Below are 280,114 nucleotides of genomic sequence, written 5' to 3'. Positions count from 1 at the left end.
ATATGTGCAACTCACTGTCATTTAGGAATGATCCTGCATTTACTGAAGCTCTAAGAGTAAAGTTTATGTTACCCTGGATAAGATATATTGGTATGGCTTGGTATTGGTTTTTTAGCCAGGCTAAAAGAAGTTTAGGATTCCTTACATCTCTCTGACAGCTTCTTCCTCGAAAATTTTGGAGACCCTTCAGCTCACTTCAGATATGACTGTAACCAGAGGTCTCAAAGATGTGACATTCCTACACAGTTTGTGAATGCTGGTGACATCAGAGTAGAAAGACATGCCAAATTAGAGTCCCTACAAAGGGGAAAGATAACATGAATTGTCTTTTCAGCTTGACAGCTAGCCAGCCCATGGGCACTAGCCAGCTTATCAGCGGGCAAATGTGCTTTGCAGTGATATAACATACTACCTCTCTCCTGTTCTGCTGGAGTCAGGGGAGGAAAACATGGGTATTTTGAAGGAGTTTTGGATTTGGGAGGGGAAAGCTAAACAAATAGTCCGTGAGCGGTTTATGAGTTGAAAATGTGGGGAAGGTAGTGGGCAGTGAAGTCTGGGAGCATATAACACATGTCCAAGCCAAGCTATATTTGGTGTGCTGCTCACAAAGCACCTTGCTTGTCCCCATTATTCTATTTAATGCAGTGTGGTTCTGGGCATATAAAGCAGATTTTTGTATTCCAGAGCTGTCAGCTTTTGGCATTGAATACTAACCAATCTCTTCCATCTGCACTGAGATCACAAAGAGAACAAGTAGTTACAAATAAATGGAATTTTCCCATCTTTTTATGTATCTGCTTTACTGCCAGCATTATGCTATAATTAGGCTGTTCCCTGGATGTAGCTTTTTAAATTTAAGAAGCACCAAAGAACTCTCAGGCTCAGCTGCAGAGGGTTTATCCCAGGGGAACACTCATGCAGAGGTGTTAAAGCTCACTGGTGCTTAATGAATTAAGCTGATAATAAACTGTGCAGTGTACAAATGAAATAAACCAGATGTACAAACACAGGAATATGTGTGGTGTTTATGCATGGGAAAAGGTGGAAGCATGACAGAAGGGAGGGAGAAAACAAAGTGGGTTTGAAGTGTGGTACACTGCTTGATACTACATCAGCTGCGTGGTTGAAACAAGGGGAATAGGAATGAATTAGATATGGCTTTGAGGAGGACTAATTCCTGAAAAAAAACCAACCCAACCCAACCAAACAACAACCAAAACACTCCAAAGACATGAAGATAATATATTTGCAGGGAAACCTTGTGGAAATATAAAAAGGCTGCAAGATACTGCAGAGCAGAAGCAGTAACAAGTGCAAGCAGAGCAGCAGCTCTTACAGAGCAGGACTTAGAGGGAATCATAGGAATGGGTAGAAAGAGGCATGATTTCCACCCTGGTCTCACCATCAGCCAGTGCAAGTATTTTCCACCTTTTAAGTGCTTTCTTCCTTCCCCTGACATACTTCACCTCCTACACTGGGAGGGAAGAGTGGTCCTGCCCCATCCCCCACCTTCCTTCCCACTACGGGGGCCTGGCTTTGCATTTTTTAGCCCAGGAGTGCCATGAGATGTGCTTCTCTAAAGAGGACTCAGCTTTAACTCCTGAGGTTTTGCTGTCTTTAGGCATCCCTCACAAGCTTGGCCATGATCTGTTGCATCTGCTGTCTCTGTCAAGAAGCAGAAATGAGTTGGGGCAGGCTGGGACTGAACTACAAGGATGGGTCTAATTCTGAAGGAGCAAAATTGCCTAGTGTTGAGAGTAAAAGGAGTCCAGCAGATAAAAGCTGGGGCAAGGACTCTGGGCAAAAGCCACACATAGAAGTCCCTCTTAGATGGTGAGTTGTATCACTGCATCCCTCCTCCTCCTCCATCCTCCAAGCTGGGAGTCACAAGTGCTGCTGGAAATTATGGGGATACTGTGCTGGGCATCACAGGGTAGAGGGAAAGTGCTGGTTATGTGAACAAGCCTGATTTATCTTCCTTTCTTGCTAACATTTCTCTGCTGATGAAGATGGTCATGCCTTACAACAGCTGGGCAGAAGGTAGGCAGGGAGCTGCTTTATAAGCAAAATCTGAATTAGGATTTTAAAAGCCCATCCCCCATCCAAAAAAGAAGCAGCCATATGATTTTATCACCAGCCATTGTGTAAAAATGGCTGAGATCACAGCATTTGCACGATGGTGACTCTGTCTGTCTGCACTTCAGCTGCACTTCAGTCACACTGTGTTTACTTGCCTGCCATCGCTTCTTGTTCATCTTTTCTTGATCATCATTGCAAAATGCCTCCAAGCATGTTTCTTATCAAAGTGCTGAGCAGTTGTGAGCAGACTGTGCTCTAGCTGCAGAGCGAGGGGATGATTACAGTGCTCAGCCCACCTGCTGTCAGGAGCTGAGTGATAAACCCAGATTGCTGCAGCCTGGCTTTTCCCTCTCTTTCAACAACAGCATGGCCATCCTCTTGCCTGTGTGCTGGAAACATCCGCTGATCTTGCCCCATCTCTCTAGAAAACATCACTGAGCTGCCCCTGTATGGCTCTACCAGTAGCTGGTTGGAGACATGACACTGCTGTGAGTGTACTGGGCTGCTTGTTCCCTGTGTGAGTGCAAGTGTCTGAATCCCCTCTGCTTATAGATAAATCTGGCCCTGAATGTTACCAGCTCTGGTATTGTAGATCTGGCATCTGCATTCTATTCTATTCTATTCTATTCTATTCTATTCTATTCTATTCTATTCTATTCTATTCTATTCTATCCTATCCCATCCTGTCCCGTCCTGTCCCATGCTGTGCTATTCATACATATTACAGGTATAGCGAGGGTGGTGGGGACAAAGGAATCTCTCTGCCAGTCTGTCATGCCAATGATGACACTGGCACCCTACTGCTGACTAATGCAAAGCATTGCTGAAGCCAGGCAAAAAGCCATGAAAAGCCCTGCTCAATTCCACTACTGCCTCCCTCAGTGCCTCGGCCACAGCAATACTCTCCCAACATGGCTGAGTGATGCTTCACCCCTGGTTTGCAGGGACAAAGCCCCTTGCAAGCAGCATTGGAACATCCTGTTAAGACAGATCAAAGCTGAGCACCTACAGCGTGACAGAATGTACAAATGTGAGGCATTTGCCTCTGTTTATGTGCTGCGTGCTCCGTAGCTTTGCATTTTGCAGCGCTATGAATGCTTCAAGAGTTCCATTTACATTAACAAGCCCATAAAGCATAAGGTTATTAAATGTTGTTTATAGTAGTCTGTCTGAGAAGCTTATTCAGTTAACAGCTGGTTCAATTTGTACTAAAAGCAAGTTTCACGAGGGCAGCAAGTTGTATCCATGTGTGTTGGGGGAGCTTGTGTTGAAAGGGCAAGAAAACCAGCAGCAATGCCATCACCATGCAATGTCTGAATGACTCTGTAGTAGCAGAGGACAGTGTTTTCAGAGAGAAATGAAACATGTTTGCTGTATGACTTAAAAACAGCATTGTATTTGAACCTTCTAAACTTTCTTTTGGGTAAAACTTTCCTAGCATTGGTTATTTTCTACAAACTTCAGTAAGGCGATTGTCTAAAAGAGCACATTTCACATTTGTGTCTTTGGTGAAGAAGTCACAGTTTAGGCCATTTCATCACCTAGTAATCACCACAAAATCCAATTAAGTTGTTATGTGTATGAAATAATGGGTATCAGAAGCTGTGGCTGGGCATGAGATGGTCTGGCAGAGTGAGGGTTAGTGCAACACAGAGAGTGAGGCACATCATGTGGGTCAAGCATTTGCAGAGAGCAGATGGACAGGAACAACTGGAAAAGAAGAGTTTAGACTGAGTTAGAAGAGAAGTCTGTTGACATGTTGGGAAAGGATCCCAAGGTTTCACCCTCATGGTCCTACTGGAAATGTTGCACTAAGAACACATTCACAGTTTCAGGGTTTACCACCCCTCCCACCCCTCCTCCTCTGCTTAAAAATAAGGCAGAGTGAAAAAAACTTTAAGTCTCTGGAGAGTCAGTGAGATCCTTGGAGGATCAGATGTTTGGGGTTTTTTTCTGAGTTTTTTTCTGGGTTTTTTTTTTTTTTACTTGGGATGGAGCTCTTTGGAGAAGAGGTTTTATAGAGACATTTCCAGCATCTCTTTGTTTCAGCCAGGTAATACATATAAAAGTGTTACAATGCAGGTGCTCCAAAGGGAAAGTGTGTGTATGCCAGGCAAGAGGACAGCACCAGGCATATATACTACCTGGCATACTATGCATGTGAGACAATACCTACATAGTTAAATCATAACCCTCATTTCTTTCTTGATTTTTTATCCTAGGTTCAGTGTGACAGACTCACCCCCTCATGAAATATCTGGCAACTCCCTCCAAGTCTTGAACTCTATCCAAGTGATAATTATATCTGTTTGAAATTCAGGAGCCAAGAAGTAGCCCCCAGCCACTCAACAAAGGCTGCTCCAGCGCTCCGAGGAAGCAGTGCCGACACTTCCCTTCTCCTTGTCTGCCTCCTGCTGAAACACATTTGCAGAGTTTCCCAAGCCTCTAAGGCTTTTCCAGAGATCTGGTGGAACCAGACCCAGTATCTCATGAAGTATCATTGCATGCAAAGACAAAGAGAGACCCTCACGGGCATAGTTAGTACAGACAAACCTTAATGGCTTCTTTTTTTTTTCCCCTCCAGTTGCAAATGTATAATTAATCTCAGTTCAAATTTACATGTTTGATCTGCTTCTTTTAGGCTTTAGATGTCTTTGAAGGAAGGGGAAGCTGAATTTGGATTTGATTTTGAATACTTAGGATATGAGCAGATCCTCTCTGCCCAGTGCTGGTCAGATGTGGAGACCTCCTGGCTTGCAGATGTGGGGCAAGAGGGCAGGGGTCAAACTGGGCTGCATGAGCCCCTTCACCTCGAGCCACCATTTCTCTGAGGCTCCCATGAGTGGTGAGACCTGCAGCCAAGTAGTGGAAACCTTCTGCAGACAAGAGGAGCTAATCCTTTTGCAAACAGATCCTGCAAGTCCACACTCCTGCAGTAAAAGAAATGAAAGGCAAAGAGATGAAAAACATATCCACTTCAAACAGGGAAATTTCCATTTGAAGTGCTGTCTTGAGTCAAATCCTCCCCAGAAGCAGCACTTTTTTTCCCCCCTCAGTAGTGTGTATCAATTTCTTCCGACAACAGTTTCATGGCTTCAGGATAAACAAGCCCAACTCCATTGGTGTTATATTTTACAACTACAGACAGACTGTGGAGATTAAAATTCTTTGGCTGAGTCACCAAAGATGGAGAGGGGGAAGGTGAGTCAAGTCTGCTGGACCTTGTGAAAGGAGAGTTGAACACAAAACAAGTAGAATCCAGCCTTTCACCCAGGGTGCTGACATGAAGGCTGGGCCTTGCCCCATGCCTGGAGGAGGGTGAGTGCAGGCAGCAAGAGCAGGGCTAAGGGGAGACAGGCACAAAGAGCTCTGTGTGCTTCAGAGACAGCAGATGCGGCTTCTTGCCCTTACATGGCAGCTGACCCGGGGCTGGGGAGGCCCTGGGGCTCTTCTCACTCTTTATGGTGCAACATGGTGGTAGTTTTAGGCTGTCCCTTCACATTTTTTTTCCACAGATCTTGCACAGAAAGCAGTAAAATGTAAATAAATCACCACTGGGTGTAAAAAGGAAAATAATTACAATAATTTATCATTTCCCTGGCAAACACAAGTAGTTGAAGAAGAGAATAATTTCTGGTTGATCCACAAGGGTTTTGGTTTGTTTTGTTCTCCCGCTGGATACAAAGGCTTCCCTTAAGTGTTTTCTTCCCCAAAGTGTGACATTTTGGTTTGATCTCCAGATTTTTTTTAAGTGCTTCATGAAGTAAAGTGAAACAAAACCCTGTGTGTTGACACATACTGCTTAAGTGTTTCTGGATGAAAACTTCAGTCAAACACTGTCCCCTTTCCCAGACCACCCTCCTTTTGCACCTTCCCAGCTAAACCCCCTAAGGAATTGGATGTGAAGTCTAGATGAATGAAATATGCTTCAGCAGCAAATCCAAAATCTTCTGGGGGAAACCCACCCTGTGGCACCCCAGCTTGCCCTAGAAAACTGCCTCTACTGGGAGGATAGCCAGAGGGAGCTGGGTTTGACCGCTGGTGGAAACTTCTCTGCTTAAGTTTGCCTTGCGCACATCTTTAATACCTTTGTTCAACAGGAACAGGAGCTGTCCAGAACCTGCCACCAGATTATTTCCTTTTACAGTGCATGCCTTGATATTACATCAGATGACAGTTTTGCACCTCATCACCCAGCCCAGCCACCACTCCTCCACACTAGACATTAGCCTTACAAGTCAGGGAAAGAGGGGTAATTCTGGCCTAACACTTGGACATTCAGCAGAACTCTTCCAAGACTATTTGCTGGCTGGCTACACAACTGATGTCAGAAAACTTCGTAACTTGCTTCATACCCAGAGTCTAGATAAAGGAGGATTCAAATCCTACAGGTCTGTCCTAGCCCTTTTCCTAAATATCCTGCTCCAAGTGACACTGGTCCCTGCTGAGGTGGGGGGGTGGAGGGGGTGGGCAGCAGCACAGTCTGGATGCTCATCAGGGCACTTCCTTTCCTCAGCAGACTGGTCAGCTCCTGGGTATTGCATGGGGTGACTTCACATTGCAGAGAGCAATTCTGGTCTTCCAGGCTCTCCTCCCAGCACTTCTTGTCTATGTCTCACCTGTTTACTAGCTTTAGCCTGCTCCCATGCTGTCCTCTCATCTTGCAAAAAATAAGTCCAGGATGCATCTACATCAAGCAGTAGGGCTTTGTGTGTGAGGAAGGAGAGGTTGTGTCTTCACCCTTGTGGTGGAGACACTGGGATCCAAACATCCCCCTCAGCACCATGATACTCTTTCAGCTTCTGTCCCTTAGCACATGAACACATGGAGATGGTAAACACAAGGCGTGTTAAGCACTTCAAACAACTCTAGTTCCTGTATCCTCAGAACACAGAGGAATTTAGACACCTCACTGGCACTGACCTCAAGGTGAGGACCTGTTGCAGAGGCTCTGCTTTGTAGCCAGAGGACTGTGAATAGCATTTTTAAGTTTTGCAGTGACTACCTGAAACTCTGAACAGCTTACAAGGTCTTCTGCTTTCAGTTTAGATCGTCAGAGGAACGAACACTTCGTTCCAGCAGCGCCAGAAGCTGCAGGGGAAGTCAGGCATGCAAGACAGCGATATGCCTGCAGGGCTAGCACTGAGCATGCTCTGCAGAGGGGTACTGCCCGGCTCAGCAACACTCATAGGTGCAGAAGGAGATGATCCCTGAATCAGAGCTTGGTGTTTAGATAGGAAAGACCAATAAAAACTGAGAGTAAAAGAAATTATTTTTACCCTCATTTGCAGACAGGGCATTAAGATGTATGAAAATTAAGTGACTTGGCACAGGCTGGACAAGCCTGTGATGGATAAGAGCACTGAAAGCTGTTCTCTGGATATGTACCCAAGTGCCTCAGCCTTACACTGAACTTTTCTCTCCAGGAATGAGTCTGCAAAAGAGGATTCACTTTCTGCCCGAGGAGCAGGGAGAAAAGAAGACAGCAATGGTGATGCTATTGATAATCATCAAATAGTTTGAATTCCTGCCTGAGAGACAAGGAAACGAGTATTTGTCTCACAAACAAGCTTCATGTTTTTCAATCAAGATAAAACTTCTGCATTATCCACTGACCATTAAAGGAAGAGCTTGAGGGGTCTGGCAGGAAGAGCAGTCAGAAGCCTGCTATCTCCTGAGCTAACAGGATTTGTGGTGGCCTTGCCCAGGTTACCTGCAGCCCTGGGACTGAGGTGGGGAGAGATGGGGAAACAGGAGTGATGAGCCCTCTCCAGCACAGTGTGGAGATCCTAGCATGCCACATGCCTGTGAGCAAGGGTCTCACTCTCTGCTTGCCTCTCTGAGGCCCAGGTGGATGCCCAATGAATACTGCAATCCCCTGAGACCTCTTCCCTGGTTCCATGGTGCTCATTGGGGCTGCGAAGGCAGGAGAGCACACAGTGCTGCCTGTACTGCCCTGTCAGCACCCAGTTATTCCCTGCCAACACAACACTATGTATGTCATAGGCTGGGCAAAGAGGTTTCCACTGGTGAGATTTCCCCTCCTCCCTAGAGCTCAATCTCCCCAACACAGGCTGTAGCCCTGCAGACGCATAGAGGCTTATGTCAGGAAGGAGATGGACAAAATCCTTTCTGAGTTTGACTCAAAATATGCAAATACTCAAAACAGAGAAGAAAATACCCCAAATCCTCCCAAAAATCAACATTGAGAAGGAAGTGCTCATCACAGTCCTTTCTGAATCTGCCTGATAAAAAAAACCACTCTTAGAGGTGAATGGAGAAAAACCCCTTTAGCAACAGCTACAATATAAATACTCTCAGGGGAAAAAGATAATTTATAGCCATACTTTTTTTTTCTTCCTCATCCAAGAAGTGGTTAAGGGTTTGGCAGGCCAACAGTAGAAGAACTGATCAGCCTACCTGTGATTTTGAAGCTTGATAACTTGTCTGAATGCCACAAATTTATATCCCAACAATCATAAGCATTAATCAAAAGTGAAACAACCAGTTTGCCTTATTTATTTTTTTCTAAGGAGATTAAAAGCACAAACAGGTTACAATTCTTAAAAGCCAAAGGCTTTGTAACCAGATGATTTATCAGTAAGGCATTCCTCCAGCTGGGAAACCTACTTTTGCCTTCTGCTTAGAACTGTAAAAAAAGTTAGGGAATGCTATTATTTTTTTTTGTCAGTATAACCTAGAGCCTGCTACCTGAGGACTGAAACAGAAGCAAAGCACACTGCCGGTACCTGGAGACTGACTGCTGCAACCTGAAGGGCTCATAGTTGCTTGCCACAGGGAGCTGCTTGCCAGGTTTTGATGACTGGTCTATATCCTTCCCTCTGCCATGGGCATTGAAGAGCAACAATTTGGGGGTAGAAGCACACTTGGGTGCTGGTGCTGACAGAGAGGAGTAAAGGCCAAGGTCTATGCAATCCCTCACACACTGCAGGCTAGGCAGGCTTCAGAGATCCAGATGCTCTTCCATCATTTCAAGTACTCTTACTAGCTTGCTTTTTGTTTCCCCCTTTCCCTCTGAAATTTGGTCATGAAACCTTAATGTCTTGTCCTCAAGTGTGCGCATTCACATCTGCTGGCAGGCTGCTGCTCTCCCTGGGTGGCTCTTCCCTACAAAGGTGCTGAGGCTGACAATCTCCTACCACTTAATTGACTCAGTAATAAGGTCTAATGCATCAGGGCTTGGACCTTATCGCACACACACCCACCGCCGCATCTTCCCCTGCAGGAGCTGCACCCCTCCCTCCCCTTGGGTGCCTGGGGGGACTCCCTCCCCATCTGTTTCTTCATCCCCTCCCTACATTTGGCATGGGAACAGGTTCCTTGGGCTCGCACTTCAGAGGGAAGTGTAGAAAGCTCAACCTACTTGACTTCCCAACACACGCAGGCTTGCTGGGGCTAAGAATGGGGGGGAGGAAAGAGGCTGGACTCAGCCCCCCAACATGAGGCACAGCTTGTGCAGAGGTAGAAAAAAAGGAATCAGTGCCTCAGTTTCATCAGGCAGCAAGGGAGGGAAGTAAGGAGGAAAACATTTTCCCCACTTCCATCCACCTGCAGGGCAAAGCTGAGCCTAAGCAGACAGCATGGTGGTGTCTGTAGTTCAGCTGGGGTGGAGGAATTGGGGGGAACAGCAATCCAGGCTGCCCCTGGCACCTTTCTTTAGGAAGAGGCTCCATCACAAAAGGCTGATTCAAACACCTCACAATGTGAGGGCAGTCCAGCCTCTGTCTGTCTTCTGCTAAGCTAGTAAATGTTAGATTAAGTGCTGTCAGATGAATCTGTTTCCCTTTCCTGGTTCTAATCTCTGCAATTAAGACTAGTGATTATTTTGGTTTCTGAACTTTATATACAATGTGGACCATAGCAATCTCCTGGGCTTTGGGAACAAGGGTGTAGTAAGATGGGGATGTGCTCAGCACCTCAAAAGCCAGGAGCAGCAGCAGCATCTCAGACTGGGGGGTGCTTGGTTGGTGCCTGGGGTCTTTTCTGTGCCCTCTCCTCTCCCATCTCATGTACCTCTCAGCACTCCCCTCACTTCACTGAATGACCCCTATCCTGCTGTTATGTATTACAACTAAAACAAAACAAAACAACCACCAGAAACCACATAATTATAGGTGGTTAGGTTAGGTGCCAGGTTACCATCTTCCCCTCCCTCCCACAGCGCAGAAGGGGAAGCACCTGTGCCCAGTGTTGCCCTGGCTGGCAGCTGCAGAGCTCCTGCTTTTCTACCATATGCTTCCCACAGTCACCTCTCCCAGCAGAAACCCAGAAGCACTGGTGATGAAAATCCCCTGCACTAGGACAGGGCTCAAGAGAGCAAAGCAAATGCCAGCTATAGGCAGGGCCCTCTGCTTAACTGCAGCCTTCCTTCTACAAGCAGGGGAACATGCTGGCACATGCTGAAGGAGAGATATTGCTTTGTCTGATTGCTTTGAAGACTGGCGGGTGGAGGGAGAAGAGAAGAGGCCAGTTAAGTGTGTTTATGTTTGAGAGGAACAAAGGACAGTGGAGGAGAGGGTGGGGGTGCCTGTGCCAGAGATGTGTCAGAGATCACTTGTTCCTCCTGGGCCAGAACACCAGCCTGGGACCACCAGCAGAGGAGGAAGCAGGGAGAGGAAAGTTATAGAAGAGGAAAAAAGAAAACTCCTAGGACTTAGGATAGTGGTAAACGAGTTAGGCACCAGGCTCCCAAGCAGTGGGATATGCGATACAGCACAAATATGCCACAGCAGATGGCACTGCCAACCTGTACCTTGCTGAGTCCTGGTTTCCCTTGTGGGAGGCTGAGTTAGGGGATTTAGAGAGCCCTGGGGCACACAAAGTTTAACCAATTCAAAGAGGAGGCCATCAGCTGTACTAGAGCTCTGCCATCTATTAGGACAAGTGAAACACTCTGGGGGAGAGGCTGCCTTCCTGGAGGGGTCTCACACAGCCCAGCAGCTGAATGCTGCCCCTACTACCTGACACTTCACACCAGCAAATGGCACTCCCCAGCTTGGGGGATGCATTTAGAAGACTTCATGAAAGAGCACTCACCAGCAACAAAAACCCGAATGCTTTTCTGATTGCTGTTCAATGCTATGCTAACAGTGACAAGACCCACACCTCTCAAGCCCCTGAGCAGAGCATGAACATTCAGTTATGTGCAGGAGATGAAGCACTCACCCAGCCTGCTGTTGCTGCACAGAAGCAGTCCCTGTAGCAAGTCTTGTGAGTACGGAGAGAAGGAAGGTGCCACTGAAGCCCCCACCAGAAATCAAAGAGTCACAGAACGTTAAGGATTGGAAGAGATCTTGAACGATCATCTAGTCCAACCCCCCCTGACAGACCAGGATCACCTAGAGTAGGTCACACAGGAATGCATCTGGGAAGGATTTGAATGTCTCCAGAGGAGACTCCGTTCCCTCTTTGGGCAGCCTGTTCCAGTGTTCTGTCACCCTCACAATGAAAAAGTTTTTCCTTATTGTTTATGTGAAACCACCTATACTCCAGGTGGCACCCATTGCCCCTTGCTCTATCATTGACCACCACTGAGAAGAGCCTGGCTCCATGCTCCTGACAATTATCCTTTACATCTTTATAAACATTAATAACCCTTCAGTCTCCTCCAAGCTAAAAAGACCCAGCTTCTTCATCTCTCCTCATAAGGGATATGTTCCACTCCCTTTACCATCTTTGTGGCTCTGCACTGGACTTTCAAGCAGTTCCTTGTCCTTCTTGAACTGGACACAGTATTCCACAACATTCAGCAAGGCAGAGTGGAGGGCAAGGAGTACCTCTCTTGACACCCCTTCTAATACAGCCCAGGATGGCCACAAGGGCACATTGCTGGCTCACCTTCATCCTTCTGTGCGCAGGTACTTCTGAGTTCTCAGTAACCATCCATGGAAGCAGAGATGGTTCAAAACCCACACCGACTCTTTGGTGTTGCCAAAATGCTTCTGCAGACCCACTTGTATTTCAGCACATTAATACTGTGTGCCTTCTCCACCTATCAGTTTTTTTTTGAAAGGCAGATTTAAAAAGCCTAGTGAGCAGCCCTATTGGGGGGGGGAAGACAGATTTGCTTAAACCTGGATGATTTTCTAACTCAAAAGAGCTGGAAGATATATTTTCACTCTCACTTTTTTTCAGCTGGTTAGGAAACAGGCACTCTTCTCCATACAACATAACATGTAACTGAAGTCTCAGTACTAGCTCTACAACAGGAAACCAAAACTGACAGCACTTCTTGCATGCTAATGCATGAATGCTGATGAAGACTCAAGGCATACACATGGATGCACTTCCACTGTACAATTCTGCTTGCTGTGAAAAACTGAACTCTGTCTCTTAACAGCAAGCCACCTGTGTTTTGAGAAATGCTTATTTTTAATTATGAATGTTTTAAGAGTTCCCCAGCAGTCCACATCAGAGAGTCGGAAGTATTTACAGACAGAAACTCCTGCGTGGGACATCCATGTCCGCAGACGATTTGAGACCAACAATTTGCCTTTCAGTCACTGGAGGCTAATTCACATTTCTAAATAAAATGATTTTTGTTTTAAATTCAGCAACTGTGTCTCAGACCTGGCAATCTGGAACAACTCCACTGGAAAAAGCAGGGAGTAAAAAAAAAGTCAGAGCCACAAGGACTCACATCAGTGACTATTACTGCATATGCTGCTTCTGAACCTGCAGCAAATACAGTATTTGAACTGAAGAAATCAAAAAGCACAGACCAATTAAGACAGTAAAATGCCATTACGCATCCTGAGATCAACAGGTTTCAGCTAAGATCTTAAAGGGCTTTCATCAGATGGCACTGGAGTCCATCAATCACTCCATGCTCCTTTAACATGAGTCCCTGGCAGGGTTCCACTCTTGCTTCGAGGTTTTCTTTTCCTCCTGCTGCCCTCTTGCGTCTGCATTACAGGCTTGCAGGCAAGCTCCACTTCCTATCCGGCGAGGTGAACCCAGCACGCCCTCAGAAACACAAATTGTAGCTCTCAAACTCCTGTCACAACCAAGCTGAGACAACAGTACTGTATTGTCCTTCTCTTGTACCCTACAAGAAATTCTGCCATCTGCACACTTCCTTGCAAGATCCATCATCAGAAGTCACAAGACGTGATGGTTTTCAAACTCCTGGATGTATTTAAAGGTGGGACAACAGACATTTAATCCACAGAATAAACATGACACAGACACAGTGCAGTGTCCATCTTCCCATTTTATTTGTAATCCCCAAAATAATCCAGCGGGGATGGTCAGCTTCTCCTCTACTCTTGGTTAAAGTATGTAAAAGAAACATCAGAAGTCACATTGTACTCAGCCTGACCCTGCAATTTAACCTGCTCACATCAGAGCTGCAGGACAGTGAGCAGGTATTCTCCAACCCAACTTTAACATGCTTAGGACTTTGCAAAATGTTGGATCAGCACATATTTAGGCTAAGCCACAACTTTCATTGGGCAAACAAAACCTCTCAAGGCAATATACTCAGTCCCACTACCATTTCCACAGGACTGTGGAACACCTACCTTTACTGAGCCAAGTATATCAGGTGCTGTGTGAAATGGGAAAGGATGGGGGAAGAGGGGAGGACTGTGCCTGAAGCCTAGCTACTCCCTCTCAGCCCAAGCAGGAAACCACTCTCAACTCCAGATTTCTTACCTGATTGCCACAAAACATGCAACATTATAGACAATGCATAAAGGTATCTGCAAACAGAGCAACCTCTCCCTGCCCAGAAGCACTGTACCCTGCCTATCAGAGTACTTCCATGTGCAGAAAGAGCTCCAGGCACTCAGGTGTGGAGACAGCAGGTCTGGTTCATACACCATCTTTGCTGATGGAGGTGGTCTTGCAGTACAGCAATTAGTGACAACTCAGCAAGTCTCAAGTCCTGCCTGTAGAATTATCAGACAAAAGGGGAGGGACTGCATGTAAAAACCAAGACTTAGTTATTTCATTGCCCTTTCCTCACAAGAAAATAACACCATACAACAAAGAGCGGCAGGGCCTTAATTATGCCTATGAGGTGGTAAAAACAGGGGTTTCCTCAACTGTTGTTTCCAGAACAAGGATGGGATATCTGAGCATCCTACAGAGTCCAAGAGGTGTGGGAAGATGATGGTTCTAATCAGTTTTGTGTAAGGCCTGAAGATGTTGGTGCGTTTCTGCTGCCTTATCAGTTCCTAGCCTTTTATAACAGCAATAGGTCTCAGTTTAATGGCTTTCTTGCTGATGCCAGCTGCATGGCAGGTGTTAACCACATCTGTCACATTCTTGTAAGACTCTGGTGCCTGGAGGGGGGAGAGAGGAGAGAGAAACAACAACAAAACTATAAACAATCCAAAGGCATAGGATGTTAGATGTAGGCTTTTGATATCCTCTCCTCTCTTTGCAAAAAATAGAATCATATCAATTGAAGGTGCAGAGAGAGGTGAATCTATTGAGAATCTAGCCAACTTAACATATCAAAGAAATCTGAGACACTTAACTTCCCAAACAAACTTTCACTGTATTTTAGATAAAATACCAGCTATTTTGGTTGTTTTCCCTATAGCCCACCAGCATGTGAGAACAAAAGCCTCACTGGCTGGCAGAAAGTCACTCCAACTTCCTCCCTAGAGATTGTCTTTATGATTTAGCCTCACTGCTCCTTAGGGTTGAACTCCAGAGCTTCCCAGAGCATTCTGATAAGGAAGCTGTTCTTGAACAGAGACTTCAATGGGATCAACATGTTTGTACACCACCAAGATCTGTAACAGCACAGTTCCAAATGATTAACACCTTTCTATGAGGGAGGTTGAGAATAGAAAAGACATTATATGATTGTGTTAATACAGAGGAACTGGAAGCAATAATAAAATTTTACATTTTCTAGCCATTTAGAGTTCTCTTCTTGAGCAAATATAGGAATTCATCTTAAGAGCTGGATCTCTCATACACTACTAATAATCCACATGACTGCTGCACTGTAAAACGAGTTTAAAGCTGGGAAAGCATCGTTCAAGAAGAGAATTCAGAAAACATAACTACTTTTGTGGTGTTCACACAAAGACTTTTCAGGGTTGATCCACATCACTAGGCAGAAGCAGAAAAAGAAACATACCCCCCCCCAAACCTGTCAAACACACAACCCCTTTCAGCAAGACTTTAGGGACTGGGAAGACTTCACATTACTGTCAAAAGAACTGGGTAGCACTATCGTGCTTTGCTCAGGCTGTATGTTCACAGTACTAGTGATCACCTAGCACCGCAAAGAATCAAGTCTCCCAACCAAGCAAGCCCCTCTTTTCCCTCTCAGATAGTGAAGTATCCAACTCACTTCTTCCATGACCAGTTTGGGAGAAGCAACACGGATGGCAATGCCCATGTCAGCCAGCTTGTCCAGCACATCCTGAAAGTCCAAGTTGCGTCGAGATTTGGCTCGAGACAGCGCACGACCCTAGGGAGAAGTTTTGTTAGTTCTAGTTTTTGTGGCTGCTTGGAAAAACAGAACTTTTTCATATTAAAGAAAAACATTACCACACTATAAGCAATCACAGAATGGCTGAGGGCACAAACTACAGTAAGCCAGAAAACAGGAAGTAAATTTAGACTTTAGGTGATGGGATCCTGCAAAATCCACTATGGTATGATGGGTAGGAAAGTTCCATGTGTATCCCATGCAAGTCTGCAAGTTTCTTTTTACCCAAACCACTTGTCAGTGTTCAGGACCCAAGAGTTTTTACTGCAAACTATTCATCCTCCTCAATCATTCTTGTCTCACACTGTAAGTAACATCATCTAACCACTGATGGAGAGTCTCAGCATAGTTAAGCCTTCTTGTTAGCTCAAAGATCACGAAATTTGGTAAAAGGAGCTCATTCTCCACATCTTCATCCTAACCTTTGCCTTGTACAAAAAAGTATCCCCTCAATCTTCTGCAGTAGTTGAAACTATTCTGCAAGGGACAAAGAGGACTTCAGCCTCTGGTCACCCTGGACTTGGATTACTATGGCAAAGCTACTCTCTACTAGTATAACCAACAGATGAATTGTATACTGGACACCTTTGCACAACCTCCGTCTCTGGATGACAGTCCCATTACAATCCCTTCCTGAAATGACTTTTTGACTTACAGCTCCATGACAGGTAGTTCCAAAGGTCTCAGTCATGCCTTGCTCTGTGCCAGTAAGAACATAGCTACAGGTGCCCATAGTCCCACCGATCAAAACAGGCTGTCCAGTCAGCTGTGGAGGCAAACAAGTATTAATTCATCAAGAAAAAGCCTAAAGAACACAGTCTTAATAAAAGCCTGAGAGGGACCACATCTCCAGGAAATGAGGTCACATTCCCATTCCCTCAGAGCAATCCCTGCCTCATGTGCCTGGTATCAAGAATTCTGGAGAACTAACTGCACTGAAAGATGCAGACCAGCAGATCGAAGGACTTGTGTTCAACACAGGCAGACAAGGCAAACACTGAAGCCTGCCCTAGGTACAAAACATTTACTTCCATTTGTGATCTTAGAACCACTGTGGGTGTGGAGCAGAAGGAGCTGTGTCCCACACTGAACACACACACACACACAATAAATCAGTTATCACGACCCCACTAGGTTTCTAGTGCTGTTAGCTGAAAAAAAGAACTCACATCATTTGTCTACCTGTTAAGAGACCCTAAAACTGCCCAATTCATCCAGATTTCCCTCTCTCACAGCTAAACTTACTTGATAATCAACAGCAATAAGAGGATGGTGTGGAGGGAAGGCCCTGGTTGATCCCTTTCTGTGCACCAGCAGAGTGCGCTCCTTTCCATCCACTACATGCTGCTCCACTTTGGCAATGTTGTGAGACACATCATAGATAACATGCATATCAAGGTCATCTGGGGTTGTGTTGAAGACTTTGGCAAAGGCCTAAAAAGAAAGCAAACCAGCACTTGAGATACAAGATGGTAACTGCTGTGTACCTGTGGAAGATTTACAATCTTTTTAGGAATCAAAAGCAACAAATCTACTTCAAAGTGTTTCTTAGTGATAAGTCAGTGACCTAAACATTTGGTGTGGCAGATAAGAAATGTCAGTCTACTTCAGCCACAGCAGAATTCAGTGCAAGCAACAGTGCTGAGTGTGACAGAACTGGGCAGACTACATTGTTTATTGGCTCACTGGCAGTTAGTTTTAATGCGGGAATTTGATCATATATTAGTCAGATAAATTCTTGCAACTTTCAAAAGATGGCTTTAGCAGGGTAAGAACAATTCTCATGTATCCTCTTCTTCCAGTTCAAGGTATTTTAAAAAATCCACTGATGCTTAGAAATAGAATAGAAATAGACCAGGTTGGAAGAGACTTTCAAGATCATCATGTCCAACCTATCATCCAACACTATCTAATCAACTAAACCATGGCACCAAGCACCCTATCAAGTCTCTTCCTAAACACCTCCAGTGATGCCAACTCCACCACCTCCCTGGGCAGCCCATTCCAATGGCCAATCACTCTCTCTATGAGGAATTTCTTCCTAACATCCAGTCTAAACCTCCCCTGGCACAGCTTGAGACTGTGTCCTCTTGTTCTGGTGATGGTTGCCTGGGAGAAGAGACCAGCCCCCACCTGTCTACAACCTCCCTTCAGGTAGTTGTAGAGAGCAGTAAGGTCTGGCCTGAGCCTCCTCTTCTCCAGGCTAAGCAACCCCAGCTCCCTCATCCTCTCTTCATAGGACTTGTGCTCCAAACCCCTCCCCAACTTTGTCACCCTTCTCTGGACATGTTTCAGCAAGTCAACATCTTTCCTAAACAGAGAGGCCCAGAACTGGACACAGTACTCAAGGTGTGGCATAACCAGTGTACAGGGGCAGAATGACTTCCCTGCTCCTGCTGGCCACACTGTTCCTGATGCAGGCCAGGATGCCATTGGCCATCTTGGCCACCTGGGCACACTGCAGGCTCACGTTCAGCCTACCATCGAACAGTATCCCCAGGTCCCTTTCTGCCTGGCCGCTCTCCAGCCACTCTGACCCCAGCCTGTAGCACTGCATAGGGTTGTTGTGGCTGACGTGCAGAACCCAACACTTGGATGTGTTAAGTCTCAGAATAGAATAGACCAGACCAGGTTGGAAGAGACCTTTGAGATCAGAGTCCAACCTATCATCCAACACTACCTAATCAACTTCAGATGGATTGGCATGACCGCAGCTTTGTGTTAACTCTCTCCAGAAAACAAAGTTTAAGAAGCACAAAAATGAGAATTACGTTAAACAGTGCAGTTGTTCTGTGTCCCATACGTCTGGCATAAAGCAGGTGTGTACCAAAGTATCAGCAGAGACAGCCCCACTTGTACCTGTCTTGTTAGAAAAGTCATAGAAGAGCGGTTGACCCAGGCGTAGTTCCCAGCAGCTGCCATTCCCTTCAAGTAATCCTGTCCCTCTGCGGAGGCAATCCTGGCACACGCCAGCTGGCGATCGTTCACTATGATCTTGTCCCGTTTCATAGCTTTTTCCATAGCCACCAAAGCATCTGGGAAATAAATGCAAGTCTGTGTGAGTCGTTCTTTTTGTTTCAGTGTGTGAGATTACTGTGCAGGACTACAATTTATGTCCTAAAAATGAACACATCTGTCCAATGGTCCAACCTACGGCTTCTTCTCAAACGCAACAGTGAGTAAGTGGCAGAAGAGCATCAGTTGTTGGCAAAGAGCATTCCCTAAGACTATCTTCAGAAGGAAAAGTTAAGAGCTTCAGGTGTTCTGAGAGACTCAAAAGTATTTTCCACTTAGAATCATATCAATTGTTAGGGTTGGAAGGGACCTCAAGGATCATCTAGTTCCAACCCCCCTGCTATGGGCAGGGACACAATGACAGCATAAGAGATGGCAGACTGATGCTAGAACATGGTTGCTCAGAGCCACATCCAGCCTGGCCTTAAAAACCTCCAGGGATGGGGCTTCCACCACCTCCCTGGGCTACCTGTTCCAGTGTCTCACCACCCTCATGGGGAAGAACTCCCTAACATCCAATCTGAATCTACCCATTTCTATTTTTGTTCTATTCCCCCTAGTCCTATCATTACCTGAGACCCTAAGAAGTCCCTCACCAGCTTTCTCGTAGGCCCCCTTAAGATACTGGAAGGCCACAATTAGGTCTTGGAGCCTTCTCTTCTCCAGACTGAATAGCCCAAACTCCTTCAGTCTGTCCTAATCGGAGAGGTGCTCCAGCTCTCTGATCATCCTCGTGGCCCTTTGACAAAGGCAGTTCAATCTAGTGCTAAATTCTAACAATGCCAGCACTTCACTTGGGCTCAAAACAATAAAAGGAGATGTAAAATCTTTTCTGGGAACCAAAAATGTAGCCTTTTCCTTTTCTGCTGCAGGAACGTCTGCCTCTGGTACATCAGAGATTATGGACTCACTGTCCTAAGCAAATACATATAAAGATGGGCCTGCCACCAGAGGATTCAGTGAAAATCTCCATACTCTCTGATTACAGAAGAGTATTTAGTTTGGAAGGGACTTTTGGAAGTTGTGTAATCCTATCACTTGCTCAAAGCAGTGATGAGGTTGCTCAGGGTCTTACTCAGTTAGGTTTTGAGTATCTCCAAGGATGCTGGTTCTGCCTCTCAAAACAACCTGTTCCAGCATTTGACCACTTTAACGGTTAACAAAAATACAGGAAAATTCTAGTACCTAATTGGAATTTCCCATGTTCTAGCATAAGTCTGCCATCTCCCATGCTGTCATCATGCAGATGAATAATACCAAGATCAATACAAAAATCAAGGCAATGAACCCATTGGTTTTAAAGTTATCATTGCTGCGAGATTTGAGTAGACAAAGTTCAAGGCAAGCCTTGTCAAGGAAACTCAGAACAGGCTCAACAATTACACCCTAAGAAATGCTATTTGATGCTGCAGTTTACTGCCAACAAGAAGACCAAGCTAAGGAGTTTGCTTCACTCCAGGTATGTACCCCAGTCAGATCGTACCTGTGGCAACCTGGTGGCCCAGCCCTCTGCTGCCACTGTGGATCATCACGCACACCTGCCCTTTGTGGTCGATACCCATCTTCCTGGCAGCATACTCGTTGTAGATGTCATCCACAACCTGGATCTCGGCATAATGGTTTCCTGCTCCCAGGGTTCCCAGCTGCCAATCACAACACACTGATCACACAATGCTAGCAAAGCAGCCTCGGGGAGAGCTGTGGGATTGTGGACAAATTGAACTCTGGGAAGAATCACAGCACTCCTGAAACGTAACGTTACCTGAGGCAGGCCCCTCTTCTTTGCTCTTGAGGAGACCTTGTTGGGGTCAGCCTGCAGCATTCTTCCATATTCCTCACAGTGCTCCTTGTCCTCTGCCCAGGCATAGCCTTCCCGGAGAGACCAGTCCACACCCATCTCTAGTGCCTCTTCCAAATCCCTGCAATTATCAAACACTTACATGCATCCTTGGACATACTTAAACCACTACTGGATGTGGCCACGACCAGCATGATGCAACATTGATGTCAGAGCTACTTTCAGACTTAGCCCTCCTTCCTGCAAGCAGTTAAACAAGATGACCAAGAGAAACCATCCAACCTAAACTATTCTGTGATTTTATGATCAGCCCCCAACTCCTCTAACAAGTCCAGCTTCTCATAGAATAAACCAGGCTGGAAAAGACCTTTGAGATCATCAAGTCCAGCCTATCACCCAACAACATAAAATACAACATGAAAATCAAGCTATACAAATATATTGCATTTAGAGAGGTCATTACTTTTTCAAAAAAACCCAACCCTTCACATTCAAGGAGGTTTTCTGTCAGAGGAAACAAGAACCTTCCAAGAATTTTGGTGGGTTTTTTTTCAGAGTTTTAAATGGCTGACTCTGTGCACTGATGACTATGCCAGTCCTCCTGCTGAAGCACACACACAGGAAGAATGCAAAGTGGTTTGGAATTGTTTTTCCCTTTCTTAAAAATCTCCCACTGAGGAATCGGTCGTCAAAATAAACATCCAGGGATGCCCTCTCTAGTGATGTGCACAGAAAAGTCATTCTCTTACTTGGCATTCATGGGGATGACGCCTTTGGAGCCGACACCAACAGGAATGTGGTCAAACATAGCCTGGGCAAGCTGCTCCTTCACGGGCTGCACGTCACTTTCATCCAGATTTGTACGTAGCAAGCGGACACCGCAGTTGATGTCAAATCCGACACCACCTAGATGTGGAGAAAAAGCCATGGGGTTAATACAGAAAGCGTGTGCTACTGGTGAGCACTTGCTGAATACTCCTCTGAAATCAGTGTCTTTGCTGACAGGGGGTATTGCTGTGAACTTACACCCTCTTTCTGACACAAGACAGAAGCGTATTAAACCTCATTTTAATAGATTTACACAAAGCCTTGGATTGCAAGGCAGCCAAAAATGTGAAAAACTTGAAAGCTCTTGAAAAAGCAACAGTTTCTCAGCCTTGAGCCTATGCTCTGCAGGCATAGCTGTACATTTGCCTAGAGAGCTCTGTGTTTACAAAGTTGCTCCAGCAAGCAGACAAAGAGAAGCAGACATAACTATAAAACACACTGTCCACAGAAAGCACAGAGGATGTTCTTATTCCTCTGCCAAAGGTCAGAAGAAAAGTGCCAGGTATTAGCATGGCTCCCTGATCCAAGATGTTTTAGAAAGAAAGTCCTCTTTGAATCTTCACTGGAATAAATGTTAATTAGTGATAATGAGAAGTGATAAATACTGGCAGGGAATATTACACTTCAGTGCTTAGTGTTTAGGGTAACTCTTAGGTATTAAATAAAAATAAATACTGCAGGGCAAGGTCTAGTGTGAAAGCTATTTACTAGTGAAGGTTCTGGTATTAATTAGTGTCAGAGTGGGGATACCAGACTGGGAGATACTGCACTTGAGTCAATCTGCCTGAAGGAAACCTGAGACGTGAATATCATGTGTCATGACAACCACAATAGCATCTCCAGGCCTTCAGTAAATGAAGACCCAAGTGTTCATTAAAAAGACAAACACATTTTAAGGTGGTGTTTTTAATAAAGTGTAGAAAACATGTTTTCAAACATTGTTCAAAGGAAAGCAACAGTTCTTTATCAACCTGGTGAAAACAAAGTTCAAAGCCTTGTGCTCTCCCTTCAAAACTGGCAGGGTGTTATAAGCTCAAGCCAAAACCACAAGGGCAATTCTCGCTATTGTTTACATCTTTTTAGTCTAACCACCTGCTCCATAAAGATTTTGAGTGCATAAATTAAGCACCTTTTAACTTCCTATAATTCTCATGTTTGTTTTTTTCTTAACCCCCCACTTTGGTCCCATACATAAAGTACTGTAAAGATCTGCCACTTCAAAAAGTATTTTTATGCTATCCTAGGTATTTCTTAGTGCTAGTTAAGTCAGTCTTCCTTACCTGGTGAAACCACCGCTTCAGGATCGTTCATATCAAAGGCAGCCATGTTGCCAATGGCAAACCCATAGCCAGAATGGACATCTGGAAGACCTATTGATCTCTGAAAGGGAATGAAGAAAATGCTAGAAGTTTTATGAAACTCTATGCTGCAAAGGGTGACCTCAGTTATAACAATAATAAATAATAATAAACAACCAGGTTGGAAGAGACCTTCAAGATCATCGAGTCCAACCCCTCAACCAATCCAACCCACCTAAACAACTAACCCATGGCACCAAGCACCCCATCAAGTCTCCTCCTGAACACTTCCAATGATGATGACTCCACCACCTCCCCGGGCAGCCCATTCCAATGTGATTTCACTTGTGACAAACAAATGTATTAATAAGGGAATGGATGTTCAGACGTAGATGGAGTTAATACAATTCAGGCAAGTATCTAAATTCCTGCAGCTACAGGATGGACAGTCAAAGCAAGCACCTTGAAGCAAGCACCTAGTGGCTAGTCAGCTGAGAAGCTCCCTTGGCTCCACTGACTAGATCAGAAGCTGAAAACACATAAATGTAGGAATATGATCTCAAACGGAATTCTAACCTAAATTTTTCTTGGATTTACAGTCCTTGCATGAAGTTAGTAACTTATGAGTAGCATAATGCAGAGGTATAAGAGTGAAGATGAATTTGTCTTTACCAAGTTCCACCTAGAGATACCCGCAATATTTTAATACTGTAAGTGTAACAAGGGAAGAGTTCAGTGCTATTGAATGGAATCATAAAACAGTTAGCATTTCCTCTTCATAGGTGTGTTATCAAATCTTGACCAAAGATTGCACCCTGCAGGCAGAAAGAAGTCATTCTTCTAGAATGATATCCTGAGAGGATAGGACAAGATAGGAGCTGTGTCATTTTAATTTATACAAGAATTCTTTTTATTGATCCTTCTTTTACTACTTCTAACTAAAGAAACTAAGAGCATGCTTCTACCCATCTCTGAAGTTCAAAGCGTATCTAGCCTGGCAAGTTTAGATTGGGACACCACAAACAGCACTCCACAATCTATTTAAGCAAACAACAAAAAACAGCTCAGAAAGCTGTCAGAAACGGGAACTTTTTTGTATGTGTTAAATTGTCACTATACATTCAAAAGAACAATACTTGGCAGTGGGATTATGGTGGTATTCTGCTTCTGCAGCCCACCACCGAGAAATCTCTTGGTTTGGAAATAAAAAGTGAAGATTTGAACAGACAGATGATCACAATCTATCTCCTATGAACCCAAAATTCCCACTATAAATGGTTGTTACCAGTCTAGCTTATTCCCTTTTTGGTTGACCACTGAGGCATTTTAACAGCATGATGAAATGCTTTAATTACAGACAGATACCCAAAACTTTTGCCAAGTTTACCAACAGACACAAACAAATCTGTTATTTGCCATGTATTAATATATGCCATATTAAACATCATACACATCATACTTATCACTTCCTGAAATGTGACCCAATCTGCTATTTTCCTCCCATATCTTCATATCTGATATTTTGCTGCCAAAAATGCATGGGGCAAGGATAAGAGTTTGAGTGCACATGGAGTTCACTTCTAACATTATGGCAGCAAATGCAGATAACAGTATGTCTTCCTGAGCTCTCCTCACTTCCCCAAGCACTACAGGTTAGCAAAGGCAACTCAGAAACAGACTGTATAAGCCATAGTGGAAAGGTGGTTTAAGCAGAAACAGCAGAAAGCAATGCTACAAAAGCTTCACACAGAAAGGCAGTCAATTATGTAAGTGGATACTTCCCTTTTTGACAACTTAGTTTTATCACCTGTCCTTGCAAGCACTCCTTTATCAGAAAGAGGTTCCTAACACAGGCTGTCTTGGGAAGAATATTGGTCCATACCCCTTCTCACAACAGAGCTCCCATTTATAAGGCAATAATCCCTAGCAAACAGGAGGAGCAGAAGAGCAAATTTTCAGAACAGTTACTCACATGCACAATGCCAGGCAATGCAGCCACATTCCCAATCTGTTTCATAGCAGGCAAAAAGCCACCTGCACCTGAAAAAGCAAGGGGAAATAAAAGTAATTAATCTGGTAATTTACTAAGGTAATCACAATGCAGCACTTTCTGAAGAGGTTCCTCAAAACACTGGCAACTCGGAAGTCAGCGGCCAACAAGTATTCTCAGTGTAAAGTGCCTAGCATTATGCATGATCTACAGTTTCATTAAATGAGTTATTAGGTTGAAGTTCTTTTTCTGCTGTGCTAGTGCCAATGCAGAGCAATCTGTGATAATAGCAAAACTGTGTTATCACCAGCCCAGCTGCCAGATCTGGATCCAGCCCTGTGCTCCAGCAGGGCACAGAACAGACACACCTGAGCTACAACCCCCTACTAAACTCTGAGAGCGGGTATTCAGACAGTGCTCCGGAGCACAAAGGGCTGCTGGCAAGTATGTAGCTGTCCCTCTGATTTGGGCAGAGGACATGATAGAGCTGCAGACAGCAGCCCTGTGCATGGTCACCAGGCCACAGTGGCTGGCAGGGCAGAAAATGAATGAGTTTTGCTGTTCACCGCCTCCCCGCGCCTATCAGTTGGGCCATGTCCTGGGCTTGCTCCAAATGCTCCTACTCCGTCCTGGCCCCTGCAAGGCTCACAGACAGGGTGGTGTGAACTTGGGCGCTCAGTGAGAACCTCGAGACCACGTCAAGGAGCGTATGGGGATAATCCTTGGGTCATATGGCCCCTAACCCACTCCTCTCCACTGGACGCACCTCCACCACGGCAGGCATTGCGCAGCTCCTCGAACATCAGCTTCTCCAAGGGGTCGTTCACGTAGAAAACGCCCTCCACCTGCGAGGAAACCTGTCAGGGGGGCCGGCACCAGGCCTGGCCGGGGCTACAGCCGGCGCCTCGCCGCGCCGCCCCCCACCCCCGTCGGATGGACCACCCCTCACCACCCGAGCACCCACGGGGCTCCTGGTTGAGCTCAGCCTCCCCACCACGCACATGCATATTCGGCACGAAGCCTTTCTTGATCCGCCAGCAGTTCTTGTCGATCTTGTCCAGGTACTGCAGCTCATCATTGTAGCTTCGGCTCATGGTGGCGGCAGTCCCGGTCGGCAGCTCCGCGTCAGCGCCGCCACCTGCACTCGTCCGGTAGCAGGAACCGACGGCGGCCGCCGAGGGTCATGATACCTCAACCCGCAGACAGCGAACGGGAACCGCCTAGGATCAAACTTCCTCCGCGGGCGCCGGCTACTGCCAATACTGCCGGCTACTGCCAGCGCCCCCTGGCGTTCCGTCGTGGAGTGGCCTTTACGCGACAGCGGCGCTGCCGGAGCCAGTTCCGCTGGTTCCCGCTGGGCGATGTGCGGGATGACCGCTCGCATCCTTCGCCAACCGGCTTGTTTATGCCCTCTCGCTCCCTCACCCCTGCCGCAGGCCGAGCAGGTCTCGACATCATGAGGCCTGGAGACGCTCCAGCCTGGCGGAGATGCGGGGTCGACTCCCGTCCCCAGCCACAAGGCCATCCCCCACAGCCGTGGAGCTGCTGGGGCAGGCAGCAGGCACCTGTCCAGTGGTGGCATGAAGGCGAGCACAGGCCAGGGCCACACTGGGGTGAAGGAATTTGGCTTGGCCCCCCTCGTCCCTCACACCACATACAACTTTAGGTCTGCCTTTGCAAAAGGAACAAGTTTTTTTTCACCTACCCGAGGCCAAAGGAAAATGTGTGTCTGTGTGTGCTGTCCCCCCACGGCGGGGCAGGACAGTTTGGGCCTGCAGGGTATTTAGGTATCACTCTGCTGCAGGCAGAGGGGTGAAGTTTGCTCAACACAGCAGTTAAGCAAACACTGCCTGCACCTCAGTTCTATTTGTTAGCCTGAGCAAAACAGCCTTTTGCTGTAGCATCTCGGCTTGAAAAGGGCTCCTGTTGAAGAATGAGAGGCATGGGGATGGTGATGGTATGGGCAGCATGCCAGGTGGATGAGGCTTTGTTCCAGGGTCTGGGCCTCACAAAAGCAGCAGAACATAGCAAGACATGGCATCCTCTCTTCTGTTGCTACCAGCTGGGGAAGCCTGAGCCTGTTTAGGCTTGGCCAAAGAACAACACCCAAGCATTGCAGGGCAGGCATAACCCTCTGCAGAACTCTGTTCAGATTTGCCAACTAATAAAGGGGAGAAACAAAGAGGGTAAGACAACATACCAAAATGCAGTAAGAAGTACTGTAAGTACTTCAATCCAGAGAAATAGCGACAACAGTGGAAGATTAGACTTGTAAGAACTACACAGCAACACTCAAGGAGTTAAATGTATCTAACCTAACTGAGCAATGATAAACAGGAGATGTGACAGACAAGGATTTGAAGAGCCATAGGGCAGCGTGACTATCAAAGCAATAACAGTGCCACTTTGTCTCTTTCTGAACTGCTTCTGCATCTTTGTTAAGATTTATGTTTAAAGTTTAGTTAAGACACTGCTGAGATCTTAGTTCCCAGAGCAACTGGGATAGTCTGATTGGTTCTGGAGAGGGCTCACTTCATCCTCAGTGCATCATGGTCAGAAGGAAATTATTTAAGGTCACTACAGTAGAAACATCAGCAGGCATGCCTGCCCTAGCAGCGTTTTGAAAATGTACTTTTCTTTCTTTTTAGAGACTGCAGCAGCTTTCTGGAAGTGTATAGACAAGACTGTAGTTCAATAAAGGCATTTATCTTCAAAACATTTTTGCATCAGTTGAACTCCAGAATAAATGATGCCAAGCCTGTGTCATGTGTTCTCTTCTGGGTCTGCTTGGTACTACCATTATACAGACGGATATTTTTTTACACCCGATGATGGAATCACCGGCTTTTTTTGCCACCCCACACTGTCCCTCGTACCCAGCCAGAATGACATTGCTCTTGTCAGAGTTCAAGTCACACATTTCAGGAGAACTAGACAGTTTTTAGCCTTCAGAGAAGCATTGCTGATTTGAAGTTCACGCTTAACAAATGTTCTCCTCTTTAGCGTTTGTAGTGGATATCAGAAGAAATCAACATGTACCCCTGTGGAGAGAAAAACAGTCACTGAAGGGCTGTGGATTACAAACTCTGATAAACCTGTTTTCACAGTTCATTGCAACTTTAAAGTCTGAACAAGCTGTGCATTTGATCACTCCATGGTTCTGGCTCTAATGCAGTTCTAGCCTTTCTTCTCAAAAAACCAACAGGATAAATTTGTTTCTAACAGGATTTTAACATTATAGCAGATCTGATTTGAAACTAATTTTAAAGAGCTTGTTACTGCTTAACTAACCCAAATCCAGAAAGGTTCTGATACAGACAGAAAGTGAATAAGTGCCTAGCCAAAAAAAGATCAAAGGAATAACTTTTTGATGGGTGTGTCAAAATCTCACCTGTGCAATCGTAATGTGAGGTCTCATCAGGGTAACATTGGCCAGGCTGGGAAGAGGGAATCCTTTTGACAGTTTAGCTTAAAAAAAGCAGCAGGACAAACATAATGGTTTAGGTATGCACTGGAAAGAATAAACACCTGCTCTTTGATAACCCTGTTTATGCAGAGATTTTGAGGTCATTTACACACCTTAGGCTTCACAAGCAGCTCCAAGAGGTTGATGCAATGCCCATTTACAAATGGGAGAAGAGAGGTACAGATGCTTTTCTCCTGCCAGAGTGTTGCTAACCAAGGCATTTCATGTTCATTACATGAACACTATGTACTCAGTTATTTCTTCCTAGTGACCCCAGGGATTAATACAGCTCTCACATTGTTAGAGCCTGCTTCCATTAATTAAGGAAGGCAAAGTTCATCCCACTACAGAGGGCTAGGACAAAGCTGTGTCTCTCTCCAGGGCCTTAAAGAAAATTTATGACCGGCAAAAGCCCTGTGCTGGTCTGACAAAGGGGAATACATTTCACACACTGTGGCCTCAGGCAGGTGTGTAGACTAGGAACTCACTGAAGCATTGGGGCTACCTTGAGTGAGGCAAAGGCAGAGGAGTTATGAATTCCCAAGCCCTTTTTACAGAACAGTGTCAGTGAGAGGGCAGAGTTACACCCCTCACAGATCAGTTTCCCCCTTCCACTGCTTACTGGCTGATGGTCATTTTTCACTCAAGTTAATAGGAACTGGAAACTTAAGCAGAAAGTCAGTTGGAATTCCTAGAACAGCCCACTCTGCTGGAAACTTTCAGCTGACACAGTGAAACACAGCTTTACCATTAGCTGATGGAATGACTTCAGTCTGTAAAATGTAAGACAGGATGTTCTCCAGAAGCGAGATCTGCCACAGACAAGAAAACCAAGTTAGCCTTCCTGATAGCAACAGAAACTGTCATGCCCTAGTCCTGGATGGAGCTAGGTTCATGTTCAACTTGCAAGTCTTATTTGGCCCTGAAGAGTCATAAGAGAAAATGGCCTTTGGATCTTAGGCATTTTGAATGATGCAAAAGAAGTAAGATGTAGAAATGCACATGGGTGTGATAATGCTTGGATGTCATTAAAACCAGTCTGCTTCCTTTAATTGGGAGATAATTTATCACAGTAGCAAAGACCAGAACAGTTTTAATCCTTTCTCCTTAGCTACTCAGACCTCATTGATTATACTCAGAATTAAATGACTCTCTGCAGAGGTAGGGTTTTCCTCTGCAAGGCTACAACTACACTATCTTAGGCAAGCTGAGACCAGCATTTTGGCTACAATTCCATGCAGTCATTCTGAGCATCTGTGATGAGCACCAGTGCACCACATGGAGTGGCTCTGCCTTGGTTCTCTGTATCATCTCTTAGCACATTGCTCTGTCTGCTGCTGCAGTTTAGGTTGCTGCTGTGCATTTCACTGTTAGGATTCAAGAGGTTTCTCTGCTTACTGATGAAGTATAATACATCAATGAGGGAAACTACAAAATATCATATTTTCAGAGCACTAACTTGCCCTGAAGGATGTACTTTTAAGGCCACAGCAGAGAGATGGCTGACAGAAGACAGGAAAGCAGCCACCCAAGAATGAAGGCAAATTATATAGAAATCCAAATAAAATTTAGCTGCTTACTCTTTGGCTTTGATATCACTGATATTCCTGGTTTGCATTTCCTATGTGCTTAAACTATCCACTTACCTCAAAAAAGCCAACATTGGAATGGGCTAGGGAGAACTGGAGCCTGAGGGAAGGAAGTGAAACAAGATGAGTCACTAGAAGGGGTAAACACATGTTACTCTAGTCATGTACTGGTCTTTTTGCCCTGACAAACTCTGCATGTTCTTTGCCCAAGGGACTTTTGTGAAACCAATGTTTCAATTCCCAGTGTAGTCCTAATACACAGAGCTGCTTTCTCTAAAATTGTGATATGTTAGATGCCTGAACTCCCAAGTCTCTGGTTTCCAGCTTTCTGGCCCTTGGGAGCTGCAGTGCCTTAGCTGGGGAATCTCTGCTGCAAGAACATTAGTGTAGGGGAACTGCAGAAATCCAGGTTCTTTGAGTCATGGGCCCCTTTGCACTTTGCTACTGGCACAGGTGAGGTAGAAAGCAGTTGTATCTTGCCAGCTGGAAAAGGATGAGAGAAGCTCTTAAATGATTCATGGTCATCGTAACTGCCATGAACACTTCATTTAGCTAGCTCAGAGGGGTAAATAATGTCAAGAGCAGAGAAGTCCAATGAGACCACTGCCCTGCAGCAAGCCACAGTCCTTGGGAACTGTGGCAGTTGTTCCAGAAAGGCTTTCTGAGTCCTCTAAACTGTACAAGTACAGTCATACAGAAGGTTAGAGCATCTAATGCATAGGAACTCACCAGAGAAAGACATTCATTAAGTTATTGTTATCTGATCATGTGCTCAAACTGCTAATGTTGGGAGGGCTAACGCTCCCAAATGGCTGCAAATTCTTTCCAGCCCATGCTGAGTTACCTATTCAAACACAGTGAGCCCATCAGTTTATGGTCAAATATGTTTGGAGAGATGCTGGTGTTGGCTGCCTGCAGAAAAAAGAAAACATGAGTTGGCAGACAAAACCCCATGGACTCTTGCTGTGTGTGTCACAAATACAGAAATACTATCTTCCAAGTTATGTATAGAAGCTGTTTCACGGAGATGCAACTTTCTCCCTAGCCCATGGCACATGCCACTCTTCATACAGTAAATGTCTGCTCTGAGTGGCACTGACAAGAGCTGAAATGGGGGTAATGAGATTGCCCTAGTCAAAGACATTTTCAGTTAAATTAACAAGTTGCCAAGAGGCATGATTCATGCCTGCAGAACTGTCATTCCAGAGAACAAAACTCTGGTTAGAGTCACTATATGTTTGGATTTTTGTCCAGCTATAGAAAAATGGGTTTTGCCATGGAAATGTCCTGTAGGTCACATGTGAGGCCACATGGCCACCACCTGTGACCAAGAGGAATCTGCATGTTTAAGTACTAGGAACCTGGCACTTTGTTTCTTGTACAGAGTTTTAACAGAAGGAATGAACAAACATTTAACACCCAGTTAAATGTCACCTTGTTTGTTGTACTTACCACATTCATTGTGAACAAGGACTGGGTGGTTGAGTCTGGCAGAACAGCAAACACCTCCATGGAGCCCTGAATCTCTACTGTGAAGGAATCTTGCTGTAAGCTGATGATAGGTATTTCAGTAGCCATTAGTTTCAGCATCACTGGGTAGGGCGTAACTGAATATTCTCCTACCTGTAAGATTCCAGGGGAAAAAACAGACAGAAAAAGGCTTTTCTTGTAAGCCAGATCAGAATATTGCATATTCTTATTCATGTAGCAATCATTTTGAAGCACTTCCTTAAGACTAGGTTATGGACAGCTGTTAACATTCTTTCAAGCAAGCAGGAAGTAGACTTTTTCTGTGGGGATTAATTACCAGTCTTAGGCACATCAGCAATGCAGTGAAAAGTTCCTTCCACTCTAGGAATAGAATTTCTCCTTTATCACTTTGAGAGACATTAAGCACTCATTTGTGAGCACAGGAAAGGAATGACACATGAATGTGACATTTAAGTCACACAATAAAAGATTTCAGGAGTCATTCACTTTGAGATTGATCCGTCTCATGAGATGGAGCAAACCTTTCTTGCTCTGTACTCTCCTCAGAGAAGCCTCACTCTGTCCAGTTGCCTGAAGAGCAAGAGTAGGCCTCCCACATTCATTACTTAGAACAGAGGAGGTGTAATATTAGCATCAGCAATCATGACATCTTAGAGACAAGATCATATGATGACTGCCCTTGAAGCATAATTAGGTTTCTAAAGGAGAGCTTAGTGCCATCTGGGAAGCAAACAAAATGTGAAGTTCTTCAGACCATGAGTTCAGTTTCATTGAGCCTCAGAATTCACAACCTGGGGTCTCTTATGCCCATTTTTGGTTTCTCATTCTGTCAGCAAAACCTGGTGGTGCTTAAAGTCTCTGCCCTGTTATATTCATCTCCTCTCCCTAAAATAAATGGAAATCCTGTGCATCTGCCTTGTCTGTTCCATAGATGTAATATTTCCTGCTCATTTGTTAGCTATGTTTCCTGCATGTGCCCAATATAGTCCCTTCCCAGGTCTTCAGGTAAGATCTTTCTGCTAGTCAGTCACAGCCCAGCAGTGGAGCAAAAACAATTATGCAGGTTTGGACAGGAGAAAGTTGTTATTTCTGGGTGGAGGCCCTCCCAAAAGTCTCTCAAAGCAGGACTCATGACTGGAAGCCTTTTCCTGATTAAAGCTGGTTTTAGGTGGGAACAGCTGTAGCTTGGGCACAGTTCCCAGAGTAAAGGTTGATGTGCAAGATTATGGGCCAAGTTTGCAAATCATTCAGCTCATTTTGGGGTGGGAGGTGACAAGTCCCATCTCCTTTGCTGTTATGAGGTATACATGTGCCCATTTCTATAGTGCAAGAGCCCTGTTTACCCTACAAACCTTTAGGACATACTAGTAGTGAGGTGTCTGACACCCACACTGGGTGGTTTCTTAAGAGTTTGTGTAAATAATGATACTCACCTCAGGAATGATACTTCCAAATATCTCTGTGCTTATATTAAAATAGCTGCAAGTCTGGAGAGGGAAAAACAAACAACAAAACACCAAGAAAAGTAAAAAAACCAAAACAATTTTGGGACTTATTGAACCTTCTGGAGACATTCTAGCCAAGTCTGCTGCCCTCCAAGCCACAGCTATTGTGCTTTCACATGTGTTTGGCTTCCATGGCCCCCACAGCCCACAAAGACTCCTTAGAAAACAGATGCTGAGGCTAAATTCTGCAGAGGGAATCCTTTGCCCATCTCAGAAAAGTATATGCCTCAGGTCTACAATAGCCTTTCTGCCAGTGTTTGGTGCCTTGTTCAGTGGAACTAGGCACCCTGCCTGTGGCTTGAAGCATCTGTATAGAGCATAATAAAAGAGCATAGCAGTACCTTAGTGTTTCTGATCTACTATCTTAGGACTTCACAGGCCACTTAGCACCTTTATACTTAGAAGCTTTTATGCCATGTACTGACAACTGGCAGGTCAAAGCCCTGTCTCATGTGATGTTTTGCCTCTCTGGCCCCATTCCTCTGCATCTTACTCACCTCCTCTGCAATGGTGATGTTGAAGGCCCCTGCAGTGTAGTAAGCAAATGAGGAGGTCTGAAAGAAATGCTCAGAGAAGGCAAGGTAGAGCATGGAATCACTTTGGTCTGGGATAACAAAGGGAGCTGCCACACAGGAAAGGCCAGTATGGTTTCCAGATGGGTAGACTGTCCCCTGAAAGTGATTGTCAGAGAGTAAAACACTTTAAAATTACTGCAGAAAATGAATACAGCAGGGGAAAAGGTAGCAATTAATTTGGCAAACAAATGAGTACATAGGCTTTGTGGCACATCCTGAGGCCTTGCTGCTTTCAAGCAGGTAGTGAACACAAGTTCTAGAGATTTGACACCTTCACAGATAACATCTGAAATCTATCTTTTGAGATGCTGACCAGTACTGAAGACAGTTTACCACTTTAGAAAACAAAGCTTCTAAAGCAAATGTCTACACATTGCATGAAGAGCATGACTAAGGCTCCACCTGATTGAAAAACTTTCTCCTTTCCCCATCTGTAGGAATTTGAATATGAGAACTGCTACTTAGAGCTATCCAGTGGTCTCTATTATAAGATGGATCTTAAAACCAGAGGTCTTTCTAAGTCAGAATCAGCACCTTAGTCTGCTCAGAACCAAGCTGGTAACTTGTGCAGTCAAAAGAATGTCTATGAGAGAGAGAGTTATGTCAGACAATCCTAAAACCACCTATGTTGTCTTTTACACTACCCATATTAGTCAAAGCTTGCAGATCTAGTGCTTTCAAGTGCATCCAGATGAAATGAAAAGGTAAAACTGATCTGAAGTGAGGAATGTACTTGGAGATTAAGATTTGTTTTTACATCTCTTCTATTATTTCCCCCTTTCTATTTAATCTGAAATGTTGGTTGGTTTTTTGTGTGTGTCTTTGTTTTCTCAGCTTCTCCCCATCTATGTATAAATTTTTTGTTGCCTTTTGAAGACTATAAAAACAAAGTGCTGAGTTGCTTTGCCCATGACCTTCCCATTCAATCCTCACCTGCTGGATTTAAGAGTCACTTGCTCGTATTGTTCCCCCATGACACATCTTAACGTGGGAGACAAGCCTTGTAAACAGGCATGGCATTACCTCTTTAGTCTACCTCAAATTCTTGCTTATAATCTATTTGCTACAATACCTAGAAGAGCTTAACAGAATGCTGGAATGCTGAGACCAGGGTCTACTGTACAGATTGGTCCTGCCTTAGTGTTCCTGCTTCTTGTTTCCCCGTTGTCTCTTACCTTCAACCAAATCACCTCACACAGAATGACAACTGAGTTATTCTAGAATTAGGAATCAGTCTGATTTTAATTTCAATACACAAGGAGATTTCTTCCTTTGTTTGAAAAACTTTCAGGTCTTCAACCTCAGCAGCACTCCTTAGTCTCCCATGTTTTAAGGGTCTTCTGTCTTCCCACTCACTGCCAGAGGCTTAATTCTTGCTTTTATAGTCTTGCTGTCGCATCTAACAGCAGCCTCATCTAAGTTAGTGCAATGTGTAGAAATCTTCCCATGAATGACTGAACAAAGAAGTCCCAGATATTAATCAACAGACAAAGATGAAGTTGAATACCTTTTATCTTTCCTTTCCCTTCCTCTTTTGTTCTTCTAACTTACTTACTCAGCTTTTATTACTTTCTCTTTGCTAGAACTCATCAGCAATTAATTGAAAAAAGATGTGGCTTTTAAATAATAAATTCTACAACAAATGCAGTAACAAATGCAATAGTGCTTTGAAATATCTGTTGTCTCAATGTCCCAAACAGCAACCATGCTCATGTAGAAATAATAAACCCCATAGCATTTCAGCCAATAGCTCTACAGGAAATTACCTTTAAGTCCAGGTCAATGAATGGTTGGAAGACTGCTGGAAAGCTATTTAAGGAGTAGTCTACATTGGCCAAATCATCAATTGGCATCAGGACTGTAAGGGTGATTGATAAGGCAAAATACCAATATTACAAAAAGCACAGAAAGTATTTTTTTTTAATATATTTAAAACTAAGTTCCTGAAAGAAAATGACACAGATTATTCCAGAGCATAGGGAATAATGCAACCAAGGACCTCCTAATGTGCATTCTGACCTAAGGCTTGATATTTTTACTGGCACTTGCTTTAAAGCACCTTCTTTAGTTTGCCCAGTGTCTTTTCCATTGTGGTCTAACAAACCCAAACCAAACCCAAACCAATCCCCAAACAAACACACACACACAAAACCAACCCAAACACCTAAAGGAAATGGCCACGCCAATGCTCTGGGGTATAAGGAGGTGTTTGGATTTTTTGTCAAGCAGTTCTGAGAGCATTCAGAGTGTCTCTAGTTTGCAAATACCTTCCCAGAAAGGTTGGAGCCTGATCTGCTTAGGTACTTGTGCTTTGCACATGGTATCTGTCCAACATTTTGGGTGTCTCAGACACCTGCAAACCTAATCCAAAATGGTTAAAAGTGGGAAGTTTTTTTACAGCTTTTCATTTTGCCTTTGACAAGTCTGATAGATAAGCAAGGTTTACTTAAATTTCTAGGCAGGCTGGGAGAGCAGGCTTCAGTTGGTAAATTGCTGTGTGTGCAGGAGGACTCAGAGCATGAGAAAGAAGGGGAAATTGTCTTAGCATTAGTGCTGTGTGTCCTCTAAGTGGCATTTCAGACAACAGAAACGCACACTGCCACATTTGCAAATTGAAAATAGCTCCCAAGTTCTTGACTTCTTGGAAATAGTCTTTTCTGTCCAAGTACTACATCCTTTATTTAACTGTGGTCAAGTAAGCAAGGTAACAGACAGATCAGAGGGTCTGATACTGCTCACGGAGGTTTTGCTGAGCAGCTGCTGTTAAGAAAGCTGCAGAATTTCACTGAAGAGGAGAAAGCATAACAAAAAGATATCACTAATGACTCACCATTCAGTGATTGGAGGTCTTCATTGATCAGCTGGATCCCAGATCTGATGTTGGGACATGACTGCATAAAAGCACGTTCAAGTTATGGCCTGATTAGCATAGACCTGCAAGCACCTCTTTCCTGTGTGATAGCAAACCTTTCTGCTTGTGTGACACATGTTACAGCATGTTTATGAAAATGCCTAACTTAACCTTTCTTTAGCTAACTGGTTCCCCAAGGTTCCTACTTGGTGTAATGTAAGCACATCCTAGGTCAGAACTGTTTTTAGACAGCAAAGTGAGCAGTTGTCAAGGACAGCCAGATGGGGGTGACAAAACCACAGCCTTAACAGCACAAAAAGGTGAGAGAGAGCTTGCATTGGTCTCAAAGGAGAGATACCAGTCCTGGGGCAGAATCACAGCCATCTCAAGCTCTGTCCCCTCACAGAGGCCATCGACAGGTTCTCAGAACTACTCACCTCTTTCATATGATGAAGCTTAAATATGTCATACCCTCAGGTGATGTACTGCAGTGTTTCTGTGCATCACTCAATACATGTTTTATCTCCTAAGTATAAAAATAACCCCAAACCCAGGATGCTTTCAGGGACACAATGAGAGGCATTCTGCACTGGCATAGGGAAATGACTACATTTTTCAGCCCTGCTGCTGCCCTGGTTGAACCTAGCTGTGGACTACTCAATATCTTGGCCTTGATCTTTGCACTTTATGTGGAAGTGTTTCTGGCTGGCAGAATGCTGACTGTGTTGATCAGACCAGAATAGGACTGAATAATAGAATATTATTTTTCTAGTTCTTCTTTTCCCAAGTTTACAGCACTAACTTGTGAAAACCATACTCTTTAAACCCCTCCCCTAAACAATTTGAGAAGCTTACATTCGTGACCAAGCTCCTGTGAATGGGTTTCTTCAGATACTTGATAAAGAAGTTATGCAGGAAGCTAGAGGCAAGGAATAAAGCAATTCATGGGTCAAGTACTACAGCCATTAACAGGAAATAAGATATCTGTGCAGAACATGACTTTAATGGCCTCTGAGTGTGATATTCTAATGCACAAGGGAGCTTTCTGAAATGCAACAACTATCAGAGAGACACCATTTAAAAAGAGATAATTTTACCACTAGGCATCTAAGCAATTATCTGTGGTAGATTAGACTTCATGAATAAGGAGTTCTTCATATTATTGCCATCATGTATATACAAACACAGAATACATTAGTAGTCTCTGAGTTAGGACCTTCCAATAAGTAAAAACCAATCAAACAAATCAGCCCAAAGCCAGAGTTTTTTCCAGACAGTGAGAGAAATACAAGAAAACACTGAAACAATGCTACACAAAGTTTTAACCAGAAATGCAACAGGGTTCTGTTCAGTTTTTATAGCACTGTGATTAGGAGCACTTGAAGCACAGTATGAGCACTTCTACCTAGAGCTGAATATTAGAGCAGTATTTGAGAAGACTGAGTGCTGAAGGGATTGTTTGATGCTGACTTTATCCTCAAGTTACAGTGTGCACAAATACAAAGTGGTCAAATTTGGCCAGTTTAAACACTGGAGTGGGCACTGATTCTCAGTTGTGGTGCCTACAGATGCCTAAAAGCAATTCTGGGTGTCCTATTTTGTGAACTTATCTCTATGTCATTCATTGACAGTTCTTTTCTCCCAGAATATATACAGATCTTTTCCACTTACCCACTTTTTCCATTCAACTTGATGTCTATGTCACCAGAAGTTGTCCGGCAGCTGGTAAGTGATACTGATGCATGACCTGTATTATCCAGGGTTGTTGAAAAGATTGCAGTAACAAACACCTTTGAAATGTAAACTGTGCTTCTTCCACTGTCTTTGCTGCATAAAGTAAAAATAAATAACTGAGCTCCCCCCCCCTTATTTTTAAGGAATATTCAAAGCATTAATTCTTAAACAGACTCTTTTCTGTTCACTGAAGTTGTTGATCCGAATACTTTTTACTTCATTGTTCATAATGAAAACAGATTCCAATATGCCTGCAAAGAATAAGTGTTCCACATAGATTTCCAGATAGGAGTTTTGGAAAATGATGGATTTGGGAAAGCAGGTAATTCACTATTGGAAAGTATTTTGTTCTGTTTCCTAGACCTGTGCCCACTGCAGTGGGAACTGGAATACTCCTGATACACGATAGGGCAAGAGAGCTGTACTGGGATCTAGCCTGTAGGTATGATAAGGGTCAATGCAAACCTGTGTCAGGATATGGAATGCCCTCCTCCCCACCTCTCCTAGGGGTTTGGCAGCCCATGCTCAAGACCAGGTCCAATATGGTGAAGTTGTGCTGTTTTGGACGATGTTCATAGCTTGCTATGAAAAGCCTAAAAGGGGGTCTGTAGGCCACAAGTGCAGATCAGAGACTGCTGTAATTCAGTCAGTTTAGCAATACAGGTAACATGAGCTTTGAGGAAGAGGAGAGGGGTTTCTTTCTTCTGGGACTAGGAAACTATGGGATTGCTCTGAAGAGATTGTCATTTTCTTGTCCATTTTCCATCAGGTCTTGAACTGTGTCTCTTGAAGGCACAGCACAGGGTTTCTAGCAGTGTAGCTGCACTGGGAGGGTTTATTATACTGGATTGTGATCTATCATACTACAGTTTTGCTAACATGTCATTAGCTGGCAGGCTGGACAATGACATCACTCTGCCACTGCATCAATCCCTTACCCTTCACAGAAAGGCTTCTCAGCCATAGGCTCTTTATTAGTGCTCAGGGGCCAGCAGCCCTGTTGAGAAAGACCAGTTTGTACTCCTAGGTTACTGCTACAAGCTGTTAAAGAGCACCTTTTCCATGAAGAGGTTGCAAGGAAAGCTAAACTTTGTATTTTTATAATTTCCAACAAGAAAAAGCCCAGAGGCAGTACATACAATATCCAGGTCCTTATGTTCCAGTTCATATCGATGGCTAGAGAAGCATTTCCAATCACCAGTTTTATCCCAGTCCCTGGTATGAGGGAGATGGAGGCACTGGGGAATTCAATAGCAGTGATGTGTATCCTAGAGGGTGAGGAAGATAAGAGGGAGAGAAGAAAAGGAGAAGTTTCTATTTCACAGCTAAGGGTGAACACAAAAGAAGATTCAAATTTCAAGTCAAACACAAATTGCCCCTGGAGAGAATACTTACCTTGAGATATTGTATTTGACATTACCAAGCCCATATTTCTCATAGCCACTCAAATCAGGAAAACGCTCTTTCACCATATTCTGCTTCAGGATTTCCAGCCCAATCTCCTTGGCTTGTAGAAAAACAATGATCAGTTCAGCTGCCTTTGATATAGTTTGTAGTTACATGCTTCTAGCATAGGAGACAGTATGAGCACAGAGTCAGAAAGGGGATATCTAATTTGTGATCCCACAGTGTTATTTCAGATCTCATTTCTAGTCATGGCAAGAGTTGAAACTCCTGATTCCATATCTGAAATCAAATGAACCTCAATATGATGTACAATGCTGTCAAGTAGCTTACTGGATCTGCTATATTGTGCTCTTATGCTTGCCTTTTCTTTATAGCCTGTGGTCAGGTAATTTCCTTCCACTGCTGTTATTTCCCAAGATGTCTGTCATGCAAGAACTGAATGCAATACCACCACCAGGTTCTGAAAACATCATACATACCATATTCCAAACCCTTCCGAGTGATCCTCACTTTGACTCCAGGGTTGGCACTGAGTTGCCCACTAAGCAAACTTAAGAGGAGGAGATAACAGCAGATCTTCACCATCTTCCTTGTTTTTTACAGGACCTGTTAATAAATAGTTATAATGATAGTAGAAGTTCATTTTATGTCATGTGGTGGCTGTACTCCCTTTTCCCTTCCTGCAGTGAGCCATTCTGACATCAGCTTTCCCTCCAGAATGGAAAAAGTGAAAAGCTCCACAGCCACAGAAGAGAGGACCTGTTCTGCACAGCCTGTTGGAGAAATGGAGCTCCCTGGGGTAGAGGAGAAAAGTCAGCCTATTTGCTGTCCTAGGGAGTAAAGAAAGCACTTGGGCTACATCCTTCTGGATAAATCCTGCTGCAAGGGAAATGGCTTTGAATTTTCAGTCCATAATTTTGTTTTATTTTCCTCTGGTTAGTGAAATAAGGAGCTTCCCCCTCTCCCCCCCAATGTACGGAGCTCTCAGTGCCTCTTGGTAGTTCAGCAGTTGTTACTGGCCTTAGCACTTTGGAAAAACTGATCAGCTCATTTAGTCACAGACATAGAAAGCTCCACTTCAGGCACCATTTATTAATATCTTAGCCACAACTTTGAGAAGCCCTCTGCGTTCACTCACAACAGTCATGATCATGATTTAAGCAAACTACAAATTCATGAGCTAACATTGACTTACTTTTAGTGTAAATTTCAAGAGCCTTTGCCTCTTAGCAAGATGAAGATTTTCTTCTTAGCTGACACAAATTCTTTCTATAATTTCATGTGGAGAATGAAAACAAAGTACTGGAAGGAAATGTGTCTTCAACACATGTATAGCTCTTATGATTTAAAATCTCAAAATTAAGCCAGATTTAGCCAGATGTAGCTTTTCCCAACAATACCACTCCACAACAAAGACTAATCACAACATATTGGTTACCATACCTCTCCTCCAAAGGCTGAAGAGAAGACTTGCTGTACCAGACCACAAGGCTAGGGCTGCAGCCACAACTGCTTCTTTTAAAGGGAAGATCTGTGAGGCTGGAGAGAGCCAATTGCTACCACCTTCAGCAGTATCACTCACACAGGGAGTGGTCTCTCCAGTAATCATGTCCCAGACTATTTGGGGCGTCCCAGGTTAAATCTATCACTAATTTCATTTAGGGGATAAGCAGAGGGTAGTGTAAAGTGTTGGGAGGGGTGCTCAAGTGCTTGGGATGCAGATCATTGGGTGACATACTGCCTTTGAGGCATTTCAGCACTGGCTTTTCAGATGCACCTGAGGGGAAAACCCAGTGCAGATCCAGCAGTGCCACAGCACTTATACTCATAGCCAGATCTGTATTGTGAAAGAAAGCAATGAATGTACCATTGCTAGGAAGAAGAGATGGAAAACAACTGTCTAGGCCCATCTGTGGTGAAATTGCTCAGGCTATAGAAACCCCAAAATTATATAGCATTCATATTATCATTTATATATACTATGGTATGCATATATAGTGCAAATATATAGCATCTAGTCCTTGCAGTCAATACTTTCCATTTCTTCTGCTTCCTTATGCAGTTAACCAGTACTTAACCAGTACTACTGGGCTTGTCAAAGAGGTGATTTAATCAATTAGCTTGCATGTAAACCAAGAAAATTCCTTCAGGCATGGAGCACTTTGCTGGACAATCTGAGTCACTTCATTGTGCAATCCATGAATAGAAAAGGGTAGAGACATTTGTCACTCAGACAACAAATACTCAAACTTACACAGATTTAACATTCATAGCTGGGAGTCACATGCATAATAATTTCATTATTTATATCTGTGGCAACTGAGGATGAATAAAAATCATACCCTCAGTTACATAAACCTCTCCTTTAAAATTTTTTGCATAAGTTCTGCAGATCCTTCAAGAGAAAAGCTCCACTGTTTCCATCCATATAGATCGCCAAGATTTACAAACTGAATTATCTGAATTATCTCAGCTTATCCTTATCATACTCTTTGAACTTTTTATGGTTCTTCTAATGGAGTACCACCCAGTTTAGATAAAACTTGCATCAAAAGTTAGCAAAGACATACTAAGACTTTTTGAACAGTTTTGTCATTTCTTTCTGCTTGCAGACACATAGAGACACCACATTCAAATATGCTATATATATTTTCCATACCCATATTTTTCACCTTACAAGGTATTACAAAAAGCCTCTAAAAAGAATGCTAAAACATTTCAGTTATCTCTGTTGAGCCATCAAGCTTCAGTCTATATGTGAAAAGGGATATAGAATGTGATTCCTTTTACCCAATATAAAAGAAAACTAATGAGCTTATCAGTATGGCAATCAATGGAGACTTGTTCCTGCATCGTTGCAGATCACTTTGGCTTTGTATGAGTCCAGTTGTTGCATCTGGCTCAGTGCTCTAGTGGTTCCCTTTCTGCCTCAATTCTCTGCCTCCCCAATACTCCCCTTGCTCCGTGTGCTGTAGGCTGTGGCACACTAAGGGATGTGCATCTTTTCCATTGTTCTGTTAACTGGGAATTACCAGATCAAAAATGGTATACTGCCCAGTAGGTAAGTATAGCATAATAGAGGGGAACTGCTGGTGTATGCAGCATTCTCTTTAGTCCTAAGAGAAACAACTGCTTTGTTTGTGAACAACAGCCAGAGCACTAGAACTTGAGAAGAAGTGTTGTGTTAAGCCATGGATCTGGTTTGAAAAGTCCATGGCACATGTTGGTTGGTGCTAGAGCACGTGTCGCATTGGAAGAGAAAAACAATGGGCACCAGATCTTTAGTTCTCTTTTTTGTGATCTCATTACTACCTCTGCAAATAGGCAGAGGAAAGTTCATGAAGTGTTATCAATGAGGGACACTGAACTACTGAAAAAAAACCTCAATTTCTTTTGAGTTCTTTTTTTCCACTTTTCACCTATCACAGAATACAATGGATTGGAAATCCTGCTGTGATTCTAATGCATGGTTCTAAAATTACAGCATCTACTCCCTACAAGCCAACAGAAGAAAGACTACATCTTTGTCTAATGTTTAAAAGGGACATCAGGAATGACTGTGAGGGTCTTAATCTCCCTCTTCCTCATGTTTGTAGCGAACATCCGTGGAAATCACCAGATGATCCTGCGGAGAGAAGAAGGTGACATTTCAAATGGACATAATCAGGGTCAGCACTGTGGGACTAGCCCATGGTAAGTCCTTCAGCAGGGCAGGGCTACTAAAAGGTTTATGGCTTCTGAACTTTAGTTAACTTTAGAGTAGGAATGGGCTCTGATGTCAGTTAATGCAACCTTCCAAAAGGCTGAGTAACACCATGGAGACATTCAGCTTGCCTATGAATTTTCCTAGAGTAGTGAAGATTCAGGAACTCATTGCTCCTAAGCCCTGCTGGGGATAGCAGAGCTGTCCTTATGTTGTCCCCATGCTGGCATACCCTAAAGGACTAGGGTACTCTTTATAACCTACAACTGCCAGGGGTGGTGGGGATGATGGACTCATTTTTGACCCAGAGTTTGGATTTTACACCTAGTGTATACTTACTGCTTTACAACTAGCAACATTTAGGACTACCTAAGACAGGATGTGCAGGCCTGAAAAAGAAGTAATATTCTTTAACATGAAATTGGGCTTCTCACCTGATTAATTTTTATTACTGGTCCAGCCAGGGTAGTATGGGCCAAGTTAAGAGGAAATCCTTTTCCTAGTTTATCTTTGGAAAGGACAAAAGTAATTACATTTGAATGTAATAATAAAATTCATTTCAGAAGCATCTTTCTCAAGGAACTCAGTTTGTTTTGCAATTTCCCTTTAATGAGTCAGCCTTTCACTTCTCAAGGGAGCTATTATTCATATGTGTTAAGAGGCAAAAAATCCTGTGAAAAAGTTGCATACAAACCTCTTACAACCTCAAACTTCATCTGTCTGAGACTGAGATCTGACTGCTTTTGCTCCTCTCCAGCTATCTGCCCTACAAGATCTGGTTTCTACCATTTCGCACTCTCATTCTCCATCTTCCTTTCAGTTTCCTCCTTTACCTGATCCTCTAGTCCTGTTAGTCCCTCTTATTCACATCTGTCCCCAATTTCCTGGATCAAGCCTCAGCTCTATTCCCTTTTCCTTTTTCCAAACACCTGGCTTTTGCATCCCTCCCTTTCAGTTTCTTCCCTTTCTCCTCATCAAAATCTCATTTCCTTCCCCAGTGGTCTTCTGGCCTTTGTTTACCTCATAGGCACCTTCTGTACCCTTCCACCTGCTTCCTTCCACCTTCACCTCTTTCTTCATTCTCCCTCACTCTATGCATCCCATTGAGATGGTTTTCTGATTTGTTCTGCCTGGGCAGCAGGTGAAGCATGAAAGGAGATGGAAGTCAGAGATGTTACCCCAAAGCCCCAAGATGCAAGCAAGCTTCTGTGCTTCCCCAGCCTGGATCATGTCTTGACTCTCTGTCAGGACAAGGCTCAAGCATGTCTCAATTCTGCTGCCATGATACATCCAGTGAAAAAGAAACCTAAGGACAGTGTCTGGAAGGGTGCCAAAACTTGCTCTAGCCCAGCCCTTTATCCAGGTGACTGAAGAACCAGAACTTAAGTCCAGCACAGAATAGACCTCTCCAGATCTAGTCAAACAGACAGAAAACTTCCAATAAAACAGGCATAAAGCTGATCACTCCCTCTTATGGTTTCAGTCTTGCTTTCCCACCAGTTATGCTCAGGAGCTGCCCACAATCCTTACCATTGATTATTGGGATCACTGTATTCCATAAAGCATAAGACAGAAAATTCTCCATCAGTGAAGTCAGCTGTGAGAGGAGAAAACACACTTGGTGGTTAATGACTGGTGCCTGTGGGATTGCAGCTTGACAGGGAAGATGAAGGGTTAGAACTGGAGTGACATGTAAAACGATCAGAACAGAGCTTGGCAGAGAAAAACATCTTTTGTGGTTTAAATTGCAGCTGAACAATGTACAAAAGAGGTGTCAATTTTTCTCACAGTAAGTGAAATACAAGTTGGGGTTTTGTTGTTGTTTGGGTGGGGGTTTTGTTGTTTTTGGTTTGTTGGTTTTTTTTCCAAATTTATATTAAATATCTGGGTTCAACATTGACTTTAAGAATGATATCTCTTCAATCTCATTTCAGCTGCCAGGACTCAGTCCTCAGAAGTGAGCTGTTCTCTGTGTGGCAAGAATTGCCCTGCCCTGATGCTCTGTCTTATGTCACTGTGATTAGTGTCCTCCTCGCTTCACTTGAAGCTGTAGGTTGGGCTGGGCTGCTGCAGAGTTGCACTGACCATTTCTTATTCTGTTGTGAAAGTTCTAAGCAGTGGCACAGTGTTTCTTTCATTCCCTACTTTTGACTTCTCTGTTTATGATATTCAGTTGAAGTGATTCAAGATAGTTCCTAAAACTGAGCTTAAGCTTGACCTTGTACTCCCTGCAACTGCTGTGCCTACTTCATGCAGCTGTGAATTCAGGCTGGCTGTCAGAAACAGCTAGAAGAGGTGCTGGCCCCATGTCTGCCTTTGGGCTGCTGCATATAGATGGAGCAGAATCAACTATGATGGCTTGCTAGGTCACACATACCCAGGCAGACATTTCTCTTTGTTTCAAGCAATATTACACAGTAATATCTACATAACATTGGGATCCTCTGATGAAACCAAAAAGAAAAAAATAAATCACCACTCCAAGAGGTATTTCCTCTTACTGGAAAACGGAGGTGGTGGAATCACCATCACTGGAGGTGTGTAAGAAGAGACTGGATGGGGCGCTTGGTGCCATGGTTTAGTTGATTAGTGTTGGGTGATAGGTTGGACTCGATGATCTCAAAGGTCTTTTCCAGCCTGGTTATTTCTATTCTATTCTAATCAACCAAACACACAAAAACCCAACAACACCCCTGCCCCGCACCCCAACCAGAGAATATACTATTTCAAAGCAGAAGAATAGTGGCAGATGATATCCCCAAGACAGACCAAGAACTGTCCAGAAATCTCTGAAGTGCTCAGCTACCCTTCCTAGGCATTATAACCATGAACATACCTCAGAGGAGCGAAGAGGGGAGTGCATTAGGGAGAACTGGAGCCTAAGGAAAAGCAGCAAAAGAAGAGGATTCACTATAAAGAATGAAAACGTGAGTTATGCACACTGCTTGAAAACTGTGGAATTTCATACTGATTTTGTGCTGGTTACAGTGATCCACTGCAGCATTTGCACTCTGGCAGCTCTGTTCATGATGCTCAGATATGGCATGGCAGCAACATTTAGAAGCTTTCAAATAAACTACTGAATCTCATGCTCCAACTTTCTGTCCCCAACAGACTAAACCTGATCCCTTTAAGATAACCAATAAATGGAACATTGTCACCTGGAAAAGTATTTAACCTATGGAGAGGGGTACTATCATGTTGCACAAGAGACATGGCTACTCCACAGGATTACTGTATTTCACCTGAAAGATTTAGACCAACCAAGCTGAATGTCTCTGTTTCACAAAAGCCATTGTGAGAAAGAAGGTAACTAATTTTATTTTCCACAATGAAGTTCTGTTGGGTCCTAATGTTGGGATTGTTAAGGTTGTTTTCCATTTTTCCCATGGTTACCTCTTCAGAAGTAATGAGATAATCAACTTCTGTTTGGTTATTGTCAAATTGGCTCTGGTACTGGCTGTCTGCAGGGAAAAAAAACAAAACAGTCTTCTGTGATTGTATACACAGATAGATACTGTCTCAGATAAAGGCACAAATGCAATTGCTTTTGTGATTGGAAACACAATGTCTAAACTTTTTATTTGGCCAATACATGTAGATAGTGAAATCATTTGTGGATCTGCTGCTTTCTGCTAGCAACTAAAATTGCATGATTGAAGTGATAATCTTGCCCTGACTGCCTCTTTATCATTAAGACCATTTAAGTCCTTGCACGGCTGACAGGACTGGTTTGCTTCCAACCTAATGAAAAGAAGTCTGGGGTCACATAGAACTATTTTATAACAAACAAGTTGGGAAGACTGGGCAGCAGACAAACACATTTTTATGCATTACAATTTATTCTTGAATCATCACTCAACCTCCCACATGGCAAATGTCATAAGTTGCTCTCTGCAACTACCTAATAAGTTCTACAGTATGTGATGCATGTTTGCTCCCTGTGAAATGCAAAAGAAGAGTGAGCATAACGTGCTGTTTTATACTGATCTCTATGATTTTCAAAGGATCTGGAAGTTTACTGTGTGATTTGTTCAGCCCCAGCACCAAATGTTATCATCTAGCTCATGTTACTTACTAGATTGCCTGTAAAGATGTACTGGGTGGTTGAATTTGGCAGAACAGCAAACACTTCTACACAGCCAGTGATCTGTAGGATGCATCTGTCTGCATTTAAACTGACTGCAGGTGGTGATGTAGCCATCAGCCTCAGCAGCACTGGGCATGCTATTTTGTAACTCAGAGCAATCTGTAGAATTTCAAAGAGGAAAAAATTCTGAATGCAGTGCTAAGCTTTTCCTCAGCTCCACTTTCTGAGGCTGCATCACAGTAAGGTGCTATATACTGATACTCTTGTTAATTAACCTAGGTTATAACCACTTCATTGTAATTACACCAACTGAAATGACAAAATTAGCAGAACAAATGATGTCATTTTAAATCTACTGATATTGAACATATAGAGAGGAATAACTTAAAGGTTGTTCCTGGAAAAAAGTATCTTGTGAGGAGAGGATTAGCACTGCATGTTAAAGAAGTGAGGGGGAAATTAATGACCCTGACAATATAAAGAATGTAGAAAAGAGGCAGCCTGCTAAAAGAGCCCATCCTTTGAAAAAACAGAAAAACTCCTAGATGACAAAGCTTTAGTTTGCAATGCCACAGATTCCAAATGTCATAATTTTATAAGTAACTGTTGCCATATTAGGGATTTTAAAGGAATCTCATTGTATCTTAATTTCTTGTATCACATTTATAAACATAGATACTCATGACTATTGCTTCCCATTGTGTGTAATATCCAGCAGTAATATATCATGTATCATTGCACAGATAAGTCAGGCTACCAATACCAGAGATACCACTACCTTCAACAGGAATAAAAGGAGACTGACTTCATGGAGGTCTACCACTTGTTTTTACAACCTGGTTTTCTATTCTATTCTATTCTATTCTATTCTATTCTATTCTATTCTATTCTATTCTATTCTATTCTATTCTATAACTGTTTCAGAGGCTGAGAGCCAACCCAGCACTCAGAAGAATAGAGAATGACTAAAGAATAGTGTGATACAGTTAGGAACAACTCTATCACACTAGAGTTATGATGGGGTAGACATGTCTGTTTGAATCTTGCATTAATCATAAACCAGCTCAGTTTCCTTGTCTCCTCCATTCTTTCATAAATGAGCTAGTGCACAGATAATACCCATAAGAAACATTAACTACTTCTTTTTCTTCAAAGGTCTGTAAAGGTAAAAGTACCCACCTCAGGAACAAAATCTTTGAATAAGCCAATATTTAGGTTAAAAGTAGTAGCAAGCTGTAAACAAATGTAAAAAAATGAGATTATATCAGCTTGAAAATTAGGTTTTCCTTTGGGAAAATAAAACACCACCACAACATACATACTTTATTTTAGACAATCTATATTTCAGTTTAGTACTTCCTTGCCCCAGAATGATTTCTGAGGAACCCAAAATTCTCTTTAGGACAGAAGAGACAAATTTCTCACGGACATGTTACGAAGCACATACCAGTGAACAAACATTATTCTTTGAAAGAACAGATATGGCATCCTGCTTACTTCCTGCCTTCAGACATTCTTAGATGAACACACTGAATCTGTCAGAGGCAAGACTCAGAAATCTAATTTGCCCTTTGTGCTGCTGACCACTGTGATGATACTTAGCAGCTCCATATGTGTTATGGATTTTTATAAACACCTGACAACTCTTTCAGTTAGTAGAACTTTTAATGCCAGTGTGGAAACAGCATTTCTCAGAAGTCTTTTATGTTCCTCACCCACATCTAAAAGCTTAGTTTCCTTGTACCTTCTTGCCCCATTTTGCTGCTCTGTAAAGTCTGAGGGTTTATTCTGGCTCTCAGCATAACCAGTGAATTTGTTACTGACCTCTGTGCAGCAGGCTGTGGCTTCAGTATACCTTTTCCTGTCATGCCCTTTCCTATGAGAGATCCATGAAGAGACAACAGTTTTTTGGTTCTTTCTGTCACTCCTTGCACACCAGTCTGTGATGTTCATATCTATCATTCCTTGCCTAGATCTGCCAAGAAGACTTAGGTTTGAGGGAGGCTTTTACTACTCTGTCACAAATGCCTCCTGGAAGTGGTAGAAGTGTGATCTAAATCTGAGTGAAATGGCAAACATAATGTGCTAGCCTCCTTTCCTGACTGCTGAGATTTGTCATTCTGTTACATGCAAATTATACTTACCTCTTCAGAGATGGTGATGCTAAAAGCCCCTGCTCTGTAGTAAGCTAGTGAAGCAGACTTAAGAACATAACTGGAGACACCCAGGTATAGCATGGAATCATCCTGGTTTGGGAGAGCAAATGGAGCTGGCACAAAGGGAGGGTCTGTGTGGTTTCCTACTGGATAGACTGTGCCCTGAAAAGAATCATTATCAAATATTTCTAGTTGTAAACATTTACATGTGTTAGAATGCATTAGCAGTGGTTGAACAGAAAGAATTTTTCCTAATCTGAAGAAAAGCTTGACATTAAAGAAAAACTAAAGCAAGCAAGTAAGTTTCTGTATGCCCTGAAAAGACAGCAAATTCAGGGTCTTTTGGAAAAATGCAGGAATCAAAGAGAAAAATCTGGCCTCCATCCTTTCAAAGTTTGAATTTGAGCATTCAAGGGATTATGCTGAACTGCAGCTATGGGACACACACAAAAGTCCTCTGGACCACAGCTTTCTTTCCCTTGTGGCAAAGGTACATTCATTCATTTAATTCTAAGCATTACAGGCACACCCCAAAAGCACTGGAAGTTGCTTAGGAGGACACAAAGGAGGCATTTAAACCGCCCAACTCTTATCTTTGATCCAGCAGCCAGTCCTCAAGACCTAGTTTGGGTGCTGCTCAAGTGTGAGATCTTGGCTTAGTTATATTAAGAAAATAATTCTTCCAATGTGAAAAGGTGATGTGAGTTCAGGGCAAGAAAAGTAAGAACAGACACGAAGCAGTGTAACTACTGATGCTATAACAGTTAATAGCTGAAAGATTCAAGAGGAAAAATATTGCCATGGAAAGTTCTAAAAGCCTAAGGAAAAAGTTGTGACATAGAAGATGGTAACTCAGAGCCATCAAGAATCAGCCTGTTCCAAAAAGACCTGAAGACCACTAACCTCCTGAACTGACTTAAAAAGACTAATCCAGCATCCCATACAGGTGTCATCATGTTAAAGCTTAGCTTGTCAGATCTACTTAGTAGCTCATAAATAATTGCTCAGTACTTTAAAGCTATGTATATCCTGCTTTCAGAGTGGTTTTTATGTGTGGTAAAAATTGCTTGAACAAAATAACTGACAGAGAGAGTCTCAACCACAGCTCTAGCACATCTTTCTTAACTGAAGACAGTCCTGAGAGCCATGGAGATGCTCTGAATTGCAAGGACTGATGAAGCTGCTGGAAAAGCTGGTGTTGCTGAGATCTCTCTTGTCAACAAAGGTGAAAACAGATAAGAAAGGAACTGCTGTGTGCTGCTCAAGGACTGTCTGTGAGAAGGGTTTTTTCTGGGTGTGACCTGCACATATACAAGAGGCTGATTCATCTCAAAACAAATGCTTTGGTTTGCAATCGCATTGCTAGCCATCATGGATAAGGTATCGCTGGTAACAAGGCAACATCAAGGAGCAGTGGAAGAGCTGTGTGTTTAAAAATCACTTCTGTGCTGTTTATAAAGCACCTCTGAAGGACTGTGGTTAATTTATTAAACAATTGCTTATATCTTGACCAAAATATCCAAATGTCTCATTGCTTTTGTAATTAAACATTGGAGATGCTGAATAAGACTGTAGTGAAAGAGAAGCAGAGAAGTCTTAGAAAGCACACTGATATTAAAGACAAATTACCTTCAAATCCAAGTTAATGTGTGATTTGAAGACAGCTGGAGAACTAACTAGGGAATAGTCTATTTGTGCAAAGGCATCAATGTGTCTTAAGACTAGAAGAATGATGGACAAAAACAAAACAGCTGTTATTATAAAACCACATCACAAGCAGTTATTGTTTAGTTAAAGGCAAAGGCATTATAGAAATTATGAATACGAAGAAGAATGGTGAGAGAACGAAGGGAAAAAAACCAAACAAACAAACAAACACAACTTGTTGTAAGGGAAGAAAGTGAGAGTATTCCCTCTGGAAAAGTCACTGGTTCCTCCTGGTTTAGGCCTGGTTCTCCTGTTGTTCATAACTGAATACAGTCCTCAGAAATCTCTTTCGTGCAGTGAAAGGAGATTTTAGGGCAGAGTCCCCTTTTTGTCACATGTTTGCACCAGAGAGCTAAACTGTCGGATGTGATTAGGGAAATGCTGCTAAAATACTACTAGATACTGTGGAAGATGACACTAGCACATTCTTGCACATATCAACGTTGAAGACAAGGGATGTTTGTTCACTACAGTGGAGGGCACTTTATTGGACAGTATGATTCAAATCTTTCTATGCAAGGCACTCATGCAACTTCAGCTTGATTGTTATTTTTGATTGGACTGTAAGGTCTCTTCACACAGTATAAAAATCAGATGGGTTTAAAGAGAAATGGTGATTTCACAGAGACCATGAATTCCTTCAATATGATAGCACAGCTTGTTTAGGTTTTGAGCCTGTTTAGGTATTTGCTGTATAGGAAAGTGTTATTTATCACCATGATTTTCAATAAATTTTGCCATTGCTTGGCACATGGCAGGTATAGGCTCTTTAGGAAAAGTAAAAACCTGCTTCTGAATAGCAGAGCAGATAACAGAAATATCCACAATGCAATGTGGAGAGTAGGAACAAACTCTCTGACCGAATTATAATGACTTAGGTGAATTACATGAATTTGAATTGGTGAAAAACACAAATATTCTTAGCCAGAGGGAAAAAAACCAACAACAAATACAGCAACAACAAAGAAGAGGTTAAAAAAGCCTGTGGGATTTATTATAGAACTAAAAATCTTATGTACAGATATCTATCTATCTATCTATCTGCTTTTTGGACACAGTTACCTATTGTTTTCATGTCTCTGCAAGAGTGACACAGAATTGTTATTGGTGTAAGGAGAAACATGCTTAGCAGGACACTTAGCAGCATGTCCTCCTGCAGCTTCTTGTTATCCCCCTGAATTCAATTTCATGACAAGATGTGCTAAATTTATGAGAGCTGGCAGGGTTGTTTGTCCTCTTTTTTAGTGGGTTACTGCTAACTCAGGTTTTCTTATGTCCACACTACCAAAAGCACAAAGAATCAGCACAAAAACATACATTTGAAAAACTGAAATAAATACACAGGTCAGATACAACAGATTGAAAAATTACAAGTGACCTGCTGTGGACACAGAAGAAATTCAGATATTGAATATAAGGTATATGCAAGAGTTCTGGAACAGGTTCAGGTACAGAACAATGGCTATATTTTCCTTCCTTCATTTTTTTGCGCCATGAACATAGGAATGCTTTGGCATCTAATAGAAAAGGCTACAATTTGAGCACTATGAAGATTATTTAAACTCTGTTATCACCAACTCACCCTTCTGCTTTCTTATATGAGCATCCATCATCTGGATTTTGTATTCAATGTTTTGGCATATCTATGTGGAAGAGAGACAAGTCAGTAATGTAAGGGCTGTATTTCAACTCCTGCCTTTACTAGCTGAAACCATCTTTGCAAACTCACATTTTGATCCAATTTGGTGTGAATGGGCTTCTCAAGATAACCAGATAGAAAGCTGTAGATCCAGCTGGAGGAAAGGAGATTAACATAATGACCTTCTACCATGGATTGAAACATTTGAAATGTATATCTGGGAGATGGGGACATCAATGTCATTTATACTAACGAGACCTGATTACAGCGCTATTGGTAGACAATGCCATTGACTGAGTCTCAGTCAAACGCTAGAGGTTCACAGTGTCATAAGAGGTATTTAAAAGGCAATCTGCAAAGTAGTGAATGTTCATGGTAACAGGTTGATGCTCAATTAGCCACACTTTGAGGAAAAAAAAATAGAATCCAGGACAACAAAGTGAGGAAAACTCTAAGCCTTGTTCCATATTCTTCTTTGAAAGTTTTATTCTGAAATTGTAGGTTGGCTTCTCAAAAGGCATAATCAGTCCAGACCACCTCCCTATCTGCAACCCTCCATTTGCAATCTTGTATTCTTTACTGTTCCCAAATGGCATTTTTTTGATATGCTCTGTGTTTAGTCAGCTCATTTTTTTGGCACATGCACAAAGAAATGTAGATTAACCACGGTCCACACACTCCGCAAAGGAGCCTGGCTTTGAAAACAGACCTTTAAAATATGTTTTCATAGTCTTCAATAGTTGTATCCTGTAATTGGATACCTGAAGGTCAAAATTTGCAAAGTGGCTCTTATGCTACAACCCTGCTACTTCCCACAGAGTAATGAGAAAATCTGCTGTACATACCTTGATCCTCCATTAAACTCAACTTTTACACTATTGATGGTCAGCTGGCAATCGTGCAGCAAAACGGACAAGCAACCTGTGCTGTCCCTTGACACTTTGAAGATAACTGCAATAAACAGTCCTGAGATGGACACAGTAATTCCTCCTTGGTCATTCCTGTTTAGATAAAAAAACCCCAAACACCTAACTCAGTAAAGGAAGCATCTGCTTTAAGGAACAGTTAAAGAAACTCCCTGTAAATCAGGTTTAAAAGGACTGTTTGCTGCTATCATCTAGAATGAAGAATAGGTTTTCTAGGGGTTAAAGTAGATTAAAGACATGCCTGGCATTCAAAACCAGCTTATATGCATGAGTTTTCAGGACACACATTTTCCAGAGTTGTGTAGGATTTGACAAGTTTGCAAAAATGTGACAATTTCACAGCCATTCCAGTCCTTCATGACAGATTCCCCTGAAAGCCTCTGGGACTGCCCCAGCAATGTCAATTACCTAATAAATAGATAACCCAGTGGTTCTCAATTTTGCAATTGTTCCTCTTTCCTAGCAATTTTCAATAACTCCTTAAAATGTATATGTATTTCTTCATTCTTAGTCCTGCCCCAGAACCATTCATTCTGTCTCCATCCTATAAAAATTATTTCTAAGACCTCAACAAAGATTCTTATGCCTAAATTCAGGCAGGTGTAGGTATTGGAATTCCAAGGTAGGTATTAGAGCTAGAAATACAAGGATAAAACCATCACAACTAAAAAGCTGTGAGAAGACCCATCTTACTGACCCAGGAAACAGCCCAGGAGGAGTGGGTTGTCTGTGGTCTGCCTTGGAAAGCTCATTTTCAGCTGGGCCTTCTTAGTCAACTATGCTGAAATCAACATGTAGGACCAGGGAGTGGAGGGGGTAAAGAGCAAAGCATATTCTGAATCTGTCTAAGCTGGCAGCCATTCACAAAACTTCTATTAAATAGAGCTGCACAGATTGTTTCCTCTGCCCCTAAAAAGCAAGAAAAACATTCCGCTTCCTAAACTCCACCAAAACTGCCTTTTACCACTTCCACTATGATCTCCTCTGTCAAGTCCTGCACGCCAGCTCCCTGACTCCCTTGCTGTCTGTGAAGCCTTTGGAGTTTTACACATCTGGGGTCTCTCCAGATTATGGCCATGTCCTTAGTCTTCAGCAAGAGGGAGAAGCGTCATTGTGTTTGGGAACAGCTGATTTGCCCTACTGAATGCAGTATCCTTTTCCTCTGGTATCACAGAAAGAACAAGACAAGTTGGCAGCATAGTGACAGAGGTTTCCAGCCAGCAGTACTGAAACTGAATGCAGAGCTTCATGTCTGTGCTACTTTGAAATCAGGACCTCCTGCTGTGCTATCTGGCTTGCAAATAGAGCAACACTTACTGCGGTTACCATTTATTACAGTAACGCAAGTTGTACACTTTTCTGACCTCTCAGAAGTTTTATGCCTTCCTCTGGCCTCAAGAAAATCAGGAATATTATATTAAAAGTCTACAGCAAAAATACTGAGATAAGAAAGTGGAGAAATCAGTATGCAATCATGTAACTAAAGACGGTCTCATACTGTACAGGCTCAGTTTCCCATAGCGACCTGAGTGCTACTGTCTCTGAAGTTCTGAATGCTTGGCATTGTGACGGTGCCCTTCTTTCAATAGGAGTGCTCTGGAAAACAATATGCACTGCACTGTAGCAAATATCAAATGTCAAATAGATAATTAACTGCAGTGTCAACCTTCCAGTTGTATCTCAAAGAAACTAAAAATCTATGACCACTGCAAACTCTGTAGTCCTGGCTATTCATGTAATGTCATGAAATATGCAGTCTGGAAAAAACTGAGCATACTAATAGATGTCTGGTGTGATACCTCCCCAAGAGACAACCTGTGGGGTAGCATAATTTAAAACAAAAAAGCATTAACTGGCAGGGGATGTTTCCATGTTTAGAAGTTTATTCAAACAGATTGTTGTTAAATGCTAATGCATATCTGGCCTGAAAAAAATAATAACTACCAAGTACAATTCTTAATTCTTCTCCCAGAACTGCCCTCCTTCCACCTTCATGTCTCTGCACATTACTTACAGAAGCCATGTGTTCATTCTCCAGTCTGCACTGATTGTAGCAGAAGCATGTGCCACTGACAGACTAATGCCAGTGCCAGGAATAAAGGAAGCAGAAGTTTCTGGGAAATCTACAGAGTTGAATCTGAGCCTACAGAATACAGAAAGGAGGATATTAAACTGCATGTCAAAAGAGGAAGGAGAAATTCTGATCACTGAAACCCCTTCTGCTCTAAAAGGCAAAGTTTATGCTTCAGTAAAAGCATATTGTATATTTTAGGAAAGAAAGACACTTGTCCTTCAAGTAAAGAATGCTTGCTGGGGGGAAATAAAGTGTGTTACAACCTGATGCTGCATCTGTAAATAAATACAGGCTGCTTGAATGCTAGCATTTGCTGAAGAACATCAGTTTCTCTTTGCCCACTCTGCTCCCTCCCCTCAGCAAAGGGCTCTGGAGAGGATCCATTTTTTCTAAACAAAATCTAACTTGCAGATTTCCCTGCCAAAACAATCCAGGATCCTGTCTTGCAAATGGGTGTGTTGAATTGAGCTAAACATTGCAAACACATCAGCTGTAATCTTATCATATAGTATACATTCTTCATTGTTCCTTGATATCTTGCAGAGATCTCTGTAACAACTGCCTTTAATCTACTTCCCTGGGGCAGAAGGCACCAGTTACTTTTAGTTAAAGTTACCATAATTTTCCAATAACATTTTGGTCAGAAGTAAGGTTGCCTTTAGAAATCTTGTCCAAAATCAGGTTATCCACTGGGAAGATGGCCAATTTAAAGAACTACAGTTGGGAGAATGAATTGGAGTTTTGAAGATCACATAATGATTTAGGTTGGAATGGGACCTCAGGGGATTTTTTTCTTTCAACCTCTTACTCAAAGCTGGGCCAACTCAGGGGCCCTACCCATCTGAGCCTTGAACACATCCAAGGATGAGAATCCTGAACCTCTTTGTGCCCTTGTTCTGATGCTCCCTAGAATTTTTTCCTTCTAATTTGAGCTTTTCTTGACATAACCTGTTTCCGTTGTCTGTGATCCTTTCACTGTGTAACTCTAAGAAGAATCTGACTATGATTGCCACTCAGCAGACAGTGGAAGACATGCAGTAAGACACATGCACCTCCACCCTCGTCTTCTCTGGACTATTCAAACACAGCTCCCTCAGATGTAGGTATTAAGGTTGCAAGGATGGTATAATACAATGAAGCCTGTTGGAAATAGTAAAGGATGCAGGCCCCATGCAGCAGAAAGCACATGAAGTCTCCCAGACTGTATTTCTTGCTCCAGGTCATTTTTAAGGAAAAGGAAATAAAATGGTACTGAGCAGCAGAGCTTGTCTTGATAGTAATATTAAAAGACCAAAGTTTCTGGGTTTCTGTTTATAGCCTATTTGAAGAGCTTGAACTAGAAGATGGAATTGAAGACTGTAGAAAACCCTTTTATATTAGTCTCCTTTTTTGGAGAAATTGTAGGAAACTCCTGGCTGCTCCTGGTACAATGATTTTCCTCAGCAGGAAATAGGTATCAAACCCTAGCCAATCAAAATATTGATTTAATTTTGTAGAAGTCATCTTCCTGCCACATCAGCATAGATATTCTTGTATTATCCCTTTGCCAGCTTTTTCTCATCAAACACAAATTCCTTTCACTGTTATAGGTCCTTTATAGTAGCAGATTGTTAATAATAATGATTCTTCCCTCCTCCCCATCTGCTTCCTCCAGTGGAGCATATATGTGCTTACATCTGCCTTGCCCCAAACTGTGAGACAAACCAACTAAAAAGGTGCTCAAAGTGGTCCTTCAGAATAAAGGACTTAGAAAACAAGTCAATATCTGGGCAGTGGGGGCTGAGTTAGATGGACCATTACAATTTTACACTAAACAAAGAAAAAAGGCTGCATAATTTTTACTATGCAGTAATGATACAATAAGATGCTTCATACCAAAACTTTGAAATGTATTTCCTTTACTTACTTTGACATTACATAACTGACTGTAACAATGGAGAAATTCTCCTGCCCACTCCAGCTTGGGAAGGTCTCTTTCAATACTGCTTGCTTCAGGAGTTCCATCCCAATCTTCCTGCCTAGAAGGGAACAGAGAAAAGCACCAGTCTTGCAGACTGAATTCAAGCACCCAAAGGACCAGATATATTGCCAAATAACTTAATAACTTTTAACATCATTCACAAAAATGTGTGATTCTGAAACCCTTACCTAGGCCTCCTTCCAATTACTTATACACCTACTTATAACTTCCATTAGCCTCACAACCAAATCAATTAACCAAGATCATCTCATCCCTGAGTTCTCTTTCATATTCTAGAACTGTTGTCAGGGTTCTGAATCTGTTATACTTCACTGATGATGTAGAAAGCCTTGGAAAACACTTAGCCATCAGCATTATTTCAGATTGTATCATACTGGTTGAATGAAAAACCTAATTAAGAAGTTCAGGATGACTTCTATATGTAGTGTTTACAGGAAAAAAATGTGATATATATATATATGCATATATGTATGCATCAGAAGTGCTAGTTGCTTGTGTACAGGAAAGTTATTTGAGGTTTATTGACAATACTTTTAAGTGTTTTCTTCCCATTTCTTTCTCCATCTTTTATGAAGTAGAGGTAAGTTATGATTCCCTGGGAATTCCTGCCTCCAAAGCAAATATGGCTCTGACTGAAACAACTTAAAGCTCTTTTAACAGCTGTCAGTGAAGGCAGCCAGTGATCCCAGGTGGAATTTCTCTTGAGGTCCTTGCAGCAGGCTGCAGCCTTCAAATTTCACATTAAGGGAGAAGACGTGACAGGCACCGTGCTCTTCAAATACGAGAAATACCTTTGGGAGGTGCACTGTTAATGTCTGCTCTTGCTGTTAATGTGGGGCTGCACAAACTTAGCCTGTTCATTCAGCACTTGAAGGCCATGCTGAAGGTCACAAAAACTGCTGGGCTCGGCAAGAAATAACAGGCTGAGTTCTTACTTCGACAGCACTGATAGATCCTTAGGGAGTGAATTTTCCTGTGTGTTTTATAAACAGATACGGAGATCAGTTCTGGTTTGGGTGACTGATGTTTGCCCTGCACTTCTCAATTCCTCAAAAGCCTTTAAAACAATGCTCATACAGAAAAATAAGTGGACCTGATCCTTGCTTTCATGTCTAAAGCATAAACCCCGAGCTTCTACTTTTCATCTCACAATTCCATTGTTTACCTGTCAGCATGTTCACTGCATAAATGATGATTAATTCTTAGCATGACCCAGCATTTGTTGAATCTGTGCCTTGTTAACCTTTATTACTAATATTAATTCTGTAAACACTTTGAAATTATACTGCATGCCCTCCATACCCATGGAGTAAGTCTTAGGTAAGAGATAGTGAAAGTAAGCAAAACATATTGTGGAAATTGTTGATACTCTTTTAAGGGGAAGAATTATAGTAGACAGGGCAGAATTATAATAGACAGTTACTACACTTTTTTTGTTTTAAAGAATGGCACATAGAGATGCTACCCCACACCAAATGGAGGAATGGGAATAAAGGTGTGTGGCTATGTAGCTGTTTTCAAATGGCAAGCTTTTTTCTAGTTATGTCTTATTATCTTCAATTAAATATTGCAATTTCAATGAGTCTTTGGACACCATTAGAAAAGAAGTGATTACATGTGTATCTCATTCTGGTTCTAAGAATGGAGATAGATAGAAGGAATGTGGTAGAAACACTTGGACTGTAGGAGAATGCAATCACCAATGCAAGGATAAATTCACAGCTGGGGTGCACAAAAGCTAAGGAAATAAATGAAAGAAGAGACAAAGGGTGTTCCTGATGTGCAGTGACAAAAGGAATTTTGTCTATTTTGGTACTTACAGGGCTTGCTACTACATTGCACTTTTATTAGGGAAGTATATTCTGTGCCTAGAGTAGTTATTATAAATTAACTTCTGGCAATGTTAGACATACCATAGTCCAGGCCCTTCTGAGTAATCCTCACTTTAAGACCAGGATTAGCCTCAAGCTGCAAGGACATCCAACACAGCAGGAAAGAATACCATGTATATAACATCTTCTCACATTTGCCACAGAGACCTGTTAACAGCATTTATCACAGAACCACAGAATGTTAGGGGTTGGAAGGGACCTCCAGAGATCAAGTCCAATCCCCCTGCCAAAGCAGATCACCTATGGCAGGCCACACAAGGATGCATCTAGGTGGGCTTTGAAAGTCTCCAAGGAAGGAGGCTCCACAGCATCTCTGGGCAGCCTGTTCCAGTGCTCCATCACACTCCCCCCAAAGAAGTGTCTCCTTGTGTTGAAGTGGAACCTCCTGTGTTCTGGCTGGTACCCATTGTTCCTTGTCCTATCACTGGCCACCACCAAAAAGAGACTACCACCTTCATCTTGATACCCACCCCCCAGATATTTATAGACAAATACCTATAAAAATATTTTATAGCTATAGATAGATATATAAATAGAGATATAGATAGATACAGATATAGATATATAGATATATAGATAGAGATATAGAACAGTTGGTGTGGGAGCAGAGATTTCTGATGACTTGGATAGTGCTTTGTCAGACATTAGCTTTTGAGGAGCCTGAATTGTTCTGTTCCAGTACTCTATACTTTCCCCCCAATGACCATGTTGTGGCTGGTTTACTTTAATGTCTGTCCTAACTCCTGCAAAGTGAGTACGAAAGAGTATTTCCAGCCAAGGAGGAGCAGGTCTATCCTTTTTATATGCACAACCCCTAGGATATATTGGATTTCTGAAACCAAAAGTTTTCCAGCTAAATCAGATGGTGTAATAAAATACAGTAGGCCTCCCTATAAAACTTTTCTGTTTACACACAAACCTTTAACTTAATCCAAACACTGATACATGAAATTGACTGAATCAGGTCCATGAAAAGGGAATGCAAGATTCAATTCAAAGCACATGAGAATTACATGCTGATCACACAGGAATTGAGAAGGGTGTCCTGGCACAAGCCTGCAGCACAGCATCTTTGAGTGCAAAGTGAGACTGTGAGCCACTGCGTGGCAGGACATTAAGTACATGACACAATACCAGACAGTTGTTTCTATAAAGTAGAAAGGTATTTACTAGATATTAATCTATAAGGACTGCTAGAAGCACTCATGCACTTGAGGTACCTCATTCTCATTGAATTTCATTGCCACCAAGGAACAGAGAACAGCAATATTAGTCAGTGTTGTGCTTTGTAGTTAGTATGTTCCTGTTTGGATCTTAAATGTATGCCAGGTAAGAAGCTGAAAGAACAATCAACTGAACTGCTACAGAAATAAAAGATGGTGTATTTTCATATTGCTTTCTCAAACCAACAAGGCTGATATTCTTGGCTTCATCAAAGCCTCAAGTCTCTCTTAGATGCTAGGACTGATTGTACAAGGTTAGTCAGATGACTGAGACAGAACTAAGGGGAAGGAACTTGTCAGCTGCCTGATAGTCTGAATCACAGCTGCCAGTAGTATTGTCAGTGACAATGGATGGCAGACAAATTGCTCTGACTTATCTTCTGCAACTGAGCATACCTTGACCAGTTCCTTTACTTAAATCATTCTCTTAATTCTTTTGTCTTCTCAGAGATAGTGCATTTAAGTACTTTAAGTAGAGGAAAAAAAGATGAGAAACGTCTTTGTTTCAGTTTGTGTACCTGTCTCACCCTAATGAAGTACTCTACTTACCAGTCTGTAGATACCACATTTGGTTTCTCCTTTGTGAACAGTGTGCAAAACCTTTCAATAAAACTTGCAAGAAAGATTATAGCTGAAATCTGAACTAAGAAAACTTCTGATGAAAAAAACCAACATAAAGTCAATGATTATTTTGTACAGGTTTGACACAGCCATAAACCACATTATCTTAAACTGACCAACCTCTGAAAGAGAATATTGTCTCTGAGAATTTTGTCCTTGTCTTTCCTTAGTCCTGCACAAAACTCTCCAATTGCAGCCCACAGAAGGATTGCTTTCACTTATGAAGATTCAGAAATTAAACCCCAATAGTTAACAAACACAAGATAAACAGTTCTCAAGAATGATAGCAAATATAGTATCTACCCAACCTGAAGTCCAGAAGGAGTACTCTAGTTTCGCAAATATCTCTGCTGTTACCACAGAACTGGGACTGGATTTTCCAGTGTCTTGCTTGCTCCACTGTTTCTAGTTACTCTGCCGCTCTCTTAAGAACAGGTAGGCTTTCTGCAGCTTGCTCAACAATGACAAATCAAAAAGGACTCAACAGCTTCATGATTTTAACCCTTCCTATTCACTGATACTCCATATGGAAAACCACCTCTGAGAGAAAAGGGATGTGAAATTTATATGGTTCATAGGTGAGGCAGGAATGCTCAAAGAAACCAGCAAATGATACAGGCAGGAGTTTGCTAAATTACATAAAGGCAGGTGATCATCACCTCTCCACAACCACTGGTAATACCACAAGTTCCTGTTCATGGTTTCCTCCATTCAGTGTGGAAAATAATACTACCCACTTCCAAACTCAAGAGACAGGCAATCTAGCTCAATGAAATCCTCAGACAGAATCCATAGGAGGCAATGGCCATCCCTGCCCCCATGGATTGTATTTGTGAGTAGGTCTGGAACCCTCCCAGTCTTTTGGAGACTTTGTAAAGGCACTGTGCTACCAGGGGTTTTCCTAAGCATGGCTTGCCTATAGACACCCTCCATAAGGACTTTCACAGCTTTGGAGCAGAGTTGCCAGAGAACTACTTACCTGTGCCAGGCTGCAAAATAACTAACATAGTTGCACTGTCTAGCTAGGATCGAGTAACAACCATCTGATGAGCTGATGAAAAACTGTATCCATGGAATTCTTGTTCTTGTTCTAGCTTTGCATTCCACACCACCCTCAGAGCTAGAACTGCAAGGGTGCTTTTAAGCCGGTCCCCAAGACACAGGGGGAAAAGTAAGAAATATTGAGATCTTGAACAGGAATGCAGGAGGCACTACTTGTGATGTGCACAGATACAGACCTGACCCCATCATTTGTGTAGGTCTGTTCTAAGCTTTCTTTGCTATTCTTCCAGTTGCTTGACTCAATCTTGGTGTCCTGTACAATCATTGTTACTTTCATGGAGCTGACAGCAACATGAGGCACTCTCTCAACCTATGCAGCATGTACCCTGATTTTGTGTAAATTCAAATCCTGTAAGAAGTCACCATAGATTCCCAGAAGGGGGATGCAGTAATCTCACTAAGGAAAATCTGACCCCTTTGGTGCATCACAAAACATAGGAAATCTTCCTCTGACAATCTTCCCCTATAGGTGGAGCTTCTTTTTACTACCCAGAGACATGTGATTTTGATCTGGTAATGCAAAGGTATCAAAATCCGGTTTTGATATGCCACTTCAAAGACTTCTGCTCTGCACACAGCTCTCAGCAATTCAATACTGAAACAAAACAAAACACAACAACTAAACAAACAAAACAATCCCAGAAAACATGGTGGTAGCTAAGCAGGTCTGAAGCAATCTGGCAAACCCCAGAAAACCTACGGAATGGTTGCTTCATGTCACCATGATTTTAATCAGAAACAGACAAGAGCCACATAAGTAAACTTCAGACACTGCTGAAGGTTATCTGCACCCAGCCAACCTGAAATAGTGTAAAGCAGAGCTCCACTGTGTTAGCTAAGAAGCGCTCACACAAAATACCTTTTATGAGTGAAGCTGACCACCATCAAGCTGCAAGAAGTTAGGAGGTTCTTTCCAGTAGCCTTGGTTTGAACCTCCAGTAGCACACTTAAAATACTGCTTCAGACTTTCACAGATATCTTGATAATACTCCAGCCCTCATACCCTTTTCCTTCTTGTCCCACCATCTCTCACATCTTTTAGTGTGACCCTAATCATTCAAAATATTGTAAGGCTTAATATATACACAAATATATTTGCTTGTATCATAAAATACACTCTGTAGTGACAAATAAAGAAAAATAATGGAAAAGGTCCACTGATTCAGAGATTTATTATGATACTCAGCTTTCACACACACACAAAAGTAAATTCCATAAGGTATGCAACTGAACCAGAGACCTTTACTTTTTATAGGTCTCTTCTGCCACAGGAAGTTGACTGTAGGTCAACAGGACTACAGGCACACGGAGTTTAAAATCATAGAACCATGGAATTGTTTTGTTTGGAAAAGATGGTTATTGTCTCCATTAAAGTACATCCCAAAAATTCATCAAGAGAAACCACTAGGGCTATCAGTAAGGGCTTACTTCTTTGGGTTTTATTGATTGCATTTTGCTCTGATCATATGCGGGAGAAAAATCTTCAGCAAAGTACTTGGAGTTGAGAAATCACATTGTCTTTAATGAACATTCTGAGCTAGTGGTAAGGAGCTTTCTTTGATCACCATGCTGCACATATTTTAATAAATTAGACTTATAAGGGTGAACTATGCTGAAAGTAAAAATTCTTCTGCATACAAGCATTTCTTCAAGCTTGTAAGTATTTTGACACAGTGGCCCTTCCAGCCTGAGGTCAACATCATATGGGTCCACTGGAATCTCTTGCCTTCTCATACTAGGGAAGCCTCCTCCAGCATCCCAAAAGTGTGGAGTAAGCAGCCAGTGGGAACATAGGAGGTGGCTGGGGCTGGAACAACAGTCAGAGCACATCCATGGCCAACGGAAAATGGTCATAATGTTGAAGTAGCAGTGCACTCACTCTGGATTCAATCCTCTTCAAGAGAGGAAATCAGAGGTTTTGATAGGCATGGTGCTCTTTATCCCTTCTCATGTGTTCTCCTTTCTATGTTCTTTGTCCCTGCCTTGGCCACTTCCTTCCACTCTCATCCTCCATGTAGATCTGGCACCCAGTGGACTTGGCTGAGCTATGTTAACCACTAGATTATCTAAAAAGTCCTTTCCAATCTGACTCCACGCACTGAAGGGAAGAGAAGCAGCCCAACAAAATCCCTCGACACGGAAGCAGGCAGCTAGTGTGCAGAGATCAGACATAAGCCACCGAGGGGGACAAGCCGTAGCTGAACAGCGGGACAGCAATCCGAGTAACTAAGCCGAGCAGGAACAACGGCCACGGCGCCTTCCCCTCTACCGACAGCAGCGGAAACCAGTGGCACGGTGTTTCCTTCCGGAGCACGCACCGGTTCAGCCTGAACACCCAATCATCGATGGAGGCAGGGCAGGGCGGCCCTGAGCGCAGGTCACGGCGTGGCACGCCGAGGCACCGAGCGGGCGTGAGGCCGGCCGTACGCTAAGGACACGCCTCAGGCCCCGCGGGCGGTGCCGGACGGGGGCGGTGCCGGGCGAGCTGAGGCGGTGCCGCGCTAACCAAAACAACGCCACACCCCGGCAGCCCTTGCGCCTGCTGTCTACCGACACCGCCACCATCGCCGCCACCCGGTGGGGTCTGCTGGTGGCGCGAGGTGGGTGCGGAGGGTCGCCGCCGCCTCCGCCATGAAGCTCCGCGTGCGGCTGCAGAAGCGAACGGCGCCGCTGGAGGTGCAGGGGGCGGAGCCAACGCTGGGGGAGCTGCGCGCGCAGCTGCGCGAGGCCTTGCTCCCTGCCTGGGGGTACAGGTAGAGTGCGGAGTGGGGGAGGTGAGGGGGAGGTGGGGGGGCGTTGGCCGCGCGCGCGCGCTCGGGCTGGCGGGGCTTTACCACGCGAGGCCGGTGGAGGGGCGGGGCGGAGCGGCCCGGCCCGGCCCATGCCAGACCCCCTTACCCCGCCGTATCCGTGCTGCCCCCTGCCAGGTGGGCGGCGACGGCCTTGCAGGGCAGCTGAGCGTATGGCTGCTCCTCCGGCCAACCGTGAAGGCGCAGAGAGTGGGTGCTGAGAGAAGGGGACCTGGGCAGCGTGGGGCGAGAGGCGTCGAGGTGCGCCGCCGCGTGCGGGGCAAGGCTTGTGCTGCGAAAGCGCGGCGGCCGGTAGATCCGTAGATCTGTAGATCCGTAGATCTGTAGCTCCGTGTGCGGTGTCCCGCCGCGGGGAGCTTAAAAGCTTGTCGGCCTTGAGGTTTCACTCGGTTCACGAGGGCGCGTTGCTTAGGCTCCTGCCTCAGCACGCTTGGTAACGCCGCCGGTGAGCCCTCTACCACAGGCCCTGCGGCAGCGCCGGCGGCGGGTCGGCAGGGCACGATGCCTGCGAAGGGTTTTCCTTCCCGGCTTGTTCGCTGCAGAACGGGAAAGTGAAACTTCGGGAAACGCCGGACTGTGAAACGCGGGTTGCAGCTCGCTCAGAGCTGACTTAAGTTGCTGTATGGGCTTTACGTTACAAAAACGTTTGTAGGCTGCCAGTTTTGCAATTCTGCGGTCGTCCGGAGAATCTCTCCGGGTTTAGATTCAGTCAATGTTCTATCTATGAAGAATTGAGGGCAGCCTTCATAGGAGAGTAAAGTCAGCAAAATCAGTTTAGGAAACGCCTGCAGAAGGGGCTTCTTTCCTGATGCAATTTTAACGGGTTTGTATTCACGACCCCGAAATTAGATATGAGTGATACTCCAGCAGCCTGAGCTGGAGAAATCGGGAGTTGCTGCTTGTCTTGCCACAGCAGGTTTTCTAGCTGATACTGGATAGCTGATTCGGCTCTAACAGACAGACTGCATTTCTGTTTGGTCTCTGTTTTTGTAAATGCTTTCTCCGAAGCATCTTACTGCCCTCATTTGCAGCTAGCTTATATACCTCTGTGTTGTTAACCAGTTGTAGCCAAACATCTTTACTGCTTTTTTTCCTTTTCTGTTTTGCAGTTCTGATACTGAGTTTTCAATAACATTGAATAGAAAAGATGCTCTCACAGAAGATGAGAAGACCTTGGCTTCATATGGGATTGTTTCTGGTGATTTGATATGTTTGTTACTAGAAGCAGATGGACAACCCAGCCTACCTCCTCCTCCTCCTTCCCCACTTCAGAATGGCCATGAGTCATCCACCTTGATCCCCAACAAAAGTCAGGCCAAGAGTCCAAAAGAAGGGCAGAATGAGCAACCTGACAACCAGAAAGTTCAGGTGGAAGTTCAAAAGAGCGATGAGAGAGTAAGTAGGTTACTTGTTCTGTTCACAAGGGGTGAGGAACAAGGATGAATAGGGAGATATACCAACCCAGCAGTCCTTTGGAGAAACATGGATACGGCAGGGACAAAGACCAGGCCTGACCACGTGCCAGAGAACCAGGAAGCCAGCAGCGACTCTTGGTCCTCTCGTCCAGGCGAGGCAGCGGCAAAAGAGAGGGAAATGGTTGCTGTACCTTCCCCTTTATAGTTTTGCTAGACAGGAAGGGGGAGTGGAACAGACTAACTTGGTTTCCTGGGGTAGGGGGGAATCCTCTGTGGGGGAAGGAAGGATCCAAGTCCACCTGGGTCAGGTTTCCTTAATCCCCAGGGAGAGCAGAGCTCTCACAACCTCTGCCCTGTCTCAGGATGGGCTAACACACCACACCTCCCTCAGTGCTGTCTTTCTGAGGAAACTGATTCTGGGTACTGAAGAAATGCCTCATGCACTACCTGTCAGAAGTACCACTGGCATGATGAATGCGTGATGCCTTTCTGATGGATTATAACAATTCCCTGTGATTCAAACCTCCTGCCATTGAGTGAGACCTGCTGGTCTTGTGCATGGAGGTTGTGTTGCTGAGATAGCTTCTGCTAATGCTTTGTAAGTATACATCTGTATGATGTGTATGCTTCATGAAGTTTATAGGCATATTTTTTCATATGGCTCAGTGATTTGTTTTCCATGTGACAGTACATACAATAATAAAGCAGATAACAGCTCCTACCAGCTGTGGTTTCTGGGCCCTTTGGTGGATGGAGTCTCCCTAGATGAGACTCTGCATGTACAGTTTAGTGCCATGATTTGTCTCATTATATGATCCTGTCTGTTACAGTCAGGGAATTGAGAAGGTGAGAGGAAATGGTCTTACAAGAAAGTGAGTGTAGTTGGGTGGTTGTATATACAGTCAAATAATAGAACCCTTTTATGAAGGGCTTGCATTATAAATATAAAAAAATTACAGAGGTTGTGTGTATAACCACAGTCTCCAGCTGGGGTGCTTGAAAATGGAGATGTAGAACTTGCATGAGAATCAAGCAGAGTAGGCTTGGTGCCTGTGAGGACTGGAATAAGAAGGCAAATGATGTGTATGTATCGAGGTATAATTTTCTGGAAAAAAGTGTTTTTTCCTTTCTCTTTGAAGGCAGGATCCAGCCTAGAATTTCCTTCTGGATTAGTCCCAGAAGACAGTGACTTGGAAGAAGGTACAGGTTCCTATCCCTCTGAACCCATGCTGTGCAGTGAAGCTGCTGATGGTGAAGTACCACATTCCTTAGAGATGCTCTACCTTTCTGCTGACTGTACCAGTGCCACTGATGCCTTGATTGTTCTAGTACACCTTCTCATGATGGAGGCAGGCTACGTGCCTCAGGTAGGTGCACAACCAATCAGGAAACTTCTTGGTCAGTATGAGAAAGCTGTGGAATATCATGGGAATATGTGATACAAGATGCATCTGAAGATCTGCTTTTGGCTTTGTATATATCAGCAACAGAGGCCTCTTCTGTAAATTATCTGACCAGTTAGCTGCAAGGCTAAAAGAGTACAGCAGCTTTTAGGTGTGATAAAAGAGAGCTGTCCTTGTCCTTTCAGTCCTTAGCTTCATTAGAACCCAGCTGATAACCTGTTTCTCATTTATACTGTCAGACTTGTGTAGATGTGCTTAGATTATAGCACTTCCTTGAAGCACTGCCTTAAGCATCAGTATCATCTCAATTGAATCCTGTTCAAAGGGTGGTTAACAAGGCCTAGATCTGGTGAAATACTGCCTCCAGTTCTGTATTGTCTTCAATTGTGTTAAGTTAGGCTTTGGTTCCTCTAACCTGTGGAGGTATCATGCTTGAGCACCTATGGCAGTACTTCTGTACAAGGTAAGAATTCACCTTTTCCCCTTAGATTTTCATATTTCCATTGTGTGTTTACTAATGCATTGCTGAACATGCCAAAAGAGAAAAAACCCCACTTGAATCTTAGGGAAGGTGTTTGAATTCTCATGTTTCCTCTTGCAGTGAAGCTAACTAAGCACATGTAGGGGTTCAATTTAGGTTTCTGGTTGACCAATACCAGTTCAATAAACCTGCTACTTTAATTGCCTCCCCATGCCCTGAAATACTACGTGAAGAAAATATTTTCCATTGGGAAGAATGTTTGTGTCAGTGGATAGGCTTGAAAGTAGGACAAATGATTGCTGTACAGATTCAAGAGGAAAGAGAGTTGGTGCCTGTGGTTGTTGTGTCCCCCTGTGGGACTCTATCTCAACCTTTTCATGCTGAAATTGAAGAGTTGTTAGTCCACTGAGCTTGAAGTGCATTCAAAAATCTATGATTCTTCCAGCCCTGTCAGACCTCACAAGTTCATAGGCAGGGTGCAGTAAATTAGCATGCATACAGGAGATGTCAGAATGCTGGAGCAAGTGAGAGATTGAAGTACATCTCAAAGAAATGGATGTGAGTCCACTCACTAAACATTTCCTGTGAGGAGCTGGGACAGGACAAAAATATTACTGAACTTCTCCCTATATTTGCTGTTAGTCTTGAGGAAAATAGTTTATAATCATGCAGGTGCTGTCTGTATCATAATGCACACTGAGACTAACATTTGTCAGCAGCATTCTAGCATTTCCTAACATCTCATTCTCTTTTTCATACCTTATTCTTTGTGTATTGGTAAAATGTGGCAGTGTGTTATCTCTTCACATTTTTAGGGAACAGAAGCCAAGGCAGTGTCTATGCCAGAGAAATGGAGAGGGAATGGTGTTTACAAGTTGCAGTACACACATCCCCATTGTGAAGAAGGTTCTGCTGGTTTGACTTGTGTGCCTTTAGGAGATCTTGTTGCTATTAATGGTAAGTCAGTCAAGTTTTTATCCTGCATGCACATTGCTAAATGTCACCATTGTTTAGCAAAGAAAAACCTAAATGCTTTTATGCACTCTGTTTGCAATGACACTTCTATTATCCAGATTGCTGATGTGCCAGAGATGGTACTTCACAAATATTCTCTACTTCTGTTTCTGTGATCATAACAAATCAAACCTTAGGAGCTTCACCTGGCCTTTTCATTTCAGTCTTGTAAAATCTGTTTCTTACCTCCTGTCATAGGAACTTCAGTGTGCAATGGCAAACTTTGAAATAGGCAGATTTTCTCCAGCTTGTGTTCTTTGCAAGACTTACAAACAACATCTGGACTATGTATTCTTTAGCTTTTAATGTATCATCTCTCCTGTAGCACACCGACAGCAACTATGGTCTCAAAATTAGTTTAACCTATTCTGTCCAGAAAACTTAGGGTGGTGGGAGTTTTTTGGTGTGTTTTTTGTTGCTGTTTGTTTGGTTTTGTTGTTGTTGCTGGGTTTTGTTGATACTGTTTGTCTGTTTTGTTTGGTTTTGGACTTCTTTTCATGTTTTATTTAGTGTGTGAGCAATTCCACAGTTTTGCAGAACCAGTATGAAATTTGGGCTTTATTCCAGTTCAAAGACATCTTTGGTTTAAAATGTTACATTCATTTGTAGAAATTATAACTGATGATGCCAGTATGTACAAGCATGTAAGTTTTCTTGGAACATGTACACATCCTGATCAAATGTTTTAACCAAGTTAGATTCAAGTTTTAGGACAGTTTAACAACGACCTTGCCTGTTGTTTTCATGTGATAGGCTTGTTGGGGCTTTTTCTAGTAAATATTTCTTTAATGTCTGGGTTATAGTAATGGCTCACTGTGTACCTCTTTTAGCTAGAAATGCTTGGGTTTGGTTTCTGGCACCAAGATCTGTCTTTATTTCCTGCTGTTTTAAGTGATGTTCCCGAAACTTTTGTCTAGCTGCTTGCTATAGTTTGCATATTGCTTGAGGGAATATGATCAGAGATGAAAATAAAACACCTTGGAAAGATAAATCAATGATGAAGTGATCTTTGTCATTCCTCAGTGTTTTAAATTTGGAAATGTTTTGTTTGGTTTTGTTTGCAGCAACACTAAAAATAAACAAAGAGATTAAAGGTGTTAAGAGGATACAGCTACTGCCGGCATCCTTCGTTTGCTTTCAGGAGCCAGGTATGATTGAGCTGTGATATTCATAGTAGTAAACTGAAAAGTAAGGAAGTCACACAGTGAGTAAGGATATTCTTCAGTAGAAGACCAAACAGGTGAAGAATAGCAAACCAAACCAAACCGAAAAAAAAGCCAACAAAAACTTAACCAATCTTCCCTGCCAAACCTCCCTATGGTTACCATTTAGGTGAATCATAGCTTTGTGATAAAAGGAATTCAGAGTATAGGCATTTTCTCAGCTTTTGCTGTTGAAACTGTTTGAATTTGATTAACTGTGTATGGAAAGAACCTTACAAAGCTGGAGTCATCTTTTGCCCAAAATGCCTGTTATTTGTGAGTTCCTAAGCACATGAGTGAATTCCTGGGGCATCTGTGCTGGATTATATCCCTTTCCTGCCTGGCAGTTCAGGACTTCAGAGGCTGGTGCTTGGTCTAGTGGAAGGTGTCCCTGCCCATGGTGGGGGATTGGAACTAGAGGATCTTTAAGGTCCCTTCCAGCCCAAACCACGCTATAGAACTATGATGGTACCTACACTCTTGTTGTGTGACTGTTGTTACATTCTTTGTGTCAGAAAATGTGCTGACCACACATCTCTCTCCAGAATGCCAAACTCCTCCTCTGCCTTAATTTCACCTCTGATATCTGTGGATCCTTGTGAGCACAGACCTGACTAGCTTTTTGTTCTCTGAAGTTCATGAACTGCATTGTTGGCAGTTAAGGCTGACTTTGTGTCCTGGGTAGTCCCAGCCACTGATGTACAAGTCTAAGAGGATTTTGAAGAATTAGCTGAGCTTTGAAATGTCTGATAAAACATCTGAGTCTTCTAGCTTCTATCTTTGAGAACAGAATGGGAAAAGATTCCTAGCAGAAAAATGACTATTGAAGGCTTTTACAGCATAGGTGCATGTTACACATGAGCTTTGAAACCTGACAAAGGAAGCTCTGACAGCTTGAGAGTATTTCTCTTAATGGTGTTTTTTAAGGCCAAAGGAAAGCCTAGCCTGACTGTGGAACCTCTTTGCTGATGAATTGCTTGTTGCATGATCGTTACATTCTTGCTGCAGAGCTGCTCCCATCGCCATTATGAGCAGATTACAGTTCTGTTTACAAGACAAAACATAATTTTTGCTGTTTGATAATTTCTACATTATAATCTCCTGAAGCTGAGGTTTTTGCCTCTCTTTTTGTGATAGAAAAGGTTGCAGGTGTTTACAAAGACCTTCAGAAACTATCCCGTCTCTTCAAAGACCAGTTGGTTTACTCTCTTCTGGCTGCTGCCCGACAAGGTGAGAGAAAATAATTACAGCTAGAGATGGCACTTCTATTTTGGAGGATGGAAAGAAGGAGCTCTCACTAAAGTCTTGTAGGAAAAGTGTTAGGAACAGCTGTTCGGTGATTGGTATGTAAGGAGTAAGCATAAAGGAATTTATACATCTTAAATTCTAGTAATCTTTCTGTCTTAGAAAATGTTAATAAAAGAATGAGTTATTTGGTTTAACTTTTGATTAGTTTCACTGAAGAGATTGAAGTGGCTGTTTTCCATGCTTAGTGATGAGAAAATCATACCACAATAATTACATGGTAGTAGTTCTGTCCTTTTAATCCATTTCTTTGTCAAAGCAGAAAAATTTATATAGCATCATATTTGGAAGGGTAACCCCAGGAATGATCTTCTCAGTAACCAGTCATTGAGGGCTTGGAAAGGATGGTAGGAAGTAACCTAAGCTGGTGTTTGTGGAGCAGTAGGAAGCCGTGCTTTCCATATAGGTATTGCCATAAAAGGCCTCAGATCTCTATACTGAAGACTACTCAATGGAATTCCCTCTAGACTTCAGCGTGGGAAGGTTTTATGTGAAGCATGTGCACTATAATTAATGTTGGTTTCTGTGGGCTCAAGGAATTGGGCAGGTCTCTTTTTCTTTGCTTATTCCTTTGTTCTGTAGCCTATAAACATAGTTAGGTGTGTGGAATGTTTCTTAGGCTTACAGTGACTAAAAGTGGTCAGTAAGAAATGCCATTTGCCCTATTTTTTGCACTCTGTAAATAGTTGCAAGAGATCTCTGTTATAAGAAGTCACATCACAGTGCTTTCCGAGAAACGTGGTGTAACTAGGGCATCAAAGGGAAATGGCTTAAAGGAAAGATTATGATGTCCATCTTTTCTTCTAAGGTCTTTAGAAGTAGAGTAATTTAATGCTTCTGTTTTCTCCACTTTGTAGCTCTGAACTTGCCAGATGTGTTTGGGTTAGTGGTGCTTCCTCTTGAGCTCAAGCTTCGGATTTTCAGACTTCTGGATGTCCGTTCGCTTCTCTCTCTCTCTGCTGTTTGCCGTGATCTTTACGCAGCTTCAAACGACCAGCTTCTGTGGAGGTTCATGTATCTGCGAGATTTCCGAGGTAATGCTGAGACACAGCTTTTTCCTAGTTACATTCTCGTGTGAACAGAGGCATTAGAACTGACAGATCTTGGTAAGAAGCCCCTCAGACAACCATTTCTGATTTTTAAACACTGTGAGTCAGTGCTGTCTGTTTGTGATGGTAACCACTACATCTGGCCAGGTGTCATTCATTCAAGTGGATACAAAGCTATCTGCCATGAAAATTGGTGACAATCTGCTGAGCTGTTACCAATGGGCCATATAGTCCTTGCCCTGGTGTAGTGCAAACTTGCCTTGCCTCCATCTGTTTCCCTGGCTGCCTTCTTGTACTGGCTGTTGTAGATACTAAGAAGTGGAGAGAAGAGATAGTCCTGCTATTATCTCTTAAGAGACTGAATAAATAAGGTGATGAAGCAGAAGTTCTGTTGGAAATAGGGATGAGGATATTTCTGGGATTTAGAATAGAATTAACCAGGTTGGAAGAGACCTTTGAGATCATCGAGTCCAACCTATCACCCAACACCATCTAATCAACTAAACCATGGCACCAAGCACCCCATCCAGCCTCTTCCTAAATACCTCCAGTGATGGTGATTCCACCACCTCCCTGGGCAGCCCATTCCAATGGCTAATTACTCTTTCTGTGAAGTACTTCCTAACATCTAGCCTAAACCTCCCCTGGCATAGCTTGAGATTGTCCTCTTGTTCTGGTGCTGGTTGCCTGGGAGAAGAGACCAGCCCCCAGCTAGCTACAACCTCCCTTCACGTAATTGTAGACAGCAGTAAGGTCTTCCCTGAGCCTCCTCCAGGCTAAGCAATCCCAGCTCCCTCAGCCTCTCCTCATAGGGCTTTTCTCTAGTGTTATAAATGGGCCTCACAAGAAAATATCTTAAGTTTCTTGTGAGAGTTGTTTTGTTACAAAGCAGAAGCAAGTAAGCAGCAGGAAAAAAAAAGGAGAGAAATGACGCGCTGGGCCGCAGAGACTTCCCCCCACAGATACCTCCAGTCTCTGCCAAAAAGCATCTCATAAATACTATCTTTTCTTTATATAGCTCTGTCATCTACATATGTGTGCTTATGCTTAATAGAAGGCAGGGATGTGATAATTAGTTCTAGCAACTTCTTGGGCTTCTTGAGCATGCGTCATCTTTGTGGTAGGGGTCACAGATGAGGCAGGGGAGGTCTTTCTCCTGTATGCTTTGAAGAACCACATCTTCTCACACAAGTACAGCTGCAGCACAGGACTTATCGAAGGTAAACATTCTGTGGTCCTGAGAAAGTTGGCATGAGGTTCCTGTCTGAAGCCAAAACAATCTGAACATTTACCCTCTGTTCTCAAAACAAACCAACTGCCACTACCCCCCCCGAACACTGCATTCTGTAGCACAAATCACAAACCACTACTGCATTTACAACATCTACCTACTTAGTAAGTTTTGGAGTTAGTACTTGATACAGAATTGGTGTACAAGTGGATTGCCTATGGAATGGTCTTGGAGCTTTATATTTTATCTATGAAAAATGTTTTGAACAAAAGGGTTTTTTTTAATCTCCTGGTGGTTCTGCAAGTTCTGACAAAACTGTGGGCATCAATGGCATAAACCCTCCCCAAAAACAAAATAGATTGCTTTCTTTAATTATTCCTTCTCTTTGTAGATCCTGTTACAAGGCCTCGTGACACAGACTGGAAAGAAGTAGGTGGCTTTTTAATATGATCTCTCTGAAATTAGTCTTTGTTGGCTAACTTGAGGATAAAACACAGATTTTTGGGAGGCAGTAGCATTGAGTTAAATTTTATTTGTAAAGTGTAGTGTTCTGTGTGTATATTTTGGTCAGAGAAGAAGAGAACAGCATCAAGTCATGTGGTGCATTCCCAAATCATGGGGTAGAGGTCTTCCAGAGATGATGTATTTAGTCTTTGGCAGGGAAGTTGCTATTCTGGGTTCTAGTCTGGTGAGCAGTACTGGTCTGAGAAGTGCTGTGGAACTGAATGCAATTGCTGGAGCTGGAACTCAAAGCGCTTGCAGAGCTTTAAAATGTCTTTTTTTGTTTCTTTCCGGTCTGCAGCTATACAAGAAAAAGTTAAAGCAGAAGAAGGAGGCCCTGAGATGGAGGCACACAATGTTTCTGCCCCCTACACCTCATCCAATCCCCTTTCATCCCAACCCATTCTATCCTAATCCTTTTCCTCCTAACCCATTTCCGTCAAACCCTATCTATCCCCCAATGATCATTGGTGGAGAATACGATGAGAGACCGACACTTCCATATGCTGGAGACCCAATTAACTCACTCATTCCAGGCCCAGGAGAAGCACCAGGCCAGTTTCCTCCATTCAGACCACATTTTGACCCAATTGGTTCCTTGCCTGGAGCAAACCCTACACTTCCAGGACGAGCTGGTCCCAGTGAGAGGTTTCCACCTAGACCTAGCCGGGGCCGCCCCATGGACATTCGTCGTGCATTCATTTGATTACTGATTTTCCTTCAGTTAGTTTTCTAGTCCCTGAGCTTGCTTTCTAACTGCAGGAGATTGCAAATCCCAGGCACTAACATCTGCCTCTTCAGATTGGGGCAACAACACATGTGCATGGTAATGTTTCAACCACAAAAGCTGGGTTTGTTTTGTGCTCTGATAGTACTGTACCAGCTGGCAATGGCACAGAGCTACAACTTAGAGCAGTTTGTTCTGCACACACATCTCCCCATCCCAATTAAGATCATCTGTGAAGTGCTAGAGACCAGAAGGGTACCAGTCAAATACTTGCTGCGTCAGATAAAGAGCACTTTAAATACAAATGATGTACTTGTCTGTGTTATTTGAAGAGTTTTATTAAATTGCCAGGAAAAAAATTGTTTCAAATCTACCTGGCTTAATAATCTTTATTACCAAAAAGAAATCTACAGTGTTCCACTTAGAACAAGATCTTGCCACTGTTGCAGCAGATGAGTGTAGAAACTTTCAAAGATGACATTTCTTTCTTCCTTTAATGTTTTATTAGGTAAAAAGAAGTTTTATATTGTTACTTAATACACAAAGAATAGAGGGAAGGGAATTTTCTTTACAATAGAAATATTGGAACACAAATCAATTCATTTTACAACAACTGGGTAAAGTCATGCTACAGTGCAACTCGGAAGTCTGAAGCAGAGCAGTTTTACAAAGAACTGGCAGCACAACTTGTTTTTTCTTGTTGACTTTTCAAATAAAGAGCTTTAGTACATGGCTGCGTTTGCTGTGTGTGAACTAAAAAGGGTGCAGGAATAAATCTTTTCGCCTGCCTAACTGAAGTAATTACATAGGCTCACCTGGTTGCAGTGGAAATGGAATCATAGCAGGAGAAGCAGAATGATTTCTCGCTTTACTGCAGGATTCATTCCATAGTTAGGTATTGAAATGTACTTTGCCAGGAGGAAGTGTGTTATAGGATGTTATGAGCACCTTTCAAGTGTTGTCTTATTAACAAACGAGCAACTAACAAGACCACTGTTAAAAGTCTGATGAGATGTGCAGTCTGATGCTGGAGCTCAATTAAAGGAAGACTAGAATGATGAAACTGCTAGAACCTGTCATTTCTTACATATTTCTTGTAAGATGGGTTGATTTTAGTGTTTCTGTAAGAGTAAATGGCATTGATGACTGTTGTGACAGCTGATAAGATTTTCTAAAATCTTGCAATTCCAAGAATGGAAATGGAGTGACATTTCCTGTTAAACACAAGCTATATCAGTAATACTTACATGCTGATATTGTCAGTGATTTATCTTCTTGTTTTGTATAAAATCAGCTGACTTCAGTATGGTCAGGAAGTTCTGCTATTGACTCCAGTGGAAGTAAAATACAGTACTTTATTTTGCTGTCAAAAGTTGTATTGCTTCTTTCTTCCCTTTTCTACTTCGCAGCAACGGCATCCCAGTGCAAATCCTGATGTAATCAAACACCTAAGAGTGCATTTGTAGTGTGGGGAGAGTGGTTTCTTTTCAGTACCATTTGAGTGTTTGTTTCTGAAGAGATGAACTCAAACCTTTTTACAGTCCACTGCTAAGTGAGCTGAAGATACTCCTTCCTTTTCTTCGTTGTTGCTTCATGCTGTAGTGAAGGTATGGTAAGCCAAAGATAAAGGAATCTGGGCTACCCTGAACTGTCAAGCTCCCTAAAAAGGAATTTCCTTTATTCATAGAGTATGAAATACAAAGTGACTATCTCGAGACCAACAGTATAAAATCAGAAGAGAAAACAGAGGGCCTAGTTTTCAAATACCTGCTTATTTTATTTGCCAGCTCCTAAGTCAGGTATGTGTGTTACTGCTGTTGGTGCGCTCTATGGAAGAGGAATCACAGAAGATTAAATGCCTGATGATGGGCATTTCTTACCTGCACTGTTCTCTGTATCCAGCACTGTTAAATACTTGCTGCTAACAGTCACTTGAAAGTAGGTAACTCTTGTCCTTGGCTTTTCCATTCATTGTTTTATCTTCTTCATGAAACCCGAACCAACCAGGTGAAGTAGTGGGGTCATATGCAGGGTGTAAGGTCATATACCTCCCTGTGATTAGTGAAGAAAACACTGCTGCAGTTATGAGCAGGGCTGATACTCTTAGTTGCATGAGAACATAAGTGACATTCCTTTTGAAATACCTCATCTAGGTATTAGAAGAAAGTCAAGGTGTCTCAGCTGAAATCAGAATGTAAACTAGTTTTCCAGGTGGTGGATATGAGTGGGTGTCTTAGGTGTGTCCCAGCTTTTTTTCCTTTCTTTCTTGGGGGGGGGGGGGGTGGGGGGGCTGGATCCAAGCACAAATGTATTCATATTTCCTGGCTTCCATGTGAAGAAAATTAAAGCTTGCAGGACAAAAAGGGAGCTCTGACCCGGTGCTCACTTTTCACAGCTGTGTGAGAGGGATCCCAAGGCATGGTGTAGGGCACATCTGCCCTATGATTCCAATGTAACATATTCACCAACTTTCTGTTATCTTTTTACTGTCCCTAATTCCAGCTATTATATTTAGGTACCCAGATACCTCTTGGGTATACCTTAGTTCCCCATATAAGTGGAGGATATACCCTTTGCATTCCCACTCTCTTGCTTTCTTAGATTGTAGGGATTTTGGAATAGAAACCCTGCACCAAAGATTGTAACCTGAATAGATGGTGATGCATTTGTGCATCTGCTAGCTGCAACATTTAGTATGTGAACATCATAGTTGGAGATTGAGGTGTCCTGCAGAACATTTATAGGACACAGTATAGAGATTCATCACTTGGGAAATCAACTCTGTTTTCATTAAAGCACTTCTGGGCATAGAACTGAAGATGCTTTTCAGGAACTATAGGAGTAACCAAGTTCAGCTGAGAGTGCCTGTTACTTTTACTTGTGTTTTGGAAGCTGGAGCTAGGAGGAGGAGTGTACCATTCTGTTTGCTTGTCCCTTAAAAGCTGACAGCTGAGACCTTGTAGGCAAATGAAGAGATCTAAGTCACTGCTGGATATCAAGTCAACAGTGTTATCCTGTTACTGTGGTCCAGTGGAGAACAGCCCTGCTGTGTTCAAATGCAGCGTCAGCAAATGATCCAGCCGTTGTGGTGTCTGCTGAACCGAGGTTGATTTATGGGGCCTGGCCTTAGTAGTCACTAGGTTCTTGTGGTTTTGTATAAGTTGTGCTGGTAAGAGAGATGTAAAAAGATTCAGGGGATAGAGCAATTGAGGATTCTGGCAGTAAACTTCTATCTATGCATCTCTAGTGACCATTTAGTAGAGAAAGGCATAAACCATGCTGAGGGAAGTGTTACAGAAGGAAATCCTCTCCCACTAGGGTTGTATTACCTCTTCTCCATATAGTGGAGCCTGTTAATCCGCTATGGTTTTTGCCAGTGGGATGGTGCTTGCTCAGAGCTGTTTGTCACTCTTTTATTGCTTCTGGAGACTGCAAAACAGCTACATTGTAAACTGTTTAGCAGACCTGGAAGGACAACAGAGAACTAAAGAAGATAAATCATCAGAGAATAAGGTGGTGCTGTAATACTGAACTTGAGGTATAAATCATTGATCCAGATGAGTCTCTTGAGAGCCTTCCAACCTGGAAAAGCTGTGCTGTTACTTGACTGAAAGTGCACAGGTCACAAAAGCCATTTTATGTGTAATGGCCTGCTCAAGGGTAGGTCTTACAAGCCCCATATGACTGTGTTGGATTTAGATATTCATTACAGGTGCTATGCAGGAAGGAATTCTGTGTTTGCCTTCATTCCCACCAGTGAATCATAAGATCCAAGATGGCAAATGCTGCTGTTGCTTTTGCTGCTTTGTGGATCTGACTAAGTGACAGCAGAGATCTGTGCTATTGACTCAAATGCTATTAACTTACTGACCTCTCTGCTTCCCTGGGCATTCTTAAGTGTCACTGAGGTGAAGTTGCTAAGGGAAGCACAAATGCGAAAGTCTGGCCTTGAACCTGTATGTGAGGCTTGTGACTGAAGTACTTGACAAAACGTGAAGAAAAGTTGAGGAGGTGGGATGAGAACTGGTGCCTGCATTAAGTGTTTTATAAATAGAACTAGCAGGGCAGAAGGGGCAGGTTCTCAGCTGGCAGAAATAGGCGCAGATAGACTGATATGCCCATGGTGGTTGTTTCAATGGTGAATGCAGCTTGTGTCATTCCTGGGTTTTGCCATGGCCCTGTGCAAGATTCGCTTTGTGTTGCAGGCTTACAGAAAAAGCACACCTGGCAAAGTTCCATCTCTGTCTTCTCTGGAAGAATAATTCTTGGGGGTGACTGGGGAGTACTGATACTGATCATTGTCTGTTTGGGACAATCCCATACATGGCCTTCCATGGTTTAGTGTCTCTGGTGGACCCCAGCTTATCTTATTTGTAAAGGATAGTGTTCTTGTTCTATTGCAGGTTTGCCACCTTGCATTCATTTTGCACTCACCCCAGTGAAGTCCATGGGAGTTCAAGAAGGGAGACAGGATTTTGCTCCATCTCTCTGTCCATTTGGTATTATGGAACACTCAGCAGACAAGGCTGTGCACTTCATCAGCTCTGCTATTAATTAAGCATATTCCTGGGGGACATACTTAGCCAGATGTGATCAAGACACCAAAGTGCTTGGAGTTTAGCTGGGGTTTATCTGGAATTTGTGTGAACCATGAACATGAACTTTGGTGTTTCCAAGGGCAGGGGAATAAGTTGGATTTTTTTGTGTGGAAGGTTCATTTCTCAGGTTATTTTTGAGCTAAGGCTACAGGGTTAGAACATGACATTTTCCTCTCAGAACTCAGGAATCATGTGCAAGGGACATAAATACAAGGCATGAAATGGGATGTTTTATCTGCTATGAGCAGAGTGATCTGGAATAAACTGTCAGTCCATCTGGATGACCTGCTCATGTGATCTTTGGTGCTTGCTAATGCCCGGTACTGCATTTACTTTGAATGTAGTTTTGCTCTGAAAAGTGACTTCTTACAAAGTTGGTATCATGAAGTTCCAGAGTTCACTGTGTTTCCATGCTCAAACATGCTCAGTTTATCAGTCACTGAATACTTACTCTTCACTCTGTCTTTGCACATGTGTTTCTGAAACAAACCTATATATATTTTTTAGCTCAGTCTCAATGAGGAATCAGTAATTAGAAGTTAGCAGTTGTATTGACTATCTACAGATCAAAATGGATTCTATTTTACACTGTTGTAACTGTTGACTCCACAGGGGTTAGCAAGAGTAAAATTTACTTTACAACTCAGTCATTTGAATAGATGTGATTCCGATTATGCACAAAACCCAATGGAAATAGTGCCACTTTAATACAGTCAGTTTTCAGACTGTTACTAGAATATTTTCTTTGTATTAAAACAACTATAATTTTCCAAATTCCCTTTACCCAGGTGTTAATTGTAAATCAGTGGGTATCACTGGGAGTATTCCAGGATGACATCAGTTATGTTGCTAGGAAGAGTGAGGCCTGGCAAAAGCACAGATCCAGCTGCAGGGCTGTTAATCGGAAAACAGGCTAGCGAATGATTTCCTCAGGTTGCGGATAGTCTCAGCTTTTGCTTCGTCCTCGTTGGCATTTCCCCGCTGAGTTGACTCAGATATGCTGAATGTGTTTGTCAGGGACTGCGATTTGCTGAAATGGAAAACAGAGGTCAGGCTCAGCAGGAGAAGGCGGCAGTTCAAAGCTGGTTGCTGATGCTTTGTGTTCCATCACACAAACAAATTCAAGGATAAAAGCCAAGGTTAGCAAGGAGAATCTCCGTATGCTAAGACATCCTGGACTGGGGGAAGGCCGTGGGGGTGGATGAGGATGGGGCATGGGTAGGTGGCTCCAATATCACAGTGCAGACTAGGAAGTGTGTATGAAAACATCTGACTAAAAGTATGCAACTGCTGTTAGGTGATGCTGTTGTGAGGAACAATTAAGTCATTTCACTACTCCTACAGAAGAATGGATTCATACCAAGGGCCAGCTGTCTCTCATCATCAGTGCCGTGAATGATGGTCCTGTCTTTTCAGATGTGGCAGCATGAGAGGTTCAGCAAGTTGGTTGCCTGCAATGTGTGCAGTTGCTTGCTCTCCCTGGCATGTCTGTCCTTACTGTCAGCTGTGTTATGCAGGTCTTTTGGTTGACTGCACTGCTCCCATTAGATTCCTATCTATTAGTGTTTTAAGTTCAGATTAGGACTATGCTTTTGAAGCATTTTTCCTTTTTACCATGCTTTGTCCCCAAATGGTTTCTCCCGATCAGTAATAGGTATTCAGCACAAAAACAGACTCTGAATTAAAATACTTACAACTAACAGTTTGATCCTTAAGTACACTGCTCTTGGTTTGCCTTGCTAATGCAGACATCATTACTGATAGCCTGCTCCAGAACATTATTCCTCTTCTGTTGAGAAACTGCCTTTTGGTTCCTAGCCTATCATTTTTTCTGGACTACTCATACCACTTTGCTCTTGTGTCAGCACCGAACATTTTTTAGCCAATCTTTCCTGCCATGGTGCCAGACAGATATGCTCCATGAAGGGTGGCAGGAAAGGTTCCTACAAAAAATTCACAGCAGTTCAGTGGTGGAGAGCATAAACATAGTCACCGTCTGGAATGTTGCATACATGAATAGTGCCACTTTCACTAGGCATTGGGCCCCTGTGCCATTTTGCTACTAATTGCAAAAAATGGCCATTAAAGAACCTTGTGTGGCTTTTGCATTCAGGGAACATGAAGGAATAACTCTTGTTGAACTTTCTGGTCAATAACCTGCTGGAGTACACATGCTGCTGGGAAGGTAGTGGTTGTGTTGCTATGCCTGGGGTAGACCATACAATTAATAACGAGCACATGGAAAAGAGTACAACTTGTTCTTCCTGACAACAGTTCAGTGTTGGCCTGTTATGCCTAGACGTGTATACCACTGAAGTTGCCCACAGCTGTCCAGGCCTTTGTTTCTGGGAGCTACTGCCTGACAACAGGTGAGATGCTCTTCATGCTAGCTCAGGGAACTTTTTGGATAGCCTTATTCTCATATCCACAGATATCAGTGGTTTAATAGAGCACCTACTTCAGATGTGGGTGTGGGGTGGCTTGCTGCTTGGATGTTTCAGTGGGGCTTGGCTGGTTAGGAGCTCGGCCTTGAGCAGGAGGTCTAGGTTGCTGTGGAGGGAAAATGCCTGCCTTGGACGCTTGGACTGGTGAGGACCCAGCTGCTGACCGGACTTGCTGCGGAGATCCAGGGGACCTTTGCTGCTGAGGTGAAGTGGACTGGGGACTCTGGGGCTGCTGTCCTTGAGGAGAGAGCCGCTGCTGTGGAGGTGCATTTGTTCTTGGAGGCTGAGATCCCTGGGGCTGGCGTGGTCCACCTGAAAGGACACATTGACGTAAGCATGAGGAAGTGCATGTGGTGGACAACAAGCAAGGAAGAGTGGGTTTTGCTAAGGGGAGAGACTCTTCAGAGTAGCTTCATGCAGAAGGATAATGGAAAACCTCTCTTACAAGCCTAAAATTGGTGTTATGCCTACCTCTCTACAGTTGTCCATTTCTCTACCTCCTTGAGTACAAAAGATCTGCCACCCTCCCTAAAGGGAGTCACTTCAGTGTGCTGTACTCTTCTATGTAACTAATATTTCTTACCCTTGGCAAGCACTTCCTGCATTGGAAAGGAAGGGTCACTGGAGAACCAGCTCTGCAGAAAATGAAAGCTGAATCTGCTGGTTTAGATCAGCAGTCTCTCCATAGGCCCAGGAGTTTGATGTGACTCTATACAACCTATCACTATCCATGCATCTGTTCCAGCAGTATCAGCAGGTGGCTTCAGCCATATTGGTAGCAGACTCTGAAAACTGAAGAGCATGTGGAAAACAATGGGATGTAACATGAGAAGTTTTTGAACATGACAGGTAGCAGTGTGAGAAGCTGACAAAAGTTACAGATAGTATTGTGAGGGCTGGCTGGGTTTCACAGGTAGTGAAGGGGGAGTTATGTGAGAAAAAACTTGAGAGACTTGAAGGAGAGTAGAGGAGACAAATGGGATGTAGTATCCTGTAAGGACAATGGTTCATATCGGTTATACCATGCAACACCAAGCTTACAATAGCCACTTTTAAGGAAGACTGTATTTTGGTTAAGCAAACCCATGACCAACAAGGGAAAGATAATTAAAGATGAGTGTTAATTTGGTAAGAGATTGGCATGGAGAAAGGAAGGGACAAAGATGACAAAAAAGGTCTAATTGGTTACTTGAATTGAGCAGTTGATGTAGTCTGGGTACCCGTGGGGCAGCCCTGTGTTTCATTGCTTCAGTGTAAATTGGAGCAACAAACCAAAGCTGGTGTTCTGACCAAGCCACATGAGTCACACTGGTTTCTGCTGTCAGCAGGAGCTGGGTGTGTGCTCTTGATGACTAGGGAACACTTGGACAGATGGGTCAATGATCACCTTGGTGTCTGTTCTAGGCCTGACAGCACTAGTATCATCCCATCTCTTCTTAACTCTTGTGCACAGCTTTGTGCAAACACAAATGCTCTCCGTGCCCAGAATCCTTCACCAATACCAGTTCAGGTAGGTGTAAGGAGACCTTATTGCTCTCTACAACTACCTGAAAGGAGGTTGTAGACAGGTGGGGGTTGGTCTCTCCTCCCAGACAACCAGTGGCAGAACAAGAGGACATAGTCTCAAGCTGTGCCAGGGGAAGTTTAGGCTTGAGGTGAGGAGAAAGTTCTTCACTGAAAGAGTAATTGGCCAGTGGAATGGGCTGACCAGGGTGCTGGTGGAATCACCATCCCTGGAGGTGTTCAAAAGAAGATTGGATGTGGCACTTGAAGCTATGGTTTAGTTGTCAGGAGGCATTGGGTATTAGGTAATAGGTTGGACTTGATGATCTCTGAGATCTTTTCCAAGCTGGTTGATTCTATGATTCAAGTGTCCTCATTTTGTGGAGCCAAGTTCTACCAGCAATATCAGAAGGATCTGTATCAATTTTTCATCCCACTTTCTGAGCTGCTGCTTTAACAGCACGCTGAATTTGCTTGTCAGTGAATTGGAACATTAGTGTAACCTTTTATTTAAAGGCAAACTGATAGATCTCACAGTTGATACTGACATAGGATCCAAAGAACTGTACCTTGGGGAGGAGGCCGTGGTTGGGACAGTTGTCCAAGCTGTGGTCCAGACTGAGATTTCATTGACGCAGGCTGAACCTGGGGAGGCTAGAGGAAAAGAAAGCCATTGCAGTTAATACAGAGTCCCCAAAGAGAAACCCTGAGGTAATACAGGAACTATGGAGTCATGAAGTGTTCCTTAAATACACACACACAGAGAGGCAGCATCTGGCTGGTAAAATCTCATGGGACTAAAACGGAGAGCTGAGTAATAAAGTGCACAGAAGTTGTTTCCTCACAGGGAATAACAATGAAGTTACAGTTTAGAATGGTTTTAGGCTATCAGGAATTACCAAATGTGTAAGGCCTGAGGGGGTCTCTTAGTCCCATCTTCTATTTTGGACAGTTGCCAGCACCAGATGTGTCAAAGGAAGGAGGAATGAAGCATGGAAACATCTTTGGAGCAATCATCTCTTTGCCCTAAGGGATCTCCTCTTGATTGCTAATAAGCAAGGGCCAGCTTCAGCCCTGAAGCAGGAAATATATTATCTGCTCCACAAAATCTTTGCAACATTTCCACATGTTTTGTTTTGATGTTTGCACCCAGACCCTTCGAGGTTTGCTCAGCTCTCAGACTCACTGCCTTTCCCATTTCTTAAGTCCATTGCTTTGCTCTGAGTTTTGAGGATAGTTCTCACAACCTGCTCCTACTAGATCATTATTTTGCAAACCTTTACTGCCCTCTCTCTCATTCACCTCCTTTTGAAAGCCAAGAGACTGAATCCCTTTGGTCCCTCCATGGGAATGTTTCCAGGCCCCTGTTTTCATCGCCCACTTCTCTTTCCCAGCTTTGTGATTCCTTCTGCAGATGCCAGAGGCAGTTCTGCTTACATTATTCCAGACAAAGCAGTATCTGGGTTTTCTGTATATATCACCAGCTCATTTCTCCTGTATCCTAATTTCTTGCTTCTTTCACCAATACAGCCATAGGCTGAGCAATGGTTTTCATTAGCCTGCATGCAACAGTCTTTCTCAAGGGGAATGGTTAGTGCCACTGGCAAGGTCTACATCTTGTTTATGTTCTCCCTCTCTCTATCCTCAGCTTAGCTTACCTTTCAGTCTTCTATATGGAGTTTCATTTGCTGTTGTGGTTGACTTAACACACATAGTTCTGTGAGATGTTCTTCACTGCCATCCTTGGTCCTGACTAGTGCAAATAAGTTGGTGCCATATGCACTTTCTTCTCTTTCACAGTTTATTCTTTTTGACAGCTATTTTAATAAACAGATTAAGCAACACAGAACTGTTGCACAAAGAGCTGGTACAAAGTTAACAAAAGTCTGAGTAAACCTATTGCACAAAATTGTTTATGAAAGCAGGGGAAGCTGGAGACAGATAGGCTGGTACTTGCTGGATTATTTATATGGAGAGCACAATGATAAAAAGGGGCTTCAAGGCTTCTGGAAGGTCAGGAGAATGAGCTAAGTGATTCTGGAAATGGGAAAAAATGTTTCATAGTTGGAAGCACTGAAATGAGTTTTTACTGACTAATATGAATGCGATGAGGTTACCAGCCTGTATTTTACACTATTTTTCTAGGACTTGCAAAGGGACAAGGAGGAACATCTGGGAATTTTCCATCCATGGCTTCAAGTGGTGCATTTTGCTTGGGACACTAAATCTTGGCTTGCTCTTGGTGGAAATGTACTGTTCTAATGCTTTGAGACATCCTGATTAGATCAGCCAAAGAACAGAAATCAGATCTCACATTCACCTCTCTGGCCTTTGTCTAAAGCCAACCAAGGCTTCTCAGAGAAGAAGGGGTAAAGGTCAGTCCAAGGTCTTCTGCCTTTGAAAGGAAACTAGAGGGAAAGAATGGAGTTGGGGCAGAGAGGCAAGGGGATCACTGCAGCTGTAACCATGAAACCAGATTTAACATTGCAGGTGTGAAGGCAAGTTTGTCAGTGACATCCTGTCTTGGGCTCAGCCAACCCAATTATCAACACGAACTGTCTTAGTATACTATGAGTATCCTCTCTACTAATGGTTTGCAAGAATTAAAGTCTCTCATAGTTATGTTTTCATCAGAGGACAGCTTCTGTTCCACAATGAAACATTCGGTCCCTCGCCTGCTTGCTCTCCTTGATAGATCATCTGTTACCTTGCCTAAGGCTTTTTGAAAATCTAGCTACATTATTTTGACTCATTGCTTGTTGTCTACCCCTATGAAATAATTCTCAAAGAAATGAGGGGAAAGAATCCAAAGGAAATGAATGGGACATTTGTATTTGAAGGAAAAAATAAAGTGCTAGATGCTCTTAAGTAGTGGTTCTGGTTGTCAGTCTTATTATTCTTATAGTATTGTCTGAGATAATTCACCAAGGCCCACGATTACTTGTCTACATTTTTCTACTGATTTAAACTTTGGGTTTGGTCTCTCCCATCTTTTCAATTGAGAAATACTATATCCAGTTTAAGAAGTTACTCACTTTCAGCAATTACATTTACTAGAATCATGTTGGGGGGGTGGGGTGGGAGTTTCAACCCGCTACAAATCACAACACTATCTTTGTTGTCTTCCTTTCTCCCTTAACTTTGAATGATCCATAGAGGCCACCAATTCTTTATCAGGGCTCCATCTTCTGATGAGCTCAAAGAGTTTGTTTCATTCCTCCCTCTATCTGCTCGTCAAAATCAATTTGTATCCTTTTTACATTTCTTTTTATTATTCACAGGATGGTGCATAAAGGTCTTCTTAAGTGCCAGATTTCCAAATTTGGAAGATATTTTTCACAGAATCACCAAGGTTGGAAGAGACCTCAAAGATCATCAAGTCCAACCTGTCACCACAGACCTCATGACTAAACCATGGCACCAAGTGCCACGTCCAATCCCCTCTTGAACACCTCCAGGGACGGTGACTCCACCACCTCCCTGGCCAGCCCATTCCAATGGCTAACAGCTCTCTTAGGCATAGAAAACAGATGTATCTGTCCACGTTCTCAGTTTTTGTTGCCTTCCCCTTTGCTCTCAGTTTATGCACTCTATATGTTGGTTATTTCAGATGGCAGTTGTTGATTCCACTTTGGCCAGAGTAAATTCTGTCCCTTCTGTTTTGCTTTCCCTGCCTCAAAACATTCTTAGTGCCTATTAAATGTTTACCCCCACACTCTATGTAAAACTTGGAGTTACCCTGAATACCCCTCATGCCAGGGATCTGGTTTAGCAGGAATGGGCTGTCATATGACAAAGGTAGAGAGTTGTGAGGTGCTTTATCCTAATTTTTTTTTGTCTCAAGTGGAAATGGAAACTATTCCCTGCATTGCAGTGAGTGTCATCCCTCAGTCTGTTTTCCCTCCTGTCTTTTCTTTTACACAGGTTTCTTGTCCTCAAAACTTCATGCTTGGTTCCTGCTAGATACGGAAAGAGAAGTAGCACATAAACCTGGAGACACAAATTATGTTCTGGTGGGTTTCATTCATGTAGAACTGCCACTGGGAAATACAACAATAAGGTTAGATGAATTTGATACTCAAAATGTACATGAAAAGCACCAAGGGGTCAGTTTAAATGCAAAAAAGACATATTCTTAACAATTTAGCATTGGTTTAGTATCCTGATGTAAGGAGTGGAGGGCATCTCCAAAGAAGAAAGGCTGCAGTAAGGAACAGAGCAACTCTTGGTGGAGATTCCCACTTTCCATTTTGGGAAGCATGGATTTTAATCATGCAAAATGCAAAAACTGGAATGGAACCTATCCTGAGGGATGAGGTTGGTCATTACAAGCACTTCTAAAAATGGCTGTCTTCAATACATATCTATGAATTTAGCAAGCCATAATGTCTAGACGCATAGCAAACACTACCTACCAGTGTGATGCTACAGTTATATGGAAGCACAGAAAGGGAGAGAGACGAGTTTCTTAGGGGCATCCACTTCAAAGGGTCTATGAGAGTCTGTTCAGGTCTCTGAGGTATTTGACACCCACAGGGAGGAGGGAGAGAGGAAAAAGATTTCAGCAAAACAACTTGACCATAAGGTCTCTCTTTGCTCATACCCAAGGCCGCAGTGGTGACAACGTAGATCCAGCAGTGATGGCAAGTTGAGTCATCTTGGAAACAACCAAATCAGCTATAAGCTGTCTATCCTCTTCCACATGCTCTCCAATAAGGGGCATGGAGCTGTCCATCACCTGCCAGAGGAGGGAAACCCAATAGTTATTAGGAGATTTCATGGTGGCAGATGCCTGTTTCAACTCATCTCTTACACCAACTTCCTTTATGTCTCCTCAACACTGTCCACACTTTGTCACCAGTCCCCTCCATGCTGAAACATGCTTGACTTTCCTAGGTGTGAGATTTTGCTTAGTTTTTGGTTTTGTTGTTGTTGTAAATGGCATGTACTTCCCCCACTCTCCATCTTCCTTCTCTTCATAGTTTGGAAGCCTAGCCAAGACTTATGGTGACTAGAGGCTTTCAAAATCAGTTAAACAGAAACTTGCTTCTTCTCATGTCCTTCACACGTACAGATGCTTCTTGTGGATGAGATCTATCTGGCACTGTCTTACAGCAGAAAGAGTCACAGGAGAAGGGAAGCCTGAGGAGATGTGAGCAACAGGGTCTGCATGAAACTGGGAGACATTTGGTATTAATTAGTGCAAAGCACTGCACCCCAATAGGGGAAATAAACAGCATACATGTGTAATGAATAGGATATCACTGAAACAACAGCATCCAATGCAGGAAAGTAAACTCATTCGCTGTTTGCCTTCTTAATCATTGTTGTGATACAACTTCTTCCTAAGCAGTTGCCGGGAAGCAAGACTGTGTGGATGTAGGAAGGAAACTGTCAAGGGGTCTTTGAGGTAAGAAATGATGCTACAACAACAACAATAACAATGAAAACACAGCAGACCCTCAGCTGCATAGCAGCCCTAAACATAGTTTTCAACAGTTCATCATAAATCAAATGCTTTGCAAACATTAGCTAAATCCCACAGGAAGAAGTGTGCTATGATGAGGTTGAGATTCAGATGGAGTAAACATAATTGTACCAAAATATCAGGATTGGAAGAGTTTATTTTATTTTACTTTTATTTTTAAACCAAACATTAACCCCCCGCTGGAAATGCAGAGTTAAAGGTTGCATTGCTCAAGAAAGGCACTGACTCACGCTCAGATAACAATAGGAAGCTCACTCCACCCTGGCAAGGCTGCGGGAGTCCAGTCTTGGAGTGAAATGGAAAGTTTTGCACCCTTTTATTTTAGAGTAGAGGGAATCAGTGGGAGGAGTTCACTGAGTTTATGTTCTTGCTCTTTCTGGCAGGAAATTGGATTAATGTCTATGGGCATCTCTTATGAATGCTAGAGAAGCTGCCGAGGGAGTTTTAACTGGGGTTGGCATGAAGAGTGAGTTGGTGTTTATAGCCATGGCCTGTTTGACCCAGGAGGTGAAAGGCTCAGAAAATTAGATGGTAGTGCTTAGCTAAATAGACAATGTGGCTTTTCATTTCACTGCCCACTTTGCTGTTTATCTTTTGAAAAACAAGGTGAGGAAAGGTGATGTTCCCAGCAGTCTCAGGGAACAACCAGTTCCCGTCTGCGTCTCAGTAGCCAGACGCATCCAGGAGCCCTTCAGCAGGTTCCTGCACAAGCTTGCCTTCCCTCCTCTCCCACCTTAAAAGCATTCTCATTTCATTTAGCAATTCCAGTTCACGGTTGGGAAAAGAGGTCTCCGAGCTCCCTGCAGCTCTGCATCCCTGTGAGGGATGGGTCTGACCACTAGAGGATGCCATTACTCTGCTAACAGGGTGGCCAGCCAAGGCTAGCTCCTGACTCCATCACCCGCCCGGTGAGTAACTGAGGTACAGCTCAACAGGTCAAAACACCTCGAACCTCTCATTTTCCAGTCTTAAGAGTTGTTTTCCCTTATTTCTGTGGCAGCAGTGGCTGGAGAGGAAGGGGAAGATGCTGTTTTATCAAACAAAGGGGGAATGAACCCTAGAACAGGTGCCACCAGTGAAGGTGCACCAGGGATGAGAGTACCTGCTACCCTGCTGTTTAGATGCTGTCTGGAGAATGTGAGCTGCGAGAGATTGCAAATATGAGAATGAACAATCACATACATAAGGGAAGGCATTTGAACACGGCAGTGATTTCTGTGGGCAAAATGACACTGAAAAGGAGCATGAGAGGTCACTTTGTCCTCCAGGAAAGGGGGAGGATGGAACTGGAACTGGATGTTAATTCTGAAATAAATGAAACAACTGAGAGGAGTATGTGAATCACAGACAGATTGCCCTCATCTCTTCCTGGGGAGATCACAGAACAGCTGGGTAAGACAAAAGGACGTCAGCACATATGGACCCAGCCTTTGTAGCTGCCCAAGGTCAGTGGCTGCTTCTGATGCAGCTGCTGTTGCCTGATAAGGTGTTCGAGGAAGGAGCGGAAAGTGACCAGACTGAGAAAAGCTTCAGGAAAACCCCATCTCAGTCCTCCTCCCGTGCCTATCTGACACTGAGGCCTGAAAGCTGGACTTGTTATTCCATGCTCTGATGTGTGAGAGTGGAGTGTTAGGTGATTTTTAGGGAAGGAAGGAAGGAAGGAACCAGATGATTAGACATATCAAAAGAAATGATATGACAGCAAAGCAGGAATGGGCAAGGCTTCTTGCAGAGCCACAAGGATTATGTCTTGTAATGCAGCTTAGCTGTATGGCAGGTAGGGCTTAGCTGATCCAGAAGCAAGCATAAATCACATGGATCATTTTACTTGCCCTTTACTAGCTCCATATTTGTCATCATAGCAGAGATATAGAAAAGGGTTAGACTAAAAAAAAAAATAAATGAGAGAACAGAGAGATTATTAAACCATACACACTGCTGAGCTCTTTTGAGAATCTGGCAGCTCACAGTGGTACTGAACTTGCTTTAAAGCAGAGGGAGGGGAAAAAGTACCAGCGTTTACTATTAAATTTGCAGCTGTCTTAATAGAATGAAACGCTGAAGAAATCTATACCTTTCTTAGAAGTTTTCAGTATGAGCCATGACAATGATATGTAAGTGTGCTAGTGCTTTGAACGGCAGTAACCTACTATGGTTTATTGTTTGCCATGGGAGAAAAAAAAGGGGGAAGCTCAAGTAACAGCAAATACCATGGGTGCAAGATTACTCTTGTGCTGTGTTGATAACTCATCTGTCTTAATCTGATTCTGTTTGCAGCAAACCACTGTGATGAATGTCAATTCATAGAACTGCCCATCACTACCTCTGCAGATCTTTCCTAGAGAACTGCTGTGCACTGTGAAAATTAATTGCTGCCTGCAACTGCATTGTGCAAATTCCTTATTTGTTCAGCGCAGTTAGGCGTGCTTTCTTGTAAAATGTCAAAGCACACTGCTCCTTCTTACCAAGAAAAATACAACTGTCTCACTGTCACATAACTCTTTTTCTCCCAGAATCAAAAGAAAAAGCAAAATAAAGGATCAGTTTCAGACCAAGAAAAGTACCCCGGGAAGTAGGCTGGAGGCAATTAATTACTTGTCAGCATCTCTCTCAGATCTGCATAAAGTAGAAAAGGTGCCTGGTGGCCTTTGTTCTGCTCTTTTTATTGCACCACTATACTAATTTCCCAACAATCTCTCTCAGCCTGGCATTTGAATGCCTGCTCGATGTTGGTACAACAGGCCTGCTCAATCAGGTTCTCCAATGGGATAATTCAGCATGACCCATCTGAAGTTGTGTTTGTTCTGATTTGTGTCATGTTAGTTCCATTGCTTTTTATCTTAGTCTTGGAGAGTATTAGCATGAATCTCTCTCTGTGTGCAAGCTGATGATGGCTTTTAGCGTCTGGTTGTGCTTTTCATCCAGTTAGTCACACACAGGGGCAGATGTGAAAACCCAGAGGTATACCTAGACAGAGGCATAAAACCCTTAAGCACAGAATAAGCCATATGTGCACGTACATAGGCTTATGTGCAAGAATAGAGGCAGGGATATGAAAACCACATCTCATGTCTGACCATGTAGAGACATGATCCAAATGTCCTTACAGTCATCTCTAGCAAGACTTCTTTCCTGCTCATCCTTTCTCAGCTACATGTGCATAGAGATATAAAGGTGTGCTGCAAGGGAGACAAGTCTGCTCTGGGAGATGCTCGTCTAGGTGCTGAAGAATTGCATATAGAAACACAACCATCAGCTGTGGCCCCATTACTGCAGCAAACACAGAGGATCCCCAATACTGCTGGCAAGCACACTTAGATCACATGGACTTTGACAGGTCACTGTTCCCAGGAGAACAGATACATAATGCAGGAATGAGCAGTCACTGAAGGGCTCATGTGGTTCTCATCAGCGTCCCAACCCTCAGCGGGTGGGACTGCTCTCCCACACATAGCTTTCCAGTGTGTCAGCACCTCTGCATGAAGCCGTAGGCTGCTTCTGCTCATCTTCCTCAGCTTGTCTGTGCTGGTGGAGTTTACAGCAGGTCAGATGCTGTGTCTCCTTGAGTCAAATAGTGACAGAGACACTTGCTTATTTGCCAGATTTTCTCTCCCCTAGAGTGTCTCTTAAATTTCCACTTTGATTTTCTGGCCAGATTTTTTTCTTCTCTGCCCTGTTAGAGTGACCTGAGTGTGCTATTTACCCACTCCCACGTCTGCCTTCTGGCCTGGCAAAGAGCATATTGAGCTCTCAGAGCCACAGTGTCCAGCTCTGAACACAGAAGTTGGTAGTCCACAATGCCCATAATAATTCTGTGGTGCTTTGTCTTGCTGGTCTGTTATTGTAGCAAATATTTATTGGGCAAAAGATTTTAGGAAATACACCTGCTTGTTTGATTGTTTTGTTTTTTTCCTAAATTAAATTGTTCCTGCTACTTATGGACTTTTTTGTTACACTCACTATTCATTTCACTCTTTTAAATTAGATGCAGACAGGATTTATTTATTTTGAATGCTGGCAGTGACACTTGCAGGTTGTTTTGTGCTTGATAAGGAGGTGGCTTCACACCTGTCCCATGATAGTAAGGTTCTGTACTATGGGGATTTATCAGCTGGAAATCTGGTGTGGCAAAGCAGTCTGTGGCTCTTCATTTGATCAGGTAGCTCTGATCAAATGAAGACCTTTCCTATGAGGGCAAGCTGAGGGAGTTTGGTCTCTTCAGCCTGGAGAAGAGAAGGCTTCAGTGAGACCTTATAGCAGCTTTCCAGTACCTGAATGGGGCATATAGGAAAGCTGGAGAGGGATTATTTACAAAGGCCTGTGGTGACAGGACAAGGGACAATGGTTTTAAACTAGAGCGGGGTAGATTTAAATTGGACATTAGCTCTTTACTGTGGTGGTGAGACATGGAAAAGGCTTGCCCAGAGAAGTTGTGGAAGTATTTTAAGACCAGGCTTGATGAGGCTTTGAGCAGCTTAGTCTAGTGGGAGGTGTCCCTGCCCACAGCAGAGAGGTTGAGACTAGATGATCTTTAAGATCCCTTCCAACTCAAGCCATTCTATGATTCTATGATTTCCTGTCACAGTTCACATTGAAAAATGAGGTCACTTCAACCCTGACACTTTGCTGCGTATAGGCCAGTTTAGCTGAGACTCTAGATTGAATTTTGAATTTCAGTAGGCCACAGCTTGGAGGATACATACAGAGGGGCACGGAACAGCGGGGACTGCTGGACCGTGCACACAGGGCTAAGCAAGCACATTGGTACACGTGAACTGTGAGGGAGTGTGTTTGCACTTCCCAAAAGAGATTTGCACTCAGGTTCCCCATGCTCTCACCTCAATGATATAGTCTTTTCCATCTTTACTGTGGACAGCTTTGACAGCGCAGATGTCAAGACCTCCAAACATTTCTGCGCAGGCATCCGCCCAGAGTCTGTACCTGCAGAAACCACAGAAGCATGGCCTAGAATTAGCTATCGTTGGGTAGTTCACCAAACAGAGCCACTTGTCCTGCTCTCTGTAGGAGCACAAAGAGATTCAGGAGCCCTTTTCATCACAAGGCATACCTTGTATTCTTTGCTGCATCATTGCCTCCATCTCTTGCATAGGAGATGGAGCAGGGAAAAAAAGGACCTTGCCTAAAGTTTCCTTCCATTTCAGATTGTTTCAATCCTGCCCTCAAAGCCACCTTAAAATGTTTCTTTCCCTCCTTGGTATTTACATTAGATTTTCAGTTGGTTGTCAGTTAGCCAAGCTATAAATATTTAGCTCATTTAATCTCCCAGTAGTGTTGGCCCCTTAGCGTTTGTATTGGCTTTGCCTGAAAGCCCTCCATTATGCAGGCAGCTTTCTCTGATAAGATGTCCTGCACATTTGGGCTGGAATATGACTGGAAAGTGAGTGCAGAATTTAGCAAGGGGTAGCTACTCCCTCCCTGATCTGTAACCCAGTGGCTCCTGGTTTTTACAATTTACTCTTTTGGTTCCATCCTTTTACAGCATTCTGCTGCCCTTCTATCCTCTGGGCATTGCTCCTACCCAGGCAGTCACATCATGTGGACAAGGCACTACTTTTTTAGAGGGAGAACTACAAGCTGCAGCCCTTTTCTCTAGCCACCCTGGGATGGTACTGTGAGCTGGTGTGAGCTTAGCTACCCTGGTGTCGAAGGAGGAGAGAGAATGACAAGAAGCATATTAAGGGGGCACCATACCCCCCCTGCTGTGGAAATGAGGAGGGAAGGAGGTGGCCTGGTTTTATTTCCTGTGTAGCTTCACTGCAGTCCCGACCATTTCAATAAAAATAATAATCTCCAAAGAGCAGATCAGTAAGCAGGACTATGACAATATGCAGAGAGGGGAGGCAAGGCCACAGTCTCATGAAAACACATTTTGCAGCCCCTGCGGGGACTGGGAAAAGATCTGTTCTGGACAAGTTTATGTCCTTGAAGCCAGCCAGAGTCCCCATAACTTGGCAATATAATGATCAACTTGTGTGAACACAGTGTGTGTGGGAAGAAGCAAAATATGGACTTTCTCCAGCTCCTTGCTATCTCTCTTCAAACATGTTGCCCAAACCTGGACAGAGTTACAATTAATCATGATCCTGACAAACTGGAGGTATAACCTGAAACATCCTTAGATTCATGAGGGACGAGTGTCTACACAGAATCTGGGGGTTTTATAAATCTATGAATAATTTACTTAAATAGAATGGAGAACAAGTGACTTGCTAGCCGTTCTGCAGAACAGGGTTTGGGCATTATAGCAAAGCATACATTACCATGAGTCAACAACGTCACAGAGTTGCAACATTTGCCAATATCACAGTGCTCTGAATATACAGAAACACCGCCTGCAAACTTTGCTTTGTAAGATGCATGAGGCAATCCCTTCTGCTCTATTCAGCAGTGAAAAGACATTAGTCAAAAGTGCCCACTTTGGGGAGACTAAAGCAAAAAAGTGCTTTCAACACTTCAGCTGACAGATTTTTTTCCCTCTGTTGAGCAGAAGAAAAACACTTTTCTGTTCCTGACTCTCATTAGTAATGTACTTAGAATAACTTTTTGTTACTTCTTATTTTGTGCTGTGACCTTTCTGATTTTATACCTACATGGTTTGTACTGGTCTGCTTCACCTTCACATGCTGGTCTTTTTTTCCAGTGGTTACCTTCACTAAAGATGTAATGATTTAGAAATGTTGTTCTCTAGCTGTACTTTCAGCCTGTTTTCCAAAATAGGACAGTTTGCCTTTGTGCCCTTAGTATTTTTTTAAGGAAACACTTGATCTTTGAAAACCTTTTATCCTGCCTCTTGGGAGACCTCACTTACCAGTTCTCTGAGTTGACCAAAGTCTGAAATACAGTTCCTCCCTTCCAACCCAAGAATAGCTGATACTGTCTAGAAATCCCCTTCCTTACCTCTCTGTCATTGCAATCTGCTCTAGCATCGCAGAACCCGTGTTTGCCTTCCAGTTTCCAGAGATGGACGTCCTCCTAGGAAAACAAACCCAAAACGTAACCTCAACGTGAAATTATACTCCTGCCCCATTCTCCCTTATACTGTAGTCCTCATTCTTGACTCAGTGCTTGTACAGGAGGGGATGAGGTGAGGTTCTTCCTCACAGAAATGTTTCCATGTCCTACCTCAACAACACTTCATACAGGGTATGCTGTTCAGACTTAGGAAAAACTGAATGAGGAGTCAGAGAGGGAAACCTGCAGGGAATCTTGAGCATGCATCAAACTCTGTGAGTACATAAGGCAGAGGAGAGCTGAAATGTCTGTAGATCTCTGAGCGAACCACAGAACCACAGAATGTTAGAGGTTGGAAGGAACCTCCAGAGATCATTGAATCCAACCCCCCCTGCAAACCAGGATCATTTAGGGTAGTCTGCACAGGAATGCTTCCAGGTGGGTTTTGAAAGTCTCCAGAGAAGGAGACTTCACAACCCCACTGAAACAGCTTGCGTCAGTGCTCTCTCACCCTCATTGTAAAGAAGTTTCTCCTCAAGTTGAGGTAAAACCTATGTTCAAGCTTGTATCTATTATTTTTTGTCTTCTTATTGCTCCCCACTTTGACTGTTATGTGTCCTTTGATGGTCTGTAAGGTCAGCGCTGGACCCCCAACCTCTCTTTCTATTTTGACATGGAATTCCTAGGAGGCAATAGGAAGAACCACTCTTGATGAACATTTAGGTTCAGAAAACTGTCCTGCAGTGGCAGATGGCATCCACAATCCCATTAGTAATGACGGGAACTTCTGGAGTCTGATTAGTGACAAGATGATTAGATTTAAGTGTTTAGAAAATGTACCTGGCATACCAAATGTAAGCAGCTGTGTTGGCCCTAAGAAAACCAAATTACAGCAAGGAAACTTGAAGTGCAAAACAATCTCAAAATGAAAGCTCTGCTTTAGATGTTGGACTGATTGGTTTCACTTTGTTTATGCCTACACATCTCCAGCCAATATTGGGCATAAGATATAAAATCTCTCTCTCATATGTCTCTCTAACTTTCCTGTTAGGGAACTTTCCTGTTTTTAAATGGAAAAGCTTCATATGAAGCCCCCTGAACCAGTCATCAAATTCCTATACTACAGCCTCTGTCAAGACCACTGTCTTTCAAGCATGTTTGGGCAGTTCAGCTGTCAAGAGTGCCACCAAATTCAGCTGAAGTGGTAAGAGACATCACAGGCAAACCCCTTTCCATAAGGGTGCCCTGCTTCAATCACCTTTCTCTTAGAAAATGAAAGTAATCACCCTAAACCTCAGGAGGGCATAAGAGTGTACAGTCAGTATCTTAAAGGAAAGGACCTTTGGCTTTTAGAGATCAGTTGACTGAGCAGATCTGTGACCAAGACACCTTCAGCTTTGCTTAGCGTGAGTGGATAGACTAGCACAAAAATCACAGAATCATAGAGTAGTAGGGGTTGGAAGGGTGCTTTGGGGATCATCTAGTCCAATGCCCCTGCTAAAGTAGGTTTGCCTAGATCAGATTGTACAGGAAGGCTTCCAGGTGAGGTTTGAAAATCTCCAAAGAGTAAGGCTTTGCAACCTCTCTGGGCAGCCCGTTCCAGTGTGGTAGACTATGATCTGCTAGTGTCCTATACACGCCATCTTCCAGGCTGGGCCATTTCAGTGTAAAAATAGCTCTAGTTTGGACACATTTGATGTTGTATTCCCTGCAGAGCACAGTGAACTGCATTTGAGGTGACAAGATCAGTAAGTCACACTCATGGGACTAGAAGGGAAAGGCTGAGAGCTAGTTGCAAGGAATATTCCACCTCTGAAAGTCAGCAGCTGCTGACTTTATTCAAACATTTCCTGAGTCTAAATCCTTCTGTTTACCCCCAGCTGGAATGAGGGTGGAAGCATAATTTCTGCCCAAATTTCCCCTGCCACATGAACAGTATTTGTGTTTTCTCTTCACCAGTATTACAATGACAGTCAGATACATTTGGTGGAATTTTAGGCATGTATCACATGCTGCTTATCTGCTGCTTTGAGACTGGCCCAAGGCATGGGCTAAGTAGGTGTTTGTTAGTACTGTAAATCTGGAGTTACTACACTTAAGTCAATGGGAAACTGAACTCAAGCCTTGGGTCATGGGCTGGAAGGAAGTGCATTGAACATCTGGGGTGGGGAGGAATGCATGAGTCACCCTTCAGTATCCTCCCTCTGGCAGATGCTTGGTGCAAAGTAAACACATTCTGGAGAACTCTGATACACAGCCTTCTCTCAGAAGCAAGGAGGGTTTTAAAGCCTATATGTGTGGGTGAATGTACAAAAATAGTGGGTATATTCCACGGTTTGCAGATCAAAGCAATTCAGTTAGTATGATGCTACTGCAGATGCTGTAATTGCCTTTAAGGATGAGATTTGCAGGCATGACTAATGATTTTGAGTCTTCTATTTGAGAGTGAGAGCTCTGACATTTCAGGTGTTTTTACCTCTGTTCTTGAATGTAGTACCATAGAAATAACCTTTTATTCGGTGGGGTGTTGGGACAGAAGGAAGAAACCCTGATGGGACTGACTGTCCCAAACTCACATCCATAAATGGCTCTCTCAATATGAGCCAACCTTCTGGGTTATGAAGTCACTGGGTGATTTTGTTGTTTGCTTTCTTTGCTAATAAGCTTCATTTCTCATTAAGGTGTTTCTCATTCATGGCTGTTTTAATGTGAAAACATTTTTCATTTAGTAAACAATTGTTTGCGCAGCTCTGCTCCCAAGTGGGATTAGCTCTTGGTGTGATGCTTGCTTTCCTCATTCATCTGGTATTATTTCTGATCTGCATGAGTGCATAGTGAGTGCAAATAATAAACAGGGAGAGGATATGTTCAGGCTAACCGGGGCTTTGTTTCACTTAGAGGCAGGCTGGGAGCAGGCTCTGGAGCCAAGCCTGGGTAGGTTGGCAGGAACAGGGAATTTTAATTGATATTTTAAACCTTCTTTCCTTTGGCCAATTTGAGCCAGACTCCCTGTGATGTTAATATAATATTAGGCAACTGTGATATTGTTGACCTGATCAGATTTAAACCAATTTTTCTCTCACTGAGTTCACATGGAGTAGTTCAGCATCCCACAGGTCCTTCCTATGAAGAATGTGACTCAGTCATTATCTAGTTTACATAAATATCTCTGTGCTAGGAATCCAACCAGGAATTTTAGGCAACTATAATTGAAAAATATGTGATTGTGTACACCTGGTTATCTTATTTAACTGTTTCACTAGAAACATAGCTAATTATGGCCCAGAGATTGTGAACATGGACCCAAAACTCACAGGCTGGTAGCTGTTAGGTAACACATGAATTTTCCCTGTTGACCTGAAAAATGTACTGCTGGAGCTGTCTACTTGTCCAGAATTTTGTGGCTACTGGAGAAGCTGTGCTATTTGGCTTTTCCAACCTACTGGTTTGCAGTAAGAAGAAACAGGTGTCTCGCTGACTGAAGTGGTTACATCTTTAATTGGGCTTGACAATTACTGAAGTTTGGCTGAACGCTTTCTAAGATTTTTAAACATACCAATGTTGAAAGTTTCTTTCATGCTGCCTCCTTCACTACCCCATGGGGCAGGGAGGAACCTTGGGGCACCCACAGAAATGTCTGTCCTCCTTTTCCTCCTCAATATGCTTCAAGAAGCACACATGCAAATTGCCCACAGAAACCGGGCACGCTGGCCAGGCTGAGGCCACTCACACCCAGTGCTGTGTGTTCCTTATGTCCTCGTGTGACTGCAGTGCTGTGATCTCCAGCCGGGGAGAGGATGGGGTATTGCTACAGGTTGGACACCACAGGACTTCATGAGTTGCAGCTGGCTCAAACTTTTTTGTTTCCCCCAGGTGGGAAGCAGGAGGGATCAGTTCCCACTGCAGGGTACTGGTATCTGAAGGGTTTTGCTGGGAAAGATGAGACCTTCATGAAGGAGAGGTTATAGGTAATGGCAGAGCACAGTTGGTATAATGGGAACTAACTGAATCTCAGAAACAGCAAGAGATTTACCTTCCAGAAACAACGAGTGGACAGTGAGTAATGGAGGAGATGATCGGTGGATGTGGCATCTAGGTTCAGAGGTGGGAGAAGAACAGCAGGGCTATTCTTCAAGGAAAATAAGTCAGCTTCCTACTCCTGCCCAGAGCAGACAGTGACTGAATCACATCCACAATTTGAATGAATTCCCCGTCTCACTCCCACACAGCCATACACTCACATGTAAGCCTTGTAGTTGCTGCCGATTTTCTGGATTCGGATGTCGTACTTGGAGTCGATGAAGGGCTCGGTGGTGGCGTAGGTTTTTGCCATGGCTACTATGCTGGCCATGTCCCGGAAGTCATGCTGGTTCTCAACTTTTACCTTGGTTGCCAAAATCCAGCGAAAAAGTGACAAGAGCAAAAAAGAAAAGGAATACTTTGTGAGCAGAAGTCAACCTGTGCAGACGAAGCTGAGGACAGAGTAGGGACTGTGTGATTTGATGAGTGAAGTTCCTCAGATCAACCTAATGCAAAGCAAATCTACCCCTTTCTCCCTCCTCATGCCAAGCCCTGGTAAACCTGGCACCAGCCAGCTCTTGATAATTGCTGATGCTTCAGAAAAATATTTAATCTCTTAAGGGTCATTACTTCATTCAAACATTGTGCCATGGATTGAGTTGAATCTGCTGCTATTATTCATAGCAGTTATATTGTTTAACAAGGTTTAACAAGGCCAAATGATGGGTTCTGCACTTGGGTCACAATAACCCCATGCAATGCTACAGGCTCAGGGATGGTTGGCTAGAAAGCTGCCTGGCTGAAAAGGACCTGGGGGTGCTGGCTGACAGCTGGCTGAACATGAGAGAGAGAACTGTATTCAGATGGCCAAGGTGACCAATAGCATCCTGGCCTGTATCAGGAATAGTGTGGCCAGCATGAGTAGGGAAGTGATTGTGGCCCTGTACCTGGCACTGGTGAAGCGGCACCTCAAATACTGTGTTCAGTTTTGGGGCCCTTACTACATGAAAGACATTTAGTTGCTGGAGTGTGTCCAGAGAAGGGCAAAGAAGAAGCTGATGAAGGGCCTGGAGATCAAGTCATATGTGAAGTGGCTGAGGGAACTGAGGATGGAGAAGAGGAGGCTGAGGGAAGACCTTCTTGCTCTTTACAACTAGCTGAAAGTTGTAGTGAGGTGGGGTTTAGTCTCTTCTCCCTAGTATCAAGTGATTGAAAGAACTGACTTCAAGTTGTGCTAGGGGAGGTTTAGATAAGGGAGAATTTCTTTACTGAAAGAGTGGTCAGGCATTGGAATGAACTTCTCAAGGAGGTGGCGGAGTCACTGTCCCAGGAGGTGTTCAAAAAGCTTGTAGACATGGCACTTGGCAAATGGTTTAATGGCCATGGAGGTGTTAGGTTGACAGTTGGACTTGTTGATCTTAGAGGTCTCTTCCAGTGGAAACAACTCTATGAATCTATGAGAAGCTGACTTTTCACTGATTTGTATTCAGTTTTGAGAAATGCTCTATATCTTATAAAAAAATCAGTAGACTGAAAGAAGGACCAAAACAGTAGAACATCTGATGACATGATCAAGTCTTTGCAAAAGCTCACTGATTTGGGGAGAGGGAAACTGAACAAGCAGGTAACAAGAACACAGTGGACAGCTTCATCTCATTCACACTATCAATCCTGACCTTTAGTCTATTGGCAGATGCTTGTTCGGTGCATCAAAGAAACACATGCAAGTCTTGTGCCTTAGAGTCAGATGGATGCAGGAAGGGTGGATTAGTTGGTGGGAAAAAAGACCAACACTGTGTAAAAAAGGTGAGCATGTGAGTGACTTCCTTTATATATTACCTACACTTTGTGGTTTAGTAACATTTTGAGACCAGAATTGGGGATCACAACCCTGCTTTGCTCAGTGTACTTACTTGTGACAAAAGTCTCTGCCCCATAAGAGAGTCCCAGTTGTGTCAGTGTGTGTGTGTGTGTTAAAGGAGGGTGATGCCAGACTAAGTGGAGTCAGCTGAAGGAAACTCATGCAATGGTATTTGGTGTCTCTTTGCAAAGAATAAACAAGTGGTTTTACATATCTGCATTCAACCATGAGAGGGCAGGAGCCATCTTCACTAGAGAACAGAGCAAGCTTGTTTCTAACCTGTTTGATTCCGTTAGACGGTTTTGTGTAAGGGCCAGCTGTAACATGAGCCAAAGATGCAGCCACATCCTGGTACAGAAAAACTCTGGAGAACTGGACAGGTTTTGGGAAGGTGAAAAGTGCAACTAGTTTGACCCATGACCATTTCTAGATGCCTGAATAAGAAGAAAAAAAACCTGGTCTTTGCTGCTTGTTTTGCTGAATGCTAAGTACTCCTAGACCTCTGCCCTTTTGCTTTGCTGAAAGCCATGCTCTCACTATTTAGGGACCAGTGAGAAGAGGAGCAGGGGAAGGTGACAGTCCGTGGGGTGGGAGGGTAAGTAAAATGAGGGAACAACAAACAGAAAGGGGAAACGTAGAGGTGACCATTGCATGTCATCCAGGAGAAGCAGCCGTGTCTGGGCTGTGTTGCTCTCTACGTATGAATGGGGCTACATATCATGCTGGCTGCTCCTGGCATGACAGGGCAGGGTGAGGTGGTAGGAATGTCCCAGGGAGCACCTTACATGGGGGGAACTTCCAGCCTGGGCACGGCTTGTAGAATATTGGGGGCAACAATGCAGGATGTGTTGGGCCTGAGTATTTTTGTTGCATAGATAAGAGGTGAGCTGTGCTGAATGACATCAAGCAAGACAGTCCCACCCAGATGAGGTGACTGCATGAGGGACTGCATGAGCAGGCAACACACGGTATGATGATGTATTCTCCTGGACCCCTTTGGCAGTGGGAAAAGACAAAAGTTATGATATAATGACCTACTTGGAACAAAGTAATTTGTGGGATCTGAAACAAAGTGCTGCACTTGTGCAACAGATGTCTTTGAGACCCAGATGAAATATTTGCATTCCCAGCCAATGCCCCTCAGAAGCAGAGGATGGGATGCTGCTTTGCTCTCCAGACTGAAATTGGACTGTATTGTTATTGCTAGAAAAGAGCTGTATGTTTTTCTGGTTAAATGGGATTTTTTCCTCAAAAATACGGCATGCTATGGAGAGGAAGGGCTCATTTCTTCCTCCTCTTCATCACCCCCTTTTTATGAGGAGAGAGAAAATAATTGGGCCTGAGGATTTTTGGTTGGGTACATAAAGAGTGGGGGATTCACCAAGGACAGAAAGTAAGAAATGGAAAACAAAGATGACTCCCACAGTGCTGCACCATTGCACACAATCCTCAGGAAACAGTTCCGCCATCTCCCCTAGTCAGTGCCAGAGCCCTTCCCATGGGTTTCTCAGAGAGAGCATTTCACAGTGGTCCCCTTTTAGGAGATCACAGCCTTATTTCCCATCAGACACCAAAATAATCACTACACCAAAGCTGAAATCGGAGCCACCATTTGTTAATTGTTAGAGCCAGCCAGATTTGACAACAGAGCAGCCGTGTCCTGGGTTAATGCTGGTTTGCTCCAGAGTACAGTTATTACTTCATAAACAGGAAGCACTCAAGTTACAGGCAAATTAGATTTATTTTTTTCTGCCTTATCTATCAAGCCCACCATTTTATTAGCTTTCTGCTTTTGAATTTTGTATAATTCATTTCCTCCTGCCTTGTAACCCTTTTACATGTCAATAAACTATCCATTCTCTTAGCCGGAGGGAAAACCCTAGAGATAACCAAAGCCAGGGTGGATGTAGTGTGACGCCAAAGGGCATTTATTCAAGAAGGGACTGTTGAAAATCATTCTAGAGCAAACAGTTACCAATTTATCTAGTAAGAGCTAAAAATGTCTTCTAAAATGGCAGGTTGACCAATGCATGAAACTGAGAAAAGAAGCTGGAAAGAGATCAACAGGAAGCCATTTCTCTCTCTCTCTCTCTCTTTGTGTTGTGGGGTTTTTTGTTTGTTGTATTTTTTTTTCAACCTTCTTAAGGTAAGTGCAATAGCCCATTAGCTGCATAGAGGAGAGCAAACATCACATACAAACACAGACCTTGCCCTGATGGCCTGTTTGCTTAGCTGTGCTGGCTGTTTGAGCAGCAATAGATTCATTCTGGAGGCATCAGCTGCTGCTTGCTGTAGCATTTTAGTGACCTGTTGTGAAGAGTTTGGTCCAGTGTGTTGACAAATGCCTTTTCTGGGTAAGAAATCTCCCTGGGATAGTCTCTGCTTCCCTGCTAGGTCTCTTCTCTAATCCATGCATTGGCTATGCCACAGCATGCTCCCTCTTCCTTCTTTGGAGAGGGGAGTCTACCTGGATTCCTGGGGACATACACAGGTATGACTGACCCTTTGCCATTTGATGGCATCTCAGATGCTGATGATAAAAGACCTGCAACTGGCACCTGTTTCCATCCTCAACCTGCCCAAGAGGCACTGATCTTCTGGCCCTTGGCTGGAAGGTGGTTGGAGGGACAGATCAATAAGAAACATTTCTGACACATCCCTGCTGTGGACCTTCTTTTGAGGCCTGCCTGCAAGACAGGATTTTGGAAGATGGATCCTGGATTTCTTAAAAATCCACCATGGATATTTTCCATGCAGTTTGAGCCACCGCTGAGCACAGCTTCCTGCAGTGAAGGACCTGGGTAGATATTTCTGCCTTCTTCTGCCTTGCAGTTCTCAAATCTATTGCCTCTTGTATATGCCAGATGTTCCAGGACACCAGTGTCACAGAGTTATGACACTCCTCTTTCATCTTTACCTTAAGAACTGCAAAAGATTGCCTTACAGTCCCCTTTTGCTTTCATTAGTGACGTGGCCACATGAAAACATTGTCAGACAGCCCAAGTGGCATAATTATAGGAGTCTGTAAGGGCTGCCCTAGCCTTGCTTCTCTGAGTGTCATCCAGAGTTAACCCTGGCTTACAGGTTAAACCCACACCACTTTGGAGATGGTTTGCAATAGCAGTTTTTGTGTCCAAGCTGGGGTTAGAGGAAGGTTCAGCTGAGCCAGGACTGGGCTTGGCAGTGTGATGTTTGACTGAGTCTTAGTAGACTTGTGAAAATGCACAGTCTGAGTGTTTTCTCCAGAGAAATTGGCATGGCCACACAAAACTTATGATTTTTCTTCCATTTTGACCTGTACTTACCCTTTCTGTAGTGACTTTACCATTTTTGGGTAGCAGGTCTTCAGGAATGTCTCTGCACAGAGTGTTTCCTGAGTCTCTCCTTTCCTTTAACCCAAATTATAAACCCCTTCTCAGAAAATACCTGATCTAATCAGCACACATTCAGGTTAGGCCTAACTTTGACCTACCTCAAAATAATAAAGACACAGGAGATTCTGCATTTCCTTATTACCCTCACCCAGAAGTTCTCCAGATGTTACTCTACTTTTAATTCATCAAACCTTGCCATTGCTGCTAACTTCCTAACAAAGACCGGCTCCCAGCCCCAGGTCTTGGCAGGCCTGCATCAGTCACCATTTTCTGTGCCCAGCAAGAGCTTCCAGACTGATGTGCAAGAAATGGGGATGCTTTTGCTATTTTCAAGACGGGTGGTACCTCCTCGCTCATGAGTCAGTGGGGACACACTGATTGGGCTGCTCCGTTATGAATGTTACATGTCAAGTCATTATTTGTCCTCTGTAAAAGAAAATATTTGTTCCTTGACAAACCAAGGCAGCCCTTTCCCCTTCCTTTCCTCTTTAGCACACTGGATTTTCAAAGCTCTCAATTTTGGAACATTCTATTTCCAGTCCCGAGAGAGACAAGGTGACGAGCTGTCCTTCCTGATAAAAAGCTTGCAGTATTTTTACATTACAGAGTGGCTCTGTTTAGTTTGTGCTATATTTATACCAGGAGAGGGGGGAAAAAAGAGTTTAAAAAAAAAGTAGAGAAGTCTTTCCCATCCAGTAAGAGAGAAAATAGCTCTGACCACATTATTATGAACAACAAGTTTTTCTTCTACAATGTAATAAATTCATCTGAGCCAGGATTTGCACTGAGGAGGTGTTTTCATAATTATAGGGCAGAAGGGGACAGGAGGTGACTCTTCAACTGGCCTAATTAGAGAGGTCTAAAAATAAAGTAAGAGTAGCAATATGTATATTTATTAAATCTGTATAAATATGTATAAAGCACGGGAACAGATACTGTTTTCTCTCTCTTTGCAGATCTGGCAGTTTCTTCCTTCTCATGATCTGATCAGGAAGAGGTGAAGAGGCTCTTTGAGTGAATTTGCAGCGCTGGGCTCTGTTCCTAGGGCACTTTAGGGTCATGTTAGCACACAAATGGCAGATATTAACACACTTGGAGCTTTATTCTTTTCCATGGGCTCTGGCATTATGAGATCCGGAGTCAGGAAGAAGTGTTATTCTTTTCTCACTGTAGTGCCCAGCCTGTTCAATAGAGACCTCCAATCACTTCTGGAGTAGTTAGGCTCAAACTACACAAGCTCCACAAAATGCCTTGACCTCTTAGGAACTGCTGTGTAAGAAGCAGTTCAGTTCTGCTCAGGGAAAGACATCTCACTGTACATATGTGGCTTCCCTGGAAGAGTCCTTGACTGCTATTAACCCCATGAGCCTGGGCTACTTAAATACAACCTGAGAAAGGTCCTCCGCTGATTCCCTTGCAAACCATCATCTAAGCAGTATTGATACAGATACTTTGTATCAATACTGTATTGGACTAGCAGCATGCAGAACACTTGATCTTAACAGTGCCAGCAAACTATTAAGTGACTCCAAGTTTTGGAAGGAGGATAAGATGGTCATGGGAGGGGCTGAGGAGTGTATGTCCTGTTTTCAGATGAGAGGATCTTCTGGGCCCCCCTTGGCTCTATGGGTGAAGGCTGTTCCTGGTCTCTTTGTTCAAGTCAACAGAAGGGCTGTTGTTTCTGGATTTCTCAAAGGAAATTTCAAACACTAGATGAGTTCTACTGCAAATTTGTTTTCTTTACCACCACCGGCACTTTACATGCACTTATCACTTGGCAAGGGCGTTCTTATCACTAACGGTGTACTGCCCCCGCTTTTGGTTCTGACCTTGAATGCTAACTGTTCCTCTTCCAAGCTAAAGACAGTCAAAAGGACAGTTATTTTTCATTTTAACTACAGGGATTCTCTGTTCAACCCACTGACTAAAAAAGGTGGTTAGTGAATTTTGGGAAGATGTTGTGAAAACAAACAAACCGTGAAAATGAAACCTGACTGTTAGAATGATGCTCCTTCTAGCCATTACTGAAAAATGATAAATAACACTTCTTACAGTGCCAAGACCTTATGAGCATGGATTAGCAATAAGCATCAGGTAGTTATTATAATCCTCCTGGTCTGTAATGCAGAGAAACTGAAGAAGATCTGTGAGATGCAAGTCAATGGTGGAGCTCTTTGGGGAAGCAGCCTTTTCTGTGTCCAGCGTTTTTCTGGCTCCTGGCCTCTGCCTCTGTACAAATAAAGAGTAACAGTGTCTGGACTTCCCATCTTTGCTCATTCTTCTAAACCTTGGTGCCTCCCATTACATGTGATTTTATCATTTATAACAAGAAAAATGTAAGTACTTCCTTGACAATTTCTGCTGGTGATGAGATCGTAATCAGAATGCTCTCATCCTTTGAAGCACCCGTTATAGGTACAAATAAATGGCTCACCATCTTGGCATCCTTTGTTGCAGTAAATACTATTTTTACTACTCACATGTGTACTTTGGCTAATAGGTTCGTTATTTTATCCTTTGTTTCTTCAGTCACTGCTTTTATCAAAGCATGACCTGATGCAGGTGCTTTATTAATATTTACTTTCTTACACTCATCTAAACCAAAATCAAGCCTCTCTCTTTTCATGTTGTATGTATTTTACAGCTCAAGACCTGCTATTTCCTATTATCATCTCTACTTCTGAAGACCAGTACAAAGAAACCCTTTAGCTCTCCATAATCTTATCACCATTTATTGCTTTTGCATTATGATGGCTAAAGCTACCACTATGTCTCCTGGAAACTTGCCTCTTCTGAATTACTTAATTGGAGGTTTGAGGGTGTTTTTTAACCTGTAGGTGTTACTTTTCTGGTATATCCATAGTCTGCCTAGATTTCTTTCTGTCAGTCCCACTCGGGCTTGAAACTTATTGTCACATAACCAACATGAATTAAATTCCTGTTGCTTGTCTTTTAAACCAACTGATTTGTTCTTCAAGAAGGCTAATTTAACTGGTCTCAACTTTTCCTTCAGGCTGCTTGTGGCTGGAAAAGGACCCAAACTAAAACCATAACATCAACAACCCTTCCTTCCTGTGCCTTCCTCATCTACTGAACAGAGCAGTGGTGAATCTCTGTGCCCAAATCCACATCCAGACTTTGCTAGCAGTCCCTAGTAAACTTGGCCTCAGACCAATTCTTTCTTCTAAGATGCTGGCTTTCAGCCTATCTTCATCTGGAATGACTTCCTACTTACCTTCTGTGTACCACTGTGTGCAATTGTGCCTGGAGTTTGAATAGAAACCCTCTCCCTACAATTTATGAGAGTGAAAATCAACGTCATTAAAGAATAAAAATGGAGGGAAAGTGAGAGGTGGAAGAAGATCTGGTGTCTGGTGCAGAAGACAATAGCAAAATATTCTGCTGAGAGTTTTGTCTGGAAACACTGCTAAGCTTGGGGTACTTTTATTTGATTCTGCCCTCATTTCTGTAGCCACTGGGGGTCCTTTGTACACAAGAGAGATACATGAAGCCCCCCCTGCACTACAGGTGAAACTGCAGATCAACTAGAGACTCAGGATTGCAGGGTCTCAGAGAAATGCAAAGCTTTCTTCAGGGATATGTTTCTTTCTCCTGGTTTGTCCTGACTGGATTTTGCTAATGAAATCCTACCTGGGGATATGTTCAGTGGCTCACTCTCCAAGCAGCTTTAGGCTGTCTGTACTCAAATTAATTCAATGACACCTCTGCCTGTTTAACTTGTGCAGCACCAGTATTCCAACAAACATTTCCTGCTTATTTAAATGTTTGTACTTTGATGCTGAAAGCCAACTCCACCACTAGCCCAGGGATTTGAACCCACTTCCTCTCCAGCAGCTCGCACCCAGTCAGGGTACTTGCAACCAAAGGAAGAAAGATTATGGGAGTTTCCATGTGCAATCCAGGAAGCCAGAAAGAGCTTCTGTTTTCAGAACACAAGCAAACACGCTGTACCAAGTTTAAGTTTGGCTTACCTATATATAATTTTCAGGCAAAGTATGAGGCTGGGAGAAGGTCTGTCTGCTCTAGGGAAGCACCGTGACAGGGGAGTCAGTTATGTACCACCCGTTTAGATTCAGAGATGATGTATGAGAATTTCTTGTTCCAAACCAATCAAGTTTTAGACAGGTAAGGGTATGTTTTTTAAAAGGTATATGCAAGAAAGAGGAGGATAAAATGCAGCTGGAATGTGCTGCTGATGCCTTACTGAAAGAGAGAGAGGAGCCCAGTCACCCCAAGAAACAGGGGCTGCTAATTCACTGGGGGAATAAAGATCCCAGAGAGCCTGGGAAAAACAAACAGGTCCTTCTGGGGAGTGAACTGTTTTTCAGGATTCCTTGGCAGGCAACCAACCACTCTGCTTTGTAAGGTCTTGTTCTTCCTTGGAAGGAGGAAAAAAATAACTGAAGGGCTCCTATTTTATTGAATAAGGTCATCACAATGTGCTCAAAAAGACCAGTGCCACTGCTTCTCATTGTGAGAGCTATGGGCTATAGCTGTACATTACAGGTGCTTGAATAAACAACATTACCACTTTCAGGAGAGAAGAAAATGTATAAATTACAAGCCTAATGACTTCAGCCCAGCCAGCTTTCCACCCCACTCTTCACAACCCCCCTTCCCACATCCCAGACAGCCTCTAACCCAATACCACTGCTTGTCTCCGGGTGCGTGACAGTGGAAAAAGGCCTTTTCTCCCACAGGAACAGCCAGTGCAACCCAGATAGGCTGTGGGGAGGTTTAACCCCTTTGCTGGCTGCCCACACTGTGTGTTACAATCACCGGAATGCTGTGCCACATGTATAATTCTGTTAAGTGAGCTATACATATTCTTTCTTTTACTTACCTTCCCCATTCCAGCATGAGCATGTCCCAGCTTGACCACCACAGGGAAATTTGGAGTTGTGAGCTGAAAGACAGAAGAAGAAGCTCCTCATTAGTTATTTCTTTCCAGCCACTGTATTTCAAATAGTTTACTTTTATTTAGTAGCTTTTGTCCCCTTCCTGGATGTCAACGGGAGGATTTAAAAATAGTTAAATAAAGATTGTGTGGTAGGATAATAAGCACTGGGATCTGTGTGATCAGAAATGGAAGCCAAGCAGAATTCTTCACTCTGATCCACTTCTGCTGCCTGATAACAGTAACCTCTAAAACCTTTTTATTTTTACCCACTGCTTTTCCTTCCATGTATGTGTGTACACCCATATGCATGTAAAAACAGCTACAGCTACAAGCCTGAGTAAATGAACACTTCAGTATGCTGAAAAACATTCTAATTGTGAGAAGGACAAGGGTTGTTTGTTTTCTTCCCACACAGACTGCTCTGGCATTTAAAGTGAGTGTGAGCAGTTCTTCAGCAGCTCCCATTTCCCTCCCATTAGCAGTGGTGGGGGCAAGGAGAGAGAGAACAGGGGCCAACACTTGGGTGACACTCACAAAGTCTGTCTATTCATAAGGCCTCTTCCTCTCTTCTCTAACTTCAGAGGCGGGTGTAGGGAATAAAAGAAAACAAAGAAGTGCTGGAATCAGCAATAAAAATAGATGAAAAAAATTATGTCATGTCTTGCTTGGTGTTTACATCAGCCAGGGTCCTGCCATCCAAACCATGCAAGTGTGTCTTAGTGCACATGTGGGATTTTACTGGGAGAACTTCAAGCATCATCTCTGCCTTCTCTTGCTCAGTTTGATGCTCATACAAGGATTCACTTGGAGTGATTGGCTGAGAGCTGGCTAGCTGGACTGATAGGAAGTGCACATGCCAGGAGTAACCAGAGTATGTCACTGGAGGTGTTTAGGAAGAGACTGGATGGGGTGCTTGGTACCATGGTTTAGTTGATTAGATGGTGTTGGATGATAGGTTGGACTTGATGATCTCAAAGGTCTTTCCCAACCTGGTTATTTCTATTGTATTGAATTCTATTCTATTCTATTCTATTCTATTCTATTCTATTCTATTCTATTCTATTCTATTCTATTCTATATACACCACACCTCCTCTACAGCTGGACCATTTCTACACCTCTGCTTGATATCCCTGCGATCTTCATCTTGTCCTTCTTGCCATCCAAATGCTATGCTTTCAGTACATAACCTGGTATTTTTTATTGCATATTTAATTTTCTTTAATGAGAATTCTTTTAAAAGACAATTTTTGTCTTTATCTGAATGCCTGAAGTGATGATCTCTATTCATTAAGCAGTTAGCCTGGAGATCTGGCAATGGGAGGGAGCTGGTTTGGGACAGATAAATGGCTCTCCTATTTATTTAAGTTTGAGAATGGATAAACAAATTGTTCTTGTGCTAATTACCAATTGTCTGTATGGACAGGCAGGCGCTACGCCCTACAGATAGAATAGTGCTGCAGACTCCAGCTGTGGCAGCTCACTATAAATAACAAAATTAGTAATGAACGCTGCTATGTTTTGCTATTCAGATGCTTATATAATGAAGTGTCGCAGGAAAGGGGAACAGTGAGTGCAGTGTGTTCTCAAACAACCTGTGCCACTTGTGAGGACCTTCAGGCAGAAAGCTGCAGAATCCTCTTTGGACCACAGAAGGGCACACAGCTGCAATAACTCACAGTCCTGGCACAGGCGGGGACCAGCACCCGCTGTTTCAAAAGAAGAGGCAAAGAGACTGTGATAGGTGACCCTCCTGAAGCCCCGCAGTTAAGCATATGTTCAGGCACAGGAGTCTGTGCTCTATTTCCCCTTCACCTCTCCGGCTGTTTGTAAGAGCCTGAAACTTAATTTGCTGCTGGCATAAATGCATCAAACGGAGGACTGCTCCTGAGGCTTACTGAAGATGGGAATATGGATGGGCTGTATCAGGCCTTTAATGCTGGAAGATGAAAGGTAACCTAGCAGTAAGGGCACCCACCTGCTTAGGCTCTGGGAGACCTGGCTCATTTCCCAGTTCTGTCATCCATGCCCTATGCACACTGTTTGAGCCAAAGTGCTTGCAAGCTCTGGCCTCTGTTCCCTGTTTATGAGCGGAGGCAGCAGCTGTTCCTACTGCACAGGAAAAGCAAGCTACATGCTGTGAGCCAGCCTGACACCCTGGCAAGGAGGCCAAAAAAGTGTGCATGATAGATAATGTTATATCACCAGCTCAAAGCAGCCAGAGGCAGGAAGTGATGTCTCTGCTGCCCGGTTTGTATACCCTACCTGTGAATTTTGCTGAGAGACCCTGGCTCAAGCATGGAGCCCAGAAGTGGGAAGCATCTGTTTTCCTGTGTACATGCAAAGAAAGTGTGGGATTCAATAAACAACCCAAGTTTACTGCTAGCCTGGAAGAAATCACTGGCAAATGACAGTTCTTTGCGCAGGCCTCTCCTTTTCTCTTTGCTTCTTGGAAACATGAGCTCAGCTTTCTTGGTAGGGCTTGGCCTGATCACACGTAGGGGTGACCAGCTGGTGCCAGCGCATGCTGGAGTCACAAGCCACTTGACCCGGCCATATTGCACAGGGCTTGGTGTGAAACACAGCTTTAGACTCTAAATATGTGGCAGTCTTGCTGGGAAAACTGTAGCTCCAGGAAAAGGCTGGGTCATGGTTTGCCAGGTATCTGCTTTTGCCACCGAAACTACACCAAATTTCTGTGTAAGAGGATTTGCCTTATGAGGGAGAGCAGCGCATACACTGACCATCACTTTACAATAGGTGACAATGGAGTGCCCTTAGTCTGTGCTGAAGTTAAGTGAAGTTGAAAGCTCTCAATAGTCCACAGGACTAAAGCAAGTAGAGTCCGTAACCACCTGATAACGGAGCTAGGAAGCTCTTGCTGAAGTGGTAGAAGTAGGCTGAACTCCACTGGAGTCAGTGGAGATACTCAGAGCTTCCACCCAAGTCCTGTGGTGGCTTGAGTCCCATTTCTGCTGCTAATAAGGTGGCCAGGCAGCATCCTTGGCAAGTACCCAAGTGGACATGGAAGCTGAAGAAAGAGAGAATGATTTATACACACATCTCTGAGGCAATTCACACACAGACGTGGTAAGATGTTCTGGGGGTGGCCACAGCAGCCACAAGGGCAGAGCCCTGAGACGGGTATTTGCACATACTTAGTCATAGGTTTCCTGGGAATTGGGATGCCTATAATCAAATGATAGCACCAGGTTTTAATAAGAAAAGCATGTTTTTACCAAAATCATGCAACGCATTATATCTCTGCCTTTCTGTGTGTTTAAGTTGTAAGGAGTCTTTTGTTCTTGGGAAATGGGGAAAACCACTTTGATGCTTTTAAAATGTGCATGAACTGTTGACAGGATCTCTGTATGTTTCGGGATGTGACCATAGCGCAGAAGCTAGCTCAGAGATGAGACACAGGGTTCGTATGCACAACCCAACCCTTTGAATTAAAATCCCATAAATGCATTCCCAGAGACTGTTACACAAAAGCCTTGTTACACGAAAGCAAGGTTTTCATATGCATCTAGAACTTGGTGTATGAAGGTGCCCATCTAGAGTCAAGCGTGAGCAAGAGCTCAGCAAAGCTGAGTGAAGGGAGAGCCATGATTTTGTTTCCAATTTACAGCAGTGGTGGCCCAAAGTATATCGTTTTAGCCCTTGGTTTTATGAGCTCTCCCCTGTGTGTAGGGTCACTGCAAAGATCACTTTTCAGTTAATGAGTATTTTGGCACTGGTGTGTAAAAGTGAGTGCTGGTATGCATACATTAGCCTTTATTTGAAAACCTGTGGTTGCAAACTATGACACTTTCCCCTTCACGCTCTGTCCCTCTTTTACAACAAAGAAAGAGGTTTGCAGTACTCCTTGTAAATACATGAAAGGTTTTTGTGTTTCTTACTGGTGGAGCAGTAGAAAAGAGTTGGATCTAAATGGATCTGAAGGGAGGAATCTTAGATGAAAACTGATTTATCTCATAACCAACACACTTTCCACTTTCCTTTTTTTTTTTCACTGAGTCCCTCAAGACAGGTGCTGATCTTAGGGCTGTGATTTTGTGCACAGTTCTGTAGCCCAAGTTCATAATGCAAAATGTCTCTTTTGATTTCCTTCTGCCATGTGTAGTTTTTGTGCATTAGTTCACATTATGCATCTCATCTCATCTGATGTACTTCCAGTTTCCAGTATAATTCTTTCATCTGCAAAGACTTTCCAGTCAATGCTAAAATGAATAGTACAGGTTGCAATGACATCATGGATAATATTAGGAAGGACCTGGGGAGATGGAAAGATCAAAACTTAGGTCTCTTGGCACCAGAATTGTATTACCATAGGCTCTAGTGTTTTCAATCAGGCCAGAAGCCCCCACAGCACAAGGTACTGTAATATTTGTTTCTCCTTTACCCTAGAAGTAGTACTGTGACTTTTTCAAGCTTTTGTACTGTAAACCTGACCTTTCTGTTTAGCTGCCTTTACTTGTATGATGACAGAGTGTGTTCTAGGTGAGTACCTAATGGATTCTGGGAATGCTGTTCGTGCACTTGAGAGGTAAATGCTGAAAGTTATGTGTGTGGCACTTCCCTGGTGTCAATTAAGTTGGACGAGCAGCGAATATATATAATTTCCTGTAATAGCAGGCAAGCTGATTCAAACCTACAGGAAAGCAATGATGTCATGACATGATGTCATCGTGTTTATGGAACTATCTTATTGAAAATCTGAGCTGAAAATCAGCATTGGTTGCATGCCAGCCCTGCTGGGCATGGCAAAGTCAGGGCCATATAGTGAAATATGGAGGTGACGCAGTAGCGCTCCCTATTATTCACTTACTCATGAGTTGATGTAACCACCAACTGCATGCAGCATGGCCTCCTCAGCGGATTAATGCTGTGGCCCCATAGAGTTTTGTGGTGGCCCATGAGTGTGACAGACAAGCTCTTCCCCTCTGCTGCTTTTCAGATCAGAAATAGTACAAGAAACAAGAAGTAATCATGGCAAAACATGTTGAACAATGGTGCTAGCATTAACATCTGTGCTTTATTAAAGACACATGATATGGATTCCTTTAAAACACACACATGTGTATTCATTACTGCATTATAATTATAGCACAAAGAAGGAAAAATAATTTGCTGGGGAAAGAGAGCCTATGGTTCCAAGCCAGCTCAAGTAAGTCCTGAGGAGGAATAGGTATCCTCAAGGGTCTCTGAAGGAAGGAGAAGATAGGGGGTATGATGGGAAAAGTGATGATATTTGTGGCAGGAAGAGTTCCATAGCAGCTGAATCAAGACAGCTTTGCACAACACAGGACTTGAAGCAGTATGGTGATAGTTAGATGGGATGGCAGCTGGAATACAACAGTTCTCCTTCTAGCAAAACAGGAGACAACATATAATTTTAGGATGTGTTAAATTTTACAGTGCTCTGCTGAGCTGGGGTGGTGAAATCAGTGCTGTGGATAAGGTGGATGATTTAGTCCACAGTAGTTTCAGTAATAGGCAAGGGAGGCTTATAAAATCCAATGTGAATAAGCTAACACACTTGATGCAAAACACTGTGAGGGCAGAGGCCAAAGTTTTAGCAAGGAAGCTTTGGAGGTGGCATAAAGAACTGGCAAGAATGGGGCTGCTTATTACAGGAGTTTGTGGGAGAGAAAAAATGCAATAATTTGAAAGGGACCTCACTGCTGTGGGCCTGGATATCTGTGAGAGCAATGGAAGAACCAGGAATGAGAGCAAAGCAGATGGTTAGATTTAAGAAGATTTAGAGAGATGGATTTTTCATTTCACTCAGCACTGGAGATGAGACTTCCAGCTTCAGACAGGAATGAACATGGAGAGTAACTAGATAGAGATATTGCATACATCTATTTTTGCTACTAACTGAAGTCAGCAATGTCTTAGCGAGTGAAGACTCTTTTGATGAGTATTGTGTCCAGTTCTGGGCCCCTCAGTTTAAGAAGGACATTGAGACACTTGAACATGTCCAGAGAAGGGCAACAAGGCTGGTGAGAGGCCTTGAGCACAGCCCAGTGAGGAGAGGCTGAGGGAGCTGGGATTGTTTAGCCTGGAGAAGAGGAGGATCAGGGGTGACCTCATTGCCCTCTACAACTACCTGAAAGGTGGTTGTAGCCAGGAAGGGCTTGGTCTCTTCTCCCAGGCAACCAGCACCAGAACAAGTGGACACAGTCTCAAGCTGTGCCAGGGGAGGTTTAGACTCAAGGTGAGGAGAAAGTTCTTTACCGAGCGAGTCGTTCGTCATTGGAATGTGCTGCCCAGGGAGGTGGTGGAGTCACCATCCCTGGAGGTGTTCAAGAGGAGATTGGATGTGGCACTTGGTGCCATGGTCTAGTCATGAGGTCTGTGGAGACAGGTTGGACTCGATGATCCTCGAGGTCTCTTCCAACCTTAGTGATACTGTGATATTGTGATACAAAACCAAACCAACCCAACCATCCACAGAAAACAACCAACCACCCAAACCCAAAGTAAAAAAACAAACCCAAAACACAACAACCCCAAAAAACCAGAAAACCCAACAGCAAGATGACTTAGTCCCCACATCCTTGGGCAAACAAACCACAAGCCAATGTTACAGGGTTTCTAACACTTGCTGTGGTTAGAAGAGGTCATAGAAAAGGTTAAGCATGAAATTAACCTTTTCCATTGATTCCATCTCTAATATTACTTAACTTCTCCTTTATAAGCAACAGGATGCTTTTGAAAGATGAGTGTGAACGTTTGATATTATTCTAATTCTCTTGGAAGTGTGAGAATTATATCAACAAATTCAAATAAGCAGATGCTCAGCAAAAAAAGTAATATAGTAATTGTGTGTAGGCATCTGTGCATGCTCATATGCACAGGCATATCTAGCAGTCCTGGTCAGTAAATCTGCACTACCACATCAGAAAATACAGGCAGGTTTTTAAAAGGTTGTTATGAGTACATAGACAATTTTAATTTCTTAATGTGTGGTGTTCATTTAGCCAACATTTTGCAGTGTTGCCTTTAGGGAAGCCTCTTCTTTTCCCTTATTTGCTGGGAGAGTGACTGCGTCCCCCCCAAACCCTTGTGTTGAAAAACTCTTTAAATATTTTTTCCTGGCATGCAGTGAAAGAGAAGAAGAAACTCATAAGACTCCTCTTCCTCTTGATCTGAATTGAGTACATTTGGCTTTGTTTTTCTCTAAACAAAATATTCCACTCTTCACAAACACACTGCAGAAGGAGAGATGGTGAATATAGGTTGTTGACAGGGTGGGCAACTCACTAGAAATTTTCTTTTGGTGAGTTACCTTTGGAAAAACACTTAGTGCCTAAGATGTGGTAGAAGATACAAGGAGACATGGGGGGGCTGGTGCGGAAGTGCTTTATGATGTTATACTGGAGTACTCAAAGCCATTCTCTCTTTCAAGAATCCCTGAAGTTCACAAGATGTTGGCCAACAGAGGTCTCTCTTTGCTCAGCAGGCTTGACTGTTGCTTCTTTGGGGGCAGACTCTGGATTCTCACTGAATTCAAAATAAGCAGTATGGGGTTTCTTCGAGAGAACAAAACTTCCCTGAACTTCACAGTGGAAAACAACTTTTAGCAACAGGCACCATAGGAGTAATTAGGTCTCATTGAAGTGGATCATTCCTCTGTTACTGCTAGTCTCTTAACCTCAGCATGCAGTCTGGTGCAGGTGCTTTCCTGTCTCCAAAGGGCAAAGTGAATATGGTTCTCACCCCATCTTTTACATAAAATGAAGCTGCATGCCTGGACTGCAAAGCTCAGGAGAATCAGACATGGTTCCAAGGTCTTGGTTGTGATTTCACAGCCTTCTATAGCACATTTGAGAGTGGTGCAATTATGTCAGTGTAAAATGAGAAGCGAGTCCTAGTCTTATTGCTATATTCATCAAGTAATACTCTACCTGACACAGAAATGGCTCTAATGTTTTGTTGGAAGTCTCATGCTGTTGTAACTGTGCCAATGACCCTGTGCAGCCTTGGCTGACATTGCCATGTCAGATGCCTGCAGGAAGAGGGCCACAAGCAATGAACCATGGATGCTGCCTAGTACAGAGAACAGGATACCATGGTCCACTGGAATATCTGAAATACCCTCTGGGCTCCTGAAAGCTACTGGGCAATGGGTCACTGCCTCCTTCCTTCTTGCCATTCTTCAGCACTCAGAACTGTAGAAATAGGAGAGAGAACCAGGAAGTTGCAGCTGCTTTATTTCTATACTTTTAAAAAGCACATCTTGATGAATGCTCCAGAGCACACAAGGTACTTGGAACACAGAGAAGAATGAGGAACAGGAGAATTGTTACCCTGCAGCTAGTATCTCAAAGTATGTCTATACCAATAAATAAAATAATGACATAGCAAGGACACTGGTCCTAAGTTGCCTATACTGTTAAATTGTCAGAGTGACCTCTGGCACATTCTGACTCTAGCCTTCCCCTCAAACAATTCCCAAGCACAACATGGACACCAGCAATAGTCTGCAGTATTACACCATGGGATACTCTGGAAGCTAAGAGATCTTGATAGCATGGCTGGGGTTGGATCATGCCCTATCTTTGTACGCTCTCACTTTAGTGTCTTAATCCAGTTGTAGAGGCAAATGCTCTATCACATGTAGCTATATGTCTTACAATTCCCATATGATATTTTCCACTGATTCTCTTTTTCAGACTGAATTCAGCATGGGTGCATTTTTCACCTACAGCCACAGGTAATTACACTACATTTCTTTTGTCTAGTGACCTGGAAAGTCATGTATTACCTCACATGAGAAATATCTATGCTATGGGCCTAGTTTGTCCTATTTTACAGATAGGTCTCATTTTCAGCATTTTGAGCCCTTAGGCTCATGCAAGAATTCAAATACTTCACTAATATGGCCTGGAAGTGAGATACTCATCCCCTACTTTTTGTGCTCTGGGACATAATGTGGGTAGTAAGTGTCTTCAAAACCCTATGGATCTGCTTCTTCCATGGGCTGCACTTTCTTTGAGGTTTTCTGACATGAGTTTTACCTCTCCATGTTCCATTCTTAGAGATTTTGTCTTTGAGTTAGGGAAATAATCCAAGACTGTGACACTGCTCTGAGAAACCCCTTTCCTATCCAGGTTTTTAGTGCATGAGCCCAAAATGGCACCACACTGGTACCTTTCCCCCTCTTGAGGTTTATTCCATGAGATTTTACACAATCCTGTTCTGTTTCCTAAAGCCATTAGGGCTTCCAACAAAGTGGAAGAAACAAATTCAGTGGGTGTCCTGTGCAAATATCCTATATTCATACCTTGTCTGTGACCACAGTACTGAGCAACAGCCTAGTCTACCATTAGGTGTCAAAACCAGCAGGGAAGTTGAGCAGGCTCCATGCAGGACATAGGCAGTTATTTTCAGCTGGGAATGCCTTCTGTTTACATCTTTTGCAGCTGTAACAAGAAAAGGGATCCTGAAGTGAATGCATTCAGAGGAAGACAGAAGAAATCACTGTGTGGATCAGCTGTTTTCATCTTACAACCACCAGCTCAGTTAGTGACATTTTTCCTTTGCTGGGCCCACACATTGATGTGCCTCAGGCTGCAGTGGCCAGGGGTGGTAAGCAGCAGGAAGCAGAGAAATTCCTTTTGGAGTAATACATAAAACCTTCTTCTTCAGCTTGGTCAGGCCTGGGGTGGCAAAGGATGCTGTGGTCTCTGTGACCCACTCCTTCTGTTTTGCCTAGAGAGAAAAGGTTTGTCCTTTACTGGAAAAAGATTTCACTGATTTCATCTGTGAGGTAATATCTTCAGTTCTTTGGGATAAGTGAGCTGGTCCACGCCCAGTACAGAAAGGCATTTGTTTCTTTCCCAGGCACATCACCGAGGCTGTTGTGGGATTCAGGTAGGATTTTGGAATGTGGGCAGAAACCTGCATGAAGGTAAATGGGAATGAGTCTGAAAGAAAGAAGTTTTGCTCACCAGGGAAGCTCACACCTGTCACTCTAGCTGGAGGCACAGCATGTGAGGCAAGAGGAGCAGAAACAACGCTCACCTCCACTGCCTGTTGTCACCAAACGTGTTGTCCTTCCATCGTGACATCAGCATTGTGCTTGCCCAATGGCAAAGCTGAAACTGGTTTGGAAAAATGGGTATTTGTTTCCTTGTTTCAGTTCTACCTTTTTAACTCCCCTTAGACTTCATGCTGTTCAATTACTTCTCAAAACTGATTGCTGAATTCTTTCAGAGTGGTCCTGGCTTTATTTTTCATGGAGGAAGTGCCAGCATCTCAGAAATGCAGCGGCTGAACTTCTCTGCTGAGCTTCTGTGCTGCACAAATTGTTGCTATCAAAATATATAGACCAAACTTCAGGGGAGTTTGCACTGGCAAACAAATATGTGTTTGCCCTCTGAAAGAAACAAAACCATCCTTTAATCTATTTAGGAGTGCTGGAAACCTGTAAGATAAAACTTAGTCTCAAGTGGGAGAAGCCAGCTGAGCTTTACACTTTTTGTTGTTTTGTTTTGTTTTGTTTTGTTTTGTTAAATTCTGAAATCAAAGAGGAGTTTTGCATACATTTGTCCTTGTGGGCTTCTCAATTTTCACCCATCAGTTTTGGGCAGGACAATGGAGAAAATGTTCAAAACTTCCTGTGCAGAGATGGCTTGGCTAATTCCGTGCTCAGAGAGGAGCAAATGTCCAGGCTGTGCGTTTGTATATTTTTGGACTTCAGTAGCAAGAACCTCTGACACTGAACCTCGAGGACGGAGTACGATTTTGTATGCATTTTGTAGACAGCCCTAATTAGCTAAATTAGTTTGTCTACATCATAAATGTAAAGCAGTGAACACTGGATTTGTCTTTAATTGTGGCATTGCTGTGGTGATGGGTTGCAGACTTTTTTTTCTTTAACTTTCTCATTAGTACTTAGCTTTAGGCATTTGTGAGAAACCACAGCCTCCAAAAGCTCCCACTCTTGTCCTCTTAATTTTGACTCACAACATTTTAATGGATGAACAGAAAGGAAAGAAAGCCTTTGGTTCTCATACCATTCAGCAAACCTCCGGCTGGCACTGGCATTGTTTGGGAACCCTTGTGAGGATGAAAGCAAACTCTGTACAGATGTGGCCTCTTCTGAGGCTGCTCTTTGAGGACTGTTGATTCTCAGAACAAAAAGCACGTGAAGAGGGTGAATGGCAGGGGATTTCCATGGAGCTCTCTAAGGGAAGTTATTTTAAAATGATCTTGCACCACACAGGGCTAGTGATAGTCCTCGGTGGGAGGGGTTCCCAAAAGCAGGAATGCTGCTGTGACCCTTTGTACTCAGTGAATTTTTCCACAACTTCAGCAGGACTGAAGCTGGCACATCCGTTCCACACAGTGAGACGCTGTGTGGAGATCCTTCGGGCCAGTAGGCTCATGAAGTACATCACGACGCAGCCTCACCAGGTTGTAGCTGGGAAATGTAGAGCTGGCTGAATGTGGCAAAAAGAAAGCCATATAGTAGATGGCTTGTGCAGGGGCAGCTTGATTTTTGCTGTTCTCAGACCTTTCTAGGGATCTGCTGCTGTGTAGTTTTGGACCTTGGTCTCCACCTGTGAGAAGTTAATGGGGTGAAGCCATCTGGTTGGGTATCTCTGTGCCTACCATGAAGACGTGCTCGTGGAGCACTCAAAACAAATCCTGTCCTTCCTTCCTAAACCCTTACACAGGGAGTTTATGAGGCATGATATGCAAACCCTGCCCCATGAAAGGATTAACCAGCTCTCAGAAACTGGGAGTGGTAAATGAGGTCCCTCCTGAAACTAATCCCACTATGAGTACGACCACTGATTAAATTGAGGCTTTGGATGGTCAAACTGTAACCGGGGCAGGAAATTTGGTTACATCCATCCAGCCGTCTGACTTCATGTGGCTAGTGCTGTCCTGAACTCATCACTATGGCAGCATGGCATCTCACACGTAAAGGCTGAAGCCCTGGCTGCACTGAAGGCAATGGGAGTGACCTCATTCATCTCAGTGAGGCTTTGGTTTCTTTTGCAATGTCTGGTAAAGAATGTTTATCTCAAATTCCTCTCCCACCCTGAGGTATTTTCACTGTTTTATTGCTTGATGATGCAACTTGCAAGCAATCTTGCGAGGATGGCCTTTTGTGCACGAAGTTGAGGTTGAGTGAGAGTAGGAAGGCAACTGAGAGGCTGTAGTTGGTCACCCAGCTTATGACACAAAGTCCCATGGGGACATGGACCAAAGCTGCCTGGAGGCATCCCTGTGTCAGGGAGAAGCAAGCTCATCTGGGAACTTGGACCAGTGCTGGGAAAGGTCGGAAAGAGGGGAAGCAGCTGACACCTCCCCTCTTATCTCTTCTCACCCACCTGCAAGGTCACAGACAAGATCATCAAGGAAAAGCTGGGATTCTTCCTCTCTAGGGTGGCACATCTCTGTGCCACAACACTGTTGGCCTGGGAACCAGGGGCCTTGTTTGCCCCAAAGTTTCTGGATTGACGAGGTAATACTCAGAGACACAAACCATTTCTATATGTGATTTCTTTCTTTTATGTCATAAGCTAATTGCTTCCTTGTACCACAATGTCTTCCAGCTGTTGGTCTTTATCTGTTTCTGTGTTTCTTCTGCCACTCTGGTGCATCAGTAATTCAGAAATGGTTCCCACATTTCCTCTGCTGCTACAAAAGGAACAAGAAAACAAAAATACTCACAGGCAAAATCTGCTTGCTCCTAACTGCATTCTCCACATGAGAGGCTCCAAGATCAAATTCCATAAAATATCACCTATAAAGGATTACTTTGCATTTGCTGATGCAGAACTTCTTCCTTGGTGACACTGCACACGTAGAGGCCCAGAAACAACCAGGACAAGCTAAGCCATGCAGTCTGTGACAAACTCGGCTTTATTCATGTATGTGATGAGACTACTTGTCGAAGCGTACAAAGACTGCCCTTGTTTGGGAATAAGAGAGAATGAGGACCTTCTATTTCGTTTATAAAACTTGATGTGATCCTTCTGTATCTCCACTAATAGATGACAATAATTATATTGAATTCACTCAGATTGACTGGGCTGTTTAGAGGTGTGCTTAGGTGGTACACAAGGCTAAATAAACAGCCAGAGATCAGATTCCCAGAGCTGCAAGCAATCCATGCAAGAGGTGAATTAAACAGGTCCTTCTTCTCCAAGCACTGCCTTGAAACACTTCCTAACTCCCAGGAGCAAATTCACAATTATTGTGCTTTCAAAATATAGAGTAGTACATCAGTTTTACTTATTTTTAACTGCAAATAGGTTATGAAGAGAAAGCAAAGAGGCATGAGGAGTTGCCCAAAGAAGTGGGTGAACTTGGCAGTGAGGTTCAAAGCTGACCTTTGCAAGAGCTGTATTAATCACTGGCTAAGATAACATCTGTCTTATAACTTCAACAGAAGACTGGCATCTGAGTTTATGGAAAGAGTGAGGGAGAATATTTCTGTGGATTGGGAGGAAGAAATGAAAATGGAAATGGATGTATGGGATAGGTGTGAATTGCAAGTGAGCTGGCTCAATGGAGTGATGCAGAGCCTATTTGCTTTAACTCCCTGTGAGTGCTACAGGAGTCAGGTGTCCAGGGACAATCTGATCCTCAATTCCTGCTGCCCTCCTTCGCTTACAGCTTGTTGATGGGAAAACAGAGATGTGAAGAATTAAATACCCAGGTGCAAACCGAACCAGCTCTGAACTGCAGTGACCTCTGTTTCAGGCTCATTAGTTTGATCTGTCTTGGTACTGTCAGATGGTGGCCAGAATTTTTCTCCCAAGGAACAGCCAGAAAGAGAGGTCTATTGCATGATAATGTTCATGAGCAGAGTGAACTGCTTCATGCAGCTTACAATGCTGTTGGCCAAATGTATCCATCAATGAGCAGGACAGATTTAAACCATGCACTAAGTTTTTATAATGCTCAGGTTTATGCTGAGTTCAGATGGCATTAAAAAACTTAGTGCAATTGATATCCTTGCCAGTTTCTCTCTGGGAGACAAATTGCCAGTGGAGAACAGGTACTTTGGCCCTTTGAGTCATGCTTGGGGCATGAACCTTGCTGCCAATATGTGGCATTTGTGTTAGCAGCAGTGCCAGATTGAGACTTTTCCTCTTCTGTGAATGATTGGCACCCTGAGCTCATGTTAGATATATGTCAGTTACATTTGAACAGGATGTTACCTTGCATGTCAAATGAAGAACAGAGTTTTAGGATGGTAGAAATATGCCTACATTGAGACTTTGTGCAAGCAGAAAAACTGTAGGCTTTTGTACTGCTCTGTGAAATGGAGAAAGTCTCACCAGAGAACATGTTTTTTTAATAATGAGGTACTTATACTGATTGTAGATTACACTGAAAACCTCTATGTGTGTTGCCAGCTAATAAGCTAATAGTGTAATCTCATCACGAAGTAGCTTCTGCTCACCCTCTTTTCTGCAGATACAGCCTGAGTTGCCAGATTTGGAGAAATAATGGCTTAGGTCTAGGGTTCAATAGAGCTTTGAGAAAACAATTCAGCTAAAGCAAGCACTGACTGAAAACAAGGGGCACCTCCTCTGGTAAGTGCTACTCCAGTGCTGCTGGCATAGGGCTGAGACCTTCACTGTGCTAGGCATTGTACAAAACTATAAGGCCAAGACCCAGGCACCCAACTGATGAATAAACAGGAAGGCAGACATGTGCAGTGTAGTCGGAAGGTGGTCAGCACAAGTGAATATACATCAAGTTGTGATAGAAAATTTCCACTGCTCTTTATTAGTTACTAAGCTAATGAGGGGTGGATCCTGCTAGCCTGGTGTAGCCTCTTCTGGGAGTCACTATTTGATAGTCAGGAGCCATTCTGGAGGTCATCTCTAGGCATGTGGAAGAAGGTTATCAGGCGTAGTCAGCAGGAAATCATGCTTGACTAATCTGAGCATTCTATGATGTTGTGGTAGTTTTAGGATGTACCTTTCAATGCACCACATAACTGAATGGGTAGATGCAGGGAGACCAGTGGATGTAGTCAACCTTGACCTCAACAAAGCTTTTGAGACTGCCTCCCATAGCATTCTTGTGAGCAAACTCACAAAATGTGGAATAGAGGAACAGACAGTGAGATGCGTTATGAACTGGTTACACAACGGAGTGCAGAGAGTGGTGATCAATGGTGCCAAGCCCAGCTGGAGACCTGTAACTAGTGGAGTCCTCCAGGGAGCAGTGCTGGGTCCAGTCCTGTTCTAGAGGTGTTTTTTGGGCCTTTTTGGTGTGTTTTGCTTGGACACAAGATGATCTATGGTCAATATATACAATTATAAATTAAACTCAGAGTGTATTACGCTGAATGCTGTGCAAAATACACCCTGGTTTAGCATTTACACTCAAAAGACACAAGATGAAAGAGAATGATCTTCATTCTGGGAGTGAAGAACTGAAACACTGGGGGATGAAGTGACTTGCCATGAATCAAACAGGCAATCTGTGGCAGAGCCAAGAATAAAATCCAGATCCCACTGAAAGAACCTAACCAGGAACATCCTTCCCATTGAACAGTTTAATTAACATAAATGAGGGAGTAGGTTAACTCAACATGTTTTAAATTTTACATATGTACTTCAGAGAACACAATAACTACATTTTATAATCTAAAAATAAAGAAACACATATGTCTGTCAGAAAAACAACAGGCACACACACAAAGTAGTTAATCCCTTTATTATATGTGGTGTGAAGTCCTTCGTTAGGACTAAAATAGTGATGTGAAGTGAAAGAAGAAGGCGAAGAACTCTCTCCTTCTGTGCTAGTTTATTAGAATTAAAAATAACCCTTCTTATAGGTCTGTGCTGCCTTAGTGTGTAAACAGAAGAGCCAAATGACTGGTTCTTTAAGCACAGATTATGTCAAATCAACCACATTCTCAGTCAGCACAGTGATGTTCAGCAGGCAAGAGGCAGAGCTGAGAATCTGCTATCACCTAATAAGTACATATGAAATGGTCCAAAAGTGGAAGGAGTCTGGAAAGCACCTGAGCCCTCCCATGCACTGAAATGGAAGATAAGAGCAAAAGAGATACAATAGCAAATCCCAGTCAAGGGGAAGATGCCTTTTAAGCTCAACAACAAATCTGTCTAGTCTTTGAAGTTGGCTACACCAGGCTTCATTCTCAGACAGCATGGTGAGAATTCCTCCTTAAAATTAAGACCCTGGAATAGGCATGTACTGAGTGTAGGAAAGCTACAGATGAGTGACAATAGGATTTAAAGAGTAAGAGAGACAGAAGAACTGATTTGGACCTCATGGGAACATTCACAGAGCCTATTTTACATGCAAAACACTTGCATTGAATTAAGCTAAATCAATGTAAGCCAGCTGGAAACTGATCAATGGGGATGATGCTTACAGCAAACAAGAGGTTATTTTTCAGAGGCTGCATACCAGCCAAGGGCCACGTAGCCCTGGTCAGCACAGATTCACAGGGAAGGTCAAAAGGCAACAGCTCTTGTGCTAACCACTCTTGCAACTCATTATGCAAGCACAGCCGCGTGTCTGTATATTACAGCCCTCCCAGGCCACAGCATCACCACCCCTGACAATAGAGTACTGAGCTGGAGGCAACTACCCCTGCAGAGGAGAGTGTGTGAGTTGGAGCTCGGTATTATGCTAGATGTTGTATGTGTGGCCAGGTCAATATAGAGCACAGGACGAACAACTTGCGGGTCTTCTCTGTCCATGCATGTTTTGTATGTATCTCAGCCTTTGCTATCCTGGGGTCACTCGTGCAACTCTTTTCCCACAATTAAAGTGAAACTAGAAAATGTGGCAGATGTGTGGCTTTTGTCTACAGATCTGAAAAGGCACAGCACTCTCTTCCTGTGACAGTGCTACCAGTATGACACAAACTCTGCTTTGATTTTCAGTGAGGCAAATTTATGCACATTTTTCATCTGCGAGGAACCTCAGGAAAGTGTCAGTAATATTTGAAGCGCCCAGCATTATGTCAAAGGTTGTACTTTGAGACAGGAACTCAGCAAACTGGAGCCTAGTGGCTGCATCCTTCCAGCCACTGTATCCTTCCCAGGATACAACTGCACTTGTTGCTCTCTGCTTTTCTTCCATGCTCAAAGCTTGAAGACCTTTATAAAATCTAGACAGATCCCACTTCTGTGCCCAGCTTCGTGTTACTAGCTGCTGTAGAGGTGGGAACGAGAGGCTGAGTAGAACAGGCCTTTATCACACTCCTCATGTAACTAGACACCTGTGAATCTCACTTTTACACTTGCACAGCCAACATTACAATCAGTGGAGAGAAACTGGAGGTTTCCTGAATTGTCTGAACTATTTGAGACATGTACAGCAGAGAGTAGTTGTTCCCCAGTAATGTCTGCAGTTCTCCCCATTGATCAGAAAGACAGTGATGGTGACCAGGTCAAATATACACACCTGCATAAGACACAGGACACATGTCTGTCAAGGCTGTCCTAGCCTTTGAATAAAATTGACTTTGAGCAACACCCTGGTGCCCACAGGTAAAAAGGCTAAGAAAACACTCACCTGGGAGTTACTGAAACCAAGTCCTTATGTGAGCCGATGCTCCCTATGAATATGGAGGGTCATTCGGCAAAGCTTAGGGCTTTGTTGTCTATCAGTGGATACTGTTGGCCAAGGAAAAGGAGGAGCCTGGTTTGTTCTGAGGTGCTGGGCAGTGGTGATTGCGTGTGGATGTGTGGACACCTTGTGTCCATCTGGTCTGCACTGCTAGAATGTGGCCCTCAGTAATTGTGGGAAATGATGCTAAGCGACACTTCAGCTGAATGCTTCTACAACAGAGGTGGCTTTAACTTTTACAATAGCTGGTGCTAAAGTACTGGATGCTTTTAAGAATCTTGATTTAAACTAACATCTAAGACTCACCAGGATGCTGTGTGATAGGAATTTGAAGAATACTGACTTCCACAGAAAAACAAAACATGTGAAATATATGTCATTAAATAATATAAACCCAGGAAAGATTACAAGCAAAAATATATCAGATTTTATGGTTGTCAGGGGGTTGAAGATTCAAGCTCCTTGCTTTTGAGGAACTGAGATTCTAGGAAGAGAGCAAACATGGCTGGAACCTGAAAAAAGAGCAGTCAAAATCCGCTGGAGGAGACAGAGTTTTTTCTTGGAAATGCCATTAGAATTTTCCAGCCAAAGGAAGTTGCCTCCTTCAGACTAAAACCCCTGTAAGACAGACAGTGCTATCGTGCTGCAGAGGATGTAGGCCTTTACAAGACAGGAGCCCGGCAGCAGGATGGTACATCCAGCATGGAGCTGCCTTCCTCATAAACCAGCACACAGATCTACAAACAACACAAGTGAGGACAATAGCTGGCATTTGGAAAAACCTTCAAGAACCACAGAAATTTCTATCACTTTCTGTGACCATCCCCAGCGTGGACGAAGAGGCCAATAGCACCATGTCCTCCATGGGACCAGTGAGCAGTGCTGGGGGGAGATTAAAGCACTACTGTGCTGAAAGCGAATGAAATGCCTGTGCCTTGCATGCAGTCCTTGGTGCAAGCTGAAGCATTGCCAAGAATGTTAGCACAGAAGGCAAAACCATAGGCAATCAACCATAAACAGGTGAAGCTCAGAACTTACTGTGGTGAGCTAATTTCTATTAGAGTTGTGACTAAACTCATGGGCAATTAGCAAATTGGAAGAAGTGCAGTTTATAATCATACCGAGGGAAGAGAATCATCCATGAATAAAAACATGCCACTCCCTTCATCTCATTAAAGAGGTCACTCACCAAAGAGGCAGAAGATCAAAACAACTGAAAGAGAGTTTGAGGATATCTTCCAAGGGAAAGGGAACCTGTTAAGGCTTGTTACATATACTGAAAGTGCAGGCCAGTCAAGTGAAAACTCCCATGGCATGGGAACGGTTGGTCAGCTGATGCAGTCTGGCATAAATTCCTTTATGTTGGAGAAATGAGGCATTTCTTTCCAAGACAGCCTTACTAGACAGACATAAGGTGATTATATTGACTTTTGCTAGATCTAGTTACTTGGCATAGCTAATGGCTAAAACAGCACCACAGTTTTGTGGATCCAAGTTTAAGTAGTCTGTGGTGAACACAGTATGAGACGATTTACTACCAGTGCAAATTTATATTGAGTACAACATGTTGGTAGAAGGCAATATCAAAATAAGAAACCACCCCCTGGAAAAGAGTAAGGAGGTTAACTGTGACTTACATTTAGCATTTAGCTAAATTAAAGGATTGTACAGAAGACGAGGGGTTTGTCAGCTGCTTGTCAGCTACAAAGATTTCCTTCAGCAAAATACAATACTATAGAATTAACCAGGTTGGAAAAGACCTTTGAGATCATCAAGTCCAACCTATCACCCAACAACATCTAATCAACCAAACCATGGCACCAAATGCCTCATCCAGTCTCTTTTTAAACACCTCCACTGATGGTGACTCCACCACCTCCCTGGGCAGGCCAACACGACAAAGGGTGATGGCTTTAAACCAATAGAGAGGGCACTTAAGACTATATAAAAGAACCAATGTTTTTACACTGACAGTGATGAGACCCTGGCTCAGGTTGCCTATAAAGGATGCAGGTGCCCCATCACCGGAAACATTCCAGGTCAGCTTGGACAAGGCTCTCAGAAACCTGCTTTAGCTGATGATGTCTCTGCTTACTGCAAGGAAAACTGGACTATATGACATTGAAAGGCACCCTCCAACCCAAACCATGCTGTGATTCCTCAGTTCAGCAACCCCATGCAGTGCTACAGGCTGGGGACAGAGTGGCTGGAGAGCAGCCAGGCAGAAAGGGACCTGGGGGGTACTGGTTGATAGTAGGCTGACCATGAGCCGGCAGTGTGCCCAAAAATCTGAAGAAGGACAAATGCCTACAGTGTTAGGAACTGAGGACACCAAAGTCTGGTGCATCCACAAAGAAACAGATGAGGCAAAGCAAATCTTTTAGAATTGAGGTCTTGAAACCATCCACTCCTACACAAAAACAATGTAGATGAGCTATTTGAAAAAAAAAAACCACAACCAAAACCCACCACCACCACAAACTGGGGCAAGCAGTAGTGAGATTTGAAATGGTAGCCCTGAATTCACGAAGCTGTCGTAAGATGTTAGGGAGAAGTTCTTCACAGCAAGAGAGATTGGCCATTGGAATGTGCTGCCCAGGGAGGTGGTGGAGTCACCATCCCTGGAGGTGTTAAAGAGGGGACTGGACGTGGCACTTGGTGCCATGGTTTAGTAGTCATGAGGTGTTGGGTGACAGGTTGGACCTGATGATCTCTGAGGTCTTTTCCAACCTTATTGATTCTATGATTCTAAATGGGCATTTGGTTTTTGCAAGCATAGGTGACTTCTCCAATTTTTGGGAGTGACAGAGAGGTGAAGATCACAAGGTCAGTTATTTTCCTTGGGAAGGTCTTAAAGGTGGGGATGATCAGAGCTGGCTGAGGCAGCATCCTACATTATGGCACAATAAGGACAAACTCAGAAGTGATCATCGGTAACTACGCTGGTGTTTTTGCACTGATGGGGATTTTGGGAAGGTCCTTGAACTCCACAGGGTGCCTCAGAAACAGACAATATTAGTTACTTTGCTGTAATCATGTAACTGGCATTCTAGATTACTCTATCTATCTATCTATCTATCTATCTATCTATCTATCTATCTATTTATTTTCCTGGCAAAGATGCATATGGGGAGTTGTACTTTTAAGAAGCTTTCTAAACCCAAGTGGCAGCAGCAACTGCCTTGATCACAGGCACATGTCATGCATCAGTGGGCAGGAGAAGATCCAGGCCCCAGTGAAGTGTGCTTCCTTCCAACAGGATCACTTAAGTAACTTCTGAACAACAGGCACAGCTCATTCAGGAGTACTGTTTACTGCTGCTCAGTGAGAGAGAACTGCCTCAGCTGGCATTCAGGATAAGCATCTCTTGAAGTCAAAATAATTTTGCAATTACTTAGGAACTGATTGTACTTTCATCACAATACTGATTTGCCAAAAGATCACGTATCAGTCCAGTATAGCTTGGGAAAAACAACCCAAAAAGTACTTCAAATGTAAGGTATCTGCAATTTACAATGGCTTATCTTTCTGTGAAGGAAAAAAAAAGTCATCAAGACAGCATTTTCTAGTAGAAATGTCAGCATTTTAAACAGTAGGAGAAGATTTAGGTTCCTTTAAATGCAGGTTCCTTCCCCCCACACTCCCCACCCCAAATATACATTAAAACTGTGTATTGCCATTGCTTTCTATGAAAAGCAGTACTGTTGGGACAGTCCAACTCACACAGTATTTCTAGTTTCCTAATGGTCCATCTGCTATGTCCTTCTAGAATTGAAGTTGCCTGTGTCATCAGAATAACAACAGCGCAGATCTAAGAGAAGCACCTGTGAACATTCCAGGAATCTCAATGCAGCTAGCTACAAGCATTTATAATTGTAAAGTTAATAAGGCCTCAGAAGTTCTTGTGTATCTATCACCCATTTCTGTGGTCTGGGCCTTATTACTTTTGGGGTAGAGATACAAAGCAGTGCAACTGTATTGAAAATAGCTGAAACATCCTTTATATTATCAAAGCATAGCTTCTAATTTCCAAACCCTTTCCCTCCAAATCCCTATAAGCCTCAAAATGCCAACAGCAAAAAAAAAATAAATCAAAGTGAAACAGCAGGGACCTCTTTAAAATACAACATAAAATTTTATTTCCTTCTGCCATAGGGTTCTCCCATCCCAAAGAGGGAATAGTGACATTGGTTCAAGGTGTCATCCCCCCTCTGAGTCATTCAGCTGCACAGAAAGGAAGGGAAAGGGAAAGCATTTAGAATGGGTCTCCAGGGTTTTAGCCCACTGAATTCCTCCTCTGCATACAATCTCTGGAAGGAGCGGAGGAACCCCTTGAGCAGGAAGTGATTCAGAAACATACGATGGTCTGTTTGCAGTGACTCACAGCACATCAATAGCAGAATTGTCCAGAGACCTATAGAATGCCAGGACTCTTTTTATACCATTGTGCAACCACAAGTACCACGAAACATGTGTTTCCTATCACTCAGACCAGCTTTATGCTAGGCTAATATATATTAGTCTGTCTAAGTGCATGCTTGAAAACAGCCCTGGCCTTGGATATATGTAAAATGTTTCAAGCTCAGGCATGTTGTTGTTGTTATTATTGTTATTATTTAGATCAGAAGTGTTTCTCTTGGAGATTGTGCAGATGCAATTACGATTTGTTCTTTGTTTCCAACAGACTGCACTATGTAAATATATACACTTTAAATGTTACATATGTTTAACAGTTTCTTTTATGAGAAGGCTCCAAGGAGGCACACCATCAGGTCTCTGTGGCCAGTCACGGGTGTTCTGTGACACTGCAGCATTGTCAAAGGAGTGGCGATAATCAGGCTGTCTGTAACTTAGCAAGATACTGGATTGCCTTCTGAAAAAACTGCCTGCTGGTGACCATTCAGGCTGGAATATTCCACCCTGAGTAACTTCCTTAAGAAGAACACATGGCAAATTTCAGGTAAACCAGGAGGCTAAATACTCTTACACACACACTGGAATGTGTCCAGAGAAGGGCAACAAAGCTGGAGAGGGGTTTGAAGCACAAGCCCTATGAGGGGAGGCTGAGGGAGCTGGGGTTGCTTAGCCTGGAGAGGAGGAGGCTCAGGGGAGAACTTATTGCTGTCTACAACTAAGTGAAGGGAGGTTGTAGCCAGGTGGGGGTTCGTCTCTTCTCCTGGGCGGCCAGCACCAGAACGAGTCATTTCTAATTGGAATGGGCTGCTCAGGGAGGTGGTGGAGTCACCATCCCTGGAGATGTTCAAGAGGAGATTGGACGTGGCACTTGGTGCCATGGTCTAGACATGAGGTCTGTGGAGACAGGTTGGACTTGCTGATCTTTGAGGTCTCGTCCAACCTTAGTGATACTGTGATACTGTAACAAGAGGACACAGTCTCAAACTGCACCAAGGGAGGTTTAGGCTGGATGTCAGGAAGAAGTTCTTCATAGAAAGAGTGATTTGCCCTTGGAATGGGCTGCCTAGGGAGGTGGTTGAGTCACCATCACTGGAGGTGTTTAGGAAGAGACTTGATGGAGCGCTTGGTGCCATGGTTTAGTTGATGATGAAGGTTTAGTTTTGGATGATAGGTTGGACTCGATGATCTCAAAGGTCTTTTCCAACCTGGTTAATTCTATTCTATTCACACATACAAGCAAAGGAAGAGTTGTTGGTTTGCCCATAACTGTTCTGTGCAAAACTGAAAGTCCCAGCTATGAAGAAAAAGCCAGTGAACTGTAGCAGTCCTTGGATTTCTCTATCCTTATGAAAATTTGGCAAAATGTCAAACTTCTGGTACCTGCAGTTAGCACCTGATAAGCACAGTCTTGCCAAAGATCTACCTCAAGCCTATCAAAGAGTCTGTCTGTATTGAGCATGCTGCTGAAGTGCAGAGGCTCACCAAGATCTTTCACTGCAATTGCAAGTTTCAGGTGCTATAGGTACTGAGCTGAAACAAGAGAGTCTGTGGGTGTGGAAACATGAACAAACAAATGTAGGGGAGCAAATTACTTTGTGTGAACTGATCTGTAGCAATTATTCCTGTTCATTCTTACTCTGTATAAGCCTGAGAGGAGGTAATTTGCTTCAATAAAAGGCAAATAAACTGCCTTACATCCACAGCATGGTTGGAGTTGTCACGCAGACAGATACCTGTTTATGGTCATTAAAACCTGGCAGGGAGGGGAGAGAGCATGGACAGAGAGCTGGGGATAAAGGCACTAGACAGGTCAAATAAAGCCAGTGGGACTGGTGGCAAACACTTGATGGGCAAGATATTTACAGCCAGGAAGAGCAGGATAGATAGTAAAACCAACTATGTGAAGAGCCAAGATAGGACAGATCCAACATGAAGATACAGATGAACTGGAGGGAATGGGAAAGAAAACCCTGTCTCCACTGTGACCTTTTCACTTCAGGGTCCAGAGGGGTTTTTTTAATGTGCTGAGGGCTGCCAGTTGTCTCCTAATAGAAAATATTTGCAAAGGCAGCTGGACAGCCACAGGTGATGAACGCGAACACATGCCTGCAGTTCACCAAGCGCAGGTCAAAGTACCAGCCTTGGTGACTCATGTGTGTGCTAACACATGGCTGCCAGAGGGATTTCTTCTTTTTCCATTTGCTTTGTGGTAAGCCTAGGAATCACCATGCCCATATACCTTGTGAAAAGAGCCTTATTAAGGTCAAATAGTTAAGCCCCCACAGTTTAGGAACTACAACCATCGCTTTCCTTCCTTGTACATAAGCATTATGACTCAGTCGTCAATTACGTAACTGTGAGTTATTTTTTCCACAGGTTCCCCTCAGAAGGGTCCACCAGGTAGACCTGCTCTGGTGCTAAATTTGGACTTAAGGAGGAGGTTGTTTGCAGAACCCCTGCTTCATTTCTTCCAAAAGTCAGAAAATGCATAAATTATGAGTCAGGGAGAGCAGCAAAAGAAAGGGCACTTTGATGACTGAGGCACCTGAAAGGCATCTTAGTGAATTGGATTCTGTCCCTAGCTGTGCCAAAAATTCTGAGAAAATCACACTTCTCTGTAGGAATTGTTTTGTCTCTCAGTTTTTGACCTTAGTTTGCAATACTGGAAATTGACTGGAAAAATTTTCAATTTTTTTCTGAAATTAACTCCTAAGAATAACATCTTGGACTGAACACAGTTACAAATACGTTCCTGAGGAGTAAATACCAGCTGTAAAAAGGATTTTTAATCCAATGGAGAAAAGTAAAGTAAGAATCTGTATCTGTGGGTTGAAGCTAGGCAGATTAAGATGAGGAATTTATAATAAAGCTTTAACAGAATAATTAATTACTCCTCAAAAATCAAGCCTGAGCTCTATCTCATAGAATCATTTTGGTCAGAAAAGACCTTTACGATCATCAAGTCCAACTATTATCTAGTCTGGTGCGAAACTATGTCCCTTAGCACCACATCTCTGTGTCTTGCAAACACCTGCAGGAATGGTGATTCAACCACCTCCCTGGGGGGCCTATTTCAGTGAACATGTTTCTTCCAATATCCAATCTAAACCTCCCCCGGTGCAAGTTGAGGCCATTTTCTCTGTCGAATGCATAGAATACATAGAATAAACCAGGTTGGAAGAGACCTTCGAGATCATCACATCCAACCCATCAACCAATCCAACACCACCTAAACAACTAAACCATGCAACCAAGCACCCCATCAAGTCTCCTCCTGAACACCTTCAATGATGGCAACTCCACCACCTCCCCAGGCAGCCCATTCCAATGGGCAATCACTCTCTCTGTATAGAACTTCTTCCTAAAATCCAACCTGATCCTCCCCTGGCGCAGCCTGAGACTGTGTCCTCTTGTTCTGGTGCTAACTGCCTGGGAGAAGAGATCAACATCCGCCTGTCTACAACCTCCCTTCAGGTAGTTGTAGAGAGTAATAAGGTCAACCCTGAGTCTCCTCTTCTCCAGGCTAAGCAACCCCAGCTCCCTCTGCCTCTCCTCATAGGGCTTGTCCTATCACTTCTTACTAGAGAGAAGAAACTGACACTCACTTTGCTATAATCTCCTTTCAGATAGTTTTAGAAAGTGATAAAGTCTCCCCTCAGCCTCCTTTTCTCCAGGCTGAACAATGCCAGTTCCCTCAGCCAAGAGGGAATATCTCTTGAGGTCTTCAAGTCAAAACTAGCTACCTTCCTATACTACTTGCTTTATACTTTGGATAATCTGGAGTTATTTGACTATTAGGAGGTTCAGGGGAGACCTTATTGCTCTCTACAACTTCCTGAAAGGAGGTTGTAGACAGGTGGGGTCGATCTCTTCCCCCAGGCAACCAGCACTAGAACAAGAGGACACAGTCTCAAGCAGCACCAGCAGAAGTTTAGGCTCGAGGTGAGGAGAGAGTTCTTCACAGAAGGAGTAATTGGCCATTGGAATGTGCTGCCCAGGGAGGTGGCGGAGTCACTGTCCCTAGAGGTGTTCAAAAAAGGATTGGCTGTGGCACCTGAAGCCCTGGTTTAGTAGTCAGGTGGTGTTAAGTATTAGGTAATAGGTTGGACTTGATGATCTCTGAGGTCTTTTCCAACGTGGTTGATTCTATGATTCTAATTACAGGGACAAGCAAGTGACATGTAATAAGTCTATAAAATACAGGGAGTTAGACTCTGTGACATAACAACCCTTATCTTTACTGATGCAAGTGCCATGCAGTCATGGTTGCAGCTGAAGTCAGTGGAAAGTTCTCCATGATTATATAGAATGCCAAATAGTGCTACACGTCTAAGGCATCTCACTTAAGACACTTAAATACAGTACATCCTTTTGAACTTTATCTCTTAGTACCTCAATTCTACATCTGTAAAACGGGGCTGATAATCTCCCCTTAACTGGAAGAGGTGTTTTGAAAGCACACTGATTATTGTTTGTGAAACTTCAGCAATGGGAACCACTGAAATGCACATGAGTGAAGGAGTAACTTCAGGACAGCATTTGAACAGTATGAGACCAGCAGACAAAAGATGATGAGAAGGTAACAGCTCATTCAGTAAGAACTGGGTATTAAACGTTGTCAAAAATAAAATGAACCCAGTATGTAATCTAGTTATCAAGGACTGATAGATGGAGAAGCATAAAGGAAGCAAATGAAGTTGCACCATCAACCCTGATTCTGGAATTTCTGAAGAAACTTAGAATTTTCAGTCTGATTGTGTCCCTCAGTTTAAAAGCTGATACATCCTCCAAAGTAATATAGTCAAATACATAACTGCAGCATGACATAAATTCAGGTAGGGAGAAACCTGTCACAGTTACACAAACCAGCAACCTAACCCCAAGCATTTCCAAGTTTAATGTGAGTCACAAAGACTGGAAAACGGTGGAGAGTGAAGCTGATGGAATCTCTACAACTGTATTTGGAGAGCAAAAGTCATCCCAGTGAGGGATAAGAGAGAGATATCATTAGACAAAGGATAGATTATGTTGAAGCAGAGATATCAGTTACCATGTGGGTAAGGAGTCCACACCTAGAAGGCAATATGTAACTACAAAATGATCCTGGACAACGTGGAGCCTCTGGTTTTGTCAGAGCCCTGAGCTCATTATTGGTCCTAATGACCCTGATGCTTCACCTGTGGCCCACACCCATAGGGTCCAGGAGCCCTATTTAAGCTCAGCCCTGGTCATTCACTTCATACTTAAGCTATGTGCAGGAGTGCTGGTCTCCTGTACACCCACAGCCATGACCCTGCCTAGCTATGAAGCACAATGAGCTGCACTTCAACATGTGGATTGGCTTCCCAGCTTGATTTTTGTCACTATTCCTATTCCTGAAATACTGCCTGACTTCCTGGCTTGACATCAGACCTGTCACATCACCACAATACTACATTTTGACCTGAACTTTCAGTTGGACTTGGCCATCACCTCTGGGGCTGTTCTCACCTCTGGGGCTGTTCTCACCTCTCTCTGGCAATATGGAATTAAGACCTGAATAGCAAGGCTCCTTTGCTGCTGGCTCATCTCCCTTTAAGGATTAGCCCTCTCTTTGCTGATCCCTGACAAATTTATCCTGGTGTTTAGATGTCAGGTGTTCCAGAGAGAACAGCTGCCTTGCCAGCTGGAGCCAGAAAGCACCGTAGCAAGTCTGAGAGGGCGGGAGAACTCTCCAGCCAAAAATAACTAATTTAAGTTTTTAGCCATAACAAAAGTTTGGTGACTGGTAGCTGTATGGATGTGTGACTAAGTGTGTGCACCCAGAGCTCTAGTCAGGCTGCACGATGACATCAACTCAAGGAGGGTGCCAGAAGCCTTCCAGTCATCTCTTCGCTCTTGCTTGCCAAGAGCTGTTGATGCTTCCCAAAACATGTGGTAAAAGAAGCCTCATGCATGTTTATATTCAAGGCAGGATAAGGGCCTGCCCTTGACCAGGCTGCTACAATATGCTTCAGAGTCTGAGTGAAAACAATGGTGCTTTGACAGAGGCTAATTTCTGATGGTTGGTCATTAGCTGGGTGGGGATCTTCTCCATCTTGATACCCTGCTGTATCTATTTATCTTCTATGACATTCTGATATCTGTGGAATCAAAATCAAGTCAGGAACAAAAATTGCCAGAGTAGGACTGACAGGAATAAGGTCTCTTGCTTGAAGTCAGCCTTATTGAGTGATTTTTTGGGGGGCTGGTACCAACACAGAAACTGTGTATAAGCTTTATGAAAAACACTACATGTCCTCTGCCTGTTTTCCAGCAAGTAGTTGTCCTGTAGTGTAAGTGCTGTCATTATCTTCCATGATAGAGATTAGCAGTAAGGGGTTTGCTTTGTTTTATAGACGTTGTATTTAATACCAACAATGGCCAGATTCTAACTACTGAATCAGGCTTTCATTTGCGAGCTGAATAGCTGAAGTTTGAAGGGGACGGTGAGCCAAAAGCTGAGGAGATGGCAGTCTGGTGTCCCCTCTCACCATCTTGGAAAGCAACTGAAAGAGACTTGATTAATTTGGTAGGCTTGAGCCTGTTCAGTTGGCACATTAGGTTTTATCATGAGATTAGTTAAGATAAAAAAACCAACCCAGGTTCTGATGTAAAAAGGAGAGATATTATAGCTTTTAATTATGGATGATAAACTGGGTAAGCCAGTACCTAACTGTACCTAAACATGCACAGGAAGATTTGGAACACCCTGATCTTAGGCAATAGCTGGTACTCAGACAGTGAAATTCCAGCATAAAGGATGGATTAGACCATGTTGTGTAATAAAAACACAACCTTTTCTTTGGAGAGAATGGAGTATGAATGTGTCTCTTAAATTGTGCATCTTGTTAAAACACAGATGTTACTGAAGATTAGAATGGCTATCAATGCAGGTGGCCAGATGCAGTAACCTGTAGGGATGATCAATGGGTTGACAGTGCCTGGTAGAAGTGGCTTGGATGTGCTGTGTGGTCAACTGGATCTGGGGTCAGGCCTTGCTACCCAGCTGTAACAGCCTCAGGAATAGGCCAATAGAAACTGCAAGCAGATGTCTCTACAGCAGTACTAGCAGCAGCTTTGCCAAATACTGAGAGGGCTTGAAATAATGGTTGTGTTATAGGACAGGGCTAATTGATTCATCCAGCCCTTACAGTGCATTATTCTGTTTATTTTTACTGTCTTCCCTTTCTTCAACAATGTGCTGTTTTGGTAAGTCTTTAGATTCACCATGTGGCAGCAGGGAGGCTGAGCTCTCAGATAAACCCATCAGTTCTCCTTTTTCCATATTTTGAGGTGGGAGATTCAGCTGGTGTTTGTTAGAGCCTTAGAAATTGAGCTGTACCATTTTGCTGCCACCCCAGATCCTGCAAGAGGGTTACACGACCTCAGATTCTCTTCAAACTGATTCTTTGCTCCAAGAACCAGCTTCATTTCAGAATATAATTAAACAAGGGGAAGAATGATACTTTCAAGGAATATTTACCATATCAATGGTTTTCAGAGACTTCAGGGGGGAAATGTCCTCATAAGATGTAGAACAGTGGCCAATTGATAGGACCTGGATTTAGTAAATGCTGGAAAATTCCAGATGCTCTGCTAACTCTGGGCTGTTTTCTGAGTTCAGCATGCACGACCAAAGGCACCCCTCCTACACCAAGCCTTAAGAAACTTGAGTCCATCGTCTCTTACCTCTAATTTTGAAAATCTTGCCTAGGGTCTTGCTTCTTTTCCCCTCAGGATTTACAGTTTTTAACTAGACAGGCAGAGCTGCATAAAGAGCAGACTCCTGAATTTGATAGCAGTACTGCATTCAGAGCTGAACACAATGAACAGATGCAGTTAGAAGGGCACAATGACCAATGTTAGGACAAGTGCACAGCACAGTATTGTTCTCAGTGTTGCAGGCAGAGCTAACCCATATGCAGCTATTTCCCACTCAGTCATTATTGTCTTCTGTAGAGGGCAAAGCTCCACTGGGTTCTCTGGTCCTGGAGTCCTTTTGTACTGTTGAAGACCTTTTCAGCTCATTCTGTTTCCCAGAACAAACACTTCCACTAACTCAAACCTGTGGCTTCACTCAGTTAAGAATGAAAGATGCCTGCCTTGCACAACAATTGTTTTCAAGACAGAAACAGCAAGTTCACCATACTGTATTGCTGTACTTAGTGGACACTGTCTTTTAGAATGGAATGGAATGGAATGGAATGGAATGGAATAGAATAGAATAGAATAGAATAGAATAGAATAGAATAGAATAGAATAGAATAGAATTAACCAGGTTGAAAAAGACCTTTGAGATCATCAAGCCCACTGTCACCCAACACCATCTTATCAACTAAACTATGGCACCAAGTGCCTCATCAGTCTCCTCTTAAACACCTGCAGTGATGGTGACTGAAAAGTCATATGTCCTGTATCATGGATTTTACTCTGATTGTTGCACTTCTGATAGGAAACCAGAAGCCTTTTTTGGTCAGTCTTTTTCTCTCAGTGTCTTTGTACCCACTTCTGTAGCTATCTACCTTCTCTCTTTGATTCTAGGCACAAGCATGAGTCGGGCATTATGTATTAATTAAAATCTCCATTGTGCATTTGTATTTGTGTTTGCTTTTTTTTAGGGCCAGCTTTTAAGGTGTCTGTAAGGATGCAGAACTCTGCTGGCAGAAGAAAAAATAGCTTTAGTTCTAATCCCCTGGGATCTATGCATTTCAAGTCTAGGGTCCAAAGAGCCAAGTGAATAAAATATTACATGCTTATACTTGATTTGATTTCTCTCAATCTAGAGAGTGGTGCCAAGAGAGTTCTATGGAAATTAGGCAGTAAGATAGAGCTAATTATGTTTACATTTGTTTTTGTCTCTTCTTGACATTTCAATCAACCTCTGAAAATTTCAGGCTAGAAAGCAATTTAATCAGCAGCAGGTTCAATTTTACAACTATTTTCTATGTTGAAAGTTGGAGGGATCAGCCCTGGGAGACACCACATTTGAATATTGCAACTTGTAACTACTTTAACATGTCAAACAGAAAATTATTTTATTTTTTTTCCACAGTGGGTGGTCAGAAAAAAAAAAGAAATATTTGGAGTTTGTTTGCTCCAGTGCAGATGATACAAATACCAAGTGCCAACACTTAAAATGGGTTTGCACTAAATGGTAGTAAATATGTCTATGCTGGTACTACTTTCAACGGTAATAGTGGTAGCAGCAAGCCTTTAATACTATTCATTTAAAAGAATTACTTTTGAATGTAGTCTCTGTATCTGCTAACCATTGCTTTGTCCAGTCTGATTGACAGCCGCCTAAACGTGAGCTAAACATGAGCCAGCAGTGTGCCCAGGTGGCCAAGAAGGCCAATGGCATCCTGGCATGCATCAAGAATAGTGTGGCCAGCAGGAGCAGGGAAGTCATTGTGCCCCTGTACTCTGCACTGGTTAGGCCACACCTTGAGTACTGTGTCCAGTTCTGGGCCCCTCAGTTTAAGAAGGACATTGAGACACTTGAACGTGTCCAGAGAAGGGCATCGAGGCTGGGGAGAGGCCTTGAGCACAGCCCTGTGAGGAGAGGCTGAGGAAGCTGGGGTTGTTTAGCCTGGAGAAGAGGAGGCTCAGGGGAGACCTTATTGCTGTCTACAACTACCTGAAGGGTGGTTGTAGCCAGGAGGGGGTTGGTTTCTTCTCTCAAGCAACCAGCACCAGAACAAGAGGACACAGTTTCAGGCTGTGCCAGGGGAAGTTTAGGCTTGAGGTGAGGAGTAAGTTCACCATTGAGAGAGTCGTTTACCCTTGGAATGTGCTGCCCAGGGAGGTGGTAGAGTCACCATCCCTGGAGGTGTTCAAGAGGGGATTGGATGTGGCATTTGGTGCCATGGTTTAGCCATGGGTTCTGCGGTGACAGGTTGGACTTGATGATCTTTGAGGCCTCTTCCAACCTTGGTGATTCTGTGATTCTGTTTCTTCAAAAGTATGTTTGCTAGCTACCTGAAGTGAACATACCCAGCCTGAGGGCCATTTTAGAGATATTTGCAGCTCAAAGCACAATTTGTTACATCACACATGTTATTCTGTACTTTCCTGGATGTCAGAAACTACAGAAATACTTCAAAATTAAAACAGAGCAGGCAGCCAAGAACTCAAAGAAAGGAAAAAATTTATAGGCAAGGAACCGAGGATGAGAGATTAAGCAGCCTGCCAGTGCTTACAAAGGAAAATCTATGCTAGACTAGGAATTGGACCCAGACATCCTGAATGTCAGTCCAGCCTTAACCACAAGACTATCCCTCCTTCTGATTCACAAATATTATTGCAAATTAACCATTGGTTCCCTGAGTCTTTGTGATTCATTAGTCATAAACAGTGGAGCAAAACTATTGAAGTCTTTGTAAAAATGCAACACCTTGGGTTGTTTTTTTTTCCTTGGTACCACTCAGCCTTTTCAGCTACAGGGCAATTGACTGAAATGTGGGCTGTGTGACTTGGCTTTGAACAGAATTAGAGATACTTGTCTGTTTTTCATCGCTCTGTGCATGTAGCTGGGATTCTCACAGGATACTACTCCGTGATAAAGGGACCAGGCTGTTAAAAAGAGCACATGGCATGAGCATTTTAGGTATCAGCAAATGAATGACTCTTGTATTCCTGTCACCTGAATAAGTGCATTTTGTCTCATAGGTACAGTGCATACATCTGGTGCATACACACATACACATGGGCTTCCAGAGATGTTTTAGATGACAAAATCTTATTTGAAGCCAATTGTCCCTTTGCTTCAGGGTGTTTGGGGCAACATCTTTTTATTGTGCCTGGATACCTCTGAAAATATCTTTATAGATCATAGGATCACAGGATCACAGGATGTTAGGGGTTGGAAGGGACCCTCAGATGTCATCAAGTCCAAACCCCCTGCCAAAGAATCTAGCACAGGTTGCACAGGAATGCATCCAGATGGGTCTTGAAAGTCTCCAGAAAAGGAGGCTCCACAAACCCTTGGGGGAGCCTGTTCCAGTGCTCTGTGATCCTCAGAGTGAAGAAGTTCCTCCTCATGCTGAGGTGGAACCTCCTGTGCTGTAGTTTATATCCATTGCCCCTTGTCCTATCACAGGGTGCAACTGAGCAGAGCCTGTCCCCTCCCTCTCGGCACCCAGACCTTGGATATTTATAAACATTTATTAAATCCCTTCTCAGCCTTCTCTTCTCCAGACTAAAAAGCCCCAGGTCTCTCAGCCTCTCCTCACAGGGCTCCCTTAATCATCTCCACAGCCCTCTGTTGGACTCTATCCAGTAGGTCCCCCTCCCTCTTGAACTGGAGAGTCCAAAACTAGATGCAATACTCCAGGTGAGGTCTCACCTGGGCAGAGTAGAGGAGAAAAACCTCCCTTGATTTGCTGGACACACTCCTCTTAATGCCCCCCAGGATACCATTGGCCTTCTTGGCCACAAGTGCATATTGCTGACCCATGGATAACTTGTTTTCCACCAGGACTCCCAGGTTCTTCTCCACAGGGCACCTCCTAACCTGTACTGGTGCAGTTTATTATTCCCTCCCAGATGCAGGACTCTGCACTTATCCTTGTTGAACCTCATTAGCTTCCTCTCTGCCCAGCTCTCAGTCTGTCCAAGTCTCACTGAATGGCCACACAGCCTTCAGTCATATCAGTCAAGCCTCCCAGTTTGATTCTCAGGACCAGGCCAAAACCCCAAAAAGTGTCTCTGACCATCAAGAACAGGTCTTGCTCTCAAGACCTATCTTAAGTGTAAGCTTTTAAAATCCCATGTTACTGCCTGGTGAAGCACTTTCTGACTAAGGACCAATTAGAGATAAGTTGATTGTGCAGCTGATGCCAACATTATGCCCAATGAACCTCTTGAACTCAAGTTCTACCTAACCATGACCAATGGTCAACTTACAGCCAGCAAAATAAATAAGAATTGTGTTGCTGGGCATGAAGAAATCTAACTCACTGCTCACTGTATTTTAGTGCTCACTGTATTTTAGAGGAAAAAATGGCTGTCAGGTATGCAGTGATGCAAATCTGTGCTATGACATGAATCTATCCAGGCAGTGAACTTTGGAAAATCCCCTTGTCAAGTCCACTGACTAGTGGCCATAAAGAATCACAGAACAATGGATATTGTGGTTGAAACAACTGTTGAAGTCATCTGGTCCACCCACTTATTCACACAAGTACTATTGCCAACACATCATTAGGTTAGCCCTAACTTTGAACAGCTGAGTCCTGAAAACTGCCTAAATTGGGTATTCTATGACCTCTGTGGTCTGTCTGTTCCAATGCTGCACTACCCTCATTGGAATTTGTTTCTTACTGTCCAGCTTAATGTCCCCAGCCACAACTTGTGGCTGTTGATTCCATCATGCATCACTTGACTCCACAACTTTCCTCCTCTGCACAGAGCATGTGGCTGTTTTCTCTGGATGAGCTAGCAAGTGACACCACTGCCAGGCTGGTGATAGCCAAGGCTGGTTCCTCAGTTAGCCCTTATCTCTGTTTATGCAGCTGCCTCATATTGCACGTATACCTCCAAATATCCTTATGATAACTTGCTGTAGTGAAGAAAGCTGCCCTGCCTTTGTTGATCTCCCACATCCCCAGACCTTGCTTTTGTTCCCCTCTAATGGCAAATTCAAAGGCACTAAATATCTCCTCAACTAAAGGATGAAGAAACTGGACCACAGAGGCAGTTTCCAATAGTCTGGTATCATCTCTGTCCTCTAATATAAGCCCCTCCAGGGAGAAGAGTATGAATACAGCTTTGTCACTGGTTTCTCACCACCCACCTCCCATGCTAGTGACTTCTTATGGCCTTGGGGCAGGGGGTTGAAAGGAGAGAAATTTCCCCTAAAGTCAGGAAACTATTGCAATGAAGCGACTGAGTTCTCCATCTTTTGGTTACTTACCTCATGGCATTTTACTGAGAGCCAAAGAATCTGTTTTCCATTTGCTGTACTTTTGCCGGAGACTATTGCTTGCTCTTTGAACCTACAGGAGCTGGAAACCCATTAGAGGCCTGAGAGGACAGGGATCCAGTGCCAGCCAGCACATTCCTCAGCTCCTTTCATCCTGCAAGAGGAGAGTGCTTCTGGCTTCTCCAGAAAGAATATTACTACATTTTGTTCAAATTTCAGGCTGATTTCAAGAGCAATTCTACCACTCACCTCATAGTTATCATTATTCCTGTTATTTGCATTATTACCTTTATGGCTATTATTGTCACTAACTCAGAAATGCCTGTGATGGAGAGGTCATTACAGAAAACAAAAGTATGAAGCTTGCCTTTCAGTATCTTGCAGACTCTAACAAGAGATATAGTAAGTCAAAAAAATAATCCAGGCTAAGGACATGGTGTATCAAATTGTGGAGGACTGTTGGTTGGGGCTTTTAAGGATCTTCTGGAAATGAGAAGGCTGCATATTGAAGGGAAAATAACAGCTGCCGATTTCAGGTAGAAAAAGTAAGAAACCCCTCACATCTTTAATGATGCAGCTGCAGTGGCTTGACTCAAGATGAAGTTGGATTGGTATGTTGCTGGTTTAGCCTGGCTGCACACCCTCTCTACTCACTGCAGATAATCTTCCAGTAAGTGTGTTGCTGTCACTTTGCCTCAATACAGGATGCCCCACAACAGCTTTCCATTGCACCCTTCAGATAGCTACCTGGCCATGTCTGAGTCTGTTGCGTGGATTCTCGAGTGCGAGAGGGGAAAGTAGCAAAGCACAAAGATGAAAGTGTAAGCCCCAGAAAGTATTTCTAAGAAAACAAAGGTGGGCTAGGGCAGAACTGGAGCAGGAAGGCACAGATATTCTGAGCCTAAAAATCGAGAAAGAGTGGCTTGGAGCTGATGCAGTGAAAGAAGGAAGACAGGAAGGATGAGTTTAAAAATGCCTGAGCTGGAGTCTGAGTCTGTTATTTTAGCAAAATTCACAACATTCCATCTCTCTGCCAGTTTTTGGGCCCCCTGATAGTTTGCTTAGCCCCACTCTAGTTACATGACTCTTCAGTAAAGCTGATGTAATTGAGCTAGAGAAGAGTTAGTGTACAGGACTATAAGCAAAGTGGATGACACTGCTGTTCGTCCTCTGCTGAAATGGTCTCAGGTAAGCCACCAGGAGACATGAGGCTATTCTGTTCTTCATGCAGCTGTCAGAAAGGCCTTGAGACTTCACTGAGCCCTAGTGGAGTGAGCTAGACAGCCCAGTATACACAGGCCAGTAAAGGCATTTCCCAGTGACAGCAACATTTGAAGAGGAACTGTCACCTCTTCTATGTATTTCTGCTTACAAGAGAGAAAAGAAAGAGTAATCAACAGGTAGTTTAGTTCTGCAGTTTACAACAACAATCAGTGTCTGAGAATGGGGATTCATGTACCTCCAAATAATCTAGCATGAAAAGCAAGGAGAATGCATTTGTCCTAATCCTTGGTATTGACCAGCTAGTTATTGCCTTCTTTCTTAATACTTCTTGCAGTCTGGGTTACTTTAAATAAGGACATATAGCTCACACAAAAAGCCTGGATGAAAACTTTGTAATGGTTACAGAGCCAAGCATGTAAAACGTTAGGAAATCTAGGATTGAAGTTATCTGAGCAATGTTAGTGCTGATGGGTTATGTCTTCATTTCAAGGCACACAGACTACTCTTTCTCCAGACAATCCCTTGTTCCAAGGGCAGGAAGGAACTGCTCTGAGGGCTACTCATGGCTGTGAAATCCTTGCAACAGCTCCCTGCAGTACTCCTTGTCTCAACCATTATGGAAAGAAGCTGATGGTGGTCACCAGAGGAGGCAGGGGACTGCAGGAGCAGGAGGCATCACGGGACAGAAGCAAAGGACTGCTGCCTTGCAGAGCTGGCCAGTGTACTCAATGCTGCCACACATCTCCAGGCTGATGCTGGGCAAGTTTCTTCATGCTAGATTTTCTGTGAGTGATTGTGACACAGTTATACCTTGCTTTCTAGATGCTTGGCCTACCCTCCGGTCCTAGACTGTTCTCTAAGGTCCAGAAGGATTATTTTTAATATGAATTGATTCCCTGATCCTATTTGGAGAACAGGCCCACAAAAGGCTCTCTGTGTGTGCATGTGTGTTGTGTGTTGAAGGAGCTGAATTGCTGCAGGGCAAGGGTAGGAAGATGTGGGTTCTGGTAACAGAGGTGCAAGCTGCCAAAGCTGGCATTGCAACCCCAGAATGGTTGAACCACAACTGACTTGCAAAAAAACAGAATAGAATAAAATAGAATAAAATACAATTAACCAGGTTGGAAAAGACCTCTGAGATCATCAAGTCCAACCTATCACCCAGCACCATCTAATCAACTAAACCACGGCACTAAGTGCCCCATCCAGTCTCTTCCTAAACACCTCCAGTGATGGTGACCCCACCACCTTCCTGGGCAGCCCATTCCAATGGCCAATCACTCTTTTTGTGAAGAATTTCTTCCTAACATCCAGCCTAAACCTCCCCTGGTGCAGTTTGAGACTGCGTCCTCTTTTTCTGTTGCTGGTTGCCTGGGAGAAGAGACCACCCCCCACCTGGCTACAACCTCCCTTCAGGTAGTTGTAGACAGCAGGGACTGTATGCTTGCAACTGCATCTGGGTTTTGTGATTTGAATGTAAAGTGCTGCAGTATGCTGAAATCTGTGAAAATCCAGGTCCATGCCATTCTGTATCAGGTACACAAAATCTTTTGACTCTGCACTTTCAGCAGGCAGCCTCTCACCTACAAAATACACAATATCCACCGCAGTGCTGTGAAAACAAACTTGTTGATGTTTCTGAAGCAGTTAGATATGATATCTTGCTGAACACCATGAACTCAAAAGGGGTTTTATTCTACTCTCAGAGCATGGTTTGAATCCTGTGCACTAGAAAAGGTCTATGTCCATCCACTGAGCAGAAGGATAAAGCTAAGTATGATTTTTTGGTTGTATGTTTGTTTAAATTCTGTGGCAGGAATCGTGTGAAAGAAATGATCTACATTGCAGGACTCAGAGAAGGGAAATGAAAACTTCAGAGGCAGCCCTTGTAAGGGCACTTCCTGTAGGCATTTCCAGGCTTTGCAGCTGTAACACTATTTGAGTTTAGTTTTTGTGCTCAAACTGTACATTTACAGCCATCCTCTTTTGCAGCCTCCCAGTGCACACTGACTTAAACTTTCCTGACAGAAACATTTTATTGTTTCAATTAACAGTCAACCACAATGTCAACTAAAGCAGAGCAAATCTTGTCTATAGAAACCTTGTTCTGGAACAAGTGGCCGATTTGATTTGGCTTCCTTTGCTTTATTTGTACAGGAAAAACATATGAAATATGTGAACATCTCTCAGCAACTTTATATTGCACAAGGCCTTCTGGATGGGCTTACTAGCACATCCCTGAAGAGACAGCAGGTATGTATGGGAGCTGAAGTATGTCTGAAATTGTGGCTGATGACCTGTTGTCAGATTTTTTTCAGAAGCTATGTACAGCAACTCTTCTGCAGCCTTTTATAGCAGGAAATTGTTATTATTATTCTTTTAATTGGAAAATAGAAAGAATGTAATAAAAATAATATTGTAAAACTTTTTTTTGGTAGTTATTGTTTTCTCTGCCCTCTCTTAGGTCTCTGCTCCTTGTTTACAACTTGGAAGAAAAGGAACCAGATTCTTTCACCCTGTTAAAGGTTTAACCTAGGTTAATGCAGCGGCTTAGGATTTTTTTTCTTTAGTAATAATCAGCAAACAAAGCTAAATCCTTTTGCAAAATAACAAATTTAATCGGGCAGGCAGCTTTGCACCAGCTCCCTCCAAGCTACTGCCCACTGTGGGGGCAGAAGAACCAAGGGGGCCACAGCTGGTGTCCAAGGAGACTGTCAGCGCTCCAGCCTGGGCCTGCCCAGCAGATAAAGGTTGGAGCCTGTTGGGAACATGCAACGAAGTGTGTGACTGTCCCATTGGTACTCAGTGTTGGGAAACTATTCCAGGAATGTGTAGTTCAACAAGCCTCTACACACAAGCTTCTGTTTTTTCCCTTGAGATAAGATTTCATATTATGAATTCTCAGGGCTTCCCCTGTTTTGCTGGGTAGAGCAATCCTAGCTTAACCCAGCAAATTATGAAAGGGATGCATAATATGGGACATAGGCAGGCAGGCCTTGCCACCTGAAGTACCAACAAGCCATCTAGCTATACTTTAGGGAAGAGTTTTGTAAAGCAGGGGACTGTCACCCTTGGCACAGCTATCCACGCAGAAAGCAGAACAGTAGCTCGTGTAGTCCCATCCATGCTAAATTCAGGCTACCTGAGCTGGGTGCTAGCAGCAGTACATCTGTAGCAGCTCAGAGCTCAGTTCAGGCTGCAAAACGTGCCCAGTGCCCTGGGGGAGTATGATTGCTAATAGCTGTACCGTGAACTCCATGGCTACAGTTATCAGCACACACACCAGATAGTTTAAGGCTAGTGCAAGCATGTCTGCATGACCCGTTGACTGGCCTCTGATGACAATGACGCTGTATGCTTAGCCTCTATGTCCCCTCCTGCCCTCCTGCGCTGGCTCCTTTGAGGGACCACTAAACACACATAACACATTTGTGAAAGGAAGGAATAACACTCCCCAGCTCCACTCAGAAGCTAATGGAGAAAAGCCTTGTTCAAACACAAGTATAAGAAAGGCTTCAAAGTAATTGTCTTGAAAATGGCTGGGAGTAATTTCTTTCTTTGCCTCAGAGCTTTTTTTTTTTTTTGATTTTTTTTTTTCACTCTTTTTAAATGTAAATACTTCCAACAATGGCTAATTGTTGGAAAAATGTAAGTTATTTCAGAGGGATTCTTGTCTGCCTGTTTTTACATTCCAAACTTTTGTCTCCATAGCTGAGGTCTTGGCTGAATTATGTAGCTCCATGCTGAGCTAGGTACTACCTCTCCAGAACTAGCCTGTTGGGACTGAGATGTATTCTTGTTAAGAACCTGAAATAAAATGATCTGTTCCAAATGACTTATTCTTGGCTCTGGCAGCTAATTATGTCCTGTATGCCCTCAGTTACATGAGCATGGAAGTAATAGATCACAGAGAGCTTGTAGTCTTGTATACGTTACTTGCACATTAAACCTATGGCCATGACATCATTGCTCTTTTTCTGGGCTACGGTGATGTTGCAGCCAAAAAGAGTAACTGAGAACACAACACATTGTTCCTTTTAGCTGCTAGGGCCATAGTGAATTTGTGAGTCATCCTCAGCGTGCAGGGGTGATACATCCAGTCTACAGTGTTACTAATTCTCTGGTTTGAGAAGGGAGTATTGCCTACTCTAAGAAAACAGGGAAGGGGTAGAAAAGCATTGGGACACGCTACAAACTCATTACCCTTTCTGAGGTCATTTGTCTGTGGCACAGCTATAACAGTAGGATCTTAAATTGTTGCAAGCAGGGGATTGTCTTGAGGCTTATATAAGACAAGTATTATTTTGTGGTGACTCCTGATGAGATGCTCAAGCTGACCACAAGACACAAAGAACTAAGATCTTGGACACAATGTTTTCCTTTATGTTTTGTTGGCCTGTCTGCAAGGAGGCCCAGAAGAATGAAGAGATAGAAGGGCAGGACTGCTCTGCTGGCTTCAGTTAGATAGAAAAGGAGCTGAAAAAAAAACAACTAGAGGCAGGTCTAATACCTATACATTCTGATTTTTACATAGTAGCACATGGGGTAAGTTTTGTGTAAGAAAACAATCTCATCATAAAAATCAGGATAATAAAATTGCAGGATAACAGAATTTCAGTAAGTGTAAAAACCAGGACTAGCTGTACCCATAGCAGATGACCACCCTTAGCTTCATGAGGGCCAGAAAAGCTTGTTTAGGAAGTTGCCTTTGAGCAATAAAAAGCCAGGACCCACTGAGAACTAGGAGTGGCTGGCAGGAACTGCAGGCAGTAGGGGATGCTTAGCTGCTATTACTAAGAGGAGCTGTTTGCAGAATTAGAATGGCTACAAGAAGCAGCAAACCAGAAGGACTGGTCAGGGGTTCCCATCTCAGTTCAGCTCCAGCTTCAAAGAAAGAAGCCTTTGCTATCCAGCAGGTGAGTGGCAGCACCTCTAAATTGTCAGGTGTGAAAACAGCAATTTTAGAGCAATGTTCTTGCTGTGTCAGTGATGTCAGCAAGCAATGAGAGAGGACTTTGTCAAGTATCACTGGGACAGTTGGTGGATGCCTGTTATTTTTTCTATATTCCTTTGTACTTTTCTTCTTTATCTCCAGAACAGTGCTGTTCTGCTAAGCCATTTATGATTTGTGACCAAGGAAGTGGAGCTCTCTGAGCACTCAGTTAATTCAGTTTTCTCGTGTTGGAAGTGTGAACACAAAATTCTGTGTATCAGTGACTCTCAGAAACTGAACTGAGTGAGGAAAGCAGCTTATTGCTTGAGTTCTTTGCAGATTTGGTGAGTCTCTAGGGAATGTCTGTGAGGAGCCACTGAGATTTTGGTACTATGAAACTGAGGTATCAGTTTATATATAGGAAAAGGATAAAAGCCTTGAACACTTGACATCATCTGAGCCATGCCCACCATGTGTAGTTGCAGTATGTGAAGGTGTGTAGGAATCAGATATAAAATAATCCATCTGAGTGCCAGCACAAGTCTAAACACAATAGCCTGGACTTCAAGACAGGTTGAACATGCCCAGGCAGGATGCTGGGTAAATATCCAACAAGAGAAGCACATGCCAGCACTGATGCACTGTGCTTTAGTAACTGTGCTAGCTGGGTGTGACTCCACACTGTCATGTCACTGAAGGATAGCGACAAGGTATTTCAAGTTTGATCTGGGAGGACTAGGAGAGGAAAGAATTGGTTCTGGTTATGCTTCACTGTAAGGGGGGCCAGAAGTACACTGTGATTGTGCCATCAGTGTTACCCAGAGCCATCAGGAAGGCTTTTTACAGCCAGCACACAACCATCTGTGAAACAGCTTTTCTTCTGACGGCCACTCTGGAGACTGTGCATTTAGAGCAGTATAAACAGTATGAAAATATTTGTTACATTTGCAGGCTTTGCAGTCTAAGACTGCTTCTAACTCATGATGATAACAGCCTGGTATGATCTTTAACATAGCAGACTGCTCCTGAGCTTGAGAGACTCTTTCAGTAGTAGTCATGACTGGCAGAAACCAATTGAATCAGGGAGAAGGGAATACAACTAAATTCTGGCCTGAGGCTGCCCATACACCCCTGCAGGAGCCAACTGCAAAGAAAGGATTATTTGGGGAGATAGTTCCAGATCTTGTGATACTTGTTGAAGAGGCTGTTGCCAACCTAAAAACAGCAGGCCCCTTGAATGGCTAACTCCCTATGAAAGCCATCTTTGTCTATTTGGCCATCATCCTTCTTGATATTTGTACATGGACCCTAGTGTTGTCTGCTCCCATGGAAGCTGACCTCTGAGTCCTGCTTGAGGAGCTTCATTCTGTCTATAAAGAATCCCTCTGCCAGATCAAGAATTCTTACTGGTATAAAAATTATCAGAGCTACCCCATTTGCATAGTAAGTGGTGTATTTGCACCATGGAAGGGACAGGCCAGATACACCTCAAGAGTTTCAGATTCCTTAAAGAGACCAGGCTAATAACACAGGTAAGAGAAAGCTGCAGGGCTGTGGTCGTTTGAACTGTGGTGGTACTGGTACTCCAGCCAAGGCTGACTAGGTTCCAGGACAAGCATGGAACAGTCCTTTCCCTGATGCTGTCCCTGCCTCCCCCTGGCCAAGGGCTGGGTGCAGTGCTGTATCTGTCCTGCTCTTTGCTCCAATTTTATTCTAATAAATTTGAATGCATTCCCACATTATTCCATTCACATGGACTTAACCTATTCCCATGCTTCTCTATACCTGCTAGAGGAAAGTGTTTCCTGAAGACCAGCCCATAGTACCTTTGCCTTTCACCTTGGTGCTCTTCTTTGATCCCCTCAAATGAGATTATGTGGTGTCTGCCCTACTGCATCTTTGACTTTCTGAATTCCCTCTTTGGATGGTGTATTCTGCTCGTTTCCCACAAAGTGGAAGGCTCCATGCATAAAATGCTGCAGAGAGCCTTTGCCTCCACCCAAAGTCTTGTTTTTCAGTGACGCACACCCTACTCTGCTATTACTTAATAAAAAGTGAAGTCACTACTTTCCTCTCCTTCAAAATGCTCCACCCTCAGTCAGGAGGTCTGCTTCTCCACCCTTTGGCAAAACAGCTGTTTGGGGGTGGAGGTGAGTTTAGGGGTGGTGTTGACCAACTTCTCATCTGGGAAAATAAAAACAAAGAAAAAGAGGGGGGAGGAAAAAAAAAAAAAAAGAAGAAAAAAAGGACCAGCCTTGTCAAAGTGCTGCTTTAGAGCTGTGAGCAGCCCTGACAGCCTTTCCCCCTTCAGTGCTTGTGTGCATTTCATGTAAGCACAAATGAATTCATCTCAGTCTGTGGGCCTAGTTTCAGAAGCAAGGCATAATGTGAGCACTGCAAACCATTTGGCTGTTCTTTGTCTGTCTCTTGTCTTCATGCTGGTGGGAAGATTTCACTGGAATATTCACTCTCTGGTAGATAGGAAGAGGCAGAGAAGCTGGTGTATACAAGTGGTGTGATGTACAGCTAAGGTTCCCTCCTCCACTCAGACTAAGCAGTATGAGGGAGCAGTGCTCCTAGAAGGTGGCTGCAGCTGCATCATTTTGATTTACTGCTATCAGTGTAAGGGGAAGTAGCCCAGAAGCTGCCCTACACATATGTCAGCATCCAGTATTCTCTTAGGGAACATGTGCCAACTAAATGTGCCTGGAACACAATGTGGTGCAGCCACTCTTCCTTCCCACCCTTGACATGCCCTTCCTGGCATGTTGGCATGTTGGTGGCTGCTGGCTGGAGACTTTACTGCTTTGGAGACACTACAGGCAGAGGAGCGAGTCCTGGGTTTCATTTTCCATCCTTGGAGGGAAGAGTGTTGACATCTGGGGACACAACATCATGGGGAAGGCTTTTGGGGAATGTATTTGTTCCAAGAGGTATCACATCCCTCCAGAACCACTGCCTTTAAAAGGCAAAGTTTGCAAAGGTTCAGAAAAGAAATTGTATCATGCAAGGAAGTCACAAAAAATGTGCAGGAAACCTGTCACGGTAGGAGAGCCAAACTTTTCAACTGGTTCATGCAGAGTGTGACAACTGGTCAGCACCACTCCCTTTAAAAGGATAAACAGATGGTGAAGGACAGAGTGCAAAAATACAAGGTCTGACAAGTGAGGAGGCAGCTGGTAGGTTCTGTGGTCAGGGCCATCAGCTGTTCTGGGTTTGAAGAACTGTACCTTCTTCCAGCTTTGTTGGTTGGGACTGCCTGAGGAGCTCCCTGCACATGCACCTTTCTGCCATCCCCTGATTTAGCCACTCTCTACCAGTACATGGCTTTTGCTCCAGTGCACAATTCATATGCTAGTTTCTGTTTTTTTTTTCCTTTCTCAGCCATTTTTTTTTGGCTGAAGCAGGCATTAGCTTTGCTGTGCTAAGTCAGATGCTTCATGACTATTCACTCCAAAATAATCAATCCATCATCAATAATAATGTGCCAGGTGCTACACAAAAATGGAATAAAAAGACATTCTGTCTCCCAGGGGGACAAGACAAGACAGAGTGCAAAGAAGTAATGAGCTAATATTAGTTAGTGTCAATGGTTCAGGACTTCAGCTTTGCCATTGTTAAAGAGCTCACATTCTTGGTTCAGAGAAGCCGTATTTTTGGGAAGGTTCAGTGGAAATGGTTTTGGGAGTTTACCAAGGTCCTCCCAGGATTCCAGTTTTCTTAGTTGCAGCCTCAAAGGAATTTACAGCTGGCTTGGGCAGAGCTGGAAGTCCCCACAGGAAGGATTTTGTTGATATTCAGTCTTTGGAGGACTGTGAGCTTTTCTGTGAAGGGCAACAAATACATCTGGCTATGTCCACAGCACCACACCCACTGCTCCTCCAAAGCAGATAGAGTTTCAAGAACTCACATGACTGTGTTCATCTGCCCAGGGATTATTAGGAAAACCTGTAGATGGTGTGTGTGTGTGTATGGGGGGAAGGCTCTCTCCATCCACTCCTTCGGTTTGGAGAGGACTTATCTCCATCTGAAAGTTAAACAAGCTGCCAACACTGCTCTTAAAAATAAAGGGAATCTTCAGCAATCAGCAGAGCTCCCAGGAATCTGTGGGAAGCCAAAGACAGTATGAGATGTCTCCTGTGCTCCCTCCATATTCTCTGCTCAAGGCTGGTCTGAAGCTACTGCAATCAGCCTGTCTGTGCCTCTGCTAATAATGATGCTGACTGCAGTGTCCTGGCTGGATCTTTGTAGAGTAGAAAATAGCCCCTTGTGCAGCATAGCCTTACCTGGGAAATACCTGCAGGCCCAAGGAAGAGCAATGGGCAGCTCATTAGATCTGTCTTACATGCAGACTGACTGCTACCTGGCAGCTAGAGCAGAGTGCTATAGGCAGTCTTGTCCAAGATTTTCTAGTCAGTCTTTTATTTCCAGTCCAGGGCTGTCTGCCCAATTAATAACACAAATCTGCCCTCTGTCAGCTCAAGAAATAGTGCTCTTCTGTCCTTGAGGGCCACAGCTGTCTTTTTCTCCTCCTAAACAGCTTCCCAGGATTCCTCACCTAGTTTGAAGCCTTCTTGAATCTGTCAACTAAAAATAAAGTTCCTGATCTGATTTCCAGCCCCTGGACTTGGTTTTCTAACAGAACAGAACCAGCATCTCTTCCAAATTCCTTAAGGATCCATATGCCATTTTACTGTCCTCAGGCCCACACATGTGTCTCTGAGTGTACACTTTGGGGCTGCAGAGCATCCTCAAACAGGTTTGGAGGTGGAGAGAGGGAATCCACAAGAAATGTGGGGAAATAAAAATGCCACCCTTTGCCCACATTTCTGGAAAACAGGAGGAGTACTATACTTTTTACCTTCCTTTTGTACCCTGTGGTGCCTCTGGACATCAGATGCATCACAGACTGCTGAGCAAATTTTTGTGGAAGATAATGAATTGACATAAAATTGTCACAGCAGTGTAAAGTAGGTAAGATTCAGACCTCCATGACTATGGCATCTGCACTACGACTGTCACATGCTGCAAGCTCCTTTGCTCCTGGCACCACAGCTTTACTGCCACTGTGTTCATTTTGAACCCTCTCTAACATGTACTCTATGCCCTTTGTCAGGGACTCACTCTGCCTGTTATATATTAGTACAGTGTCTGGGACAATGTGGTTTTGGTTTTCCTACAGAAGAGCAATGCCAATAAATAATGAAAGCATGTTGGTCATAGTCTGCATAGGAAAGGCAGTGTCCATGGGATGATAACATCTCTGGTGGTTATCATAAAATTTTCAAGAATAAGTCATTCCCCCATATGCTTTAAAAAAAAACCTCACAAACTTGGTATGCTAAGAACTTCTAATATGAATTTATCTCCCTTATTTGGAAAAAAGCAAATTATGTTTCCAGTTTCCTGATCCCACTTCATTTTTTTGTATACTTGACCTGCAGATTAGAGGCTTTCACGTCATTTGTCAGCCCACAGAGAGTATCCCAAGGTTCAGTGTGTGTGAAAGATAGGAAAGGGACACTAGGAACGGGCCAACCACAAACAGCTAAAATTAGCTCTGAGAACTGGAATACTGAGGTCTCTGAGGAACACTGGTCAAAGAAAGAAAATGGTTGTTTGGCAAACTCCCACTTATTCTAGTGCCTCTGAGGACTCCTGGCTCACATCCCTGCCCAGACATCCTATATGGCTATTTAGGAGGATTTCCCCTACCCCTTCCCCCTTCACTGGCCATCATTTTCTCTTTTGTAACTGCAGTACAGAGCGGTATGGAATTCCTGCTCCACCAGCAAGATGCTGACTGGAAACAGGAAACAGAGGGACTATACAGAGCCGAGCCTCTGTGACAACATGGATGTCACACTCACATGCAGAGAGGGATGCTTCTCACATATGGCAATGATCAGCAGCTCCCCCTTTTTCTCCCCTTCCCTCTTCCCCAGAAGGGCTTACAAAGCCCTAGAGGGGCCATATATAGAGTTAGAAGCAGTCTTTAGAAAGCATGGCTGTGTGAGGCCTCAGTTATCAAAGAACATGTTTTCTTGCATAAGTCTTTTAGATTCTCTGAGGCCAGTAAATTTGAGACTGTAAATCTTCACATGACCAGAGCATATGGCCTTAGAATAAGCCACGGAGTGAATTACAGAAACAGCCTATCTTCTGCACAATCTGATCAAGGGAAACCTTGGAGAACTATCTTATACATTCAGTCATTGGCATGGTTTTAAAAGCTGCCTTCCCTCTTCCTTCCCAGAAATGCCTAACAGAATAAGAGGGTTCTTTTATTTTCTCTTTTTTCTTTTCTTTTCTTTTCTTTTCTTTTCTTTTCTTTTCTTTTCTTTTCTTTTCTTTTCTTTTCTTTTCTTTTCTTTTCTTTTCTTTTTTCTTTTCTTTTCTTTTCTTTTCTTTTCTTTTCTTTTCTTTTCTTTTCTTTTCTTTTCTTTTCTTATTTTCTTTTCTTTTCTTATTTTCTTTTTTCTTTTCTTTTCTTTTCCTTTCTTTTCTTCTTTTTTTCTTTTCTTTTTTTTTTTTTCTTTTCTTCTTCCTTTTCTTTTCTACCTTCTTCCCTTTTGTCCTTCCTATTTTCAAAAACCTTTTCTGAAAATAAAACTGAGTGGCTATGTCTGCCTGTCTTACAGATTGTACTTTCAGGGGAAAAATAAATAAATTATTGTTTAAAGTACTCACACTGCTTAGAAGAGCTGGAGGCATTGTGTAAGTTAAGGAGCTAAGTTCTGGCTTCGTAAGGAGGAGAAGGAAATGCTCTTGCATTCTCTAGGAATAAGTTTTTATTTCCTCCAGCCAGGTTTTTGTGATGCTATTTGTTTATAGCTATGCACAGGTAGTGCTCTAGTAGCCTCTCTAGGTTAAGTTTGCATTATATATGATGTTCAGATATGAAGTTTTATTCTGGATGAGGAAACAAATTTCAAATGAAGTAAGGAACTCCCTTTCTAGCCTGCTTCTTCTCATTTCATGAGGCAGGCTGTGCTCTTTTTGATGATCCTGCTTCTTCAGCACAATAGATTCCTTGAAACAAAAGTGACTTTATGTAATTATCAGTGGCAGTGTTTCTAAGAGCAGAGCTACAGAGAGGTCTTCTTGTTCAGGGTATGTGCTCAAGCTTTGGTACCTGGATAGCTCAACTAGTACCTTCAACAAGTTCCTAGCTCCTGCTGGCTCTGGGCAGTTCATTACTGCTGCTGCTATGCATTGAAAGTCTTTCTTTCTGAGTACACCAGTGGAGTGCAAGTAAATTCACCACACCATGTGCCTCATCCTCAGAAGAGCACTCCCACTGTGAGCTACCACATTGCTCTTGCTACAAATGGAGAAATCAAAAGGAGTTGTAATCTGCCACTGGTTTTTTTAAGCTTCTCCTAATAAAGCATGTGATCATAATCCTAGGCCTACAGTCCCCAATAAATATACTTTCATTCAGCAGAAAGGAAAATCAGAAGTTTGCTCTGTTCCTCTTTCTCAGCTTCATTTCCAGGGAAGCTGTATGTGGTTACAGACTAACTCTTGCTGCACAGTATCCATTATCACTCACAATGAAATCAAAGGTTACTTTGCTAAATGAACAGAAAGGTTCTGTAATTACACTGTGGTGTCTTTCCATACTTCTGTGCCCGCCTCTGAAACATCCCTCAGAAGCACACAACTCAGGGGTAGTTCAGAGCCTTCAGATTAAAGGGAAACACATCCTGTAGACTGTTCCCTCTGTCTTCAGTGGAGAAAAAAAAATATTGTTTTCACACATCCATGCTAAGCCAAACACTGATCTTTTCACTCCCGATGTTAATGCATTAGGTGTGGAACTCACACTGCCAACCTGAAAAGGTCACTGATCAATGTATAGCTCTTCATCTGAGAAGAGCAATACAATGAACAAATGACTGAGTCTTCACACCAGGCTGCAGACCCACCATCTCCTCATCTTTTGCCTCACATTGTATGCTGAGATTTATGGAGAAAAATTCCAAAAGGGGGAGGAAAGAGAAGTGCTGCCTTTTGCTCTGGAGAAGAAAAAAGACCTGTCCTTGAAATCTCACATTAGAAATTCCCCCAGCTTCTGCTGGCTGGATCCTTGAGTCTGTGGGGGAAGGACCTGTTGTAAGTGAGCTGCTGTTTAGAATACTGTGTTGAGTTGGGATCACAGGAATGAAAGCATTGAAAAAGTCAATATGGATTGAAAAAAAAAAAAATCCTGTGCCAAGGCAATGGTCTCTGTTGGGATGTCCACAGAATAACTGCTTCTCACTTTTGACACCCATGTACAGACATGCATGACAGGAACCACTGAGTTTGTTCCCTGCTGGGACATTGTTGTACTCATCATTAGAGCCTGTTCTTGTTACTGCCACCTTTCTTTGGAGTTTCAGATGAGAAACAAGTAAGAGTTGGCTAATGAGGATGAGATGGCTGGTGCATTCTTGCAAGAAATTTGTGCAAGTTGTGCAGGAAGAGACCAGAAACAGCCATTTTTCCTGATGCTGCACCTGTGCTGCAGGTAAAGAGAAGACCTTCCTTCAGACTGGGCACTGTCTCAACTGTCTCATTAATGTAACAGAAAGAGGAATGCCAGCCCCCTGGTGCTGCACTTTCTGCTTTTCACAGGTGTGATTGTTTCAGAACATTCTAACATGCTTTAAAACCAGCGGCATATGCTAGGCACTAGCTGGCCTACAGCATATGGATGGCCTGCAGCTCTGCTAGCCTCAGGATGGTCAAAGAGATACAGGATTATTGTCTTCTGTCTGGGATCTTTCTCAACATCCCAACACTCACACAGAGCTAAGAAGAGCACTGTATTCTGACAGTGCCTTCTGATGTGTAGAAGGGTAGAAAGATTATCCTAGAAGATGAGGAAGCAGGTTCAGTCCGTGTTCTCAGAAGGCTGGTGAGAGGCAGAGAGGTGAAGGGAGAAGGATCTGGGCACCCAACATGCCAAAAAGGTCATATCCTTGAGCCAGACAGCTCCCCTCCCAGGAGAGGCTGTATTCAGCTGTAGCTGTTTTTCACTGTGAGAATCCAGACCAACTCCTGTGAGAAGACCACAGATGCAGCAGCCAGCCACCCTCAATGACAAAAATGGAAAACAGGAAAACTAAATTCTGGACTGTGCCAGGAGGACTGAAAAGCAGCAAGATACTTCCTTACCACTGCCGAGCATAGTAAGCATCATCACAGGGAAAGCCACTCGCTGAGAGCAGAGAGACTTGCCAGCCTGCCAGGCTCCCGGTCTGTTTGCCAAACATCAGGGAACTGTTTGGACCCCCACAAATACATCCAGCAACTGCAGTGGCCAGTGCTTAAATGTAAACCCTCTGCCCCAGAAAGACACATTTCCTGTACAGAAGGAGGCACTATGAGGAACTGATATAACAGTGAGAAAGAGGACATGCAAATTCTATCCCACACTTGAATGTGGGCAGAACATTAAGGCTACAGTGAAAGCAATGAGATCGCTGATGACCACAGCAACCTTTAGGCTCTCACCTCAGCAAGAGGAAGGGTTGCCCCAGATCTGCTCATGAAGCCAGTGCAGGGAGCAGATATTAGTGACTGTCTGTGTCTAGCCCTCCTTCTTCTAACTCCTATCCAAGGCTTCTACAGAGACATTGTCTTCTTCAAGTTAGACTGATAGAAGCATCAAACCTTGATGGCAGGCACTATCTGCTCATGAACTCTGTTGGCCACAATGCCATAGAGCTGCCTTAAAGCTCTCTTAAAAATGTGAGGCATTCCAGTAATTTTAATTACTGTGCATTGCATAAGCCAGAAACCAGTTCATACAAAGGAACAACAGAAAAGTGATTTTCAATCCCTCTCACTCTCTTCTCTGCTTAGTGTGAGCTTCCAAAGCTCTGGGAACACCAGCTCTTATTACCATTTGAAGCACTTCATCTATTTGAAATCTCTTTGTTCAGTCACTTAAAGCTATTGATGCAGTTTAGAAGGGCTTAAAAAAGAAAAAAACTTCAGTATGGAAATGGCTACAGCAGCATGAAAGCAAAGCAAGAGAAATGTGGCAAACTCATAATAAACAAAAATGAGAGAAAATTAATTGCTTGGGATGACGCACAGGCAGGTAGAGCCAAGCAAATCACATTGTGTACTCCCCCCAAACTCTGTCAGACCATCTAATCACAGCCTACTGGCTTGAACCCTGCAGGGTACTGAGCCCTTTGGCCCCGATCCAGAAATGCTCTTAAGCTTATATTTAACTTTGTCCATGCAAATGGTCCTGTTGACTTCAGGAGAACATTTTGTGTGCTTAAAGTTGAACATGTGCCTTAGTGTTTTGCTGGATTGGGGCCAAAGAGCGCAGTCATGTGCAGGAAACATTTAAACGTGATAAGGCTGTTAAAAGATATTTCCTGGTTGCCTTTCTGCAGCTGATGCCACATCATAGCCTGATTGGAGGATCCTCACACTACTGAGAGGATGACTTCATATTCTACAGTCCTGGAGACACATGGTGCTTATGGTCTGCTCCCAGGCTGGGTGCTCTTGGTATGCAAAAACTGTAAAGGATCCTTGAAGACTGAACACAGTATAAGAGAGTTAGAGCTGATGAAGGTTTAATGGTGTATCTCTAATTAAAAGCTTGGGAATGGGATAGAGTGTTACCTATGTCTGGCTTGCAGACAGGAAGGTGACGCAATTCCTTTGCAGCCTCAGAGAAAGAGATCAAATGCATTCTTTTTCTTTTTCATATGTATTTATAGAATCAAAGACATTTTTGAAGAAAGAGGCCTCATATTTTAAGCAGCATATGAAGTTCACTGATAAAATGGGGGAACGAACAGAGGTGGAGATTTTCCAACCTTTTTCACACTTATAAATCGTAGCAAACACAAACATTTTAAACAAAACAATATTCTCAAGGGACAGTCTCAGGAAAAATAAAAAAGACATTCTGAAAAAAGAAACACAGAATTAGGAAACAGGAGAATCTTTTGCTAATGCAACTCATGACCTCTCTGTGAGATGGCATGGGGGTACTGCCAAAAAAAGGACATCAGATAGCTCAAAACACACCTACCCTTTCCCACCTGTTGTATAAAAGAGGAAAAAACAGTGATATTTCCCAGAGGGTGTGATGCTGAGCTGGTGTAAAAATATGAGGATCATCAACTTGAAGGAGAGTTTTTAGGACAAAAGGCGGCTTCTGAGCAACTTGTCAGGTGGATAATTTGGAATTCTAATGGCAGGACTCTAAATCAAGTCAAGTTACTGTTAAAAAGTTCAAGTGGGAAAAGTGCCCATACTTCTGAAGCTTTTAAAATTAATATATTGTTAAGGAGATGGCAGGGGTATTCACACTGCAGGCTGAAATCTTCTGACTTCATTCATGACATCATCAGTTTCAGCCAGCTGAGGTCTGGTGATGAACTGGAGTATTCAGCCACTACATGTGTCAGGGATTTCTTTTCTGCTGCTAGTGGTAGCACTGGGTATGTGTGTCTCTCTTTCTTTCTTTCTCTCTCTCTTTTTTTTTTTTGGTGTCCCCCCCTTTCATTTTTCCTTCCTTCTTTCCTTCCTTCCTGCTCTCCTTCTCTCCCTCTCTTTGGCCAGCAGTTCCTGTAGTTTGGTGAAGCCCCTTCTGTAGTACTTACACGCAGATGCTTTTGCCTGTTCTGAAACAGCTGGCATCCCTTACAAAGAAATCTGATCAGAAAGGAAGCAAATATGTCTTTAGTTCATTTACAGCAACATCTTATGCCTCTTGAAGGAATATTCCAAAGTGCTTTTATCTCGGTCTCTGCAGCTAGCTCTGGGACTTGTGGAAGGAAAATGATGTTAATATGCTTCTGTGGTAAATTGTGGTGGATACCTGTTGAAGCATAAGGTAATTCTCTCTCCTGAAATTTAACGGAGACACCCAACTTCATATCTTTCCTTTTCCAAAGGATCAGATCTTTAGATGTTGCAAGGAATCTAGCTTCACGGGAGGGAAATGCAACCATCTCTTGCAGCGCAGTGCCCCCTAGCACTGTCTCCGCACATTCATAGGGAATGGAGGGGAGGCCACTTTTGCTCAGTCAACAACACCTGCAGGACATGGTTTCCCTGGGAATTTTCACACCAACTATTGACCCAGCCCAGACATGCTTAGCTTGTGGGATCTGACATGATCACAGCATGAAGTCGTGTGGCTGCTTGGTAAAGCAGAGAGATCCTTAACTGTGTTCAACAGCGTGTTCTTGGTGGAGGACTGGAATTATACAGATTTCTTTATTTGGTGACATTAACCAAATGTGAACTCTAATTTTCTCATATGAAGATCAAGGTCTTTATTTCCTCTTTCTTTCTCTGATATGATTTTTTTTAATGGTCATGTAAGGCTGAGAGTCTGCTAGTTTTTATTTTATTTATCCCTTTGCAGTTTCTCCCATGAAGACAGGGCATAGAGCAGGAACTCAAATAGAGTTCTCCTTTCAGTACCTTCACTGACTTTCTGTGTTGACATTATCAACATTTTCTCATATAAACACTCAGAATCCCAGCCTGGCTCTTCCAGAGTGGACTTTATTGGTTAGTCTCTCTTAATATCTAATACATATTAAGAGAGGATAATATATGATATCTCTATTTACAGATGATACAATGAATGTATAGGCAGCTTAAATGATTTAACCAAGGCCTCCCAGCAGGGCACTGGACAGAGTGAGCTTTCCTGAGTACTATTTGCACTCTGGTTTCTGTGTATGAAATGCACCCTTTAAGTGGTAAATTATTATTATTATTATTATTATTATTATTATTATTATTATTATTATTATTATTATTATTATTATTATTATTATTATTATTATTATTATTATTATTATTATTATAATACCACAGTACCCAGTCCTGACTCAAAACCCTGCATCCCTACTACTATGGAGAAGTTAATCACTTGCATATAAGTATATATAAAGTATATAAGTATCCAAAAAGCAGGTAAATCTGCTAAGCCCTAACTGACCACTCCAGGCAATGCCAATACATGCATTAAAAACAATTCTGGATCACCTGTCAAATAGTGTATAAAAGAAAGGTAAGCCTATCCACATGGCCTGCACACAATCCCTTCCAAATAGAAGTGCCTTGACCCTGCAACAAGCTATGGCACTCCTTTTCATCCCAAAAAGTAATGGTAGATGGCTTCTCTGGAGTGTATCTGGAGAGTGAACTAGTTCTTGTAATCAACACAAGCTTGGTCTTTAAGAAGCTTAGTTGGTCACACTTCTGTGACTTGAATGGCCCTGTGTAACTTCAGTAACTTCTAGCCTCCTTCCTCTGCCTATTCAGAAACTGAGAAGATGATGGAAGGGTTTGTTTTTAAATCTCCTCTGTATGTGTCCTGTATCTGTGTATTCTCGTCACTCAGCATTCACACAGCACCCAGCATCTTTAAAGCTTATTACAAAGCATTCAGCTTGCTAGTCCTAGAACACACAAGAAAGTTGTTATTAGAGAAATGAAGAAACATACTCAGAGGAGTTACTTGGCCAGAGAGTGAAGGGAGGTGGTGCTGGAAGTGTGATTATAATCAAGTTGTGTGTGGGCCAAACTCACTCTTATTTACGCCAGTGTCAGGTTATGGAATAACTCCACTTCTCTCTGGTACTGATCTGAGATGTTGATAGACCAGGTGTATCATGAAGTTGGTGATATCAGACTTTTTACAACAACATAAAAAATGAAAGTGCCAGACACACCTCATTTTTCTCATGCATTATTCTGTTGAGAGCAGTGGAGTCATTCCTTGTTTACATCCAGTGAGAATGAGTGACAGTTCAATCTGAGGGGTTCAGCTCCAGCTGTAGTATCCTGAGCAAACAGTCCAAGCACCTAAGGAGCTTTTTTGCATAGGGTTTCTCATACTGCATTTCAGACACTAACTTACCTAAATGAAATAATGAAATGTCCTGTTTAATACCCTGTCTTATATGTAATAGATAGATAGATAGACAGACAGATATGACCCGTTATCACCTCAACACCATCCAATTTTCAGAGTGTGTTCACTAATACACATTCCTGAGAAGCTCTCATCACTATTATCCCCTTTTTACAGAGTGGGATTTGAATCACAGTGAGACAAAGCTGTCACACAGGTTGTCTGTATCACAGCAAGGGCTTCCTACTGTTAGCACTGTAACCTTCATCTCTACTAGCAACACCCATCTTGAAGTTTCATGTACTGATGCTTCAAATAAGTGCCTGTGTTTCGTATGACTGGTGGTTTTCATTTTGTGTGGATGGTATGATTAAAGAAAAGGTGTAGGCAGGCTGTGCTTCACCCAGATGGAGCAGAATTATAAAACTAAAGACTTAGCTGACTATTTAGAAATTTAGGACAGCTGGTCCCTGGCCTTTAATACCAGCATAATTTATAACTAGACATGCTTAAGTCTTGTAAACCCCGTGGAAAGTACTCTGACATTATATATACTGGTTTGATACTGTGATTAATCACCCCTCAGTCTCCTTTGCAGGATAATAAGGCTGTCTGTATCTTGCAGCTGGCAGTCTGCTTCCTTAAGGTCCCAGCTCTTCTATAACATTTACATTTCTACAGCTGATAGACATTTATGGTTCCAGAAGGGGATAAGGGAAAACAAAACAAACAGGACTTTTCTGTAAATTCCACTAAAGCTGCACTGCTACAATACACTTTGAGATTAAATGTTGGGAGTGCCCGAGTAGCTACGACACTGCTTTTTCCAGCTTGGTCTTAGTTTCTGATCCTTTTCTGACCCAAAGCCCTGAGAAGAGGAAGTAATGGTGGTGGGGTGACAGGGGAAGAGCGAGCATTTGAGCAGGATTAAAAACCGCAGGATGAAATCCTGGTTTACAGTTCAGCTAGGTCTTGTCCTTCTTTTCCTCCATCCTCTTTTGACAGCCTATTAAAAGAGGAAAAGAAGCGACACGACACGAAGCACTCCTCTTGCGTTTTCTGGTAGCTTTCTGAAAGCGTTTTAGCATGCTATTTCACCTCTTCCAGTTTAAAAGCAGCTTGCAGACAGTCGAGTAGCTTTCAAGGGAAACCACCCAAGCTTTCCAAGCCAACCCCGACCCCTGCTTGTGTTTTCCAGATGCCTCTTCTTATCCTGCGGAGCGGAGTGGCAGGCGGAGGCAGGTGCATACTAGGGGGGCGGAGGACTTTTCGGGGCCGCAGACGGCGATGGGACAGAAACTCGCTGATACCTCGAAGGCACAACCAGCTTTTTAAGAGTCTGAACTCCCCCGGCGGCACTAGCAGCGGGGGATGGGAACTTCTCAGAACAGCTGGAAGGGACGCAGGCAGAGGACGCAGACTTCTCGGAGCGGCCGGTGGCGCAGGTAGCCAGCGGCTCAGCGCCCCGCCACCACCGCCCGCACCGCGATCCCCGCACTATTCCGTATAAGGCGCTGAAGCCGCGGCCCCGCCCCGGCCCGCTGGCCTCTCCCGCCGATGAGGTAATGCGGGGCTCCCATTGGTCCGGGGCGGCGGCGCCCCCGGAGCCCGAGAGGGCGCGATCGAGGCTATAACTCCGCGTACCGGGACGCCACGGTGCAGCGCAGCTTCGCACAGCTCGGCATCGTGCTGTACCCCTCGGCCGCCGGGAGCTGCAGACTTGCCGTGCCCTTGGGCTCGCACCGTCCCACCGATCGAGGGCTGCGCTGCTGAGGCTAGCGAGAGAGTGAGAAGAGCAGTGTGAGGAGGCAGGCAGGTCGCGGAGCGTGGGCTCTTAGAAGTGAGAATAAAGTGAGGCGGACGAAACAGCGGCTGCCCTCCTGCTCCGCAGAAGTGAGGAGGCACTTCGGAAGGCAGCATGACGGCGTGGCTGAGCTTCCTCGTCGTGTTCCTCTGCAGCTGGAGCCTGCGTGACTTGGTGGTGGAGGCTTGCACTTGTGTCCCCATCCACCCGCAGGACGCTTTCTGCAACTCCGACATCGGTAAGTACCGCGGGCAGGCGGCGCCTTCTCCTAGCCCTTCAGCCGCCGCGGGGTGAAGCTGCCCGTTGGGGCTGGGAGGGCACCGTGAGGGAGGGATGAGACTCCTCTTGTGAGCAGGCGGCACCTGTCCCATTGCTGCGAAACCTGCGTGTCTGCAAAGTTCTGCGGGACCCAGAGTGCGTGCGGGCAGCAGTTGGACTGCCACCACAAGTAAGCAGTGAAAACAGACGAGGGGTAGGTTAAAGTGGTGCGGAGTGACTTCACCTTTCAGGATGGGTTATGGCTCTGCATACATCTGGGGTGCTAAGAGGAGAGATGTGTGGTGGCAGACCCCTCAGGGGTGGTGGGAAGTGAAGGTGAGCTGTTGTGGCAGATCCTGTTGCATGACAGTGGCAGCAGCCTCTCCAAGAAATGCTTTAAAGAAATCAGTAATTACAAGAGTAGCCTGTTTCCTGCAGCAAGACAGAAACATAACTGGAGGTGTGGGCAGACAAAATTTCTTCCACAACCTGGTGACAAATAATAGGAGATGGGATTAGGACTAGATCTCTCAAGCTGAGAAACCACCTGCAACGGTTGGTTGTTGGAAGGTGAAGCTCAGATAGGCTTGTGGTGCTGCACCAGGAACTTCAGGAAGAACTTCAGGAGAAGCAGATAGCAAGTGTCTCCATGCTTTTTGCATGCTGTGTTGTGATCTTTGCAGCCATGGGAGATGTACAAACGTGCATACTTTTTGGAAAGTACATTTTCACTGGATTCTGGTTGATGTCTGGTTTTGGCATCCCTCAGGGACTTCACTGCACTAACTTCAAATAAGGGACAAGGGAAACACCCAAAATCTCTGCGAAGAAGGTAATAGAGACTGTGGTCTTAAGTTCTTTGGTTTGTAGCCAAGGATGGTTAACCAAATATGATTGGTTGATACTTGCTAACTGTCCTGTGGCAAAGTATATGAAATCAGTAAGTGGTGTCCTTTGAGTCAATACTGGACACATGTCCACATAACAGTGAATACAGGCTGTCACTTCAGCAACTGTGAGTGGATTGGATGAGTGAAGTCTCCTTGCACCTTGCGATGGTTTAACTGTGAATTGGTTTAGCAGCACAGTGTAAAAGGTGTTAGGGAACTTTGCAGCGCTGGTGTCCACACAGTACTGACTTCAAGCGGAATCTGCAGAGAAATCTTCTGGGCAATTACTATGAAGTCAAACAGAAAACATTTCTCACGACAGCAGAACACCCATTGCTATGACCCCTGCCAGTGAATCTTTCAAGTTAGCTAAGTTTATTGGCCAAAAAAAGGGAGAAATCTCTGTCTTGCTTTTAACTCTCCCACAAAACCTGCAGTTATGCCTGGTTATTCATGTCTGGTTTGTATAGTGTATCTGCTCTTGAATGCCAAAATCCCCCAAAATTCCAACATGTTAAAAGTGCTGAGAAGGTTACAGTTTGCTTCAGTGATGATAGTCTGAAAAATATTTATCAAATAATTTTATACTGGGGAATTTTTCCAGGAAGCAGCAGTGTTCAGAGTTCTGTGGCCAATCCATAGTTTGGATCCATGAGTGTGCCATCTAAGTGGCAACTGCCAGGGAGAGTGTCCTTTCTGGGAAAGTGAGACTGAGAACTTATTTGTCCAAAGCTAAAGCTGATGACAGCGTGTGGGCTTCATCACCTGCATTTTGAGAGGGGGGCTACTTACATGCTCAGATTAGGTCATGTTATGTTAGATTAAGGGTAGTTTAGAGTTTAATTAAACTTCTTAAAATGGTGTTAAGTAAATTTTTGTTATGAATACATGCTGACATATATTTGCTAGATGCATAAGTGACTAGGACTATGGTAAAGTATGAAGTTTCATAGAACTGTGCTTCTAAACTCTAGGGCACAAACTTTCTTTCCTGCTCTGATTGTCTGAGTTTGAAGTCATCTCCTTCATTTCTCCTTTCTCTGTTCAGGACTCTTCATTATACTATGTCCTTGGCTTTGCTCTAGGACATGGTATTTAAAAAAGTTTATGCCAGCGAGGCTGTCATGCTTTCAGACATCATGTCTATGCAAAGAAGAAGCACAAGGGGAAGGAGCATTCTAGTAGAAGATTTAAATGCAAGTTTGCTTAAGACTGCAGTTCTGTGTGATGGGCAGAAGCAAAGTAAATCCTTAAGTTTGCTAGAACTGTCTGGAAAATGTGATGATGTTTCTGCAGGCTGATTTTAGTGAATGCTGTCATGTTCTTCATGTGCTGAAAAGGCAAAAAGTATACTGAAGCTTTCTGGCTCTGGAGGAGTTAACCATCTCCATGGAAACCGATGGCAGTGTACTAGTGCAGTGTTTAGACAGGCTAAACTACACGCTGGGTTATAAAACACATTGTGGGGAAGAAAGGGACTTGGCAGCAAGTTTTTATCGCTCTTGAAACTCCTGACAAAATACCAGCTCAAAAGGGAGGAGTCAATGCAGTAAGGGCTGGAGGAAAAGAGCTTTTTAAAATAGCTCTTAAAACAATACAAGAAACTAACTAGCTAGTGGCAGCCTAGGAGAGGTTTTTCATCTTTAAAAGCACTGGATTCTGAAGAAGGAGAAAACTTAGCTTGGAAGTGTAATGAAAACTTTTACTGCTGGTCTTTCATGCCTAGCCAGTGAAGTCTTACTCTCAAGTTTATTCTCTTCTCCTTTAATCTGATCTTGCTAGACATTTAATTTTTGATCTCCCTGTGGCTCAGTTCTGATACAGCCTCCCAACTCTTCAGTCATTAGAAGGTTTTAATCTTTACAGAAACAGATGGTCAAATAAAGCCATTGGGAAGGGCAAGATTTCAATATGTACATCAGTTGAAAGTGGAGGTTGTGGTTTTCTGAAGGAAACTTGGACTCCATACACAACAATTATTTTTTTTTCCTTATTAAAAAAAGGAGGCAGGGGGAGGGAAGGGAAAGGACTTCTGCCAGACTGTTCACAAGGGGTCTTTTCACTCAGCATGAGTGTTCCAGCATGATGAATGGAACAGAAGTGAAGAGGTGTGTCTTATCTGGCCCTCTGAGGTCAATCAATAATAAAATTGCTGTTTTAACTCTTGGCTTTCTTTCTTTAACTGGATCAATAAGTGCCAGAACAGGCAGTACAATAATTAGACAAACAGCAACTGCTATGACTTGCCATCTGAACTTTGCTTCCTCCACTCCTGCCCCCTGCCTACGACCCCTTCCAGATGTGAATATTTTTCTTTTGTTTGAATTAAGAGACCTTTTGAAAGAACAGACACCAGGCATGCTTTGTTCCATTGTGACAAAGCTGTGACATTTCCAGCTGGACATAGCTAACATGAAAAGGGCTTGTTTGTCCTTTTTTCGCAGGAGCAGCAGGAACTTTTGAGCTTGGCTGCTGAATGTTGCATTCACAGGTTTGGAAAAACACCTCCTTCCTGGCCCACTCTTTGCCTTACCTCCCCTTCAAAACCCCCACAAAAATAATAATAATAAACCCCCCACAAACCAAACAAAACCAACAAACCCCAAACCACAAAACCCCTCACACCCACCCAACCAAAACCGAACCTCCAAAAAAATCCCCAACCAAACAACAAAAAACCCAAACCAAAACACCAAAAAGGTTGTGGGAAGAGAGAGCGGCAAACCAGCAATAAAGTACTCTGCCCACTCGATACCTGTCTCACTTTCATCTTGTGCATATACTTCAGGAAAGAGCTGTGGCACTACAAGCTATCTCTTACCCAAGTTCAAAGGACCTCAAAATAACATCCCTTTCTATAGTTGGTGTTGGGGGAAGAAATACCTGTTTCAACAAAGATTCTGATGGGCAATGCTCCTCTCTGTTCCAAATAACCACACTCTTGCTGAGTTGGAGTTGGCAGGCTTTGGGGAGGTGAGGGTAAACTCTTAGAGTCCCTCAGTGCTTAAGGAAGCCTTAATTTCTTCATTCCTGTGGGATCCATAGTACTGAGTTCATGACACCTGTAGTGGCTGACCTCCTTTGAACTGATAATACGGTATGAGAAGAGCAAGAAACATCAGAGGAGGAAGCTCATGCTTGTTTGGCCCAATGTCTAAGCACCTAATTGAAAACCTGCTCCTTTTCTTTCACTGTTTTTCTTGAATTGATAATTCCACCTTCTCACTAATAAGCTAGAAAAGATATGCAGAACAACTTGATCATGTGTGAAATTTCGAACATGGATTCTATGCCTTGAGGTCCATAGTGAGGTCACATGTGCTGACTTATCCTTTAAGGCAGAGAAGGAAGGCCTGCCAAATTAGCTTAAAAGTTAAAATAAGCCAGGGCTAATTAATTATTATACCAGTCCTTTGAGTTGGATGTAAACCAGACTTTTGGGTGACATGCCATGGTAATAGTTGCAAAAGCGTTGTGCTCGCTTTGGAGTCAGACTTTTGTTGAGGAAGTAATGATGTGGTTTCATTTTTAGACTGAACTTCCCTTTGAGGCATTTTAGAAGCAGGAAATCTGAGAAGCATTGAATTCCATTTTACATGGGAAGAAATTGAGGAGATTTGTTTAACCTCTGTGGAATTCCATTGTCGATGGTAAAAACTGTGGTAAAAGAGGGTGTTCCGTGTGCCTGGCCGTGCCTTCTGACAGAAAGATGGCCATTCTGAGCTGAACTGCCATATGCAAGAGAAGCAAAAATACAAGTTGGTTATTTGTTAGTTACTTTTAATTAAAATTCAGAGCAGAGTGGAGAATTCCCCTTGAGGCATCTGGAGTTTGTCACTTTGCCAAAAGCACTTATTAACAAAAATGTAGTGGAAATTGCTGTTTGGACAATGCAGTGCAGAATGTTATATAAGGCTCCTTTGGTATCTTTTTACTATTGCATATGCCACTCCAGATTTCCTGCAGGAAGTAACTCCAGCAAGACCTCTGAGCCAGCAGAGAGCCAGATGTTTTAACCTTGAGCCTTAGAGCTCTTTGCTTTGTGGTGAAATTTGTTGCATTCTTATTTTCACTGCTTTCCCACCTGTTCTTGAGAGCTCTCCACCTGTCAACTGCTTCTCTTTCTGGGCAGAAGTGGGCTGGCGGGAACACAGTAATCTACAGCCATATGAAGCACTAGCATTTTGTAATTTAGCAAAAGTTTTCATCTGGGGTTGGGAATGGCCTGCTTTGTTCATACCTGGTTTTTGGGATGAGCAGATTTGCTTGTTTCACTGTAAGAGAGGTGGCACAAGGTGCCACGTTCATTCTCAGCTTCAGTGGAATTCACATTTTCCAAGACACAAAACAGAGTTAGTCCTGCTCTTTCAGAGTCTCTTAGCTATGGCAACTGGATTGGAATCTGATGAAATGGATCTCTGTAGTCATGCATAACCCCACTGATGGTCATGGTGGGTAGGACCAAGAATCTTTAGTAGGAGCACTCACTGAATCACCTTAGCCTTAAGTTTAAAGTAATGAAAACTTAGTTTTTCCATGTAAAAATGTTGTCTCAGGTTATATTTCTTATTCTTCACTGCTCCAAGACCATGTGGTGCTCTTATGTAGCCTAGCCAAGCGTACATCACTGAAGAAAGGAGCCTGTTTGGTCTGGGTAGGAGGTCTTGTCATGAAATGAAGCTCCGACCGGATGCTCTCTGGAAAAGTTCATAAGAGTTGGTAGACTGGAGAGAACAGCTTGGTTTGAGGTAGCAGGCAAGGCCAGTCATAATAATATCTTCAGTCTGTGTGACTGAGTTTCCTTTTAATTGCAAGGTGGCTTTTTGTTTTGTTTTGTTTTTTTAATTATTATTCAAGATGAAGAAACTTTTGCTCTGATGCACTGCTTGTTGCTGTAGACTTTGAGGGCATTGTTCTGTCTTTTACATGGTGCTGGAAGCAACTTCAATTATACTGGTGAAATGATAGTAATGTAAGAGATAAGAAAGGAAAATTTGGCCTTCAAGCAAATGCAGAGTTTGTTAAAGGCCTACTGCAGCTCATCTAAATCTCTGAAGAGTTTCCATGTGCCATTTGAAAGTGTACTTATGTGCCTATTGGACTGTTACTGCTCTTTAACTACACCTTAGGTAGCCTTCTCTGAGACAAATTTGATCAGAGCAGCTGTGTCATTTGGAACTGCTGTAAGATTGTCTTTTCCTCAGCTTTGAAGCATTTGTTGCAAATAGGGCTGAAGGTCTTAAGTACTTGGAGCATAGAGGAGGAAGGCATACTGCTAGGGCTTTATTAATAATAATCCTACAACTCTTTCTCTAGTGCAGCTAATTGAATGAGCATACCAAAATCACTAGTGCTCTACTTGCCACTGATTTTGCTACCAACATTGTTTGCTCATAATGGGCTAGGTCCTTACTTAAAACAAGGGTTAAACTGGATTTGCTTTGGAATACTTGAGAAAAGATGGCTAACCACTGATTTTCAAGTTCTTGCTATTTGAAAGTGTTAGGCTGGGCCTGGGCCTGGGGTAAATGACACCAAGGTGGGCTAAATGGATTTACACCCTCTAATACAAGATCTAAAATCTGACCTGGCTATCAGTATGGAAGGGAAATACCTTGTGTAAAGCAGGTGCAGTGCCACTAGGCTCAGCAGTATTTCACCATCTTGTATCAGAGTTTGATTTGACTTGATTGTTTCAGGGTTTTAAGATGAATGTTCTGAACACTAGAGAACTTAAAACTGTAATTAAAAAAATCCCTTAACCCTCTACTGTAATGTGAAGCAGTTCCCTTGAGTGACCAGAGTAAAGTTTTAGTGCATTAACTGACAGTGTCTAATAAGATAAAAATGCAAGCAGTTTTACACAACCCTGACTATTTATTCAGAGTTACTGCCAGCTAGAAAAGATTCTGGGAGTCTTTTGGAAACAAGATAGAAGTCTCTTGAGTTGTGAGCTGGTAAAATAAATGTTGACTGTGAATAGTCCAGATTCCTGCTAGTGTTTATATTAGACCTTTCCAAAGGACAATTTCAGCCCTTAGAAACAGTATACAGACAATAAAACTCAAATTAAATAGCAAAGAGGCACATATGCAAAAAATAACATCAAACCTCATCAAATGTCAGCTATGGTTTGCTTGAGATGTAAAATTTCATTTTTATTTTAGGAAGAAAGGAGGTGATTTGAGGTGTCCCTCCTGGGACTGAAATGCATCAGAAACCAGCAGAAAGCAGTGCTTGGGGAGAATGTCTAGCAGGTCATTGTCAGCTCCAGGATAAGGTCTTGGGTTGTGCTAGCTGGGAACTAGTGGGCTTGACTCTGAAAGTTTGTCTTTGTTCCCTCTTTGGGGAAGAGGATGATCACAGGCTCAATGGGAGAAGATACTTACGAGCTGTAGGAGTGGCAAAGGCCCTTCAAAGATTAGTCTTGCAGTACATGTGGTGAAGGGTTACTGGAGAAAGAAGTCTATGTGGAGGCATTGATGAAGAACTAGATAAGGTTGTCTAGGCTAATAGAAACAGTTAACTGACATGTGATAGGCCACCCCATCTGAAACTATATGAGGCATGCCCAAGGTGGATCTAATCCTGCCAGGAGAATAAATGTGGCTTTAGGGAACATACAAGCAGGAGAACAAATCTGATGCTATACTGATTGATGTCTAACAGCCTGTGGCATATTAATTGCTGACTGGCAATCAAGGCTTAGGCTTTGAAAAAGCCTGGCTGGGTGGACTGGCTATGGATTGAGCACGTGCACTTTACTCTGGACTCTCTGTGATTCTAGCAAAGCTGTTGCATTCCTCCATTCAGCTGAAAGCAAATTTCCTTCAAACAGTCCTTCAGAAAGTGCAGGTTGCATGGGTGTATGTGGAGGGCTTGGGCTCCTTTCATTTTCACCAGGTGAGTTACAAGGAAAGTACAATTTAGCTGGAAAATGGTGCAGATTGTGTAGCAGGAGAAACAAATGAAATTCAGCCAGGTGTAACCTGTCATCTAAAGGTACTTTTGATACATATGGTGTAGCAACCTGACCTACTGCAGTCAGGAGAAAAAAAGGAGAGTGTGCAAATGCCAGAGCCATCATTGTTCAGCACATACTTTTTATTGATTCTGGACAAAAATAAACACTCATAAAAAAAAATCCACAATCTTCTTTTGTTACCCATCTGTTGTTAACATTTCAGAACGTTGTAACCCTGCTGGTTCTTAAGAGCTAGGAACTATTTTATTGGGGAGGTAAAGAAAGGTATGTGAAAGGGCCCAAAGATGAAAAAAAGACCCTGTAGGGGTCCCTGGAGGGAAAATAATTTTCCCTTCTTAATTCCTTGACTTTGACATGAAAAGGCACAGGTTTCTTTTGGCCTGCACGATCACCACTACGTCAGCAAAGCAGATACAAACTGCCTCAAATTTGCACATTGCTTACACAGATAGGAACAGCTGCACCAGGTGCAACAGCATGAAGGCAACATGTTATTACTTCTTGCTCCCTGGTGGTTCATTAAAAAAAAAATATAAAAATCTCACAACAGCACACAGGAAGCAGGAGTACTTTTCCGCAGGGCCATGTTCAAAATGACCCAAGCTCCTGCTGGCCTAGACTGAAGGACATGAATTTTAACTCCCTCATGCTGCATTGTAATTACTGTATGGGGACTTCAACATCTGTTTCCTTTTCTCTGTGTTTCCCTCAGTGTTGGGTGTTACTGCAGTGCAGCCTGCAGGGAGACCTGCTGGCATTATGTTAGTCTGTTAATTTTCTATAGAAGAGCACTGAAGCATTTGTTCAGACAACAAGTTCAATCTCTCATACTCAGTGAATACAGGAACAAGCAAAAATCTTGCTCCTCTGACACTGAATCAGCCTTCTCAAATTTCTCGGGTCAGCTGTAAAGAAAGAGCTCTCCTCCTAGTGAGCAGGTTTTGTTGTTGGTCTCTAAACAGTTAAAATATACGGGGGGGAAAAAATCCCAGTACTTGCTTATACCAAGACAGGAAAACCACTGAATTAAAAACTTCCACTTGACTTTGAAAGACAGGAAATGGCTGGCATTGGAAAGGCAGCAGGTAAAGGAGGAGAAAGCCAGAGGATATCTGTAGAAAACCAGCTATTCCCCAGGCACTTCTCCTTCAGCTGCATCTTCTTTCAGGGGAAGGAGTTCCAGCCTGCCTCCACTGTAGTAAGCCCTTCATACACTTTTCAAACACCCACCCCAGTTTCCTACTTCCTGCCCCTTTTGACACCACTATAAATATCCTGCCTGTCTTTCATAGGGCTAGAGAAATGCACATTTCAGATTAAAGGGGACTGAGGTGACAGTATGAAACAGTCTTTAGACCAGCTCTTGTGAAGTGCACAATTGCTAGAGCCTCTGTTTTAACTTTTGAAGTGTGAGGTTGCTGGGTCTCCTGCCTTTAATTTCCCTGGCAAAATGAAGGGAGTCCTTTAAGAGTGAAACAGTCTCCTTGTTTAGCATGCTCATCTCTGGTCTAGAATACACGGGCCTGTTTCTAAGTAAATGATTTCCTCAAGTAAATAATATACTATACAAGGCACAGAGCAAAAAGCTGAAACATTTCTGGTATTTGGGAGAAGGGAGGGTGGGGAAAAGAGGTTTCAGAAGGAACAGGAGACACTAGTTGAAGGACCACACTGCATGGAGAAGTATAGCACTTGCAATAATGAGGTTCTTAAATGCAGAGAAGAGAATCAGTCCGAGAGGAAATAAAATGAAGTGACCCCTGGGGCATTTAAGGAGCCGTCGTGTACAGTGCTCCAATAGACACAAAATACAGGTCCCTCCCTTAGCATCCTACAGGCAAAAATCACAAACCCAGAGAAGTGTGGGAAGAAAAGAGCAGCAGTTCCTGCACAAGAACCTTAGTATCGCAAAGGATTCTGCTGGGGGTAAGGGCAGAATGATTTCTAAAGCCCTTTTTTTCACATCAAAATATGAGAAGAGCAGCACCTGTCCCTGTCTTGTCTGTTTGATTGGTACTTTGTTGTTTTGTTTGTTTTTACCAAGGAGGTAGAGGATTAAGGATTTAGTTGGTTATTTCCTTAGAGGATCAAGATGAAAAAGAGACTTCAATGTCTGTTTCAATTTTTTCTAAAGACAATATATTTTCAAGAGAATTAAGCAGCTGTCCTGCTTTTTCCTGCCACTGTGTAACAGTTTGCAGCTTCACAGAGAAGTACACAAACAGAGGATTCTACATTATCAGAGAGAATTCCTGGGTGTCACCTCAAGAGACCCCAAATTATCATAGGAAGGTTTTAATGGAATAGTACCCATTCAGAGAAAAGATGGACTAGACCTGGTGGCAAGTAGCCAATGACCCTTATCAGTATGTTGCCTTTAACACCTTTACTTTGGAACAAGCACCCTGCAGCAGAACCTGTGATAGTGAGATACGTGCATCATCCAGCTAGGCTGGAGTACTGGTGCTAATAAAATATACCTCCCAGAAGCCTGATGTAGGTAGGATAGTCTTACTTTTCCCTTAGCCCCCTTCTGTGGCTGTCATCCTAACTCTTTGTAGTTAGAGATTGATTCAGACTCTGCAGTTTAAAGTTCTTTCCAAAACTCTTTAAAGGCATTTGTTATTTTAACTCTGGAGTCTATTTTTGTTATCAGTATGAATGTCTCATCTACCTCCCACATGCATTCTAAATTGCAGCTATCTTTTGAGTTTCCCAGTGTATTCTCATTTGCTCTTTTTCTGTTTGGCTAGGAGGCCAACAGGATGGGAATCATGTATTTACTTACATTTTTGTTCTGAGAGATCTCCTGACACCAAATAATTATGGGACTATAAAGCTAGGACTAATAAATCCTTGTGCTGTAGAGGAATCCTTGTGTTGTACGATTTAGCAGGAGCCTGCTGGAGTAGCACAGCCAACTTAATCCCAAGGAGACTTGTCATTTCCAACAGACTGACACTTTAAAAAGAGCAGCAAGCCAAGTGGGAAGCAGGTCCTTACTGGCCACTATTCCAGTGGAATATTTAAATTAATTGAAGAAGCAGTGGAGATTAAATGAAGCGGACAGCACCTGTGTATGTGGCTGGATGGGGAAACAAAGCTTTCACTAGTACCGGAAAGTTTTCAGGCCAATAGGTTCCTTCCTGTCAGTGCAAGATCTCATGTTTGTTTCTGAACATCCTTCTCTTATACCAATTTCCTCCAGTACTAGTGGATTTTGGAAGAAGTAGCGTAAAGGAAAGCACTGGGTCTTTCTTTCCCTCCTGTCTCAGAGACTGTTTTCCTGTTTGTCTTTCATGCAGTATGGAAGCTTGGGCCATTGATGTAAACTCTGACGTTCAGAGTCCCCTCTCCTGAATTTGACAACACTGTCTACACACATCCTGAGCAGGCTGCCTTTTTGACAGAAGGATGGGAGAGGGAGCAGATCAGAATCCTAGGATGATGTTGTCTTAGCACACCTGGGACCTCACATTTTTCTCCTGGCTCTGTGTTTGTTCATCAAGCCATCAGCAGTTCAGCACATCGCAGGGTTCCTTCCCGCATATATTCCCCAACACATGTATGTGGACCAAGAGGGCAGAATCAGCCAAAGTTGTTATGAAATATTATTGTGGTGTTTCTTTGAGGCAGCACCACCAGGTTACACTCTTGAAAAATATAGCAAAGGCATGTTTTGTTAAAAAAACCCAACAACCCAGAGCCCTGATGGGAGGGAAGAATTCAGAGTTTTCTGAGAGAAACTGCTTAGTCCACCTTAATTTCCTTCTCCGATGAAATACATCAGAGCTCACAGCACCTGTCTTGGACAATTAAAACCAAAATGTTGATGCATGTTGTTTCTCCACCTAATTTTGGAGTATATCTCTTTATTCTGTTTTTTTCCTCATGAGCACATACCTGCTAAGGTTGCTGCAACAGTGGTGGCATCATAAAAGTACTGAAAATCAGCACCAACAGTGCCATAATGGTTAAAATAAAATATTATCATAAACCCCCACAAGTTTCTGTATTCCCAGAGCAATTCCCCTTGACAAAGACTAAACACTGAATGGAGCTATACACTCATGAGCTAGCCACATATTTGCCTGCCAATTTAATAGCAAGAGCGAGTAGGATCTGTGTTCCTTTCACGCAGGAAAAAGCACAACATTTTCATGAGATTTCATTATAATGATGCTGGTTTCAGTCCCATTTTGGTTTTAGAGTGTGTTGGATGCAAAGCTGCAGCTGACAGGACCAGGCAATGCCAGTCTGCTGTCTGCGAAAGCAGTAATACTAAAGCTTTTCAAGGCTGTATTTCTTCCCTGCCCTGTTTGGAAGGTGGCAGGGGAATCCTTACTTGTCTTGATGCATTTTCACTCTAGTCCCTTACCAGAATATGTTACTGCAAGCTGTGGCAATAAAAATGTAATCTGTGGCTGTTTTGCATAGTTGGATGACTCCTTGTTGTTTTTGTTTTTAAGCCAACTTGTGACTCCGAGGCTAGCATTGCTCCAAACCTTATTATTAGCAGTCCTTGTCACTTTAGAGGTTTTATCTTTTCATTGTTATTCATACATGCACGTTATTGGATTTGCTAAAACAAACTTGTGCTTTCTCAGCTTCCTTGGTTGCAGAAGGAAGCAGTGGAAAGCAGTGGTGTGCACCAACAGGCTGGTTTTGTTAGCTGGGTTCTGCTTGTCCCACGGGATATTAGGAGCGGACATGAAATTGTACATTGGTAAGCCACACCTCTGATTTTTCTCAGGGGAAAGAAGCCATGTAACTATTCTTAGTTGGTGTATGAAGTGTGAAATTAAGCAGTTCCAAGGGCATGAACAACTGCTATTCAGAGGGAGTGCCTTTGTCCTATCTCCTCAGAGTTACAACAGTTCAGTGTTCTTGACCCAAAGTGTTTTCCCTTGGGGTAGTGGAAAATCAGAGTCGAGCAAGGCTACTAAAAATCCAGGCTTAGACGTGTGCCTCGTGTGCGTGTGTGTACATCTTACAGTTCAGTGATGACCCTAATGACTTCTTGAACTTTTAATGACAATGCAGCTGTCTGTTCATGGTGCTAATTAACCCAAAAGCTGATCCCTCCCTCCCCCTCGTTTTCCATTCTGTGAATGAGATGTGAAAACAAGACGACGACTTTTCCCGTGCCCTCAGGCCTGTCTGAGCCTGGCAGCAGTGACCCTGCTTGAGCAGAACTGAAAGAGCTGCTGCGCAGTGGCCCATACTCCTTTTTAATGGGTTATTAAAATTCCACCTTCTCCCCTTCCCTCCAGTTCTCTTACAGTTTGGAGCAAAGGCACTTAGGGGAAAACAGCTGCAGGAATAACTTTCTTTTGGAAAGGCAGAGACAGCTGTTCAGTTTGTAAGTCAAGGGATTCCACCACTACTTAATTTGTGCCTGATCCTGCTCCAGTTAAAATTAGTGGAGAGATTCCCACTGGGTTCAACAGGCAGTTGAAGGAAGCTACTTCAGGAAGCAGCCTACAATCAAACAATACTGCTTCAAAGTGTTGGAGAATAGGAAGGCATTTGTCACAGAGTTGACTAGCTGACTTGCCTGGAGTCTCAAAGTACGAGCACTCAGCAGGCCAATGTTTTACTTGAGGAACAGGTTAAATGTGTGGTATGCTAGGCTGCTTTTAAAGATAGCTCTAGTATGCCTACGATCATTTACAGTTTGCAGTGCTGACAGACTTTTATTGGCATAGTGAATTGATGGACAGATCTCTGATGTTGAATGCTTATTTTCATTTAGATACGGTTTGAAATCACAGGGGATAATGGCTCACTTCTTGAAATGATGCCAGTTCTCAGCACCTACAGCTCTCATTGGTATGAATTTACTTGCTTCTGAAAAATGAAGGGAAAAAAAGTTGATTTAGTAATGCTTATGTAATTAGAGCTCTGATTTACACAGAGGGATCTAGAAACTTTCTGGAGAAAGTCAGAATTTGTGTTCCATGAAAGAGTTTTGAAACAGTGAAAATGTATTCAATCTGAAATGCGAGGTAAAATGAAAGTATCTTTAGCATGAAAATGAAAGTCTTTAGCATGTAGCTTCTGGGAAAAAAAATTTGCTGAATTTGATGCTTTCCTTAAAAAAAATCATTGACTTAAGTAAAGCCACTTTTGCTGACAAGAGGATGTATTTCCAGAAACATTTCTACCAGTCCTATCCCTGACAGTTAGCCTTCCAACAGTATCACAGAATCACCAAGGTTGGGAGAGACCTCAAAGATCATCAAGTCCAACCTGTCACCACAGACCTCATGACTAAACCATGGCACCAAGTGTCACGTCCAATCCCCTCTTGAACACCTCCAGGGATGGTGACTCCACCACCTCCTTGGGCAGCCCATTGCAACGGCGAACGACTCTCTCAGTGAAGAACTTTCTCCTCACCTCGAGCCTAAACTTTCCCTGGCACAGCTTGAGACTGTGTCTCCTCTTGTTCTGGTGCTGGTTGCTTGAGAGAAGAGACCAACCCCCTCCTGGCTACAGCCACCCTTCAGGTAATTGTAGACAGCAATAAGGTCTTGCCTGAGCCTCCTCTTGTCCTGGCTAAACAATCCCAGAACTTCTGAACTTCAGTTAACTTCTGAAAGTACTGATTTTGATCAGGTTACACACTACTTCTCATGTTGGGAGAGGTTCCAGTTCATTAGTTCTCTGGAGTTTACAGTGAGCTTTTCCTGAATGCTGAGATATCCCTTTAAAACACAGATCTCCATACCCTTCCTTTGCTCCAGTCCTTGACAAGGGGCAGTTCTCGAGTTTTCTGCATTAATAAACAAACAAGTTTGTGGTCATGCTGCTACTACTGGACTGAGACGAGGTATTTCCCCTTGTGTTTCTCTTAGTTCCTTCCCTGTCAATGTTTAAACATGCTTACACCTGTGTTCCAGGTGTAAGCTGAACTGGAGCCTTAAAAAGATGTCTCCTGAGCCTGGAGTGGTTCATTGCTTTGCTGAAATAGTCTGTTACAGCAGTATTTCAGGACATCTAGACAGGCAAGGAGCAGTCAGGCTTGCTGTATGCCCTGGAAATGATCATCCTTGTCTGTGAACATTCAGCAGTGCAGTGTCCAGAGAGCTGTTGCCTCCTAAACAGTTAATGGGCCTTAGAGTATTCAGAAACAGCAATCACTGTGCCAGGGTGCTGTGAAATTGCAATCCAGCCATAACTTGTGAACTTTTGCATGGTTTGGTGTTATTTCTTCCCCCCTTTTTTTACTTTTTGTCTAAGAAGTGATACTAGAAAGCATGCTTACTGTCTCCAAATTGGAATTTTATGGAAGTTTTTGGAAATAATACTTCATGAAGCTCTCAAGCTCCAGTGGCACAGCTGAGCTGACTGGTAGGTTCACTTGGAGTATATCTCTGTAAGTTTTATATGGTCAGATTTGAGCACTTCCATACACAACTCACTGATGTGTGTGTTAGTCTTGGATTTGTATAAATGTCTGTTGTACAAATGAAAGTTGACAACTGGGGCCCTGTCAATTTAGTGTATTCCCTGTGAGTACAGAAGTCTAGCTAAGAGTCCTATCTAATTAATACTTCATTGGGAGCACCAGGATGCAGATGAATCTCAAAGTCATGACACGCAACTTCTGGAAATCTCTTCTGATTATGGCCTATGGGCTGCTCATGAACATGAGATTCTGATGAAGTTTGTATGAAGGAAGTTTATGTAATACAATGGTAACAAGATGGTGACATTTTTTCTCTCTCCACTGAAGTTTTTATGAAACAAGTTTGGCTAGTCTGTCAGCCGGACAGTCAGGGTCTGAGAATTTTTTTGAAGAACAAAGGTTGGTGTGAAAGAACAAAGGCTGGTGTCTGCCTACCCTTTCTGCTGTCAGTGCTCTGTGTCATTGCACAGGGACAATCCTGTGTCTTCAGAGCCAGAGGATGTACAGTGTGCAGTGTTTGTGTTACTCATGTAAAGAATTGTCACTGAGAGATGTTCTTAGACTCCCAGGTCCTCTCATGTCCTGTTTTTGGCTGGGATAGAGTTAGTTATCTTCTTAGTAGATGGTATAGTGCTGTGTTGTGGATTTAGAAGGAGAATGTTGATAACACACAGATATTGTTCACACTCAGTCAGGGGCTTTTCAGCTTCAGGTACCACTCCATCAGTGAATAGATTGAGGGCTAGCCTGAGACCTGGGAGGAGACACAACAAGGACAGCTGATCCAAACTATCCAAAAGGATATTCTGTACCATGCAACATCATGCTTAGAATAAGAATGAAGGTAAAAGCTGGCTTGGGAGCTGTTACTCAGGAACTGGCTGTGCATTTGTTGGTGGGTGCTGAGCAATTGAATTTAATAATTGTTATCATTATTACTTTCTCTTCCTTTTCCATCCTATTAAACTGTCTTTGTCTCAACTCCTGGATTCCCCCCCCCAATTCTCTCTGCATCCCACTGGGGGTGGTGGGGAGCGAGCAAGTAGCTATGTGGTGTTTAGCTGCCTGCCAGATTAAACTATGACATCTCATTGCCTATTTCATGGGGTGTCTCATATCACACTCTTCACACTTCTTACCTTACTCCCACAACAAGTCTTTCTAGTCTTTGATATCCCTTTGAATGTCCAAAATGAAGGATGATGTTTTGGAACACAGTTATTACAGGGCACTACATGACAACCTGGAAAGGTCTGGATAGATGAGCAAATAGTTCAGTGTGAAGTTTGTCCTGGTAGTGTCCTGACATTGACTAATAACTGTGGTACATGAAGCTGATGCAAGACTCTTGGAGGGTTTCTATTTACTTTAATGAACACTGAATCAGAATCTGAGTGCTACACCTAAGTCTTTATATGGTGCTCAGAGTAAATTCCTGTAGCCAGCCTCAGCTACATAGTGTTAATGACTGTGGTTACATAGTAGACATCAATAAAATTGGCAATTAGTAAATTCCTTATGTGTGATGGTAAGTCAGAACTGTGTCATGAAGATGTCCACTGTATGTGAACAATCTGCAGAGGCTGTTAGCTTCTGAATAACTTCTAATAGTTCAGGAATGATGGGCAGACGTACTGGCTTCTCACAGAAGAAGCTGGTTGAATGCAGGTTTAATTCCAGAGTCTGACAGGCCTAATACTAGGTCCTGTCTGGTCCAGCGTAGATAGAAACAGCAGAGCAGCACATATAGGCCTGACCTAGTTATATATGTATACCTCTTTGGTGTGGACAGCTGCTTAGCCTATCAGTTGAATGCAAGTTTTCTAATGGAGGAAGGAATTTGCAGGCCCACCCAGTACCCATGAAATCTATACATGTTCCCAAACAGTTCTTCCTCTCTAGCTCCTACGTGCAAATTTGAGTGTAAACCATGTGATCAGTGGAGTGCAGCTTCCTTGCAGAATGCTGGCACTTGTCCCAGCTGGGTGAGGTGCTGAAGCAAGGAGAGTCCTCTGAAATAAGTTGCTGAAGCAGGGAGTGTCCAGGCCTGTGGCTTTTGATACTCCCTGTTTTGACATGGGCTGTCAGAGCTGCCCTATTTCTAATGTACAGAAGGAAATTGCTTTCAGATGTTCTCTTTTAGCAGGACCCTCCTTCCTCCTCCTGTTGGACCGTTTGGATGTGAGCTGTTGGTGTGTTCATGAATTGCATGGTGTGTTAAGACTAATAAACAGGCAGATCTGACTGAAGAATTTTCTGTTGCCTCTTTGAAAAATACAGTGATGAATTTATTATGCTTGTTAACTCTGGATATCCCACAGGGAAAATGTAGCACTAAGGAGCAAAGACATGCCCGGTCTGTGCATCTGGCTTTGCAGATATCTCCCTGTTCTGTGAAATGTGACGTAGCCATATGACGTCCATGTTCAAGCCCTGGGCATTTGCTGTATATGTGTTTGAGTGCTGGATCAGAGCATCTTTCCCTCCTTCCTCTTTCCTTCCTTCCTCTCATGATGTATGTGAGCATTGTCTTGGCTGCTTGGTGAAGATATCTGGTTCTCAGAATAAAACCACTATCAAGCTGCAACACCACAGTTGGCAGAGAGAATGAGCATATCCCAGCAGAGCAACTTATCTACAGCTTTGCAGGCTAAGGACTTTTCTTTCTCAGCAAAATTGAAACTTGGGAAATTTGCAGTCAGAAAGAAAAAAAAATCAAACAAAAGGATGTGTCTACACTGCCTCTTCAGCCTCAAATCTCATCATTGTGTGTGCCCACTTTGATGTTGCTTTTACACATGCATCATTTGAATACTTGCAGCGACAGACATCACATATGAGGAGTGTATATTGCTCAGGATCAACAGGGCTTTGGTCTTTAATCAGTGCCCATGACCTCAAGGAGTAAAAGGTTTCCCCAAGTGAATCAGAATGGGATTTCTGTGATTGTAGTAGGTTCCTTAAAATACCACTTGATCCATTTTAATCAGTTTACTTGTTCTTGTAGTTTATTATGATGATCTGTGGAAATGGAACATCAGCCTCACTTGCAACTGGATCATGAAATCACAGGCAAAGGACATGTTTTCTCCTTCCAGAGGCTGCTCTCCTAACTGTACTTCTTTAGGCAATCCATCTTTTCATTTTATGCTCCAATTTACTTGCCATGGTACTGCTCACTTGATGGTTTGGGAAATGATCAATGCCAGATGCACATTCCTTTCAGGCAGTAAATGCTCCTGCAGCAGTAAGTCACGTGCACCAGCTCCTTGTTTCATTAAAATCGCATATGGTTTCCATTTGCCCCTAATTGATCTCACTTCAGCTCTGCCATAGTCTCCCAAGTGGAATGCTTAGACCTGTGGCTCTTTCAAACAATTCCAAACAGCAGTGATAAACCAGAGCCTTCTCTCTCTCAGCCTGGCTTCTCCTTGTCCTGTACGTACTGGGTCTAGAAGTACTTGATCTTGGAACTGAGGGCTGAGTTAAATCTTATTGCACAAATCTCATGCAGTCCAAAAGAAAATGAAAAAGGTGTTTTGAGCTGAGCATTGCCTGACCAGCTTTGAGTCATATGCTTGTTATTTTTATCCACTGTTGTAAGCTGGCTTTTGAAATGCTTTTGTGTGTTGGTTTTGACAACCATCATTCCAGCACTCCTAACCCTAGCTGAAAGCAGTTCCTTCTTTGGCAGTTGTCGGGCAAAATGCACTCTGCTGGAAACATCCCTTTGAGAGAGGTGCAAGGTACCTCTCTGCTGCACTCTGTTCATGAGGCACTCCCTTGCCCTTCCTCCACTTGCATCACTTTCCTTTCCTTTACAGTGAAACCTACCTACTGCCTTTTGCCTTTAGCCTTAATTGAACTTTCAGTAACTAGTTACAAATTATTTAGGTGGAAGTTAAAAAAAACAACCAACAAAGGCTCCCAGAAAGGAGCCAGAAATGGCTGTTTGGCAGGAATGGCATTGGTTTCTCTTATTTTACCAGAGGTTTCTCACAGCAGTAGGCTCAATCATTATGTAGTCTGCAGAGCCCCTGCTTGCTTCCATCTGTAGCAAACCTGGAATGTTTTGTTGATGTAAGCTGTGAGACTAACTTAGCTATGTGTGATCTCCTGTGACTCAACTCATCTGTGCCTGTTGTAGCTAATCTCTTGGGCCTACTTGGCTTCCCTGAGTTTAGTAGGTGTAATAGCTTGTAACAACAGACTTGTATTTTTTTCCCTTTAGCTTCTCTCTGTTTATCACAAGGTAATTCCTGAAGCTAGTTTCCCTTAGCATGAAACATACTATCTACACATGGGTGTGAAAGGTTCTATTTGTAAATGCATATAAATGCATTTTAGATTCTCCTTTCTTCTTCCTTCTGTCAGTCTTTCCCCTCCATCCTCCAACAGACTGTCTGTGTATGATGGCAAAGCACTGGAGTCAACATCGGCACAGTGCTGGGCAACTGAAGAGTCTTCAACCAAAGTGCATGTGGGAACTTGAATGAAATGTCTGGGAGAGAATTTCCAAGTTTCTTAGACCTCTCCTTTCTCTCTGATTCTAGTGTGTTTCAAATGGAGTTTAGACTTCCACAGGGTGAGGAGCATCATATGTGGAGGAAGAAAAATGCTTGTTCCTGCTGTCATCAGAAAAAAAGTCATAGAATCATAAAATCAATGAGGTTGGAAAAGACCTCAAAGATCATCAAGTCCAACCTGTCACCCAACACCTCATGACTACTAATCCATGGCTTCAAGTGCCACATCCAATCCCTTTTTAAACGCCTCCAGGGACAGTGACTCCACTACCTCCCTGGGCAGCCCATTCCAATGGCCAACAGATCTTTTTGTGAAGAACTTTCTCCTCACCTCAAGCCTAAACTTCCCTTGGTGCAGTTAATAACCTGCAGGTGAAATGCCAAGCCCAAACCAATTTCTCTGTGTTTTATGCAACCTTGTATCTGTAATTTGTGGTCTTGCTGAGGGTATTAATTTTTTACTTTTCAAAATGATGTGAGGTCTGATGCAATCATAGTTTTGTATGAAAGAGCTGTATCACTCCTTATTTTGCAGTGTTGGAAGTCAAACGTTACAGAGTGTTGTGCAGACTTGTCAGTGGCAAGGAAATCTGCAGGGGTAGGGAACCTGGTTAATCTTTAGCAAGTGACCTACTGTTATACCACAGACAGGGAATGGGTTTTGGACCTGTAAAACAAAGGCTAAAATTCAATGTTCTGGATGGAAAATTAGAAGGCAAGGTACTTGAGTGCCATGCTGCCTTGTTTTTAGAGTTTTATTTTTAGTCAAAATGTTGTATCAGGCTTGCTGGAGTAAGCACAAGGCCTTTCCATTGTGATGTTTGTGGCAACTAACTGATGGGTGTCAAGAAGGTGACCTTTCTGAAAGTGCTCTGAGGAGCACTGACTAAAAAGGCAAGACAAGATTTGGACTGCCAATAACGGAAGCTAGCTTGTTGGTGAGGGTAAGGAGATGAAGGGAGCCAGCAGTGAACGTCTTGCTTCGCCATCACTTTTGCTTCCTTGATGATGTTCTCTAGTGATGCTGTCTAATAGCACAGCTGCATTTGGCTTCTTGCAAGACAAAGCGAAAGAGATTTGTTTTCTCTTGTGGCTTTGGCTGGAGGTTATGATAGAATGGGGAGAAAGCTCATGTGTTTTTTCAGCCTAATTGTGCTTTGCAAGAAGCTTTCAAATTAAATACTCTAATTTGTATAATAATTTGGTTATGTTAGTGGAGGTGACTTTCAGTACAGATGGATAATCAAACAGACTGAAGACTTGTATCTGTTTTCACCCTCTTCGTGAATCCTTTGCTGTCATCACTATTTCCCTTTCTGTTCTGTTTTGCTTTGGAAGTGGGGCAGTGGGTGAGAGACTGTTACTTGTCCCCCTTCCAAAGCAGGCCCCACCCACTTGCTGCTCATACAACTCTACAGCCACCAGGCAATTTAATAGAGCTTTCCAAGAGGCTGCATATAGCTGGGCCAGACTTCCAGTCCAAAGGACATAATCCAGTTGTAGTTATGGTCCTTGGTTTTTAGGGAGGCTGAGAGCATTGCTAATAGTGGCTAACAGATCAGCTAGGGAAGTGGGAAAAGGACTGTGGCTTATGAGAGTGAGCAAGTTATGTCTTTTTTTCCCAGCACCATTAGCACCAATGCTTGAATATCTGTGTGTAAAAGCAACCTGCCTTGACAAAGTTAGGATATGCCCTTGGAAATGCTAGAATAAAGTGGTACCTCAATGGTCTGCCCGGTGTGCTCAGGAGTCTTGAACATAATAGGTGCCTTAGTCCTATGTGATGTGAGCCCTCCAGCATGTACCAGCACAGTAAGGAGTTTTTGTGACAGGCTGAATGAGAAAGCTGCTAGCAAAGTTGGTAAACAGTAAGCTGCCCTTGGAAGTAAGCCCTTGTATAGTCTTTGGATGAATAAAATGTCAGCCATCCTTGGCATGTCCCATGTTTAGTGTCAAGGCAGCGTTTCCAAGTGTGTACCATTGTAGTGGGGGTTGCTTTTGCTGTCCAGTTCTTGGTGTAGTTTAGTGGCCTTATGATAGAAGGAGCCTTTCTTCAGCTTCCTGGTCATGTTGCTGCTCCCCACATATTTTATTTTGCTGCTATTTGGGTGTCAAAGAATGGACTGGGCCAATAATTTGTCCCCTGTGTCCCCCTGTATCCTTCTCTTACATGCAGTGAGTATACATCTAGGCCAAATTTCTCACTTAGAAGTACTTGTATTGCACACCAATAAAATAAATCCTTGAAGCAATCAATGAGAAGTTTAGCACTTGTTGCTCTCCTCAGCCACTCATGATAATTTGTCCCAAGGGAAATGGCTTTGGAGAAAATGCTGGTGCCTAAAAGGGGTATGCCTCCACTTAACATGCTGTTTGTGGATGGCAGCCAGCCCACTTGCATGAAAGCATCTGATCCTCGTGGTGCAGTTGGACACACATCTGGGATAAGTGGTGTTAGCTTCTGCATGCGCCACTGCCCTCTGGTTATCAGCAGGTGAGATTTGTGGTGGTGTCACCATCTAGTGGCTGGCCCCCATAAAGGACACAAGCTGGAGTCGATACCTTCACTTTTCAACTGGGAAAAAGCTGCTACGCATGTAGTAGCAAGTGTGTTCCTGGATGAAGAGACTTGGTAATTACCAGTCATTTCACCATGTTGTTTTCTCAGCTTGGCAAATTCTTGTCATAACCTCACAGGTCCACTTCCCTCACATTGGTCATTGCTTGTTTGTTTACTCCTTGCCTCTCTTCTGCTATCTCAGCTATAAAGCCAGTGTTCTCTTCTACTCCGTATCTTACCTTTAGGCCTTTTCTCCTTATGAATCATTAAGAGAATAACCACACAGAGGGTAAGGGCTGGAGGGAAAGAGTTCTTGAGTTACGTGTGTATACATTTGGGCAAATACAAGTGCATGTAGGACATTCTCTTACACCCCTACTGATTTGCTTGCCTTTGTAAGACCTCATCCAGTGATATTTGGAAAAGATGGAAGTGTTTTTGTGCAAATGTGTGTATCCATGCATGTGCAGGCAGTAGTACCATGCTAGAGATGCTGGTGAAATACGAAGCATTAGCTGCTTATGCTATACTAGTCCCGTAGCAAATCTGAGCCATCTTTGTTTTCCTGAGCAGTAAGCCTGCTTACATTAAAAAAAAGGCAAAAAAGCAGGGGGTGAGGGTGCAAGGGAAAATAATGAAACTAATAATTTGTAAGTACCTTGCTGTTTTCTCCTCTTCAAATCATGGCATGGCTGCCATGCTTATCTTACCAAGATTTACATCCTCATCTAATGTAACTTTTCATAAATAATTACAAATCACTCATGAGACCTTGCCAACTGCTCCAGTCCCACAAAGTGACCTGACTTGAAACCCCAAAGTACTGAGAAACATTCATCTTGGAGTATTTTCATAGGCAATACTTCAAAGGAATTGTGGTTTAAAAATATGCAGCTATTTTGGTGACCACTTGTGTGGGATAAAGTTTCCCATCAGTAATAGCAGGACTGTAATAGAGCTTCAGGGAGAAGGAAGGAGTTGAGGGGAGCAGCCGCAGCACCTTTTACCTCATTCTGCTGAAGCAATAGGAGTCCTCAGAAGTAAACAGTTGACTTTGTTTACACAGATTGAATTCGCAGCAGAAAAACTGCATATTTCTGATACTTTGCAGAGAGTGAAAAATTTCTTTGGTAGGTATACATGACTCCCACTCAGTTAGGAACAATGTTCTTTATCTTCTGATTAGATGTGAAGAGTGGTCCAGCAGTACAGCTGGTGAGTGGCAGTTTGACAGAGCAAAGATAGGAAGTGGGAAATGTGTGGCTGCAGATCTGCAGCTTGGAGCTGTGTTCTGGGCAGACTCTCATGTGGAGGCCTAGAGTGATGAAGCTGGACATGAAAGGACAACCTCTGAGCAGTTCTGTCCATCCAGTATCTCTCTCCAGTTAACCAGATGTATCTAATCCTCAAAGGGTGGGAGTTCAAGCCTCACAAAATACAGGAGGTAGACTTGAGTTGGAGTATCCTCTACTTCTTGGCTAACAGCTTGACTTTAATATGGGAATATTGAGGCAGGGTAGGTTCTTTGTTCATTCCCAGCTTTTTGGTAAAGGAAGAAACATACCTAGAAAAGTTACTGTCTGGGTGATAATAGCAGCTTCTCTGAGATACAGAGTACTTGGCCTATTTACAAAAAGCTTGAAGTGACAGCCCACACTATAGTTTCTCATGTTTTTTACTAGGTGAATTTACCAGGACAGCTATTCTCTAATTTTGCTGGGAAACAATAATATGAAAATACAGATCCTTCCACCTGCCTGTGAGAATAGCTTTAGTTGAAATTGTGATACTTTTATGTGCTGGTGTAGATATGCTCTTGGAATCTTTGGTCCTGTGGTGAAGCTGTTGATTAGTCTGTGAATCAAAGCTGGTTTCTTTCTGAAGTTGCTGTGGTACTCTTAACTAGAAGTGAAAGGGCTGCCAAGCTAGCAGTAAAGCACATGAAGAAAATGGGCTCTTAGATTTTAGGGGGGTGCCTGACATCTGTTAAGCTGTGTTCTGGTTTGGAAACTCCAGTGTTTTGCAGTACTGCCTTTTAGTATATTTCTTATCATTGTCAATAAGATAGAAGATTTCATTGTTGATTTCAGATGTCTTGGGCAATCCACATTTTTTGGTTCATCAGATACACAACAGATGAAGATAAGCCTTTTGACACTGTGCTTCGGGCTGCAGCATTAGTGAAGTGCTCTGGAATTGATGAAGCCCTAAAGAAATTGACCCTTAGGTGGTCTGTTTTTTGTAACTGCACTGTTGGTTGTGGTGGCTGGGGCAACAAATGGAAGAGTTTAGTCCTCTAGGCCCTTCCTTCAAAGACCAAACAATTAGTTAAATAGAAGTAATACAATTACCCTGGCTTTTACTGCCCTTGGATAATAGAAGTTTAAAACAAAATTAAGAATGAAGTTTTAGACTCAATGAATGAAAGTTTTGTTGGTCCTTTGAATTGAAGCCAGCAGGACTGTCTTACCTAGGTTTAAAATTTATTTGACAAGTCTGGCTGAAGCACAGGGTATAAATCAGAGCAGAGTGAGTTTGTCTTCATTTCACACCATCCTTGTGGAAAAAACTCCAGGACCTCATGTGTGTAACCAGACTTGTCTCTTTCTTTAAGTCTGTTCTTCAGATTATTCAGAAAGCTGGGACAAGGTTTTTGCCTCACTAATTTGGTCTAGGTAGTGAATAAAACCTCAGCCTCCGCTTTTCCCCACTTCTTTCAGCGTTTGAAGCGTACATGAGCTAAGAACCAACAAAGTACTTGTTGAATGTTTTATATACCTAGCAAAATGGATGCCTAAATTTTGTTGCTGTAATCCAAGTAATAACTCATTGTGTATTCCTGCTTGCAGAGGAGTACCTGCACCTCTCTGTCTCTCCCTTCCGTGCCTTCCTGCTTTTTAATGAATTGTTTTCTGTGATGCATTTACGTGATACATTCTGCAAAGCACAGATGCTACAGAAGATTGCTGTGAAAGCAGTACTTCTGTCTTGTGCAGGGGGTTACATCAGGGCTTTCATAGTCTCAGAGGAAATGATGTATGTGGTCCATTTTAGTTGCTGCATTTCAGTAGTCTGGAACCACTGGGCCATGTATTCAGCAGATGTGCACTATTTGCAATGGTGCCCCAATACAAGCTTTATGCAGAAGTAGCTGATGTCCTCTTTTACTCAAAAAAGGGGTGCCTGAGGGATTTATGTCAGCTATAAATTGTCAGTCGTGTTATGAGTATGTGCCTCTTTTGGATTTGCCATGGTTTAGTTAGTCATGAGCTGTTAGGTAACAGGTTAGACTTGATGATCTCTAAGGTCTTTTCCAACCTGGTTGATTCTATGATTCTATTGGAATAATTTGCATAGCTCTTGGAAAGGGAAGCTTGATGAATAAGATTTTAGGTAAGCTTTACACAGTTATATTGTAATTTTGATTGATGGAATTCCAAATTCCTTGGTTTATTTTTTATTCTTGCCCTGTTGTTTGTACAAGAAGCATTTGGGGTACAAGATTTTCTAACAGTGATCCTTATTCTTCCCAGAAATTTTCTTCAATCTTATTTTCTGTAGCTCATGTGAAAATTTAAGCCACTTGTGGTGCTCGATAATGTGATAGGATTGCTGTTGGAGAGTGGACTTTAAGTGAATAATGTCTGCCCTGGCACTAAGCTCTGCTCATCTACTGAGATGAGCAGGTGACACCAGACCTTTTTGAAAGATGATTGATGGAATAATAGGTTTTTTTGTGTGTGCGGAATGTCCCAAAAGTAGGTGAGCAGGAGAAATCTTACATTAAGTGCTGACTGTAAACCACTCATTAGATCTAGATGAGTGATCTCAAAATCCTTATCTATAATGGCTTGGTCTCGTTTTGCATTGCTGTGGTGTTGAGGTATCTGTGTCAGGCTGGGTGCTGGATGCACACCTGCACACACAGACTCCTCTTAAGTATCCAGAAAGAAATAAAGAACAGTGTATGTAAGCTCTGATGGGTCAACTTTAGTTTGTCATCCAGGTGGTTTCTGGCTGGCCTGGCAGCTTTCCCTGTGGATTTGATGGTTGCTGAACAATCTGGTTTTGCCCAGGAGCCGTTTGCTTAAGGTTGCCATTTGTTGGGAGTTTTGTGGTATCTGAAAGGTGATAGCTGTGATATGAAATATTCCAGTGTGCTGTACTGGGTTGCTGTGGTTATTGGGAAACAGAAGCTATACAATGGACACCCAAGGAACAATTTAAAAGTAGTATCCTATTGAACATCACTCCATGGCACCTGGTACCATGGTCTAGTAGTCATGAGGTCTTAGGTGACAGGTTGAACTTGATGATCTTTGAGGTCTTTTCCAACCTTGTTGATTCTATGATTCTGTATGTTGATAGCCAAGATGTTAAATACAAAAGTCATGCCAATGGTTTGATTCAAATATTTTAACCTATCTTGGAACCAGTTATAGTCTGCTTTGCAGATTTTAGTGAGATTTCAACACAAATAATGCTTGTTCATATTCTTCACGCAGAAATGGACTTCCTCTAAATAAATACTTGCTTTGGCATCCCATTTTGCATGCCTTTGTTAGGTGTGAGATTCAGTATAAATTGAAAAGAAGGTTAGCCTGGAGGTCTGTTTTATTTCACAGAATAATTTACCTGTGTGGGTTTTTGGGTTTTGTTTTTTTTTCTTTGAAGTGGAGAGGCTGGCCTCACTGTTGTGTAAAGTTGTTTACAGTTTGTTGTATTTTTCCTCTTTTCTGCCAGTGATCCGAGCTAAAGTTGTGGGGAAGAAGCTGATGAAAGATGGACCCTTTGGAACGATGCGATACACAGTGAAGCAGATGAAGGTATGTTTGTAGACATCTCACACAGGCTTGCAGATATGGTAATGATCCTAATTAATGTGCAATAACAAACAGAGTTTGCCTAGCTTAGAATGATAGCACCTCAACTGTCTGTCTTGATCAGCCAGAATGGAAGGTAACCAGGAATTGGCAGAAATTTGCCTGGGGAGGAAAAAGGAGCAGAAAGGATCATTCCAGACATAGAGTGCTGAATACCTGAATTCTTCCTTTATTTTTTAAATTTCTGGTGGTAAAAGATGCCAGATGGGCTTCTCTGCATACTGGAGTTCTGTTTGTGTTCAACATCCAGTGTTAGACTGTGAAAATGCAAGCTGTTCCACGCAGCACTTCCATTAAATTCAAGATGTTGTCCAGGTAGGGGGTCTGCCAGCCTTGAGAAGAGTGGTCTTTCATCTCCTCTTTCCTTGCATTCTTTGTGACCACCAGTTAGAATTATGACATTTTTTTTTCCATGTACAGAAAAAACCACCAAAATGAAACCTGTACAGTGAAGCCTTTATATAAAACTAAATGAAACACTGTAGCTTTCAAATATCATCAGCTCAGAAGAGTTGTTAAGTACTGACACAAGGGTGAAAAGAGGTAGATGCCCTACCTCCGTAGGGTTTTGTCTTTGGAGCTCTAATTCTTTGCTGAACACGCTGCACTCAACCTGCTGCTTTGGATTTTTGATCTATTTTTTAAAATTCTTTTTCTTTTCTTAAACCAACCCTTTGTTATGTAATGCTAAAAATCAGCCCTAGATTGTTTTTCTTGGCCATGCTATTCCAGTCATAAGACTGGTTTATGTCTTTAACCAAAAAAAAAAAAAATAAAATAAAAGAGAAAGAAAAAGAAAGGGAATGGAAAAGCTTGGCAGAGACTGCAGAAATCTGAAACATATTAGACAAAGTAAAAGTTCAGAAAAGAAGCAGTCATTTGCCTGCCTCGTAACAGTAACTCTCTTTATAAGGCAGTTTATAGCTAAGCACGAAAGCTGGGAGGAGGAGACGCAAAGCCTGTTTCATAAGCTGTCGCAAAACCGCACACAGAGCCAGAGCTGGGCCTGGCAGGGCTCTTCCACTGGAGTGGAATGCTTGCACTCTGAGTAAGAGGGCATGAGGTGCTGGGCTTAATCTCCTTGATATTATACAATAGCTTTTAAGATTCAAAGGGAAAACAAAAAGAATCTATTTGTTGATTAACTCGTATTTGTGAAGGAAAAACAAAAGGGGCAACTGATGATGTTGGCTCCAGTGAGAGAATGCTGCACTTTGTTCTTTTCCTTTTTTCCTTTTTTTTTTTTTTTCTTTTTTTTTTAATTTTATTTTTTTCTCTGACAGTCTCTGGCCTCATCAGGCTCGCAGCACTCTGTGCTGTTCATATCCAGTTTTGTCACTCTCCAGCTCAGCAAGCGTATTGCACTTCACAAAACTACTCAATGCCCACCCGTCCCAGTGGCTTCAACTTCTGTTTTTCTGATTTCATCCAGGTCTTTCCAAGACCCCTGCTTTTCTCTTCTACTAAGCTCTAAGAGTTTTGTACTTCCTGTCAAACACATGACCGAGTTCTGTTCATGATCTAGAATAACAGTAGTCCCCAAAATTATTTATTACCCTTTACCAGCTGTAACACTAGCCTCTCTTCTAACTAAGGATGCTGCTTGCCCCCTGGTCAGACAGTGAGCTGCAGTGTCAGATCTCTGGAACAGCATTAAGCATTCCTCCTCTAACCTGGGAGCTTGCAGCAGTGTCTCTGCTTCAAATAGAAAAGGGTTCTTTGGGTCTGCTGGCATTTGGCGGAACATAAGCCCCGACAAGGTGAGCGTGTTGCCTATGAGTAGAGCAGCAACCACTTTTTAGTCAACAGACACCATCATGTCAGTCTTTAAATAAGATGCCTGAGCCTGTCCTGGGTGTTTTCATTGAGTTATGCTCCATGAGATACTGCATATACTGCAGGAATCTGCCATGTGCTCATGCTGAGACCAGAAGAGAAGAATTGCCTTTTTACAGGAGCAGTTCCACAGTGTTTTATTAGGAAGCTGCTTGCCCCAAAAAAGTTAGAGGGATTTTAAAGGGGAAATCACGTGTCCTTCAATCTGCCTCTATGCCTGCTACATAGATGGTGGGCTGGTGAGATGTTGCATTACATGTTTAACTGTGACCTTTGGCAGGAAGGAACCTGAAGCAGTCAAAGTGCTCAGTAGAACTGGAATGTCCGGAGGACATAGTTCTTGATAAACAAACAAACCTAGTGTCTTCTTTGAAACCCTGCTGTCTTTGCTGAGCTGGAGCTTTCAGTCTAGAGAGGAATTCAGCTCCATACAGTGGGGGAGATCAGAATGATGTAGCAAATCTCTCCTTTCCTTGCCTCAATGAAAGCTGACTGTCCTCCTGATGAAAAGAAAACTGAGGAGGCCTATGGCTCTGTGCAGCTGCATGGGATCAACTCTGAAGATAATAATTAACGTCAGTGATTTTTGGCCACCTATAAAACTGTCTGCAGCTGAAAAATAAACAAGGCATTTAGTCTATCAGAGTGCACTGTGAAAAGCACTGAGAGCCTTAAAATGCAACAAACAATCTTTGTATTTCTTACATGGGTTCCTTAGAGTTTGCTGTGGCTGATTCTGCTCTTGCTAATGCTCCTAAACTTCTTGCTGCATTTCACAATTAAACCAGCTTGGGGCCTGGACTGGAGCACAAGGTCAGCCCACAGGCATAGAACAGTGCCAGGCTTTCTAGTGTTCAGCCTTGTTGTCTGAAAAGGCCTTGTGCTTTTTCAAGCAACCTCTGCCTCCTCCCACTGCTTTCTTAAATAATTTAAGAACGCTGCAAGATGACATGCTGGAGTCTGCACAGGACTGCTCTAACCCCTGCATGTTCTATGATACTGCAGCACATTCTGAGAATGACCCAAACCTATTTCAGGAAGCTGCAAAGGAAACAAGGAGATAAGATACTTCACTCCATGTGCACAAATAGTCCTGCTTGACCATGGCAGCACTCTGCACAGGCTGCCAGAAGCAAGGAGGCTTTCCTTGGTTTGTTGCTAATCTGTAAAACGAGTCTAAGGGGTGAAATGTGATAGTCTGAAGAGGAAAGAAGTGGGGTAGGATTAATTCAGTTTAATTTTAGACAGACTAAAATGAGATGTTGAGTCTTTCCTACTCTCTTGATTGTCAATGGAGGGAGACAAGAACCATCAAAGCATAATCCAGCCCACCAGTTGTAGACAGCTATTTCAGGATGGGTTGAGTTGTTCTGGAGGTGCCTGTTCTTGGCATTTGACCAGAGAGGATGATTAATTCACGTGAAGCACCTAAATTTTAGGTAGCTGACAGGATTACTTCAAACCTTGGTATCTAGTGCAAGCTCACATGGGAAGGATAGGAGGAAAACCAATGTATCACAGAGCAAAGTTAATCATGCAACAGGAACCATCAGGGGATTTGCATGTGCGTTTCTGAGGCAGTATGGAGGCTGCTAAGGGGAATGCTGACACAGCTGGAAATAGAGCGGCACTCCAGATACCACCATGTGCCGCTTGCTAATACTGTCATTATGCTTCTGAAAATACACATCTGTGGTGACAGGAGGACTCTGAGGGTAGCAGTTAGGAGAGAGGCTAGCTTTATAGTTGGTTTTCTTCTGACTGGTCTAATAGCACTTCCAGGATATTTCATGTATCCAAAAATAATCCTGAAGGTATTGTTCTATTTGTTTTGAGAGAAGGAGATTCCCTCTTGCCAAATCTTCTTTATCCTCCCCTGAGAACCAAATTCATGGTGAATTTTCTTTAGCCATCAGACAGGCCCTGTCTGTTCCCAGCACTGGGTCAATTAGTGTGACAGTTGCTAGTATCAATGAAGGTCACTGAAGGATGAACTGAAGTGCTTTTTGAGAGGCTGCTCATGCTTCCTTCAGCCAACCTGACAGTGGTGTCCTTGATGGTCATGTGAAGAGGAAATTAGGTCCAGAAGCTGAAAACCAATCCCCAGTTCAGTACCACTAATTACTTCAAAAGCAGTCATGTTGAGCTTGATGGTGCAGAAGATGTGAGGAGTGACAGCTGTGAAGGTCCAATAGGAAAGGCCTGAGCAGCTTCTCAGAGGAATTAGTTTAGCTTACAGCCCTTTCTGCAGGGGGGAGACTGGGCTCAAAGTACCCCTGTGCATGTGTAAACTTTATAGCACAGATACTTAATTAGCCAAACACTGCTTGGATCTTAGCACTCTGAGTGACAGACACTTGTACTGCACATGCACAGCATACAGCTCTCTGCAGAGTAGATAATTCTCTGCCTGAAGAGACTGGGCAGCCCCAGCTGTTATCTTAGCTACTCTTATCTGCTTAGATACTGTTATCAGAGCTTCTTGGTGTGACACCCACTAAACAGGGTCTGAACACATGATCTGTATTCGATGTGTTTTCCTTATAGTAAGTTTGGGAAGCAAGGCAGAACTGCTCTGCAGATGAGGAGCAAAAAGTGTACTGAGAACTAAATCAAGGACAGACAAGATGCTTGTGGCAGAGCCTAGATGTCTAGCTATCTTGAGCATAATTGAGAAATACGAGTGGATCATCCTATACCAATAAAAATGTCAGGGATAAAGTAGAGGGTATGCAAGGTTCAGTTCTTTCACATTCAGTGAAAGATTTTGCTCACTTACAGACACTTCTTTCCCACATGTTTACTGGGTGTAGCAGGAAGGATAGAAAGTGCAAAGTCTTGAGCACGTCTTTTACTGTGCACAGCAGAACTGTTAGGGAGTTGTGACACTGGTGTGAGATTGTGCTGATTTAGAGTAATACAACTGAGGAGAATAGTAACCTGGCAGGTGTTCCATGGATGCCCAGAAGATTGTTTGACCTCTCAGCATAGCAGAAATAGTAGTGGGTTTTTTATGCTTGTTATGCAGTATCCGGGTCTAGCATAAAATCCATGAAATCAACAGACATTCTTTCAGAAAGAAAAAGGTTTGTTGTTTCTAGAGGAGGTGGGGGGAGTAGTGAAATGCTCTGGGATAACAGAGGATTTAACAAACTAGAATATTGCATGGAGGAGAATACCACAGCTTAAGTGGCACAGCAGCAGGGATCTATAGCTCTGGGATTATTATTTTTTTTTCTCCCTGTTTTGCCTTGCTTTAGTCTGAGGCACTGAATGTGAAAGTGCTCTCACAGGGCAAAGGATAGGCCAAGAAATGCTGTAAGGATAACCAGATTTTAAAGATGAAGTTTTCAGAAGAGCCCTCCTCAGTGTTTCAAAAGTAGGATGCCTTTGATTTGGTCCAGTGTACACGTGCAGCGGTGGTTTCATTGCTGTGCACAGACTTCATTATGCTACTAACAGATGGACATGAGTTTCCCGAAATTGCAGTGGTAAGGTCAGGTCAGATAGGGACACATGCTAATTTCTGACTGAATCCAACTGCCAGTATGTCTGTGGCTTCATATTTCAATTAAACTGAACTGTAAGAAAGCTTATGAAAGAGGAGCAGGAGTGTAGAGGAATTATGTGCGCACGATATATTCTTTATGGTACCCATCAATACTGGGCTAATTTTAGGAGATGGCGTAGAATTCTATTTATATATTCATTTAGTTAGAGAAACATGAAATCCTTGCTGAAGTCAGCAGGAGTGGCATATTCTAGGCATTAGAGAAGGAGGTGTCTGGCTTGGTGACTTAGATTGAGCGCCAAAGGTTTGAAACTCTTACAGCAGCAGCACTGGAAAATAGGCTCATTGTTTAAAAGAAAAATCCCTTAGTTTGGAAGAAATTGTTTAAATCACATGAAGGAGGAAGATTCCAAGCCTGAACTAATTTAATTTCTCCGTAATTATGAGCTATATAAGGGAAAGAAATGTCCAGGAAGTTGGCAGAGCTTGTGGCACTGGCGTTTCGCTCGCTCAGTGCCACTGGAACTAATGCGAATGGGGAAAAGTGGGCCCTGTGCTGAATTGCAATGGTGTGTTAGCAGGTGGGTATTCTGCTTACCAGCAGATCTGGTGGAGATACTTCCACCGGAGTCCAGCTAGTGCCACTAGTCCTTCACTCTTGTAAGCACTAAAAGTTCATTGCTTGCCACCACGGTCTAGGAATGTAGATCTGAAAGAATCTAAGTGAAAAGTTGCCATTGTAAAATATCTCACCGTGTTTTTATTCTTTCTCTAGATGTACAGGGGCTTCCAGATAATGCCACATGTTCAGTACATCTACACAGAAGCTTCTGAGAGTCTTTGTGGAGTCAAGCTGGAAGTCAACAAATACCAATACCTGATTACAGGTAAAGGACAGTGTACTTTTTCATAATCAAAATGTTCTGTGCCTACACTGGCTAAGGACATGAGCAGCTGTGTAGACAGCTCTGTATGTGTCTTCCTAAATGTTAAGATGACCAACAGTATTTTGATATTCAGTACTCCTTAATGCTGAGAATCATTTTACTCTCTAGATTGCTGTCTCTTTCCTAAAGTATCTCTTGTACCCAGTGATGCTGTGACAAATATGCTATATGACAGTCCACAGCTGTCAATTCATACTCAAGCTGGCATGCCTGCTGCAGGGAACTGATTGCTACTTGGGTATGGTAGAAATGGACAGGCCCTTTTGGAACAAGCTGAAGAAATGGGGGCTGCTGAGATGGGGTGATGCAAAGAGAGATGTGGCAGTTGCCAAGTGTTTCTACAAAGGTGTCAATTCACTTTGCTCTGTGGTTGGTTGAGAGGAACTTGACAGCATTACTCACCTGCATGTTGCTGGTGCTTACAGCTGGCACAACACTTTTAACTTACAGAAGTGTTGTAATCTTGCCGGCCAGAGGTCCCCGAACCAGTTAATAAAAAGCAAGCAGTTACTGAGCAGTGACTGAAGCCAAACATATTGAGAGCATTAGCAATCTCAGGAAACGAGGAAAGTGCTAACTTGTGACCATGTCTCTGTTTTCCAGGCCGTGTGTATGAAGGGAAGGTTTACACTGGCCTGTGCAACTGGTATGAGAAATGGGACCGGCTGACTCTGTCCCAGCGTAAAGGATTGAACCATCGCTATCATCTGGGCTGTGGGTGCAAGGTATGTGCTTCTCTAATTCGGGGGCATTAAGACATTCAGACCCTAGAACTCAGATTTCCCTGGCTGATGATACCAATGCTGCTGCTGAACAGTCAGGGAGAGAAACAGGGGACCATAGTCTTTAGAGGGAGAAAGCAGTGCTGAGGCCGGAGAAGAGAAAAATCTAATAAAAATGCAGTCTATGCCTTTTTAATGCCCTGTTGGAGCTAAATGGGGTTGGGCAAGGCTCTCAGAATCCATGCAAGTACCATTTGCAAGTGAAGGAAATCAGGTAGCAGAGGTGTGGCGAGACAGGACCAGCTTTTTTTCCTGTGTCAACGTTTTGATTGCTCAAAAGCTTGCAGCCTGGCACTGGCACTAAAATGTTTGCTCATGGCCCCAGGCCTACAAAAACATAGACACAAGATCAACTTTTCTGCACCTGGAAAGCCCTTTTGACCCTGTGTATGTGAAGCTAATATCCTTACTGAACTGAGGCTGAATTTTGGGTTAGTAAAGAGAGGTTTGAGAGAGTGGAATTTTGCATCCCTTGTCTCCAATAAAAAGGCATTTTATATAATGTTGTTCTTCCATGTGGCCTGACCTGATTTCTCTTTACCATTGCAGATCAGGCCCTGCTACTATTTGCCCTGCTTTGCAACCTCCAAGAATGAGTGTATTTGGACAGACATGCTCTCCAACTTTGGCCACTCAGGATACCAAGCAAAGCACTATGCCTGCATCCAGAGGGTGGAAGGTTACTGCAGCTGGTACAGAGGATGGGCACCTCCAGATAAAACGATAATCAATGCCACAGATCCCTGAGCATGCTCTCCCTTCCTTATCTCCCCTCTCCCTTACTTGTGGCTGGTCTTCCTTCAGACACCAACTCTTCCCAGATCCTGATGATGACAATGAAATTAGTGCCTGTTTTCATGCAAATTTTAGCACTTCGAACACTTAAAGAAAATGGAGAGGGAAAAAAAACAAAAAAGAAAGAAAACCCAAGTCTGTGCTACCTTACTGAATTTGTAATCACCTTTTCCATTTTTTTTTGATACCACTCATTTTGATCAGACAACATTTGGGAGCTTACTTTTGCACACCAGAGGGAAAAATGGGAGGCAGGGAAAGAAAAAAGAAAGAAAGAAAGAAAAAGAAGAAAGCTGGAGCTCTTGCTCTCTTACATGTATCATTAGCTGTGGCACTATAATCTCTATTTTTGTAGGAAAACAAAGATCTAAACCCAATGCCACTTAGGCACTGTGCTCTTCTATGCGCTGGCTTCCTGTTACCCCCTCCTCACGCACTAAGTGCTTAACATATGTGGACAAATCTATGGGAAGGAAAACAGGTTTCATTAATCAGATTGGCAAATGAAACAAACTGAAAAGAAACCCAGCCTAAACTCTGGAGGCGGGGGGGGGGGGACAAAAACACAAAACATGCCCCAAATAAATCCTCCTCTATGGGTGAGACTGGCAATGATTGACTCCAGCAGTGCGAGAATTCGCCTGGTGCATCTGACCATAACATCAGGTAGAAGCATTGCTTGACAGATTGTCCTGGCTAATTCAGTCACAGTCTGAATACAACAGCACATTTGAAATTCTGGCTTTCCCTGGAACAAGAGAGAGACTATTTTTGTGGTTTAAAAAACACAAAAGCCCCATCCCCTGTGTTTAGGGAGGTAAATGCACCTACAGCAGAGCAGAAGTGCCGTGCCGTCCTGGTTTGAGCAGCACTGGCTGCCGAAATTCTTTGCAGCTTAGCTCCAACAGCAAAACCGGCTCGTGAACACCTTAAAGCAGACAGATGCAAAAATGCCAGCATGTGAGAGGGAAAGGGGAGACTTGCTAGAGCTCTTACTAGAGAGGAAAAAAAAAAAAAATCTATTGCCAAAATAGTGTTTTGCTGAACTAAGATGTATATACATATAATGACATAAGCTATTTTTGTCAGGATGTGGAATTTCTTTTCTTTTTGGTGTTATAAACAAAAGAATGGTTTGTTTGTGTTTTAAAGACAGAAATATTGACATTCCGAGTCAGTGAGTTGTTTCTAAGACATTGAAGCTCCAGTGTGTATCTGCAGTAGTAGCTACAGTCATTGTTTCCTCTGTATGTCCTTGCATCATGGTTCCTCCTCCTGCAGCTACGCTAGCTGAGTTTGTTTATATAGCAAAAGGAAGTGTGTGTGTGTGGGGGGGGGGGCTAGGCATGGAAAAGTGGTCTCCTAATGAGTGCTGGCTGGGATCACAAAATTTCAGCGCCCCAGAGGATAACTTCTGTGTCAAGTGTGGCGTTTCCCTCTAGGCACTGTTAAGCATAACTCTGCATATGCTCATGCTACGTCCTGCGGTGATGTAGGAGGAGGAACTTTGCTGCCTTGTGCTTTGCTGTTGACTGGAGAAGGTTTTTGTTTTGTTGTTATTTTGGTTTTTTTTTATTAAGAAAACTATAATATAATTTTTCTTATCAAATAAAAGTATTTTAAGTTTTAATGATGGTGAAGAAGGGGTGCTGACAAAATGGGTGACTTGAGTTTTGGCTGGGGAGGGCTTGGGCAGGGAGATTATGCTTAACTTCATTTTTGTATTATTATGATTATTTATCTTAAGTTTCCATATATCTTCAGTTCATTCCACTTAGAAAGCAGAGCTGCCACCAGCAGGAAAACGTATTGCAGTGATTCCAGCTCGGGGTAATATAGCATTTTACAGTCAGTGACCTCAATTACTGGAGAGTAGTTTGGGACCTCTTTGCCAAATGGAAAGGAAAAGGTGGCCGAGATGGGCCCTGATACATTTTTGTGTTCCTCATGTGCTACCAGAGCTCTGTCAGAAGTACATCCTGTGAAATGCCTCGTTTGCTAGAGATGTATTGTTGCAGCCAAAAGCACATAACTTCCTTTCTTACATGAACATGGAAGGGCATTTTCAAATAGGTGGTGTAAGAGGTGCCTGGGTCTGCTGTGTTTTGGGGTTTCTTCAGCGGCTCTGAGTGGCATGGCAGCACAAAACACACTGAAAGGCTGTTGGATTTTCCAGTGGTTCAGATGTGGAATACTTCTTAGGAGTCCTCTTCCCTGTGACTACTCCTAAATTATGCATTGGAGATAGGAGGGAGAGTAGGGTGTAGGATCAGGTGGTGTGTCAGAAGGTTGCCCCTTTTTGCAGAGTACAGGGCTGGGATTTAGGCACAGTGAAGCAATCTGCAAGCTGTGCTTGGCTGATACAATCTCTGAAGGTCACTGAGGGCAGAGAGAAGCCAGCTTTGCCACCCTCACTGTTTGCATTGCTTGGAGCTGGCATCACTGGAGATGGCCCTCCTCAAGCTCAAGGCGACTTTGCAAAACTGGTGTCTCTTTGAGCTGCAGCCACCATTCACAGCTTTGGATGGCTAAATGAAAATGCTCCTTGATGCAGTGAAGTGTTGATTTGAATTTTCATTAAGCCGCAGCTCTGCGTACTTTACTTGTCACTGATTCATTTAGCTAGCTGAGACATCACAGTATTGCACTCAAATTATTGTGAAAATATTTGCATTCTAATACCATGAGGACTTGTGTCCCTAAGTAGGATATAATGTAGCTATGTGCTTTGTAAACAACAGATGCATTATCAGAAAATGAAGTGTATTACCATTTTATACTGCAGACAGTAAAATATTTCTGAGATGCCGACAGCTAAAGTGGCAGGGGTGGGGGTTTGGTAGCAAATCTTTCCCCTTGCTGTGTAAGGAAATAATTGTTAAGGGTTTTAAAAATGTGGAGCCAAAAGGAGGGGGAAGAATCCAGTAAAAATACATTTCTTTTGGGAGGCTTCTTAGTTTTGTTTCTGTGCATTCTATCAAGGACATGTATTTGTTGGGCTAAGCTTTAGCTTGTACTTGGGTTAAGAACCCAGCTGAAGGCTCTCTTGAAGTGGGATGGAGCCATTAAATGGATTGAACAGGCTCTAAATCAGGCTCAAATGACTTCTTCCTTTCTCCCTGCTCTCCTCCTTTCTCCCTGCTCTCCTTTCCTTTGTCTTGCTAAGTCACTTCTGCCCGCCAGTCAGCAAAACGCTCTCCCTTATTACAGCACACAATGCAGTATGTGGGAACACCAGGCATGGAGATGTGAGGAGGCAGGTGTGAAGTTCTCCCCAAAATGCTAGGCTATGGAGCATACAATGGTCACAGCAGCACAAATATCTTCCTGTCACCTCTGACATGCTCCTTGCTTCATCCTGTAAGCTAAGGTCAGTGGCACAGCTTATGTGAGCACAGCCTCTGGACATGTACAGGATAAAAGTTTCTCCCTCGTCTCCATGCTTTAAATATAACAACATTATTAGAAGTACTATTTTAAATGCAGAGCTCATTTCTAGACTGTTGCTGTTTGCTTTCTTATTTATAGATATTTTTCCTTATTTGCTTGAGAGTGTTTTTCTCCTTTAGCATTACAAAACCCTATGAAAAAATACATTGAAGGTTTAGGAAAGATTGGATGTGATTTTCATTTTCCAGAATGGGACGGGTAGAGAGCAAGAGATCTATGCATGGAGTGCCTTGAATAAAGCCCTGGTGTGGGAGACTTCCCCTTCCCCTGTATGGGACAAAACTGCCATTTTAGGACTAAATTTCCCAGGTTTTGAAGAGTTACATGGCCCTTTAGATAGGACTATTCTAAAACCTAAAAATATCACTGTATCCCATTTGTACTTGGCTGGAGTGAAATGCTACCTCACAGTGATGGGAAACAAACTCTTTTTTTTCTGTAGTAAAGTCTGTTTGAAGGAAAGGCCTCTATGGGAACAAGTTTCCATTCTGCAAACAGCTCCTGCTCCACCACCACCATTTGTGCACCCATCCCAGAGCCAGGGGCAAGACCCTCACTAGCCAAGATACCACACAGAGGAGCTTAGCACCAGTAAGGAAGCCCAGCCAGCACCCTTGGATGAGACTGGAGGAACCATCAATTCTCTTCCTAACTGACCGGGGGGCCACCAGGCCCCCCGGCCTTTGTTGTCACCACCACCATCACCCAGTGTGCACCATGGGCACTCACCAGTGATGAGAGGAGGATCCCTCAGCCCAAATGGGCTCAGCTTAGGGCTTCTGCCTTTCCTGGCAGGGATTAAAAAGGGGAGTAGGTGGGGAGGGCCAAGTGGCCACACCTGGGGTGGGAGGAGACTCCAGCAGAGCCCAGGTGCTCTGGGGTTTGAGGGCAAAAAGGGGGCAGGTGAGGGACTTTTAGGGTGTCAGGTAATGATAGGACTAGGGGGGATGGAAAAAAAATAGAAATGGGTAGATTCAGACTGGATGTCAGGAAGAAATTCTTCACTGGAACAGGTTGCCCAGAGGGGTGGTAGAAGCCCCATTCCTGGGAATTTTTAAGGCCAGGCTGGATGTGACTCTGGGCAACCTGGTCTAGCATGAGGTGTCCCTGCCCATGGCAGGGCAGTTGGAACTGGAATATCCTTGAGGTCCCCTCCAACCCCAGAAATTGATTCTATGATTCTAAACAATTCTGCAGTTTAGGCTGGATGTTAGGAAGAAATTCCTCACAGAAAGAGTGATTTGCCATTGGAACGGGCTGCCCAGGGAGGTGATGGAGTCACCATCCCTGGAAGTGTTTAAAATAAGACTGGAGGAGGCACTTAGTGCCATGGTTTAGTTGATTAGATGGTGTTGGGTGATAGGTTGGACTTGATGATCTCGAAGGTCTTTTCCAACCTGGTTAATTCTGTGATTCTTTCAGATGTCTCTGAAAATGTGTCTTATAAATTATACCTTAGAAGGGCAGAACAAAATACAAGGAACTGCAAATTATTATTACTTCCCCTTTCCTCCCTCTCCTCCCCCTTCAGTCTTGAGAAAAGACAAATCCACAAAACATTTGCTGCTGCTTTGCCTGTACTGGCTTCTCTTTCTCTCTGACACTGTCCTTCCTTCATAGAGCCACTCTGCTGTTCCTGATAGTCATGGAAACTCGGGGAGGGAACCAAACTCGTGTGAAAAATCTTTTCCAGAAGGAATGTATTTGTTGCTAAATTTTCTAGCACTGTTTACAGTTTTCCTCCATGTTATTTATAAATTTTATATTCAGTGAATGTATATTGTCTTTTAAGGTAATGTTGCATAATGTTCACTTTTTATAGTGTCCTTTTATTCTAAACAGTAAAGTGGTTTTATTTCTATCACAGACATTCTGTCTCTGCTTCACTTATATTAGTTTTTGTCCACTTCACATGCCCACAGATTAATTTGCAAGTGGATGTATTAATTTCTTCCCCTTTCTTGATAATGTTTTATTTGGCCCAAAGCAGATATTCCACCTTTGGCAATTCCTGTGCTTTGGCAAAGATCCCTTCAGCAGTTCTTCCCTCTTTTTAAGAGGTTGATCTCTCTAAGAATAATTGTTGGGGCCATAAGCCCAGGAGAGGTGAAAAATTGCTTTTGAAGCGAATGAATCCTGCTTGTTAACCGGCCGTGGGGGGTCACTACAGAGCAAGGCAGTCACCATGTCTGTCATGCGGCACCAGCAGGGCCTTAGAACAGTTGCCAGACTCATTGCTGGGGTGGAGGATTGAGAGGCACATGCCTGTGACAAAGGGAAGAGAGATGAATCTTTCTGCTGTGGCATGTCATAGTCCTCTCATTAGGCTTACAATTTAAGGCTGGTTAAAAATGCCTTGTGAAAAGGAGGCTTTCAGGCAAAGTATTTTCAGCTAAATGCTCGTGAAGATGAGCCTACTGCCAGAAGTTTCCTTTATCTCACTTTTATTTCAGGAAAATCTCTACATAGATGAAAGAATGAAACTGATTTTTATATCCATTCTCTGTTTAAGTCAAAGGTTTAGAAAGTAAGCTTTGGAAAGCTTTGGGCATAGAAGGATGAGGATCTCTTAAGTGAGAATTTCATTGCTTAAAGTACACCACATTGCAAAGAGGTAAGATGATAACACTAGATATAAACACTTCCAGGGGGTCAGCCATCAAAGGACCACAGTGTATTTTATGAGTGCTAACTGGTATTGCTTGAAAATGCCTCCAAGAAGGGGAAGAAGAGGGGAAAGGAGAATCATTATTTTCCCATCTGGCAGATGGATAAGCACAGTGGGCAAGCAACTTTCACAACTACTTGGTGGAGTGATGACTGCATTGGAGCTTGCCTGGTGTCAGCACTCACCCTCTCAGTGCCCCACAGCCCAGGGTCCTGTGAAGATGCACCCAAAAAGATCTTGAGAAGTTACATAGATTTATTCTGTGAGGCAGACCCCCCACCTGGAAGGAGCTGGGCTGAATTTGCCCAAGTAGATTGTTGCTTGTGTAAATATTTGGAAAGCAACTGATTTAAACCAGATTATGCAAGCTTGCACGTCAACAATGGTGTTTGTGTTCAGTTTAAAAAGGTTCTTGTATTCTTGTGGAAGTAAGCAATAGCATCTCCAAGTAGCTGATCAGTTATAAAGATGACAAATATGTGAAACCAAAGTACAGTGCTGGTAACAAATGCATTTACATGCTGAGGGATCAAGAGTCACATTTCCAGGAGAGAAAAATATGCTAAGACTGCCAGCTAACATATTTGCAATGAAAACCTTAGTCAAGTCTTCCATTCCTGAAGTGATGGTGAGACAGTCACAACTGTTCTGAAGGAACACATGTCACAAAATCCTCTTTATGAAATCAGCAGGAATTAAACACAACAGATTTTATCAACTCATTTGTCTTAAAAGTCGCCAACAAACTGTCCCATAGTGTTTAAGGGTCACCCACTGCTTTTTGTCTTAAATGGTGATGCAACTCTTACACCGTGTTACTTCACAGCATTGCACTTACCTTCATAACATGCCTGTGAAGTAGCAGTTATCCACACAGCACAGGCAGAGAAGAGAGTATTGGAGTGGAGAGAAGGACCAGCATTCCAAAGTATTCAGGTACCTAGTGAGTACTGGTGGGATTTTTCACAAGAATCTAATGGAGATTTCCATTTTGAAGCCCCCTCTAGGTACCTGTATCCACCATCAGGTACCTACACTCTACTGTGCATTGTGGTTGGCCCACAGTGCTGCAACCAGTGTGTGAGAAAAGAGGGGTTTGAATGGTTTTGAGCCCTGATCTTCAGGCTACCCATGCTGCCCAAGTTACAATCAAGCATGGGAAATAAGCTCAGCCAGTCAAGTGGTTCACATGTGGGTCGTGGTTAATACAGAGTCTCATCAAACCTCACTCAGGTAAGACAGGCCAGTAAGTTATGGATGTAAGATGGGAGCAAAAAGATCATAAACTCCTGTCATCCTTTAAAGCCAGGGAAAAGGAGACATGACCAGTTCCAAACAGAGCAGTGGCTTTGCCATGTTCTCCAGGACTAAAGGCACCTATGCAGATCTCTTTGGAAGGTGCCCCATGAGTTTGGTATAGTGTTTAGTTGTGGATGGGAAGACTAGAGGCTAGAGCCACTGTGCAAATGAAGCATTACAAGCTGAAACAAACTCTTTTTCAAGAACTCCAATTTAGACTGAGTACCTGCTCAGGCTGATGTTTCTTGGGTGGCAACCATGTGACAGACCAAACAAACTGATGGTGTGAAACAAAAATCTGTTCTGGCCCATGTCCCAAATTGTCAACATATTTTATACAATTCCAGGAGGGGAAAGAGCCCACTCAATCTGCCTAAAGTGATTCCTTGCTCTAAGGGATGACCTTTTGTGACTAGATCTTACACTGGATTTTTGCATTGGTTTCAAGACTGTTCTCATGATTCACTTTATCACAGAGGTCATACATGACTTGGGGGTGGGCTGGGCAAGAAAGGGAAGAGGTTCACATGTAGTGCTTTCTGCATGTTTCTTTTTAGATAGTAATTATCTGTAGGTAAAATGGAGTCTCTTCCCAGCACATCTCATACCCAGTACACAGTTGCTGCTTCTCCCCCATCCATGCTTGCATCACAAGAAAGCAAAGGTACTCACCATCTGCTTATGGCTTGGGAAGAACGTTTGTTCCACAAGAGGGAACTTCTCAGGACCCAGCGAGTTGAAGATTTTAATGAGCTGAGAGAACTTGAGGGTAAGGGAGGGGGAACAAAAAACAGACATGGTGAATGTCAGTAGTTGATTGTGTAACAGGTAAGTGCTTGCAAAATGTTCTGATACTGGTGAAAGAGATGAGAGAAACACGTTATTGTGCCTTTCCCTCCTTGCTTTCTTGACCTGAGAGCAGCAAGAAAATTTGAAGTTCTGTATTTGCCCAGGGTTAATCCAGCCTGTGTACACAAACCTTGCACCAAGGGAGCAGAACAGGGGTTCAAGAGCCAGAAGGGGATCACTTTGGGTTTAGTTACAGATCTGCTATCAGCAGGCTTTGCTTTCCAGATGTGACTGGGGAGAGGGTGGGGGTCCCTTCTTGGCACAGTAAAGGAATCAGAGGAGTGACCAGGCAGGAAATCAGTGACACCATTCCTGAGCAGAGACAAATCAAAGCTGTCCCTTGGATCTCTGCTCCACAGCCAAATCAATGCAAGGCACTTTTATGTGTTGTACTGAAGAGAAGGAGAATTGATAAGGGACAGAAATGACTAGACAGAATGTCCAGTGCTAGCTGGTTTCAGAAGCATGAGCCCACTGTTTATCTTAACAGGGTTGGGTGTCAAGAGGAAGGGGACAGACTCTACTCAGTTGCACCCTGTGACAGGACAAGGGGCAATGGACATAAACTACAGCACAGGAGGTTCCACCTCAACATGAGGAGGCACTTCTTTGCTGTGAAGGTCACAGAGCACTGGAACAGGCTCCCCAGAGAGGTTGTGGAATCTCCTTCTCTGGAGACTTTCAAGACCCATCTGGATGCATTCCTGTGTGACCTGTGATAGATTTTATGGTCCTACTCTGGCAGGGGGGTTGGACTAGATGATCTTTGGAGGTCCCTTCCAACCCCATAAATCCTGTGATCCTGTGAACATTTGTTAGAAACCAAGGGTCTCCCAACATGCCCCATGCATAGCAGGTGTAAGTATCACACTTATCACACTGTAAGGGGAAGATGTGCTACTGTGGTCCCATCTACCAGTGAGGTCTGAGGGAGGCACCAGTCTTTGAGGGTGGTGTCTAGAGAAAGCAGCATGTAACATCAATGGGGAAAGCCACAGTACTAGCATTTTATGTATAAGGATGAACATTTGCCATTGTCCTCACCAGTCAACATGAACTTCACAGTTATCACTATCATCACTATTATAAAATGCCTATTGTTCAGGACTGTGCCCAGCCAGACACAGTGCTCCCCATGGTAGGATTGATTTTTGGTTTCTCTTCAGGTTCCAAAACCCCAACAGCAAAGTAGCACAGAAAATTCCTGCTTTGCTTTGGCCATATGTGGAGTAAACAAACTATTCTGCATGTGGCCTGAAGCCATAAGGTTCAATCATTGGTCAGCTGGGGAAACCCACAAAAGGGTAAGAGAGGAACTTAATAACCATGACAGAAAGTGTTGCAGAAGCAGGCTCGATATACCAAAGAGAATGAGGGGATATATATCTCAGAAACCTTCTGGCTCTCAGGAACAACTTAGATGGTTCAAAATCACACATATAGCCATCCTGCCTGCCCTCTGGGAAGGTGCATCCCTGTTAACCATGGTCAATACTGAGCTGACAGTGGTGCTGGTGAAGTGCTTAGACTGGCAGCCTTGCAGAAGGGGCTGAAAGAATAGCTTGGTTATTTTCATGGATGTTAAGAGAGTAAAATTATTGGAGATTGCTCCACAGGTAAGAAATTTAGTCTCTGCTGAGCTGGTAGATGTGTCTGAATTCCCCATTGACATCCCAGTTGCAAAGTAATTTAGAAACTGAATTTAGATTCCAGGACCCCTAGAATTTGGTGAAATAAAATTAGATTAATAAAGGCTGGACCAAGGCTGACTCCTTTCAAGTTTCCTATAAAGCTGAGGATACATTCATCTTGAAGGAGAACATTGTGTCACCTGAGAGAAGTAACACATGGATTAAGGGAAGGGAATGAAAGCCCTCTTTCTTCCTGATCCCATCAGCTGCTTAATCTTACATGTTCTGAGCATTTCTGAGCGATGGCTGAAGCTGGTAAATGCACCAAATGGCAACTCTAAAGTTAAATCGCAGGTAGAGATAGAGCTTGTTAGAGCTTGAGAATGTTTGGTGCTGAGTAGCTGCATTATGGCTTCTGTCCTGGATACTGGGCTAGTCTAAGTAAAAACATTGCTGTATAAGAACTTGAAACTTCACTTGGTGGTGAAAAAGAAATGCCCCATTAGGAGTTAAAGGATGGTATGTGTAGAAAAAGGATGCAGCCAGTGTGCAAAAATGTAGGCTGGAAGATGTGTACTAGACCCAAGCCACATGGTGCAGGGGCAACTCCCAGGGGATTTGCAGATAAAGAATCCTTTCCCTAATCTTGTAGGTCAAAATGTGGTGTTTAAGAAACCCAGAAAACATCAAGAGGCAGCACATCCCATCACTAACACCCCGCCCCTGCACAGACACACACATGCATCAGCAGATAAGAGAAAAACTCCCTGCATGGAATAATTGTTGTTGGCAAAGAGGATATTGATGTTGTGGAAGGAGGATAGCTTGCTTCTCTTAACTGCTTGCACTAGACCTGCACATGCTAGAGAAGAAAAATAAAGCCCTGTTTCAACTAGCAAACTGAGCAAACAGGGCTTGAAAGTTAAACAGAACAAGACAGAGACAGAAACAGGAAGGAAAACACCCTGGCTGACAGCAGCACATGCCCCTCACCGCAGAAGCATGCAGCCCTGGTGACCTGTGGACACTGTGCCATTGAGGTGACATATGCTTATCCTAGGAAAACAACTCAAATGAAATAAGTGGAATAACTCTGCATCTGCCAAACAGCATCCTGATTTGTTCCTCAGGCTTCCTTTGGAAGCATACAGCTCTTGGCTACTGCTGAAACAGCAAGTGTTTCAGATGGATGGATGAGAGACTCGGCCATCTGGGAGCCTCCTCAATGTCCCAGCCTGCAAAAACGTCTGACTTTGGTGTTGACTCTCATGGGAGAGCTTTCTGGGGTTTGTTTTTGGTTTTCTCTCTTCTTTTCTTGGCAGCTGTTAGGGGTGGGATATTTCCAAAGCAACAACAATATTCTATCGAGGTGAGGAAAAAGTTCTTCACTGAAAGAGTAATTGGCAAGTGGAATGGGCTGCCCAGGAAGGTGTGGTGGAATCACCACCCTGGAGGTGTTCAAAAAAGGATTGGATGTGGCACCATAGTTTAGTTGTCATGAGGTGTTAGGTATTAGGTAATAGGTTGGACTTGGTGATCTTTGAGGCCTTTTCCAACCTGGTTGATTCTATGATTCTAATACTACATGCTGCAGCAGCCTCCTAGGTACCTGATGGAAGAGCTCATGTAGCACTTCCCAGTTTATTTTAGATGGATAATGGCTCCTTCCACATTTTGGTATCAGTTCTAACTTTCTGTGGTTCCACTGTGATATTAGTGAGATTGTGTCCAAACCAGAGAGCAAGGCAATGTGGCACAGCCTGGCCTTAAGTACCTGGAACAGGTACATAAGGCAGATGCTCTGCCTGGCCGCTTGGATGTCAGTTACCTTCAGGGAGTCTTTACAGAGAAATAAAAAGATCCACTCAGAGGACCTCAAGGCCTCTTGCATATTTTGCAAGTGCCTAGGTTATCAGGGAGCCTATATCCCATGACAGTAAACAACAGATTGGCTGGGAGTCTCCTGGATGCTGTAGGTGAGGTGACTGTCTTTGAGACTTCATGTTTCCTGCAGTCTTATGGATGCAAAAGTTCCCTTGAAATTATGGCCATTATTGCATGCAATACAATTGCTACTTTGAGCACTACCCCCCCTGCATTTTGTTGGAACTTTTATGACACACAAAAAATATTATTAGTGGTTGAAGCATTGTGTTTGGGGTGCTTGTAGCATCATTTCTCAATAAGTCTGGGATGGTCTTAAAACTTTGGTTTCTTAGATGTTTCTCATCATGTGAGATCCTCCTGAATATGCCTTTTTCTTTCCCAGAAATGTCTGTTTCAAACTGTGCCTGTATATAATGCAGAATTTAACCTTTGAAGAAATTTGTGTGTTGCAGTAACTGGAAAATGTAATCATAAAGTGGGGCTGCATGTTTGAGTAAACTCAGGCCCAAACTCAGCTGACTGTAATTAGAGCTGCTGAGAAAACACATTGCTGCCAATTGCCAAGGAAAAGCAGTCTTGCTCCCCACCCCCCCTCCACAAAATCATAAACATTTCTATGAAATGGAACCATTCTTGGAAAAAATAAAAAGGGAGAGTGAAAAGCACATTTCCCAGGGGTGTTTAGTTTCATTTCTTCATGTATCTCAACTGTTTTGCTTCCAGTAATCTGTGTTAAGCAGATCCCTTATTTCAAGATGCCTATTTTGCAATCAGAGTGGAACATGCACCAAGGAGGTCTGTCCCTATCTCTCATTTTCCAGCTATCACAAAATCACAATTTTCTGATTCTGCTGCCAGTGAAGCTTTCTGCACTCAAATGCCTCACTGCACTCAGGTTCAGTGGTGCCAAATACCAGCTCAGAACCCATCTGAGCTCTTAGATTACTTAGTGCATGGCAGTCATTGTTTTGGGGGTTGATATGTATGTGTGTGGGCACTACAGAAAAGAGGCACTTTGCAAACCTGTTTCAAGTGTTTACAAGTGGTTTCCTTGACTCCTCTGGGAAGGCTGTCTGAGCCAGCTGTATTCCCTGTGAGGAAAGCATGGCATAACCAGACCCAGCATAGCTAGAGCCAAGTTACTGGCCAAGCCAATTTCTCCCACACTGCCTTGCCAGCCCTACTTTTCCTTTTTATTTTCTTTTTTTTTTTCTCTTCTCTTCTCTTCTCTTCTCTTCTCTTCTCTTCTCTTCTCTTCTCTTCTCTTCTCTTCTCTTCTCTTCTCTTCTCTTCTCTTCTCTTCTCTTCTCTTCTCTTCTCTTCTCTTCTCTTCTCTTCTCTTCTCTTCTCTTCTCAGTGCTGAGTTCATTTTCTTTTATTTTAGATACCTAAAAATAGGTCTGTTACATCTTGAGGCCCCTGAATACCATCAGACATGGAACCACAAAGCATGAGTTGAAAAATATCAGCCCCCAAATCAGATGTGATAAGCCACATGTCTCTTTTCTTCAGCAAAAGCCAGCATAAATGAAGAGCTTTTATTCTGGTCACTGGGGCTGCAGCTCCTATGTGTAGGACCAGCTGTGAAAACCAACGCAAAGGTGTATTGTACTGAGCCTGCTATTGATTCTTCTCTTCCTCCCCTTTCAGTTTTCAACAACCCTGAGGCCAAATGTGCACCATCCACCTTTACAGTGATGGAAAAGTGAGACTTCCCTCACTGCTCTCCTTCCTGCACTGCAGCATTTTTTGAACAGATGGGAGCTTGCTTTTAGTCTCAATGTAATTCCCAAATGTCATAAAAGGGGTGAAAACTGAGAAGACTATGTCTATGACACTGGTATCTTTTTAGTAAGACATGAGTCAAAGCTGACACTGCAGAGTCATGGAAATAGAAGCCTGAGTCACTACAGACCTCAGCAGGAGTTGAAGTACCAATCAACACACTGAAGACTAATAGGGTATTTATTCCGAGAGAAAAAGAACAACAAAAAAGGACTTAATTATGTAATGAGGAAGACAGTTACCACTTGCTATAAACACTGTCTCACCCTAAGCTAAATCTGTGCCATGAATAAGGGGAATTTCTAAAAGCATTAATATGTTTTCCATGGGGGGCATTTTTGAAAGTTCTATCTCCTTGTCCCTGCTTTGGAACTAGGACAATGCACATAGATTTCCACTCTGGGAGCATCAGTGAGCAGAGACAGCACTTGGGGATGAAACACCTTGGAAGCCTCAGATGTGGACTCCAAGGTGATATCAACATCTGACTTCTTCCTGTAAGTGCTATGATGGCCCAGCTTTACTCCTCTGTCTCTCCTGCTCCTACAGTTCCTGACAACTTTGAGCTAGTCACAAACCAGATCTGGGCATCCATTACAAACTTTGATTTAGGACTAAGACAAACCAATTACAGTATTTTCCAAAGATTTTTCTGAGATATCCAGGTGAACAGCACAAAATTTGAAGAGATGAAGAATGGTCGCACTGCAAAATATCCTAACATTGTCCTGTTCTCCCCAGGAGCTGACTTAGCTCAAGGTGTTCCCAAGGTGCAGTCTCAATGAACCAGCACTTTATGAGAATAGAATAGAATGGAATGGAATGGAATGGAATGGAATAGAATAGAATAGAATAGAATAGAATAGACCAGGTTGGAAGAGACCTTCGAGATCGAGTCCAACCTATCATCCAACGCTATCTAATCAACTAAACCATGGCACCAAGCACCCCATCCAGTCTCTTCCTAAACACCTCCAGGGATGGCAACTCCACCACCTCCCTGGGCAGCCCATTCCAATGGCCAATCACTCTTTCTATGAAGAACTTCTTCCTAACATCCAGCCTAAACCTCCCCTGGTGCAGCTTGAGACTATGTCCTCTTGTTCTGATGCTGGTTGCCTGGGAGAAGAGACAAACACCCACCTGGCTACAACCTCCCTTCAGGTAGTTGTAGAGAGCAATATGGTCTCCCCTGAGCCTCCTCTTCTCCAGGCTAAGCAACCCCAGCTCCCTCTGCCTCTCCTCATAGGACTTGTGCTCCAAACCCCTCACCAACTTTGTTGCCCTTCTCTGGACACGCTCCAGCAAGTCGACATCCCTCCTAAACTGAGGGGCCCAGAACTGGACACAATACTCAAGGTGTGGCCTAACCAGTGCAGTGTACAGGGGCAGAATGACCTCCCTGCTCCTGCTGGCCACACTGTTCCTGATACAGGCCAGGATGCAATTGGCCTTCTTGGCCACCTGGGCACACTGCTGGCTCATCTTCAGCCGACCATTGACCAGTACCCCCAGGTCCCTCTCTGCCTGGCTGCTCTCCAGCCACTCTGACCCCAGCCTGTAGCACTGCATGGGGTTGTTGTGGCCAAAATCTTGTATTTCCTTCTGTGGACATAATCTTGTATTTCCTTCTGAAACTGCTGAAAAATGTCACAATTTCCCTTTTCCTTCTGCCTCTTTCCAAGGTCTTTGTCATTCTGTGTTCCCTTTTTTCCCTCGTAAACCTAGGTGTTAAAGAAATCATCTCTCTACCTTTCTTCCCTTTCTTCTTTTCAGCCAATCTCTTCACAACAAAGCACCACCAAGAAAAAGTAGAAAGAGAAAACAGGAGAAAACAAGTGCAGGTTGCACTTCTCAAGAAATGGATAATCTTAGTCTTATCCTGGGTTACCTGGCTATTACAAGCATACATCTATATAAAACATGCTAGAAATAGTGTAGTTCAGACACCCTCTAAACCAGTTTCTTTTAAGGTAGTGTTGCTGTGGTTTGGTCAAAAAAAAAAAGATGTTCTCCTATTGATCTGCTGTTATTAATTTATTGCTGTTCATCTACTCTGCCTTCCAAGAACCCTGTGTGTTATTGTACTGTTGGCTCTTTGTGATACATTAGAGTCTGGAACAGGTGAAACCTCTTCCTCAGGGTGAAGAAATAACACCATCATATTACTACAGGCTACCAAACAAGCACTTCTGATGGTTCCCCCCCAGCTAGAATTCCCAGCTGGATTCCTAAGCTTGTTTAGATGGTGGTTTTTAACTGAAAGAGACAAATTCCTCTGAAACAGGCTGGAAGCGGAGTTTGATGCTTTGCTGGTACCACACATCTGTTTTGCAGTGCTGGTATGCAGTAGAGCTATATCATCACTTACCACCCAGGGCTTGCTGCAGAAGTTATAGATGGAGTAAAGGGAATTGACCGTGTGGATGCCACCATACTGCAGGCCAATGATGAGGCTGCGGAAGTCCTCTCCCAGTGCCATGCTGTAAGCATGCTGCCGGATCAGGGCAAAATCCGGCTTGAAGGACCTGGAAGAGATGGAGGGAGTGATGTGTTACTTTCAAATGCTCAGCAACACTTCTAGCCTCCCTCTGTTTCTTCTCCATCCTCCCCCTTTTCATTAACATCTATTGCTCTTCTTTATTCCTCTCCTGATCATGAGTTGCTTGCATTAGAAGGCAATAAACCAAACAAAAAACTCCAGTCGTTAAAAAAGGGAAAAATCCAACATAGCTGCAAGTGTGAGAGTGTAGAAACAGGCCAAAGAGATTTGCTGCAGTTTCCATGTCACTCAAGCATGCACAGGAACAAGCCACAGGCAGAGCCAAGGGTCATAAATTCACTGGTGGGGGGATTCTCTTTTCCTTGTGAAATTTTGGCCATATTTGGCAAGCTCGTTGCAATGTGCAATGCAGATGAGGGAGCAAGGTTGTTTCCTGATGATTGAATTCAGTATTGAAGCAATGCCCAGTGGGTGGGAAGATCATGAGGGATTTCAAAAAGCTCTCGTACACATCCGTACATTGACATACATTCCCCTCTTTAATCAGTTTACTACATATGCAGCACATCCCAGGCTCCTAGGGCTATGAGTCAACAAGTAAAGGGCAGGCACGGTAATGTAATTAATCAAATGAGCGGAGCCCCTCATCCAGTGCTGTGACTCATGACACGGACTTCCAGAATACTATTTAGCAAGACTGGAGCTGGGACTCCTAGGGTTCAACAGCAGCAGCTCTCAGCAAATGCACAGAGAAGTGAGGCCCTTTCTAGGTAAGCCAACAGGCAAGGGATTATCTTTCAAACAGACAGATTTCGTTCCTTGCTAATGCTGTGTTTTTGGAGCCATTCAGGAATCTCTGGAAACAGCAGCTGGAAAGAAACTATTCCCAAAATGGAGCTCAGCAGTTCATTCTTGAAGGCATGGAAGGGGCTTTTCCACCGAAACAGGGCATTATTCTATACTTTAACAGAGGTTGGATCAAGGACATTGGAAAAATTTCCAGGCTGTATTAAAGATTTTCAGAGAAATGAGCTCTGTAACCAGGTCCCATTACCTCACTACCCTCGAACATTTTCCTTGCTAAGAGACTATAATTTTTATCCTTTGGATATATGAGCTGGAAATACTTTGGGTTTACAGCCCCTATTTATATTTCCATCATTCTGGCAAGGAAATTTGAGATGGTGACTCTGGACCAGACTGTGGCAAAAAGCACTGTGTACAAAACCTAATGCAGCCTTGTTGTTTTAAAGCTGTTCATTTTGCTTGGTGGCCTTGGACTTTTGTTATCGCCTGAGACATGGTGAGGAGCATGCTCCGCTTTTGTGATGGAAGAAATCAAGCTTTGGAAAGGTTGTGATTCCCTCCCATGGAGTGTTTTTAAACCCAGGCATGTTCCCTAATGTACTTGGCACCAAAGGTGGCACTTTTTTCCAGCAGGGAGATGCATAATGAGCATTGGGAGGGCTGCGCTATCACTGTGCAGCTGATTTATGAACCTCCTGGGTGTCAGTGGGGGTGAGGCAAGCAGTGACCCCCTGCTGAGAAACAGCAAGTGAATACAAATCTTGGAAAGCTTGAACCACTCCATTTTGCTGGATTTGCTGTGTTGGAAGTACCCCAGAGACAGACAAAGGTCCCCAGGAAGGATCACTTAGCTTCCTAGGACCGGGACCTGGTACCTGTGCTAAGTTACTAAACAGCTGTGGTTCCTGGAAGGACAAGAACTTCAGGTGTGTTCTTCAGCTTTCTGGGGTATAAAGAAAAAACACCAAAGTCTCTGTTATGCCTTAAGTCTTTGCCAAGGCTTGACTTAGGGAATAGCACTTACTGCAGCTGCACAGCAATGGTTCAGACCACTGTTTCAGTCTCCCCAGGGTTAATGGCAGTATTTGCCCTTCAACATCTCTCCCAGCACCCTGGGCAGGGAGGTGGTGCTGTGGTGGGGAGAAAGCATGCAAATGAGCATGGCCAGCTCTGGAGGAGGGGGAAGGACACACAGTGGCTGGGAAACTGCCTTCAGTGGCTTTACTTTTGCCAGCCAAAAGTTGAGAAAAAAAAGCTCATGTCTTTTCAGGTCCTGGCAAAGGAAGAGCTTCTCAATTTAGAAGATGGACACAAGAATACAGATTTAATGTAGAAAAGCCTGTTTTCAAACTCTGCGTGGTATGGGAGGGCAGAGCACTCTCTCATGCAGCAGATGAGGAGTGGATCTCTAAAGTGAAGGTGGACACTGAATCCCTGTTTTGAGTTGCAGGACAAAGAGGATGTTCCCATGGATACTGAGAACAAGGCAGAGGAGTGCAGGGCCTGGGACTAGCTGCGAATAAACATCAGCTGGAGTGCCTTGGAGAAACAGAGACAAGTGGCAAAACGTGAGGCAAGGGGCTGGGAAGGATAGCAGGCAGCAAAAGCAAAATGAATAGTCATGGTAGGAGTGGTGACGTGAAAACAGCATAACTGGAGCTACCAGTGACTGGGGAGACAAAAGTTTAATTGTTTCACATGAGGATTCTTGCATTTTTGGTAGGAGATTACTTTTCCAATCTCATTCTCAGACTGTAAAGCCTAAGCTAACATAGTGAGCCTTGGATTTGGAATAGCTAGTTGGACCCCACTCAGCAGCATTGCTCACAACACAAAGTTGAAATCCTTGGTATACAGACAAATTAGGCAGAAGTCCCACATTTAAAGCACTCTGTAGCACCCACTGTGCTGAGGGCTTAAGCACCCAAGTCTGTCAGGACAAGGGGAGCCTTGGCAGGAGCATGTACCTTGCCTCTCTACTAGACCTGTCCAGCCAGCGACTGAGTGGTCTTAAATAAAACTGTATTTAGAGTCCTTGCTAGACAGGTAATGGGAATAGGTTTGGTCACAGAAAGAATATAGAAAAACCCATTTAAACATCTGATGAACAGGGAGGTGGGATAGGTAAATGGCAAACCACAGATTTTAAAAGTTACTAATAAGCTGTGATCTATGTTAGTGCAGTGTCCTTCATGGGCTGCATGGCAGACATCTAGCTGAAGCTGTGAACCTTCTTTAGCGTGATAGCCAGATGGATTAAACTTCCTGGAGAAAACTGGAGCCTGTCTTTGGCCACAACTCTTTTACAGAAGCCCTTTCTCAGACCCCAGGAACTCAGTTCTAATTTAGAGTCTGGCTTCTAGCACTGCCTGGCAAAACAAAGGCTGCTAAAATATATGCAACATGCTCCCAGAGTGGCACCCAGAAACAGGAATCCTTTGTTTTAAAAACAATAATAATCCAGGAAATTGGACACATTTCATTTTCAGATTAAAATAGCTGGTCAGATTTCATTTTCCTCAGTCACACACTGCATGAGCCTTTCAGTGCTCCAAGTAGTGCTCAGGTGAACTGGCCCCCCCCAGAGTAAAGCAGCTCCCCATATGTGCCTGGAAGCTTTTCTGCCTTTGCAGTAGTTGTGTCCTTGCCCCAGGTGTTAGCCAAGGCCCATGGCAGCTGCTCAGCCTACCTCTCCTCCTGGCAGTTGAGACTGGCCAGTGGTTACCAGAGCCATCCACCACTGAGTGATAAGTGTCCGGCTAGGAAGCTGCTAATGCTGCCAGTCCTGAGCCTGACCTATGGCACAGTGGTGCTTTTTCAACTCATTCCAATGCATTTTAGCAGCCTCTTTCTTTGTTAGTGGTATACATAGAGAAACCTAAGTATAAAAGATCCAAAATTCCTACTAACAGGAAGAGATCTGACTACAGGATGTAGTTTCTTAGGTTAGATACATACACTCTTAAATCTGTGACAGCATTAGCTGTCTTGGAAGTAGTTTTGTCTGAATTGAGGGAACATAAAACAATTTAAGAGATTTCTGATGTTAAATATAGAAGTTAAATGTCTCAGGAGCAGCAGAAGCTGTACTGGTGACCATGGGTCTAACTCCAATTACGAGGAGAGGATCAGCTCTGCAAAGATCATCAATAACATTTCCCTGCAGAAATCACATCCCTGTCCTGCTCTGGGGAAGAGAAAATGATGGCAGCAAATCCTGATGGGAGGTTTCATGCCTTAAAGTGATTTCTGTTCCTTATTGCTGCATGTAGCCTTAACTCTGACTTGCTTCCTGGTCCTTCATCTTTTCTCACTGAGGCACAAAAAGCTTCAAGAAGTTTCACGAAGAACGAACACACAAGAACAGATTATGTTGTCAAAATATCTTTGAACGATCTCTTCCACTGTGAATAATCACCTGCAGCCAAAGGCTAGGCCTGCTTTATACTTTAGCTCCATGATGGTTTTAAAGAAATCCTGCCTACACTGTGAAAGCAGGTTGGACTCTCCTCTCTTTCTTGAAGGCTGTCAGTCTTACAAGACACCTCAGCCTTCATGTCAATAGAAATAGATCTCCCCTGACACTGAAGATGCAAATCCTTACTTCAGGTTCTGTCTACCCTCCATTATTCTGGGCAGATTTATGCAGCTTTCTGACAATTCCCAGTGGCCAACACATTTTGACTATGTTATCTCCAAAACCTTTCCACTCTGTTTGGTAGGATGTGGAGGGGAAGAAAAGTGCACAATTAGGCAATATGATACAACAAGTGTTGCATTGCTAGTAATTAATAGAGCCTTCAGGCAAGCTTCTGATGCACAAATCCAAGGCATAAGTGGCTGCAGCTAACTGCAAAGCACAATGATCCCTCTGACTATGAAGTGCCTCTGGTGTCTGAGAGCTTCTAGGAAATGGCATTTAGAAATAGGAACAACCTCTTTTTGTGCTTTACTCAGGTGTTAATAGTATTGTTTTATTGAGAAGTAATATGAAATCTATGACATTTTCACCTCTCATGATGTTAGATTTAATGTTATGTTGAATGTCAAGGTAAAATGGGAAATTTGCTTAAAAAAAAAAAAGAAGGAAGTATCATTTCAGTCAAAAGTTCTTGTCATATTTTTTTCACAGAAAGAAGTAAACCCTAATGAAGTTATTCAGAGGCAGAATGATTATGATTGCTTACATGAATAAGGTAACACACAGCTGGGTTTAGAGCAAGAGAGCAACACAAAATAAAGGGTGACCTCTCTTTAGCAGGCTGCAGGAGAGGAGCAAGGGATCTTCTGGGACACTGTAATAGAGAATGGCTCGGAGAAAACTATGAGGTGTGTGGGGGATGAGCAGTAGGATACAGAATCATTGTTGCAGTAGGATCAGTACCACTATATACTGGCACTGTAGATGCTCTCATTTGCTTCTCAGCCACAGAGCAATGGTCACAGAGCCATAAAATTCTATGTCACACACACTCCAAACTGTACTGTGGCAGTCTCCTAAGTCTTTATATTTTACTTGTAAATTGAGAAGGAAAACACGTGGCCCCAGACAATGCCTTGAAGTAGTAGCAACTACACCTTCCAGCGGTAGCTTGCATTCAAAAGTCTTCCGACCCAAAGCAATCCAAATGCATTTAAACATCACAGAATAAATTTACACAGTCATTTAGATCAGAGAGAGAAGTCATCTGGTCCAACACCCTCATTGCAAGGGTAACTTTAAAATGACATTAGGTTGATCAGAGTCCTGTCAACACAAAGTTTAAGAGTTCCCAAGGACAAAGATCCTGTAGCCACTCTGGACACTTTATCATGGAGGTGTGGTGTGTGTTTGGTTTTTTGTTGTTGTTGGTTGTTGGCTTGGTTTTTTCTCTCTTGCTTTTCTTTCTTCCTTTTTTTCCCCCTCACCTGCTGCAACTACTGTCTATTTTTGCTTCTCCTTTCTCTGCACTCCTTCAGCAAGAGTCTGCCTTAGTTTTCTCTACAATCTCTTCTTAGTTGCCTGACGCCTGTAGGTGGATGCTCCTCAGCCTCCCTTTACAGCCAGAACAATAACATCTCTCAGTCTCTCCTTGGCTGTCTTCAGTCCAGCTCAAGGTGCTTCATGGCCTTACTCTTTACTTCTTCCAGTTTGTTGATGCCTTTTTTTTTTGTACAGAGGAGCTCAGATCTAGACACAGTACACCAGATGTGGACAGTGTCTCATTAGCTACACACTTGTTAATATTGCCCATTCAGTCACAGGGCTTCTTCCCTTCAAGGGCACCGGTCTTTCTGTGCAGAGCTGTTTTACCTTCAGCTGCCTCCTAGCAGTACTGAGTTTATTCCTCCCTCACCACAAGACTTTGTGATTGTCCTTATAGAAGTCCATGAGGTTCCTGTTGGCAAGTAGTTGAGGTACCTCTGAATGGCAGCTCTGCTCTCTGGCATATCTATTGCTCCCAGCCCCCAACTTGTTGCCAGCCATGAGCTTTCTGAGGCTGTATTCTGTCCCAGTATCAGGCCATTAATGAAGAGTCACTTTGAGCCACATAGTGCGGGCGCAGCAGGACTTGGCCCACTCTGCCACTCCCTGTAAGAAGGCTTAGTGAAAACCCATGTAGAAAGGAGATGAATTAAGGCAGAATTGGGGAAAAAAAAAAAAAAGAAAAAGCCAATCATGACTGAAACAATCTACAACAGCCTTTAATCATTCTTATGTTCAGTCCAGGATTAACTAATTAATGAGTGTTCTATGGCCTGGCTTCACATTTTTGACTGGAAGGAATTCCTGTAAATATGAAAAGGGCCAGGGAGTATTTCAGTCTCCGAGATGCTCCCCACCCTGGTCTGCTCAGAGTGACTTTTGCTTTCTGGCAGCTGCCTGCATGCCAAATGTTTTCCCAATAACTGTCAGCATCCTGCCTGCATGTCGGCTGGGCACCAGCTGCTGAGGAGGTGAAGGGGGACATTATTCATCTGGGAGATCAGTAAACCCTGAAGGGAGAAGCAGGCCTCCAAGCAGCTGTTTAGCAGCAGGAGCTGAGGTGGAAGCAACCAAGAATGAATACAAAAATAAGCACACCCCAACCTCTCTTCTCTTTTTTATCTCCTGCTGAGCCAAAAGAAAAAACAAAAACAACAAAACAAAACCAAAAAGAGGATGGAAACTGGCAGGTGTGAAGCAAGGACACATTAATGAAAGATGATGGTAAGTTATTCCCCACACGAAAATAATCTCTTGGTTTATAAATATTTACTGGAGATGTTTAATTGCCTCATGTGTAACTGCACCTCCCCAGGATCTACCCTGTTTAGAATAGAGAAGAATTAACCAGGTTGGAAAAGACCTTTGAGATCAAGTCTAACCTATCATCCAACACTATCTAATCAACTAAACCATGGCACAAAGCACCCCATCCAGGCTCTTCCTAAACTCCTCCAGTGATGGTGACTCCACCACCTCCCTGGGCAGCACATTCCAATGGCCAATCACTCTTTCTGTGAAAAACTTCTGGCCATTGTCTCTGCAGGGTATTTTGGTAAGGGAAGTGGTCATTTAGCACCTTGGTGTTTTGCTCAAAATGCACCTTCAAAAGGTTTCATGCTGTTACACACACTTCTCCTCTACATCTCCTCTATACTTCTCAGTATATCAGGTAGTGATAGGACTAGGGGGAATGGAATGAAGCTGGAGGTGGGGAGATTCAGGCTGGACATGAGGAGGAAGTTCTTCACTATGAGAGTGGTGAAGCCCTGGAATGGGTTGTCCAGGGAGGTGGTTGAGGCCCCGTCCCTGGAGGTGTTTAAGACCAGGCTGGATGAGGCTCTGGCCAGCCTGATCTAGTGTGGGGTGTCCCTGCCCATGGCAGGGGGGTTGGAACTAGATGATCCTTGTGGTCCCTTCCAACCCTGACTGATGCTATGATACATTTATAGATTACTGTGCCTTCAATGCAAAAATATTGCCCAAAATACATGCACATAATGTGCTATACCAAGTGGCACATCCTGTGGATGTTGGGAGAACCATGTGCTCAACATATTTTTCTACATGGCCTCTAGAAATCTAAACTCTCCCAATTAGTTTTGGCTTTTCTTTTGCCCTCCCAGCTGCATCTTCATAGAAATTTGTGGAATTTTGCTTTGGAAGCAACAAAAAAAAAATAGAAAAAGACATTCTAAAGAAGGACTCCAATTACATCAAGAGTTGAACTAAAGATAGGGACTAGACAGAGCCTAAAGTTCCCCTTTGACAAAAGCTTCCTGAGATATGAGAAGCTGGAAAGAGACCTACTGCCTACCAATATGTCCTACATCAATGTCCAAGAACAGTAGCTACTCTCATGACATCCCTGGATATTATCCCTGTAGAACTGCAAGAAACCACCAACTCTTGTGAATGAATAGTCCTCAAGAGACAATATATCCATCTCCTAGCAACATGCAGCTACTGTGTGATGAGAAAGCATGGCCTCTGTAGGTTAGAAAACTCACATGCCTCTTTCAGAGAGCGGATTGTCAATGACCCTGTGGGGTGAGTGAAGCTACTGGGATGGAAGAAATGGTAGAGGACAGTGTCCTTTACTGGACTTTGAAGAGTCTTGCAGCAACCTGGAGCAGGTAGATCTTTTTTAGCCACAGTAGATATCTCCTGAGGTCTGCAAGCTCTGAACAGTGTGAAAAACACTTCTGGTCTGGCCATTTTCTTCCCTGTTCATCCCATGTAAAAGGAGTTGCTTCCTTTCAACAGGCTGTCATACTGTTATCAGAGTGCAAAGCATAGCAGAAGCGCCGAATCAGCTGAAACCAGCAAGAAAGTCAATGTTAATCAAAGGAATGAATGGACTTGTATGGAGCAGCCAGAGCATTCACTGACCCTGCCACAGCTGAGTGACAAGGACATATTATCCATGACAAGACGACACATACCTTCTTTTTACAGTCTGGCAAAATTCAGACAAAGCCTCTAGGACTGAACACCACTCCACAGCCATGATCCTTCCCCACAACAAGGCTCTGCTCACAGCATTCAGCTCCTCTTTCTCTGCTGTCAGCTTTGTCACTCCTCCCCACTTGCCAGGGCCATTGGTCCAGGAAGGATCTACCCCATTTTAGGTCTGTCTTGGGCATCTGGTCTGTGAGCTGTTGTCTGTACTGTGGTATTACAGTGAATCTGCATATCATACTGTAAGTGGTATGGCTGCCACTGTGGTAGGTCCCATGCAGACACTGAAAAAAAATAAAATGCTTTCTCCCCTGGATGATCAGCCCCAATGGTAAAAGAGCCAGCTCCACAAGGAGACAGGAGATGAGAGGAGTCTGGTGCATGATTAATTTATATCCTTAAAAGCCTGAAATGCTCCCAAAGACATTAGTATTCCCCACGTAAGAAAGTTGTCCAGATTTTCAACATATCCCTGCCTTATTCCCACATCTACTAGAATTAATAGCTGAAGGCATGTAAAGCCCAAAAGTCAAACACAGAACTGCATTTAATCTAATGCAGAGACTGAGATCATAGTTTGGGAGTCTAAGTGTTGTCTGAAGCAGAGACAGCCCAAATCCTCATTTATACTAAGACACTTTTATAATATTCTTAAAGCATAAATGCACCTCAGAGTGGGTGCAGTGCCAGCACTGACAGCCCCTTTGCACTGTGGAAACACTGTTATAAAGGGCCCTTTGGAGAAATGAAGAGAAGTGAAAATGAAAATCCCATCCCCTATATCTCACCCCAGTAGGGATGACACAGCCCACGAGGTCCTGAAGGCAAATTAGTCTCCAGACAGTTGACTCTCTTTGTACGTGTGTGTAGACCTGAGCAAAAAGGAAGTTGTGCACTGAAAGGATGAAGAATCCACCCAAGCCTTTTAAAAGTATCAATCCATGCTTGTTTTTTTCACACTGCTTAGTAATGCAGCCATCACACCCAGAAAGGACTCCATTTCCCTGTTGAAGGAGTTGCTATGTTTAAGTCGGTGAGGAATCCTTTGGGATGAATAAGTGCCACCTCATGCTTCTCATATTTAACTTTCCACTGAGTAAGCTCTGGTCAATATAACCCAAAGAAGTGCTGGGGTAACAAGGATCAAGGTGCAGGAGATTCCCCCACTGCCAATCCTGACCGAGCCCAGTGCTGCTTCGAGTTCCCAGCTCATCCCCCTGCACTGTCTTCAGTCAGGGCACATGTTACAGGCACGTAAATGGGAAAGTGGTTGCTAGAAACTGCACAAGATACTCTTTTAATTCTGAAGTAAATGTGCTGAACAGGCTGATGGAGTCATTACATACCATGGTGGAACTGGGACACAAACCCCAGTTTTTCAGATTTTTAGATTATTGTCTCTCTAACCAGTAGCACATTTCACTGAGACATTCAAATTCTTCCCTTCACACCTACAGATGCAGCTAAAAAACGAGGCGATGGAGACCCAGAGTTTTGTTAATGTAAAATTAGATTCTGAGAGCCACACTTGTTTTAAAAACCAAGAAAGCAAAGTAATGCCTGGCTACAGTTTTGTCATTTGCTAACTTATTTTCAAGATAAGCAGGCTGACAATCTTGGAGGTCTGTATACTTGCAGTTCCTTGCTCCTTTGAATGGACAATTGTGCTTCTAAACATCTTTTATTGAAAAAAACCCACTTGCCTGAGTCAAGTGACAAATGTAGGGCTTCAGGGAGCATTACACCTTCTTATGAATGGATTTATTTTCCAGGTGAAAACCCACAGTTCTTTCTTGGTGCAGTTCATATCAGTTGGCACAGGGTCTCAAAGAATGCCTTAACTCCAAAATGTCAGAAAGGATCAAGGAATAAGCAAAGAAAGAGCTTTAATGTAAACACACAATAGAATGTCCTATGTTTAAAGAACTAGGAGACCTACTGCAAAATGACAGAATTAATAGGCTAATAGGTTGTTAGCTTATCAATGAACACCATTTCAAACTGGAAAGAGTAGCCCAGCGGTTGCTGTTTTATTATTACTACTATTGCTGTTACTGTTGTTGATGGTGGTGTTATTATACTTGTGACTGTGTAACTTGGTTCATAATTAATAGAAGTCTTATATATGATGGAAAAATGTTGCCATCAGCAGCAAGGTTGGTGCATACATGAGAGTTAGAGGTTTCCTCTGTGGCATCTCCATTTGGCTGGGCAGCCCAGGAAGTGTCAGGACACAGCTACTGGAAGGACTGGGCTGGGGGGGTTTGGAGGTTGTACCCATGAGAATGGGCTAAGGAGCCTCCACAGAGCCCAGCAGCAGTATGCTCCATAATTCACCTTCTAAAGTAAAGAGTGTTTATTTCTGAAGTATTGAGTGTTTAACTTCTGAAGCATTGGTAGGAGTGGCTGTGGAAGTTGGCTGGCCTGAGCTCTTAAACTCATCGAGCTGGGCAGAACAGCAGCATTTCAGCACAGGCTGTAAACAAATGGCTAGTGCTTGGAAGGACTATAACTAACCATGGATAACACATGCCGTATAATTTGTGTATTCAGATAAATGTGTATCTGCCAAATCCACTTCCCACCACACAAGTGCATGTGTCCTTAAACAAGCACAGAGAAAAAAGAGAAAACTGAACTAATGCCATTCATGAAACCGTGCACTTTTATATGTGAATATCCATGCAAAAGGGCTAGCTGTGATATCTGTGTATTTACTGCAAGCAGAAACATGAACACCATGCCCCAGACACTCTTGTGAAATAAATTTTGTCTTCAGTTTCAGTTTAATAGCTCAAGATCTTTCTGCCAGATGTATGAATGGCTTTGAGAGGAAAAGCACGGGAAGGAAAATGAAGATGTGATCAACCTAGGAAATAGCTCTTGGGAAACCTTCCAGCATCGTCAGCAAGCAAACACCAGAGCACATTAGCAAGGCACACTGTCTGATGGATGCTCCAGTGGCTGGTTCATGGGACATATGCTTTGTTTCACTGAGAAACAGACATTTATGGGATGAGAGAAAGTGAATGGATGTAACAGACTCAATCCTAGAAGTTTTTAGCAGAGGCTTATTAAATTGTACTGAAGAATGAATGGAGACTTGTGGATGGACTAAGAGCTGTCAGGACCTGAAATGAATTGATGGGCAACAGTCTTAGCTAACTGACAGTGACAAGTGTTGCTTTGCACTGTTTGGACTGGAAATGACATCTTTAGAAATTAAACCAAGGCCATCACACTCAGAATTGTCATTTGCCAGCTGTTCTATTTTTTTTTCCTAATATCCTTCATGCTTTATTATCTGTCTCTATTTCTGAACCAGAAGCAAACAGACAACAGCATTGATTAAATGTTTGAATAATATTGAACTTAGAAACAATATATCCTCTAAAAAGCACAGAAGAATTGTACAAGAGAAGTAGGAAGACTAGAAAAATGGATTGGGAATAGCAATGAGATTTCAACATGAACAGGAAACAAGTTTGCTTGCAATGATTGCAGTTATGAAGTAAGACTAGTAGGGACAGAAGTCTCCTTCAAACAGAGATGTGGTATTACCTCTGAGAGATACCACAGGGCAAGGCTGGGGCATCGAGATCTCTGATAAAAAACCAAAAAGGTGATATTTCAGGTGCAAATCAGACTGTGAGGATTAAGATCATGGAAAGACTGTTGCTCTTGCAAGGGCAGGCCACCTGGAACTAGAATTGTTTCATCTGGAGAAGGGGAGGGTGAGGGGAAACCTAAACCAGGTAGGCTAATGAGTGCTAGCCACTGTTTACAATGGAGGCTAGTTGACACAGGAGGAGTGAAAAATTGAGGGAAATTGGCAGGCACAGAGGGTCTAGACTGGAAACAATGACTGCATGGCCTAATGTGCAACTGAGACCTGAAACAAAACCACCAAAGTCAGCTCAGTCTTTCCACCACTTCCAGGAAACCCTGAAGTCATCAGAACTGTACTGCTCTAGGTTAGGTACCAGTCAGACCCTGAGGTCATCCTGCTTGTCCTAACATTGCTGCAGAAAGCCTGATTTTCAAGACAAACTGGTGCTCCTCACCTTACCACCTTAGTGCCATTCCTCATGACTTGCATGTCCACCATGCAGCCTCCCGTGACATAAGCAGCTAGGTTCAGCTCAGAGAACTCAGCCTGGAGTGGAACAAAAGGACAGAGTATTACTTGAGGGTAGCAGAGACAAACACATGGACACAGATGCAGAATTGTCTTTGACTGGAATGTACCTTTCTTCCCCCCCACCAAAGTGAGGCAATGGGAGATCCAATTACAGCTGATTTGCCCTGGAGAGACTGCAGAAATATTTACAGCTCCCACACTCGGGGTCTACAAGTATACAAGATTAGGCTTATTGCAGTAATTAGCACTGAAGGAACTAAGAACAAGCAAGCTGAAAAATGCATAGAGAAAACAACAATAAGGGGGGAAAAAAAGAGGTAAGGTCATTTGATTACAAATTCCAAGTTTCCAGTTGGAAACAGCCATTTAGAATTATGTCTGAGCTGGCTGTCATCCCACTGGCCAGCTATAAACCTAGTACAGAAGATTTAAACCTAAATAGATAAATAGCTAAAAAGCTTCATTTTGCTGCAGGAAGGTGATAAGCGGAGAAACCCACCTGATGAGGTTTATGTATTAAAATGTTAACAGTTAAAGGGTGAGCAAGGCTGGGTAGACTATTACCAGTACTGCTCAATTATTAAAACACTGTATTTTAAAAGCGGTGCAATTTACAAGACCCCAAAGTTTAGCAAGGAGTGTTTAAGCTATGGGGAGCAAAAGGCAAAGTGCATGGGGGTGATGACAACTGCAGCAGGTGTCTGTGAAAGTCAAGACACAAATCACAGTGACTAACTGGGCAACAAGTGTTAATAGTCCTTCCATATTGCCCTTGGCTCTGCTGCCTCTCAGACAGAAGTGCCAGTGAGACTTGATGGTCTCAGGCCACTCTCAGTAGGAAGAGGATGGCAGGACTAGTTATCAGTGCTCATCCTTGTGCTCCAAATCCTAACTGCTCTTTATAAGCAAATGACTAGACCTCAAACCAGAATAGCCTGTTACTGTGCCATGTAAGCCCCCCCTTCCCAGCACAATGCAAACATACCTGTACAAATTCAGAATCCTGTGTTTAAATTAGTGCCTATATATACACAGTCACATACACCCGCATATACATGCACACACACACAGACATACACATATAATCCAGTTTCAATTTTTGAGATATAAAATTTAGCCTTTTCCCTTTGAATGGCTTCCCCCTCTACCCCCCCATTTTGGGTATTAGGAAACAGTTCTTCACAGAAAGAGAGATCAGGCATTGGAATAGATTGTCCAGGGAGATGGCAGAGTCACTGTCCCTGGAGGTGTTCAAGAAATATGTGGACGTGGGACTTCAGCATGTGGTTTAAGGGTCATGATGGTGTTAGGTCAATGGTTAGACTTGATAATCTTAGATGCATTTTCCAACCAAAACAATTCTATGATACAGTGATTTTGTTGCCAACCTTATTCTATTTAGTGTTCTTCAGCTGCTTCTACTATTTGGGAACCAAAGATAGTGCTAGGAACAACTCTAAACAGGGAAAAAAGCCCAAACAAGCAGAAAAAACCCCAAAACACCAAAAACCCAAACCACAAAAGCCAAAATAGAAGAGCATGTGTTTTGTCCTCATGAATATGTGGAGAACTAGTGCACCTGTAAAAGCTGAGAGGCCAGATGACAAAAGAAAGAGTCAACTCCAACTTTCTTTTTCCACATCAGTTTTAAAGCAATGACCTTGGACTGGTGACATGATGATGTAATGAGATTCTATATCTGTGGCCCCGTGTATCTTCTTAAAGCAAATCCCTTACATGATCTTACATCATTGTAACTCCCAATTACAATGAAAGGGGGGGGGGAAATTCCTGTTGCTGAGAAATAAGTCCTGCTTCAAGCACATATACACACACACAGACTGGCTGGCCTTTTGTTATGAGATTGCATTGTGTTGTCTTGATCATAATTATGCTTCTTCAGTGATCATACTAGATCAGAGATAATAAAATATGTATACCTAAAGGGCACCTGTATTTTATACACTTACCAGTTCTCAATAGATACAGTGAGGGGGTGAAACCACCTTGCATTTGGCAAGAGCAAATACCCTAGGTACTATTTGTGAGCTCGCCGGTGGGACAAAGCCAGCTTGCTAGGCTCCCTGTGTGCTTGAGAGACTCTTATTACCTTGGGAAATGAAAGGATGGGTTTCCCACCTTTGTATCTGTGTATGCCTCAGAGATGTCCCACTCTGAAAGTAGAGTGTTACTGAGCTGGACCTTCACCTTTTGCAGTTGAAGGGACGTATCATCTGATGTGAACACCAGAGCAAGACAGGAGAGTTTTAGGTCTGTGTTCTCATGGCTTTTATTCTCTTCTTCTGTAAGTTTTTCCATAATGGTTTTGTACTAAAGACTTCACATTTTGCTTGCTGAGGGTGAAAATCAGCAATCTCCCTTTGATGGCTGGCACTTACAATCCAACTAAGTTGGTCTGACAGGCATTGCCCCAAGGCAGTCAGACCAAACAAAGCTGTGTTCAGACACCTGACTTCCAAATAGGCCTGGGAATCCCCTGAGCGGGTAAGTACTCCATACCAAACTGCCAGGACCAATTTCAGGCCTGCTAATGTCACTATCCAGAAAAAAAAGGGAAGAAATTTCCTTTGGCAACCATTGTCCAGGGCACTCTGGCAAGGAGAGGGAGTCTAGGGTAGCTATCTCACACCCAGAACATCCAGGTATACAATCACAGCTGAGGGACTATCCTAATCTTTTCCTGGCAATTGCTCCTGCTGTAACTGACTAAGTTAAGGACCATTGCTGCTTTGTCCCATCCAACAGGCCACTGCTAGCTGGTGTTTGGAAGAAGGCTGAAAACTTCAGTCAGCAGAAATTGTTTCCTGTTGATTTTCCAGTGCTCCCTGTATTTTTAACTTTGTGGGTTTTATAGCCTGATGACTTCCCTTGGCTGGGATTTCCAGTCTGAGATCATCTCCAGCCTGAGTTTACCTTGCAGACAAAGAGGTCTTTGAAAGCAGCCCCTGCAGATAGAGTGACAGGTAACTATGCATAAGCCAGGAGAGCACAGATCCCCTTGGCCTTGCAGAGTCATTTGCATCAGGACTCATCCAATAGAAGGCAGCATTACGTTAGCCTGCTGAGGTTTCGTACTTGCTTTGCAATGGTGCCACTGGCTGCAAAACCACTCAGGGCGGGAGAGAACCATGAGTGACAAATGTGACACAATCCCTCTTGAAGATTAATGCAACACAGACTGTGGGAGTAAAAGTATTTTGTACCTCTGTGAGGCCCAGATCTGGAAGGATACTCAGTGATGTTTTCAGGACAGTTCTGTTAGAAATGCCTACTTATTTCAGGTATTCAGACTTAGAAATCTCTCCAGGTCATTTGGAATAAACCTGAGGCCACTCTCAGTTTCTCCCATCAGTGTTCTCTAGGTGCTGGAGATCTTTTAGGTGAGCTATTTTATAGTTTCTCTTTGCTGGTAATAAAACAAGGAGGATATTATATTTTAAAAAGGTAGTGGAAAGGCCTGGCTTGGTAGCCATACCTATCTATTCATGGGGAATACACGTTCAAGGTGGATTTTAAGCATTTTTTCATAAAATAACAGAAAATTGTATTGGAAAGACTTCAAGACATCACATAGTCTGTCTCTTTTTCCTAAGGCAGGGTCAGTTCCACCTCTGCAACTGTATGCAAATACTACTTGACCTTCTCATATCTTCCATAAAAGAGGAAACTCCTCAAGAAATCTGTGCCCAAAAGCTTTGCCCAACATAAATCTCTCCTCTTACTTTTTAAGACTAATCTCTTTTTTTGTTGTTGTTGCCTATTGCTTCCTCCTGCAGAATTTGAAGACATACTGCTTGAAGACTTAACCTTCCTTCTTCCTGTTTTTCCCCTAGACAAAAACAACCTCCTTCTTGTAAAGTTCTGGTGAATGAGAAGCTGGACAAGCCAACAGTGTGCATTTGCAGCCCAGAAGGCAATTCACATCTATGCTGCATCAAAAGAAGCATGGCCAGCAAATCAAGAGAGGTGATTCCGCCACTCTGCTCTGGCAGGACCTCACCTAGAGTATTGTGTCCAGCTCTGGGGCCCTCAGCACAAGAGAGACCTGGACCTGCTAGAGCAGCTCTGGAGGAGGGCCACAAAGATAATCAGAGGGCTGGAGCACCTCTCCTATGAAGACAGGCTGAAAGAATTGGAGCTGTTCAGACTGGAGAAAACTCCAGGGAGACCTTACACCAGCATTTCAATACCTGAAGGGGACCTACAGGAAGGCTGGGGACAGACTGTGTAGAAGGGCTTGTAGTGATAGGACAAGGGGCAATGGTTTTAAACTGGAACAGGGTAGATGTAGGTTGAACTTATGGAAGAAGCTCTTTACAGTGAGAGTGGTGAAATATTGGAACAGTTGCCCAGGGGTGTGGTTGAAGCCCCATCCCTGGAGACATTCAACATCTCAACATAGTCCTGGGCAGCCTGATCTAGTTGGGGGTGTCCCTGCTTACCTCAGACAGGTTGGACAAGATGACCTTCGGAGGGTCTCTTCCAACCCAATGCAATCTGTGAGTTTGTGAATAACAGGCTAGTCTCTGTCATGGCTTAGGCACTTGGGATGGGGAATTACTGCTGTCTAATCAAATCACATACATTCCTCAGTGGATTTTATGCTTTAAGTTTTGGTAGATGTTCCAGTATGTGCAAGGAAAGGAAGAGCTTGGCAGACACAAGACTGCATTCCTTAAACAGCACATTTAACTGAAACCATTACAAGCATTTCAGGGGGTAGTATGTCCCTGCAAAGGTGGAAGGAGGGGACAGATAACATGGATGAGAACAGATAGTTCACAGATAATACAGATGTAGGGCTGGGGCTGTGTGTGTTTTGTGTGCATGTGCATGCAGAATTATAGATTATACATCCTGATTGCCTATGTCTTTTCCCTTGAGGAGGCACCCTGCTCCCCACTTGCCCCCAACACTGGGATTGTTCTATGGGAGAAAAGGATAGAGAGAGTCAACTGGGAAGGGTGTGCTACTGTGTGGCTCTGAAGAGAGCATCCACAAGCTCTCCACAGAGCTAGTCACAAGTCCTGAAACTAGGGTGCATGCTTCTGGGCTACAGATGGCTCTGATGCTGAAGGTCCACATGCCTTTGCCTGTGTGGGTGCCTTTGGGTGCATCAGTTCTGATGGCATTTGGAATTGTCTCCTCAGTTTCCTTTTCAGAAGTTGTGTGACTGTTTGAGAATTGGAGCTCTAACAAAAACACATTTCAAAACCCATGAACTCTGTAAATGGAAATTAAGAGGGAAAAATATAAAAAAATACTATTTATGTAATAAACTAATGATTTTTTTGAATCATTCTTGCTGTTTCCCCAGGCCCTTTTATTCATGGCTTCTGAGTGCTTGTATGTGGCATGGCTGTTGCTGCTCTTGAACTGCTTTTAGGCTTTCACTTGGAAAAAACACACCCTAAATATGTAATGAATAAAAATCATACTGTTATTTGATGAGAGGCTAATTTCCCTCTCATGACACATGGGCCCATCAGATTCTGCCTTTTGAAAGGACCACTTTATGCCACACATGAAAATACCTCTTTAGGACGGGAAATACAAAGGAGCTGGAATTCATGATTTGTATTACAATTATCTTCTGTGAGTGCCAAGCACAACGTTTTTTCCTGACAACCCTGCCAATAGAGTCATAATCTATACCACAAGACTTTTCCAGAAACAAATACATAGAAGTTCACTGAATAATCACTCCATGAAAATAAACCAGGCAGGGGGAACAAGTGAATGAGCTGTGCAAGAAGAATGCGTCTCCGACGGACAGACAGACCCACCTCATCACAGCAGGAAATGGTGGGAAGGAGATGGGTGGACAGACAACAGGAATAAAAATTCAGATGAGCTTCTTGGCCTTGTTACTCCCCCTTTGCCCTTTTCACCCTGCTCTGCCATCATTTTGCCAGTGCCAGGAAAGATGTACCCCAAAGGTGCACTTTTCTAAGAAGCACTACTTGCTATTGCCGGCTGGGTATGGCCTCTCCTGACTCCCTCCTGGGCTCTCAATGGTCAATGCAGGGCACAGGACTGGAAAAGCTCACCAGAGCCATAGGATCTTAACCCCTTGCTACCACAGGCATCATCTCATGAATCCTTCCCTTAAGCCAGTGTATTTATTAGAAATGGCTGTGTCATCTTTAGCCTCCGTTTTGTCAAGATGAACTCGACTATTTCAGCCTCCTCTCATGAGTCAAGTTTCCGTGACCATCTGAATGATCCTGCTCTGCACACCTCCTGCTTTGTGGCCTTCTCTCTCCTGGACAGGTGGCAAGTGTCCCACTCACCTGTGCATCATCACTTCCCACAGTGCCATGGTCTGTCTGATGGGTCTGTGGCTGGCCAGGTCTCAGCCCTGGCTTTCCTGCCCTCTTCTGCTCATTCCTGGGTATGCTGGGAATTCATGGCCATGTGGCATACCCCTTGTGCATGGAGCATATCTAATGCCCAAAGAGACCCCCCATTCAGGGTATGTTATGACCCACATGGGAGACTCCAGTCTCATATGAATTCCTTAGAGCATGGGAGGCTTAGTTTTCTCTGGGACAGAGCAGACAGGGTGGGAAAAGCTGTGCTGAATTACTACCAGTATCCTGTAGAGATGGAAAACATTTGGAAGAGCATAAGGGTTATAGTATAATTCCTTCCTCTTCTTGAGTATGCAGTATTTCCTAATGCCTTCTCTCCTCTGGCCAGTGAAAGACTGAGGAGATAAAAGCAATGTGGTCAGCTCCTGTGGCACTTTAAGATTTTTCTTTAAGCTCAATTTAAACTTAGAGGCATTAATCAAACATGCCTTTGATTTCTAAAGGAATTTATCTAGCATATTTATTTCTAGAGAAAAGAACTGGAGATGTATACACTACAGTTCTCCAAGCTAGAAATTACAAAGCAAGTAAAAGGAACAATAGGGATCAAAATCCAAGAGCCTTCTTTTTAGCATAAAATAGCAATAGTATTTTTAGGCTCACCTGCTCTTTAAAGCTTAGGGGTTTATCCACACTGTGTAATAGACTTAAACCATCAGGTTTTTAGGGGAAATAGGTCAAAGATTTTCACTTTTAGATCAGTGGTTTATTCAGTCTTATGAATGGCTATCATTGCTACAGAAGAACTTGTAGTGGAAAAGTACCCAAATAATCCAAAGGCAATCCAAACTGCCTCCAAAAGAAAAGGGGTCCTGACTCAGGAGAGCACTTGCTTCCCACCACCCCAGCTCTCACTCTGCCCTGTGCTTCTACCTCTGCAGCCAGCAAGGACAAGGCAGTGGTGTTGCATGCCTTGATTTCAGTCAGGGGTGGGCAATAATAACTTGCACAGCCTATAATGCACACTAATAAATATGTTTTGGGTGTTACACTGAAGATTAGAAGAGAAGAAATAAAGATGGAAATGAAGTCAGACCTGACATTAATTTTAACAATGAACAGAAGACAGCAGAGAGTAGAGAAGGTGTACCCATCACAGTGCCCCTGACAATTCCCTCTCCTATTCACTGGCACCAGGTGGTGTCTTGCCTCTTGCAAATGACAGAAGAACCTAGATGAAGAACCACAGCCTGGGGGTGGTATTGAGGTCATGCAATAAATTTCTGTGCTAAAGAACCAGAAAAATTTTGAGAGTCCATAAAACCCATTTCCAGGCAAGCTGAGACTTAGAAAAGCAGCTCCCTGAGCAGCAGGATGGCATTTAACAGTCTCTTCCCTGTGGATTATCCAGCACCTGAGTATCTTGCAACTTCTGCCCGTTTCTCCAATTTGGCTGACACCAGTCAATGCCTTCCATGGTGCTGGGTGTGGGGGATAGGTGGAGCGAGACAGTATTAGTGCATATGTCTTGCATTCCTTGGATGACAGCCAAGGGGGAGAGGCAGCTCAGAGAGCTGGTAGGGGTGTTTAACCAGATTAGATAACTGACTTCCCGCTGCTGAGAGAGGGAGAGACAGTGCTGCTTTCAGCACTCCTGCTCCATTACAAATAAGTGATGTCATGACTTAAAAATAATAATAGAAAAAATTAAAAATCACCTACTATCCTGCTCTGCTTCCTTCAAAGGTTGCAGAAATGGCTTGCTAAGAAAGAAAGAAGATGCACTAGAGACAGACATGAAAGTTAAAAAGCAACAAGGCAAGCTCTTTCTTTAGTTTAAACTAACAACAGAGCAAGAATGGCAAAAAAACCCTAGCAGGGCCAGAAAAAAAACCCTGGGCAGTTGGTTTTTCCCAATGTGGTTTTTCAAGAGTATTTAACATTTGGATATTTCCTTTCCCTACTTTTGCCATTCAAGCTTATTTTTTTTTGTTCTTACTTAGTTTTTCAGATCAAAAGTGTTTTCTTCCTATAAAACATAAAAAACCCATTTCCTAAGGCAGAGTGAACTTCTGGCAGAGTCAATACTGTGGTTATCTTAAGCAGGATAAAATGGAAAACTGACTGAACTTACTGAGCAGACCAGGCAGCTCAAGAGGTGCTCGAGAGCTGAACCTTGATCTGATGCAGAGTTAATTCAGAACTGAAACAGTCAGGTTAGGGCTTGGGTACCATGGTACAGCCTGTGTGCTATTTGGGGACCAGCTACAGTAGCAAAGATTGGTAAGCTGGGAACTAAAAAAAGAGAAGTGTGGGCCAAGCTGGTAGACACAATTATCCCCTCTTTGCCTTTTTTCCCTTTCCCCCTTCTGTAAGGAGACTGTAGAAGAATATTTGTATTTCAGGTTAAGAGGGCCCATGTTCAGCTTCAGGAGACCACAACAGTTCAGGCTCCTGGATTGTGTTTGAGGAAGAGCATGAAGAAGTAAGGAAGATTCCAGACAATCAGGGTAGGAACAGTGAATGAAAATTTGCTATCAAGAAACACTGAGCAAAGAGGGATTGGCAAAAAAAAACAGAGAAGGGTACAAAAAGCCAGAGTTTGAAGAAAGCAGTGCCCCTCTCTTGGCCTCAACAACGTGCAGAGGGGCCTGAGGTCAGATTCAAGGACTGTCCACGACAATGCAGCTTCTGTATTTCCCTTGGCAGACAGTAATCCAGCTGGGGAAAGTAATCACCCCCTCTGCTTTTGAGGTCTGAGGGAGTTCAAGAGCAGTTCACTGCCCACTACATGGAGGGCTGGTTGCCTGATCTGAGGGGCAGGGAGAGGATGAGGGGAAGCTGTTGAAATCCTTGTTCATTGTTCCCTCAAATCTCCTACCCATTGCAAGGGGTCTAACAATGGTCCCCACTAGCACAGCCATACTAACCTTATGGTCTTTCCTTGGTGCCTTATCTCAAACATTCAGCCTATGATGTGAAGGACTGCAAAAGGCAGACTGTGAAAGTCTCCCTGAAAGAATCCTTAGGGAATGTGATAAGCTGCCCAATGACAATGGGGAATTATAGGTTTAAGCCAGCAGGAACAAAAGTCCCCTTCTGCACTTCTCCACTCACTGACCATTTGAAGATAATTCCTTTATAAGGATCTGAAATGCAGTAACATTTGAGGAGAAGGACTATGAGGGGGAAAAGCAGAGGCTGGAGGTTTAAGAAAGGAATAACAGGTCATTTTGAAGAGTACCAGATCTAGCTTTGAAGCCTACCCTGCTCTCAGCAGTGGAGTGGATGGGTTCAGAGGTTTGAAGACTAAAACATTACTCAGTTCCATGCTTTCTGTTTGAGAATTGCAGTTGGGTGCTTATTTATTTGTTTTCATTAGGACATTTACTAAGGCAGCCAGCAATGTAAAGATGTTGATAAGGAAGTGCAATTGAGAATTGTTCTTGCTAATACCACCCAGTTCCGACAACTGTGATACCAATAAAAAGAGGGAAATGAAGTGTTCATAGTATCACAGTTGCAAAAAAAATGACTTGCTAACTTTTCTATTCCAGACACAGCCTTTGATCTAACATGTGTGCTCATGCATAGAGCTAGGCAACTGGGCATCACCTCTTTGAAAAGAGGAGAAACACCTTACCAAGGGCAATTGGCAGTGAGAAATGTTGTGAAGTTTTTCCTCAACCACTTCATTAATCATAGAATGCATTGGGTTGGAAGAGATCCTTGAAGGTCATCTTGTCCAGTTCCCACTGCAGTGAGAGGGGCACCAACTAGATCAGGCTGCTCAGGGCCCTATCAGATTTAACTCTAAATGTCTCCAGAGATGGGGCCTCCACCATATCTCAGGGCAACCTGTTCAAGTATTTCACTATCCTCAGGGTAAAGAACTTCCTCCTAATGTCCAACCTAAATATACCCTGTCCTAGTTTAAAGCCATTGCCCCTTATCCTACTGCTACATTGTAATCAGAAATATTTCTCTCCAGCTTTCTTGTAGCCCCCCTGCAAATATTGTAATGCTGCAATAAGGTCTTCCTTCTCTTCTCCAGGCTGCACAATCCCAACTCTCTCAGCCTGTCTTCATAGAAGAGGTGCTCTGGCCCTCTGATTATCTTCATGGCCCCACTGTGGACCTGCTCTAGCATGTCCATGTCCTTCTTGTTTTAAAGACTCCAGAGCTGGACATGGTACTCATCAGAGCAGAGTGCCAGAACCACTTCTGCTGACATGCTTCCTTTGATGCAGCCCAGAATGCAACTTGCTTTCTGTGCTGCAAGTGCATGTTGTTGGCTCATGTTCAGCTTCTCATCCACCAATACCCCTAAATGCTTTTCCTCTGGGCTGCTTTTGATCGCATTGTCCCCTAGCCTGTATTGGTACTGAGGACTGCTTTGACCCAGGTGTAGGACCTTGCACTTCACCTTATTGAACCTCATGAGGTTCACCTGAACCCACTTCTCCAGCCTGTATAGATCCCCCCCAGATGGCATCACATCCCTCAATCCTGTTATCTGCACTATTCAGCTAGGTGTCATCAGCTGAGGGTGCACTCAATCTCACTGTCTGTATCATTGATGAAGATATTGAACAGCACCGTTCCCAATATGGACCCCTGAGGGACTCCAACTGGACACTAATAATTCTACAAACACTCACACATGCATGTGTGCACAGACACAGATGGTGCAGAATCAATAGATTAAAAAGACAGAAATTACCAGGCCGTTCAAACCACATCCACCAGCTTTCTTTATCCCTCCAAGCAGTTCTAGATCACTAATGACTGTAAAACAAGCCTATGACTTCTTCAGGATCACCATCTCATCTCTGCATTTCTTATGCTTGCTTTCAAGTTAGGTGCTATCAAATGACTATTAATAATCACTTCTGCTTTGACAACAGCATCCAAAGTCTCAGTCCATACTGGAACTTCATTTTGACAGAGACTGCACCTACACAGAGAGAAGGGGAGAGACTCCAACATGCAGATGTTTCAGCTGAAATGAGTGGCTGCTGCCAAGGCTAACAGAGAAACAGAGAATTTGTCCAATGCCCTGCAAAGCACATCCAAAACCAGGCTGTGAACCTCCTTGCTGTTCCTTTCAACAGATGAAAAGATCGTTGGCATGTGTAGTTAATTTGCAAAGGTTTTAGGCTTGAATTAGGGTAAATTAGAAGACTTATATAGCTTGCATCTGGAACACAACGTTACCAACATACACTGTGGCATACTGGCTCTGCATCTCTTCAGGCATATATATGGGCTGTGAGGTAGTCTTTCAATGGAAGAAATTATAATCCTATTGCCAGAGCAGAAAATTTCATTTTATGATGAAATATTGACTGACTCTGCAAAGGTAGTGAGGACAAAGGGGTGGCCCAGTAAGATATTTTCCTTTATAGCTTCTGCAATTCTATAGAAGCAGTGAGGTGGAAGAAATGGTCTGTAAATGAGGCACAAAAGAAGAGATTTATTGAATGATGAGAACAGACTCAAGGGGCCTCCAGGTAAAAATAGGATTATTAGCATAATATCATCTGGCTAAAGAGCTCCTGCTCCACCACCACCATTTGTGCACCCATCCCAGAGCCAGGGCAAGACCCTCACAAGCAAAGATACCACACAGAGGAGCTCAGCCCCAGGCAGAACCCATGGATGAGACTGGAGGAACCATCAATTCTCTTCCTACCTGACCGGGGGGCCACCAGGCCCCCCGGCCTTTGTTGTCACCACCACCATCACCCAGTGTGCACCATGGGCACTCACCAGTGATGAGAGGAGGATCCTCCAGCCCAATTGGGCTCAGCTTGGGGCTTCTGCCTTTCCTGGAGGGGATTAAAAAGGGGAGTAGGTGGGGAAGGACAAGTGGCCACACCTGGGGTGGGAAGAGAGACTCCAACAGAGCCCAGGTGCTCTGGGATTTGAGGGGAAAAAGGGGGAAAATGGGGCAGGTGAGGGACATTTAGGGTGTCAGGTAATGATAGGACTAGGGGGAATGGAAAAAACCAAAACAGAAATGGGTAGATTCAGATTAGATGTTAGGAAGAAATTCTTCACCATGAGGGTGGTGAGACACTGGAACAGGTTGCCCAGGGACGTGGTAGAAGCCCCATCCCTGGAAGTTTTTAAGGCCAGGCTGGATGTGTCTCTGGGCAACCTGATCTAGTGTGAGGTGTCCCTGCCCATGGCAGGGCAGTTGGAACTGTATGATCCTTGAGGTCCCCTCCAACCCCAACAATTCTATGATTCTGAAACAATTTTGCAGTTTAGGCTGGATGTTAGGAAGAAATTCTTCACAGAAAGAGTGATTTGCCATTGGAATGGGCTGACCAGGGAGGTGGTGGAAGTGTTTAAAATAAGACTGGATGAGGCACTTAGTGCCATGGTTTAGGTGATGAGATGGTGTTGGGTGATAGGTTGGACTTGATGATCTCGAAGGTCTTTTCCAACCTGATTAATTCTGTGATTCAGTGCAGCAGCCCTTTAAGAAAGATGTCTTCTATCTCCTCAACAGTTCCTTTCTTCAAGAGAAGAAATATCCACAGATTATCTGTCATTAAGACACCGGTCCTGTCTACACACATTTCTTAGAGCCAAATTTAGTTGTCACTGACCTGTTCCACTCGGATATCAAATTCTCCATTCACCTTCTTCCCCTGGAAATATTTGGCCCTGCAGAAGAAACAAGAGAGACAAACCTGGTTAAAGAAGATCTTTTGGCTTTCGTTTCACACTGTTTTGCTTCTGCATTTCCCTTTTTGCGGAAGAATTTCTATCCGGTTCACAACATGTTTTCCTAATTCCTATCTTCTTTCAGCTTTCTGCTCTCCTGAAGAAACCTGCCAAGCCAGCTGAAAACCACATTGGAAAGTTCCTTCAAGGCTTGTGACTTTTTCATTTTATTTTCAAACTGAAAACCAAATGCTCTCCTAACCTTTTCCAGAGCAACGCCTCTAATCAATGATTCCTTGATATATCTTACTTAATACTCAACCTCCATTCTGTAAAAGAAGGAGAGCAACATATGGCACAGCATTGGAAACTTCTGATGTTGAGCACAGATCTTTATCATCAGTGAAGTATCTGTGAAGCCTCTTCTCTTGCTCTATCACTGCAGAGCTGCTTTTCAAGTCTGTTTATCTTTTAGCTACTAATTTAGAGGAACAATATCTGCATCTACAGTGTCACTAACGAGGGATCTCTTCTCCTGAACTGAGAAACTGTTGTTTCCTTTGGAATTGAACAGTGTCATGAGAATCACATATGCCTTCCACCACCTTTGCTCCTAGCTGCACATGTTATGCACACAAGGCACTCGCAGAAGAATAGGTTGCTTCTGAGTGGGGAAGGTTGACACAGGAAAAGATCAGGCAGTTGTAGCTTTTTATTAGTATTTGTGCATAACACCACTTACATTGATTAGTCAATTATTAGTCAATTGCCAATACAGTTTTCCCTGTGAATAGTTTTCTCCATACCAAATAAGCTTAACAGAAGGAAAAATGAATTTATTTTCTCAGACCTCCCCTCTAAAACTTCAGGAAGACTATCTAGGTCCCAGAAAGGTCTTTGATTTGCAGAGCATTGAAAATGCAGCTGAGCCCCGCTGTTTCCAGAGACTAAGTAACCCTCTGCATTCTGTTTCCAATTGGCAAAGAGAGGACAGAATAAAGAAGTAAAGGAAAATGAGGGAAAGTCAACTTTACTCCCTATTTTACAGTATTAGCAAAGAAAAAAAAAAAGAAAAGAGAAGCTGGCTCACATTTTTACTCTGTGTCTATTTGTGCCAATAAAAAAAAGGACAGACAGTAGGAAGGCAATTTTCCCCGTGGCTGAAACATGACTTTTTTCAGCTGAATGGTCCCTACCCCCAGAAATGTGAAATGTAAATAAAGGGGTTGTTTTGTTTTGTCATTCTGGCTCAAAACCAAGTCAAAAGTTTTTGTTTTATTAGAGAAAGACATTAAAAATGTCAAAAGTTTTCTGCTTCGCTCTAACAAGGGTATCTGAACGCTGTATCACGCTTCCCTTCCCAGACAGCACATCCATCAGCATGGTGCTAATAAGACCTCTGCACAGATGCCAGTGAGGGACAGCGTAGCAGCCAGGTGTGACCATGTCTAAGTGGTTCAAACAACTCATGTGCAGTATAAAAAGCAGAGATCTGGCCATTTCCCCTCCCTTTTGTGAATTTAGGAGTGTTGCAGGAAAAAACTAGAACTGGGCAGACAAGCTGAGACATCATGCCTCTAACAATAAACAGGAATGCTAGCTGCACTTAATAATTCCATCATATTTCTGGAGGCACAGCTCTAGAGGGTCTGGCAACATTCCTCACTTCTAAACATTGGGGATATTGCTGGAACCAGCCTCAAAAACTGGAATAAGCTTTAAGTGGGCCCATGGGAACCGGTCTGAAATTTGAGGTGCACTATTCACTGGTACAAGCTTGTTTTTATTCCCAGCACACTCATAATATATACTCTTTACCCACATTTATGAAACACACTTCCTCCCTCTATGGCCTCCTCTCTTTGCTGACCAGCTGGTTGCAAACTCCTTGGTGCTGCTTTGCTTCAGCTTGTAATGAAGTGTGATTAACCAGTCTTCAGCCCTGTGCAGATGGAGCAAAGAGGCTTCCACTGCCTAGTCCAGGAAATTAGCCTTCATACAGTTAAAAAAACAATATTCTCTCTCCCATCTCTACAGTACTGCCTCTGGTTATGGATAGTCACACAGAGGGCACATCCAGCATGAGTCGTCACTGGAATAGAGCAAGAAGCCTCAACTTAGAAACTGCATGGGGCTCTCCTTATCCCTCTTCCTATGTCTCATCCCATGTCTGAGATAACTTTCTTTTAACAGGATAATGTATCACTTTCTTTCAAAGACAGACCCCCAGGAGAGTTAACCTGCTCCAAGTGTCTCTGAAGACTACAGGTGCTAAGCAATTTGCAGCCAAATATTTGGGTCACCCCATCATTTTGACACAGCCTGGGGAAAGAATGAAACACTTCTAACTGAAATATCTCTGAAATGGATGGAGTGATGTTTTCAATTCACACCTGGGGTTTTGGAGCCCCTGGGCATTAAAGGCTATCATGCTGAAATGAAAAATGGCTTTAGACTCTCCTCAGAGCCCCTGAAATGTCAAGCAAGCTAGAATCATTGCTAATTCTGTGGAAACATCATGGTGCCTCTGTTGCAAGAGGGAAACCCTTTCAGTCAGTACTGCACAATGTATGGAATGGCCTCTGCTCCCCACAGTGGACATGAGATGGAGAAAAGAAAGACCATGCTGCTCTGGTGGGGATGCAGGAGAAAGATAGATGGATGTTTCTGGCAGGTGAGGCTATGCAAGACTATGCAAGGCCACCCTAAAACCCACCTGAGCAAAGCTCTTCCAGACCTCTGCCTAGAAGGCGACACACTTCATGGTTATCTAGGCAGCTTGTAGTACAACAGGGGAGCAGTACCTAGAAAAACAGCCCAAAGCCATTCTGGGGAGCCTCAGAAGTGGTCCCATTCATCTCCAGCCAGGCAACCGCCAGTGATCAGAGAAGCAGCTCATTGCTCCAGGGGCAGCATTATCTGGTATTCTCTAGCTCAGGAACACCAGCCAAGGCATTGGCCACACAAATCTACCCCCTGCTCCTGGGCAGCCTGCAGCACTGACCACTGCTTGGCTGATTATCCCTTTTATTTTAAAGCATGTCAGATGTTCAACCCACCAGAACACAGCATTATAATTTGACTAGGCAGATGGGGTGGTGCGGTTCCTGTGATCTCAGTAAATTAGCATGTAAACATGTTTTGACTGAAGGAAACTGCAGGGCCATGTTCAAGAGCAGCTCCTGGGTGGGATTTACAGTGCTAGGCAGTGCATTTAAATGTGGCTGCATTGGCTGGGAGGGAGGAAGCACCATGGTTCCCGGGAGAAAGGTTGCCTTGAACCCCCCTCTCTTTGTAAAGGAGCCACATGCTTTGGAAAACAATAGATTTTCTGGGTGCAAGGGCGTCAAACAAACAGAACTTCTCCTTTCTGCCTCAGCCCTGACATGATTACAGGGCCACAAGAAACCTGATGCCTCTTCTTATGAAGTAATTTGGAAAGAATAAAAACTTATTTTCCAGAGCTGCCATGTAACAGTGCCAGTCTGCACAGCAGCTGGGGCTGGTGGAGCATATACACAATTTTCTGTCGGGTATGGAGTGCATCCTTAGTAGCAACAGGGAAAAATTAGTGATCAATTCATCTCCAGTTATCTATATAAGAGCAAATTCACAGAAAGTCCGTGTCCAACATTTGTGTCCTTAGGTGTTTACATCTGAGTGAGAGATGCCAGCACTGATCCAAGAGTGCAAACGCAACTGTAAGACACTTGAATACCGGACTTAATTTCTCTGCTGTCGCTGACAGACAGGAGAGCTTTTAGTGCACCTGTGCAAGTGCTGCCCCAAATGGTCATGCTTCTCTGCACCTTCATACTAATACCCATATTCTACAATCACAAGGCTTCAGTTCTCATGGGGCTCAAAATCTTTGCATGTCACCAGGTCCAGGGCAGGTAGAGCTGGACCAGTAGGCTGCAGGTACAGGAGCCAGGGCCAGCCTGCACCACTGTGCTGGGCCTGTCTCATGGGAAAGCATGGCACAAGAGAAGCAACTCCCACAAATGGAGTAGAATCTTCCAGGATCAGCAGCAAAGGGCCAAAACTTACAAGCTACTTCTCTTAGGAGAGCACAGACCATCTTGCAATTTCTCTCTGTACTGCTGGTTACATCTGCCTTGTTCTCTTTCTGCATTAGAACAAAAGGAGGTGCAATGAGTGCTTAACCCATCAGCCTGAGCCCAGGAACTGAGGAGAAGCTATCTGTGCAGATCCTGTACTGTGTTTCCTGGAGTTATTCCTTCTCTCTTCCCTCTGGTGTTGTGTTTTGGTTTTGTTTGTTTTGTTTGCTGTTTTTTTGTCTCTTTGTGTAAAGAAGCTTATTGAAGTTGCTCCAGAGGACTGCTTCAGTATTTAATTCTGGATCTGTGGGAAAAAGATCAGGGATGCAGCAAGGGACTGCACAACTTCTGCCAGGCTGGAAAATGCTCTGTGCAGGTGAGGAATAGAAAAACAAGCCCAGGTGTCAAGCATCAGTTAGAGGAATTGCTCAAGGAGCTCTTCCCAAGGTATAGGGCCACTAGAGAGCTGCCCATTTGAATAAATGGATAAATATAGCATAAAGGACCCACAAGTAAATTCTGTGAATTATTTCCCTAGAATCACACTACACGTATTTCTCTCAAGACTCTTGGGAAAATGAGACATGTAATTTCTTTCTGGATGAGCTTAGAAAAGGCAAGGCTGAAGCCCCCTGAGTTGGATGTAGGGGAACCTCAGGGAGGGAGAGGGTTAGCAGCTGTATGAAATCCCCATGTCAAAGGGCCTGGGGGCCCAAGTGATGCACAAGGCACTCACTGTATGTCCACATTGTCTCCTTCATAAAAAGGGCTGGGACTGGGAAAAAGGAGACAGTTTCCAGGATACTGGCCAGCAGCCGCTGGAATGCCCAGACCCCCCCCAGTCCCTACATGCTATAAAGGCAGTGGGGAGGGGGGAGGAGAGATGCATTTGTGCCCTTTCTTCTTCAGGGGTGAAAACAAGGAAGGTTTTCCTTTCAGGGACCGGCCCTCAGCCCCTTCATCATCTCTCCCCAGTTTAACATTTCCCAGCTGCAAGTAAGGACTTTTGAGACGGTCAAGTCCTGACAGCCCAGAGCGGAGTAGTGAAAAATCATCCACAAATGACAAGGTCTGCAACCTGCTAGAGCTTTTGTCCACATCTGCTGTGGCCCAGAGACCTTAATGCATTGTTCAGCTGTGGGATGGACTGGTTAGTAGTTAATATCTATTATGTAAGGGCATCCTGGGGCAGGGTTGGAGGGTGTCAGGATGCTAAAGATAGTGGATAAACATGATGGATGTGTGCTTTGACACCTCAAAATATAAGATCTGACTTACAGGTTAAATGGATCAGAGGCAAGTGCAGAAAGAAGGAGACGGTACCTCCACTGTACAGAAAGACAGGGAGGGAGCAAGAGATAAATCTAAGTTTTGGGCTGGATCAAAAGGTAGCTCTAAATACACTTATACTTTGAAAGGAGCTCCACAAAAGCTCATGGGTACAGTATTGCTGGGCTTAGCACATGACTCACAGGGAGGAGATCATTTTGCACTCGGTGCTGTCACCACCTGGCTCACTGGAGACACCAGCTCAAGAGTCAGCCCAGTGGTGCTGCAGGTAGGTCCTTGGTGTTTGAGGTCAGGGACAGACTGCTTTTGTTGCCTTCTGGGAAGAGTCACAAGACCCAGCCCACTCTGGTTACTGTAAAACTGAAGCATTACTAGTTAGGGGATCACATCAAAGAAGGAAATGCCTCTCCTAAAGAGGTTCATGTTGGGCTGTGATGGTGGCATCCCAATTCGGGTGGGGCTCTTTTTGGATAAAGGAAGTCCTCATGGTGAGGTCCTTGATGAGGTCTGAGGTCTTACTCTACAGGGCTGGAAGGATTTTCTTGGCTTGAATGCACACAGAAAGGGAAGCTTTGGGGCAGGAAGGGAGAAGGGTTTTTTCAATCTTCTTTTGTGAGTCCTCCCTTTCTCTCAGGGAACTGAAGGCCTGTTTTTGAGGGAGACCTGGGTTGGCAAGCCACCAGCACTTAATGATCACAGACACAACCATTCAGGCCACTCTTTCTATTCAAGGGACTATGGAGTCCCACACAATACTGGCCTCCCAGCATCTTCCTGTGCCACCTCCTGCTTGTGAAACAAAGGTAGTCAAAACCAGCATCCCCAAGAGAAGAGGTACTAGCTAGGGCAGTGCTATTGCTTTTGGGCATGGCTTTCTGCGTGTTTTTGAGTTGTTAGGGGACAAAGGACACTTTGCTGTAGGTCTGATCCCCAACCCAGGCTACATCACAGTTACATTCCTCCTGGCCACAAAGAGGGGAGGGGGGACCTGGGCGGGGTATGTGGTGGCGGTGGGCAACACCAACAACGCGAGGCAGCACATTTATTTTGCTTATTATCAACACGGTCCACTGCTGGAACATTTCCACGTTGCTCAATCTAGATGCTATGGCCTGGAGCTGTTTGCAAGGGGGGAGCATTTTTTGGAGAATTGTGCAATATTTTACTCCAGCTCACTTCTCCCTCCCTGAACTTGAGGAGCAGGGGGACCAGGCTAATTCAAACCAACACTGAGGCAGGGCTTCTGGCTTTCAAGCAGAAGAAATCTGGCTCATAAACCTTGAGAAATACATCTGAGGGATTTTCTTATTTTTATTTTTTAATATGTACAGGACGAGGCAGGACATTCTGAGGTTAAATTCTGTGCATTTATAGGAACTCTGGTAAAGCAATTAAGGTCCCAGATTTGACTTGCATTAGCATATTTATAACCAGGTGGGGAATGTTTTCCATATTCCTTGTGTCTATTTTTGTAATGATACTAATCCTTTACATTTCTGTATCACCTTTCATTTAGGAGGACTAGATCCCAAGTTGCTTTACATATGCAGGACAAAAATACAGGCAGACATGATGCTGATACACCCAAAACAGATTGGAAAGGGATGTGATAAATGCCACTTATTGAATATCTTTGACAGCCTTTCCTCCTTTTCATCCTTTTGCCTATATGACAGGAATACAGAAACTCTTCATGCTGCTTCCAAACCTGTGCATACACACACATTTAACACAAAGTTGCCTCCTCTTTCCCTGAAAGTCCATTTTACCCTCAAGTCACACTTGGCATGAATAATATGAACAGAGGAAGAAGTTCGTCACCGTGAGAGTGGTGAAGCCCTGGAATGGATTGTCCAGGGAGGTGGTTGAGGTCCCATCCCTGGAGGTGTTTAAGATCAGGCTGGATGAGGCTCTGGCCAGCCTGATCTAGTGTGGGACGTCCCTGCCCATGGCAGAGGGGTTGGAACTAGATGATCCTTGTGGTCCCTTCCAACCCTGACTGATTCTATGATTCTAACTATTCAGTCCTGGGTAGAGATGGTCAGACAATGAAAGTGTAAGTTTTTTAGCCAGATTTGTGAAAACAAATTTTACTTTTAAGTTTTTTCATATTATAGCCACACAGTTTCACACAACTTGTGAAACCATAAAAGATCACTTCTGTGCAATAAAACGTAGTTTGTAATCATTTATTGCCAGTTACCACCATGTTAGGTGATTCTGAGCTGCTTCTTATAAAATCATAGAATCAATAAGGTTGGAAAAGACCTCAAAGATCATCAAGTCCAACCTGTTCTTACCAGGACATAGAAAAAACTTTGCAATTTAACCTGCAAGTTCCTGAATAATGATAATAAATGAGAATGAAGTCCCAATGTAAAAGTTACTCTAGAACTTACCATTATATTTAACTAAGTACAGACATATTCTTCTGAATGGAAGACTTAGTACATAATCTTCAACCTAGCATGAAGGCTGAAGCATGAAATGACTCATGACACACATTGAATGTCTTTTGCAAGGCAATTCCTTGCAAAAAAAGGGATTTAGGAAGTCCCATAATGCCAAGATTCAGTATTAGAGTGTTATTATTTGACCAGTTGTATTTTTGGATGAACAACTTATTTAAGGCCCACTATTGTCATCTCCTATTAGAAGTAAAACCAATTTCATTTTAAATAAAAAAGGACTGATAATTTCCTCTGAACAGTATCAAATAGTAAGCCTGTCAGGTCAGCCCATAATTAGACCTGAATCATGACGTTATTGTTATACAAAGAACCATTTCACCAGAGGATTTAATTCAGAATTAATCACAGTTTTTCCCTCTTCCTTCATCTGTAAATTTTTGAAAACACTGTGTCCAGACAGATTTGACTGTAAAGTAGATGGGAATAAAACAATGCAATTTTGTGTCTCCTGAAATATCTTTTGTGCTTGTTCATGTCTGTGAAACAGGGCACAACACTCATGTGTACAACTGCTGCACATAGGGCACATGCGTTTTGTGCAAGACAGTCTATAACGCTGTTAGCACTTTAAGCAGCCTGAAATTTGGTCAAAACACACCAATGGCTTTGAAAAGTGGCATGTGATATTTCCCAAATGCAACCAAGATACCTGACAAATGCAACAAGGACAACTTTGTTATGCTGTCTGGTCAGAAAGCAATGATTTTAGCATATGTTGTTAACAGGAGCCGTAGCTATGCTTGATCACTTCTCAAATAAGCTGTTTAAACATGAAGCATTAGGTTAGAAAGCTGAGTACATTTGCAGAGGATGGGGGTTAACAATTCACAAGACTAAATCCTGTTTGATCTGCTGAGAAATCCAATCCAGCAAAAGCATGATCTTACTTAACAGCACGCCAAGGGAGGGAGCTGCCAGAGGTGGGACATTTTCCTCCTGGTTGAGGTTGTGCTGCTGGAGCTGGCACATCTGCCATTACATGGAGTCCTGCCATCCCCCTTCCTCATCGTCCCACTCCCTTCTGCTGTGTTTTCATGTGTGCTTATGTACATGTATTCATGTCTGGGCTATTTTTTTTTTCATTCCTGGTAGATGCTGTAGATGAGTTGTGGATGCATTTTTGGAAGCCTCCCGAGGCACAGATACTAATTGCCCATGCAATGAGGCACAAAACAGTGCTTCATTCTCCAAGTGGAAGCTATGTGACTGATATGTATGGCCGTGGTGGTGTTGGGTTGACAGTTGGACTTTGTGACTTAAAAGACTTTTCCAACTGAAACAATTCCATGATTCTATGACTAATGGCAGAAGAAAAGTAGAGGTTTTCCCTAGAGTGCCAACTCACAGCTACATTCACTGCTATAGGTGCCTCTGAGGGCTGCCTGTCAAAGTCAGGAGCACAAAGGAGTCATACAAGTAGTGCTTTTCTCTCATGCACATCCTATATGTGGCAGATTCACTGTGTGCTTCCTTGCAATGTGCTAGGAGCCAGCTTTTGGAGAAGGATGGAAAATTTGTCAAAACACTGCCATTTTAACAGAAAGCTGGGTGAGTTCCCTTGCTTTTAATAGAATGTACCTTTCCTTTACTGCTGCTAATGCAGAAAGCAGCTGATCATATTCTGTGGGCCCTACATTATTTTTGTAGTACTTTGTTGTTGGAATAAACTGGGGAATTTTAATGCAGGTTAAGACTGATAGGGATTTTATGGAGGAAGACAGGCCACGGATTCCCGTGGATATTCTTCACTTCCTCCAGACCTCTGAGAAAAGTTAAGTGCTATACTGTGCCATCAGAAGCATAGCAGCTCCTTAAAAATAGAAAGGACTGCCATTTGTCACTTGAATGTGCCTTCAACATGCACTTGCCTATTTGCATTGTTGGAGCATTTCGTCATGCTCTTGTGCAACACCTCATCCTAATCCACAACTGCAGCTCTTTCCCTCTACTGTAATACAAACAGTGATGATAAATTAATGTCTGGTTTGGCAATATTGCTACAATGTGCAATTATGAGAAAGTTGTTTTCATTTAGAGAAGAGAAATCAAATGGCAGATTCCACTGTCTCTTACCCTTCCTGTCTGTGGACAAGCCAGTCCTTGTCGTAAACCCCATGTAACTTGCTGCAGGGAAGGAAGCGTTGTGGAAGTCCCTCAACCTTAAAATAAAGGTAGCTCTTCAGTAGTTATTTCTTGGGGATCTTTTCTAGTGGAGTTAATTATTTCAAAAGGACAAGGAAAGGCTTCTTGAAAACCAGGTAGAAAGCTTTCACAAGTGGCAAGAACCAGAGCAGGCATTGCAAACATGGGTTCTTCCAAACCCAAAAACACCAGCATAAAAGTTACAACAGGTTTTTGTTCACCCTCTGTAAGTCTGGGACTGTTTCCATACATGATACAGAGTGGACAGCCAGAATCCCTGGATAACCAGCTTCTTCAGCTGTGCTTTTGCAAGGCAAACACTGCTGCCTTGGGCTGGTCAGCTTGAGCTCATGTAACACCCTGGCTGAGACCAAGAAGATGACTGGCATTGCTCAGAAATACCTCACCAAGAATAAACATGCACAGAGCCACAGAGACACTGCTCTCCAGTGTTGCTCTCAAGGGCTTACCGAGTGTCCTGGAGATGTGAAAATCAACTGCCAAGTAGCACTTCTGGCCTACTAGAGTGGTTGCATCAGTACAGACTCTCAGAAAGAGCCACATGCTACTTTTAGGCTGAGGAAGTTTCTAGGCATGTGTTTCTGTCCATGTTACAAAGAACCATGGGAAGAGCCCATGTTGGGGCTCTGTGTTGGGAAGAGCCAGTATGTTGTTTTGTTAATTTTCATGTCATACGTATGTCACAAGACATTCATAAATGCCTATACTAATTTAGTTCAGTGCCCTCAAAACCTTAGAGAGAGTCAAGACAAGGGAGCCTTTGCAAGCAGCATTACTTGGTGTCTGCAAGCTTGTAGATAGAGGCAGAGAGCTGGGAGAAACAGAGTTCTCCCATCGTGCGTAGAAACTGCTAAGTTATAGACAGCAGAGGAACAGCCAAGACAGCAGGATGCACGGAGTGCTTACATGAATGGAGAAGTGAAGACAGCATGGGTAGCCATATTTCCTCTTTATATCTCCCAGCTGCTGCTCCCTGGGCAAGTTCAGTTCACAGACCATGAAGTCCTGCATGACAGAACAGCAGCTGGGAGATATAAAGGCACAAATTTGAATGCAGTGTGTATTTTAAAACATGAAAACACTGCAGCAGAGCCCAGCCCCTCCTCATCCTTCCTGCTGCCCAAACTACCTTTAGCACCATTAATCTCAAGGAAAAACAAGACTGGCCTTTGAGCTAAGGCTTCCCTCTTTATTTACAGTGTTTGAACTAAGCAGAGCTGGCTAAGCCTCTGATGGCAGAACTGTACATCGGAGACACTTGCATCCCCAGCTGGAAGATGCTATGTTAAGGGACTGCCACCTGGCAGCATCTTCAAGGAACTGCAAAAGCATTAAGCAAATACAGAGGTTAGAGAGCATCAGCCTGGGCAATTGAAGGGCATCTAGGAAGGAGAATTCAGAGTTGAGCTAGACTAGTGTTGCCAACTGAACATTCTGGCATTAAGAGGTTGATACTGTGATAAAAAACAACTAGGCCAGCAAATCATAAGGTTATCAGGGATTTTCACACTTAGTTAAAAGTTGTTTCTCCTTTTAGAAAAATCTCAGTGTTTTTTCTCTCTTAATTTGAGTTGGCTAAAGAAGCTTGACTTAGTTGTGCTCAGCCATTGCCCCTTTCTAGCTAAGAGCTAAGCTCATCCTTTGTGAAGATACCCCCAGGGAGGCATGTCCTACCTTGTCCCCACTCTCCTGGGAACAAGAAGAAGTCCAAGAGTGGCAATAAATGAAGAGTTGTGTGGCATGAAAAGAACAACAAAATAATCTCCCTTGGCCAGGACCTGGTAACCTAATTTCTTTCATATGAAATTCTTCAATGTGGTCCCCTTGTCTGTGCTACTCTCCCCTTTTTTTTCTGTGTTGTGATGAGCTGGCAGTCAAAACAGGAGCATCTCCTCAACAGATGCTCTGGAGTTTCCCCCATGTAAGTCTCTTGGCCAGCTTGCCTTAAGTTTCCTGAAGCAGCTGACTTTGAAAGGGAGCACAAAGCAAGCAGTAAGTTATTTCTCTAACATTTCAGAAGATTTCAGTTGTCCTACCCTTTGGAAAGTGACCTCTGTTGACCAATATCACAGGAAACAAACTTCCAAACTTTTGTTTGTAAATGGAGACCTGCATGAGCAAGACAAATTTAGGGCTTAGCTGAGCCTGAGAGCCTTTTGTCAATAGTTGCAATGCTTAGCAAGGAATTCACTTGACTAGTGAATGAACTCCGGTCATTACTACTGGTAGTAGTAAGCTTGGGTTATCTTTTTTGTAATCTATCTACAAATTTGCTTACAGACAAAAGCTCAGGAGAGTGAGGTCTGGAGAGATTGAGTCCCTTTTCATTTTTAGAGTCAGCACAAAGAGCACGCTAAGGTTCTGAACTGCATTACTGACACACCTGCAGCTGTGATCTCTTAGTAGCACTGCTCATCTAAGCCTGCTGAACCAAGAATGCCCCACGTGTGCTTATGTATTTAGGCCATGAAGAAGTTTGCCAAAGAGCACCAAATGAACTGTTTTCTTTTCTTTCTTTTTTTCCCTTTTCCCCCAAGAAAGATATGACACAAGCCCACTCTGCCATTTACAAAACTCACCAGACACACTGACCTGGGGCCACAGTTGGTGATCTACATGTGAAAGTATCTCTTTACCCTGCCCCAGATGCCCCATTGCTTCCCAGATCCTTCTCATCCCCCAAACTCTGTGGAGCTGCCTTCTGCAGAGAGGATCATGATGACTTACCAGTCTGTGTGCGCATCATCGATCACCAGGAGGACCTTGGGTTTCTGGGCCACAGGTGTGGGGCTGGTTGAGTGATCAATGAGTCCTGCAGCCGCTTGTGTGGTTTGCTTCATGGCACTAGAGATGGAGCTGAAGATGCTGGTGCCGGCAGAGGAAGAGTGCAAGGGCTGTGGTGGCTGTGGATGCTTTCTCTCCATAGCAGGAGAGACCGGGGAGCTGGTGGAGTTGTCGGGGCGCTGCAAGTCCATCATGTAGCCATTGGGCAAATTGGCCACAAAACTACTGTCTGAGAGACGCCGCCGGAGGAAATTCATGGCTGTGGTTGGATGGAAAACTTCTGAGCAAGAGTAAGGCTAAACTACAGTATCACCAGTCCCAGGGAACGTTTCTAGGTGAGCTTAGGGTATTTCCTTGCAGTCCAGGTAGGCAGGCTTTCCCCCTTGAAATCCTGCTGGAGAAATGTGCCTTAGGTCTTCAGCTGTATTTTCTTTCTATCCTGTGGGATGAGAATCAAAGACATATATGTGAGATACATGCTGTGAGTCTGAGAAAAGAAAAACCCTTTGGACCTTTTGAAGGCATATGTCAATCAACAGTGAGAGGTTAAAGGACTCCTGGTTTCTAAACAGCATGCTACAGGGCAAAGCATGTTTCAAGAGTCAAGATAAAACATTTTCTGGTCATGGCAGACCAGTTTGCACTGTCTGAGGGGCCACCAATTCTCTAACTGTTCACTGTGGGGAAAGAAAGATTATTCTGACTGCAAATGCTAATTTTCAAAAGAAAGGCAGCTTATTTCTGGTATGTTCTGTGTTAGAAATAACACATAGAATGCTTGTCACAGAATAACCAACAAAAGATCCAACAGGGTAAATAGTTGCAACAACTTTGGCAGGCTTGTAAGCAAGGCTCTGATTTTAAGGAACAATCATCCTAAACTGAAAGTTTGTAGAAAATAAATAGATACCATACACATCTTGATCAAGTTCAGTGGCAGCAGCAAATTACCTGCCTCTCTTCCTGCTTTTCTTGGCACTCAGAATTAGGCTTGAAGCTAGGTGCATGCTGGCGGTTGCTCAACACAGGACGCTACTGATTTTATGTGCTCGCTTGTAGGATTTTTGCAGGTACTAAAATCTAGAAGTTTGGCTGTCTAATTTCCATATACCTTTCTTTTTAAATTTCCCCCCTTTTTTTTTTTCCTTCTTTTTTTTTCTTTTCTTTTTATTTTGCTTTGAGAAGAAAGTGTCTTACTCTGCCCATCTTTTCCACTGTGAAAATGAGCACTGTGAAATGTAATTATCTGGCTCTTCTCCCTTGATTACAGTATGATGGCTTTGTTTTACCCAGAACATTAAATTTTTCAGTAGTTAAATAATTTACTTTAAAAAAAAAAAAAATTTCATCTGTAGTCACAGCCCAGAAATAAGATTTCCACATTCATTTCCCAAGACCTTTCCCCTGCTGAGACAGCCTTTGAGTCTTGACCAGAGGCTGATTGGTGAGATTTAGGGGGTAAAAAAATAAAGAAACATATTGCTGGTAGAACATAAATGTTTTTCAGGACAGACATATCTGCAACATAAGTGAGAGTTATCCCATACATCAAGTGTGATGAGTCACAGGAATCCCTGGTATCGTCATTAAATCATGCCCCACACCCTTCAAAGTCTTTTTCAATGAGCTCCATACAAACACTTGCCTTCACCTGACCAGTTTGGCCTCCCTCATGGCTCACATCCTTGTCCCAGTACTTGATTGCCTCCTGATGGCAGGATACTGACTTTTCCTCTTGTTCCAAAAGAGCTGAGCTCTGTGAATCGCTCTCCTGGAACTGTGGCTGAAAGCTCACGGAATAACCAAACAGCTTTCTTAAAATAAGCTGCCATTTATTTTCACCTATAAGGATTTATGAAGCTTTGGAGAGAGAAGATTCAGACCTGTCTACATCTATACCTCTCAGCAGCAAAGCCTTAGAAAGCATCAGATGAGCCTGCCTGGAGTAAATAAGCTACAAAGAGCTCCTTGGTGCATGTGCCCCAACTTGGCACATGTTCCTCCCCCAGATCTTGCCATCCATCACCACTCTGACCCCATGGGGACTGGACCGGTCCAGAGCAGAGCACTCTCCACTGAAGCTGCTGACATTGACTTATTGAAGCAAATTTTTCTTTTGATTCCTGAGCCCTAGCTGGCTCCTGACTTTGCTGGAGCCTGGAGGTAGTCTTTTCCCAGGGAACAGCTCAGGAACTCTTAATGATTTCCTGCCACATTTACAGCCGATAACGTATCTTGAGGCATTGTGCTGACTTCCCGCCCGGTCCTGGCACGCCCGGCGACTGCACAACATCATGCACTGGTAAGCATCTCAGTAGCATCGACTGTTTATGCAGCAGCTGTTTCAAAAACCTGCTAACATACAGTATCTGTGAATTATAAGCTGGATGAGTCTCTGGCCAGCCTAATCTAGTGTGGGGTGTCCCTGCCCATGGCAGGGGGGTTGGAACTAGATGATCCTTGTGGTCCCTTCCAACCCTGACCGATACTATGATAATTCACCCACAGGGCACTCAGCCTACTCATGTCCTACTGCAGTAACCATGAGTGCCAGCAGACAGCCATCCACTGTTACCTGTTTGGGGTGACCAGAGTGCAGAGCCTACAAAGACATAGGATTCATAGACTGCAGGCTGGGTAAAAATGCGTTGCACAGCCCTCTGCTCAGGAGCCTGTGCTTTCTACCTCGCATAAAACAAATCAGAAAAATCTCCTTGCTTTAGCGACAGTCCACTCAAGAACAGGTCCAGTCCTGGTAAGGAGAAGCATTAATTTGTCTACTGTCAGAAGGGTTCCAACTGACTAACCTATTATTGTGTATAGCAATTAACATGCTCTCTTGGAAGACCTTGGCATTAACTGGCACCCTTGTACATTTTGCACAGCGCTGCAGAGAGCTGCTGGTTCCTGCTGTGACAGCAGTCAGCCACGGGAGGGAACCTGGCCCCAGCTGTGCAGGCTGGACACAGCTCTTCAGAATCTTTGGAACAGGATCTACCAGGACTTGCATGCTCCTGAAAGCGTTTCTCCTCCACCACCAGGTGCTTGAATGGCTGCTTCCTTCACTGTGAGCTTTTCACTCCTCAAAAGAACGTGAGCTACTTGCAAAGCATCAGTCAATAAAGCAATGGGCAAATGTCTGCTCTGCCCTGCACTGTGGAAAAAGGCATGGATGGCCCACAGCTGGGAAGGAGCAGAGTATCCCATGATGCACCTGGAAAGCAGGCAGGTTTCCTTTGCAGCAGGACTTTCTGAGCTGTGTCCTTCAAGGTACTGTTTACAGCCAACCATTTATCATACTTATTGCAAGGCCACATCCACTTGCCTCCTGGACACTTTTAGAAGGCAGTATTTACAGGCATTCATCATTTTTTCCATGAGGGGTCTGGTAGTGGAAGATATTGCCCAGAGGACACTGCGAGCTGGTAAAACTCTCTTGTCAAGGGAGTTTGGGATGTGGCACTAAAGCTGGCCTTTCCCTCTGCTGGCTGGCACAGCCCCTGTGTGTTGCAAAGGCTGGGCTGTGTGCCGTTGGCTCAGGAAGGAAGGAGAGAAAACCTAAGCAACTGATGTCACAGGGAAATCTCCCTCCAGCAATGCATGTGGAGGCTAAATTCAAAGAGGATGACACAGCTGCAGCAAAGAGTAATGCCTGGCTCTGCTCTGAGAGGGAAAGAAGCAAACCTACCGTGAACTTTGATGCTGGGTCTTTCGAAGTGATAGTGTAGGCTGTCCTTCTCTCATTAGTTACAGCTAAAATAGACTTGCTCTCTCTCTTTTTTTTTGTGTCAAAAAGGAAGTTATTGGTTGCTTTGCCATTAGTGCCACCACAGAGAGCTTCTCTGCTATGACAGCAGTGTAAAGTGCCAGCAGATTCTGTTGTTTACTGGAAACCCTCATGGCCTACTTCTGCATCATACACACATGCAGTTATTTAACTTTCAGCAGTAGACATTTTCATACAAGCACAGGCTGAGTAGGTTAGGAGCTCACTTTCCTACTGCTCAAAACTGCCCATGGACATCCTTGGGGCTCAACAGGTCAGGCCAAATAACAGTTCTGTGCAGCTCTCACAGCATGCGGCGAGACATTCACCTAATGTATGTACAGATCCTACCCTAGCAGACAAGCAGGACTGTAACTTCAACACAGTCAGGAGCCAACACCTCTTTCAGAGTCAAGACAAACCTGCTAAGTGATATTTCATCACTTTAGAGCTACAGGTAGGAGAGCTGCTAGCTCCATGCTATGAAGTTGCACCTTGCCTCTATGCACACCAGTGTCTTTCTATGGCTCACAGAGACAAGTCACCTACTTAATGCTGTGCCAGGCACAAATCTGTCTGCAAGTAGGCTTGTACCACCCTTCACAGCTGAAATACAGCCCACAGGCTGCTTCCAGGTGAGGCAGCAGCTCCAGCTGTGTTCCTCAAGCTGCAATACAGCAGCTGCAGCACCACCACACAGGGGTAATCTGCCACTGTGTGAAACAGCTGCTCCTGAAAGCTATCTGGGAAAACACACAGTGACCATCTGGGCTGTAGAGCTGGGCTGTATTTCAGGATGGAGAAATAATAAACAAGGCACAGCGTGAAGAGTCCTGAAGAAAGAGAGCAGCCGGCAAGCAGAGAAGACAGAAGAAGAATGTGAGAGGGTATCAGGAATTAGTTTAACCAAAGAACAGTGCTGGGACAGGCAGAATCCCAGCAATGAGAGCACAGGCAGGGAATCAAAAGGAAACAATGTAAGCAACTAAATGAAGCAAGCGCAAGGTCAGTTAGAACCGACCTTGAAAACAACAGCAAAGAGTCTGGCACTCTCAGCCCCATACTAACGTGCAGCTAAACTTCCTGGCTGATATTTCTGGAAGGTCAAGGGAGGGTAAGCAATCTGCTCCCTCAGCACGTTGACAGCAGCCAGGCACCTACCTGGTTTTTCTCAAGGATAAAATCTGCAGAGATGCAAACTGTCTCAGAAAATCTGTCGATGTGTTAGAAAACAAGAACAAAACATTCACTTAAACTGCTTGATGGATTACTTTCTAACATGAGGTAGCATCCAGAGCAGCCCAAACTAAGTTTCTGATATGTGATAAACAGTGCTTAGATTTCCACTTAGCTTGCTATCTGTGCCATCAGGTAATGAACTGACACTACAATGCCAGGCTGCATTCCTGCTCCTGACAGCCTTGACAGCGCAATGCTGAAGCTGGCAAGTTGGAAAGTCAACCTGAGCGGCAGTAGTAGGTATTATCCTCCCACCTTACCATAAGAGAGTTGACCACTTCCTTCTGCCCTGTGATGGAGGGAAATATGAGGGGATGCTCCTCACCTAGTGCCTCCTCATATTAATTTTGTAGATATCCATTAGTATACATTAGCATTTTAAGATATTCCTGTGTGTCTCTTTCTGCCTTTAGGCATAGAATCCTAGAATCAATAAGGTTGGAAAAGACCTCAAAGATCATCAAGTCTAACCTGTCACCCAAGACCTCATGATTACTAAACCATGGCACCAAGTGCCACATCCAATCCCCTCTTGAACACTTCCAGGGACGGTGACTCCACCACCTCCCTGGGCAGCACATTCCAATGGCTAACAACTCTCTCTGTGAAGAACTTTCTCCTCACCGCGAGCCTAAACTCCCCCCTGGCACAGTTTGAGACTGTGTCCTCTTGTTCTGGTGCTGATTGCTTGGGAGAAGAGACCAACCCCCAGCTGGCTACAACCTCCCTTCAGGTAGTTGTAGACAGCAATAAGGTCTCCCCTGAGCCTCCTCTTCTCCAGGCTAAACAATCCCAGCTCCCTTATCCTCATACTGACGTACTGTGGGAGCTGATTTCTTTAGAGGGACAGCTATGTTAGGAAGCTCCAAATCCAGCTAGATGGCTTTCTACATGTAATTAAAAAAAAAAAAAAAAAAAGAGGGAAGCAAGTGATTTTTTCTATTAGTGCCAAGATTTCAGTATTTCACCCTGAATGGCTTAAAAAAAATTAATAAATCACAAGCTTGGCATAGGATAAGAATTGAAAGCAGAACAAAACAGTTGGTTCTGAAATTAATTAGAACCTGTGCTGGGGTTTTCTCTCACCACACTTTGAGATTCAAGAGGTTTACATGTTCAAACGTTTCTTGGTATTTTTCAATGCAAGCTGCCATTACATAAACCAGGAATTAAAAGGACAGGGGTGAATAAACAAACAAACAAACAAACACATAAATAAAAGGCTACCCCAGACCCCCCACACACATTTTTTGTACATGAAGCTAATTCAAAAACTGTAATGGTTGGGAAGAACTGAATAACAGTGGAAAGCAGAGGGTTTCCAAGCTGGTGTTCCCTTTGCAGAGAGCTTTTCCAAGCATCAGCAATGCAATACAGCTGTATTGTTGACATGGGTGGAAATTTCCCAAAGCACGTGAAACTACAGCACAAATTCCACCTAGAATCAGAGTGGTTTGTGTATGTCGGTGCCAGAGACACTGCTGGAAATTGTGTTTCTGCTATGACTGACACCGGCAGAGCCATGCTGTTTCTTTGAGGTGGGTGTAAGAAGTCAGGATTCTGAAGCTGGATGGGGTGGCAGTGCAGGGGCGCAGGGACATCGTGCCATTAGGACAATAATGCTACCCAGAGTCTGAGCTCCCTGTTAGAGTCAGCTGCTTGACAGAATTTCACTTGCTTCCTAAATTTTTTATTACCTTTCACAGCAGCAGATGCTTCCTTTGGAAATGTGCTCTTCAAGGATTTTTGCAAGTCAGTGTCTTGTGCATCCAAAACCTCTGTTGAGAGAGATTATCGGATGTGCCAGGAGGTCTCTTTGACAGAAATAAATCATCTTACAATGTTCCACGTGCTTCACTGGTACACACAAAGGTGCACAATTCTCTTGTCTTATTGCTGCATTCTTGTAGACCTTAAAAAGTCCTCTCTAATTTCTTGGGTGGCTATTTAACTGAAGAGTCTAGGCTTCTCAGATATTATTCTTATTTTTATTCATTTTGCAAAGCTGTCAATATTTTCTATATAGCAGTTTCACCATGGGAGGTTTGCCTTATCTGGTCCTGAAGATAATAGGTTTGCACATACCAAACTGAGTGTAAATAGTACAATTTCTCAAGAGCAACGCCCAGCATCGAAAATAAGTCAGTCTGTTTCCTCTTGCCTGTTACTTCACAATGGCAGGCAAGGGAAAGAAGAAGTGGGATAAACAAAAGAGTCTAAAATGACAAAACATTATTGTAAGATCATCAGGCTTTCAAGTGGATTGCAAAGGAAGATGACTAAAGCTGTGAACAATAATGATTTTTTTTTAACTGAAAAATAAATCTGACTATTATGCTAATACTGTATGGCTTTAATACCCCCACGAACCAATTATGATGTGCTACTTCTTGGAAACAATACATTATTTCCTCATTTTATTCTCACTGTGGAAATCTTGTTGGCATCTAATGGCCGCAGTGTTGGCTCACTGGTAAAATCCCCTTGTCAATGAGTTTAGGGATGCCTTTCGTGGCTCATCCCTGTTCTGTATCAGTGTTGGCTTATCAGCAAAGCCAGGCCCAGCTCAACTAGAGCAGACAGTATGGGGCAAAAAGAAATAATCCTGCACTAATCCTTGACTATTGTAGAGCCATCTTCATCTGAAAATCAGTTGAGTTAGCGCACTGTCTGAGTTTCTTATTTCCCTAGAGTGTTGTGGTCACCCCCACCCTGAGCAACAGCGACACTAATGTTTCCGTTAATGCTAATACACACATGCCAAAGTGGCTCCTCATGATTATACTCAAGAAAAGCAGGAGACAGCAGTACAAGCTGTAGAATTTGTAGAGAGAAACGCTCTGCGTATCATACAGATGAAATTGCAAGAAGGACTCTCAAGCCCCCCGTCCTCCTCCTTCCTGCTCTTGGATCTGATGCAGTTTGTGTTGTGTATTTGTGAGACATGCTCTAAGTTTCTTTCAGGAACTGTACAAGTCCTGATTTCATGGTGATAAGAATGAAAGCGGCACCAGACATGCCATTAATAGAGCAGGGATTTCCTTCAGCTGAGAGATGCATTGCTTTGAAGAGTGCTGATCTGAATAAAATCAAGAAGCTGGATGTATTTAATATGTAGGGCCTGCCAATATGCATTAGAGCTCATCCAGATAAAAGATGCCTAAGGGACTGACAACTCACAGGTTCTCAGTGGAAACTGCAGCAGCCTGCCCAGTGCTAATGGGGCTCCTTTCTTGATTATGATCACTTAACTCTTCCTCACCCCTATGCCATTTTCTTTCTACTGTAGTTCAATTCTGCCACAGTAGAGTGGTCATTCAAAATGCAGGTAAACAGAATGCTTTGTTACTACAGAGTTAACTAGATATGTTGGGGTACAGGTCATGAAAGGGAAGAAAAAAATTCAGTAAGAGGCCATAATATACACCCAAATAATTATGAATGAACTGATGACTATAAGAAAGATTTTCTGTTTGGAGCACAAATTGTGTTACTTTCATACATTTATAGAACAAAAAATGGATGGCATATTTCCAAGTAATGGATCTTCAAACACAGCTCTTGCACCAAGTCTCCTCATTCTAACTTCTTTCCCAAATTTTCTGTACTACCAGGAGCTTATAAGTTTTACTTCAAATATCTGGAGCATCTGTGGTGCTACTATATTCCATCTAAGTTTTGCTGCTGCCTGCAGCCACTCTTTCTGCCCCCCTGCATCATTCCAGGCACCACCATACTGCAGTTTCCCTGATTTTTCCCATAGGGTGGGGAACCCCTTATAACATTTGAGGTTTACTTAACCTGATGGTGTGAACTACAAATATCTGGAAAAATAAAGCCTATAATTTGCTTTCTAACCATACACACTCATCTCATGTAGCTGCTCTTGGTACAAAGAGAATAGTAAGATGGGAATTTGAGCAATGTCACTGATTTATTTTGAAGATGGAAGAGAAAGACAATGTTGCACTACACTCTGGGGGAGATTTCTGACACAACTGTAAAATAGCTTGATTCTTCCACATGATGCAGAAGTGGTAGGAAATTGACTAGCCAGACTATACCCTGCAAAACAGGCAGAGAAAATGAGGATGGGTAGATCTCCATCTGGAGCCTTGCAGGGATTTCAGCTGGCTATGTGTGTCTCAGGGTCTGTGATGACCAGCCCAAACTGGGCTGAGCACTTCCAGGATGTGTTTTTCTTCACTTTTTTTTTTTTTTTTTTTAAATGATGTTATGAATATACTGGTGATTCTGTGATTTGTGTTAAAGGTAGAGAACTCAGAGTGCACTGGGTCTGGGGGTCATCTATAACACATGATTATTGTTGAACACATGGGGACGCCAGAAGAGCTGTGTGAGTTTGTGTAATATATCCCCTTGGAGTGTAGCATATACACACATACTTCTCACCCCAGCAAGGGCAATAATCCCTTCTCTCAGAGTGGGACTAAGAACCCCAGCTCAGTGCCCAAGCCCCCACGTTCCTAAAGGCCAGTAGTTATAAAGGCTTGTGTGTTGAAACTGGCCACCTCGTAACAACTGCATGGCTTTATCATCCTCATACTGTCACAGAACTGGTTCTAAAGAAACCAACCAACCAACCCACCCTTGGCTACAACTTCTTAGCTTCAAGATTTCAGAGGCTGACATGCATGGCACAGTGTTAACTAGGGCAGACTGAGGAAGCATGTTTAGTCCCTGCAACTTTGCACAAGGCTGCATGCTCATAGAGCCTGGTGTCCCGCTGTTGAGGCAACCAGACAAATTCTGCTTGTGCTTGCACTTGAATATTCAGTGTTTTCCACAGGCTTGAGCTAAAGTGCAGAGCTGATCTTCCTGCATGTTGCAGAGTAGCAGTCAGTGCATTGAAAACCAGAAAATATTATTCTCTGTTTCAAGACTGCTAAAGGTAACCAGTCTTACCAATCTTACCAATCTTTTTCTTATGGTCTTTTTACTTTGATCAAGTCCCTTAATTGCTTTGTGCCTTAGTGTGTTTGATGGTATAATGATATTTCTGTATGAAGAGTATGTAAAGGCTAAATTGGGTCAAGTTTGAGATAGACTGAAAGTGATATAAATACAGACTGCAGAGGTGTTCTGTAATATACAAAATATGGTAGTGGTTTCAAATGAAATCTACCTGAAAACTGTATTACTTCTTAACATGGAAGAATATACAGAGTTCTCCGCTCAAATGAGAATTGCTAAGGTCATCAGAGTCCAGTTCAGGGCTGATCACTGCAAAAACTGTTGTGGATACCCAGAAGTGAGTTCAAGCCTGCAGTGGGCAGTAGTAGCCTCCCTACTCTAGTCATGAGGTCTGTGGTGACAGGTTGGAGTTGATGATCTTTGAGGTCTCTTCCAACCTTAGTGATACTGAATACTGAATACTGAAGATGTAACTATGTAAGAAAGTAGTGCATTGGTGATCTTTTATAAATAAGCCAGGACAAACGAAAGGATCTCTGTCCCCTGTCCTATCTACTCCAATGCAACCATGTACCCAAACATGACTCAGCCAGTGGTGGAGCTATGAAAATCTATTATCATCACTCAACTCCACCAAAGTAGTGGATCACCTTCACATGTTGGTGGTGGACCCTGCACATCCACATGCGTTTTCCTAAGAGCTGCAGGAAGAACCCTCTTTAAATCACTTCACATGGAATTCCACATGTAAAGCCAGGGAAAGAGAAGATCATATTGTGAGCACTAATGATCCTGTACACTGCATGATAACAAATAGATAGAAGTCCTTCACTATTATCAACTTAATCACTTGCTGTCTTCTTGCTTCATTTCCCCATCGTTAGTATCTCATTCCTGAAAGAGGATAATTGCGTCGGATCTCTTCAATTACTACTAAAGCACTGCCAAGTGCTTATTAAAAAAAATCAAATAGATTTGAAGACTAGGATCATTGAGCTTAGCCTCCCACATAGTGAAGCTTGGGGAATTTCTCCCAGCAACTCCTGCTACGAGTTTATAATTTCTGATTGGGAAAAAAAAAAATAATAATCCAAGGCTAGTTTTTAAATACTGATTGATGTGGTCCAAACCAGCCCTGCATCTGAGCAGCAACAGGAAAGTGGCAGCTCCCCTGAGAGTCAGAGTGAAGAAAACAGTGTTTAGTGCAGCTGTGATGATCCCTTAACTTCATCAGAGACTGCATGACCATATGATACCCCAATGCAAAGACACAGATGTTCACAATGTAAAGCAACAGCTGTCTCCTGGGCAGCTAGATCTTGAGCAGCAGCTGCTGACAGTGCAACTTCTGCAGGGATAGTCAGTGTCTGGCAGCAATTCCTACCTGAGCTGATTTGGATATCACAGGTTAATAGCTTGTTACTGCTATTATTTATTCCAGACAATCAAAGCTGGCCACAAAATTTTTCTGTCCAAAAGAAGAAATGCCACAGCCATGAAGATGCTCATATCTTAAATTTTCTTCTGACTGCTGCATTACTTTCACTGGAACATTGACCAGACTCCAATATTGTGTGCAAGTTAGCAGAACAGAACATACAAAGAAACCTCATGATGCTGCTTATTTCACTGGCAAGTTTCTTAGAAATGGGAGTCAGTTCCTTCCTTTCCAGCTTAAGCAAAATTCTCATCAATTTCAATGGGATTCCCACTGAAAATACGTTTGAGTTTTGGATCTGATCCTTCTCTCTTCTGACTGCAGTGAAAAGCAGAAGATCTTGCATGATTGGCATGACTTTTGTCAGAAGTGCCAGCCAGCACTTCAGAAGATCTGCAACTGCCCTGGGTAACTAAAGGCAGCATCTTGCTCTTTCTGTAGGGAGGGGACAATAGCTATGCAGTCTAACTGTGGGGCTCAGCAAAAGAGGTGGCACTTCTAGACAGAAGCATGATAGGTAAAGCCAGAGGACTGTGACTGAGTAGGAGCCATCAAAGAATCTTCCTGGGAAAAGCCTTCCTGAACACTAATAGGGATTGTCAGCTCTAGCTCTAAACAGGCACCATCCTCTCTTATACCTCTTGTTTCTTAGGAGCTGGCACATTGAATGGTCTGAAGAAACTCTCATACATGAATCTGCCCCTGTGGGGAACAGCAGGGGAAGCCCTGACTGAAAGGCTCTGTTGAATTATTAAGGTTGCCCAGAGTAAACCAAGGTAACCTTCATGTTAATTCCTGTCAGCCTCTTTGAGTTTTATTATAAAAGAGCATCCCACACCCCTAACTCGCCTACTCCTCTCTCTCCTGTTAAAAGAAGCTTCACAAGGCTGCTGAAGCAGGAAAGCCTGCCCACAAGATTAACTAAATACACACAGGCCTATTTTAGATAGATGCATCAAGCTAAATGCATCAGCCTTCAGCTGCTGGAGGGAGTGCAACATTTCACTCAAACCCTCTTACCAAAGCACATGAATGCTTTAGCAACCAGAAGGGACCACCAGCACTGAGTTTTGTCTTTAAGTAGCAAACCTGAATACTTTGGGGCTAAAAAAAAAAACAAAACAGGATAATTACTTCCTAACTTGTCACATTATTTGCTCAATCCCACTTCAGAGAACAGCTGGGTGCTGAGCATGTTTCCCTGCCCACATGTTGTGTCCAAAGTCCCTGGCAGCTGCCAGCGATGGGCGCAGTGTGTCAGAGATGCATGCAGTGACTCAGGGAGTATCACAGTATCACAGTAACTAAGGTTGGAAGAGACCCCAAGGATCATCAAGTCCAACCTGTTCCAACAGACCTCACAACTAGACCATGGCACCAAGTGCCACGTCCAATCTCCCCTTGAACACCTCCAGGGACAGCGACTCCACCACCTCCCTGGGTTTCCCTGTGAGTGAAACATCCAATCCATCACCTCTGGGACCATTTGATGAATTGATCATTCTTTATGCCAAATGGGTTGTTTGTTTGGTTGTTTTGTTGGTTTGGGTTATTCTTTTTTGGTCCACTGCACTACAGCAGTGGCTATAAACAACTGTGCTGTGAAATTGAAAGAGGAAACTCCTGATAACCTCAATCTCTTTCTCCAAGGGGGATCTTTATTTTCTAGCATCTTCCCCTCGAGTTCATCACCTTGTTCTGCAAAGTCAAGTATAAGTGTTTCTGCAGCCAAAAATCTTTGAGATATTCCTGGGCTGCAATATACTATAGGGCTATTCAGCCTTACTCTAAGCCCAGCAAGTTACAGATTAAAGTGGAGGAGGAAGATGACAGCATAATGGATACATTAATTCTATTACACAAAGGAAGGCAACCACACAGGGTCAAGATACCCCTATATTAAAAATAATGCATTTTATCTAAAAAAAGGAGTGTTAACTATATTTTAAAGAACAGATTTTAAAGGTCTGAATCATCTTGGAGCTGAATGTTTTGCTGCTATTGGTTTTGCTTTTCTAATAGTCCTATCTAAATATGCTTGTGTTTGTTTATGAAGCTAATTTAGTGCTGGTGAAAGTCCTTCTAGATTAAAAATATTTTGCCTTAGCTACATAAGAGGTATGGTATAAGCTTCCCCCCCCCCCCCTCTTTTTTAACACCATACTTACAAGTCCTGCATCCCAGATGAGTGGGACTTTAGTCACTTGGATTGGAAACATGCATCAGTTAGCCTCTTATTCTTCTCCAAGTAATGTGAATGGTTAACTACCACTTTTACCAGCAAGTTAAAAAAAAAGAAACATAACTATTTCCTTCTGTGTTTGTGCCACTGCCAACTACATGTAAAATTAAATTATAAATTAATGCAGTGCTTGAGGTAACACACTTTTTACACTCAAGAATAGAATAGAATAGAATAGAATAGAATAGAATAGAATAGAATAGAATTAACCAGGTTGGAAGAGACCTTTGAGATCATCATGTCCAACCCATCATCCAACACCATCTAATCAACTAAACCACGGCACAAAGTGGCCCATCCAGCCTCTTTCTAAACACCTCCAGTGACAGCGACACCACCACCTGCCTGGGCAGCCCATTCCAATGGCCAATCACTCTGTAAAGAACTTCTTCCTAACATCCAGCCTAAAATTCCCCTGGTGCAGCTTGAAACTCTGTTCTCGTTGCCTGGGAGAAGAGACCAGCCCCCACCTGTCTACAACCTCCCTTCAGGTAGTTGCAGAGAGCAATAAGGTCTCCTCTGAGCCTCCTCTTCTCCAGGCTAAGCAACCTCAGCTCCCTCAGCCTCTCCTCACAGGGCTTGTGCTCCAAACCCCTCACCAGCTTTGTTGTTTCACACCATGAAGATATGTCTGAAGACACTGGTTACCACCTTTTAAAAGGAGTTGGTATGTGTATGATTGTGCCTGTGTACAAGGAGAAACAAGGAAGCCACTGCTTTTCCATGCTTTCTAGTTGAAGTCTACAAGAAAGTAGTGCTGGCTCTGGTTTGTGCTGAGAGCAGGAAAAAATTCAGCCAAACCCCACAATGTCTGGCAAAGATGAAATTTCTTTCTTTCCCAAAAAAGGCATGCTCTGTTCCTATACCCCAGTTTTAAAAGCTCTTCATCTGTCTCTTCAGTCCTTCAATTTTCCTCCCTTCAATGTGAATTCTGACTTCTTTTTCCAACCCATAGAAAGATAATGCTGCTGATGTTTTCCAGGCTAGCATATTGTACAGCACAGCAGCTGTCTTGTTCACATCTGAGCCTGATAGCTCACAACAAAATGTAATGTGCCTTTATAAAACACCTGCAGTTACTCTCTCTGAAGTGATTTGAAGGCAATACTCCCAGTTTTAGAAAGCCTGGAAACAAAGTCTTTCCTACTTCATGCAGCTGACTTCGTTTCTCCCCCAGTGACAGCTCACCACCAGCCATCCTGGGAAGCAGGTGATCATTTCCTCCTCTTTGTGCCACTATGGTGGCAATGCAGAATTCAGCAAGAGTGCTGTCACCGGGACAAAAGATTGTTTCCACCCCAAAGGCCACACTGCAGACTCTCTCTTATAGTTTTACAAGGCTATCTCATTATTCCTTCCCCTTATAGGCAGGGCCTGAATTAAAAGCACGTGCCCTGGGCCACCTTTTCTGTGGCCAATATAGTCTGCTAATGACAGCAAAATCATACTGCACCCTTGCTTTAGTGTTTGATCTACCCAGACACAGCAGGATGATTTCTCATTAAATAGATAATAGATGAGTGTCTGGAACCTGACAGTCATTAATACAGACATCGTTAGTTCCGCATAATCACTTAATTATCCTCGATAACCATATTTTATATATATATAAGACTACACTACTGAATTGGTAACAGAACTGCTACAATCTCTGTTTGGCAGCATTCCAGAAAAGTTCTTTGCTGTTTACTAGTCTCTACCTGAGGTAGGAAAATGAAGAATCAAGAAACCAGGAAGGATGGGAAGAAGTGAAAAATTATCCGGAATGGAGAGATAGCATGACTTCCTCAGTGCTTAAGGAGAAAGGACACCACTTTATCCCCCAAACAGCAGGCATATCTAGACACTGGAAAGCTTCTGCTTGGTCTTACCAACTCTGTTTGAAAACTTATGATCCAGAGCTTTTGTACACCTCTGGAGACTTGCCAGCCAAAAACACAGAGGCCTGAGGGGAGAAGAGAAACACTGGAGTGAGTGAGGGGGAGGGATACATGAGGCAGAACAGTGACATTGTTTGAAAGAAAATGCCCTGGGTGTTTTGTTTGACATTTCAAATTAGCAGTGTCACCTATCAATAGATTATCAGATCAAGTTGCTTCACCATTATCAGCTATTAATTGTCTCCAGGCCAGGGCAGCAATTTATTATGCCCATTTGGGAATTCTGGGCTTGTTTGCTTAGCTATTAAAGCAGTGGGGAAAGGATTTCTAGCCTGAAACCTTCAAAGAAAGAATAAAATATCCTAGATTGTTTAGTGCAAAACTCAACATCTGGAGAGTTTCCAGACTGACTGAAAAAAAATAATGATCCTGCACTCCTAAAAACTGAACAGCATCCTCTCAAAGGGATGTCCACAATACAATACACTGGTCACTGCACAATAAGAACTTTTCTTTTTTCTCTTCTCTTCTCTTCTCTTCTCTTCTCTTCTCTTCTCTTCTCTTCTCTTCTCTTCTCTTCTCTTCTCTTCTCTTCTCTTCCCTTCTCTTCCCTTCCCTTCCCTTTTTATTTTCTTTCCTTTCCTTTCCTATTTTCTTTCCTTTCCTTTCCCATTTCCTTTCCTTTCCTTTCCTTCTCTTCTTTTTCTAGGAGGATATTTGTTTTGTGGGGTTGTTGGTGGTGGTTGTGTTGTTGGTTGGTTGGAGTGGGAGGGGGTTTTTTTTTGGTGTTTTTTGTTATTTTGTTTTTTTCCTTGCTGGAATGTGCTATGTAATTGACTCAAACAGAAGGAACTTTGGGAAGGTGGAATGAGATTTATAAGGTGGGAAAAGTTTGATTTAAATATTAAAACTAAAGCAACAGTCCTTATTAGGAGCTGTCAAAGTTAAGGGCACTATGCTTCAGTGTTCTAGGGTAAAATTTGCAATACTACAAATCCCATAAGAGCACTCGCTCACACATCACACTCCCCCCCAAATCCCAGGAAAATAAAATAAGGGGAAGAAGGGAGAGTCAGAGAAAACTGGCTGAAAAATGGTTGAGAGAAGCATGATGTGGAGAGGACAGCGGCTAGTTTGTAGTAATTAGCGTTAACATCAATAATGAGCCCAAGTTTTGCATCCCATCACGCCTCTCATTATTAGTGTACATAACCTCCTAACCTCCATCCAGGAAAATGATATCATTGTATGAATTAATCATCTGGGCAATTAATGACAAAAGTAACCTCAGGTTTCCAGCACAGTCTCTGGCACCAGTGAATTAGCAATGACGTAAGCTTCCCTGGGAATACGCTGGCGCTTTGCCCATTTCTGAGCCTCACTGCTGACTCTGGGGGCAGAAGCAAACAATGTAGTCACCCAACCAGAGATAAAGGCTGCAAGTGAAGGCCAGGCTATCACCACGGCAGCATCAGAGAGATGCTGCTTCTGCCAAATCTCCTGTGTGCCTCTCCAAAGGAAGACATGTAGCCTGAAACAGGTAACTGCTAATGGCTGCCTCTGATGCACAGAGAGATGGACTTTCCAGGTGCTTCAAGTATCTGCCCCCTTTTCAGTAAAGAGAGGCTCCTGCTCTGCCCCTGGAAGCTATGTAGCCTTTTGCAGTATATGAATAAGTGAGTTACTTAACTACTCTTCTGTTGCTGAGGCAGAGCTAAGGGGAGAGGAGGTTTGGTACTGAGGAGTTTATTTTCAGACTGCCAGGCTTGTTTTGCTTCATTTCTTAGCTCGCTCTGTTTCTGTGAGTGCTTTGAAAGTTGGAGACAAACTCAGCTGTGATCATTTTTTTTTTTTTTTTTAAAACTCAAGAGGAACTGAGAAAGGCTTGAGAAATCAAGAGACAAACCCCCAAGAGTTTAAGGTATATGCCCTGTCTTAGCGTTGTTTTTCAGCAAGCTATTCCAGGTCAGATGAGGAGAGCGTGGCTCTATCCTATGGGAAAGTTCTGTTTGGGTTTTCCAGCACCAAATACAAATAGTCTCTGTAAGGTGGGGCCTTTTTGTATCTCTGCCAAGAGTCTCTTCAGTCTGGCCTGAGATATGTGCACAAGCTATGAGACAAAGTGGGTCAGATAAAGCCCACTACCCCCAGCAGCACATCCCTGAGACTTTAGGAGAGCTCATGGGCAGAAGGACATGAGCATAGAGATGTGTTCTGATGGGACTATCAGTCATCTTTGTATTTTTCCAATCTTGAGGTCCCATGAGATAACAACAGAGAAGAAGAGAGTTTGGGTAGGAGAATGTTGGCCCCTGATTTAAGAAATTTAGTGTTAGTGAGGATGGAGAACTTATTTAGGCAAATAGGTTTGGTTAATCCGAAGAAAAACCATTTTGTTGCTTCTCCCTGAGGGGCTTTCTGCCTTGTTGCTCTTGTTAGAGGGAGCCTCTGGCTATTGCTTTCTGAGCAATCGGGAAAAGGATTCCACCCTCCACAGTCATCATAAGAGTTTCCAACTGAGATGAGATATCCACAGGTGAGCAACATCATTGTCTCAATACCAGTTTCCTCTGGATCCTGGCTTGAAAAGAATGAGGTGGTGAAAACATATGAGAAGCAGCTAATGCCTTAGGGCAAGCTGGGATCCTCACTCTGGTTAGTGATGAAGCTAAGGTTACCCAGCTCAGGACAGCCTTGTCTTAAAGGCTTGTGATGATGTAAACTGCAGAAATGTGATCATCACTGCAAACAATGTTCCCTGTCTACATGGCTTAATGCCACTTGTCATGTTTGTAATTCAGCTTCCCCCACCTGTCCTGTTATCAGAGCAAAGACAGCGAAAGAAAAAGGGCAGAAGTTAATTTGCTTGATGTGCTCCTGCTCTTACAGGTAACGTTCATTTGTGGGCTTTAACCCAATCCTCAGTGATGCTCACCCTTTCTTTTCATCATCAAAAGGGAGACAGCAAATCTGTGGAAGCAGCTCAGTAGGTAATCATGCTAGCAGCAAGCAAACAGGACAGTTTGGTCACCAGTTCTTCTAAGCAGCCAGAAAACCTGTCCCGATCCCCCCATGCTTGCTTTCCAGGTGTAGCTGGCTCAGCAGAGAGGATTAATCCACTTTCCTACTCACTTGCACTCTCCATGTTAGAGAATCTGATTACACAGATTGCTTGCAATTTATCTCCACTTGGCATGACTAATTCTCCAGTCTGACCTCCTCTTTCCCATTTTCACATCTCACTGCAGATCTGATATGTACACAGATGCACACATGCTTACTCTTTTTTTTGGTGGTGTTTGCAAACAGCTCACTGAGAGCCTCAGCACTTCCATTTTCAATCGAATCAGACAGCATTACTGCTTTCTTCCACACTGCCCATGAGGTAATTTCTCCCTTTTGCCTCCTCTCATTAAATTTACAGTGCCTCATAGACTGCTGCTCTATCCACACAAAACACAGGCGTCTCCATGCAGACACGCACAATGAACATGCGATGGTATAAACCTCTGCAGCGTACAGAAAGACAAAGGCACACGCTACATGTGCTGAGCAAGTGCCACCACACGCATTCCTGTTCCCTCCAAACCCTGCAGGAAAACATCGCCTGCAGAGTGCTTTCCTGTTAGCAAAAAAGCCTCCTTGCAGCATAGGGTCAGCATACAATTCCAGTAAAACCTGATTCCCGCTCCTTCCCTTACCTTTCCCGAGTCTGCTAATCCAGGGGCCCTGGACCGATTTGCTTTCCCTCCTGCACACAAACTGCCAGTCCCTCCTGCTTCACATTCACAGCACACCAGCAGGATTCACCGTCATCCCATTCTGCCGGATCCTTATCGCCCGATTGGCCAAAGCCAGACAGTAAATTCAATTAGGCTCCTCCTTATAACTATATTATCACAGGAACAAGATGAATAATTTAGTAAAACAACAAGGGTGTGCAGGCTCCGGTGTCACAGACTTCACCCCCACTGGCACGCTTTTATCAAAGAGAGGCGGGTAAAGGAACCAGAATCTGTCACTCTCCTAAAAAGGAGACCTTAGATTACCCACTTATATTTCCCATTCCATCCCTCTTGCTCTCCTCCCACTAAAGCCATGGCATTCCCTTTTTATTGTTGCACATCCATCCCAAGCCCACAACACAGTATTTCACCACGTCAGTGGATGAAAAGATTCCTGTCCAGGCAAAGTGATGCTGCAGCACATCCAACACACTGCCTCCTTCCTGAACGCAAGTCAGGAGAAAAGAATAAAACAGTTCTGCAGAAGGGAGCGACAAGACAAGCAGATCATAAGGAAATGGAAGAGTCTGCCTTATATCATGGTATATTCTGTTCAGCAACTGCATTGTCATCCCACCAGTTCAAGCTCTCAAAGGATGCAAGTACGTGGTTCCGGAAAGAGAAAGGCTCTGCCTGGGGACTGTGATTTCACATGCCTGCTGTGGGAGTTTGAATCCCCACATCAAAACAACACATCAAAGTGGCAGTTTTCTTCTAAACCAAATGACTAAGCTGTTCTGGTTTGCTTTCTACCTTTTTATAGTTTGGGGTTTTTTGTTGATTTTTTTTTCTTTTCTTTTTTTTTTTTTTCTTCTTAATCTCCTGACCAGAATGTGCAGTGACAGCTAACTGCAGCCACCTTCACCAACAAGTAGTTTCCCCCAAATGAACACTGCTCTTTGTCCTCAGGTAATGCTTTGTTTAGAATAGAATAGAATAGAATTAACCAGGTTGGAAAAGACCTTTGAGATCGAGTCCAACCTATCATCCAACACTATCTAATCAACTAAACCAGGGCACTGAGCACCCCATCCAGTCTCTTCCTAAACACCTCCAGTGATGGTGACTCCACCACCTCCCTGGGCAGCCCATTCCAATAGCCAATCACTCTTTCTGTGAAGAACTTCTTCCTAACATCCAGCCTAAACCTCCCCTGGTGCAGCTTGAGACTGTGTCCTCTTGTTCTGTCACAGGTTGCCTGGGAGAAGAGACCAACCCCCAGCTGGCTACAACCTCCCTTCACGTAGTTGTAGAAAGCAATAAGATCTCCCCTGAGCCTCCCCTTCTCCAGGCTAAACAATTACAGAGCACTGCAGCTTCCCTTAATAGCATTGACAGTATCCAAGTCAAGCCTCAGACTACCTCCTTGGCTTGAAGAGTTTTTTTGTTATAGGACTAGTGCCGGAAGTGGAGGAGCTGAGTGGGACAAACCCTCCCATCCCCAGATCAGGCTCAGCAGCCAGCAGGGCTTTTGGTGATCATTCACAGCAATACTGAAAGCTGTTGTTAATCCACGTTCACATGCACAGTATTTACCAACAGCCACATCATTCCACCATAACCAAAAAGTAAACAGGCAGGATGAAGAAGCCATTCTTCTCTTAGAGGAGCCTGTGTGTCTTTGAGTCCAAGAAAACCCTTTGCACTCCGCTTCCCCTGTGCTAATATTTACTCAGCAGAGTCTATATACCTACTATCATAATAATGTGAGGTTCAAATTTGCACTGGAGCCCAAACTCCTTCGAGCAACTCCTACACCAGCTCTCAGTTTGGCTCATCTCCCAGGATTGGCTGGCTGGGTAGCCCTTAGACGTGCCTCTAGAGGCAGTAAGGACCAGAGGTTGAAGCCAAGACCCAGCCCTAGCATAGCTGCAAAGGCAGACCACCAGTGAGAAATCAGCAGTGTTCCTAAACAATAGTGTACGCTTTTTTAGGCACTACCTTCAGAGCAAAGGATTGATAGGATGCTGGGCCAATACACGACTATTGCCACCTTCCAAATTGCTAGGCTATCACAGTCCCAGTGCAGGATGGAATCATTCTGCCTTCCCCAGAAGAAGAGAGCACAGGAATGATGGATGCTTTTGCTTTTCTCACCAAATTCATGGCGATCTAAGGTAAGGAAAAAGTAAATCTCAATCACATTTTCCTCTTTGTTACAGATTTTTCTGCCACAAAAAGAGATAAAACTTCCCTCCTGCTCCTGATGATGTTTTGCTTTCGAAGAATGGCAGTTGCTGTTTTCCTCCTCATCCTCTTCCTCTTGCAGCCATCCAAACTTTTAAGAGCTTTTGTGTAACAGGAAACCTTGAATTATGCTCTTGGTGATAGCTTCAGAGCAATTAAATTAAGCCATGTGGCATGTTGCCCAATGTCACTATCAACACTCAGGATGTTTTAGCATCATTTATTGAAGAGTTTTTACATGGTGCTTTCCTAAATCACAAAAAGAGAGCAAATTAGGCTGTTGCCATGACAACTATAGGATCTGCTTGAAATTCAGGAGATGCTGAGGAGGGGGGAGAGCTCTTCAATGGAGACCTCAGCATCATGAATATGGTCCTTCCTTATCAAATTCCTTTCAAGCTAATTCCTAACATCAAAGCCTTCCTAACAAAGAGTTTAATAATCAGGAGCAAAGCTTTGACTTCAAAGGGCACAAACTAACTGTCCCAGCACTAATGGAAATTTGCCTCTGGTGAGAGGTGCTCAGCTGAGAGATCCAGAGAGTAATCACAGAAATGGCAGCAGTAGCACATGAACACACACAAGGCAGGGTGGGAGAAGTGACAGGAGGCTTCAGCATAGACAAGCACTGAACAGAAAAGCAAATTGTGATGCCATGGTCCAGTTAAGGTGAATGACAACTTTTGCAGAATAGATGGGGAGGAAGAAAATGAAAGCTGTAATAACTTGAGCAAAGTCTTTTGCCAACCCCAAGAAATGAGTTGAACAAATAAGAGACCAAAATGGTGAAACAAAATGCCAGGTGAGCGCTGTCAGAAGCAGCTGACAAGCTGAGCGAATGGAAGACAGGCTACAGGCAAAGTTCTTTGGCAGGAATGAAATCCTTTCAGGATTGTTGAATATTTCCCATAAAAGCTGAATCTTTGTGCAATTGTTTTTTTCCAGCTAAGCACATTTTCCTGTCGCAAGCCCTCACTATTTCAGTAGAAACATTGCAGTGAGGTGTTTTGTTTCTCAGTTGCAATAGCTGAAGTATTTCTGGATGAAAACAAAGAACATTTCTTTGGACCCATTTCAGAAAGCTTTGTAGTTTCTGTGGAAGATCCCTCCTTCCCCATAATTATTTTTGATTAGACAACTTATTGTCGTAGTAAGCTTTGGTTTTGTCTTTAGAAATGATGCCTCACTGGGCATAAGCCAGGAAGGGAACAAT

At 43.4% G+C, this 280,114-nt stretch overlaps 6 protein-coding genes across 7 annotated transcripts; 2 read left to right on the top strand and 4 right to left on the bottom strand.

The window, feature by feature from the left end:
* Positions 1–13,273: 13,273 nt before the first annotated feature.
* RTCB (RNA 2',3'-cyclic phosphate and 5'-OH ligase) lies at positions 13,274–25,663 on the bottom strand. Its single transcript, XM_054168034.1, has 12 exons — positions 25,487–25,663; positions 25,252–25,330; positions 24,468–24,535; positions 22,478–22,577; positions 21,119–21,275; positions 20,334–20,490; positions 20,055–20,214; positions 18,416–18,591; positions 16,802–16,990; positions 16,212–16,322; positions 15,416–15,535; positions 13,274–14,387 (listed from the first exon to the last, which is right to left on the bottom strand). The coding sequence occupies exons 1-12, from the start codon at positions 25,577–25,579 to the stop codon at positions 14,280–14,282; spliced, it is 1,518 nt and encodes a 505-aa protein (XP_054024009.1). The 5' UTR covers positions 25,580–25,663; the 3' UTR covers positions 13,274–14,279.
* Positions 25,664–27,437: 1,774 nt separating this feature from the next.
* LOC104305201 (BPI fold-containing family C protein) lies at positions 27,438–39,688 on the bottom strand. Its single transcript, XM_009906026.2, has 15 exons — positions 39,583–39,688; positions 39,092–39,203; positions 38,836–38,964; positions 37,634–37,789; positions 36,818–36,881; positions 35,942–36,002; positions 34,878–34,969; positions 33,034–33,207; positions 32,465–32,518; positions 30,993–31,163; positions 30,385–30,452; positions 29,598–29,640; positions 28,700–28,763; positions 27,877–27,953; positions 27,438–27,526 (listed from the first exon to the last, which is right to left on the bottom strand). The coding sequence occupies exons 1-15, from the start codon at positions 39,686–39,688 to the stop codon at positions 27,485–27,487; spliced, it is 1,413 nt and encodes a 470-aa protein (XP_009904328.1). The 3' UTR covers positions 27,438–27,484.
* Positions 39,689–42,671: 2,983 nt separating this feature from the next.
* LOC128897883 (BPI fold-containing family C protein-like) lies at positions 42,672–59,395 on the bottom strand. The gene is made up of 15 exons (XM_054168203.1): positions 59,293–59,395; positions 57,305–57,416; positions 55,339–55,467; positions 53,244–53,399; positions 52,489–52,552; positions 52,342–52,402; positions 50,682–50,773; positions 49,041–49,214; positions 48,076–48,129; positions 46,885–47,055; positions 46,203–46,270; positions 45,643–45,685; positions 44,337–44,403; positions 43,241–43,314; positions 42,672–42,728 (listed from the first exon to the last, which is right to left on the bottom strand). Exons 1-15 carry the CDS (start codon positions 59,393–59,395, stop codon positions 42,672–42,674), a joined length of 1,425 nt encoding a protein of 474 aa, XP_054024178.1.
* Positions 59,396–64,646: 5,251 nt separating this feature from the next.
* FBXO7 (F-box protein 7) lies at positions 64,647–77,417 on the top strand. Its single transcript, XM_054167917.1, has 9 exons — positions 64,647–64,930; positions 66,097–66,382; positions 67,542–67,769; positions 69,102–69,243; positions 70,365–70,448; positions 71,640–71,732; positions 72,665–72,841; positions 74,479–74,516; positions 74,890–77,417. The coding sequence occupies exons 1-9, from the start codon at positions 64,809–64,811 to the stop codon at positions 75,292–75,294; spliced, it is 1,575 nt and encodes a 524-aa protein (XP_054023892.1). The 5' UTR covers positions 64,647–64,808; the 3' UTR covers positions 75,295–77,417.
* Positions 77,418–79,932: 2,515 nt separating this feature from the next.
* On the bottom strand, positions 79,933–276,783 carry SYN3 (synapsin III). Of its 2 annotated transcripts, XM_054167914.1 has the most exons (15): positions 276,631–276,783; positions 272,921–272,994; positions 257,373–257,868; positions 244,603–244,660; positions 231,571–231,662; positions 218,641–218,797; positions 210,790–210,879; positions 110,440–110,502; positions 100,562–100,704; positions 96,267–96,341; positions 94,187–94,289; positions 88,464–88,598; positions 84,430–84,514; positions 82,372–82,669; positions 79,933–80,943 (listed from the first exon to the last, which is right to left on the bottom strand). In XM_054167914.1, the coding sequence occupies exons 3-15, from the start codon at positions 257,684–257,686 to the stop codon at positions 80,811–80,813; spliced, it is 1,746 nt and encodes a 581-aa protein (XP_054023889.1). In that variant the 5' UTR covers positions 257,687–257,868; positions 272,921–272,994; positions 276,631–276,783; the 3' UTR covers positions 79,933–80,810. The 2 variants fall into 2 exon arrangements, with proteins under 2 accessions (XP_054023889.1, XP_054023890.1); XM_054167915.1 differs by lacking the exon at positions 272,921–272,994.
* TIMP3 (TIMP metallopeptidase inhibitor 3) lies at positions 167,151–203,015 on the top strand. Its single transcript, XM_054167916.1, has 5 exons — positions 167,151–167,551; positions 194,690–194,772; positions 200,952–201,063; positions 201,727–201,848; positions 202,455–203,015. Exons 1-5 carry the CDS (start codon positions 167,428–167,430, stop codon positions 202,650–202,652), a joined length of 639 nt encoding a protein of 212 aa, XP_054023891.1. The 5' UTR covers positions 167,151–167,427; the 3' UTR covers positions 202,653–203,015.
* Positions 276,784–280,114: the final 3,331 nt, after the last annotated feature.

The sequence above is a fragment of the Dryobates pubescens genome, chromosome 15 (assembly GCF_014839835.1).
Source record: "Dryobates pubescens isolate bDryPub1 chromosome 15, bDryPub1.pri, whole genome shotgun sequence".
Lineage (NCBI taxonomy): Eukaryota > Metazoa > Chordata > Aves > Piciformes > Picidae > Dryobates > Dryobates pubescens.
This window is presented reverse-complemented; position numbering and strand designations above follow the sequence as displayed.

Coding starts and splice junctions, on each gene's coding strand:
- RTCB (XM_054168034.1), bottom strand. CDS start 25,579: ATGAGCCGAAGCTACAATGATGAGCTGCAGTACCTGGACAAGATCGAC. Junction 16,991..18,415: donor TGACTTTTCTAACAAGACAG/GTACAAGTGGGG, acceptor CTTTCTTTTTAG/GCCTTTGCCAAAGTCTTCAA. Junction 14,388..15,415: donor CCAAACTGGTCATGGAAGAA/GTGAGTTGGATA, acceptor TCCCCCCTCCAG/GCACCAGAGTCTTACAAGAA.
- LOC104305201 (XM_009906026.2), bottom strand. CDS start 39,688: ATGGTGAAGATCTGCTGTTATCTCCTCCTCTTAAGTTTGCTTAGTGGG. Junction 39,204..39,582: donor TCGGAAGGGTTTGGAATATG/GTATGTATGATG, acceptor TTTTTCTACAAG/CCAAGGAGATTGGGCTGGAA. Junction 37,790..38,835: donor AACATAAGGACCTGGATATT/GTATGTACTGCC, acceptor TACTTTATGCAG/CAAAGACAGTGGAAGAAGCA.
- LOC128897883 (XM_054168203.1), bottom strand. CDS start 59,395: ATGTTATATACATGGTATTCTTTCCTGCTGTGTTGGATGTCCTTGCAG. Junction 52,553..53,243: donor GAGTTTAATGGAGGATCAAG/GTATGTACAGCA, acceptor CCTTTCCTCCAG/CTGGATCTACAGCTTTCTAT. Junction 52,403..52,488: donor ACACCAAATTGGATCAAAAT/GTGAGTTTGCAA, acceptor TCTTCCACATAG/ATATGCCAAAACATTGAATA.
- FBXO7 (XM_054167917.1), top strand. CDS start 64,809: ATGAAGCTCCGCGTGCGGCTGCAGAAGCGAACGGCGCCGCTGGAGGTG. Junction 66,383..67,541: donor TTCAAAAGAGCGATGAGAGA/GTAAGTAGGTTA, acceptor TTCTCTTTGAAG/GCAGGATCCAGCCTAGAATT. Junction 67,770..69,101: donor AGGCAGGCTACGTGCCTCAG/GTAGGTGCACAA, acceptor TCACATTTTTAG/GGAACAGAAGCCAAGGCAGT.
- TIMP3 (XM_054167916.1), top strand. CDS start 167,428: ATGACGGCGTGGCTGAGCTTCCTCGTCGTGTTCCTCTGCAGCTGGAGC. Junction 201,064..201,726: donor ATACCAATACCTGATTACAG/GTAAAGGACAGT, acceptor TCTGTTTTCCAG/GCCGTGTGTATGAAGGGAAG. Junction 201,849..202,454: donor ATCTGGGCTGTGGGTGCAAG/GTATGTGCTTCT, acceptor TTACCATTGCAG/ATCAGGCCCTGCTACTATTT.
- SYN3 (XM_054167914.1), bottom strand. CDS start 257,686: ATGAATTTCCTCCGGCGGCGTCTCTCAGACAGTAGTTTTGTGGCCAAT. Junction 231,663..244,602: donor TTGATATCCGAGTGGAACAG/GTCAGTGACAAC, acceptor GTTCCACTCCAG/GCTGAGTTCTCTGAGCTGAA. Junction 210,880..218,640: donor TCTGCAGCAAGCCCTGGGTG/GTAAGTGATGAT, acceptor CTTACCCTCAAG/TTCTCTCAGCTCATTAAAAT.